Source organism: Pelodiscus sinensis, chromosome 17 (genome assembly GCF_049634645.1).
Source record: "Pelodiscus sinensis isolate JC-2024 chromosome 17, ASM4963464v1, whole genome shotgun sequence".
NCBI lineage: Eukaryota > Metazoa > Chordata > Testudines > Trionychidae > Pelodiscus > Pelodiscus sinensis.
In genome coordinates, this window is record NC_134727.1 from 3,600,200 (window position 1) to 3,888,557 (window position 288,358).

General features: G+C 47.3%; 2 protein-coding genes and 1 long non-coding RNA gene across 7 annotated transcripts; 2 read left to right on the forward strand and 1 right to left on the reverse strand.

Moving 5' to 3' along the window:
• Positions 1-1,173: 1,173 nt before the first annotated feature.
• Positions 1,174-154,071, reverse strand: CTNNA1 (catenin alpha 1). Of its 4 annotated transcripts, XM_075900137.1 has the most exons (19): positions 153,913-154,042; positions 133,088-133,153; positions 131,451-131,557; positions 128,764-128,959; positions 118,698-118,864; positions 117,669-117,788; positions 108,846-109,112; positions 105,236-105,439; positions 58,208-58,288; positions 56,397-56,549; positions 40,881-40,973; positions 29,719-29,875; positions 25,345-25,545; positions 23,653-23,804; positions 16,943-17,053; positions 13,169-13,350; positions 12,076-12,181; positions 5,042-5,176; positions 1,174-2,391 (listed from the first exon to the last, which is right to left on the reverse strand). In XM_075900137.1, exons 3-19 carry the CDS (start codon positions 131,553-131,555, stop codon positions 2,104-2,106), a joined length of 2,718 nt encoding a protein of 905 aa, XP_075756252.1. In that variant the 5' UTR covers positions 131,556-131,557; positions 133,088-133,153; positions 153,913-154,042; the 3' UTR covers positions 1,174-2,103. The 4 variants fall into 4 exon arrangements, with proteins under 4 accessions (XP_075756252.1, XP_075756250.1, XP_075756251.1 ...); XM_075900135.1 differs by lacking the exon at positions 133,088-133,153 and having other exon boundaries at positions 153,913-154,071; XM_075900136.1 differs by lacking the exons at positions 133,088-133,153; positions 153,913-154,042 and adding an exon at positions 153,670-153,691.
• Positions 64,891-67,163, forward strand: LRRTM2 (leucine rich repeat transmembrane neuronal 2). 2 transcript variants are annotated; one of them, XR_012896295.1, is made up of 2 exons: positions 64,891-65,109; positions 66,757-66,889. XR_012896295.1 is itself a non-coding variant. In XM_006115778.4 (2 exons), the coding sequence occupies exons 1-2, from the start codon at positions 65,106-65,108 to the stop codon at positions 66,984-66,986; spliced, it is 1,551 nt and encodes a 516-aa protein (XP_006115840.1). In that variant the 5' UTR covers positions 64,891-65,105; the 3' UTR covers positions 66,987-67,163. The 2 variants fall into 2 exon arrangements, 1 of the variants encoding a protein (XP_006115840.1); XM_006115778.4 differs by having other exon boundaries at positions 65,440-67,163.
• A 19,615-nt stretch (positions 154,072-173,686) lies between the features above and the next one.
• On the forward strand, positions 173,687-175,832 carry LOC112544596 (uncharacterized). Its single transcript, XR_003087939.2, has 3 exons — positions 173,687-173,859; positions 174,129-174,170; positions 174,960-175,832. It is a non-coding gene; the product is annotated as an uncharacterized LOC112544596 (long non-coding RNA).
• Positions 175,833-288,358: the final 112,526 nt, after the last annotated feature.

Consider the following 288,358-nt stretch of genomic DNA (forward strand, 5'->3'; position numbering starts at 1 on the left):
GCATTCACAGATCCTTATCCCATTCTGAATGCCCCTCCAGTTTTCATAGCCCTGGCTTCCACTCTCAAGTCACCTCCAAGCTAACTCCAGTAACTTGAGTTCTCTCCTCCATCCTTTGCGCGAGAAATCCCTGCCTCCTTGCAAGGTGTAACCCCGAAACCACTCTAGCTTGCTTTGATTCTCCATACAAAGGACTAGTTCGCAATCTCTTGCCAAATTTGGCTTTGAGGCATTTGAGCTGGATTTTAAAATTACATTTAAATCAATTGTGACTATATTTTAATTTGTTGCTAGCTTTAATGACAGAAGTTTTGCACACAAAATGCAATAGATAGCCAACTTTTAAATAAAAATAAAGATTAATTTTGCTACACATCTAAAATAGTAAAGTGGGGGGGGGGGTTAAATGGGATTTTTAAAAACTAAGCTAATATGCCTATTTTGGTGAATTAGTGAAGCCATGGGCAGGTTACTTAAAATAATATTACGTTAACCCTAGGGGGGGAAAAAGTGACTTTTCCAACACTGTGGGCAAGAAACTAGCTCTTTAACCTTTCAATGTCAGCACCTTTGACACACGACCATCTTTTAAAAACAGATCCATTTTATCTACAGTATGTATAAATGCAGCACAACTGTAGGGTAGAATGAAAATGATTATGTTATACATACAGTACATCACTTATACTGAACAGGACATGCGTGATGTAAATGTTTATTCCTGGTCAGCATTTATTTACTGTTGGAGCAATACCTTGAATATGTTAAGTCTGATTTATTTTTTAAAAGTTTAGTAAATTGTTAAGCTGACCAAGGGAAAAAGCAAGCCATACCTTCCTACACAGCTGTGACTGGCTCTGCAAAATTTAATGATCAAAATGCTTAAAACTAGAACAGGTCATTTTCCTTTTTTAAAGGTATGTGTTAAAGATTCACTAACTTTTTCAAAAAACAAATTCATAAAATTTAAATAAGACAGCAAAATTATACCTTGTAGCTAAAGTTATCACAAATAACGTAAAGTCTAAATTGCAGCTTGAACAAATACTATTTGCCGGATTTCTTTGCAAGCCCAAGGCAGGATGCATAGCAATTATCAAAAATGAGTACAATGATGAATTTGCATTTGAATGCTGGGGGAGAAAATGCTAAATTTATAACACGACAACGCACCAGCTGATAAAGCAACTTTATTAGTGTCCTGCGGCAAAATACATTAGTAATTTGTAACCAAGCATTAAAATTCTCATTTTGTGTCATAAAAAAAAAGTAATCAGTTTCTTCCATGATGCATTCTGTGTTTTAGTAAATTTCTTATGGGTTCTCCTCCTGGAGAGATGTACATGAAAACCCCTCAACAAAAGGCCTATTGCAAAGTAACCAGAAAAAACGTTACCCTCAAGATGCTCTAATGGACATGACTCACCAATTTCTGTCAAATAGCTGTAATACCCACAGCTCAAGTCGTGTCTTAGAAAACAGCAAATTTAAAACAAATGCAATAAAAAGCTCTACTCCAAATTAAAAAAGAAAAATCAAACCCACTCAGGTTAGAAAAGTGTGCTACAGTGTATTATTTTCCTAGATGTTTTACCACTGCTGCCTTTTCAGATAACAAGCATAGATAGCACCTGCCATTCTCAGTTTAACACACAAAGCTTCGCCCCACACACACCACATGTGAATATACTAATGCATCCATCAGTAAGAACTCCTTTTGAGTGATGTTTCCCTCTTGATCAAAATGTAAAACTGCAGTTATTGAAAGGCTTAACATGATCCAACTACTAAGGTTAATGATTAGTGTTACTGTCAGATTCTTTGGTTATAGGATATATTTTAGTTTAGCAGGGTTATATAAAATAACTGTCACCTAGAAATATGCCCCAAAGTCTAAAAGCAACCTAACATTAAAACATTTGCAGACTGAGGTTGTATTGGTAGGATTTATAAATCTGAGTATTTCCCCATGTAATCTAAACAAAGTTATCAAAATTATATTAAGTCAATACATTTTAATGAATAGTAAACTTCTGAAATACTTAGAATATTAAAAGCAAAGTTCTGGAAGTAGCAGTAGTGGACTGAAGGAAAAACTTCTCTTCAAATACTCTCCATCGCCTTGAACTCGCTGAGAGCCTGCACAGGATTAACATGTTTCTTCTGGGATGCTCTTTTGATCTTGGTTTGTGTTTCATCCTGTTTCTCCCTCTTCACCAGAGGTTTCTTCTCTGGAGCCTTCATTTTCCAAGACACAGCGGGAAGGTTCAAGGAAGCCATTCCTTGGGACTTCTGGTATTTAGTAGATGCCACGTAGGAAGCCTTCACAGTTTGCACAACTGCATTCATCAGGTTCTTTGCAGCCTGGATCAGAGACATCGCACTGTCCACCTACAACAGACATCACAATCATCATCATCTGCAACTGGCAATGCCCATGACCTGCTATGCACCGCAGGAAGCAAGCAAATGGAAGGGCTTTCCGAAGCTTTGTGGCTCCAGACATTTTAGAATATTTAAGGTAATTCATCTGCTTGTCAAAGAAACCCCCAGCGGGATTTGCAAAACTGAAGCTATGTTTCCTAACTCTCGGTGATGAGAAACTGCCTCATGCTGCTGAGCAATGTTTCTGTGCACTTGGGTGCTTTTTTCATATTTATGACAATTTATGTATTTGTCTGTTGGCTGTCAGTCCTGTGGCTGCTCTACAACAGCAGCTTCCACTTCAGTGAAGTATATTGTAGATACGATAATAGCTCAATCGCCGACTGAAATATTTAAGTCCCATTGGCCTCTTACATCAGATTAAGAGAAAGGTGCTATAGTCCATGCAAGCAAGATTAAAGTGAGGAAAGCTGCATTACAGAAAACAAAGTTCTTTAGAGTAAAGAAAAGCTGAAAGCTAAAAATATACTCTGGGAGACTGAATTTTAGTTCCTGCCAAGTTGCCAGTGTAGAGGTGAGCCAGGGTCAGACTCAATTTGCACAAAAAACTGAGCAGACGTCAGCTGTCCTCTTTCATATGGGGTACGGTTCACAGAGATTTCCAATACCCGCAAGCAATGCTGTAGCTCAGATGGGTATGGCACGAAGGGTTACGTGCTAGGAGCTCAAGTTTTGGCTGGATGTATCCTCATGTTAGTGGTAACAGAGGCTGCCCTTGGACTCCTAGATGTAGTTTATTTATCCAGCATTTTTTATTATGGGGGAGGGAGAAGGTGGTGAACTTAAGGAGATGAAAGGAGCTCAGCTTCCCTGTTGCTCATCCGAAGGCCCTTTTTAAAACGAAGTCGAAAGGAAGGGGCAGTCAGAAGGAACTGCATTTATGGCAAGCAGGGCAGAAGGAAGAGCATGCAAACATGCAACGAGAAAACAGACAGCGAGTTGACGAGAGCTGAGCCATCAAAGAAGCTAGGCAAATGTCTGAGCACGATCAAGGGCCTGAAGGCTGTGTGCATCAAGGAAAAATAATTCTTCACCTGCCAGTCAATTTGAAAAAAAAAATTTTTTATCTTCACCGCTCTTTACAGAATTTCTCTCACCTGTGAAGAAAGCAGTATATGCAAAAAAAGTGGGAGGGGAAAAGCTAAAAACCTAAATGCGCCTGCCTGGTTCTCTTTGCCAAAGTCCAGCAATGCTTTGCCAAATGAGTATTATGGAATGTTTTGTGCACATGTGTGAGTGAGAGAGAGAGAGAGCATGAGTGTGTGTTTGTGTTTTTAGGTCACAGTCCAAATTGTTAATATTTACTTCTAAAGACAGAGTGCATAATATCTTGGACATCACAAATTTTCATCCAATAATCTGCTAGAGGCCCCCCCTCCAAAAAAGGGAACTTTTATTCATGTTCTTATTCAATGAAGACAATAAAAATAAGGAGACTGTAGTGAAGATGCTAGCCTCCTGATATAAACTAATTTATGGCTGAAAGATATGTAAATTAAAAAGGCATTTTATAATCACAGTAAAACCCTCAAGCACATTTCCGTATAATGACATACCACAATGCCTTCAGCCTCACAGATTCCAGGCACACACTGCAAATACACAGCAACACATGTTCTCCTGCATCTCATCTTTCAGTTTCTGACTTCTGGCAGTTTGAGCATGTCCTGCTGCCAGTAGCAGGAGGGTGGCAGAGAAGTCTCTCTGGCATAAAGGTGCTAACATTACATAAAGGTATGTCACATTGCCAGAACAGTTTCCCATTTTGCTCAGCTATTATGCAGCACTCATTTTTCTAGATTCCTCGAGCAGTCACTTGTCAGTGCAAAAAGCAGTAAAGTGAGAAATTGTACAAGAGACTTGCACCACTGAGAAACTCTACAAGGATGTGTTCATATACTAGAAACCTAAGAAACATGAGATTTTAAATTTATTTCTAATGGTTCAACTGCTAGTACTGATTTATTAATTCCTTCCGTCGCTCCTTAGAGACTAAATCCTGAATTATTTTCTCAGCATCATTACTGCTTTCACCCAATTAGAATATAAGTTACAATGGTAAACAGGTTAGAGTAGACCAAAGAATTCATAAGTTTAGCTGTTTCTTGCCCATGTAATCCACAGAATGCAGACTCGTCTCAGAAAAAATCTGAAGTAGAACGAAGACAAGAATGCATTTGCTAAACTGATGGCCAAGGTAAAGAATGAGGTTGGCCCTGCAGAAGCTTTCAGCTGTCACCAAACAGTAAAGCAACTAAAACAAGTTTAACTTAGAGGCATCACTATTTTGAAATAAATACCCCTAGATAATTACAAGACCCCACTGTAGTCCATGGTAGATCATTACAAAATTACAGTGAAACTTCTTGCTGAGGGTTATTTTCTAGTAATGAAAGCTGAACAACAGTTTGAAGATTAAGATACTGATTCTGCCTCAAAGTAGAATCAGTTATAAACTTTACAAGAGTTTAAAGTCTGGACATCAACCCATGAGTCTTTCATTCTGTCTATAAGCCTTAACACAAAACCTTAAACTGGGAAAACTGTTCAACCTAAAAAGAAAAAACAAGGAATGGAAAGATCAGATCTTACATACCCCAGAGACTACCAATTCTCCTCCAAGGTTTTGAACTTCTGCCTTTACTTTGCTACAGATGTTCAGTTGATGGCAGTATAAAGCAATACGCTGTAGGTAGGCTAGAAGGTCTTGTTTGCAGGCAGAATCTGGGCACTAAAAATAGAAAATTGTTGCTTCAGAATTTTAGAAAGCAGAAATACTGTTGTTTTGTAAGCTAACTTACCCTGACACCAGTAAATACAAAAGAAACTTTAACTTGGTCAGTTAGGTATCTAGCATGAAGAATACACTCAATTTATCCATTTATAGACATCCAGCCATGTATTTTCATGGACAAAGCAGTATGAAAAAGGTGAACAAACAGTGCAGTAACAAGTGAGCATATTAAAAATGGAATACACATTTGTAATCTGTACAACATTTCTGACATATCACTAACTCCACAGAATACTTCTAGCACTGTAAGGCAAATGATAATTCTGAAGAATTTCTTGCATTTGAGTTCAAAACCCTTATATAAGCATAGATTAACAAGCAACAAAATTTGCATTTAGAAGTCATTAAACATAAGAATCTGCTAAATATTAAGAGTCTAGGATGAGCAGACTCATTGATGTGCAAGGGTTAGGGTAATTGTGCAATCAAAATCTGGTCTCAAAAGGCAGCAATGGGAAATAGGACTTTCAGAGTCTCATCTGCTCTGCCAATGGCTTTGCAGAGCGATCTTGGGCAAATTCCCTGGTCTTTCTACACCTGTTGGGGTTACACATAGTATTTGTGCACTATATGGAGACTGAAGCTATATATGGGCAGACGGAGAGCTCGGTGGTTTGAGCATTGGCCTGCTAAACACCCAGGGTTGTGAGTTCAATCCCTGAGGGGACCGTTTAGGGATCTGGGGCAAATCTGACAGGGATGGAACTTGGTCCTGCTGTGAGGGCAGGAGACTGGACTTGACCTCTCAAGGTCCCTTCTAGCTCTATGAGTTGATTATAATATATATTTATATTTATATAAAATCATATATTTGTGAAGCACCGATTCAGCACTTTTGCATCCCAGGATCTCACAATAGGACTTATTCGCAACTCTTAATCAAGGATGTTAAGTATCAGTTATTTCACTAAGCAAACAGTCGATGCATTTTTGCATCGACTACTCAATTAGTCAATAGGGCAGCACTGCCCCTTTGAAACATTGCCACAGCATTTCAAAGGGGCAGCACTGCATGGAGCCTGGGATCAGCTGGGGACGCCAGCTGACCCTGGGCTCCCTGTGGCACTGCCACTTTGAAGTACCTGCCACTCCATCTATCAGATGGAAGCAGCAAGGTGGGGTGGGGAAAAAGAGTGACCAGTTGACTATCGGATAAGCATTTGCTTATCGGATAGTCGACTAGTCCTTAACATCCCTGCTCTTAATCAAGAATAGTGTCTTTGTGCCTCCTCCATTTTAAAATAAATTGTGTTGCTCCTCTTACGCAATATCTTCAACTGAAGAGATGTGGTCTTGACCACCTCAAGCCTCCTATCAGCCTGGCAACTCGATGCCACCTTTTTTAGCTGGGTGACAGACAGAGGCCTGGGCACAGTGCTGCATGGAGAAGCCCATTTGTTCAGCCCTTGTGGTGCACGGTGGAGACAGAGCGGATGGAGAGCACACTCCAGAGACAGCTAGGTGGGAACAAGCCGACGGCCTTAAAGCAGAGGTGGACAATAAGCAGCCTGGATGCGGTTTGCCAGGATAGCCCTGACAGGCCGCCATGCATTTTATTTACAGCTGCTCACAGCTCTTTTAGGTTGCCATGCCCGGCCAATGGGAGCTGTGGGAAGCACCATGGGCTGGGCCAGGCCACTGCTTCCTGCAGCCCTCATTGGCCAGCAATGGTTGTGCAGGTAAATCAACCGTCTCGGGGCCTGCCAGGAACTAACTCTGGAGAACTGCAGCTGGCCTTCGGGCCACTTATTGCCCATCCCTACCTTAAAGAGTCAAGTGCCGCCGAGTTTCTCCGCCTCACTCTCGTAACAAAAATGGCGTCCATTCGAGTAGCAGCCACGGATCACAGTATGCTCTGCACAGTGAAGATCAAGAGCATGTGTGCACAAGCCCACTAAAATCACCTATTGCATAGGAAGACGAATCCAGCATCTTCTAGAGCTAGCTTTAAAAGGGACAGTTGATTGTGAAAGCCACGCCAGTTGGCCAAAGGGTCTCTCATCTATTAGAGTTCTCTGGATAGGTCAAGAAATTGTGGCCAAAGGAGAACTGGTTGACTACCTGGAATTTCAAAAAGCCTCTCAAAAGAGGTTGATAAGAGAACCATGGCCCAGGGTGAGAAATCAACATTACAACTGCACAAAGGGACACAAAAGAAAGAGTAAACAGTCCCCTTTCAACATGGCAAAAGGTTAAGAGGAAAGATTACAGATTTCAGCACTATTGCCGGAGTTCAGCATATTTATCAGTATACTCTGAAGGGATGCTAACGTTGCTGGATAAGAGCACTCGTTATGAAATACCAACATTAAAATGAGCCATGCAATACTGAAGCCAAGAGTGATTAAGCCCAACATCAACAGGCGTCTCCAGAGCAGTCCCATCTACGGACGGTTCAGGGCAGCCACCCCAGGCCCTGTACCTTTGGGAGCCCCACGACGGTTGGTCCAACCATCCTCTGGATGGGATCCATGGGATTACCTGGGGCCAGAGGCCTGGCGCAGCAGCAGCAGGAGTTGCCCCTTCACACTGGAGTGACCTGGCAGTCCAGTCTGCTCCACCCTGCTACCCCCTCCCATCCCGCATTATTCCGCTTCTGCTGCCCACCACCATGGAGAAGTGAGATGAATGGGCTGGTAGGATGGGGTGGATCAGGCTGCTCCAGCTCCCACTGCTGTGGTGACTGAGAAAGGGCCAACCCCTGCTGCTGCTGCCAGGCGAGGGCCCCCCCCCCCCCAATCCCTCATGCTGCGCTACGGGACCCCGTGTCTGCACTACTCTTCCGTGCTAAGTGATTCAAGTTGGGATGCAGTCACCTAAGGACCTATCAAGAGCTGGGTAGGTGCTCAGAGGTGTGGCAGGAGAGGTGCCTCTGTTGGCCACACGCCAAGACTGCTATGGGGGTGGGGGTGGAGTCCTCTTTGCTTGCCCCAGCCCTAGGGGAGACCACACCTCAAAGACCCCAGTCCTGAACACATCATCCAGAGCACACAGCTCTCCAGCCAGAGCCCTCATCCCTCTGCACCCCAACCTCTGCCCCAGCACTGAGCCCCTTCCCACACGCTACACCTCTCTGCCCCACACCTCACCTTCACATTGGCGCATGTAACAAAATTCATTCTGCACAGGCATGGGAAAGATTAGAGGGAACACTGCTAAAGAGCTGCATCTTCCAGAACTTTTAGCACTTTTATAGCACTCAACACAAAGCCCTGGAAGGCAGATAGCTACGCACTTGTAATAGAGCCAGAAACATGGGGCTTCGTCCAAGGCCTAAGGCCTGAACTACAATGATCAAAAGGCAGGCCCTGCCGATATAAAGCAAAGTTAGCGAAAGTCAGACTATGAGCAAGTCCAGCCCTTGTACAAGGCAGATGTCTGCTTGCAGGTTCACTGTCTGATAAGTGAACTTAGTAGGGACAGTGCTGGCACTGCAAAAACACAAACGTTCCTAGGCACGATGCATTCACATACACATACACACCGCAGCAGGATCGTCCCATAACATCCCAATACAAGCTATGGTGTAAACTCACTCCCCGAACACAATACGGGACAAACTGACCCTCCTACGTGTAAGGTCAGGAAAGTCACAATGCTGTGTGGCCATGCAGCTGCCTTATAAGCCCCACGCAGGTGCTTGGGGCTGCCACACATAGGGAAAGACCCCCCCCTCCAGGAAAGATGCACTTGTCCAGCCCTCGCAGGGGGGTCAGATTAACACACGAGTTTTAGGGGCTGCAGCCCTCAAGTCACCATGTTCTGAGCCAGCCCTTCCTGACACCGGGGAGGGGTGGGGGGAGCGCGACACCTCCATGCACTGCCATTCCTTCCCCAGTGGGTGGAGCCACATCACTGCATGCCCTGGGAAGCTCTGTCCTGGCAGCTACCTTTTGCTGGGAATTGCAGCCCCAATCCCGTCCCACCTCCAAACCCCACACCCCAACTCTGAGGCCCCTCCTGCACTAACTTCTGCCCAGATCTCACACACACCCCCAATGTCCCAAGCCAGCTCTGGCACTCCAAACCCCTTGGCCTCAGCCTGGACTCTCCTCCTGTACCCCAGGCACCCCCTCCTCAGCCATAGCCCTGAACCTCCTCCCATACTTTGAACCCTTCAGCCTCATCCCCGCCATTGAGCATCCATGTGCAGAATGAATTTTGTTATGTGCACCAATATGAAGATGTGTGTCACGATCAAATGAGAAAGCACTAAACCTGCATCAGAACACAGCTTCCAAAAAGCAGCCTTACATTGAGAGACACTGGGCATAGTCAAAATCCTACCTAGAGTCCGGGTGCTAGGAGAGGCTGCCAATACTTACTTTATTGGAAGCTGAGGAAACGCATAAGCTTTCTCTGCTGGTTCACTGGGATTTCACAAATTGGCAAATGATGCATCTCTTACAACTATCCAAGATTGAAGCAACAGAAATATTGTCTGAGCGCTTTGTAAGTGTTCTCATGCACACAGGAGAACGAATTTTATGAGAACCTCCACAGTGCCACAATCATTTCCATTTCTTGAGGTATTTGCAACTTATTAATATTTTCCGCCATTCAAAAAAAAAATCCTGATATTTTGAGTGAAAGATGAAACACCTTTGGGAAAAATCTGAAGGTTGACAGCTAGACACGTTAGCTGACTTGAAATACCTCAGATAATAGCACATGTCCTCTGAGGCCATGCAAGCTATCAAACTATCTGACAGCAAGAGTTAGGATTTCCTGATGCACTAACACGAGGGGCACAAGTCAACCAGAGCCATGTGGCTAACATCACGGTGACAGTGCACCCCTTCGTTGGGTTCCTGCTCTGGGCATACCAAGGCATTGCACTCCACGGAAATGACTGAACTGCAAGACTTCTGGAACTGTCAAATGGTTTTACGTTCACAGATTGCTGCGCCTGTTTGTGCAGGTACATTTACAGTTCTGGTGGCTTGCAGAGCACAGCCACTGCACACCAGGCACCTCTGGGATAAACAGCAGCATTGACTGAGGCGTGGCTTAGGCAACTAGAGCAGAGTGCCCTGCTCCGGAAGACCCTCCCTGCTATGCGTAGCTACACGTACCCCACTGGCTGCCCTAAGTAGCAAAGGCCTCAGATATTGGTGGGGAACCTCAGGCCCAGGGGCTGCATGCAGCCCCCAGCTGGCTTGGATCTGGCCCCCGAGGCCCATGCCTGCCCGCAGCATTGGGAAGCCAGCGTTGGTGCTCCAGCCTCCCCCCCGACCACAGGGCTGAAGCACACAGAATCTACTAGCCTGGGCCCCCCTAGGCTCTGGTGTGCAAGGGGAATGTGGGCAGTGTCTCTCCTCAGTCGGGGGCCACATCAGGGAGGGTTTGGCTTTTGTTTTTGCCTCTCACTTGTGTGTGGTCCCCAACTGATTCTTCTATGAGTCAGCAGCCCCCGACCCAAAACAGGCTCCCTGCCCCTGGCCTAAGAGCATGTAAACAGACCCAATGAGTACATACAAGCTGAAAGCTTTAGAAGAATTGGGTTTGAAATTGTCACTATGCCACTGCCTTCTGCTGGTCTCCCCATACTACCTGTAAATTCGAAAAATAACTTTTCCAATAAAAGTAAACCAAAATACACCCATTGACCAAGTTTTGTTGTCTACTGTGAGAACACGAAGGCTTCCCATCTGCAGAATGTCTGGGGAACACTTAATTTGTAGCAATAGAAGAGTTCTGCTAACAGAGTTCACTGTAGACTTCAGAAAGCAAGCTAATTATGAAATCTTACCACTTTCTCAGACAAGCAGAGCATCTCCTTGCATCTTAAAACCTGACTTCACTCCCTAGCAAGCTGGGGGGAAAATAATTTCAACCAGCCTTTCCACCCTATCCCAGGGAGCTAATGTCAGCTTACTAACATGAAACATTCAGTAAAACTAATAAATTCATATCACAGCAACTGTCTCTAGAAACTGGATGAAACAATTAGAACATCTGCACTAGTTTTAAGAGTCAATTCCTGTTTTAAGTTAAAGCATCTGTCTCAGTTTTTAATCACATTCTGTGAAACTGCATTCAGAAAGGTAGACCAAAAACCCTACCTATAGCTGTGCAAAAAAGTAAAGCTTTGTTACTCTCATACCTCAAACCTCAGCTACTTGTATATTTCAGGACCTCTCAGGAGATCTGACTCATGAAAACCACATGATTTCTTTAAATCACAAATTTGGGTATGGATTAAGACTCAAGCCACTTTTTGCTTGACACAAACCAGTTTTAAAACTAAAGGGGAATAGGGAATCACAGATGCTCTAGTGTATTAACAGCTCTCATTTGCATGTCAATGAGTACACATATCATCTGTATTTATTTGATCATGTTTTTCACCAAGTTAAATTTCTTGCATAAGATAGATTTTTGTCCTATTGTGATTGTTACTGTAGTATCAATACCTTTTGTGATAACATAAGCACTTGGTTCATTATGTCACTGATCAAGCTACACCTAATTAACCGTTTGCAGTGATCGTCCTCTTGCCAATGGGAAAGGCATAATGATTACCCTGGTGCCTACAGAGTCACATTGCTGCTTTGCAAAACACTTGGGATAGCTAAAGTTCTATTCTTTTGCAAAAATGTAAGAAACAACAGGTGCTTGATTTAAAACACCGAGCTGCTAAAGTATTTTTGCTGTGTGTGTTCAAGGGTTTATGTTGATGGGACACCAAAGAAGCTGGGAGGAACAAGGTCACAAAAGCTGTATTTAGAAAGTGATTGTGGAAAACTACGTAAGCGGCCAAAAACATTCTTGTGTTTGTGGATCCACACAGAACTCTTACTCAATTGTGTTTGTGAAAATGAATGACAACTTACATGGTCAGCAATCGCTCGGCCCAGCTTGTCCATCCTTGACCCAGCTTCTGCAATTTTCTTGGCTGCACTAATGACATCTGATGTGTTCTTTAGTGGGCCTTTGCCTCTGCAAAACAAAGCAGGTTTTTTTTTTGGAAGGGAGGCTCCAAAACAAAAAAAATGTAGCTTCTCATTTCATTTTCCAGACTACCTAAAAGTACTGTATTCACTCAGGTAAGGTAGACTCTCAAATAAAAATAAGCTGCTTACAGGAAACTTATCACAGATGCTCTAGTGTATTAACAGCTCTCATTTGCATGTCAATGAGTACACATATTGTCATTGTCAAGTCTATAAAAGGCACATTTTTTTCACATAACATGGATCAGGCTATTTATACCTATTGTTTCAAGCAATGCTATGTACTATTATATCTACTAGATATTGTACAGAGTTTGTGCATCTGTCTGTCCGTGAGTCTGTCCGAGTGTCCATTTCTTCAAGAACTCTCTGAACAGTAAGAGCTAAGACCACCACATTTGGCATGCAACTTCCTCTTATCCTAACAAAGCAAGGTCGGTTTTCCATAACTTGGAAAGGGAGGGTGTTGCTAGAAGGAAGAGTTATACTGCAAAGTGACCACAGGGGGGCAGCCATGCCAGTAAGACAGAGGCCACCTTCGGGAGGGGCAGGGCTCTGAGAATGTTGCCCGACACCATCTAACTCTCACAACAGAGTTAAGGACCTGCGCAACACAGGGCATATCTGCTAGTATGGTTCTATTTCAGATGTTAAATATGTGCTTTGACTATCTTGTTTTCATGGAATGTTGAGTCAATGCCTGAGAAAAATCTTAGTTTAAATAAACCCTTTACTGATAAATTTCAAATCACAAGACAAGTTAAAACAAAATGACATTCAGTAAGTTCACTGATGTGTAGTTTTTAAATTATAATAATGACAATACTATTCCATTCAAAACCGAAATTCTAAAAATACAGGAATGTCAAATATTTCCACTGAAGTGAGGGTTATATTTGCCAGGATATTTCACTGGGAGGAAAAAAGCATCTAAGTTAGCACCTGTATAAGTAAGCGCATGAAAGAAGCTCACCTGGTGAAGTCTGTCATTTCCATCATAATCATACACATTTGTTTTGCCAGTACAATAATATCGTTACCACTGTCATCCCATTTTGATACTTCAGCATCCAATTTACTCTTCTCTTCCTGGAAGCTTGCTACTTGCTCAGCAATTTTCGCTTTTTGTTCTTGAGGGAGTTGAGCCATGATAGCCTGAAATAAAGCAATTTTCCATATTTTCTTACTCTGTTTATTCTAAAAAGCCTTCTTACAAAGTGTCACTCATAACCAATCTAAGTTACTTATCTAAATATCTTGAGAGATAGTACACTTCTATTAAAATCCAAGTTAAAGGCATCTCTTCTGCATAAAGAAAGAATGGGGGAAAACATCTAACTTTGGTGACCAACCTTCCTACATAAGTACAGTAGGAGATCATGAGGAGCTACCAAGGGGCTGGACTACTGGCAGCAACAGACCAGCAAAGTTATCACAGGTGTTGAGATCCAGCTTCGAGTCCAGGAGGCACCATCTATCTCACCAGAATCATCCACTGAGCCTACCTGGGTGGTCTCAGACTCCCATTTTATAGCTTTTCCCACTAAGCTCAGAGTGGCTCTGTTCTCGAGTTATGAATATTTATATATTTACTGTCACACACATGGAAAAAAAACACTGATTTGCCCTGTGACTACTAGCCTTTGCTTCTGGATAGTTCTGGGCACTTCAAGTAAATGGCCTTGGTCTGTCTTCTTCTGTATACATATACAGAAAACCAGAAATCCATTAACTTCTCAAATGCCTCCCTTGCTTTCTATACTGCAATGCAAAAGGCATGTGGATTAAATGAGCAAAAGTCTAGGGTTGGTTTGTTTGTTTTTCTGGGGACAAGGGTGCTGGAAGACTTAGGGAAGACAGGAGAAGGAGCAGTGTGTAACCAGAAAGGAGAAACACAGCTGTCAAACCAGGACACTGCAAGGAGGAGGGAAAATCATCTTCAGAGCAGCAGTTTTCAATCAGGAGTCCAAGACTCCTTGGGGACCTTTGACCAGATTTCAGGGGGTCCAACAAGTAGACTCAGCATTAGACTAAGGCCCAGGGCAGAAAGCCAAAGTCCTACCATCCCAGGCTAAAGCCTGAGCAGCTTAGCTTCATGGAGCCCCAGACAAATGCCCTGTTTGCTACCCCTCAATGCCAGCCCTGGCTTTTTAGATGCAGAAAAACAATTGTGGCACAGCCAGGCTCTGGTGTCTTTATAGCAAGTTGTGGGAGGCCTCCAAGAAAAAGGAGGAGGACCTCTGCTTCAGTGCAGAGACTCTAACGTTGATTTCAACACCAGAGAACTGGGGGGAAAGTGCCATGCCTGCACGTCATGAGACGGACCTTATTTGAAAATATTTTCAAGAAATTCCTCTACCTCAACACATACCCAAATGTAAAGAGTGCAAACTAAGATGCAAGGCCTGACTGTCAGAATGAAACAATGTTATGAAAAATGCTTCTCAGAAGGCGCCTTTTTCATGATGACAGGAGACTTGTCTGAATAATCTGGATGAACTGGCTAATAAACTTGTTGCACTACTGTTATGGACTACCTATGCCGTACTCTGCTAGTAAGTGACAAAATACAAATGGTCAGTCAAAAGAGAAATGTAGAAGACATGCTCAACATACTGCTTCCATAGCCTAGGACATACTGCAGAGAAATTGCTACTGTATTGCTGATGCTGTTGAAATTTGGAGAATTTCAAGATGACGCTAGAAATACTCCAACCAAGGTAAATTGCTGGCAGTGAAGGTGATGAATCAGTCACCTTACTCTACCTCATCATCTTGCAAATATTCCCAACCCAGAATACCAGGGCAGATGCCCAGTTGCTGAATAAGGTGCTGCTGCTGCTATGACATGCATATAATGATCACCCATCAATCATGTCAACTAAAATTTCTGGGCTGGAGGTGAAGCATTCAAATAGTACATGTTTGCTGCTGTTTGAGAAAAAAAATAACGTCACTGAACTGCATAAACAACGAGAAGTCCTGAGGCACCTTATAGACTAACAGATTTATGACCTCATCTGATGATGTGGGTCTTTGCCCACAAAAGCTCATGCTCCAATAAATCTGTTAGTCTATAAGGTGCCACAGGACTTCTCGTTGTTTATGCAGATTCAGACTAACTCAACTACCCCTCTGATACTTGTCACTGAACTGGTGGAACTCACTAGCAGGAAGTTATGCTCAAGTCACTTGCACTTAGGTGTATTTGAAAATTCTCAGGCTGATCTGAAATAATCAGTTTAATTCACTGACTACAATTAACATTCTTCTCCTTTAATAAATCATTCAGTTGTAAACATGAAACAATCATGAGAAAATAATTATCTAGTAAATAAGTAATATATCCATCATTTTGTAATACTAAAAATATGCAATTAATAAGAACCTTAAAATTAAGCTACAAATCCACTTCATATAAGTGGATATCATATCAGTATATCATTATAGCATTTCCCCCAAACAGCAAAAAGATGCATGAGGTCTACCATAACAGCTGTATTTAGTTGTAAATGAACATGTTTTCATGGTTATACCAACCAAGGAGAGATTTTTTAGAAAATAACTAAAAATGGAAAAAAAAATCTAGAATTTCCATTTGGTGATTTAAATCAATCCACTCTGCTACACCTGGGTATTTTCAACTACTCCAGAGTTCAGAACAAACATTATAAATGTGAATCTTTCAACAGACAGCTGAAGTGGCTTATTAGGTTGTGTAGACCCCATCAACACCTAAGACAACAACTCAAATCTACCTTTCTTATAAGAAAAGTAGGAAACCTATAGAGCTGGGTAGTAGGGCTTCCATTCCAATAGCAACAGAAAGAGTTCAAACAATGACGGTCACCTGATACCAGATTGGGCCCAAAACACGATAGACATACCTGACCATTTTTATTTCAGTTTGGGGTCAGTGGGAGAGAAGGGGAGACCTTTTTTTTTTTTTTTTTTTTTTTTTTTTTTTACACACACACAGGGAAATAATCCTAAACCCAAGTAGAGTGAAATTTTGATAAACAAAGATCAACTGCTATCAAAGTTTTAGGAAACTTAAAAAAAAAAAAAAAAAACACTTTTGTGGCATCATCCCAAGAGCATAAATCACTGGTGATCTAAGTTGCAACTCTGGAAAGAAATGCAATGGAAAAGGCTGTTTTACTCTAATATACCCTTTCTATAGTTTCAGACATTAATTATTCAATATTGTTCATCCGTGGTTTCATTTTTAACAGTCATAAGAAATGAAGTTGGCTTGAACATTTTTTGAGGCGGCTGTCTTTTAGCAGACTCTTTGTTAAAAGTCCAATGGAGTTCCTGAAAAGCTTTTTGAAGAAAATGGTTAAAAGCATGTGGCAGTATTGCAGTTCCAACTGCCGGGGGGCAGAGAGAAGAAACATCAATTTGCAACAGATGGACTTGTTTACTGGCCAAAAATTCACATACCTAAAATAATGGGAACAAATCTCAGATTGTGATGTGAAAGCCGACAGTACTTTATCAGTATCAAGAGGATGCTGCTCTTTCAGAATGCCCAAAAGAAAGCAGACACTAATGCTTTTAAAATGCAATGTTTCACTTAACTGCCTTTTGAGGCAGTGAAAATGGAGATTGTCAGTTTTCTGGCCTAGGATTTTCAAAAAAGAAATAGAACTAAACCAAACTCAAGTGACAGATTTAAACTGGATTTTCAGAGCAAGTTAAACTGTTTCTTAGAGGAGATGTAATGCTTAAATGTTTTCCTTACTCTTGCACTTTGCCCGGCAATAAGCTGATCATCTTCAGTCTGAACACTTGTTCTGCTTCTGACATCAAAGTCTTCAGTCTCAAAATCAGAGTCATCCAACTCTTCAGGAGTCTGGGGGGAGGGGGGGGGGGGAGAAAAAAGTACAATTCAGCACAAGTCAGAGCCAAGATCAACAGCAGTAAATCCATCTCTCCACAACCAATAAAAATGCCTCCTGGTCAGCTGTTTAACATCAGAGTAGAAAGAGGAGAGAAAATAATTGGCTTGTAACTGAGGGTAAGTCAGAATTCCCTCCAGTTTATGCTATTTGTATGATTATATATGTCTGACTGCTCAAATCCTCTAGTTTACTTAACTGTAACCAAATGTGCGTCCTAAATAGGTTCTGAAATGTGTGCTCAACATGGAATCAAGTTAAATGAGTATTCTCAAGATATGGACTATATGAAAAAGACAATTACACTGAATCCAAATAACATGTTAAGTATCAGAGGCGTAGTGTAGCCATACAGGAACCCCCCGTAACATCCATCTTTGCTTGCCTGGATATGCAGGCTTCTGCTGTGACCGTGAATGGCTGTAAACAGAGATACGCCAATTGCTGACCAAGAAGCTGCAGAGGAGTGCCCTTGACTAAAACCCATACGGATACGAACACACAGCCGTCCGCGGGGGGAGGAATCTCTCGCCCAGTAAAAAAATGTCTAGTACTCACAATTTAGTTCTCTCTCTCTTGCAAGTGTAAATTAAGTTGAAACTTGCTTGTAAGAACTGGTGCCACAAAACAGACCAGTACAATTTGGCATCTTAGATAAGAAAGAGGATACAGGCCCCTATGGGTATAAAGATGGGTCCAGCAGCACATTTACTCTGAGTGTCAATCTACCATCTATCTGCTGGTCGGGTTAGGTGTTTGATCTCCCGAGGTTCCACAGGGACGCCCATCTCGTATTCGTCTTTCCTAGGAATTGAGGGACGGCCCTGGCTTGACCCGCTGGAGTCGAGAGGCACAGAAAGGGGTAAAAATTGTACCTGGATGTGGTCCTTTGTCTTAAGTGTACACAGACTTAGAGCTCTTTAAAGATTAAGCTGTCACTTGGTACCATTATTTCTATTTTCTATCTTTATTTTCTTTGTAACCATTTTAAGATCTATATTTGCTAGCAGTTAAGAAATAGAGCAATAGTCATTGTAACCATATGATTTATAAGCTTCTTTAATAACCTGTAACTGTTTAAGCTTTAACCTGACTCCTTCAGTTGCTGTAACAGAACCAAGCACAATTTAAAAGAACTTCAGCTGGTCATAAGGGACAGGTATAGGAAGAGCTTGGGCGTTTGGATCGTGTCACTCCCAGGTGACAGATCCGTTGGGGCATCTCTCAGTCTTCCCTAGACTGCCCACTGTGAAGGGATCCTGTATCCTAGCAGCTGAAATCTGAGATGTAATAAGCTCTTCCTATAAATTCGGGGTGTTTGTCAGCCTGTTGGCTGCCCTCTGCGATGAGACCCCGGTCCTAGCGGTAAAGGCACGGACGTTAAACCTTTTCTCGGTAACACACACACACTGCCCTACCGTCGGCTGACAGGTAGCTGTGTTAGTCTGGATCTGCAAAAGCGACAAGGAGTCCTGTGGCATCTTACAGACTAACAGACGTATTGGAGCATAAGCTTTCGCGGGCAAAGACCTACTTTGTTAGATGCATGCATCTGACAAAATAGGTCTTTGCCCACGAAAGCTTACGCTCCAATATGTCTGTTAGTCTATAAGGTGCCACAGGACTCCTTGTCGCTTTTGCAAATTACATAAGGTAATTATGTACCTTGTACACGACTGCTTTACTGAGAGACCACATCAAACTCAAGCCTCATCAATCTCTTCTAAAGCCTATTTCAGAATAGCTATAGTAGTACTTAGGCTAATTTTTTTTTTTTTAGTTAAAGCTTCCACAGAATTAACCATAGCTGCAGTAAACCAAAATTTATTCTTACCATTCTCCAGGCAAAGTTTAAAATTTGTTGTTAGTAAGGTCAATTTTTATGCTTTAGGCTAAATTCAGCAGACCTAATTCCTGCTTGCTTAGATTTTATTTTTGCTGCTGCCAGTATACAGTTGAAACTGCAGCAAAATTTTTTTTTAAAGCTTAAGTTTAAACATTTGCTTACATGAAAATACTACATTTTACCTAGGCTACCATATTTCTGAGACAATTTTGCAGGACTGTAGCAATAAAGAACTTATTAATACCATAAGGAACTTATTAATACCAAATACAGCAATATTTAATATTAATATGTTTCAGGGTTTAAGTAGCTTCCACTCTTACCAGCTCCTTTCCTACAGCTTATTTTTTACAATGTGTTTTCCAATACAGGAATCTTGCAATATAAAGGAAGATTATGAATGGTTGCTGTGATGTTATCCAATTAGGTCAGAAAAGGGTTAAGCAGATCCCAGGCCAAGTGACCCAGAGAAAACTTTTTAGATACATGTTAGAACCCTTTCTAAATGGTAATTAGCACCATTCAATTAGACAAATGAGAACTTTGAAATATAAACCTGCATTGTTAGGGAACAGAGCAATACTAAGTGGCTGTGTCTAGACTGGCCAGTTTTTCTGGAAAATCAGCCGCTTTTCCAGAAAAACTTGCCAGCTGTCTACACTGGCTGCTTGAATTTCCGCAAAAGCACTGACTTCCTACTGTAAGAAATCAGTGCTTTTTGTGGAAATATTATGCTGCTCCTGTTCGGGCAAAAGTCCCTTTTGCGCAAAAGGGCCAGTGTAGACAGCTGAGATTTGTTTTGCGCAAAAAAGCCCCGATTGCGAAAATGGCGATCGAGGTTTTTTTGCGCAAAAGCGCGTCTAGATTGGCCACGGGCGCTTTTCCGCAAAAAGTGCTTTTGCGGAAAAGCGTCCATGCCAATCTAGACACTCTTTTCCGTTAAAAGCATTTCTGGAAAATCATGCCAGTCTAGACGTAGCCAGTGTGTGTGTTTACCTACTGCTTGTTAGAGATTAAACAGTTCGACTAAACAAGGCTGGTCTATTCCCCTAGCTATTGATGCTGAGATCAAAAGACAGTGTTTATAGGTTTCTAAAATTCATGGTAAACTGTACATAACTGTTTGATAGACAAATGACCTTATGATAAATTACCCCACCACAGTCTGGAGACAAAATTGCAGCAAAAGCCTGTTCACTCAGAATGGATTTATAACTGCTATGACACAGTTTAATCAATGATTGCTCGCCTTTCTTTTTTAATAGCATTTAGGTTTAGTTATTAAGAACTGACTATAAGAATGTATTGGGTACAAGATCTGAAATATTCATTAACCTGGGGGGTAATGTGTCTGATCTTTTGGGATTGGTAGAACTTTCCTATGTGATAAATAAGATTTTCAGAGGTTCTCATTACATTTGACTTGGGTATCTGGGTGGAGACCACAGGCTGGGTTGTTTAAAAAGAATTATGTGGTTGGCTTCTGAGTAACCAGTAATGTATCTAAGAGGCTGTTTTGTACTAGCTTTGTAAATATCTTTAATAATGGATCACAGCTACATGCTTTGGCTCCTCTATTCTTCGCAGCTTGACCTTAATTTAGTAACCTCAGCTGGCTCCCCTGGGACCCCAGGCACAGTTGTGTTAGCCATTTAGCCATAAATGCAGGCTGATCAAATTAGCTTGTACTGAACCTGGTGCCCTTCTCTGCCCCCACCTGATACAAGAGATTTCTTCATTTCCATACATGAATGCAAGAACACTTGTGAATAACTACCTTGGTGTGCCAATGTAAAGGCATAAAATTTACTATTCTCTAAGCAACTGGTGAAGTGTGCGTGTTGTGCTGTTTTTGGTAACAACTGAATACTGATGCAATATAAAATGCATTTTATTGTCTGGAGCAGTGGTGTGCAACCTTTTTTGATCTGTGACCTCCACGTCACAGGGGCCGCCAACTGCTGGTCCCAGCCCCCGGCCAGATCTAAGGGCCACACGGCTGCCAACGTCCGGGCCCAGTCCCCCATCTGGCTGGATATAAGCTCCGTGACTCCCCGGGAAGACATCTGCGATCCCCCCTTGGGGGTTGTGACCCATGGGTTGCGCATCACTGGTCTGGAGGACTGTATCCCCCCCAAAAAAAGACTTCTCACTTAGATGGACTGTTCTGAGTATGTTAATTAAATGTAAATTATAAATTAATGGAGACTGCCTATCTCCTAGAACTGGAAGGACCTTGAAGGTCATCGAGTCCAGTCCCCTGCCTTCACAGCAGGACCAAGTACCATCCCTGACAATTGTTGCCCCAAATCCCTAAATGGCCTCTGCAAGGATTGAACTCACAACCCTGGATTTAGCAGGCCAATGCTCAAACCACTGAGTTATCCCCCCCCCCCCAATCTCTGAATATCCTACATTTTTATTATTTAGTTTCTCCTGTTCGAGCCCCAGATCTAACCCAGCTAACTGGATCCTGTTCTAATTTTGGTATCAATAACAACATTAACTATGTGTTAATAGAACCTGCTATTATCAAAACGCATGCCAGAAAGAATGAAAGCTGACAGTTGGGACCCAGGTTGAGCACCCCTGGTTATCTTTCTACCCCAAAATGAAGCAAATCCGATATGAAGACAGAACATTAAAACAGCAGCACTAACAGGCTTGCATCAGCTGTCCCAAGTTAAGTTTTCCAGAGATACTGGGGAAGTGGGCAAAGGAAGGGATTTTAGTCTTGGAATCATCTGAAAATGTGAGGTACAAGGCAACTACAGCACTTACCATTTGACATGTCATTCTGTTATCACTGAATAATACTGGCAGTCAAAACTAATGAACTTCTCCCATTGTAACAGTGAAGGTTACACACTAACACTACAAATGACAGCTGTGCAGCTTTATTGTTTCAGATCATAACCTTTTCTCTCTGTTCCAACTCGCCACCAATCTCTCAGAGGTTTCCTGTACTCCCAATTAAATAAAACTGATCCAAGTGAATACATAAGAGGTTTTGGATGTGTAGTTTCACCTTGCAGCATGGATCAAAAAGGGAAGTATTTTTTCTTCCATAAAAATAAATTCTGCTTATGCATGAAGATTTTAGTTTTGGAAAAAAATCATCATTTAAAACAAAGAATCCTATTAGGCTTTTCAGTGAAGTTTCCTCAAGGATGTGTGAAGCATCAAGTCAATGGTTTTCCCCATTTAGACCATAGTTTTAATTTGAAATGGCTTGTTTGCACTGACTTTGCTTAGCAGCATTCCCTTTCAGGGCAGGGTTGCTTCTGACTGGCAATTTGAAATGGAAAACCCTGCTCCTGTTACCTCAGTTTTGTCAGCCCTAGTTTATTCTTACTAAGTTCTGCAACTCAAGCCCTTCAGCAGACAGACTCAAGTGTTTTAACGTTTTTGACTTTTTTTAGGTCACTGATGTGTCACCACTGAACTGCCTTCAGCGACTGGCAGTTGCAATAAAGCCCTGGAGTCCTGACATCATAAACGTGGCTTCTCCCCAGCACAGATGAGCAACATGAGGGAAATGTCAGGATTCCTGGCACTGCCAGCTCTGCTGATTGCTGCAGGCACAGAATTAGCAGCTGTAACCTCCATGTCTTGAGCAACAAGACTCATAGAAGAGGGGAGAACAAAAGTCGTGTGCACCATATCAGGGAAACAGTACCCCAGCTAATAATGGTGCTTCACGGAAAAGGGATATATATCAAGTTCCTCAAACTGCTGCCTGAAATCATTTCTCATTTTTTCCTCTGCCCTCCCTTAAATTAAAACCTAAGTGAGCACCATGATGGTTGTTATGCAATGAATGATGGTGATTTACTCACCATCAAAACATTTGGAACTAGTGGACAACGTGAAACCACTACAGGAAAGAATAATTTCCAACTTTGCAACTTGTCTTGGGTACAAAGACATTCGCTGTTGAGGCATTGGGAGGACAGCAAGATAGAAAACGCTATATCCATTTTATCACCACTAAACCCCGGCTCACATTAAGGTCTGAAGAGTGAGCCTACATGTAAGCCTGATGCTCCCTTTTTGTACCTGCAAATTACTGCAGGTACCCTTTTGCACCTTCAAGTAATATCACTTAGATGACTCTGCCTCCTTATCAGGTAGGAAGATGGCCATGTTCAACTGCATTTTCCAATTGCAGACACAGAAAAAGAAACAAAATTCTTCAAAGTTAGCCCCCATTTATCTCTGCTGCCTACTCTCTCAGGTAAGCGAAGAACGAGAGAAGTTACAATATGCAGATCATTTAACTTCATCTTCAAGTAACTGCTATGATTTTTTTTGTAAAAAGTTGACTTAAGATTGGAAAAGTGGAATTGGAGGACACTGCCTTAAATAAATAAAGAAGTCGAACATAGCAAAAGTTATTCTATTGTCTAAATCAAGGATCACCATTTTTAGCATGTGTATAGATGCATTATTAAGGATGTTTAGCACTCCAGCTTTAATAACTCAGGAAGGTTCAGATCTATTTGGTGAGGATAAAACATACAGTTGACATTTTAAAGTCCTCTATAAAGCGATTAAGAGCCTTTAGAGTCACAATTTGAATAAGTTCCCAGTAAAACACTATACTGACCATGCTGTGTAGGAAGGATATATTTTTTAGGTCAATAAATGCTGTATAAAGTAAATGAGAGAATGCTGTTCAAATAAGTGAAATACAAAGTCACTCACCCTGATCATTAATACAGCTTTTCTGATATCCCGAATTCCATCATACACCAATCGTGAAGCATCAATAAACTCGTTTTCATCCATTGGCTGGGCAGGATCGGAACTAAGGGCTTCCACGGCAGCTTCCACTTGCTCAGTAAAACGGGGCATAACTGAATTGACAAAACAAGCATGTCAAGCACATTTGGCAGTGGTGCCCCCATTCCTCCACACCACCCCATCCTCTATCGGAAGGAGAGAAGTTCTGTGTTCAGGTGGACAGACTAGAAATTATGCAGCAGCTTCAATTAATTTTAAAACCGATGGTTACTGCAGTGAGGAAAACAAACATTAGAACAATAGCTAAGGTTTTATTGTAATATTAATTACAGTTTGGTTGTCGTCACCACATTTTTTGTTTCAAATATGCGGCACATCTGTATGGCAGAGGCCGATGGGAGAGAGCCAAGAGATTTACAGTACTATAACTGGGTAGGGGATGATAAGTAACAGTTAATTAATCGAGACGTTAATGGAATTTCCATTGACTACCTGAATAGTCGGGGAGGGAGGAGAGGAGGTGCTCTGCACCACTGCTGCAGCTCTGCATTTTAAATGTAGCAAGCACTGCCAGACTCTTACTATGTTTGAAGTGGAGAGCCACAGCAAGGTTAGCTCCTGGGTTGGGGCAAGCTGGGACTGAGCAGTTCCAGCTTGTGCCAGCTCCAGGACTGCTGCGGCTTTGCCTGCCTTGCCCCGCCCCCTCCCTTCCACACAACATAGATTGTGCTGGCAGAACTGGCTTTTAAGCTGGCTCCCCCCAGCACTGGAAGCAAGTTCTCAACTTTAAGACAAGACTGAACAGGCAGAATTCAACACTGACCAGGATTTTCTGTATTGAGTTACAAAAATTCTTCGATGATTGCTTTCCAGAGCCAAACCCCTCTAATCTATCTTTAGACCAAATTGGTAAGCAAGTGCTAGCAACTGGCCAAAGTGGTACAAATAGTCTTGGGGTAGCAATAAAAGTAAGGCGCTTTTTAAAATCTTTGCTTATTGGTTGGACTTGATCCCCAGACCTCTTAAGAAATATGAATTATTTTCAGCCAAGGGGTAGAGGTGAGTGATCTGTAAAACACGTGTTCATCATGAAGTACAGGTTAAACCTCTCTGGTCAGGACTCACTGGTGTGGCAACATCCGTGGTCCAAAGTTGCTGGACCAGTGAGCCCCTGGACCAGGAAGTGCAGGAGCCACAGGGTCCAACCTGGTCCCAGGGCCTCTAAAGAGCTAGATTAGCCAGCAGTGGAGTCAGGTGGGGACCCCACAGTGGGGACTGCTGATGGACCCCAGGAGAGCCCCGAGTTCAACAGCATAGGGGCTGGAGCTGACCTTCCCTTGTCTGGCCAAATCCCTCGTTCAGGACTAGTCAGTCGTAAGAGTGCCGGACAAGAGAAATCCAACTTCTAACTTTTGACTGGGTTAAGCCATAACATTCAACCAAAATCAAATCCTGATTCTGCAGCCTCTTTGCAGAGCTCCCATTGACTTTCAAAAGAAATTCTGAACAGATTTTTTTAAAAACTGAATAATTGTTCTAATAAGTTGCACTACATTTGCATAAATTGCACTAATATGCTTGCATCCATTTGCCATTGTGTTTACATGCCGTTTGAAGCCATACACCAGTACTGAGCACTGTGTTTATTCCTACCTGTATTGGACAACAACTTTGTTGCTTCCAGCACCTTTTCGGTGTAGACTCCAGGTTCATAGTTATCCATTTCAGAAGTGACAACATGAATGACTCTAGCTGCCCGACCACGGATTGCACCAGCTGTTCGGTCTAAACCATCAACATCTTTTTCTTGGAGAGCAATTACACATTTGTTTACGTCTTCTAAAATATGATTCTCTGGTGGCAAAAGAAGAAGTATTTAGACACTAACATTTTCCTTTCTTTACTGTATGTATGTATGTATGTATTTCTTCCCATCCCAAAACTGCAGGTTTTTAGCACATGAAGCTTCAATACCTTTTCTTTATAAGCAGCTCCAATCACATTTTGATTCTTTAATATTTGAATTATGTTTGTTGCAATCAGTGGCTAGATGGGTCTCTAAACTGGCTGTCAAAATCCCAATCCATTTTACTATGCGGAGTCCAAGTTTATCCCCATCCTATCGCTTGTGTCTAGAGCTCAGCTATTCTCTACCCAGCCTTGTCTACCTTGGGATTCCTTCCTCTGGACTGCACACTAATTTACACCTTTTCTACTTCTCTTGAGGTGGAGGGGATAATGAGCCACCTGGCCGCCAACTCATCCAACCCTTATAATATATTGAAATGTATCAACATTTCTGAACAGGAGGAGGTGTTTCTAGAAGCTTTAGACAATCCTGCTACACAAGTCTACAAAAAACACATGACCATTTTACTATGCAAGAACATAAAATGGTAAATCCTCACTGTATTTTGACATCATACATTAAAATGAAACACTATCTGGAAGATCTCTTTTAGGTTCCTTTATTCTTTAAACTAAAACCTCAGAATTATGAACACCAGCGTTACAACTGACTAGCTAACCACAAGCCTGATTTGGAACCAGAAATAAACAATCAGGCAGCAACAGTGACAAAAAAGAGCAAAGACAGTAGTGTGTTAAACGTAAACTAAAAGGAACATTTCGAGATAGATTTGATAAGGTAAGGACATAGGCTCTCTGTGGGCTTCATTTAAATTAAAATGGTTAAAAGTTGTTTTTTTTGGCACAGTAAAAGTTTCAAAGTTATAATTAAGCTAATGTTCAGGTTTACAAACAGCCTCCATTCCTGAGGCATTTGAAACCATGGTTCTACGTAGATATTCTCGTACAAGTGTGAGAATAAGTATTCCTGTTCTGTGATTTTTATAATTACTTTAGCAATGAGAGACAGCTTTTGCAAATAAGTTACAAAATGCTCAAAGAAAAAACTATAGTGGAACATACAGTTATTACTCCTGAGGGAATTCTGTGCCCAAAAAATACAAATTCCGCATGCAATATTAAAAATTTTGCAAAATGCTAAAAAAATTGTCAATAAATGGGGAGGCTCCAATATGGCAGTGGGACACACAAACCACTGGCAAAATGGAGGTGGGTGATAACCCAATAGCCTCCTCCTTCGCCTGTTAGGAACTCAGCAATGCGGCTGCACCTGACCCTAACCCAGCACAAGCACTGCTGCTCTGCCCCTTTACGTGAGATGTGGGCAGGCAGGCAGGCAGTGGTACCCAAGCCTGGGGCAATCTGGGTGTGTCCCCCTCAGCAAGGGATCTGGATGCAGCAGTTCATTTGGGAGATCCAGGTGCTGGGGCAATGGGGCTCAGCAGGGGATCTGGGTGAGGAGGAAATGGGAGGGAGGCCAGATGTGGCTGGTTGGGGCTTGGTGATTTCATTCTTGTGTGACCATTTTTACAAGAGTTCCCGAAATGCAAGGTCCAGTGGAACCCTGTGCAGAGAATGTTCCCAGACAACAGCCAGTGTGTGATCGCCAGGATAATCTTAGCTGTCACTTATTCGTCAGCTGGATAAGCACAGAGCACAGTTGTAACAAAATTAGTTGTCTGCAAATAAAAGTACTTGGGATTATTTGTGAGTTAAATATCCACTTGTTTCTGTTCTCCAGACTTTTGATACCTGAAATTAACACTTGTCAGACTCCTATTTAGTATGCCAGCTGCACAGGGAGCAGAACAATTAACAACCCTGCTAAATACATTGTATAGAAGTCCTTTTACATTCATTCATGTCTGCTACCCAAATACTTCTTGTAATGATTTAATGACCTATACCCATCACAGATTTAACCAAATAGGCTTAAAATACTAGCTAGTATGTAAACTACAAAGTGTAAATAGATAAAGTAAGGTGCTTTTATATGGAAAGTTTGTCAAAATAAAAATCAAATTTAAAGTTATCACTTTGTGCCAATTCATACCTATCTCCTTAAAACAAATACAAAGTCCTAGTTGCGGAACACTCTCAACCATCTCAAATACCCTCGAGTTCCAGTGTTTCAAAGACATTCTATGCCAAGTGCTTATCTGAGAATCTTTTCACGTTGCTCAGTCACTGCTCCTGAGGAAGATTCTTTTCATTCTTAGGCCCTGTCTACACCAGCATTTGCAGCGCTGCCCATGGAGCGCAGCAGTGAAAACCCTATTGGGTCTCTGCACCATCAGCTGCAAGAGCATTAGCATGGCCACCTTCGCATTACTTGCAGTGCCTTTCAGTCTGGTGCTACCCAGAAAGCATCTCTTTCGTCATAGAGGTTAATGAGGAAGCACAGGGCATCCTGAGTCCTGTCTCAACACCCTGTGGTGTAACACTTCACAACCCAGCAACTCCTTGCGCTTCCGTCCACTTTTGGAGCTGCATGCTCCATCTCCTCAGTCTGTGGGAACAGATTCATAGCTGTTCACGAAAATGCTGATGGATCTCATTGATGCATCACAAACAGCGGTCGAGCTATTCCTGAAGCTGCAAAGCAATGAGCAGGAGTCTCTGCAGTATTCATACGACACAAGATTTCTTATGGCATTCAGTGGAATGCTGCTTTGGGCTCAGGAAATAAACACCGAATGGTGGGATCACATCATCATACAATCCTGGGACGATGAGCCGTGTCTGCAGAACTTTAGGATGAGGAAATCCACCTTCATGGGACTGTGTGCTGAGCTCAGTTCCACCCTGCCATGCAGACACACAACAGAGCTGCCCTGTCCGTGGAGAAGCGTGTGGTGATCACACTGTGGAAGCTGGCTACTCCAGACAGCTGTCGCTCAGTCGCCAGTCAGTTTGGAGCGGGAAAGCTGACCGCTGGACTCGTGCTGATGGAAGCCTGCAAGGCCATCAAAAGCATTCTGCTCCAAAAGACCTTGACTCAGGGTTACGAGCATGAAATTGTGGATGGCTTTGCACTATGGTGGGCAAGAGATGGCTCACATTCCAATTCTGGCTCCAGACCATCTAGCCTTTGAGTACATTACCCACAAGGGGTATTTCTCCATAGTCGTGCAAGCGCTTGTGGATCACCATGGGTGTTCCACAGACATTAAAGGAGGTTGGTCCAGAAAGGAGCAGGACGCACACGTCTTTTGCAACACTGGCCTGTTCATGAAGCTACAAGTGGAGACTTTTTCCCCCAAACCAGAATACAACTTGGTGGTGAGAGAATGGGATGCCCATTGTGATCCTGAAGACGCCTCCTATCCCTTAACGTGGTGGCTCATGAAACTATACCCAGGAAGCCTTGATAGCACCAAGGAGGAGGTCAAGAACAGGCTGAACAGATGCAGAATGACTGCAGAGGGTGCTGTCAGCCGTTTGATAGCCTGCTGGTGATGTCTGTATGGGAAGCTGGACCTGGCCAATAACATCCATATGATTATCGAAGCGTGCAGTGCTGCCCATATCTGTGAAGGGAACTTCGCTCTGGGCTGGATTGCTGAGCCGTAGCGCTTGGAGGCCTGAGACCAGGGCTACTAGAGCAGCACAGCATGGGGCTGCAAGAATCAGGGAGGTCTTGAGGGAGCAATTTGATGCTGAAAGTTAGTGAAACTCGTTGCCATGCATGCGAGTGAAGTGGCTGTATTGCTAGGGGGTTACTGATTGGTTCATGTGCTGCACTTAGCAGCATCACAGTGACCGTAGCTTTTATCATCTGATAGAATAAAGATTTCTTTGAAACAAATGCATTTCATTTATCAAACACCGTAAACATAGGACACACATGAATCATGAAACAACATTGCTATGTCTGCCAAATGATATACAGGACAAGATACATTTACATATGATACGGGATCCAGTGAAATCAAACAACCATGCCCTGTTCTAGTTGCATCAATAGCTCACACTTCACATTTTCACACCATACATCACTCAACTTTCATGCTTAGTTGCTTAGGCATTTCACAGCTGCTCTGTGACTACTGTTTTCCAAAAAGGTGGCTAAAATAATCTCTGGAAAATAGGAACAATTGATTTCCTTGGACAACCCCTGGTGCGGATTGCATCTTTGCACGTAGGACACTGTGTTACCTGAAACAGCCAGGAAGTCATCAATGGAAGTGATGTCATCTACAGCATCCGTCAGTACACGCACTTGCTTTTCCCATTGTTCTTTGAAGAGATCCATGTTTTCTTGCGCTAGTTTACTTTGTGGTTTGGCAGCCAGAGCCAATGCAGCATTGATAACCTGCAAAATGTGTTACGTTCCTTCAGTCAATCCGATAGTCAGAGAGGGCTAATAAAATAGCACTTAACTATCTGTTCAAATTTAAAATCCAACCATTTCCATCTATATCATACAGGACTATGTAGCACTTTAAAGACTAACAAGATGGTTTATTAGATGATGAGCTTTCGTGGGCCAGACCCGCTTCCTCAGATCAAGTAGTGGAAGAAAATTGTCACAACCATATATACCAAAGGATACAATTTAAAAAATGAACACATATGAAAAGGACAAATCAAATTTTAGAACAGAAGGCGGATGGGGGCGAAGGTAAATGTCTGAGCTAATGATATTAGAGGTGATAACTGGGGAAGCTATCTTTGTAATGGGTAAGATAACTAGATCCTTTGTTCAGACTTAGGTGTAAAGTGTCGAATTTTAGCATGAACAACACCTATATCATGAGCTATAATTGTACAGGTGTACACACTCACTGAAAGCTGACGCTAGATGGTTTATTCACACCATACTCCTGCAGGAATTCCATACCAAAAATAATTCTGAGCACAGTATTTAAAATACTGCAACATTTTCCAATAAATACAATGTGGAGGATCCACCACAGCAGTGGGGAGCACAGGACAATAGCTGCAGAGGGAGAAGGTCATCCTGCTGCCCCCTACTCCCCAGGACAGTGACTCAGTGGAGAAGCTGCACCTGACCTGACAATGGCCAGGCCTGCCCCAGAAAGTCTCCGGAGCCCTGCCCCTCTGTGCCAGGAGCACCAGGTGTGGGCAGGTAGGCTCAGCCCAGCAGGATCCAAGCATGGGGTGGCTTAGTGGGGAAGGAGAGTTCTGGGGGAGGAGGGGCAATCCGGGTGCAGGCAGCTCAGACAGATCTGGATGGAAAGGGGCTCACTGGAGTTTCCTGGTGCAGGGGCAATAGGACTCTGCAAAGGGGTCCAGGTGAAGGCAGCTGGAGCTCAGCAGTAGGTCATGTGGGGCTTTAAGCAGAGGTGGGTCTGGGTGCTGGCAGAACAAGGGTTAGGTTGGGGGGTATCCAGGTGCTGTTAGTTGGGACTCAGTGATTTGAGGGGGTCCAACGGGCCTGCTTAACAGGAGAGTCCCCCAGATGCTGCTGATGGGATACCACACTCCAGCTTGCCACCCCACACACTCTTATCCCCTTTCCTTCCCTACGCCCACCTCCATCGCCCCTGCTCCATCCCTTTCTCCATCATTCCCCCACTATCTCCATCACCAGCCTACAGAAAACAGGGCACCCCACACAACAGGGACGTTAACCCGCACTAGGATCCAGGCAGGATGCTAGGATGTATTAGCGACCCATTTCCAATACAGCTGAAGAAGCATTAATGCCACTGGACAATGCAGTCCTAAGACCTTATGTGGAATACTGTGCACAACTCTGGTCACCCATGTTCAAGAAAAACAAATTTAAACTGATTAGGTGCAAACAAAAGCTACTGAGATGATCAGAGGAATTGAGGCTCTGTCTTGAGAGGAAGCTGAAAGATCTTGGCTTATTTAGTCTGGCAAAAAGAGGCTGAGGGGATACGCTTGCTCTCCAGGGGCAAGTCCAGGGATGGTGAAAGAGCTATTTAAGCTACGTGGCAAAGGTGGCATAAAAACAAATGGATACAAAATGCCCATGAACATGTTCAGGTTGGAAATAGGAGCAGCCTTCTAACATGAGTTGTGGGGCCAAACTGGCTTTGAGAACAGGCGCTTGGCTAGCTGGTTCTTGCTCACGTACCTCTGGGTCCAACTGATCACTGTTTGTGAGGTCAGGAAGGATACCCCCAAGTCTTATTGGCAGTGAATTTGGGGGGGGGGGGGGGGGGCAGAGGGAGCCTTCCTCTAGTCTACAGCAGGTGTGTGTGTGTGTCACTTGCCAGGATTAGCTGAGTGTCTCTAACCGTTTTCCTGCCACTGCTGGAGCCAGGCGCAGTGACACAACTTGGCCCACCCCTGGCCCCTTTCTCTACCTAAAACACAGAAGAGTCTAGTGTCCTGAGAGCTTTGGTGTTTTGGTTTCACATCAGTTGCTTGCTTTCGTGTGTGTGACTACTGGGTGGTGGTGTCTTGTGATCCCAGAGGCCCGACTAGACCTACTGGTCCCTTATGGCATAAACACCCACCGCCACGAGCAAACACAATACTGAGTTTTGTTTCAAACACAAGATGTGGAGTGAACGAATGTAAAGTTTAAAAGCTGCATATCATTCCCCAAAGCTGTGAGCAAAACAGAGTAAGCAACAGATGTGCTGGCTTTTCGAAAATCCATTTTTTCTACCTGATTCATTCAGAAGTGTCACAACCCATTCTTTCAGTATAGCTCACTAAATGTAGAGTGATGGCAATGTTAAACATGCCATAATGGCACAGAATGAATCAGACAGGAGAAGCAATGTGATTTACTCAAGGGATCCTAGAAATTAGCAATGACTGGGGGAAAATGCAGAGAAGTTATACTGGGCGGGGGACACCAGTATGTTATGTTACATTTTCACCTCTGGGGATTTGGGCTGAAATCCTGATTTAAGTCAAGTGAAAATGAGCTTGATAGGTTCTGTAATGTAGACAAATAATGACAATTTAGCCGGAGAACCAAGCCGCCCAGCACAGATGAAGGGCTGAAAAGAGCACCGAAGGGACTGCACCCTGCTGTGTGCTCAGTCTCGTGCCTTCACAAGCACAAATTTCACCTCCTCCTCCCCCCCCCCCACCAGGAAAAACAACAAAGGCTAATTTATAATGTTGAGAGTGCTGAATATGCTCATTTACTAACCTGTTCTGAGCACGCATTTCTAGCACCTTCAACGTTTTTTAAGGAAGCTTCCCACTGCCCAAGAAAACAATTTCAAAGATACTGGGGTTCCTACATTCATTTTCTAACCTTCAAACATTCAGCAATTGTCTGTCAAAGGAACAGTTATAATTCACCTTACGCGTGTCACTGTATGGACCACATTACAGATCGCAGCCAGCGTTGCACTGACCGTGCAAGAGAAAGATGCCAGGGTAGTATGTCCTATGCTTAGTTTACCTGTGCTCAGTCAAGGTTAAGCGTCAGTTGTGTGTCATCCTAGCGGAGAGGATGGAAGCAGACCCTCTCTCTCCAAGCTGATACTCACGGTGTATACAGGAACTACTGGACCTGTTTTCTCCCCCTTCCCTTCCTGCCCCTGTTTATTTAATGCATTTTGAGCCTGTCAGTCAAGAGAGCAGGGTCTAGACACCCACAACTCTCCAGACATGAATCTCAATAATGAGAGCCCTAGAAGGGAAGGATAAAAGGGACAAGCCTTCAGAAGGGTGTTCTCAGCCTGTATTTTTCTGGTAACCATGACTACCAAAACAGAGGCTAGTAGTGAAGAGGCATGGAATCTCGAATCTCTCTCCTACCTTCCTTTGCAATTGCTAACATGAAAACATACTTCAGGGAGTATCCAAGCCTGGCAACATGAATGCCAGGGACATACATGCTGCTTGTAGCTGTACAATGTAGGCTCTGAAAAAGGAAACGATCTTGGCATTTTTTTCTTGGAAAAAAGGATCACCACCAAACCTTGCAGCCTGATCAATTACCTTTCCCTGCAACGACTGAAGTGATTATAGTCAGAGCAGACTCTATGGCCCCCTCGATAAAGCATTTGCTCAAAAGCTACAATTCCTAACATATTAGCACTGACAGAATTGAACACTAAGAATGAACTCTACCAATACCCTTCAGAAGGGGCAGCGAGTCCTACTGGAAGCATAATGAATTTTGGTTTTCCACCTACGCCCCACAAAAAAAGAAGGGCGGAGTCAGTGAAGGGGCCTCAAAAGTTGATGAGTAAGATTCTCTTTCCTACAAGCAGGTACGGCTATGAAGCCTTGTCCTTGGAAAGTAGCCAGCAGCGTCTGAGATTAAAGGGAAAACACCCAAAGAAAACTGAAAGGCTGACTCCAGGACTAATGTGAGCTTCAGGGGAAGCCTTGCCAGGAAAAAGCTCTGTGCCAATGACTCTCTCAGCTGGAATGCAGCTTGTAAGGTTTGGCAAACATTAATGCAGGACCCAACAATTGTCTTTTACCGAAGCACATTCCATCTCCACCCACGACGTGGCTGCCAACCTGTGGGCACAAATTCCACCTGGGCTATCAGGTCTTTAGGTCTCTAGATATGCAACAATTTCCTTTAACAAATTTCAAGGAGATTCTGAGTCAAAGAACCTGATAGTAGAAACAAGGAGTCCTGTGGCACCTTAAAGGCTAACACATTTATTTGGGCATAAACTTTTGTGGGCTGGAGAACCTTTTGTCAAGCACCAGAGGACTCCTTGTTGTTTTCACTGAAACATACTAATACAGCTACCCCGCTGAAATCGGTCCTCAGCGACTTGTGCATTTTGCACCCAAATTAATCAAATGCTATGTTATCAGTTTAGTTAGCATCATGGTAGACTTATTTTTATATTGAGCTTTTACTTTACCATCTCTATTTCTACAGAAGTATCAATAAAATACTCCAAGACTCCTGAATTAGGCATTTGAATGGGTAGGTGAGGCATCTGGCTGCTGCCTTTTGAGGAGATGAAATAGTCTTGCAAAGGGAAGGAGAAAAGAGCAGGTGTCGCTTGGGTACAACGTCTGACAGTGTAGTGGAAGCCTCCTTCCCCAGAAGGGGCCATCAATGGACTGGAGATACCACCATGGGCAGAGGGACAGCTGAAAAACCTGCAGCAGGGTGCATGTGATTTTGAAAACCATTGCAGTTTTAAAGCTGTTTAGGGTTTGCCAGCTTCTGCATGGGATTTTTCACACCAATATTCTTTATATGCTGTGTCAGTGGGTGCGATCAGCATATGTTACCATCTGTTCCATCAGAGATCTATAAGCAATTAGTTGCTTTTCAAGTATTTCAGAAATATGAATGTAAGGATGTGGAACAGTTATTAAAAACAAGATGTTTTTAACATGATAAAAGGGCCAATTTACTTTAAAGCATCACTTTACTCAGGAATTAGTTCTCGGCCGGATTCGTTCAACTCTGTACAAGGAGGTGCAAATTAGGCCAGGCAGGCCCCTTTGCACTAATGCAGGACTGACACTGCCCCCACAGAGGGACAGATGATGTCGTTTCCTGTCCTCGCAGGGTTTCCCCAGAACTAGGGAAGTTTTAATGCCACCAGGGCTCCTTGAGATCCCTGCCTACAGAGGCTGTAAGGAAATTTGCAGAATGAGCTCCTGACACCTCTCTACCCAGTGTCAAATAACTCAGCAGGGGTGATCACAAGTGTTTTCCATTCCTAGTGAATTTTCTGGCCACGGGCTTCCTCCAGCAGGCTTTCTGCTGGCAAAAACTGACAACCTGGGGAAAATATAGCCAGACACTTGTTTTATAAAATTTCAATTCACATGATTAACATTCAGCTAACAAGTTTCAGAGGGGTAGCCAAGTTAGTATCTAAGGTGCTCAAGACTGTTCATTGTTTAAGTTTTTCTAGTTACAGACTAACAAAACAAGTAGATGGTATCATGAGCTTTCATGGGCACAACCTACTTCTTCAGACAAATGTAGCTATTAAAGATCCAGTTTCTAAATCTATACGTGATGAGAGGGAGGGAAAAGAGAAGAGAAGAAAGGGGAGGGGGAAGAAATAGTAAATCAGAGTGTCTGTGTTACATGAAGTTGATAGAGAAGGTATTGATTGTTCTTAAGTACAGATTGTTTGGTTTTTTCCTGTGAAATGTAGTGGGTCATCCAGCCAATGTCTTTATTCAGACTCCTGATACAGGAATCAAACTTGTAAATGAAGTTAAGTTCTAAGGCAGTGGTTCCCAAACTTTTCAGCATCATGCCCCTTTTTTGATTGAGAAATCCTTGTCGTCCCCCCCAAAATAGCAGCAAAACTTAAGCAAAAAAAAGGGGGGGGGGGAAAGATGGACAAAAATAGCAGCAAAACTTGGGGAGAGGGAATTGACCAGGGGGAGGAGGGGTGGAGGCTAAGTCACCACATACCCCTGGAATTTCTTCATACCCCCCAGGGGGGCAACCCCCCCAGTTTGGGAACCCATGTTCTAAGACTTCCCTGTGGAGTTGGCTTGTGAAAAGCCAACACAACAGTTTGCAGCTGAGCTTTACTTGGGTCTATTCAAGTCTTTTTCCAAACATAAGTGAAGCAATAGCAGTCAATGTTCAGCTGCTAAGTGAAAGCATCCCATCAGAATACTGCCAAGTAGCACTAAAATTCTTTGTTTCAAGAGCCATGCAAGGTAAAGTTCCCCTATTAGCTTCCTCTACAAAGGATGTTAAACATCTGACTAATTGACTCCCTCACTGACTCCAGGTCAGCTTATCTTTCCCCCCCTTGCTGCCTCTGATAGCAAGGGGGGGCGGGAGGAGAACTGGTCGACTACCCTGTTGATTAGTCCTTCACATCCCTATTCTGGACACTTATTAGGTCACAGGAAAGCTAGCAATATCAATATCAATAGAGAGGGGGTGGAAGAACTTGCAAAGATATGGGGGAGTGAAAGAATTAGGAGGTTTATCAACCCAAGGATTAGTACAACTGTTTAAGAGTAAAGTCACTAAAATCAACAAGCTAAAATGACTTTTGAACTTCAAATCAGCAAGGCAACGGTTGTGTGAGGATGTGCTTGCCATTCTGTTTAATAGTAAGCTTGAAACCATTTCAATGCTCGGAGAAAGCACAGGACATTAATCCCAGAATATGTGGGGTTAGTTATTGACACTACAAAATACATTCTCTGTACCTCAAATTCTAAGTTTTTAAAAGTTTACGTACTGGAGTTCTGCTGATTCAGCCCTTATCCAGGAACCCTCCTATCATTTCTCGCCTGGAGATTAGTTCTACAGGAAGTGTAAATGTTTTGCTTGTTGCTGCAAAGTCTTAACTCACTGAAATTTTATAACCTTTAAACAAGAAGTATCTTTAGAATACACAGCAGTTCTGTGGTCTGAAGTTTAACATGTACACAATGAAAATTAAGAAAAGCTTTCCATTCATTTACCCCAGATCAACTACATTTAAAATATACCCATTTTTACAGCAAGTTGTCATTTCTTATACTTCATTTTGGTCTCATTCATTTCAAATAGAAACACAACTTTCTAACTGGGACTGATTATTCACAGGAATATTTATAATATTCTGCAGATAATATATATTGCGTCTAAAACCAAATGTAATTTCTGTGACTAAGGCTTCAGTTCCTCCCCCAACTATACACTTATCACGAATGTGTCTATTTCCACTATCTAGATATAGATATCACACACACACACACACACACACACACACACACACACTTGTTTGAATGTGGCAAAGTATATGAAAGTTTTGTGATGGTCATCTTGAGAAGTCAGAATCACGCTCATACTAACAAGGCTTTCAGCAACAAATATCCTCAAAATGGGATATTCAATAGAGTTCAAAAGGTAATTTTCCAAAAAAAAGGTAACACTGTTCACCAGGCCTTCCACCCTCTTGTGCTAAGGAGTGCTCCGTTCTTTGTATATAAATTAGCTCTCTCAGCTAAGTTTTAATGCAGAGTAAAAGATGAAAGATTTATATTACATTTTTGGCAAACTTGAGTATAGAGCAGGGGACTTCAGCTGACCCAATGTATGATTTTCCTAATATTTTTCCCTGAACCAGTAAAGAGTTCTCAATATTGCAACTACTTTCAACTGGCTTTCAATTAGGCATTAACTAACTGGAGACTCATGCATTGGAAAAGAACATGTTAATCTACAGCTATGACTAAAAAGTCATTAAGACAATTTTTGCCAATCTGCCTAAAAAGCTTCCTGCAAAGAAGCTTCCAGGTGAATTATCTTCTTGCTTTCAATGCAGCCAAACTGCAGGCTTGAAAGCCTCTGTCCCCATACATTACGCCAGCAGTCCCCATACATTCCCTTCACTCCCCTTTATCCATAACAGAACCAGTCCATGCCAACGGACCAGAGGCAGGGATGCAGCCAGGGCTGAGAGCCAGAGCTGGGGGCAGAGTGGGGTTGGGTGGTGCTCCCTTCCTGTCTTCTGTGGAATCTGGCCTGAGCCCCATCTGACATTCCTGCATGCCCTGTAAGTGAGTGCACAATTTTGCCATGTTTGTCAATCAAATACTACAGGGTGGGCGTGCCCTTTGCACTCTGTGGCTTTTGTTTCATCATATCTATTGAATTTATTTAGAAAGGCAAGTCTGTAGCAGGAGACTGACACATTTCAACTAATCAATACACAGCTACTATGATTAAACAATTGTTCGTATGAATCTGACTGCATCCGTCTGGAATTCTACAAGAAGCAACTTTTTAAACAGCAACTCCAGATGCTCAAAATGGTCATTACATTGCCAAACTACTGTTGCCAGGAAATACCTTAAGCTTACTATATACTCAGATTTCAGCCTTCCAGTCATAGCTCTGCCTTTAAAAATTCACTCTTCCTAAACTATCAAAGTATTGAATTTGCTCCATCCTTTATGGAGCATGACATTTTATAAACTGTTCTGCAAACTGATCTGATTATTCTGAATCCAGAAGCATAACTTTTCCTAAAGAAACTAGATTTTTAGTTACACCCTTTACATAATGTTGTAAAGTGATATTTGGAGGGCTAGTTGGACGTTCTGAGCGTAAGAAGCTATCTGGCCAAGAATAAGTCTTATCATTGTCTGAGGATGCTATTAAAATAGAAGATCTGTAATCCAAAGAGACATTTTGCTGCTCTTGTTTTAGGACCATTATAGCACCTACTGTTAAGAGCATCACCATGCAACAGTTCAGAACAACCTTCCTCAATTACTCTAAAGGTATCCTCAAGTTGGGTCATCCTTACATGCAGCATAGCAGTGTGCTCTCTCTCGAGGCTGCTATTAATTTCCTGACAACTGCTTTGTAATTGGGAGGGAGGAGAGAGAAACAGGACTGCGTGCTGAAAGATTGTTTGTGGCTTCCACAAAAGCTACTTCAAGGCCAAAAAATGTGCATTTGTGGTTTGTCATCAACTCTGTTTCTAATACACGTGAGATATCGAATACATTTAATCTAGTTTTCCCAAGCAAGATTATAATGGTCTTGTTTAAGCTGTCTTCAATATGAATATATCAGTGTAACAGGGGCTAACAAGGAAAGAATGGCTCAAGATAAGCCACTTTTTTGCAAACGTTTGAGGGTTAAGAGACAGCACTAGAACAGACCAAGGCCCCAGAATGCAGAGGAAAAAAAAACAACCAACCAAAACACACCCCCACAAATGCCACAGGTTTTAAAAAGAAACTAAAGCAAGGGGGGTAGCTGTTCTGGAGAACCAGGTTTATATGCAGGCACCTGTGCGGGTGTACAAAGTAGCTAGGCTTGCTTAGGTTACCAGCATGGGAAGGCAAGCCATTGGATAACACAGATATATATGCACACAAGAGTATTGTAAAGAGTTGGAAGAAAGCATTTAGAGAAAAAGGATTTTAAAATGGACAATAACTTTGGTTTTCAGAAGCCTGTCTGATCATGGCACTCCACTGGTCAGACCTGCAAAGGTAACAGTCCTGAATTCAGCCAAACCCACTAGGGAAAAGCAATAGATATGCAGGGTCTATTGCCGCCCAGCGTCTAGTCTATGAGTAGGAGAACTGGAGAATTCCACTGCACCACATGTGAAAGGCAGGAGGTCTACCATCTGAACCCAGTCTCAGAACTGTAAGGGGACAGAAGTGCAGCTAGCACTGTAACAGTGACATTATCTGTTTGCTACAACAGGCTCAAAAAATTACATGCAGAGCTCTTTGGCTCAGTACATTTTACAATATGTAGACAGAGGAATTTTTACCTAGTCTAGTTGCATCTATTATCAACTAGAGATACAAAGTTAGAAGCTGTTCTAGAACTCTGACCTAGTCTGCCCATTTTAACAAATAACTAATTACGAAACAAAACTGATGATTCTCCATTAGGGAAATGTGTGAGAATGGTCAAAGTAAATTTTAGTGTTGGATGAAATCTGTTTTTCTTCTCTTCTTCCGTTCTTAAATAACAGTCTCACAAGGGACAACATAACCCTGTTATATTCTCCCACCAGAAGGTATCTGTTTCTAAGACATAACTGTCTGTACACTGATCAGGACCCATGTATTTGCTTATTTTACTAAACTTCGCTAGTTTTCCAAGAATGATAAAAGTAAGTACTACCATTCATATCCCATTCACTCTCACTCATTTCACACAAACTAAAGAAACCCAGAGCAGCAGCGGCCTGAATTCCTATGGGGAGGACAGTAGAGAGGAAACCTATGTAAAAAACACAAAAAACATCTGAAGTAGACAGACACCTTGTCACAGAAGGTGAAGTCTGAACAGGATAATTTTAAAATATTTATTTCCTATTCTCTTGCAAAGGCTTACTGTTTACTTCAGATCTCTGAATGTGTCACCGGCCTTCCTTTAAGCCATCGTGATTGTGGGCAAGGAATGTCTTTAGCTCATGCATACTACCTAGTCATAGGTATTCATGATAGACAGGTGATAAAAGACAGCCTAGAGCTTCATTGCTTTCTTGGTTGCAGTAAAAAAAGTGAAACAAACTTGTGGTTAAAATCACCTTATTTGAAAGGTTTTAAGCTAGTATTTTTTCCCTTCCCTAAGTTGCTTTAAAATGATCTTGCCCAAGCAGTAAAGCATTTAGCATTATGGACCATCTTAAACCTCCTCGTTTCCAATAGATGCAATTGTACTTTCTTCATACCACATCCTTTTGCAACATGAACATGCACAGATGCTGTGTATCCTCACTATTTACTGTCTTGCAGTTTGTCTGGACATAATACGTGACCCACGAGACATATGTACTTGTAGATGTTGTAGAAGGCAGATCAGCTCGTCTAAATGGCATGTTTTTAGTGAAGTTCCTATCCCAAATGTTCTATTTCAAATACCCAGTCCACTTCCACTTCTTCCCATGTACAACCTTGAAGGACTTGAGCTTGCAACTTACCTGAGGACAGAGAGCTTCAAGCTGGCTTGCTGACATGCGAACTAGCTTCACACCTTCTTCATTGTTTGAGATGGAACAGGCCAAGTTGGCAACCTATATTGGAGAGGAAAACCTTTTTAGAAAAACAGTTTTTGTATGTTATAACATGCAAAAAGTTGCAACCTCTCTTTGTTCTGTGATTAGGAAGCCTTCAAGAAATGCTCTTCATTCTTACAACACAATCTAATACAAACTTGCAATCACCAGCGACTTTTTTTTCCGTCACAAGCCAGCAGATCATAAAATAGTCATTCAAATAAAAAAAAGGGCTGTTATTACCATTTACTCAATTGAGAGATTGCCACAAGGGCACCATTAGTGACACTTGAAGTCACAGTTAAATGCCCATTCCTACTTATAAACTATGATAATGAAAAAGCTGTAAGCCAACTCTTTTGTTTTAAAAATGTAGGGATGGACAAATCACTGACCATTTGAGGGGGAAGCCTTGTAGGGCTTTTTACTGTACCCTAAGCCCTCTTCCTCAACAATCACTACATGATCTCCACATAAAGATCCTAGAGTATACAAAGCTAAAATATTTGCTGATCTAACATACATATTTAGTACATAACTGCAGAAGTCCAATGAAGTTTCATCTACTTTTTAAAAAGAGTACTCTTGCATGGAAAATACCTTAACTACTTAGGCAAAAATAGCTAAGTTTTCACATAAGAAGCATCTCAGGTCTTTAGACTAACAATTTGACTGCTCTTAAAACTGCATTATGTGGAGAAAGTCCTCCACCACCATGGTGCAGAGAAAACACTGATGGGAGTTACAGGATCCATGCAAGACAGTATTTATGGTGCAGATAGAGTTCAAGAGCACCCCTACTATTCCAATATTTGCATGGAATCTTGCAATGCTAAAACAGTAGATCACATTTTTAGCCTAAACCCTGACAGTTTCTCTAACTGGGCCATCTTGAAACCAAACCTTTGGGTAGGAGCAGAGGAGCACAGAATTGATTTTAAAGCAACTGAAGATATTCTGCATATTGGAGCTGCAACCAAGGGGGGAAACCTGAAATTGAGTAATGTTTCTTATTTGATGGGTAAATGACAAGTTTGTTATTTTGAGATCCAATACAGTTACACTTGAACACAGAAAGACGTAAACCTAGCACGAAGGCAATGAAGCTAAGATAACACTATGTACCATCCTACCAGAAATGGCAAAAGGCATCTGCCCAAAGTAATGACGGAATCTCAAAGGAGATACTTTGTTATGCTCAGTAGAGCCAGCAGATGTAGCAAATATCTAACCAAACACAATTTTAGAGAAAATGTGGGGTAGTTATAAACACCTATTTAATTGAAATACACTACTTATACATACATAATATAACAAAGATAACATAAAACTATATGCGGATATTCCCCTCTTTTCAATGCCTCTCTTTCACTTCTTTTATCACAGTCTTTACTGTATATGGAAAAAACATTCCTGGGGCAGGGACAACAGATACTTACCTGAAGAATGTGACCGGTTGGAACACAGACGTTCCCCTTGAGACTGTCACCAGGTGTGCTGATCCTACCATTAAGCCTGCCCACCTATTTTCTATCAGCTTTTAGAAATATCACTGGTATGTTCACGTAGCCTTTATTTAGGTCACTTATTTTTCATAGAAAACAAATACAAGTTGGACCTCACTGGCCCAGCACACTTGGGACGAGTGGTCCCTGTTCAGGGAATTTGCTGGACCAGGGAAGGTCCTCTGTCATTGCCCCCCTCAGCCTGCTGTGCCTCCCTGCCTCCGGTTCCTTCGGCCCTTCTGCAGGCTGGGCGACACGGCTGCTCTGGTCCCACTGTCTTAACTGATACGGCACCAGTCAGACTGCCACGGCTCTGTCCCAATTGCCAGGCCAGCACACACGGGCTGCTCCTGCCCCGCCATCACAGCCCATTTGCTGAGGCTTTGGCCCTGCTACCATCAGCCTTGCCTTTCACAGGTCTTTCAGCTGCTGGCCCCATGGCCTGGGGCTCTCATTCAGCAACATCCATGGTCCTGCCAGACCACAGATGTTGCCAGATGAGAGTCCTGGGTTAGGGAGGTGCAACCTGTATTTTAAAACTGAGCCTAAGTGACAGGGTAAATCGTCAGTGGACTGTCATGTGGGAGCCCAGAATCATCTGGGGAGTCCAAAGTTTCAAAGGGGCAGCCACCACACAGCTGATCTCAGCTGCGCTGTGGCTTCCCCTTTGAAACAGCTGCCTCTGCGCCTTTCAAAGGGGCTCCCCGCAGCATTTGCCCAGAACCTGGGATCAGCTGGGGACTGAACCTGGGGTTCTGGGGAAATGCTGTGGAGAGCCTGGGATCAGCTGGGAGTCCCCAGCTGACCCCAGGCTCCACATCTGCCCCTTTGAAAAGCACAGAGGTAGCATTTTAAAGGGGCAGCCCGCCGCAGAGTTGATCCACTGATCAGCTGTACAGCAGCTGCCCCTCTGAAATGCTGCCTTGGGGTTTCAAAGTGGCAGTGCCACTGTGCAGCGCTGCCACTTTGAAGTACCTCTGCTCCCCCCTTTGCTGCCTCTCTGAGACAGCCGGGGGAGAGGGGAGAGAAGAGGAGGGCAGATATCGACTAGTCAATATACTATCCGATAAGCAAATGCTTATCGGATAGTCGACTAGTCTTTTACATCCTTAGTACAGACAGATCAAATTAAAAAATCTTTTGATGCAATGTGAAAGCACTAATGTTTTTAGAGTATGTAACCATTTCCAAGAGACTTTATACCCTAAAAGCAGGACTGACTTGAGGCTGACAACTGTTGCTGCCAATGTTTGGATGAATAAGCTTTAGTTTACCCCTAGTGACAAGTCCACCGGATGTGCAAGTGACAAAAATGGAGAAATAGAGCCACTTCAACGTACCTCTGCTACTCACTGAATTAACGCACTGATGGTAAAGTAAAACTAGAGGCTTGCTGGAATTTTCTAGAAAGCTGACTACTCTAAATGTGCTTCAGATCTTTAACTTTGAAATTCATTAACAATGGCATTGGAGTATGCAAAGTTAAGATGGTGCCTTAAATGAGGCATCCCCTACTTTACAAGAGGGCCAATTAAATAAGGATCACCACTCTGCAGAAAGTCAATACAGGAGTAAGTTGCTGCAGAATAAGCTACAATTCTAAGATTTACATCAACCAAAAAGTTTTTAAATTAAAACCTATTCATTTTTAGGGAAACACTGATATTCCAGGACTACCTGTGTAATCAGTAGATGTGTATAAGGAACAATGAGTTTAGTTTGCCACCTTCTCCACTTCTTTCCAATGCATGTCGTCAAAGTACATTGAGTGGAACTCTGGTCTAAAGCTAAAGTAAGTACTATTCTTAAGGCTGTTCTCACTTCATTACGCTAGTGCAAAAACAAGAGCAATTTTAAGTTTAATTATAAGGGAAAAAATTGGTAGGCAAAATGTTTTCAGATTTCAAAAGGTTGGAGACAATGAGAGAGTTTTAAAAGGTACTTGATTGCCTTAAAGAGAAATGTAATTGGGCAGGTGACAAAAATGCAAAAAACAGGAAAACAATGAAATTAGAGACCTGAGCACTCACATGTCCCCTATCATTGTAATACTCAATCACCTCCTTATATTTAAAATTAAAACTCCATGTATTGTTCTATGCCTGTAGGAGATAATTTTCCTCATTTATAAGTCAGTCTCTGTGTGTGGGAATTTATCAAGGGAAAGAAAAGTTGAAGAGTTTTTCATTTAGCGCTGAACACAGCCAGGCTTGTGCCAATTATTTCTTCGGGTAATGAGTTTCATAGTGTAGGTCCAGTTCCTGTGGAAGCTCAGTGTCTCACATTGATAAGCTTCCCCCATACTGGAGGACAATTTCTTTCTTCAGTGGAGTGTAACTATCATGTAAACGCAGCCATGGAGTGAGGAAATTTCCTTAAAAAGTTAGGGCTGGAAACCTTTCAGCTCCTGAGCTAGGATCAATGGATCCAAGGGAAGAGCAGTGATCCTAATTCAACCATATAAGATTCATTGATTTCAACAAATTCACCCTACTAAAATAATAGCACTATAACCACAGGACAAGGAACTGAGAACATGGACAATCATCATTATTGCATGGCCAAAATTGGCCATCAGCATGCCGAACCCCAACGGTCTACTGTTCCTCCCCATTACCCTCATAAATCTTGGCTTTCTGACACCCTGCATCAATTAAAGAGGGACAAAAGCTAGTACACTTTCAGCAAAACAGACGCTAATACAGAGAGGAGTGCTCTATTTCATCCTCAAATCTTACGCAGACTACAGGGCAAGAGAACCTTCCTATCAGCTTCCACTTAAACCACCAAAATCTGTCCCAAGTAGCTACTTTTGGGGATAAACTGCTGCAGTCTTGAATGTCCAAAACCTGCATCCAAACAGTGCACCACATGAAAGAACAAAATCCTAACTTTGCTGAGATCATGTGCATTTGGGAAGCCTTCTCAGATACCATGGATATGCAATACCCATCAACCAATAGCCCATCGGCATCCCCAGCTTTCAGTACATTCACAAGTCTAAGGCTGAAATTCCTTAGAGTGTCTAGAACTCCTGGGTGAGTGAATGTGACCCTGATCTTCCTGGTTTGAGAAAGTCATGGAGTGGGGATGCTCCTGAGCGACAAACTCAGCACAGCATTCAGAAAATGAATCTTCCCTTTCCCTATTTTCGGCATGCAAGAGCCCAATCAACTAGAAAAGACCACATATCTATTCTAGCCAACCACCATGCCTCATCAAGTCTCCCCATTCCTCAGCACACTCAGAGAAGCTGGACACAGGCCAACTATAAACATACCTATTAAAACTAACATTCTAGACCTAGCACAATCCTGATTCAAGCCAGGACTTGGAGATGAAACATCTGTGAGCACCACTAAAACGATCAACTGACAGAGGGGCAGATATTCATTCTCATCCTCTCGGACCTCTCCGTGGCATTTAACACCATTGATCAGGAGATACTGTGTCTGAGGAATCCAGATAATGCTCCAAATCAGCTTCTGTACCCAATGACTGGAAGATAGCTAATGTAACGCCAAAATTTTAAAAAGGGCTCTAGAGGCGATCCCGGCAATTGCAAACCAGTAAGTCTAACATCAGTACCAGGCAAATTAGTTGAAACTATAGTAAAGAATAAAATTGTCAGACACGTGGAAGAACATAATTTATTGGGCAAAAGTCAACATGGTTTCTGTAAAGGGAAATCATGTCTTACTAATCTATTAGAGTTCTTTGAAGGGGTCAAGGGGAATCCAGAAGATAGAGTATACTTAGATTTCCAGAAAGCCTTTGACAAGGTCCCTCACCAAAGGCTCTTACGTAAATTAAGTTGTCATGGGATAAGAGTGAAGATCCTTTCATGGACTGAGAACTGGTTAAAAGACAGGAAACAAAGGGTAGGAATGAATGGTAAATTTTCAGAATGGAGAAGGGCAACTAGTGGTGTTCCCCAAGGGTCACTCCTAGGACCGGTCCCATTTAACTTATTAATAAATGATCTGGAGAAAGGGGTAAACGGTGAGGTGGCAAAGTTTGCAGATGACACTAAACTGCTCAAGGTAGTTAAGACCAATGCAAGACTGTGAAGAACTTTTGTTCCCATAATACAAGAACTAGGGGCCACAAATGAAACTAGTGGGCAGCAGGTTTAAAACAAATAAAAGGTAATTCTTCTTCACACAGCGCATAGTCAATCTGTGGAACTCCTTGCCTGAGGAGGCTGTGAAGGCTAGGACTATAACAGGGTTTAACAGAACTAGATAAATTCATGAGGGTTAAGTCCATAAATGGCTTTAAACCCATGGACTGGGTCCAGGACACGTTAACTGCTGCCTAAACTCCAGTACGAAAACTGCCCACCCACCACCGCTCTCTGGCACAACGGAACTCTCTACAACACCGCTCATCTGTGTAGGACATGTGATTCTCTTGGGGGCCAGTCCCATATTATGGAATCAACACCCACAGAAACTAAGCACCATCACAAGCCAGTTCCTTCCACTTGAAGTGCAAGCTGCATTTCTTTGACCTTACTTTCTCTAATAAATAGTGATATCTACTTAAACCCAAAATCCAACACAAAGGAGACATTGCAATTCTTCTCCCGAGGAGCGGATGATAGAAGACGTGAGATGTTCAGTCATCCTGCCTTAATGCACTACTGAAAAACAATCAGTACAGTCATTAGCATTGTATGAACCTTCATAGAGTAATAGGTCAATACACAAACATTTTGGCTATAAGAAAATGAACTGGACTTGGGAGCCAGTACAGAAAGCAGTATTTCATTTCAGATCACAACTGTGCTCTACAAATTTTCTGTCAAAAGAAAATTACTTCTACTTTCACTTGTTTTGAGTGGTCAAAGTGCGTCAGTACACACACACTTCTGTTTGTGTGTTTACAGTGGTCTTTCTGGCCCTCTAACACTTGAGTCTACTTCAGCTATGCCAGGAACTCTATATACCATACATTTCAAAAGAGTGGGCCAAAGTGCAAGTCAGTCACGAAGATTAAAAATGCTGCCATCTTTTCTGTCTACAGACAGGTGAGAGAGCCATCATTTACCTACCTGACCTAGCCTTAGGGTTTGTCTACACTGGCAAGTTACTGCACTATGGAAAAATACACACACCAAGTGCAGCAAGTAACAGCGCCACGAAATGCCAGTGTAAACAGGCTCCCAAAGCAGTTCACTATTCCCCTCGTGGTGGTGTTTTACCAAGAGCAGAACTCTCTCCCAGCTCTCTTACTGCGAGCACACTGCTGCTGTTGCAGCAGCGCTTAACACACTTTAAACTTAAATGTGTAGACAAAGCCTTGGCTACAAGCTCACCTGGTTGTCCTAAATTAACATTTGAGTCATTCCTTGCATTGGAACCTCAGGCCTGCTACTTGTGCTTGGCAGGTCTGTATCATCTCTCCCACTGCCATTACTGCCCACTCCACAGCTTAACATTTCTATGGCATATGGGCCTGGTTATTGAAATTTAGGACACTTCATACTCTATGGAGAATAACATACAATAATTTAAAAAGCCCTATGTATTTTACTAGAGGCAGTCTTTCATACATCACTTTCACCAACAAAATCCATGTCTACATGTTGTGACTACTAGAGCAGGTGAACTGGATACCAGAATTCTCTTCCCAACTATAAGCAATGCGCAAAGATTTTGTGGACTTTAGCCAAAAATTTCAAATACAGTGCCTATAGTTACCTACCTAATCGGCCCAATTTTCAGTGATGCAGAACACACCTGCCTCACATTACATTTGGTAGGCATTGTAAGTAAACTGCATTTACTTAGAGAAAGAAATTCCTTCTACAAACATCTCAAAATGAATCAGTTGACATTACTTGTCTCAATTCCAATGCTGTAAGTGATTAATAAGATTAAAATTCAGGAACTCGCCAACTGCATTAAGTTATTGTTTGTAACTTACACATTAAGAATTAAAATGCTAGAACAGAGGTATCCATACATGAACTACACAAAAAAGCTATTCAAATTAAATGCTGTTGGGATGAAAAAAACTGATACACCTACAGTAGAAAGTAATTTAGATTTACCTGCTTTCCACCTCTCTACTTATTACAGCTCCTCTAATTCCCATTTGCCTCCACTATCCATAATCGTGGCACCCTCCTTTGGCCTGAAACCTTGCATTTTGTAAATCTACTAGTTGCCACCTCAAAACAATCCTCATACACAACAATACTGTGATTCTGCTCTGCTGACATATTAATTGAGGTTTATCGCTATTTATCTTTACTACTGCCCTTTCCTTATGGAGCTTCTAAGACCAGTGACTCAACAGAATATTCAACACATAACCAACTGCCCATTCATCTCAAAAACAGTTCAAAAATGTATCATCAATTTGACTTAAACTCTCCATTAGCTTGATCCAGCTCAGACTGCTTCTCTTCCTCCACTGTAGTCTCCATTTCTTTTCAGACTTCAGCTTAATATGTATATTCTTTGCCTGTGCCCAGTTTTTCCTTTTCCCTCTGCCACCTTAAAAGCATGAATTAGGTACTGAAAGTGTTCACTATCCTTCATACACCAGGATTTTTTGGAATTTTACTATCATAGATGATTGTGTGGTGTTCAAATGCAATGGAAAAGATGCTACACAGTCTGTACTATAAAAAGGATTGGTTTTGTTTGTGTACACAGTACTGAGTTTTTAGATCTCGTTTTGCTGAGAAATACCAGAACATAGAGCTTTGGTGATTCTATTTTACTTGCAATTATAAAGTTGTTCAAAGAGAGCTTTCTAGAGATATTAGATGCATTTAATATGTAAAGATTAGCTGATTATAATTAGCTGGCTGAGGGAGGTTAGCTAGGTCTGGAAGACGCATCAGATTTTTGAAGTAATATTGATCATTTACTGTACATGTTTAATTGCTATTTGGACTATTCACACTTAAATTAGTTTAAGGAAAATGTACTTTGCCTTCTATATGGTTGAATACAGACTTTATATTTTGCTCTCTAACCTGGGAAATACAAATAAAGATTCTTGAGTTGTAGATCTCGCCCTTTTCTTCATCCTCAATCATTTTTTCCTCTAACAAACTTATCTTTGAACTCAGATAAGGATTTTGTGTTTCAAAGATTTTTTGATAACACAGCTCATTGACCATTGTTTCTCCCTCTTCATTGAGGGATGGACCCAGTCCCTGGTCTTTCCTCTTGCTTCCAATATATTTGTAGAATTTTCCCTTGTTATCCTTTATGTCTCTAGCTAGACTGAGCTCATTTTGTGCCAACAAAGTTGAAAAAGCAAAGTTTGTTTTTTTCTTGTAATCTATGAATACAACTTGTGTGGATGTGATTTACTAGTTTCAAAATCCTGAAGGACATGCTGACCCAGAAACAATCAGTTCGATTCACTACTACACTTCATTTAATAAATCAGTTTTAAATGTGGTTTTAATTAACAGAAAAATAAAAGTACTATTTTTGTGCATTCTGAACTTAAACTTCATTCAAATGGAAATTAAACAAAAAGTAAAAAAGAAAAGCTAATCTGAATATATATAAGCTAAGCTATACAACTGTTTAAATATGAATAGCATTTCCTCATTAGAAATGAATCAAATTTAATGTAAAGGATATATTTAGCTGCAAATCAACATGTTTTATTGGTTACCAAGGAAAAAACAACTTTTCTTTAGGAAAATAACTAAAAAGTACAAATGCAAAACATGATTAAAATGATTGCTTAAATTAGGGTTTCTTGCTTGCTGATTTAAATCATGATTAAAATTGATGTTTTAAATCAATCCACCCTTACTGTAAGTTTGACTGTCAAAACCATTCTTGAAGACAAGGAGCAAAGATTTAACCTCTTACAATTTTAGTTAGGGATGTTAGAATTTATAATTCAACTTAATTGCTGACCGACTTTTAAATCACCTTAATATACCTGTTCTCAACCTAACATTTTGATAATACAAAAAAGAAAAATTAATTAATTCCATTATACTGCAGAATAAAAGACAGCTAATTTTATGAGCTAACAGTAATTTTGGAAGTCATCTGAGGAATGCTATTCAGAATTATAGGACTAAGTGAGGCAATCCACAAACAGCCCTCAAATTACAGTAATAACAGTTTATCCTCTGTTGAAATTGAGTCACCCAACTGACTCAGACATCTAACTGAAACTCTTTGGGACATGGAAACTTGTTTATCGATGGTGCACAAACCTCCAGTATGCCAGATTTTTTGTGGGATGTTCCACATTTCAGTTGAATGGACAGCTGCACTCTGTTGCGCCACAAGGCAGGTTACATTTACTGGAAGGACAGAAGCGCGTACAAACTAATAGGCTAGCCTAGGGAGCCAGAAATCCTAGACTTGAAAGCTAACTTGTGCTGGTGTGTATTTTGTTGCTATGCACTTTAAAAACCCCATTAAGCAAGGATTTGTACTCCCTGCCATAGAAGGCAGTCAAATATCTCCTCCCGCCGCCCCCCATTATAAAAAGTTCAGAGAAAAGCTGCAGTGTCACTTCAGGAAGAGCTGAGATTAGAACCAGGCCTGTAAGAGGAGACCCACATTTGATCTATACTGCTTTTCAAAATGAACTTCCAAACTAGTGTGCTTAGCTACATGAAACTACTGATTTAACTCTTAGACAATACTTCCATCCAAATAAAGCCAAGAACTTGACTCAGAATTCCTGATCCCCAGTGTTCTGTCAAGAAATTAGCTGTATAAGTCACTGGCCGAATATGTGCTGCATTCCCTTCTCGTGACTGGTAAACTAGATGGCTGTTATTCCTGTAGGTCAAATGGAGGTTGTAACAGTGTTCTGAAAAGCCAGGTGTAAAGCCCACTGCTGATCCATGTGTAGATTTCTTAGGGTGTCATATAGGGACGTTATTTTCCAGTTTTTGAAATTAGTGCTCCATTTAATTCACATTAAGAAACGCCATCCTTAATGAGCTTTACATTTAAACCATTATAATCTGTCAATTGTAGCATGAAGCCAACACAAGGGCCAATGTCTGCTGGAGCATCTCATGCACAGCCTGGACACCTCAGTTCCTTCTCTACATCAGAGCCTGGTTTAATTCCAAAGCAGAGTGGAGAAGGGCGGGTAGGGGAGGACCCACAGGGACACTCAAAGAACTTCAGCTGCTGCACAAGGCAAGTAAATTTCTCTTCAAGAGATGTCCCTGTGGGTGCTCCCCTTCAGGGGACTATACAGTCATGTCCTCTAGGATGGTAAGGGCTTCAGAAAATGTTAAAAGGCATGGGCTAGTACTGCTCTGCTGAGCACCAGTTTTAGGGCCTTGCCTGAGAGCATAATGCTTAGCAAAGGTGTGCAATGCCCAGGTGGGAGCCTTACAGCTCTGACAGGGGAGCAAAGGCTGCAGAGGCTGAGATCGATCTGGTGGAATGTGCTCCTGCTGGGGGTGGAGGTTGGGAGACGTTTCAGTTGACAGTATAGTCTAATGCAGTGGTCACCAACCAGTATATTGGGACCCACTAGTAGATCTGGAGCCTCTGACGGGGGATCCTAACTAGTTTGGCCAAGTGCCAGCACTTCAGCTGCCCCTCCTCCCACTGCTGCGCATCTCCTGCCCTTTGCTGCGGAGCTGCCCCTCCCCCAGGAGGCTCCTGCTTTCTGTGCAGGGCAGGGGAGAGATGGGGTGCGGATGTCAAGGTGCCCCCTCCCAATCTGTATCCTGTCTCCACAGAGCAGAGAGCAGGGCACAACAGGACTCTGGAGGGAGTTTGCTGGCTGCTTTAGGGAGTGGGCCAGGGCAGGGGGGAGCCTGCCTTAGCCCCACTGCACCACCAATAAGGAGCCACCAGCAGTGGCCAGCTGGAACCCACATCCCGAATTCTTACCCCAGTCATGATCCCCCCGCCCCCGGCACCCAAGCCCTTGTCCTAGCCCCGAGCATCCCTGCATCTAAACGCTGTCCCAGAGCCTACACCTAGAACCCCTCCTACATCCCAACGGCCTGCCCCAAGAGCAGCTCAGAGCCCCTCTGTCCAGATCCCTCAATCCTCGACCAGAGCCTGCCCCCAACCTTCTGCCCCAGCCTGATAAAAGTGAGTGAGGATGGGCAAGAGAGGGAGAATGGAGTGAGAAGGGGCAGGGCCTTGGAGAATAGGTGGGAAGGAGGTGGGGCAAAGGTATTTATATTTGAGGTAGATCCTGGATTGCACTTAAATTCAAAAAGTGATCTCATGCTTAAAAAAGGTTGCATTAGACCAGTGGTCTCCAATCTGCAATCCATTTAGAGAGACTGGTAGATATAGGCACGCACATGGACCAGCCTCTATGGATAAAAAGAGCCTCGGGGTCCTTCCTGAAGGTTTTGTTCCTCACCTGTATGAAACTACTGATTTAGCTGTTAGACAATACTTCCACCCAGACAGAACCCAGAATTCCCCATAGCCTCTTGACAGAAAAGCCTAGCAACTTTCTAACATCCAGCATGTGCATCAAGGTCTTGAAGCTTTGTGGTGAGGTAGGGAAAGAGAGGCATTATCCACCTTGCGGTGGAAAGCAGTGATTGCCACTAAATGTATCCTCAGGTAACAAAAGGAAATGGCGAAGTACCATCAGGTAACCTAGTGTGGGGGAGGGGGGGGTGCTGCGTCCATTTGTTTTACCAATAATTGCCATGACAGTAGATCTAGTTGTGGTGTCGACAGAGTCCAGCAAGGCCTGCAGAGCTGTGTGGTGATTGTTTGGCTTTCAGAGACTAGCGCTCTAAACTGATGTCTCCTCACCTCCAGATCCTGTGGTCACACTAGGGATGTAAAAGAGCAGTCGAATAGTCGACTCCCAATACGCCTACACTTACTGGGCAGTTGAGTCAACTGCTTGCATTTCCCGCCACCCTCCCCCCCCCCCCACACACACTCCTGCAGCCTTTGTATCAGAGGTGGTGGCAGCGATGATGGGGGAGGGAGAGCAAGGAGGAGCCAGTGCTGGGGGGAGCAGGCTTAAAAGCTGGCTTCCCCCTGCACCATCTCTGCAGAGCAGGGGAGGGGACGGGGAGGCAGAGGCACAGCAGGGACCCCATCACAAGTAGGGACTGAAGCAGCTCATGCCAGGTCTGGACCTCTGGACCTCTTACCTCTAAAATGTAGTAAGAGCCTCCCAGCAAAGAGGAACGGGGGGGAGGGGGGGGAGCGTGTCTGGGAGCACCCTATATAGTGCGGCATGTGCATGGCACTCCAGGGGGCGCTGAGACCCAGGCCCCTATGGGTACAGCTGAGGGAAAAACTTCCGGTTCCAGTGCATATGGTGAGCACACACCCCTAGGTTGAATGGACCTGAGCAAGCACTTGAAGAATAGCTGCTTTTAGCTTCTCAGAGTTTCAGCCACAACACAGTCTTATTCAACTTGTTTGTTGATGCTCAACACCTTAGATCAGTGGTCTCCAACCTTTACACACCCAAGAACGCTTTTTAAAATGACAGAACAAGCCAAGATCTACCACCCTGCCCCTTCCCTCTCTATTCTCCTACTCGCCATCACTTGCTATCCCCAACCCTTATACTGCTGCTTTTTTCCCCAATTATTCTGTAGGAAGAGGTTTTTCCAACATTCGTCCTGTCTAGACTGGACCAAATGTCAGAAAAACCCCTTTGAAAGCCCCCTTATTCCTCATGGAAAGAGGAATACAGGGGTGACCGAAAGAGCACGTTTGCTCTTCCACTAAAAAAAAGCAGAAGAACAAACGCATCCCTAGATGTGGAAGAGTTTTTCTGGGATATCTCCGGAATCCTGAAAAACATCTGCAGTCTCGCCTTATCCTGCCCTGGTTGAGGCAGGATGTGTAGGCTCTGGGGTGAGATTTGGGTGTGGGAAGGGGTGAGAGGGTACAAGCTCTGGGAGGAAGTCTGGATGCAGGAGGAGGTGGTGAAGGGGACGCTGGGTCGGGGAGGGGGCTTCAGGCCGGGCAATGTTGGAGTCAGATGTAGGGTTGGGGTACTAATCAAGCTACAGGCTTGTGGATATGAGGGTGCAAAAGGGCAAGGGGAGGGGACAAGGACCAGTACCTGGGGATCCTGCAGCAGCTGCAGGCCAAGGACCAGAAAGTGAATGGGCTGCTCCCCCGAGCCATGTACCTGAAACACTGGTTCGTTGTGTAGCCTGATGCCTTCCTGTGCGGGCTGGGAACGGGGGGATGGGGAGCCCCGGACCGTGCTGGCTCCAGCTAACACACTGGAGACTTTATTCCCCTCTGCATCAGGGGGTGGGGGAGAGGAGGAGAGTTCCACACCACGCCAGCCCCAACCTAAAATGCTGGTCCGCTGCACGCTGGGGACTTTGTTCCCCTGCTGCCTTTCTGCACGCGGGGAAGGGATTGGGTGTCCGGGACTGCGCCGGCTCTGACTGCGTGCTGCCGCGGGGAGGGGAGGAGTAAGGTGCAAGCTTCCAGAGTGGTTGCGGTTGGCATGAGCTGGGACTCCCTCCTCCCCCGCCGGAAGGCAGTGGGGGAATAAAGTCCCCAGTGCGCCGGCTTCAGCTGCTCGGACAGTGGGAACAGGGAGTCCCAGGCCACGCCAGCCCCAACCACTTTTAACCAGTTCTCGGTCCATGAAAGGATCTTCCCTCTTATCCCATGACAACTATACATAAGCAGTAAGCAATTTCAACTGTGGATTTATGTTCCTTTCCAATTTTGTTTGCAATGCTGCCCAAAACTAAGCATAAACAATAAAGCAGCAGGTCAGTATTACTCAGACACATGCAATAAGACTTGCAATTAACTTGAATTTTTCTCTCAACTGCAATACCTGTTTCCTAATATCTTAACTTTTATGGCAGATTGACTTGTCTTTATATATTTTAAAGCTGGTAAGTCTCCTATTTACATTAGTGTTATTCAAAAAAGTTGTCTTGCAGACAGGAAAAGTTTCAGATGACTTATATTTTCAACTAATATTCTTATGTTGGCCTTCTCAGGTTTGTGTGTCCAAATTCTTACTTTTATATAGTTTACTGTATTCATTCCACAAGCCTTTCCATAAAGATGAATTTCTCCTAGCAAGAAATGTTTCAATGACATTTACATTAAACATATATTTTGGCTCAGTACATCAGAACGAAGGAGACCGGGATTACTTATGGCTCTGCATAGAACAATCTCAGTGTAGTACACCCAGGAAAATGACACATCCGCATGCTGAAACTACAGCTTTAGAAAACATTCCTGGTATGGTTTAAAAATACCATACACTTACCCAAGTGAGAGTCTGTAGACAGCTATCAGCATGCAGGTTTATACCTAAATTCAATCTAAAAATTGATAGATGCCAGTAAACTTCAATTTCTAGTGACAAGCAGAAATTGATCAAAATACAGATTGGTAACAGCGGGTAGGAATAGAGCCATTTGTGCCTGCAGGGACTGGGTGTCACTGGCCCTGTGACAGAAGAGCACACACTGCAGCAATGCTGTCATGGGAGCTGAGTGACTGGGGTCATGACATACCTTCAGCAACTCTGCTGTCATGGCCCCGCTCCCTCACTCACCAGCCACTGAGCGCAGGAGCCATCCCCAGATGGGCACTGTTCAGCAATAGCACCCCGTGCCCAGAGCTCATTGTCCTCCTTGCAGTACTGGCTGGGAGGTGTATGCTCTTCTAGGCCAAGACTAAACCTCACCTGCACCTTGAGCCCAAGTGTCTTGGGCCTCCGGGCCATGGAGAGCACCCCGGTAACTCTACTGTCCACGCTGCCCTAACCTCTTCCCCCAGATTTTTAACAATTGTAAAAAAAGTACAAGTAGGATTAAAAATATAAATTGTGGATGTTAGAAAAAATTAAATTGAATTATGCCAAAACTATTTATACAGTAAAGTGTGGTAACTGCTAGGATATAGTTTGAAAACAAATTAAAAATTAAGCCAAAATTAGTATAACTACTAACTTCAGTTGGTTTGTATAACCTTACCTCAATCAACTTATTGGCATGTTCACGGAAAACCTGTGCATATTCCTTTACTTCTTTTTCATTCCCATTCTTGGCAGCTTCAATCAATACTAAAAGTGGAACGTTGGTTTCCAGAAAAGAATCCGACACATGATCCATAACAGCTTTGCGGAGCTAAGAATTAAAATGAAAATTAGTTGGGGTTTTTTGGCACTGAGTTTAACTGCTATTTTCTTTCATCTTGTTAAGATATTTGCCACAATAAAGATCTTTAATGTATTTGTTTAGCAATGGCTCCCTCTGTTGCTCTGTGAGACCAGGGCTTTCCCTATCGGGATTCGCTGTGCGGTTTTTGCGCCAATTTAACCAAATCAATATGCGCAACCCCTCATTTGGGCACATTAATATTAATTTAAAATGTGTAGATATTGGTTTAGCTTCAGTGACTAAATCTGTGCTTTTTCATTAAATATTAAAATCAAGCCACCATTATTTTTGTATTTAATTCAATTTACGGATTTTGAGAAGTTAAAATAAACTGCACTCTCCTATATATTTGCTACATCCATATTTGAGTTTCAAGTAAATTGTTTTCTTTTAACAGCCATCTGTCATTACGTGTTACCATTATGCACTCTTGCTACTGGTGTACTTGTCTGTAGCTTTAATCTAAAAAGTTATTTTAATTCAACATCTAAAAGGTTTTCTTTGTATGAATTACAGTCCCCTATAGATAACCAAACTAAGGATGTTAAAGACTAGTCGACTATCTGATAAGCGTTTGTTTATCGGATAGTTTGACTAGTCAACAGGCACATCCACATTCCTCCTTTGAAATGTACAAGAGCCCCTGCTAGGGCTCTTGTACATTTTAAATGAGGAATGAGGAACTCCTCATACAGCCCAGGGCCAGCGGGAAGTCCTGCTGACTCCAGGCTGCATGCGGGTGCCTTCTTTGAAATGCACAAGAGTCCGCAGCGGAGGCTCTTGTGAATTTCAAAGCCATGGAGCCCGGGATCAGCGGGGGACTCCCCAGTTGATCCCAGGCTCCCCGCAGCATTTCCCAGGGAGCCCAGGGTCAGCTGCCCCTTTGAATCTCCCCTGCAGATCAGCTATTCAGTGGCTGTTCCTTTAAACCATACATGCACTCAATTCAGGAGCAACTGCGGGGAGCCTGGGGTCAGCTGGGGACTCCCCAGCTGATCCCGGGCTCCAGGCAGCTGCCCCTTTGAATCACGTGGATGCATGGTTTGAAGCGACAGTCACTGAATAGCTGATCCACAGATCAACTGTGCGGTGGCTGTCCCTTTGAACCACACATCTGCACGATTCAAAGGGCCACCTGCCTGGAGCCCGGGGTCAGCTGGGGACTCCCCCGCTGACCCCAGGCTCCATGGCTTTGAAATGCCCATTGGGGACTCTTGTGTATTTCAAAGGCAGAACTCACATGCAGCCCGGAATCAGCGAGACTTTACGCTGGTCCCAGGCTGTACAGAGAGTTCCACATTCCTCCTTTGAAATGTACAAGAGCCCCAGTGGGGACTCGTGTACATTTCAAAAGAGGAATGCGCAGGTGCCTACCGACTAGTCTACTAGGCAATGGAAATTCCACTGACTAGTCAATTAATCGCATTTTAACATCCTTAATTCAAACCCAAGTATTATGAGCCAAACTGAGCACTTCATGCTTCTAGCTCTCAGCAAACTGGGGGAAAAAATTAGCAAAACTACTGCCATTACAGAACATAAAGTAGTCAGAAACAAAATTATGTCCAATGGAGAACATTCAGAATTGCATTGCTACTACATGAATATTTTAGCTCATTTTGTACCTGTCTACGCAGGTCCCTGGTCTTTTTAGTCATTTTGTCTATTGCAGAATTCAGTGCATCACTTCTTTCTTTGCGTCCAGCCTGGAAAACAAGAGAGATACTAAGGTAAATGCAAGAATGGGTGTTGGCCAAAAGACAAAAATATACTTTATTTATTCCTCCAGTATTCACTTCTTTAAATAGTAAGGAAAGCAGAAGGTTGTACCAATGCAAAGTTATCCATGACCATGACATCCCTACTCAGGCAAGCCTATTAGTGTTGCTTGGTGGTCCCATCCCATGCTTTTCCTCCTCTACATTTTCTTCTTAGAGAAACCATGGAGGAAGGCAGAGGGGATCTCAATAGGGTTGTAAAGGAGCAGTCGACTATACTATTTTAAACTTAAGATACTTGGGTATTCAAGAATTTAACTTCAAGTTTCTCCAAATTAAAGTGAGAAGCTGTAATTTATTTGCAGGTTGTTAGATTTACAAAGTACTCAAATCACGGTACAAATGCTCTAGATAATGCCGAATCAGATAGCTTTCCATAGGATTTGTCTCCACCACAAAAACAAAAACAACAACAAAAAAACCCAACAAAAAAGACCCGCAGAAACAAAAACCACAAACACCCCTCACCACCCCCACAAAAACCAAACCACCACCAGATTTTGCCCTTCCAAGGGTTGCATTGGCAATTTTCCAGCAGCTGAAGGGATTTATCTACTTGGCATAAAGTGAAGCATATTTTGGCTAAGTAAGTAAAAGTAGTCAAACAATCGACTACTCACATTTCTCTCCCCCCACCCACTGCCTCTATATCAGAGGCAGCATTGGGGGGGGGGGGGGGGGGAGGGAGAGAGAGAGAGAGAGAGAAAGAGGAGAGCAGAAGCTACTGTTCTCCACGGCTGCCTATATCTTTAAGTGGTGTGGCTTACAAGCTACAAGTCCCATCATCCAACTCCTCATTTTACGGCAACCAGTGGAAAATGGACCATGACAAGTTGGAAGAGTTGTCAAAACTGCTTAAAACTGCAGAAACCTGGATTGTTTCACGCTTAATTGGCTTGTGAGTTGTAAGCCAGATAGTTATTTTGTCTTTCAGGTTGTTGCTTGTAACTTTTTTCCATTGGCTCCTGGCAACTGGAAGTGGGGGACATTTAAAAGGGCCCGGGTTCCTGGCCACCCTTGCAGCAGGAGTGGCAGTGACGAGAGCCCCCAACCCTTTAAATTGCTACTGAAGCCCTGGGCAGCGTGGGCTGGGCAGTGCAAAAAGCCCAGCTGGAGGGCAGGGGGATGCTAACCTCCAGCCCTGCCTTTTCTTCTTGAGGCTCCACCCTGTTGAGGCCCAGAGCCAGCCCTCCCCCAAACATGCACCTACCCAGGGCCCAGCAAGCTGACAGAGAATCAGAAACGGCATATAAAAGCTTCTCTTCCGCAGCTTCTCACTCTCAGCCTCCTCATCTGAACAGCCCTTTTATGTCATGGGAGTACGTCTAGAACCACATGCGCTTGCAGGAATATGATGCATCAGCCTAGGTTTTTGTTTCTGCTTTTTGCACATGCTCATTCTCCCTTCCTTTTTAAGGAGCTCCTCTTTAACCCAGTTTCACTGCAGGACATTCAAGTGACCACATGTGCACAGCAATACCACCATCACCACCTCATTGTTCTAAACATTTGTGCTAATTTTCTTCGCCTCACAGCTGCAGCAACAAAGTCAGGAGATTCTTGCTGTCATTTTTTGACAAAGCAGTGGCAAATATTCTTTATGTAAAACTGAAGTAGCAACATCCTGCAAAAGTTGGAAATCATTCAGAATGCCAGTGTTCTCCGCACTCACATGCCCTGCACTGGAATGCATCACATGGCTTCACATAGGCAAGTAACAGTTAGCTTCCTCAAACCTAAATGCATGAGAAAAGTCATCCGGCTCAGACACCATCTATATCTTGTGAAATTAGCAAATTTATTATTAATACAGAAGGAATTAAGAATAGATGGCAATGTCAGCTTCAGGGTTCAACTGTGCACCAGGACAAAGATATAAACTAGCCATCAACAAGTTTAGGCATGAAATTAGATAAAGTTTTCTAACCAGAGGACTGAAGTTGTGGAATGGCCTTGCAAGGGAAGCACTGTTGGCAAAAAATAAATAAATAACTGGCTTCAATACAGAGCTTGATACATTTATGGAGGGGATGGTATGTGGCTACATGGCATTGGAGCCCATCTCAAATCTCACTGCTAGTAGCAAATATCTTCAATGGCCAGTGACTGGACTCTAGATGGGGAAGGCTGAGTTACTACAGAGCTGTGGTGCCCAACTAGTTCTGAACCAGTATCCACTAAAGTGAACTAGCCGCACAACTGGCCAAACAGCCACATGTGGCTAGCATGTTGAACACCATGGCTATAGATCATTCTTTCCCAGGTGCCTGGGTGGTGGCTCTCACCTATAACGTGCTCAGAGTCTGACTGCCACATTTGGAGTTGAGAAGGAATTTTCTCCTGGGTCAAATTGAGAACCTGGGTTTTCTCACCTTCCTCTGCAACATGGGCATGGATCACGTGTGGGTTTAAACTGGAATAAATGGTGAAGTCTCTAACTTAAAGACTTTAAATTTAGGTTTTTTTTTTTAGTGTTCATATATATACCAGTTTGTTAGCATGGTGCAGAATTTTGGGGTTGACTTTGGGATACTCTTACACCCTTTCCTAATATGTGCGAACAAAGAATCAAGACGCTGTGTTTTTTCTGCATAGCCAGATGGGCTTGCTGGTATATTAGGAACAGATAAGAATGATCAGAGCATTACTGGGCATGCTGGAGATATAATAGGAGTGCACACTGGAAGCCTCTTCAACTGCTGTCTCAAGGCAAAGTCAAGCAACCAGTTGGGAAGGGGAAGTACAAGAAACACTAAGGCCAAAGAAATGCCTGTCCCGGACCATAGCGTAATCCAATTCGTCACCACTCCCATGGGATACAAAAAAAGAGGCGAGACAAAGACCCCAGACTCATAACCCTCCCTCCCCAAAAACACAACCATGACCATCAACCGTAAGGGTGGGGGAGCAAGGGTGTGCATTTCAGGTATCATTAGGCCTGTAAAGGAAGGGGATGGATGGGACACTGGGAAGCAAGGTTCTGTGCCATCAGTTATGATGTACATGCTTGCCCAGTAAACATCACATCATCTGCACTTCAGACTTCTGCTTTCTGTCAGACACAAGAACCAAGGGAAAGAGTACAGGGAAAACCTCTAACAAGGACTTCAGTAATTCAGCCGGAAGCTAAGGATCTATTACAGAAGGTAGATGAAGTCCTGACATCCTATACAATGAAGCAACAGACTAGAAGATCCTGATGGTCCCTTCTGACCTTAAAGTCTATGAGCTTTTCTGGTGGCTTTCTTTATCAAGCATTCAGTTCTTCAGGAGTGAGGGGGACAAGGTGTAGGGCAGTGTTCCCTGTAAGCACCTGTGCCACTCAAGAGATTCAAATGTTGCCCAGCTGATTACCAAAGTGCTCACAGCTACTGATACTTCTGCATAGTCGCACATGCCTTGGTGCACAAAGTTTATTCCGCAAACAGAAGGAAAAGATTAGAGGGAGCATTGATAGAGCGCAAAGTAAAGACTGTTATTAATAGTGTTAATAGGACAGAAATGCTGTTTTTCCCCTTTCCAGATACAAACCCTTTCAGTCTTTGCCGCAAAAGATTTGTTTCTAAACATACATGCAAGTTTTCATACTCAGAAGTGCTGCTGTATTGTTGGCTTTGCAAGCAACAGGAGCTTCTACTGGAATCAATTATGTAGGCACAGTGCTGCCTCCCCCCACCCCCAGATGTGGACTATGATGCCTGAAAAAGGGGACTTTCTGCATGTTGTTTGTAACCACGTCTGTTCCATGACTGGTGTATGTGAAAATAAACTAGTTCTGCTAAGAATATACCTAAGACTCCAAGGATTTCTGAAAACAGAAAGCAAACCCGCAATGTGCCAAATATAAACCACTACAAGCAGGAGGGCAACATGCTCCACAAGGAGAAAGAAAACAGCTTTATTGCGCTTAAATAGTAACCCCCTCAGGCATTAATTTACCTCCTCACTAGGATTGAGAGATTCACATCTGTGTTATTTGGTGTCAGCAGCAACAAGATACTTGTGGCAGAAGCAATACAACTGACCTGAAAAAAATCTGCATTTTGAATAGGTGGTAACTTATTTGAGAGACCAAAAGGAAAAATTATGTAGCACTTTAAAGACTAACCATCTTGTTAGTCTTTAAAGCGCTAGGTAGTTTTTTCTTTTGTTTTAGCAAGATCAGACTAACATGGCTACCTCTGTATTCTTTGAAAGAGTTATTCAGAGTAGAAAATCTGTGTATGGAGCTACATACTCTTGCAAATTGAGTTATAGTAAGGTCAGCATGAATTATGAAGATTAGAAGTAAAAATCTTTCAAAAAAAAGAACTTTAACTAATTGCTATGTCAATGTATAACTTCAGGAGTACTTCCATAGTGGTTCCTTAAAGGAAGAGGCAATTCAGTGCTTATGCTGGGTATTGTTCAGTATATTTGTTAATCAAGATACTAAAAAAAAAAGTTAATTCCATTTGTAATAAGCTTGTATGATTTGTTTGCAAGTAATGCCTTCAGAATAGAGCAAACACGGAAATATTTAGACAGTGTAATTTAACACACTTAACCAGCACACTTTAATTTTCTTAATTATCGTCAATTACAGTGTTCATATGGCTCTCTCTCACAGCCAAACTTCTACTTGATGCCTCAGTGAAGTTGTTACTCTGTTTAGGGCAGAACAGTCAGTCACCATTATCAAGTTATAAAATTATTCTCTTTGATCCTGCGGGGAAGTTATAAGAGTTAGGAAAAGAATATACAAAGCTTTGTTTAAATACAAACACTTTGGAAAACAGTTAACGCCAACTGTAAAATGTGGAAGGACATTTTTGTTTTCAAATCTTGTATTTTAATTTCATACTGATATGGAAGATGCAAAAATTCCCTTTAATCCATCTTCCATCATCATTACAGGGGCCCCTTTTCTGTAGTCCATGCATTAAGATATTTCCATGTCATTATGCAGGGCTCAAAATGAATATACTATTGTAACAGTTTGAAAAGCACCTCATCGCATTATAGCTCCAAGTCACAGCATAAAGGAATTGAAGGGAGACAGCATTCTCAAGAAAACACAAGTTAGATAAACAAGATTATCTGGGTTTATTAAAGATGAAGACTAAAGCGGACGTACAAAAATAACCATGAAAATTCATCAGCCCATTTATCTTGCAGTATTGGTAGGGATGTAAAATCCAGTGTAAAAAGTTAACAGGTTAACAAGTGCGGGGGGGGTTGGGGGCGGGAGAGAGAAGGGTGGCTGCTCCAACTAGGCTGGGCCAGCAGTAAGCAGTTAACCTTTTACATCCCTAACACTTATTTTCCATAAGTGGCATTTTTGTTTGCCTTATGTCAAGAGTACCTTTCCTCTAAATCTGGTTGAATGTGTGTTCCTGAGACACAGTGACCGGGCATCAACAGTGTAGATGAACAGCTTTACAAGCTTTCCCAAGGACAGTTGTATCAATTAATTTTAATTCTAAACATGCAACATCACTGTTCTTGCCTGGATGTTCTGTGGCATGGATTCTCAGCAGAACTAATGTGAGATTTTTTTCCTGTGAACAGAAGTTAACTGGTGACTGAAGTGAACCATCAAACTCCTCATTAGACATCAAACCTGATTTGAGCCCCAGGCTGAAGTACAGTGCATATAGTATTATCGCCACAATCTCCAGGAACAATAATCTGCAGTTCTGCTTAAATTGCGAAAACGTGATCTGAAAGTGGGGGAAATAATTTGATTCTAAGAGAAAACAGCTTTCACTTTTTCTTCACTTGCAAACAAAGTTTTATTTTTTCAGAAATTTCTTGTCATTAAGTAATTCACCTCTCCGAAGAAAATTCTTATGATTTATCTTCGCTTCTCCATATTCCAGCAGCGTCCTCCTTTTCCTTCTTTACTCTAAAGACAAAGAAGGAATGTAGCTCTAAAATGCCACATTTCACCTAGCTGTATCAGTTGCTAATCAACATTCTTCTACAACTACTCAAACAGAATGTGCTCATTCCCTATTAAAGTTCTTTTATGTGCAGGAAAATACAAAATGAGCAAGAGCTAGCCTTAAAAGACACTTTACAATTCTAGCTGTACACTGCTTGAGGCTGTCTGAATATAGCAAGCAGAACGTACTATAGAAAAAACTGATTATAACTCATTCTTACTCCATGAATTGTAGAGATGAAGTGTTCTTACTGTTGATTTTTCCTCTAGCAAAAGTTTAACAGGTTCACAGTATGTGCCATAATGCTTTAAAACAGAAAAGCTTCTGGAAAACCCAAACAAAAGGAACGTCACCAGGTGACGTCAGCCTATATACAGTTCTGTGTGGTCGCAGTGCATAAGCAAATCCATTCTTGTATCGTTTCACTGAAAAGCTTTTCAGTAAATGCACTCATGCTACTACAGGAGCTTCTCTCAGCAATAAGCCACCCATCTGCCATCAACAAGTTAAGACTAAAAGAACCCACAGCTGCGGAAAAAGAACGTGAGCTTCGATTAAGCCACTGAGCAGTCACGGGCGAAGGAAAAAAAACCAACAACTTATATTCAGCATTGATTCCACAATTACTGACCTGTCACATGAAATCAAGCCACTGAATTTAAAAGGAGTATTTTGAGAGCATGGTGGATTCAGTCTTATCGAAGGACACTAGAAAACAGTAAATTATTCAAAGGCTGTCTTACATTAGAGCCTTTTACAGACTCACTGTGTTGAGTCTGAAACTACGACTGAATGCAACCTCCAATGTACTCAAAAGAATGGGTAAGTTTACACATTTTTATATACCTTTTATGATGAAAACAGCTATGCTTTAGAAAGACAGAGGTACAGAAATAGATTTTCTGAAGTGAAGCCTTTTAAAGGCATGCTCACATTATCACTTGTAATTTTCATAATGTAGACAAAGCTTTGTATCAAGGACAGTATCTAAGGAGTCTGTATTTACTAAGTTTGTTAGTTCTTACACTGAGAATTAGCTTTTTAGAGATGCATGAAAGTGTAATCTGCAGTGAAATCTTTCACCATAATGTTCGTGCACATGATCTGATAAGAATATCCTATCTTGTTGTTTCCCTAAATTATATTCTGCAGGCTTACATTTCAAGTGGCCATTAGGGGCTCGTATGCTGGCAGCACTATATGCAATGAGTATGGTTTTAAAAATGCTGCCTGCCTTGGGCATGGCTTGTCCACCAAAATGTCGCTGTGAGAACCTGCTCTTTTACTGTGACTCTCAGGGGTTTCACTCAGTGCCAAACACCACTGACAAGGGCTCTCTAGGTTTGTCACTGAGGCACAATTATATTTCTGAACTTGAAAGGGATCAATTTGCAAGCTTCAGTCAACTTACTTGGCTTCACTTAGACCATAATCAAATTGCAACAGTAAGAGAAGATTCTTTTCAAGGACTGTATAAACTTAAGGAATTAGTCCTAAGTTCAAACAAAATATTTTATTTGCCAAACACAACTTTTAGCCAACTACTGAACCTGCAAAATTTGGACCTCTCTTTTAATCAATTATCCTCTCTGCATCCTGAGTTGTTTTATGGACTTCGCAAATTACAAACCCTGCATTTACGTTCCAACTCCCTGCGGACTATCCCAGTCCGCCTTTTCTGGGACTGTCGTAGTTTGGAGTTTCTGGATTTGAGCACAAATCGCTTGCGAAGTTTGGCTCGCAATGGATTTGCGGGATTAATCAAATTGAGGGAGCTTCACCTAGAGCACAACCAGCTGACAAAGATTAATTTTGCTCATTTCCTACGGCTAAGCAATCTGCACACGCTCTTCTTGCAGTGGAACAAAATTAGCAACTTGACGTGTGGGATGGAGTGGACCTGGGGCACCTTAGAAAAGCTGGATTTGACTGGAAATGAAATCAAAGCCATTGATTTGACTGTTTTTGAAACTATGCCTAACCTTAAAATACTCCTAATGGATAACAACAAACTAACTACCCTGGATTCCAAGACCTTAAATTCACTTACATCCATAACTACAGTGGGCCTCTCAGGCAATCTGTGGGAATGCAGTCCAAAGATATGTGATTTAGCCACATGGCTGAGTGGTTTTCAAGGTCGGTGGGAGCACTCCATCCTGTGCCACAGCCCCGACCACACCCAAGGAGAGGATATTCTAGATGCAGTTTATGGTTTTCAGCTTTGCTGGAATTTATCAACTATTGTTACATCCATGCCTACAAGTTACAGCTCTCCAACTACTGAGTATACAAAAAGAATAAGCTCATCACATTTCCACATGGGAGACAAAGAAATTCCAACTACTGCAGGCATAGTCGTTACTACTGAAGAACATTTCACTGAACCAAACAATACCATCTTCACTCAAAGGGTAATTACAGGAACAATGGCATTATTGTTTTCTTTCTTTTTTATCATTTTTATAGTGTTCATCTCCAGAAAATGCTGCCCTCCCACATTAAGAAGAATTAGGCAGTGTTCAATGATTCAAAACCACAGGCAACTCCGATCCCAAACACGGCTACATATGTCTAACATGACAGACCAAGGACCATATAATGAATACGAACCCACCCATGAAGGACCTTTCATCATCATTAATGGCTATGGACAGTGCAAGTGTCAGCAGCTGCCATATAAAGAATGTGAAGTATAATATCTACAATTCATCAAAAATAAACCAGATAAGTAACCTATTTTAAAACTGTAGGGGACCTACATATAATTCTAATTTTTACAAATGTTGACAAAGCCTAATTTTCCAAACTACTTATGGAAGAGTTGTTTTTGGAGTCGTGCAGTATTTAAAGTTTTTTTTTAATAAAACCATATTTCCAGTGTTAAAGCAATGATTACATTAAATTTGCACCCCCTAATGTTTGACAGTCTAAGATGACATTCACCTCAAAAATACGTATAATGTTTCCTGTTATGTAATTATATAACTATGTGTAAACATTTATACTTAAGTCTCCATAGTCTACTTTTTCTAATGAAAATAGTCTGGATGCAAAGTTAGATCTATGTATAGAGATCTCAGAGGGAACAGGCATTACATTTGTTCCATTGTAGTTATAGGATCACAAACATTTCAGTTGGCTCAGTTCACTTTTCGAGGTAGACTTGCAGGAGGATTTTCCTTCTGTGATTGTACATTTCAGAGTCAGACTATCAGTCAATACCTGAGAAGAATGGACAGGGGATTTTTCAAGTGTATTGGAGAGTGGTGATTTGAAATACTGTTTTCCTACCTCCATACTGACAGACTGACTTGCCTAAATGTATCTTTGCTAAAGCTCACAGCAAATTTACAACACAGCAGTTTTATACAAAGTGACTCTCCAAATGCTTACAAAGTACTCAACTGCTTGTGGAGGAAGGCTCAATACAATGCAATCAATTCAAGTATTACATGTGTTTAACTCTTATTAGATCTCTGGTTTGACTTGATAATTGGCATAGCTTTTCGAATAATTGAGACAAATTACTTGGGACTATGAATAAAGGGTATTTCAGCAGCTTCACCTTATGTGTCAATACCCTGGAAAGCAAATTTTTGGGTAAAAAAAGGGGAGTAGGGAGGGAAGAAGCCTCTCCTCCTCCCCACAGCAGTTCTCATCTTGCCTAGAAGCTATTTTCATGCACTAACAAGACTGGTTTCTCTGGAGACAGAATGAGCCCCTGCAATGAGCTTTCACATACCCTTTTCTTTTGAAACCCCCATTCGTCTTAAAGTCAAAGTAGTTAAACATTTTTAATTGTTCATTTGGTAAATCGTAATTATCTGAAAAAAACCAGTTTATTGAAAAATGTTTCATTTTATACTTTAAGTGATAATGGAATGGTATTTAAGGTCATATGCTATTTTCATTGTTTTTTAAATAAAAAAAGTTACCTTGGAAATTCATTTTCTTTTATGCAGAAGTAGCATGTGCTATAACACTATTATGAAATTAAATGTAAATACCTGGAGATCTATGCAGCCACAGTGGTATCAGATACCACAAATAAAAACAGAATTAATATTTTGAAGAATATTGCTCAAATAGTATAAACTTCAACCAAAGGGGCATTTCGATATACACATTTAAAAAGGTATTCTGTGTCAAATGCTGCAGTGTTAGAAAATTAGCAGCACATGCAGCTGAAGAAAAAATTTCTCAGTGTGGACATACCTTGAATAAATCAGTAATTAAATTCTGTGTTGTACCAAACTGCTAAAAACTTTTACAACAGTCACTGCATAAGTCTGTTAGCTTCTTATTCAACATTGCACCCCAAATAGTTGGTAAATATAATTATACAAGATTGTGTTTTATGATAAAAGGAATAGGTCTTGGATAAGTAGGGGGCTTCAAATAATATTTTTCATAAATATTTTAAATTGCTTTTCATATTTCCACATGCTTTCCATTACCTTTAAATTATGTGAAACTGCAGTGTCCCAAATTAGCAAAAAAAACAAATATACATTTTCTTATTCTCTGGGATTATGTATTCGGTTAAGCAAAGAACATTCAATAAAGACTAGTTTCCCATATTTTTAATCAACCAATATTCTGTTAGAACCAGAATACAGACTGATTATCTTGCATTACATCATCCTAACTATTACTTTGAGGCACATATATAATACCATGTATGCATAGAGAGGAAGTGGGTAGTAGGAGGAGGAGATACTGCATGCGGGATTTAATCCAAGAAAGAAGCTCATCTCAGTTGGAAAAAAACCGTAGATTTACTGGCACCAGGTATATTCAAATACTTATGATTAAGGATTTATTTCACCTTACACAAATATATTAAGTGTTTATGGCTCACTCTACGTCTAAGCTTCAGTCTTGCCCTCCAGTATGTTGGCAGGCATCACTTTTATCTGGTTAAAAATCTGTGCTATCTGTGCAAGCACAATGTATCAGCTATAGTGGTGTAAATTTTGGGATATTAAAGGGCAGGATCAAGCCCCTTGAACCTGTGATGTGCAGCCTTAGGTGCAAACAAATGTGTTTAGGAATTAAAATTGCTGATCTAATGACTGGAAGATAGCTAGTCTGACCCCGATATTTAAAAAGGGCTCTAGAGGTGATCCTGGCAATTACAGACCAGTAAGTCTAACGTCAGTACCAGGCAAATTAGTTGAAACTATAGTAAAGAATAAAATGGTCAGACACGTGGATGAATATAATTTGTTGGGGGAAGTCAACATGGTTTCTGTAAGGGGAAATCAGACCTTACAAATCTGCTAGAATTCTTTGAGAGGATCAAATACATATGTGGACAAGGGGGATACAGTGGATGCAGTATACTGAGATTTCCAAAAAGCCTTAGACATGGTCCCTCACCAAAGGCTCTTAAGTAAAGTAAGTGGTCTTGGGATAAGAGGAAAGGTCTTTTCATGGACTGAGAAGGAGTTAAGACAGGAAACAAAGCGTAGGAATAAATGGGAAGTTTTCCGAGTGGAGAGAGATAACTAGTGGGGTCCCCCAAGTGTCTGTCCTGGGACCCATCCTATTCAACTTATTTATAAATGATCTAGAGAAAGGGGTAAACAGGGAAGTGGCAAAATTTGCAGATTATACCAAACTGTGCAAGATAGTTAAGACCAAAGCAGACTGTGAAGAGCTTCAAAAAAATCTCAGCAAACTAAGTGATTGGGCAACAAAATGGCAGATGAATTTTAATGTTGATAAATGCAAAATAATGCACATTGGAAAACATAATCCCAACTATACATACATAACTTAGCTGTTACTGCTCTCAAGAAGGAGATCTTGGAGTCACTGTGGCTAGTTATCTGAAAACATCCACCCAGTGTGCAGCGGCAGTCAGAAAAGCAAATAGAATGTTAGGAATCATTTAAAAAGGGACAGAGAATAAGACAGAAAATATCTTATTGCCTTTATATAAAACCATGGTATGCCCACATCTTGAATACTGCCTACAGATGTGGTCGCCTCATCTCAAAAAAAGATATATTGGCATTGGAAAAGGTTCAGAAAAAGGCAACAAAAATTAGGGGTTTGGAACGGGTCCCATATGAGGAGAGATTAAAGAGACTGGGACTTTTCAGCTTGGAAAAGAGGAGACTAAGGGGGTGGGAGGGAGACAGAGATGATAGAGGTCTAGAAAATCATGACTAGCATGGAAAAAGTGACTAAGGAAAAGTTATTTACTTGTTCCCACAATAGGGGTCACCAAATGAAATTAATAGGCAGATTTAAAATAAAAGGAAGTTTTTCTTCACTCAGCGCACACTCAACCGGTGGAACTCCTTGCCAGAGGATGCAGTGAAGGCTAGAACTTCAACAGAGTTAAAAAAAGAGCTAGATAGATTCATGGAGGTTAGGTCCATCAATGGCTATTAGTTAGGATGGGTAGGAATGGTGTCCCTCGCCTCTGTTTCTCTGAGGTGGGAGACAGAGGAGGGATCACATGATGATTACCTGTTGTGATCCCTCCCTCTGGGGCATCTGGTATTGGCCACTGTCGGCAGACAGGATACTGGGCTAGATGGACCTTTGTTCTGACCCAGTCTGGCCGTTCTTATGAACATTCCAGCAATGATGGGTAATCAAAGTTGTGCGCGATACCCTCACCCAGGAAGTCCAGGATTTTTTTCTGCTATACCCAGCTCCTAACATACCTTCTCTTTATCCAGTGTGTGCCTCCTGTGGGAATGTGTTCCAAAAGTGACTGAAATACTTCACTCCAGCATGAAAAGGGAAACAGTGGAGTGGCACGATGTCAGTCATGCTGATGTGGCTATGCTGCTTTTGCTATTCCACACAAGAGCCCTTATTAGCAGCCATTTTTAACAGTTTACCATCAGGATTATGGAAGGTTAGCAGGCTTCCAGCCTACCTGACAAGCAGGGCTATGTCTAAACCCATTTCCCTTGATTGCTCTCCAACAATATCCAACAGAACAAATGTTTGCCCCCAGCCATTAGTAACCACCCAGGTCCTTTGCCTTTAGGATTTCAGCACTCTGCCAGACCATTAGAAACCAGCTTTCAGACAAAACATGCTTTTTTAAACCAGTACTCTAGGCTCAGCTTTGCCCAGAGATGATAAAGCAGTAAAGCACCACACACGATCAATCTAATGCAATGTAAACTGTGAAAGTACAAGGTTGATCTCCCAACTGTCTCAGAACATAACTGCCACCCCCAAGCACTATTTAACCCTTGAAATTGAGACTCAACACCCAATATATAGCGACTGACCATTGGACCCCAGGAGCAAATATTCCACCCAATGTAACGTGTGTCACAATCTAGATTAATGTCAAATGCTGGCAATGAAGATTTAATCTTATTCCCCTAATGAGCAGTAAGTAGTCCTATGCAAGAACTCAACAGGAGAAATTCCAAGCAATTTGTTAAAATTGTTTTCCATTCTTAACTCTGTGGCTCCAGCATCATAATCATTTTCTTTCATTGGCAAAACACTTGATTGGAGTTTCTTCCTGAGCACAAGCCAAAACAGCTTGGTTTAATTTGTGTTCCAGTAGCAAGACAATCTATGCTCCATCTTTTGGTTGTTTGGTCTACATACTAATGTACTGCATGCAATCATAGCACCTATCAAGTTTAGTCAGAATTCTAGGCACTGTGCACTTTTACACTCAATTACCATTTGTGTAGATAGTTTAAGAATGTCTTGCCTTCTTCCAGAGCATTCTCCCAAGCCTACTCAGCCTCTGCTCCATTCTCAACCCCAATTTTCTCATTGCTCCTCTCCCTTACACCTCAGTCTGTGATATTTGAACCCAACAACTATATCCATTTTAAGTCATAGTACTTGAGTGGATCAGAAATAAGAAAAGAACAAGCTCTCCCTTCTCCAGTACTTCCACTGCAACAATGGATTCCTCCCTGTCCCACCCCCATTTATTTTTAACTTTGAATAACTGCCTGATAAGGTGTGGAGTGAGTCAAGTGTTTCTGTACTACTTGATAGTGCTCAAGCAACAGGAGGTTAATATTGTTATCAGATTCCAGGCTACTGGATCCACAAGCATTGGGGGACTTAACTAATTTTCATCTACTGAAACTTGTTTATGTGCAAATCCAAATGCGTGTGTCCACATTGAGAGCAAAATATCAGCTTGCTTTTTAAGACAAAAATCTGCACTAACAACTGTTTCCTAGTGTGCCTAAGTTATTTTTTGTACTACTTCAATTAAATGAAAGTTGAATATTGTAGTTTGAGTAGTTACACACTCATCTGTTTATTAAATGTAATATATTCAGAAAACTAGATTTCATCTACAGAAGTGATTTCCACACAATAGTGAAAGTCCAGAGAGGGGAGGAGTCGTCTCTCCTTCAGAAAATAAAATCCAGTGAGATTTATTAGTACCACCAACTATATCTATAGTCCACAAAGTTCACAAACAACAAGCTTTCAAACCTGTTATGTAAGTATATAAAAGGCACCATCTGCTACATTTTCAACTAAGCTTTTATGATGGTAAAAAAACGGTTTTTAAACGTTAGTGAACTTTTTCAAGTAACAGACCAGAGATTAAAAAGTAAAATCCTAAATGCATTGTATTCAAGTCATGATTAAGAGCCATTTTCTGGTGGAGGTAAAAATACATAATGGAATAAAATGAAGTGCAGTGTATAGAAAGATTGTTATTAAAAAAATGTGTATACTGTAAAACTGAATTTGCCTCTTTTTTCCTGCCTTTTCAAAAAATATCAAGGGGTGTCCATATTTATGGGAATATAAAATTAGTTGTCATACGAACTGTGCTCTTAAGAGTCACACCACTTCACCTTTGAGGTTTCTAGTCAGTGTTCTTTGAAGGTTTGGTCAGTCTGTTTACTGTACACAAATTATGGGGCTTTCAATTACACTTTATGGACTGAACAAGTCTGAGTTTCCATCTGCACGAAGAGTTCAATGTTTCTTTATTGAGTCTAGAAAGTTTCTTGCAGAGGGAATATGAGTTACTGCTCATGCAAGATGACAGATTAATGGCTCTGGAGACTCAACCCTTTGTACTCATCTATTTAATATACAACAATACCTCCCACGCATCAGAGTATTCCTCGATCATGACCTTGGAATAGTGATCTACAAAGTTGTGAGACTAGTTCCCTCCCTATTCTTGTTCAGTCCTTAGAATCTCTACTGCCACAACCAATAAGCAATGGTGCCAACTGAAGTGGTGGTTAATGCAGACAGGACTTCCTGTGAACTAAATAAGGACAAACACCACAAATCATTTAAAGATAGTATGTGTTCATGGTTTGGTCTAAATTGTGAATTGCCACCAAGCAGAACTAGGCATGAACTGCTGACCTCAAAAAAAGTTCCACGCTCCATTATCATTCTCATAAGTTATCCAGTTCTGTTTTGTATAGCTTACTTGTAGTGGTTCCCTCAAACAGTAATTATGAAATCGACAAAGATGCTCTTCTTCCATCATTTAAAGAGATTCAGAGTTAGAGGGTATTAAGTACTTGAAGAAATGTTAATAACTAAAAATCAAGTGAACTTAAAAGTTTACTTTACCTTGCAAACAATGATCTACATAGTTTAACTATAGCTACACTTACTTCAGTAGAACATTCCCTTAAGGAAAAATTTGTATGTGCAAAATAATGAATAAATTTACTTTAAAAAAAATGCAGAATATCAAGATGTTTACTAAAACTGGTTCTAACAAGCCCCTAAATTCCTTTCATCCTTCAAAAAACTGCATGACATTTAATCTAAATCAGTACAGAAACATAAATGGAATATTCAGAATTTTTTCATTTAAATCCTCTAGCATGTGATAACACAAATATGGAACTTTATGCACAATATTATTAATGCTATTTAAGAGATTTACAAGAATACTGCAGAACACCAAACCTCTGGCCAGAAATTCTTCACTAACTCCTAAAAAGGGAACTGCAATTTGAAAATTGCAGCAAGTCTGATAACATGTTGAAATACCCCTGTAATCAGGATGTAGGTACATTCAACACAAATCTTTATCATTAAAGTTTCCTACCCCAAGCTTTTACATCAATTAAAATATGCACAGACAGAATGCACTGTGTCACTGATGCTAAGAGTCATGTTTTGCTACGTGGAAAAAGGGCCAAATGATGACCACACAAATTTTGGATTAATTCAGCATAAAAATAACTCAACAGTCTGGCTACTTGAGGCATTCAGCACATACTTCTACAATTAAAAGGAACCCTCAATATTGTGTGTAAGGAAGAGGAGGTTACAAATAACTACTACTGGCATCTTCTATATTCTCATGTATAAAAGCCAAAAACTGAAACTTTCTCCTGCCTTATTGTACCAGACAGGGCTAGAGCTTTCCATGTGAACAGAAATGAGATGAGAACTTCTGAAGTGATATTACAGGGGGAGGAGGGAGAAGGAAGGGAGTTGAACAATTAATACCAGAGAGTTTTGCAGAGAAGAGTCAGATGAAGTAATATCTTTTACTGAACCAACTTCTGTTGATGAAAGAAGCTTTCAGGCTCCACAGAGCTGCTCTTTTTCTGAACAAAGAGACCAAGCTATGACCTCAACTACCTTGTGCATCTCATGTTCTGGCACAAACATAGCTACAACACTGCAAACAAAGTGTTTTACTCAGTTCACTCTGTAACATCATTCATTAACTAACATTTTGGAAAAAACTGACCCTTCATGCAAGATGTTTGAGACCTAACAATTCACATATTAAGAGCCAGTCAGCCAAACAAGCGGACATTCCTAATTAATAATAATAAAAAAAGTAAACTTTCAGGCCCTCTTTATGCAGCATACAGAAACGCACATGTACAATTTCCCTGAAAAACTTCTTTGTAAGTCACTTTTTAAATCAGTGCTTTGATAATTTTTCAGGCATTTTTCTTCACATGTATTTTACTAATTAGGTATTTAGAATTCTTTTTCAAACCAACAGCTAAAGAAAACCTATTCCCTCTCCCCTTTTCCATCCTGTAAACTAGGATAAGCATACTCACTAGTTCATAAAGGACATGTGCTATTGCTTTATTCTAATTTTACACAGCTTAGTTTTCTAAAAAAGCCAGCTAGTAAGAGTCCATTCATCGAGAACCATAAACACTGTTAAGGTCCTAATTCCTGTTGGGCAAGAACAATTAATTCTGTATTCTAAATCAAGAATAAAAAACTGAGAAGTCCAACCTAATTGCTCAGAGTTAGAACTTCAAGTATTACAACTGCAACATTACTTTAAAACAAAGTGTATGGAGGATTCTTCTTCAACTTGAGCACACAACCTTCTAATAAAAAGCACAGGCATCTTACATTTGGTAAGTAGAAAAGGTGGGTCAATAATTCTGAGACAAAATTTAAGAGCCTGCAGGTTTCCTCCATAACTGAAGTTCTACTTGGACAATTTTAAGACTACCAGGCAGATAAGAAACTGGTATATTTTTGCCAACAGTTTGAAGAAAAGAAACAATGCAATAGATAAGATGAAGGGATGTGTTACCTTGGGAAGAAAGTGGGTATAATTGTAAATCTTACAATGGTTAAAAAAAGAGCCACGTGTGTACAGAAAAAGTTGCTAATTTACTCACCATGTGAATAGTCTTTAGATAGGAATAAGAACACGATCTTTAGATTTCAGAACTCTACAGAGATTTATTTCCTCTGTTTCATGACAACCCAACAGATTGAATAAGTAAGGTGATCAAAAAGTTGTTGACCTGAAGATAAAGATGGTGGAAGTCAACAGATGTCCATGAAAGACGTCATCTGTTAGAACGGAAATTGCTTAAATGCTTCTAAGCACAACACTTAGTACTGGTACTAAGTTTCTCTGTACTTCTATGCAACAGCTGAAGAGAACACATTCACGTTTCCTTGTTCATTTGGATGCTTCCTTTCATGATATCTAGGTAACACCCAACAGATTCTCAAAACAAATCAGGCAGTTGTGAGTAAACAGCTGACTGGAATTGTGTCAGCCTTTAGTTATGTCCCTTGCAACAAGGTGCAAAATCTCAAAGGATACTTTCTACAGCTGAGCTGTTCTGCTTAAAAGCAGCCTAGAAGTCCATACTCAAACCAAATAAAAAAATATTCCATGGTCCTCATGATACAGGTATCTTTTCTTCAGCTAAAATGGAGGTGCAATCTGTATACTACAAGTATCACAGAACAAAGATCTGCCGATCAACGATCAAGATGTCTCCAAGACATCCATTAGCAAGATACTGACACCAACATTTCGGGAAGCACTTGGCTTCTGAAGATGTGAGGTCTCCTCTACACCTCCTCCCAAAAAACCCCACTGTATTGCAATAGATTTAAATCCAATAGACAATTTGAAAGCCAATTGGAAGTGGTATAAAGCTGTCATTTCCTCCAAAACCTTCTCCTCTCAAGAAGATGGAATCTGTAGCGTCTACATCCTATTCCTACATGCTTCTCAAGAGAACTCTTCTGGGCATGTAGCCACCACAAGCAAGCAGCGACATCATCGGCATCCCACTCAGCCAATGTGCTTCAGGCACAGCTGCAGGAAGAGCCAAAGGGCTATCTATGGCACATGTCCAGTAGTTTGGCTTTGTAAAGATTTAGAAATACCATTCCAGAATTTACATATCATTGCAACTTAAATCACTAAAAAAGATGCTGTCAAAATTTTTCTATTAATTCTATCATTTCTGAAGTGTCAAAAACTACATGCCAAATCAGTATAAAGCTACTATAAGGGCTGAGCTTTATATTTATTACAACATACTGGTTACTATACTATAATCAAGTTGTAAAGATGAACTTTACTGGTACTCTGCTCTTAGTAAGCACATGTCCAGATTAATCAGAAACATACTACAAGCTGGGAACCAATGCTAGCAGATTAGATCTTGCATGTAAAATGGAAATCTATATCAAAGTAAAAATACATTGCACCTGGCTATTGGTCCAAAAATGGGAATGCTGGCCAACTATTGCTCAGAGTACTACTGCATAGCTCAAATGTTTATTAGTTTGCTTGGTGCAGTGAACAAATGCTTACTGATCAGTCACAAGAAAAATATGATTACAGAAATACTGCTTCACACACTACAAAAGAACCTTATTAAAAGGCTTTATTTGCAGCTCTTTTATTGTATGGGTGTATGTTCATTAACAGCATCACTGTTTGAGATCTAGAGCAGAGCTGCAGTGCACGTAGGGTTGCCAGGTACGGTCACAAAAAATACCGAGCATGGCAGGAAAAAAAAACTGATGGGGGTAAGGGGGGAGAACATGGGGGACCAAACTTGTTGAGGGTGGGGGAAAAAACCCCACATCAAAAAAAAGGGTTGCTGCGCCTTTAAATCCCCATGCTCCCCGCCAGACACAGCAGGGGAAGAATGTCCCAAGCGGCCCACCATCGGAGAAAAACATTTTATATGTCCGGTATTTTCTGGGTTTCTTTGTAAACCAGACAGAGACCGCAAATACTGGACACCTGGCAACCCTAAGTGCAACTGTCATGGTTGTAGATTATGCATGACAGTTTTATTTATTCAACTTCTACTTCTCATTAGAAATGGGTGGGAACAAAACAGTTTAAAATTCCCTAACTGCTAAAAAGATGTCCAGTTTAATATCTGGTGCATTTATCAGTCTACTCTACAAGCTAATAGTTTTCTTTGCAAAATCTGTTCTAGAGCTTTAAGTCATTTGTTCATATTTCTGCTACTTACCTGTATCAGATTTTAGTGCAAACTACACCACTTGGCACAAATTTTCACAATTAACAGAAATTCTCCATCTCTACCAAACCCACTATTCAGTAACACCTTTCACCCTGTACTTTTCCTTCCTCTTCTCCTCAAGCATATTTTTATGGGGCAACCCATTTTATCCTATCCCTTCCAGTCTTTCAGAGTCCCTAAACATCGAGGACTTTAGATAAGGCTGGTAATTTCTTTAATGCTTGTTGGAAACTTACTTTAAACTGGAGTGCCATCTTTTTATAATTACACTGCAACTAAAAAAAACCCCTAGTGTCTGATCTTAATGACCAATTTTCTATTCTACTATAGTAGGGTGAGAAGATTGTATAATGCAGCCAAAATTCCTGGGAAATACATCAGAAACAGATTTTAACACAGTCACTTGATACTAACAGTGAACAAAACAGTGAAAGCTGAGGAAAAAAAGACTTCGTAATTCAAGGAAGGAATTTTCGAAAGACTTCTTACTCTGAAATGGTTGCCAGGCTCCACTATTCCATACTTATGCTTAGCTATAAACATCGGCTAAGATGAGGACAAAATTATGTTGACAGCAACAAGACTTAAGTATAGCATTTTTCCATATCTTTGTTATACTATAATTATCCACTATGGATCTGGAAACTGCATCTTCCATCCAACAACAAAACAGTTTAGGCTCCCAGCATTAGTGTATAGTTACGTGTGTCAATAGTTTTAGCCTCTACACCATAATGTTAACATGGAATATAATCAGTGATTCTCTTATCCTTCAATAACACTGCTTCAACATGCATCTCCTTCAGAACAAAAATATACTAAGATTAATATGAAACTAGATCCAGGCCAATTTCCCCATTAGAATTCAGTAACCACAGAAGCAATGTATTGTCACTGACAGGGTGTGCTTCACGCAGCTCAGAGTCACTCCAAGTCTAACTAAGGAATTCATATTCCTTACTCTCCAAATGGGTAACCCACAGAAGACGTGACTAGAAGGATTAAGACAGAGTCACTGCAGACAAATAAATCAACTCAAGTTCAAAAATCGAGGGGTTTTATTCATATGTGCTATTTAAAATAAGTTGTTCAAATGAACCCATTTAAAATTAACTCAAATTATGAGCGCTAAGGCTCATAAATTTACTATGATATATTAAAGTTAATGAAAATCAAATTGTGCACATTCACTGCTGCCATTTTAAATCAAGGCAAACACCTTAATTGATGAAAATTATTGGCTAAGCATGTGAAACCAGAATTTAACAGCAACCTCTTCTGCAGGTAACTGCTAATATTCTGTTCATTTCAGTTTATTCAACTAGTTCAGTTCATTCAAAATTAAGAAATGGAATGGGAGCCAAAAAGGCAGAAAAGCTTGGCTTTTTTCTTTTAAGCTAGGACTACAAACGAGGGAGGAGGGGATGAGACATACTGGTTCTAAAATCTTGAAGGATGCCTTGGCCAGATATAATCAGTTCAAGTTAGAGATGTAAGCGACTACTTGACTTGTTGACTATTCAATAAGCAAAAGCTTAATCGGATAGTCGATACTAATCAACTAGCTGTTCCCCCTCCCTTGCTGCCTCTATCAGAAAGTGGCAGCAAGGGGCGGGGGAGATAGAAGAGTTCTGGGGGAAGCCACTTTAAAAGCTGATTTCCTGACCACCTCCTCCCTGGTCCAGCTCCATGTGAGGGGGCAGGAGCGCAGCACCACCATTATACCTTTGAAACGTACAAGAGTCCCCACTAGGGCTCTGACACATTTCAAAGCAGAAGCGCAGCATGGAGCCAGCAGAGTCCCCCGTTGGCCCCAGAAGCGCCCCTATAGACTAATCGAATTCCATCAACTATTCAATTAGTTGATTAATCTAATTATAACGTCCCTAGTTCAGCCACCAACTGTAGATAATACTTCCTTCATTTAACAAAGATTCAAATACTAAATATATGATCAACTTGCTAGATAAAAAAAGTTATCACACTGAAAATGCTGGGTTTGTACATTTAATTAAATTTCAATTTCCATCTAAAAATGCAGCTCCATACAAATCGAGTAAAAAAAATTTAATAGGAAATGCAGCATCCACTATTTTGTTACAATGTAAAAATTAACATTCTACATAAATGTATATTAAGCTATATAAATTGCTTACATAAATGTGTATTGATTAGTGTATGTTCCTGATTAGCAAAAAGTAGTACCATATTTGATATAAAAGCTAATTTAGTTTCAAAACGTTTTAAGAGTTACCAACTAGGAAAAAATTAGATTGTCATTAAAGAGGAATAAAGTAAAAATGCAAAATAAAATTAAGTTTTATTTTAGTCAAGGTTTCCTGCTCGTTAATTTTTATCCAAGTGATTTAAATCACCAAATTTTCATCAGGATTTAAATCAATCCATTCTGCAGTTGAAGTTGATGTGGAAAACATCACCTAATTTCTCAGGTAATACCAGGCAGGGGGCAGGGTCTGGGAGGAGGCAGTTTCTGGTGGCTAGGAAACCATGAAGGGGTTGTGCTGTGAGTTGAGGGGCCTAGGCACCCCACCCCAAGGGGCCTACAGCCGCCTGGCCCTGACACCTTATACCCACATCGCGCCTACGCGGTGCTGTATCCTGGAGAAGCAATAAACCCTCTCTATTCTATTGGCTGGCAGAGTCTATTCTGGCTGCTACGGGGGTGCAGGATCGGGGGAACCCTGACACGCCATCACAGACATCCCAAAAGAACCCCTGCTCTCTGACCCTCCCTCCAGCCTCTCTCTCTCTCTGCCTCCTTTGCATTTCCTCTGCCCAGACATCCCCCTTTTCTGTTTCACAGCACCCCAGCAATGCCACCTTTGCTGCCCCTTCTCTCCAGGCTGCTGCTCAGATCCAGCTGTGTCTGCACCCAGAGCAGCCCCCATCCCCACCCGAAATTCTTGCATACAGATTAGGTTGCCTGTTCGTGGAAGGGGGCAGGGTGTGTGTAGGGAAGGAGGAAAGGGGATAAGGGCGTACAAGGGAATGGGTTGTGCGGTAAGGGGAGGATGGTGAGGGTGAGTGGGATATAGGAATGGAGGCGGGGGGGGGATGGGCAGTGGGGAGGTAGGGAGGGGAAGAGTTTAGGGAAGGATGGGGGTGTAAAAATGGAGGCTGGAGAATGGGGGTGTAAGAATAGAGGCCAGAGGTAGGGATGGAAGTGGGGGGTGGGCTGCGGGCCATGGACTATTTTATTGGCAGGCAGGGCAAGAGCGGAAAGGGTACAGGCAGGGAAGACTAGCTGGGGATTGAAGGGCACGGGCGGGAGGAATGGACTGAGAGCATTCTCCTAGAGGGGCCTGTCCAGGGGTGTGGTGGGCAGGAGTAGAGAAGGGTGCAAGTAACTTGGGGCCCATGGAGAGCACAGCTGGGCTCAACGCAAGATTAACAGGCTCTCTGGCTGCGAAAGTGGTCAGCAAGAGGGGGGCTGGTGAGCACAGTGAGCAAGGAACACAGCCCCCTAGTTTGCTACAAACAAAAAATAACCAAGGTTTTAAACCTCGCTGAGTAACTACTGTAATATCTTCCTTACCCTTCTGAAAAAAGAAGCCAAGTGAATTAGTGACAGTCCGTTCTTCCCACACTGTGGGTAAACTAGGGATTTGATCTCATCTTCACAGGCAACTGCAAAGAGAATTATACTTCGCTTCACCAAGGTGAACTAGACTACCAAGATCTGAGAGTATATTGCTACTACTTTGGAGGAAATTTACTTTAAAAGAAGTTAACGTTGGATCTAATCAACTGGATGGCACAGGGTGGAACAGAGCTGGGGAAGAGTTTAATGATAAATTGGAGAGACTAGTAGGCACTCCAGAAATAAACTGGTAACCAGGGTTCAAATTATAGGCCTGACTTAACATCTAACACAGGAAGAGGAAGATCACTAAACATATGTGGGAATACTTGAGATATAGTGGAGGGAGGGGAATCACTAGTATTCCACCCTAAAAGGGTAGTTTTGTAAAGTGATTTTTATAGCTGGTTTAAAAATTAGTTCCTAACTTTGGCTCTCTTATTTCAAGAGACAGAAAAAAAGCGTACAAATATGGATCTTTAGAGAAACTCAAGCAGGCAATCATATTCAAATTTGTCAGAGTTTATAGGTATAATATATCAAAGTATTTAAATACACATTTAAAAAAATCTGAAATCAACTTGAACAGATTCTGTTCCTGCCATCATAGAATTCGGCTGAATATTGTATTTTAATAATTTCTCAACATAAGTTTGACACACCTTGATGAAGTCCTCAATGTTTAAAAATGAGAGAAGTAGCAAAGCAGCTAGCCAGTTTAGGAATTAAGTTTCCTTAGGATGCAATAGCAGCATAGTAACAAGTGTAGTATCAATATCCATAAATGGGAAACGAGGGAAGACTTACTATTTCTAGTGAAGGCTGAATTAATTTTTTCTTGTCAAAGAAAGCATTCAATGAGAAAAATAAGCTTTGTGGAAGAGGCAAAGAAAAGATGGGAGATTACATTTACCTAAGCCTGTATGTAACCTGACGATTTAATCTGCTGTAGACCACAGAACAAAATAATCGTAATTGACCATGAATTTCACTTCAGTCTAGGGAAGGATGCTAAAGGAACTGCACACGAGCACTACGGCTTCACAATGCAAATAGTAGCAAAGTGTCTTGGCTGGAAAAAAATGCAGGGGAACTTCTAATGCGCAAATACTTTTGCCTTTCACAGAATTTCTTGGAAGTCATATGGCAGAGCCCATATTTTTTTTAAAAAGACATTATTTTACAATCAGCAACAGCAGATATTTTTACCATTGTGCGAAAGCTGATCAGAAATGGAACTTCAGTTGAGTTTGGCCAGTTCAAGCCTCGTAGCTAGAAATGCCATTTTAGATTGCATTCTGAATGCTTCTTCAGGATCTAGCATGAGAGTGTCAAGACCTAGTGCATAATTGCTGCCAACTCTGTGTAGGATTACTTTTACCATGTTCTTGATTTCCCCAATTATTTTTACAGTCCTCTCTAGGAATTTCACTCTTTGGGAACTCTATATTGATGAACATGCTTTTCCTTTCATGAAACTTACTCTAACCTTGTATGCAAGACGTGTCCCAGGCTGTTAGGGTGCCACAGAAGAACTGAAAGAAGGGAGAATTAATTCATCTCCCAATTCAATGAAGGAACTCTGTCCTTAAATCCCTTTTTCTCCTCAAGGAATTTATATCTATTGAACAAAGTTTGGTAAAATTTGACTGTCACAGCACATAAGCTTTATTTTTTTTAAATGCTGTTGTAGCCCCTTTCCCCAGCTTAGCCTTTTAGTCTCATTAGGTTAAGAGGTCTATCAAGAAGCAGAATGGTTTCATTTTGAAGTAAGGGACATGACAGTCATGAACTTTGAGCTCTGCTCTCTTGCCTAATTTCAATGATTTCTGCACCAACTTTTTGTTTAACTGTTTATGGTCAGGGATCCTTTGACTTCTGGGGAGATGTCAAAGACCAATCCTGCCTCTAGAAAAACTTTGTGTTGGCATGACAGACAACTTGATTAAATAACACCGATCTATCTATAACAGCTAACTGCAGCCTCGTTTTTGAATTTCCAGTAATTATTTAATCTCTCCTGGTGGGCTTGACTGAGTCGCAGAGTTGGGCCATATGATGCTGAGAACAAAGTCTCCTACTCATGGTCACATTAACACCATCTTGGGAGCGGTTCACCTCCTTACAACATATTTCATAACTTCACACACACTAGTGATCTACATGTTTGGACAAAACAATGGGTTTCAGAAGACCATGACTTGTCGCATGACCTCATACATGGCACACACAAAAAACAATTATATGACTGAAGATGGGGATTCCAGAGTGCTGCACTAAGATACAGAGTGCCACAGGACATAAAACTTGTAGGACAGGGGTGGGCAAACCATAATCCGTGGTCTACAGGTGGCCCTTCGGACCTTTTAATCCAGCTGTCAAGCTCCTGCTGGGGAGCAGCATTGGGGGCTTGCTTTGCTCTGCTTCATGCCTGAAGCAGGGAAGGGACAGTGTGCAGGGCCCCCAAACACCAGCTCTGCAGTTCCTAGGCTGTGTGGCTCATGTGTGGGAGAGCTAGAGGGAGAATGGGATTCTGCTTCCAAGAGCCACATCAGGTAAACACCACCTGGATCTTGCATTCCTCTGCCCTCCTCCAGTCTCCTGCCCCAGCACTGATGCCCGTCTTGCCCCTCAAACCTTTCAATCCCAATCTCACACACCCTTCTGCATGCCAAAGCCCTCATTCCCAGCCCCATCCCAGAGTCTGCACCTCTAGCCAGAGCTTCACTGCTTCCTCAGTGCCTCAATCCTTTGCCCCAGTTGAGAGCCCATTCCTGGTCTCCAAACCGTTCATCCCCAGCCCAGAGTACCCGCCTGCACCCCAATTCCTGCTTCCCAGCCTGCACTCCCCCCAACCCAGAACCCTCATCCCCTGGACATGCCAGCCCCCCAGTTTGAACATTCATGGTCCTTCATGCCATTTCCATTCTGAGATGTGGCCCTCGGGCCAAAAAGTTTGTTCATTCCATTCCTAAAAAGTACATACAAATCCAGATCCGCTAAGCAAATAGCAACCACCTGGCCTTGAAGACCTGCTAAACGAAGCACCAAAATCCAATGAAAGAATTGCTCAGATACCGAAAATGCACAGACAGGAACGAGGGAAATAAAACCCAGATTAATCAGTTAACCGAGTAAAAGGGACCCTGGGCTGCAGGCAGGAATCTGCTCCTGGGGAATCGGTTAACGGTTACCTGTTCACATCCCTAACTGGAACATTTATTCTAGTTACCGCACTGTTATTCAGGGACCCGCAAAGCCTACTTCAGGTATGACGGTCACTATTAGCTGGCCCTTCCTAATAACTGAGATTCTCTCCAGAGGTGGTAAATCACCAGCGAGAAAAGGATGCCATGACATCATCTAGAACTGGGGTGGCCAATAATTTTTTTGCTGGGGGGCGATTTCAGAAGGAGCCTCAAGCAGAAGGGGCGGGGCCAGGATACTTCCCTGCTTCCCAACCCACAGACCATGATTGGTCTGGGGATGGGAGAGTGCATGAAATCTCTGCCCCTCCCACTCAGATTCCCCCTAGTCACCCATGCCCCTGGTGGTGGGAGAAGACTTCATGCCAATCAGGGCTCGGGGGCAAGGAAGCACGCGACGTCCCCTCCCGCCCTGTCAGGAGCGCATGGCGGGGGCAGGGTGGAGAAACCACCCATACATCTCACTTCGCTCCTGTAGTTCAGCTACTGTAGCTTCAAGAGCCCACACAGAGAGCCAGGAACTGCTTGCATCATATACACACATACATGACCTGCCCGCTAGGCAGTGTACTCAACTGGATACTGCTGCTGGACTTTTTTTTTTTTAAAACCTAGCAGTTTATTTGCAGTACTGGGGAGGATACTGGCTCAAGTTTATAGTCTGTTTATTAGGCATATTTCCCTCAAAACTCCTGTTTGATTGTGTCTTTTTAAAACCAACCCCAGACTAACAAGTAACTAGTCTGATCTTGTCTCCTTTAATGGAATCCAAGAGCCCAACCCTACCAAGTGCAAGCACACTCTATGGAGGGGTACTCAGTACCATCAACTTCCTAACTTCCATCAAAACTAAAAGGAGTTGAGGGCACTCCACACTTCATAGTCAGGCTCTAAATCACCACATTTACTACTGGACAAGAAAGAATCTATTATAACCAGAAGTGATTCTAGTGGCAGAAGTACATTTAAAAAGTCATTTGACAATGAGGCTGAACAATGCTGTGAATAGGATGAGATGGATAATTTACTCTGAAAAAAAGATGTTCACAGGCTCTATTCAAAGCAGTCCCATTCACTGAATACTGTGATTAACTTCATACAACCACATATTGAGCATGACTACAGAGGCAGGCCCACATCACCTAAAGTTTCAGATTAACTTCATGAACTAGCTAACCACAACCTTTAAAGGCCACTCACCAGTCTGTTTCAACTGCCTTTTAGCTGAAAACTCATTTGGCAAATTCTTCACTGGTATGTTTTATAGCTTCATATAATAAAATGGGTTAGACACATATAATGTAATCTATGAAAGGTTCTGGTATTTTGAAACAGTTTGAATATGCAATCATATTACAGTAACAGGGTGTGTGTGTGTGTGTGTGTACACACACACACAAAAAACGGGTCAGGTGTGAAAATAAGTTCATGGTCTTGTCACAAAAACAGACTTAGCACAGTATAAATCAGAGCTACTCAACTTTTAGAAGTCCTGGGGGCCACAGTGATACTCACAGCACATGCAGAGGGCTGCAATTTAAGTGTGGTTGCATATACATGCAAATATATGCAAATAGCTTCTTTCACACTGACGGGCAAACATATGCAAATAGTGTCTTTCACACTGACGGGCATGAAAAGAAAGATTAAGGTAAAACTATACAATACACAGGCCCCATTTAAGTTAGTTCTGCTGATATCAAATGCAGATTTCTACCCATATGACTGCACTTTTAATGAGCAATGACAGTCTGGGGATTTAACTACTAAAACGCATATCAACAGAACACCATTGTATTGACTACTTTTTTGTTTTGGCTCCCACCTGTAGGCCACATGTTGAACCCCGCAAAAACCCAACCCGTACTGCCCTGTGTTAAATAGTTCTGTGCCCCCCAGCTAACCAGCAGCCCAGTGTCTTACAGAATGTTCCACCTAAGAAACTGATTTCAGGGGCTAACCCTCCCCCCACCACTGCACACACACTTGAGATTACAATTCCTCACTGCAGTTTGACATTTCAAATTTCAGCCACCAAGTTATCCATATGCAAAATCCTTTTGAGGTGGACTACTAGGAGTATTTTTAATTCAGCAACAACAGGTGGCTATATGGAACTTCATCAAAAGCTTTTACAAAAATATTCCAACATTAGAGCTGAAGCAAGTCACGTTAGTGGAAGTAAGAGATGGTGATTATTATAAGGAAATAACAGGGAATTTAAAAGTTAAATTGTGAGTTTGATCTATCATGCTAGCCAGACAGTGGGGTTCCATTAAAAACATTCAAGTTCCACACAATACAATTACTTATAGCACTGCCAGTTTCCTTTTACATTTCTCCATATTAACTACAGAAAATACTAACACAATCATCAAGGTTACGTTACTACAAGTTGGGAAGTTGGCTGTCCCCTTTTAAAAACTTAGTTTAGGGCTACAAAGCCTGAAAGCTGTCCAGAAGTAACATCACAATAAGCCACAGTAAAAATTAACACATTAAATACTGATTTATAATTTTTCTGCATTTCCCATTTGAGAAAATTTACAGTTCTCCACAAATAGCCACCTGCAATGCACTCAGACTGTAAGGCTCTGAAGCTATTAAAGAAATGACCGTATGTGCCTCTAACAGTTGAGTTTGCGACCAAAAATCACACAACTGAGCACTATTAAGGGAACCAAGCAATTACCTTTGCTAAAACCTGGTCTATACTATGAGTTTAGGCAAACAGCCTCATTAGGTAGATTTTTTTTTTTAAATAAGCCCACACCACCAAGCCCTTTCCTCTGACCTCTAGGGCTGTTAATCATGATAGAGTCAACCCTGTATGATTGACTTGAGTGCAAGTCAGTGTTCTTGGACTCCGGGAGGTGCCCCAATGTGACCGCTCTGGCCAGCATTTTTAACTATTGGTCTCCCAGGTGTACAGGAAAACATGTGAAAAGTTTGAATTTCATTTCCTGTTTGGCAGGGTGGCAAGCAGAGCAGGCAACACACTTCAGCAGCACACCTGACCATGAATGCCCAGGGTTGCAGTTGAGCTCCAGCATGGAACATGCAGGGGGATCCTGGACCTGATTGCTGTGGGGCAAAGGGGGAGGGAAGAAGAATCTGTTCAGACAGAACAGCAAAGCAGCAAAAGAAACGCTGATATCTATGCCAAGATTGCAAAGGGCCTGCTGGAAAAAGGATATGCCAGGGACACCCAGCAGTGCTACGTGAGAATAAAGGAGCTCAGGCAGTTTTACCAGAAGACAAAGGCAGCAAACCGACATCTGGGTCAGCACCATAAACATGTCACTTCTATGAGCACCTGCATGGGATTCTAAAGGGGGGCCTGAACAGTGTCCCACAGAAGTCTGTGGACACCTCTGAAGAGGCTCTTTAGGCAGCCTTGAGCAATAGGGGGAGGACAAATTGATGAGGAAAAGGGAGTATGATCAGCACTGACAGCCAAGACCTTTTATTAAGCTGAGCGTTCCCTCCTCCCAGGATGCAATGCTGCCAGGACCTGATGGCAGGAAGGGCACATTTTTAATCAGGCTTCAAGTGGGTTAAGGAAATTTGGTGTGATCTGTGGCAGTCACTCTGCTCACACAGAGGGGGCTCCCTTGAACAGTCTGTTAATGTGTCTGAAGATGGAGTAGGAAGCCTCCCTGCACATCTCCATAAAGCTCTCAGAAGTTTTCATACTTCTCAGGGTATGTCTACACTACCACCCTCTAGGGTGGTTAATGTAGGCAACCGAAGTTGCAAATGAAGCCCAGGATTTAAATATCCCGGGCTTCATTTGCATCTTGCCAGGCGCCGCCATTTTTAAAGCTCCGGTAGTTCGGACTCCATGCCCGCGGCTACACACAGCACAAAGTAGGTAGTTCGAATTAGGCTTTCTAATGACACTTTTCCACACCAAGCCAGCAGCAAGGCACAAGGTCCAGTTTCTGGCCACATTCAGTCAGCATGCACTCAATCTGAGATTCAGAAGAGACATCCTGCGCATGGCAACCTGGATGAAGCAAGGGAAGCTATGTTACTGATAGCACGGAGGCAGTACACCTCCATTTGCTCATTCCAAACAAAGCATGGGCTCACGCAGTCAGCAATCCCTGCCCTGCTGCCACACCCAGGCCTCCTCCCCCCTCCGCAGGCACCTGAGTAAAGGAAACATTGTACTCAGATGGCAAACTGGGGGTGCCAAATGCACCATGGCTGCATGAACCGCTGCCCTGCTGCCACACCCCACCACTCTGCCCCGGCACAGCCCCTTGTGACTGTGGCCCCCCCCTTTGCAAATGCAGGTGCGTGGCTGCAGACAGCAGCTCCCACGGCTAGGCTAGGCAATGTATCACACATGCTTTCAAAGAGGAAGCAAAAAAGAAAGCCCCAACCTGTTCCTTACCATGCTTGCCATCAAACCGAGTCCAGCTGCTCCCTTAAGATTTGTAGTGCACTTGCTGCCCAGGGGCCATTTAAAAATACAACTTTGGCCTTGTACATAACACCACATGGCCATTGTGCTGGGTAGACATTCTCTCATGCTAAGAGTTACATTGTAGACTGTAGAAGCTATCTTCTCTAAGGTCTGCCCTTCACTTTATTCCCTTACAGCTGGTGCAACAGTGAGCCTGTTGCCCATTCCCCTGGCTCCTGCAGCTGTTCAGCTAGTAAAGATCTGAAGGCAAAAACGTAATGGGGCTGACCAATTCAATGAGTGAAAAGGTGCAATTAAAAGCATGGAAGGGAACAATGCTGCAGGAGATTCTAACAGAGCATGAGGAAAGGAAAGCATGCAGGGAATGCAAAAATCAAGACCCAGGAGTCTATCTTGAGGTTTGTGGGACAGCAAACAGAGCTGCTGACACCTGGGAAAGACACAGGAGAAGCAGATGAAGCATAGAGCCTAGGGATGTAAGTGACTAGTTGACTAGTCAACTATCCGATAAGCAAATGCTTACTGGACAGTCAGCTAGTGACTTGACTGGTCACTTCCTCCCCTCACCCTTGCTGCCTCCATCAGAGCTCTTGCTACATTTCAAAGGCAGGAAAGCTGTATGGAGCCTGGGGCAAACTGGAACTCAAACCGCCCCCACTGGCCCCATAGTCCCTGATTTTGAAATGCACAAGAGGCCCAGGAGGGCTCTTGTACATTTCAAAAGCAAAGCACCACCAGGCAGAGGCACCCTTGTCAACTAATCAAAGTCAATGCAATTACATTGACTACTCAATCAACTCATCTAAATTTAGCATCCTTAACAGAGCCCGCCTCCCCACCCCTCCAATTCACGCTGAACCTCCCACGCTCCTCACCAAGTTCCATAGTCTCCCCTCCCAGGCACCCAAAATGCAGGACAGGGAGGGAGAAGAAAGGAGGGAAAAGTGGAGTCAAGGGAAGCCTTCCACTCAACTCCCAGCCCAGGGATGTCCCCCAGAACAGGAGCTGTCATTCACCCACCTGAGATGGTAGTATACCACTTCCCTTGTCTCTCCCCGACCCCACCCCGAACTCCCACTCTGAATTTCTCTCCAGTCTCTGCTTCTTCAACAACAGCGCCTTTATTGCATGTGTTACCTGAGGGGATGGGGAGGCAATTTTACAGGGTTAATGAAGGGGGCACCATGTTAAGAGCAATATACATGACTGTCATATTGCTGTCCGATCATTCACAAAGCTGTTTTTCCAGGTGTCTCGTTTGCAATGCTCCTCAGTGTGCTCTCTTTATTGGCCTGGTGTCTGGCTGCTCGTAATTACTAGCTAGACGATCTGTCTCAGTCCCCAACCCTGACATAAAACTTTCCCCCCTTACTTCACAGATATTATGGAACACACAGCCAGCTGCCACAACAATGAGAATGCTGCTTTCCGTTTGGTCTAACTTAGTCAATCGACTGCAAAAAACCTTCCCTCTTAAATACCCAAAAGCATATTTTACCACCATTTTGGCTCTTGCTCAGGCTATAGTTGAATTGCTCCTTACTGCTGTCCAGGCTGCTTGTGTACAGCTTCATGAGTCACAGGAGCAAAGAGTAGGCTGGGTCTCCAAAGATCACAATTGACATTTCAATGCCTCCAACAGTAATTTTCTGGTCTGTGAAGAAAGTTTCACCTTGCAGCTTTCTGAAAAGACCCGAGTTCCTAAAAACGTGTGCACGTTGTGTACTTTTTCCCAACCATTCAACGGTCAGTAAAATGACCCTTGTGATCCACCAGCACCTGCAACTCCATAGAATTACCTCTTGTGACTTACATACTCCTTGGCAAGGTCATCAGGTGTCAGGACAGCAGTGTGTGTTCCATCTATTGCCCCACCACAGTTAGTAGAGGGGTGTGCCGCGAAGGGGTACCCTATGTCTTGCATGTTTCCCAGAGTTGCTAGCCTTCCTATCAGAAGAGCATTGATTGCCTTGGCTACTCAGCTCACAGCAGCCTCCTCTATAGATTTATCCATTCTGCACTGATTCTTAATTGACCGGCAGCAGTCTGGCATGGCAAACTTCCATGGGACTATTGCCACTCTCTTCTCAACTGTCAGAGTGGGTCTAATTCTGGTATTACTGTGCTTCAGAGTCGGGGAAAGCAATTCAGAAGTTCCATGTAAGTGGCCCTACACATGCAAAAGTTTTGCAGCCACGGCTCACTGTCCCATAGCTGCATTCCTATGCATTCCGAGCCTGTACTTAGCTCACAGGACCAGAATCAGCATTCCCCTGTGCCAACAGGATCCACTGCTGCCAGCATCTGCCATTTGCTCCACTCGTGTGTTTCATGCAGATCTGTGTTTGGGGCCTCCTTGCATTCTCTCACTCCAGCAGCTCCTGGCTAAGCTCTAGAGCAGTGGTCCCCAACCTTTTTGTGGCCAATAGCACATTCATGTTTTCAGAAGAGTGTGGTGGGCGCGAACAATTTTTCAAGGCTTATTTTGTATTTGCACATTAAATAATACAAAAACATCATATTAAATATTACATAATATAAGAATCCATACGATAAAAAAGGTAATTTTACATGTAAAAGGGATTAATTAAATTATTCGGCAATTATTCGGCCCCCCCTTTGGAGAAAAAAATGACATCAAATGCGCAAATTGAAGGCTATTTTCATATTAATTGTGAATTGGGTAAATTTGATAGAAGCTTAATTTAGTTGGATAATTTATTTTAATTATATTGTAATTCATTTTTAAACAAAACTCTGCATTAATAAAAAGGGGGGAGGATGTCCAAATATTGAGCAAAAAAGCAACCCCTCCCCCCAATCATGGCACCTTTAAATCTCACACTCCCCATCTCCACCATCCGCTGCCATGTCTCCCTCCCCTTGCTCCATCAGCTCCCCGGTGCCTGCTGCCGCCCAACCTCTCACCCTCCTCTGCTGTCCTGACTCCTGCCCTTCTCACTGCCCCCAGCCCTCCTGAGACCTGCCCCCCTCGTGCCCACTCCATCAGTAGTCCCACTCTGATCATGTGAGCTACCCCCTCTTAACACCTCCCTCTACACACCTGCCCTGCCTCTCCCCTCTGGTACTGGTCCTTCCCCTGCAGTTGTCTGCCCTTCTGCTTCACCCCCAGTATCCCCTGGCACCTGCACCTTCCCTTACCCCTGCACCGTCCTGGTGCCTCCCCCTTCCCTCACTGACCCAGTCCCCTTTGCCCTCTTTTTCCCTGATGCCCACCCTTCTCCCTCCCCCACCCCCGTTCCCCTCATACCCGTATGCCTCCACACATGATTTGCTCCATCCCCGCCTTCGCCATGCCCACCCCTTCTTTCAAGCCTTCTCCCAGCACTTCCCTCTCCAGCCCCAAATGCCCTTAACTCTCTCCTCTCCCAGCATCATCCTGTCCCCCCCTCCCACTGACCTCCCCTCCTGCCCTTTTCCTCATTGTATCCACTTGGCCTCCTGGCATTTGTCTCTCCTCCACCCTGTCCCTTGGTGCCTTCCCCTTTGTTCTCCTGACCTGCCCCCTCCCCACAGTACAAGCCCCTTCCTCTCCCAACCCTTCCCCTATTTTTCACCCCCACCTTCTACCTTCCAGTTTCAGTCAGATCAGGCCCAGCCCCAGCTGCTTCTGTGACCCCAGACCACATGCCGGGCCTGGAGCTGGGCCATGCAGTTTTAAAATGTAAAGTCCCAGGCCGTGACATCACAGCATGCTGGGCATCTCCCCTCAGCTGCTGCACGGGCATTTGAACATGCCAGGCATGAGCTCCCTCGGATGTCTTGCAAACCTGGCTTCTCCCCTCTCAGCTTTTACGCCGAGGGGGTGTGAGACGATTAGAGGGAGCGCATGCCTCCGCGCAACAGCTGAGGGGAGACACTGGCTGGCAAGACATCCAAGGGAGCGCGGCAAACACACCACGCAACAGCTGAGAGGGGAGACGTGGGCACCGCACTGGGGACCCCTGCTCTAGAGACACACCGATGTGTAATGATTGCCATAGCACTCTGCAGCTGAATGGGGGTCCATTCTTACTCTGCTATGGCGTCTGCACAGATAATATGGGGGGGGAGGTGTGAAAAGACTGCCATTCCTTTCAAGCAGGGGGGAGAGGAAGATGAGTGCACAATGGAAGACTGACAAAATGTTCTACACGTATCTATAACCACTTGCTGCACTGCTCTTGTCCCATAAGACACTGAGAGACTAACTCAGAATGCAAAGGGGTAGCAGGAATTGTGGGACAGTGCACCACTGTCCAAGTCGATGGTAGCCACCTTCTAGAAATGCACAACATCAAACTCTTGCACACAGTGGGGACATGCACCTTCAACTTTACTTTTTTTTTTTTTTTTAAAGCACCAAAGACTAATAGATTTGACCTAATCTTGCAGTGTAGACATAGCCTGTGGAATGCATTCTTTTCTCATTTAACATAGGTACCATGTCAGTGAAGTTAAGCATGCTCACTATAGGCTAAAACAGCAGGAAGACAGAATATTGTTGTTTATTCTCTTTTGGGAGAAAGATTGAGGCAATTACAATTTGTCACTAGATTCATCAGATGGGTTCTTAAATCATTTTAAACACTCACTCATTCTCTAAACTGCTTCAACAGCAAAGCTTAATTGCTAGCCTAGAGAGACACTGTGCATCATGATGAGAGATACTTAGTTAACTTCAACACTTTTTGGTCTGAATAAGAGCTAGAACATGGTGTTTTAGAATTCTCTGTTTCCTGCAGATTTTAAGTATAATCTTCTCATTTTATAGTGTAACTTGGTACTTCAGGAGTATGTGCACACTGCATCAAGATTTTCATGCTGCTTTTCACAATCAAAGGGCACAGAACACTAATATTCACTTTAATGAAGTGGAAAAAACAAGTGCCTTCTAGAGACTCCGACTGGACTCTGCAGTTTGAGAACTGGCTTACCACAGTGAATCAAAATGAACTCTAGCTCATGACAGCCCAATGCTACAGCCTTCAGAAGAGTGTGCATTAAACCAACCTGAAATCAGCTCAGTTAATCATCCAAGGAACACAGACATCCAGTAATTCACTTCTACGCCACACAGTAAGTCAGATGTCCTGCCTTAAGCCAGTTGAAAATAGAAGGGCACAGAAATGCAAGCAGACAGCAGAACATTTCCATACCTTAAATCCTTGCTAACACACTACACCCCATATTCTTCATATTGATGATACAGTTATGATGTTATGATGTATTTTATGCAAGATAGGTCTTATGAGAGATCATTAAAAAGTAAGGTTGCCAGGTGTCTGGTTTTTGCCCGGACAGTCCATTTTTTCTGGCCCCTGTCCAGTTAAAAAAAAAAAAAAAAAAAGAGAGAGAGAAAATACCGGACATGTAGTATGTCTAGAATTTTCTGTTTCTCTCGGATGGAAGGCCAGCAGGGACAATCTTCTCCGCCATGTCTGGTGTGGGAAAGCGAGGAGCGCAGGGATTCTTAAAGGCGCAGCATTTTTTGTCCTTCGCTCGACAACATGTGTTTTTTTATCCCCCGCACTCAACAAGTCTGGGCTCCTGGTTTGTTTGGTTTTTTTTGCCATGTTCATGATTTTTGGTGAAAGCATCTGGAAAGCCTATTAAAAAGGTTATGGTTTGCTGGATATGATTATCCTATTTGTATGCATTTATCTTTTTTTAAATCTGAAATTAGGAATATTGACTATGTAGCTGTATTTCAAATGTGCTTTATGCTTAGGAAAGCCTACCAGACAAGATGCTTTCATTCTAAATAGCTGGGTGAGGAAGGGCCATTAGAGGGAACAAACAGGCCTCATATGAAGCTTATGTCACACACTGCAGACAGCCTCTAATGGCTGCTGTGACATGTGACTAGATCACCTGGCACTGGACTCTTGGGAGGTCAGTATTTTCCTGCTGGTCTTGGCCTGAACAAAGACTTGAATGGTTAACAAATTATAAAAACTGTATTCCTTACATTCAACACCCTATCGACAACAAAAGGTAAGTATGGGACACTTCCAGCCCACACTAATCACCTTATTAACATCCCAACTACAATGGATAGAAACTTTTCCTCTCCCCCTTATTCTGAGGGTCCCCTTTTATTTCCTCCACTCTAGATCATCTCATGTGAAGAAGGTTTTGCCTGTGAAAGCTCAACTCTCTATATAAAAAAGTGTTCCTGCTGTATGACAGAATGACATTATCATGCTCTCACTCTCTGGCCGTAGCAAGCACGGGGTGCAGCCTACTAATAATTATACACATATAGAGATAAATATTTGTTAGTCTAAGGTGCCACAGGGCTACTTGTTTTCCCCCTTCCTCCCCCCAAAGTTCAGACTAATACTGATACCCCTCAGACTTCTGCAGTAAGGAGCAGTTTGAAGGGTTGGGGATTAAAATGTATTCTACCATGAGCATCAATTCAGTGCGAGTATTCTCGATCTTTTAGCAATGCATGTTTTTTAAAGTCAGGAGATAGTGTTTTCAAATTACCTTGAATTAGACAGAGTTCTGACAAACCCTAGCAAAATGTTTTCCATTTAACTTAATCCTACATCACCACAAAAGCATTTCAGAAACATGCTTGGATAAACTCTAAAACGCCCCTTCCCTCCCCGCCCATGAACCTAGACCCTATGGCAATTTGGCACATTAGAAATTCAAAGCATGGAGGGACAATGAGCTAAGCTATTACTCGTTTAACAAGGTTGAAGCACAAAACACCACAATTCAACTATTTGCTGGAGTAACAAAACTGTCTGTGGTTATAGGAGGCGCTATTTTCTCTGCTCTTCCTCTCCTACCCCTGTTGTCTGCTTCCCTTTGCCAGATTGCTTTAATTCCTTCCTCCTTTTCTCCCTTCCATACTCCTTCCAGTCACTATTTGTTTAAATCACACAACTCAGGTTTTTCATATTCATAAAACAGGTGCAACACTACATAAAAACTGAAGAGGCCACTCCAGAATGGACTACACTGCCAAGTGTGCAAGGAAACACGCACACGCAAACACACTGCATCCCTTCACTGCCAAAAGGCAGGGAACTCTGACCTGATCCAAACCCTCTTGGAGATGGCTACTGATGGATTATTATTTCCCTCCCCACAAAGAACAGAGTTGGACCAAGAGTCCGTGTTCCCTTTGGCTCCTCCCCCAAACATGCTCCATCCTTCATCCCAACCTCAGACCATGACAGGATTCCCATCTCTACTCCCCCTTAAACAGCCCCTTTCTTTATTCATCCAGTCGCTACTGGAAGTAGCCAAAAAAAAGCTTATTCCGAGCTGGCACTGTGCAAGCTAAGAGAGGAGATGGGTCAGAGTGGGTTTTTGCAGGCCTAGGACACAATATCATGCTTACAAGTAAATCTAGAATATTCATGGCATATCAACATAATGGAAACAAGCTATGAGAATTCAGTTTACAAACATGTCTAATGTAAGGATGTTAATATTGGTTAATTGACTAGTCGGGCAGTCTATGGAATTTCCATTGATTACTTAGTCCACAGGCACGTCCGCATTCCTCCTTTGAAATGTGGGGCTCTTCTACATTTCAAAGGAGGAATGCAGAACTCCAACTGCAGCCTGGGGCCAGCGGGAAGTCCCACTGACTCTGGGCTGCATGTGGTGTGCCAGCTTTGAAACATACAAGAGTCCCCAGCAGGGGCTCTTGTGCATTTCAAAGCTGCAGCACAGCATGGAGCCCGGGGTCAGTGGTCTCCCACTGAACAGGGTCTCCATGCTGTGCTGCAGATTTGAAATGCTGCAAAGAGCCAGGGTCAGCTGGGGACTCCCCAGCTGATCCCAGGTTCCAAAGCAATGCCACAGAGCCCAGGATCAGCTGGGGAAACCCCAGCTGACCCTGGGCTCTACAGTGCCACTTTGAAATGCGGGCAGTGCCACACAGCTGACCCCAGAGCAGGGCTGCCTCTTTGAAATGCCGAGGCAGAGTTGAAAGGGCAGTGCCACAGCGCTGAGCTACTGGGGATCAGCCGTGCGCCGCTGCCCTTTGAGCACTGCCTCTGTTTCAAAGGGGCAGCCCCATACAGCTGAGCCCCAGCAGTACAAGGTTGCTTCTTTTAAGTACTGCCTCCCGCCCCCTTTGCTGCCTACAGAAGCAGCAAGGGCTGGGGGGGGGGTGGGGGGGGGGGAAGAAGGGAATCAATTAGTCCTTAACATCCTTAGTCTAATGGTCAAAGCATACACTTTTCAGGGTTCTACACCTGACTGATTTTCCCAGTTACAACTTTATGCCCAGCTGCAACAGGAATGCATCACTTGCCTACTACAACTAAGCCTCCTCACAACTACAAAGAAAAGCAATAGAATACCTCGACTGTTCTCTTCTCCTCACCACACCCCCACCTAAAGAATGACCAAATCTCCACGCCCGCGGTTTTCAGGAAGACAGATTAAACTCAAGCTATATTTGTGGGGGTAGAAGGGGAGTCAAGGCTTAGGTTTAATGTATGTGTCAGATTCCCATTTTTCCATCCAAGAGAGAAATTAAAAAGGCAAGTTGTGTAATACTTTTGCAGGATGAGAGCATAATCATGCTGGAGGCTAAAGTCCTATTTATCTTCAGATCGGTAGTCAATGAAAATTTCTACGCTCTGTTCCATCCATGCACCATCATTTTGCCTTTGAAAGACCATTCAAACAGCAGAGTTTAGGGATTTGTTAATAAATGCAATTCTATTTGACAGGTACATTTAAGATGACTGAGTATTCTGCATGAATTTAAGAATTTTTCTGAAAGATTAATTCACAGAACAGAGAATTTTGAGGAAGGATCCAAATTTAACATCGATTTAGTAAAAACAATTTATAGCTGTGACTAAGGCTCTCTCTACACTACAAAGTTTTGTCATAAAAATCTGTTGTTTGGTGACAAACACATTGGGCACTACTATATTGAGTGTCTAGCTGTAGTATATTAAACTGATTTTCCTCAACAAACAGGAACGCATGTTAATGCTTAGTAAGTGCCCAGAGTGGGGAGGATTTGGGTCTTGTCTTTCCAGGGTGCTGCTGGAAGGAGGACTTTGTAAGAGTTATCAGTTCGCGAATAGGCAAAGCATATGTCCCATAGAACATTTTTTTACACTGGTGCACACCACCAATTTAATCTTCAATGCAAAAATTTACTCCTTCAAGTTAGCGATTGCTTACTTTGCTTTCACTCTACTTACCATAGTCACTGATAAGTCCTTGTTTTCAAAGCCTCAGCATATGCTTTATTGCTGTGGTGTCCAACGTGCTAGCCATTAGCAACGTGTGACTATCGGGCTGGTTGAGCATGGCTAGTTGGCTCACAAAATTATTTATATTATTCTGAAAATGTAGCTAGTTCACTATGGCTACGTCTAAACCACACCCGTCGGCAGAGGGATGTAAATTAGACATATCGAAAGTGCAAATGAAGCGGGGATTTAAATATCCTGTGCTTCATTTGCATAATGGTGGCCACTGCTTTTTTTCCAAAAACAAATGGCAGTTTAGATGGGGCATTTTTGACACGGGGCATTTCTGAAATGCCCTGTGTCAAAAATGCCCCATTTAATCTGCCTCTCTCCCCCCCCCCCAAAGCTCCATTTCGAAAAAAGCAGCAGCCACCCTTATGCAAAGGAAGCACGGGATATTTAAATCCCCGCTTCATTTGCGCTTCTGATACATCTAATTTACATCCTTCTGCTGACAAGGGGGCGGAGGGGGAGGGGGGCGTAGTTTAGACACGGCCTGTAGCAGTAGCCACTGGTTTGACACCAGGGCTTTATAGCTTTATTCCCACCATAGTTACAAAGTAATTGTTACCACAGTAACAAAGTAATTAACTAAGTAAAGCAAAAATCAGTGCAGCATTCTTTATTAGAAGCTTAGTATACAGTAATTCCTCATTTAACATTATAGATATGTTTCAGAAAACGTGTTATGCAGGGTCAATTTTCCCATTGAAAATAATGGAAAAGGTGGGGGTTGCGTTTCAAGCAGTGGTGTCTGTTGGGACCAGGACATAAGGTTGGGGGAAAAGGGGACTGGCTGGATGCCTCGCTCCCTCTCCTCTGCCCCCCACTTGCAGCCTGCGGCTGGGTTTCCCCAGCTGGCTGGTCGCCAGAAGCTGTGTGGGGCTTCCCCTGCCTCCTTGCAAAGCGGCAGAGGTTTGCAGCTGTCCGTGCTGTTCCCCGGCGACCCCTCCTCGCCAGACGCAAGGAGGCAGAGGAAGCCCTGTGCAGCTGCCAGCTACCAGCCAGCTGGGGAAACCCAGCCACGGGCTGCAAGCGGGGGGCAGAGAAGGAGCAAGGCATCCGGCCAGAGGGGATTGCCGGGGAACAGCACGGCCAGCTGCGAACCTCCGCCGCTTTGGAAGAAGGCAGGGGAAGCCCCGCGCAGCTGCTGGCGACTGGCCGGCCGGTCTGGGAAACCATGTTATTGCGGGGATGGTCATGTTTGAAAAATGTTCCCCCCCAAAAAATCATGCTCTCTCGAAAACATGTTAAGCAGGCACATGTTAAGCGAGGAATTACTGCAGCCAGAAGACAGGGAGAAGACCCAACAAACATACTGAGTCCAAACTTCTGTGTTCAACATGAGGTTTCCATCGAATGCCCTGAGGCCTATTTTCCAACATTAAGAACTGTCCTACTGAAAAAAGAAGAATGATCCAACTAGCTCAGGATCCTGTCTGACAGAAGCCAGTGCCAGAATTTTGGGAGAAGTGTACAGCACAAGGTAGTGGGAACAATCCACCCATCTTCCCCTCAACTTCATGCAAAGATTCAGGATAGCCCCAAGCGTGGGATCATATCCCTGACCATTGGCTAATAGCCAATGATGCACCTGTCCTATATAGACATGTCTCATGCATTTTTTGAACTCAGTTATACCTTTAGTAGCTTACAATAATCCCCAACATTTATCCTGAGTAGCAGAGCAAACTAGATGGATATCAGCCAGGATTAAGTCTACAGAAAGAATGTCTACACACAAAGCAGAACTTAAACTGTTGCAGCAACACCCCTTTAAATTGGATGAAATTTCTGCATTCAGACAATGCATTCAGAAATGGTGGTGTATGAAGTGGCAGCACAAAATTCCACGCTGCCCTTTCTGATCCATTAGATTGGGGGGGGGGGGGGGGGGGTCAGTAAAGAGGCAAGAGCTAGGGTACTTTTGATATAACAATATTCACTTTCATAAGTCACGCAATGCCTGACCAAAGACAGGAGACACAGATATGGATGACAGCTACCTCACCCAAGACTAATCTTGATAAAACTCAGGTAATATTGATGTATTAAGTAAGAGACTGAGAAGGATTATATCTGTCTCTGGTATTGGGGCTGTTAGAGGTTATAGATGTAGTTGAGGTTGGATGCTTGTGAAACCAAACTTCAGTTTCTCGCATTGAAGAACAACCTGGACTGGTTTTATCCTCCATTGTCAGGTTGGATCAAGGCTTTTTCCTCCTCCTGCAATAGCAGGGGTTTTTAGCCCTCTAGTCTTGCTCTTCCACTCAGTGTTATCACTAAAAACTTTTAGGACAGATCTACACTAGACCTGGAATGTAGGTAAGCAACGCCAGCTATGTAAAGTTTGAAGCTGGAGTCGGCTTACCTTAACTCAAGCTTGGCACAGCCTTCACAGACGAAGACCAACAGGAGCAAATGCTCCCGTCAGCTTCCCTTACTCCTCAACTGAAAGGAGTACAGGTGCCGGCCAGAGCTGCCCCAGTGGTCCGATATATGGGTCTTAACTGGACCCACTAAAATCAAATGACAGAACAGCAATCTCCGGCATGGCTATGCGTGTACTCAAGACTTCAGTATTAAATCCCAGCCTTCAAGTTTAAAAAGGAGAATTATTTGTATTCTCCAGTAGAGCCCTGAATGGATATAAAATCTGTACCCTCATCTGATTAGCCATTTGCAAACATGCTCTGCGATGCAAAATGGATATCCACAGACTTGCAGGACTCTAGTTATTTTCTGACTCCTGCAAAGTGGAAAGATGGCAGCTTTTATTACAATCCCTCCCCCTTTAGGAATAACAAAGGCTAAGACTTAGAAGAAAATGTCTCAAAACCAAGAGGCCTTCGCCTCCAAGAACTTATGGGCAAACAGCCTGTATGTAAAAGAAAAACAACAACCCTTTATGTCTCTAAGGAAGTACACAAAAGTCCACATTATCACTGGATAGTCTCCATAGACTTCACACCTGGCTCCTAATACATTTAAACTGCAGAGCCACAGTGGGGCCCCTTATCGGCTACACAATTAGTCAATTACCCACTTCTTAACATTCTTAATGCAGCCTGATGAATTATGCATGTAAAATACACACCCTCATGAAATTATAAAGCAGTGGCTACTGGACTGCAGTGGAGAAACCAAGATTATGGAAGATGATATTGATTGCTTAGAAAACATGTCAGTCACTGAGGAATGACAGATGATATCAGGGTTAAAGAGGGAGAGAAAAATATGTAAGGAACTAAATGAAGAGGTCACAGTTCTGAAACCAGAGAGGGGGCAAAATTCCCTTCTCAGTTTAGTGCGACCGTCACATTTAACGCCAGCAGGTGCTAAAGGCACTGGAGAAGCCTCTGACAAGTCTGGCGACCACACCTCTTGCTTCTTAAACTCTGTATTTCTAACACATGGAATCAAATGGAAAATGCCATGCCACATCACAATAAGATCTTGATACTCATAACCTTTCACAGAGCACTTAGGGATGGACCTCAAGGGATCGGAGAATTAGACGGCTTATCCGTTGTCATCAAAACGCCAGATTTGAAGTCAAGAGTACACACTACCTAGGAACAGCTTTTGTATGCCTACAGCATCTAAAAGGCATCCCAAAAAAAAGTCTAAGTCTGGAAGCTAGTCCGCCTAAGGACACTTCTATTCCTATCTACGCATTTTCAGTATTACCCTGCCTCAACCTTCCATTTTGAAACTTCATACTGTTCAAAACCTCTACCATCACTCAAATCAGATTTATGATGCACAATTAGTTTTGTGCAATTCAAGGAAGGACTTACTACCCAATCATGGTCTCATGCCAACTAGCTTTTCTGCAATCTCCCATAAAAGAGGAAAGTCTGTCAACATCAACTGGATATATCTGGATTTTATAGCAGTCCTTTGTTCCTATTTCACCATTTTAAATTGTCTGACATTCTTTGACAAAGATTTGAGATTTTTCTACCTTTGATATGTATTTTTAACAGTGTCCCACTTTTCACGATGACTTAGTTGCTTTTTCCACTTGATTTCACTGAGCTTCTAATCTCATTTTTTCTAATGTAGGCTATGACTATAAGATGGCAGGGATTTGTTTTAAAATATACGTATCACTTATTTTATACTTTTCTTATTATTTTTATTTTTAACATACATCCCTCTGAGTTCAGAGGAAACATCTTTAATTATCATACCATTCAGGCTAACAGGACACTGCTAAACAGGATGCACATTTTGGAAGAAAGAAATCCACAGCCTTAAAGTCTTATGCTGGCACTTGACTGAGTATCAATATCCTCATCCTTCCCCCAACAATCAGGGCAACATTTATCTCCGGCTACAGTTTTAGGGGTCAACTACTGATAGGCACATATTCGCAAACAACTGTGGTACTAGCTGTTTACGCCTTGTCCACTGTGGGCAACATATATTATATTACAGATGGCACTAAAGAAGAAAACGTAAGTGGTTTGTTTCTAACCTGCCGTACATATAGTTACTGTAACTGGGGCTGTTCTCAGTAAGGATGTTAATTTGATTAATCTAATTGAACAGTTGATGCAATTTGCAGTAACTATTCAATTAGTCAATAAGGGCACCTCCATCTTTGAAGTGTAGCAAAAGCTGGCACTCATTTCAAAGGCGAAAGTTCCACAGGGAGCAGGGGACCAGCAGGGGACTGCTTGAGTCCCTTGCTGTCTCCGTGCTCACCACACGCGCTTTGCTTTTGAAATGTAGCAAGAGCCCTGCTGTACCCCTGCCTCTCCTACAAAGACAGTGCTGGGGGAAACCAGCTTTTAATCCCTCCCCCCCCCCCGCAACACTGGCTCCTGCTCCCTCCCTTGCTGCCTCTCTGATATCGACTAGTCACTTACATCCCTAGTTCTCATTTTCCCTATAAATACTTAATTGAATACTGCCAAGCATTTAATGTCTGGTGGCAATAAGTTTGTTTAAATGTAGGTTGTAAAATGTATTTCCTCTTAGTGATTATAAATTTGCCTTGCAGTTTTGTTTGACTGTCCTCTCTCTGTATTGTAAGATGAGTGTTGCTAGTTACACTGATTTTACTTTCTCCATACCATTGCTTATTCTCTAAGCCAGACAGTCCCAATCCTCCTTCGTTTTTTCACAAATGGAGGTGTTCCCTTACCACTAATCCCTTTTGTCATCTATGGACCAACCTCTCCTATTGCAGCCTCTAGCTGAGTTGGCCAGAAATGACCCCCCCCCCCCTCCACACACACACACACACACACACACACACACACACACACACACACACACACACTTCAGTGGTTCTTACTTAACATTCATTCAAATACACATTTACACATCTTTGTCCATAATTAATTTCAACTTCCACTCATTTATCTAGTTTTGTAGAGTACTTAACAGTCCCTCAAGAAGTTCACTGGCTTTCATTTCTTTAAATAAAACTGACACCTTGAAGTTGCTCTCTCAAGTCCAGTACCTTCTTGAGAAGATTATTAGTAGGTCCAACAGTTAATACAGGCAGTCCCCGGGTTACGTACAAGATAGGGACTGTAGGTTTGTTCTTAAGTTGAATTTGTATGTAAGTCGGAACTGGCGTCCAGGTTCAGCCGCTGTTGAAACTGACCAGCAGAGGCTGAATTGGACACGCCTGGGGCAGAGCAGCTGGGGTGCTGCCGCCGGGTTGGTCCAGTAATGCCGAGAAGCGGCGCTGTGGGACCAACCCGGCAGCCCCCCAGCTGCTCTACCCCAGGTGTCGGCAAGAAAAGCCTGGTCTGCTGGGGGGGGGGGAGGAGGGGGGAGGAGGCACACTAGCTGTGCCCCCCCCCGCCCCGCAGACCAGGAAGACGCGGAGCAGCTTTTCCTGCCACGGAGGACGCGGGTGGCGGGACCGCGGCGCGTCTGGGCGGTCCCGCCCGCGTCCTCCACGGCGAGAAAAATCCCCATTCGTATGTAGGAATCAGACATAAGTTGGATCCACGTAACCCGGGGACTGCCTGTATTGCGGATCACGGGGATATGCCATTATTCAACTTTCAACACAGCAAAAGACTCACCTCTATTTCCACCTAGCTTGTATTAAGCAGAGTGAAGTTAGACAAAACAAAATTAGTAAGAGCCACAGGCCCAAAAAAATACATTGGCTGACAAATGAAATAACTGTATCCACGTTCTTTAGAAAGAAAAAGTAGATACTTTAACCATTTTAGACAGCGTCAACTTCAGCTCCTTGAGGTCAAACTGCTCAGAATTCAGTGCTAGCAACAGCTTTTTTGTGCACCAGAAAAATACTGCAATTCTCACTGTGTGAAGTTAAAATTAAAGTACCACCTTTGACCAAGTTGAGTGAAAGTAACTGAATCCTGTAATGCAGATATTGATGTGTACACCATTCATTGAAAGACACCTTTCTGCCATCATCTCCAAACTGTTAAATAGCATTTATTTACATGAAGAAAATTGTAATATTGAAAATGGAAACAGCTTGGTCTCTTTACTTTTCCCTTTCAACAAACTGCATATAAACATAATATCCTAATTCTAGAAATTGTCTTTACATTTAAAATGTTAAATTTGTGCCAGAAAGAATTAGAATGTGATAGGAGAGCAGAACTTTTAAGATCAAAAGCTACAGTTTCATTGCTAGTTCTGAAGTCCTCACGTAGAAGTTACAACAACCGCCTTAAAATTAGGATGTCTAAAATACTCACATTCCCCATGTACTCTGAAAGTAGATCCTGCAAGGCTTGTCGCACTGCATTACACTCTGCAACTATGCGTTCCCGTCGGTCATCACGTGTGCAGGATGAATCAGCCATTAGGGCTGCTCCACTAATGATGCTCTCCAGGCGCTCTTCCAGGGAAGGCCTAAAACGTTCTTCACTGAAGCTCAAAGGATCCACAATAATTTGTTTCTAGAAAAGGAAAGTTTGCAGTCATCAGTAACTGACATCACTTGTTACCTTTTTTCCAATCAAAACAAGAAAGTCTTGGAATAGTTGCAACAAATCCATTTTCCGTCCGCCCCAAAAGACTACACACATGGTAGAGGAGACTAGTGTTCCTAGGTAGTCTAGTACACTTTTAGAAGCTTCCCCAACGGATTAAGTTACTGTAAGAAGTGACTGCTAAACAAAATGTATCCACAAGTTAGCACATTGCAGGAATTACAGATTCAAAGATGCCAGGATAAATCAGACTCATGCTTCTGAACACTAGGTAACTACATTTCAGTCTGTATAAAACTTAATTATTTCAGCTGTCAAACGCAATTACCCGCATCATGAACAAGATGATTTTGGAAGTCTCCCTAATGTAGATTAACTATAGCGATCTTCTGCATTGGGGGGGGGGGGGGGGGGGGGGCGCGCAGAGAAATGGACTGCATAAATGGGGGAGCACACTACAGCAAACTCAAAACTTTGTGAATTATTCACAGTAAGATTTAAACATCACAGAAGTCATCTTCAGGCAAATCCCTGGCATATGTTAGTCTTACTGCAGCACATACCGCGAGAGTTAAAGCTGCATGAGCTGATTTACTTTTTAAACTTTGAGGGGGGATGTTACTCACTTCAGGCTGAAACTGGGCGTTTCATTCATCACCCTGGGAGCATTTTAATATGACTTATTCAAACAAAATTCAGAACCTTTTATGGAAAAAAATGATTTTGCCATTTTAAGTATTCTGGCGTTTTAGAAAGAACACTGAAGCTTCTGAATGAACATTGACAATCAGTTCATAACATGGACTACGCTCTACAAACACTCACTTCACGTAGCAGCCACTTTTTCATGATACCATAGCTACTTTTAGGAATTCTGGTATATGTAGGGTCTTTTTAGAGCAACACACACACAGTTCCAATCTGAACTATTACCACAAGCTGTTGATGTGGCACCGGAGGCTTTTCTAGTGCAGAAGTGAGCCTTTTGATCCAGCCCATCCCGCCGAGACACCAAGGCAGGCAGGGCAGAAAAGCCTCCTCCCTGGAGCCTGACGGGCAAAGGCTGCCGGCTCTGCTCCCAGGGAGGAGGCTTTATACTGCGGAGCCTGCAGGGAGTGTAACCACCAAGACTGTAGCAGTTACAAGGTTACCATATTAAACAATTTTTAACATCCCTAATATTTACATAGGCATTTGTTAGATTATTTTGTTTTACTTTTTTTGTGGGGGGGAAGGGGGCAAGAGAACAAGTCTCCTGAAAGGAAAGTAGATAAATGAGGTAGGGACAAAAAGGGAAGCCAAAGTGAGGCAGACTACCTGAACATTGGGCAGCATGAGCTGCATCAAAAACAGCTGTAACTAAATGTTTTCCAAAGCACATTACTAACAGCTTCTTTATTATTCCGAGGTCATAGTCCCTACAGAAAGCTAGCTCCAAGACTAAGGCTGCATCAGTTATAGTTTTAAAGCTAATAATCCCTGTAATAAGCATGCAATGAAGTATGTGATTGTTCAGTACGAAGTTTGTTCTGGCACTTATTTGTGGTAACTTCCATCGAGTAATAGAGACCTTCTGAATGAGTTACCATAACTTTACACATGGATATGAATACGAAATAGAAGTAGGGTTGCCAGATGGTTTCACAAAAAATACCGAACACCCCGTCACCACATTAAAAAAACCCAACCAACCACCCACAACAAAAAAACAAACCACATAACACAACACAAACCACACACACAAGCACCGGGGAAAAATTCTGTCGAGGAAAAAAAAGAAGGGGGGGGTGGAGGAGAAGAGAAGAGACCAAAGCTGTGAAGCAAAAGTTGCACCACTCACTCCAGTTGGGACCACATACTCACTCCTTCCCCGAGCCAGGCCCCAAAGTCTCCCCATCCCAATGCACTCACCCCTGCCTCAGACCCAGGCCCCCCCGCAGTGTCCCCCATCCCAATGCACTACTCTCCCCCCTGAGGTAAGCATCCCCAGCGTCGGGAGCCCCCACTCCAATCAAATCTTCCCCCACCCCACCCCCCACCGCAGAGCCAGGCAGGAGGAACAATCTGATTTTTAAAGTGGCTGTTCTTGTCGCCCGGCCCGGCCGCCTCAGCTCACATTGTAGAGAGGGGGAGGCATCATATGGCCAGCTCCTGGTCTCTGCTAGTCGCGTAGGCCAGAGCAGTGTACGCTCCGCTCCCACCCCAGCCCAACACCCCTCCAGAGTGGCGCCCAACAACTGCCCCTTCCTGTCCCCCCCTTCCCGACTCTGCCGTGCTCCTCACTCCCCCACCAGACACAGCAGGGGAAAAATTGCTGCCACCAGGCTTCTGTCCCAGGGAAACAGGAAATACCGGACATTGCACATATCCGGTATTTCCTTTTTTTTTTTTAAACTGGACAGAGCCTGCAAATACCAGACCGTCTGGGTGAAAACCGGACACCTGGCAACCGTAAATGGAAGGTGTAACCTCCAGTTCCTAAATACAACTGGTTGAGACAATTTCAGAACCTAAAGCTTCGCCCTCTGATCTAGGGGTTTTCAAACTTGTTTTCTAGCACCTGGGGAGTGGGTCACGTAATCTTGTGTAGCAAAGCAAAGCTTAAACACTTTAATACTGTAGAGCATATGGAATAAAGCAAGATATTTTATAGACAAGTTTATGGGACCATAATCTTCACTAGATTTCTTTAGGTTGAGAACAAGAGTTGTCCAGTAAAGTTTCATCCCAGTGCACCAAGATATCACATTGTAGGATATAGTACCTAGGCACTTTGATTTTTGGAAAAGTAGTTTTCTATTTATCTCCAATATCATTAGAGCTATACTAAATTTCAAAATGACGACAAAAATATATTGCAGTTAACTCGTTGTTTGAACAAATCTAGTTTAGTCTGGCAACTCACATGTCTTCAGTTAGAATCAGTGTGGCTTGTGTATATTTCCAAACAAATTGTCTTTTAATATCAAACCTTTGATATTAAATCACAAAATTAGGCCAAAAGTTTCAGAATTTAATACTAATCTGAAAGATCACTTTATACTGAATTACAGTAGTCCCCATGTTTCCTTTAGTCTTCTCCATTTGAGTGCAGAATACATTTTATGTGCACCAAAGCACGTGTGAGTGTGCACCACCAGTTTAAAAAAAAACCTAGTTGTGAGCAGCTAAGCAACATCTGAATCTCTCTTGAGTGGCCACACAAGCATACCACTTAAGAGAACACCAGTTTCAATATACTGTTATAATAGATTATCCTCCCTCAAAATACAATTTCATGCTTGTCAAAGTTATTCCCATGAGCTTCTCTCGCCTTTAACTGATTTACAAGCAGATTTAAGGCACGCTATTTTCAGCGAGGTTCAATACTTACATCGAAGTTGTTAAGTGCATAAGCCAACTCTCCTCCTCCACCCTGCTGTTGGGCAGCATCATCAGATGCTGTGGCTTGGGCTGCATTTGAGATGCCTGTGACCGCCTGCTGCAGCTGTTTGTAAATCAAGTCTCTGTTGGCTTTGTAAGCTGCTACATCTGGGTGCTGCAGACAGGCCTGAGAAGCAGTGTAAAGTATAGGAATGTTCTTCTGCAGAATTCCTCTAGCTGCAGCCATCTGATCACGATGTCCCACATCTTTCAGTTCCTGTAAGGAAAAGAACCAATATTGAAAGACTCAACTGTCCACATATTTTCCCCTGAGGAGACATAGGAGTATGATCCTTGCTTAACATCAGGCTACACCTCAGCTAGTCAATATTACTTCTTGCTCATACAATTAATAAAAATGTGGCTACCTTTTGAATAGCAGCAGCATAAAGACTGATGTTATGCAACCACTCAGAATTCTGCTTTCTAAAATTACAAGCTAATTACAAGATACTTGTTACTGACCTAAGAATTATTTTCAATGCTTCCTGATAGATATGACAGTTTCCTGCAACATTCCTTATTGACCATATTTCTCTATGCTGAATACAGGGCACCTGGTACAATTACTTCTATTCAAGCAAGTTCAACAGCAATCCATCAGAACTATGCAGTACAAACGTTCAAATTATCAAGTTGACGGTGCCCCTGTTACAAAGAAATGCTGCATAGCTGGATTCTTTGTATTGATCTTACTTTTAAGGTTTTAGGGTTCACAGAGAAGTGACACTAGGGATGTTAAATATCGGTTCATTGAATAGTCGATTAACCTCATGAATTCCTACCGGTTACTTGACTATTCTATAGTCCCCAGGGTCAGGGCCAGCAGCCAAAGTGTTCCAGCCTCACTCTCAAGAAGCTCCTACCACTCCCCGCTGCTGCCTTTGCATCAGAGGCAGCAGCGCAGGGCCAGGCGGGAGCTGGTCCGTGAGGGGAGCCAGTTTAAAAACCAGCTCCCCTCACAGACTGGCTGCCTGTCGCTTTGTGCTGCTGCCTCTGATAAAGAAGCAAAGGCTGCTGCCACCCAGCACTGCTGTCTAGGCTAGTCTGAGCTCCCAGACCTGATATGAGCCAGAACTAAACCTGGCTGCTGGCTAGCCTGCTACAAAATTTACTGGCTGAGGAGGAGGCGGGGAGAATGCATGTACAGCCGCTTTCCAAGTTACGGACCAAACACTTGGCCGTAGCTCAATGTGTTCATAACTCGGACTCCACTGAGTTACATGTGACCTCGCTGTTCGTAAGCACGGGTTGCGTTCATAACTCAGGGACCACCTTTACGACCAAAGCTCCCATGGAGTGGTCGTAAGTGCGAATGGTCGTAACTTAACCGTTCGCAACTCAGGGAGCGGCTGTAGTCTATATAGCATTAGTCAATTAAGCAAAAGCTGATCGGTTACACTATTACATCCCTACTGTACACCTCTCCTGGGAAGGTGACCCTTCCTTATTAAACTGACTCCTCCATGCTGCTGCTAGCCACCGAGACACCACATCTGCCGCCTGTCCCCCCAACTACAGTGTGGAAAGGAAGGGGTTAAAGCCCTAGAGTTGCATTGTGCACTAGGGCCCAGGGGACCTGACTATATGGGCTTCAGTGAACAGAACCGAGAGGTGGCTCAGCAGGGGCAGGTGCCATAGGGATAGATCAGCCCTGTGTTTTCTGGGGAGAGGACACAGAGTGGGTGAAGAGGGCACTAAGCCCCTGACCAGGGGGCTGCTGTGGATCCTGCAGGTTCAGGGTGCAAACAGGTTGGAAATCAACTCTCCATCCACCCCATAGCTAAGCTTCCCAATGCCAGCTCTGCGCAGGGCTTTGGCACATGCAGGGCTCGCATCCTTCTGGCCAGCACCTTGGGCTTGCCCAGCACACTAGCTGCGTCAGACAGTGGGGAGAAGGAAGGAGCCTACTGGTCAGTCTGTCTGGTGAGTTAAGTGCTCCAACCAGGGGGTAGTTCTCTGTTTAGCAGCAGAAGCAGGATGCACCCAGCAGGAGAGGCTACGGGAGGAGTGAAGGGGCAAAGCAGGGAGAGGACAGCGGGGGGGGGGGGGGGGAGGACCACATTAAAGGCTGATGGACATCCAACATAACCAACTGCTGAATGGCACCTGCCCTTGCTCACCAGCTACCCGAGGGGAGGCGCGCGCACCTCCTGGTCATGAGCTGGCACAAAGGCAGCTGGGGACTAGCCAGCCTTGCACACTGCACCTTTGTCCCACCACTAGCTTTGCACACCTCCTCCCCATTGTATAGCTCCATCTCCCCGTGACAGGTAAGGCAAGGCCCCGAGTCCAGAGAAAGCCATAGGTAAGTCCTTCAAGAGGCTAGAGAGGCTCTGGAGAAACCAGCTAATCAGGGGCCAGTGAGGCCTACAACAGGAGCTGTGAAGCTTAGCAGCAGTCAGTACAGGGCAGAGCTCAAAAAAGAGTTGGCTCGGGAAGTTGCCTTCAGGAGGGGAAGCCCTGGAGGTGCCATTCTCTGTAAGTGGGGAAAAGAGACTTAGGGGAAATCAACTGAGACAAATGTAAAGATGACAGCACAGGGTACCAGGATGGGCCCCTATTAGGAGTGTGCCCTGGAAGGGGTTTCTGAGCACACAGTATAACTTGGCAGGCGGGCTGAGTAGCCAAAAAGGCTTTTAGAGAGACAGTGTAGGCGAGCGCTCAATTAAACTGGGGCACTGACACAAGTTGATTGCCACCTTGTTACACTCCCTCACTCACCACTGGTGGGTGGGCAGGTGGCTAGCAGAACCTGCCAGCATTAATGAAGGGAAGGGGACAGAAAATATGGGACATTGTCCATTTTTAAGGGAATCAGAACACCTGAACAAGGGCTTAAATAGGGTGACCAGTTGTCCTGTAAGTTTAAGTATCTTAGAAGTTCTTTGTATTAAAAAAGGCAGGTAAGTATGCAATATTGTTAACACTGGGAAGCATTATGAGTGTCAAAAGACTTCAAACAATGGGTTGGGCAGAACTAAGTTTTCAAATCGAATGATCTTATGGAGAACATAAATTAATTTCCTGGAAACTACCCACCTCCAAACCAGCCTTTATCTAGCTGACCATGTATTTACAGTCCCTGAAGATCAAAAGATGCAAAATGGTTTGGAATAACTCCTGGATTCAGGCATATGCCTGTTCTGAACCAAGGCAGTCATGGACATGTATCCACAGAAAACTGATTTGTGATTTGAATGGCTGTTCATTCACCTACTTAAGCCCTTGCTGGAGTGGAGGTAATGTCTAGTAAACACGTTAACAAATATGTAACAAAAACTGCTGTATTTTCCTCTGTAATGTTATTATAAGAGTAAATGTGCTTTCGTAGAACTGTGAGATAACTGAAGCAGTTACATTGTTTGTGTTCTGAGGGAAGGAAGCAAAGCAGGCCTGCTTCAGAACTCCAATTTTGCTACGAAATTCACAGTGGAGAGAGGGCACTGTGCAGCCTCAAAGAATTCTGGTCAAGAGGGGAGAGAGTCATCTCTCCCCATAGTTGACAGGTGACAGCTGGACAGCCAGATGCCTAAGAGTTGGTGCCCCTGCAGGGGTATGAGGAAGAAATACAGGTGCAGTTGCCCTGACCTGGGATACTGACAATATACCTAGACATCATCTGTTGTATTAACCCCTAATGGTTAGGAAAGCAGATAACAGCAGGATGCAATGGTTACAGGCATTGGTTTTGGATTATTAAAGGATAACGGCTGAAGTGACACATTTTATGAACTTCACTCGGTTCAAATAAGTATTTCTTCAAAGAGAAGTAACATTTATTATTTTAGATTAGTGGTAAGAACCAAGTGTGAGATCAGACTACATTTCAATACTTTCCTTTGTCAAGATGTAGACACATTTATCTAGCATTTTTCACACCACAGCAGTGTATAAGTTCACATTTATAATTTGACTTCTGTACTTTCAGTGTCTCGGTTATTTATTCAAAGCCAGTAAGTCTCACACTAAAAATCTTGAAATTACGAAGAAAGAAAAAAAAATCTGAAGAACTCACACTTGGTTCCAGAAACATTTTTGCACTACATAAGCTTAAATATCTTTCGGAGCAGTGGTACCAAGTCTTCATAATAGTAGCTTACAGAACAAAGGCTTCCACTTTGAGCCAAACACCATAGCACTGTAGCTAACTATTTCCCTTCTCCAACCTTTCCCCAGTGCTGAATTTCACTACGGCTCAAAAGTGGGGAGGGGAGGGAGGGAGGGAGGATGTCAGTGAAAAGATGCTTTACTTGAAACAATCTATATTTATGGCTAACTACATTCCAAGAAAATGAGGCTGTACACTAGAGATGAGTGTGCATTTTGCATTACATGTAATTGAGGTAAAAGGTCACTGAAACTAGTAATTGAAACATTCTTTACTAAAGGAAAGTAAGAGTAGTCAACGAAAAAACCTAATGGAACAAGAAAAAAGGCGCATTTCCCTTCCAGTAAAGGACAGGGAAATCAGACAGTAATGCCCCACTCTTTCCTCTTGGGCACAGACTATGAAAGTCCCATTGCTATTGCATACCACATCCAGGATAGGGTCACAGTGTTGATTAAACAAAAAGCCACTACAAACAGAAGTGACATATAAATATGGGTCAAGAATCTAAAAAGATTCCATACACATGTGTCAGGGACAGTAGATTAGGATCAGATTCTATTTCTAAATTCTCTGGCTATACCAAACTACTAGATCATCCTTTGGTGCTCTCCTTTTATGCATGAAAGGATAAAGGAAGGAAGAATGGGAAGAAAACTGCATAAAGGAGGAATGTATTTGACTGCATAAGAACCCACACACCCCTCAGCATATGGCAAACGGGATTTTGCTCATGATTTATTAGTTTAAGTGCCACTCTGCGTTTCCAGTCCTGTTTAGGAAGCCATTCTGAACATTTAAAATCTTCCTTAGGTATTGTAATATTGAGTCTTCCCTCCCACATTCGGTCAAGAGTAAATCTTGTTTCCCTCTCTAATCTTCAGATATTTAGGCCCTGCCTACATTTCAAAGGGGTTGCTGGTATCACTATACTTCCTTAATGGAGACACAGCTTCTTTGGCTTGTAGAGCTTACGCTAGTTTCCTGAATGAATAAGCTACAGGACTTTGTTGGTTGGTATAACTGCACCTACACTAGGGCTTTTGTTGGATGGTTATGGTGGTTAGACGGTTATTTTTTCTACTCTTCACTGATACCACAATGCCAGTAAAGCTGTTAAGGTTTTAGTAGTTATGTTATGCGTGAAAGGGTCTCATAATAGGAACTGCTGTCGTCCTTCCTATGTGCACAACTGATCTCTAAATCTTCTGTATTTGTAGCACAGTAGAGCCCAGAAGTTCCAATCATGATGAGAAACCATAGTGCCAAAACCTGTACAAAAAACAGATAAAGCCTTCTCCCTACTTCACACTACTAAGGAAAAAGTTCTTCTCTACTCCCATTGAGTTCTACAATATCCATCTGTCATCTGATTTACTAAGAAACATGGCAGCAACATTCCTATCCCTCCTCCCCTTTTCTTAAAGCTATCAAAAGATGAATGATTCCTTAGACAAGAACCTTCCCCATCTAAGAGAAGTGCTGTACAAACAGACTACCACACCCCTGGAAAGAAAGGCGTATCAGGGAAACTAGAAAAAGATTACAGGAAACTAAGATAAAGGTCTGCAGAATAAGAATGAAAATTACTATTAGAAAGTATTAGCCGTGGACAGAGCGACAGCAAGTAAGATCACATGCTACTGCTCTTCCCTGAAAAGAAAAGAAGCAGTGAAATAACTCACTGCACTCAGCAGTAAACAAGACAAACTAGTAGATTTTAGGGATGCAAAAGTGCAACAATTTAAAAAGTTAACTGAAAATCCCTGGGCTTATCAGTTACCATTAACGGTTACACACCAGTGCCCAGTCCCACTCCCCAGAGCAGGCTGCCGCCCCATGCTGCTGTGGGGTGGCAGCCAGCTCCCTGGAAGCAGAGCCGCAGGCAGGAGCCTGCTGCTGCCCCACACTGCAGGCTCTGTGGTATAAACCTTATACCACAGATCCTGTAATGCAGCTGACTCCCTGGGCTCTGCAGTAGAAGCTTTATACTGAAGACGCTGCTACATGTAAACTGCTGAGTTTTCCAGTGGTTACACAGTTACCTAATTAACTGCTTTTCAACAGCTCTAGTGGATTTTAGTAATGAAGTGGGTTGCTGCCATCAGCAGTCCAATAAACAGTTTCTGTAGAACTGTTTTCCAGGCATTGCAGCTGGCATCCACATAAGGAGGGTGGGAAGTTCTCTTCTCTGAACATTCAGGGAGGCAGCTGCATTATTTTTTATTTGTCCCCATATATGGCAAAGGCACTCAGAGCATTGGAGAGATGCTTTTTAATGTCTACATAAATTTAAATGAAACAGTGAGAGGCAGGAAGCTTTTCAATTTGCTGGAAAAATAAGCAGTTATATCCAATGTACTTTGTTAGCCTCATACAGAATGCACTCATTATTAGTCTATTTCCCCCCTCCCCCCGCCCCCCAGTCCTCCTTCTTTCCTTCCCGCTGCAGCTCTTCCTTTTAAATGTAGTAAGAGCCTGGCAGCAATTATTACATTTAAAAGACAGAGCCACAGTGGGGTTACCTCCTGGGGCCGGGAGCTAACTCTGCTGTGGCTCTGCAGTTTCCCCCCTTAGCGACTAAATTGAGCAGTCGAGGAAATTCCATCAACTACTCGATTAGCTGATTACACATAATTTAACATCCCTAGACACTACTCACACACTGAAATAAATTACAAACAGGGATTGGCCTAGTATCACAGTTTCTATTCCCAGCTCTGCCACTTATCTTGTTTAAACCCTGAGTCCCAAAGCTCTAGACATCATGCTCGGAAGGACAGTAAGCACTTGACAGAAAAAGCTTAATAGTCTTATCTTACAGCAATAGCAAGGTGAAGACAACACGCCAAGCAAAAATGGAATACTGAAGCCAGGTAAGACCAGGTGGGAGAGGCATGAGAAATATTTCTCAGGTGGCTGAAGATAAGCCTTTCCACAGATTGTGTAGCAATACGAGCTCCCACCTCTATTGCAGATTTATAAAGCCTGAAAACTGTGTATGTGTCTTGCATTTCAGTAACTACATTTTTAAAATACACATTATCCAATTGTCTATTTGTATAAGGAATCTAGAATGAAAGCCAGTTATACGCTAGAAATTACTTCATATGACCAGAATGAGCACTAAATGCAACACAGGCAGTCCCCGGGTTACGTTGATCTGACTTATGTCAGATCCCTATGTACGAACGGGGCTTTTCTCGCCGTGGAGGACACGGGCAGCGGGACCGCCCAGACGCGCCGCGGTCCCGCCGCCCGCGTCCTCCGCGGCGAGAAAATCTGCTCCGCGTCTCCCTGGTCTGCTGGGGGGAGGGGGGGAGGCACAGCTAGTGCGCCCCCCCAGCAGACCAGGCTTTTCTCGCCGACGCCTGGGACAGAGCAGCTGGGGCGCTGCGGGGTAGGTCCCCTCAGCGCAGCACCTCGGCGCTGCGGGGACCAACCCGGCAGCACTCCAGCTGCTCTGCCCCAGGCGTCCTGGTTCAGCCGCTGCTGGTCAGTTTCAGCAGCGGCTGAATCAGGACGCCTGGGGCAGAGCAACTGGGTGCTGCCGGGTTGGTCCCCGCAGCGCCGAGGTGCTGCGCTGCAGGGACCTACCCGGCAGCGCCCCAGCTGCTCTGTCCCAGGCGTCCAGATTCAGCCGCTGTTGAAACTGATCAGCGACTGATTCCAGGAAGCCCGGGGCAGAGCAGTTCTGCCTTGGGCTTCCTGTAGTCAGCCGCTGGTCAGTTTCAACAGCAGGTGGAACTGGACGCCAGTTCCGACTTACATACAAATTCAACTTAAGAAGAAACCTACAGTCGCTATCTTGTACGTAACCTGGGGACTGCCTGTAGTTAACTTACAAAGACCACACCATTTCCAACTAAAAACTGTTCACTCATCTTAACTTTTCAACATAACTGACACATTTACCTATAGGAATGAGTCACGACAGTACAGGCATTAAGCAAAACAAATGTACACATTTAAAATTAAGTCAGAGTTCACCAGATCAGTCAGATGTACAGGTACTAACTACAAAACAAAAAAGGGGGGAGGGGAAGGAAGCGAGTCCTTTTTCAGTGCAGCCTCCTATAATAGTGGAGAGATTGCTGGAGTGTTTATATGCTTAATGTAATAAGACAATCCAAAACAATAACACCCTAATTAAATGCAAATACTTATATTAACGCCATTTTATAGTGTAGAACTATATGCTCTCCGAAATTTCAGGAACCATATCGCCACCCCTTACTTATATGTATTTTGTTCAGAAGTACAAAAAAGTTGAGGAATTAAGATTGCACAAATACGATGCCAAACTACAGGTGCTGTAGGAACCATATTTGTACCTCCCAACTTCATATTTACAATCAAGCTTCCTAATATGTATGTACGTTTGTATATATGTAGGGGAAGGGTGTTATGTTTATTTTTAATGAACAGACCCTTCCGCATTTGTCTATTATAAAGTCATTATAAAAACACTACACCACATTTGAACAGTTTATTACTAGAATGCAGATTCAATTTTTGAACATGTTTTGCTGTGCACTGAACCAACAAGAGAACATAAAATACTTAACATCTGGGCCTCAGGAGCCATGCAGAGGGGCCCCTTATGTTTTTGAAAGGTTTTGTTTGTGAGGGTGAGGTAACCAAACAAAACAGTTACTATACCTGCTGTCTCTTGGCAGCCATTATATTAAGCTTATCCACTTCTGGTTTGAGTGCTTTGTACTGTATTCCTAAATCTTGTTCAGTACCTGCATTTTTTAATTTCAGGATACCTTCTTCCACCTACAAGAGAGTATAGATATTTTAGCCATACAGTGTACAAATTACATAAGGATCCACAAGACATTGACATTTTTAAATTTATAGATATACTTGAAAGGCGATCAGGCGAGGTTTACACTGCACTTCCGTTGGCAAAACTTTTGTTGGTCAGAGGTGGGGGGAGGGACAAGTTTTAAAGACAAGTAGCACAGGTGTGAACAGCACTTTGTTGGCAGAGGAAATTCTCCTGCTGACAAAGCTAATGCCCCTCAATGGGGTTGTTTTATTTTGTCAACCAGAGAGCACTCCGTTCCCAGAAAGCAGCTACCCTGCGTACCTTACAGTGACACTGCAGTAAGCAGTAGTTTTAAGGCGCACAACAGCCTAAGTTTGGGATGCTTTTTCCTTACGGGTTTTTTCCTCTAAGAAACAAGCTTCCAGAGAGCACTGTATGATAAAGAAACACTAACATTAGCAAGTCATAAGATATTATGGGTGAGGACACCTATTAAAACAAACGTGGTTCAAACCTCAACATTTGAGTGAGACCTATGATTTACTTTTCTTGGGACTAGTTTCTGGTTATTCCCTTCCTCAAGAGGTTGGTGCAATTCTCCCCCAAACAATTCTCAGAAGACTAATTTTGTTTTGCTAATTAAGAGATTGTAGTTACTAATCAGAATATTCCAAAAATAAGCGTGGGAGGTGGGGAATCATAATACACTTCATCGTGTCCCCAATTTGAGTTCAGTTTCTTCACCACAGTGTTAAGAACAATTGAAATATCAGTCAAATACAGAATAGCAACACAGACCCCGTTTGTACATTTGTATTGGGATCAACAGATCAAGGAGCAGACAAACTGAGGACAGCTTGTCGGAAAAAGCCTAACAATGGCAAATGAAATACTCAGACAGATGAAACACTTACAACTTTAAGCTGAACAAGTAGCTTGTAGACATCTGCCATGTCAGCCAAGATAAGCAGTCGGGTGACAGCAGACAGGAGAGCACGGGCTGCTCGCACCATGTTCCCTCGTTTCACAGAAGAGCAGGGGTCATCTGCAAACTCTCCTGATGCACTCTTCATTGAGTCACCTGTACAGACATTATCAAGAGAGAGTCTTTTCTCAGTCTTGAATTTCAGAATTACATTTTGAAAGAGGAGAGATTTGTTTGCATGGGTTCAATCTTACGAAGCATCAGGAAGTGTTCACTAATGGATTACTTATACAGTAAAACTCTGATAGTCCGGCATCCAATTGTTCGGCACTCCCGTTACTCCGGCATCAAAATTTCAAGCGCTCCTGTTCAGCTGATTAAAAAGCCTGCCACTCAGCACACGTGCTAGCCCTACCGGGACAGCACATAAGGTGGGGGGGGTGGGGGGGAGAAGAGAAGAGTGGGATCATGTTACAGTATGGAGAAGAGCATTTTGCTTCAGGGAAGGGGAAAGGAGAGGGGAGGAGATCGGGTTACAGCACTGAGAAGGAGAAGCGAAGGGGGGGAAGGGAGGAGGAGAATCAGGTTACAGCAGGGAGGAGAAGCGAAGAGGAAAGGGGAGGGGAGAGGGAGGGAGATTGTGTCCAGGCCAGCTGTTAAGCCTTGCAGCTGTACCAGGAACTCCGGATACACCGGCATATCTGATAATACGGCACCAGCTAGGTCCCAAAGGTGCCGAATTATCAGAAGTCTACTGTACTCAGTGATTACTATAAAACTGCAGTACTCACACTTCCCAGTGTGAATAGGAAGCATTTTTAACAAAATATCACTAAAGATAAGGTTCACATATTTTTGAACACAAGATCAGTTTTAGCCTCTGTTTCAAACTAGAACCTTGAAAACCCTATCAAAGTTTCAGCAAGCAGGCTAAAAGCATCAGGTAAGACAGTATTGTATAGGCTCAACCTACAAATTTGTTTTCACAAACTAGAAGTAGTAAGTGTTTATTTTGAAAGCTGGGTATCTCACCCTATTTCTACCTATTAAAGGGCTTGTACTAATGTAAAATGCTTATAGATTATCTCTGCAGGCCAGTTAAAATCCCAAAATGTTCCACTATCTAGAACAGCGACTCTCAATCTTTTCCAGGTGGGGACCCATTTTGACAATTCAGGAAGACTTGGCGACCCAAGGCAATTAAGGAACTGGGGGGGGGGGGGGGGGGGTGAAGAGGGCAGAGCCACCTGAGGAGACACTTGGCGACTCTTTTGAAATGTAATAATGACCCATATTTGGGTCCTGACCCATAGGTTGGGAAACCATGATCTAGACCAAGTCTGCTACAAAGCAGTTTACAGTATTAAGTTGAAAAAACCCAAGGGCTGTGTCTACATTGGCCCCTATTCCGTAATAGGGATGCTAATGTAGCACTTGGGAATAGGCAAATCCGCGGGGGATTTAAATATCCCCCGCGGGATTTGCATTTTCATGGCTGCCGCTTTTTTCCGGCTTGTAGATATCTTTGTACGGTGCTATTCCTACTGTACTTTTTAAATGTTAAGCTACCAGTAAGATCTGTAGACTATTACAATGCAGAGGCAAGAGTCACTTGGGCGATTAGACACCCACATCCAGTTTCATTCTATGGCCATTCAGAAGTGTGGAAAAGTCTAGCCAGTCTATATTGAGGAGCAAAGTAGCATCATTTAGATTTCTCCCTCCATGCTGCACATTACTACAAAAATAATTTTGAAATCATGAAGGATAAAAGTGGTTCATGGATTGTTTAGTATTTCAAGATCTCAGCTGCCCTACATTCCTCAAGCCCCTACAATTGCGTCAGAGTAGGCCAGAGATTCTCAACCAGTGGACCACTGGAGACCACCAGAAAATGTGCTAGCCCATTTCCAGGACAATCACTTTAAGGTGTTATAAATTTTCCTAATATAAATCACTCTACATATTCATTGTTGCAACTGCCACAGAAAGAACATACCATTGTGCATGTTCAGGAAGGTGTTTCTACAACAACTTCTACTTTCATTAGATTTGAATTAGGAGAACAGCTACTAGGGAATCAAAGATGTTGCTTCATTAAACACAAGTCATTTATGGAAAGGTATTTGGTACACATGAATGCTTAGTTTTGTCTTCTATACAAAACTTCACTTAATAGCTACATACAGTTAACTTTAATAAAGTAGTCAGAATTCTCTAGCTGATGTTTAGTTAAGACAGAAAAATAAAAATCCTCCATAGCCCCCATACAGAGTTCATGCAGGCTTTTCTGAGGTTGAGCAAGTGTGCCTTCTCTAATGGAGTAGCATTTTATTGTGATGTGCTCAGCTCTGGATGCTATCTGGAATGGGACTACTGATCCCCTACCAATTTGCCTAGGTTCCCTCGCACACTGTACTGTTGTGACAAACTACAAAGCCCTCTAGCCTGCACTTTCACCAACTTTCCAGAAGGTCAGGACACACTCAGCTGCAGTTACATGCAGGCTTGCTAACCTGCCCCAGCATATGAAGGCTACAGCTAAAGCTACTTCCAGCTCCTCAAGCACATGCCATCTCTAGAGTATAATTTTGGGTTTGCACCATCTTGTGCTGCATAGGGAACTACACAGTGTAAACTCAAAATTTGTCCCCTCCCTCAATGTGGAAAGGAACATGCAACAGCCTTTGCTCTTTGAGCTACAATTCTCATATGCTTCATTCCAACTCACTAGTTCAGACAAAGCAAAAACAAGTTAAACTATAAGATTCTCTGAAGTAGGAGTAGTGTGGTGAGCCAGTTCATTTCAGAAGCTAGTTAATACAGGGTTGCTTACATGGGCTCTTGTTTTTCCAGCTACATTATCCTCACAGAAGTGTTCATATCCCTTGAGCCCAGGATTCTAACAGAAAAGTTACCCCATGACCCTTTCAGCTCCTTCATATCCAACAGCCAGAACTGTCAAAGAACCTACCTTCTTTTTAGAAGTGGTGTAGCTCAGATCTTTATTTCAAAATCATTTTTAAAGTTTTTGGAATTAAATTAGCTAGATCTAAAGTTTTAGATCAGAGGATTTCGTTTTATTTTTTTTCTAAATGATTCATATGCACTATTGAAGGCAGGTTTATCTATTAAGCAGATTACATACTACACAAGGTTATAGAAACAAGATGACTGATCATTTTACCTAGCAGAAAGTGTGTACATCTGTATATTTAAGGGCTCTGGACCAGACTGAACCCACTCACTAATGCTGCACCACTTTAAAGGCAGTAGCTGGGAACAGAGATACAAAGTAACTGACAAATAGCTATCTGTCATTGTTTCTGCTGAACAACAAGGATAATTTACACAGGTAGCTCAGAAACAACGTTTTAGAATTGCAGTGATAGTTGTAGGAAGAGGGACCAAGATGGCAATTTAGAGGACGCATGTTTACTCTTATCATTCTTCTGGTCACAGGGTGCTAGGTTTCTCTACCAAGAACTTATACACAGATATTCATTGGCATGCAGGTACTTTCAGAATTGTGTACAAATATAATCAAGCTGACAAGGAGTGGAGGGGAACAGCATGGATTTGACATAAAAACCAAAATGCAGTTCATCCAGGATTCATTTTACTCCTATGATGCTTCAGAAAGATACTAAAGTTTTAACATAAGCTGGATCAAAGACCTAGGCCCCTGCAACACTGAGCAGGAAGGACACTGGCAGATAGGATGAATAAAAACATTAGTGATTTTTTTAAATGAGATTTTTTTAATTCATCTATAAAATACTAAATTTTTCATTTAAAAATAACTTACAATTAAATCTTATTACACATACTACACCTACACTTACAACCATATAAAAGTGAATTAATGGTTCTAGTCTATCCAGCCTAACAACCAGCTCTTCTTTCTTGAAAGTTCTGGGCTTTTATTTTCTGTTTGTCAGCTGACTAATGTGTCCAGACAGACAAGCTGGATAGAATAGTTTTTGTCATGTGCTTCTGTGGTGGTGGACCTAGGTCAAACAGCAGAGGAGTTAGTTAAGACACTGTCTAATGACAGAGAGAATATATAGAAAAGGACAGGGGCAGTGTAGAAAGGAATAGAGAACTGGAAAGCAACAGGGAAGACATTCAGCACACACAGAGCTTCTTATGTTCCCCTACGTTTGCCACACCAAAACTGTTTTATACCCAGAAGCCATGGCAGACCCTATCTGGGAATGTTTTGAAGAAATTTGTTCCTTAAGTAAAATGTGTCAAGTGTAAGCAGTGCAAGAAGATGCACAGCTTAGCTACAAGAATAAAACCTCATAAGGAAAACTGCATATTAGCAGAAAATGATGTGGATGAAGATGTAGATGTCTGAAGAACAGCGTGGGTCAACTTTGCAAAGCATCATTCTTCAAGACTCTCTATGCCTTTCAGTACAAGAGTGATTTAACAAGTCAAATCCCAAGCTGTTTGCTATGCTAATTAGTTAACCAGATAGACACTATATCACCCAGGTATACTCTTAGTTTCTAGTTGCCCCCGAGTATCATTTTCTTATATTACATAATACATGCCTTTTATTTTGAAAGACCATGACCACAGACCAGAATGGTGACGCCATGAGTCTATTCCCTATTTTACTTCCGCAAAAAACTCAGCTTTCCCAAATGATTCCCATCTTATACTTGCTTTCAATGGGGCTTACTACAAAATGAAGTGCACTCTAAGTACAGTCTGGCTTAGCTTTTTTTCATGACTTGGAATCAGATCTGCATCAAAATGACAACGGGGGAGGGAGGAAGATGGGGGTTAGTTGTTGAATTTTTAAGGACCGTGTACATTTAGTGTGCAGAGGACTTGTTTTTATTTTCAAATTTTATTAACTCTTAGACAAGTTTAAGGACAGCAGTCAGCCTGGAACTTCAGGAGATGCCTACAACTGCAAATGTGAAACATTATGTAACATTTAAGATTTAGTTTAATAAAATATAAGTTCTATGGTGTTTGTATACACAAATTAATTCTATCATTCCTAATGTACTGCTGCATTGGCAACTGGATGCAAGTACCTAATACTTGTTACTATCTAAAAAAAGTTACAAAGTAGACCTGCCTAGCTGTTCTAAAATGCTGTACTGAGCTGTAAATTAACCTTTTAGTGATCAGATTTGCACCCTTGTTTGAAGAAATGTGATGCATCTGTGAGAGATGAGATGAAAAAAACAACCACAATGATTTCTGTGGTGATTGAAATCACAATTTAAATCCACCCTGTTGGAAAGATCATGTAGCTCTGCCAAGTGGAATTGTGGCTGATTCAAAGAAGAGTGGAAGCTGTTGAGGTACCATCACTGCAGTAAGCAGGAGCATCCCAGTGTGGCTTTTAGGTTGAGCCAACTGGAAGAAAATCAGTGGCTGGTATTCCTTTACCCCTTTCATTCTTTTGTACAGGACAGCGGGCAACCGTCTTCCAGACCTGCACGAAGAGGTCCGAACCATGGTCTTGCACTGCTGGGCAAACAGATGCTCTGGATGAGGTGGCAAATCTGTGTGGTCTTCTCAGCAATATGGCATTATGAGGCCAATTGACAGGCCACTGGTCCCTGTGGCTTCCCCACTCTAGGGGCTAAGCTCATCAGCTCTTGCAGGCTCACTGAGTCTCTGGGCACAAATGAGATGTGCCCCACTAAGCCCACAGCCACTGACCCCCTGCACCTCCGGCCATAGCTCCACAAACAAAAACCCAGCTCCTTACAAGTATGTAGCATGAACACAGTTTGACATGCCTGAGATAGGGTCAGGTCCAGGTCAGGCTTTAAAATTAGGCCTAAGCCAAAGTGTACAAGCAGCATATTAGCCTTGACAATTCAGGATGCTGACAGCACAACCTGTCTTATTTTATAGTTCAATATCACCATGCAAGGGCTAGTCTACAATACAGCATCTTAACAACATCACTCAGAAGTGTGAAAAACCTTGTGCCGTGCAATTAAACTGACCTAAGATGCAAAGTACACACCGCTAAGTTGATAGGAGACCTAACTACTGGCTCAGAGAGGCATTTTTACTAATACAAATGAAAAACTTCCACTGCTGCTCAGTGTCTACACCATAGTGCTACAGTAGCGTTTCTGAAGTAGAAGAAAGATCCATCCACTGTATTAATGAAGCACACTCAGGACTAGTGAACATAGGTTCTCTATTACAACTATTTAACCTATTCATAAATTATTTGGAGAAAGGGGTAAACAGTGAGGTGGCAAAATTTGCTGATGATACTAAACTGATCAAAATAGTTAAGAACAAAGCAGACAGTGAAGAGCTTCAAAAGAATCTCTCAAAACTAGGTAGGTGATTGGGTAACAAAATGGCAGATAAATTCTAATGTTGATAAATGCAAAATAATGCACATTGGAAAAAAATCATCACAACTATACATATAAAATGAAGGGGACCAATTTAGCTATAACTACTCAAAAGAGATCTTGAAGACATTGTGGATAGTTCTCTGAAAACATCCATCCAGTGTGCAGAGGCAGTCAAAAAAGGAAACAATGATAGTAATCCTTAAAAAAAGGCATAGAGAATAAGACAGAATATCTTATTGCCTCTATAAAAATCCATGGTACACCCACATCTTGAATACTGTGTACAGATGTGGTCACCTCATTTCAAAAGAGATATATTGGCATTGAAAAAGGTTCAAAAAGGGGGCAACAAAAATTATTAGGGGTTTGGAACAGGTGCCTTATGAAGAGAAATTAAAAAGACTGGGAGTTTTCCCTCTTAAGAAAAGAAGAGACTAAGGGGAATATGATAGAGGTCTATAAGATCATGACAGGTATGGAGAAAGTGAATAAGGAAAAGTGATTTACTTGTTCCCATAACATAAGAACTAGGTGTCCCCAAATGAAATAGGTAGCAGATTTAAAACAAAAAAAGAAATCTTTCACCATGTAGCACATGTGGAACTCCCTGCCAGAAGATACTGAAGACCAAAACTTTAACAGCATTCAAAAAAAGAATGAGAAATTCATGGAGGTTAGGGCCATCAATACTTATTAGTCAGGATAGGTAAGAATGGTGTCCCTAGCCTGTTTGTCAGGGACTGGAAATGGATGACAGGAGAGGTATCACTTGATTACCTGTTCTTGTTCACTCCCTCTGGAGCATCTGGCATTGGCCTCTGTTGGAAAACAGGATATTGGGCTAGATGGATCTTTGGTCTCATCAAGTATGTCCGTTCTTATATTCTTAACTATGGGTGTGTCTAGAATAGTGTTTTCAAAAAAACGGCTTTCAAAAAAAAAAAAAAAGCCTTCACCTGCATCTAGACTGCCGTCACATTCTTTTGAAATTAAATTGAAAGAACCTGGCGATTTTTTCGAAATCAATAAACCTACTTATTCAAAAAAAGACGTTCTTTCTGGTAAAAGCTCTTTCGAAGAAAGACATTCTTGAACACAAACAGGACTTTTTCGAAAGAGAGCATCCAGATTAGCTAGGTGCTCTCTTTCAAAAAAGCAAAATTGCTTTTTTGAAACTCGTGGCTGTCTAGATGATCTCTTTCGAAAGAGGCTTGTAGTCTAGACAGACAACTATTTTATGTCAATATTCACCTACCCATTTTAAGTCAGTCTTGCCCATGACTGGCAGGTGATATATCATTTTGTCACGAAAAATCAAAGCAATCATTTAGCAGTGATGTAAGCAAAACGCTAGTCATGTTAGTTTTGAAATTAAGGTTCATAAGTATCACTTCAGGAACATTACTTTCATGCTGTATATTAGCCAGATTCTCAAGAGATAGCTAGCTGTTCATAAATATGAACATTATAGGGCGCTCTAAGTCAGATGGTACTTTAGAGAGAACATTTCAAACTAATAGCACAGACTTTTGGGCAGACTTTTGCGTATCATACCTCTGTAGAGAACTCAGCTATTTATGCTTAGAAATACAAATGCAAGCTAAGAAATCAAACACTAGAATGGGAAGAGACTCGAGAGGTCATCGAGTCCAGTCCCCTGCCTTCACAGCAGGACCCAGTACCATCTAGACCATCTGTGATAGATGTCTGTCTAACCTGCTCTTAAATTTCTCCAGTGATGGAGATTGAACAACCCCCCCTAGGCAATTTATTCCCGTGTTTAACCACCTTGACAGGAAGGAATTTTTTCCTAATGTCCAACCTAAACCTTCCTTGCTGCAGGTTAAGCCCACTGCTTTTTGTCCTATCCTCAAAGGCCAAGGAGAATAATTTTTCTCTTCCCTCCTTGTGACACCCTTTTAGATACTTAGAAAAATCAGCATCTGTTCAGAGATCAAGAATGTCCCAATGTGAAGCAAAAAAATGCAAGATTAACACTGGACCAACCCAAGTGTTAGGGCACTACCATATGTAACTCAGATCACATTTTGAGGGGCAGGGGTGCAAAGTTACTCACACCCTATTACAGAAAGGATGCCATGTTAAACTTTCAACTGGTGCATTATTTACACTCACTTCAAGTCATTCAATCGCTCCACAAGCCTACGGCTACACAATTTGGATTTTTTGGGGGAAAAGCGTGTGATTTACTGTTATTTGCCTGAAAAAGATTTCTGAAGGGCTGTTGCTCCGTTAATCCAGTCTATGCATATTGTGTGATAAATATGGAATCTCCTTCATCCAAACAGTCCCAATCACCCAGACCTGTGGTCATGCCATACAATGCAACATCACAAGGAATAAAGGAGCACAAAACTTCATTAGGCTGGGCCAAGAGAATTAGATGCCTAATAAGCACTCAGAAGCAAATTAGGAAAGATTTGTTGGATAACCTTTTAAAGTATTTTTTTAATCTGAGGATGACCATAATACAATTAAAGATATTTATCAATCAGGTTTAATTTAAGATGTTGATGGTGCTGGAGGAAATGACAAGTGGACAAACTTGTAGTTTTCACTCTTATAGAACTCACAGCTGAAGGAATTTTGTTCCCAAAGAGCCACCACCAGACTCCAGTGCATAAAATTTCAGCTATAAGAGTTGAATGTTTTGGGAAGTTAACTCAAGGAAGTTGTATTAAAGTAGTGTGACAGCCTTTATTACCACTGCCCACTAGAATACATGGTGGAAAGATCAGCTATCAGAGAGGGCTGTAAAATGTTAACCTGTTAACTGATTAAAAGGGCTCAGAAGCAGCACTAAGAACCACCCAATTTTGGGGGTGAGGGGAGTCACAGTTGCAATTCAAGTCTTCCTCTCTAGCAAAGGAAAAGCAAGTAGGGAAAGACTGAAAACTATCTTAAGACGAAGATTTCTGCACATGAGCATCTTATGCAGATTGTGGCAAGTGACTGTCCCACTGTTTGATCCAAAACTTCAAGCCATTTTCAATGTATACTTCCGTTATTAGTCAACTTCAGCCACAAACAAATGATAAAAAAATTGTAACAGCAGCCATTAGTATCAGTTGACTGGACACTGTTGAACTGTGAAATGAAGACTCATGAGCAAGAAGCGTAAATTGTAAGTAGCCAATTTATTAACACAAGTTCCGTAGTTTCTTGTTTCAGAAGCTATTAACACTTTCTTGGAGAAGACAAGACAACTAAGAGGGACGTTTTAAGTCTCACATGGTGAACCAAGATGTATTCACTAAGAATTTTCAAAATGCAGCTAGTCGCTACTGATGCACTGTTTACTTGAGTCTTTCAGCTTGGACACTGTTTCACTTTCATATTTTTAGCATGGCAATGTTTGATTTTAAGTCTTCTTCATGTTTAAATAATTCTAGTTTTTATAAAACTAAGCTTTTATAGAAACAGCTTTTAAAGAGTTTATTTTGGGGTCAAAATTAAATTGAAAATGCCATTAAAAATGTAATGCATTTCACTGCTCTGTAAAGTAAAATATTTACTTGTGATATCTGTGCTATATAAACTACTACAAGCTGTATTTCAGAAATATAAGCACAATTTGGCAGTTAAATGCACACAGGTAAAAATATAGGCATTAGAAATAATAGCTAAGAGACTTGAGAGAAACTCAAATTTCAGTTATCACAAAAATACACCACCCACCTTGCTTGCGAACATCTTCCACAGCTGCCACCAGTTCCTCTTTAAGAAACTGACTCTCTTTTGCAATTCTGTCCCCCTTCTCCAAGAAATTCTCCGTTGCTTGTTCAACTGATGCAGCTAGAACATGCGCCTTCTTAGAACGTCCTCTTTTTTTGTTGGAAGGACCCTTGTTACTAGTATTAACCAGGGTTGTAACCTAGAAAACCAAACAAACCACAAATGAATTTATAGAGATCTATAACATTATATGAAACAGATACATGTTTAGCATCAACTAAATACCTTGAATTTCTGAATCAACAGCATATTTGGCATACCTATGCCGACTTCAAATAGACTGTACTTAGTTGCCAGCAAATTCATTTTTAGCAGTTTTCAAGGTTCTTTCATCAAGAAGCAGAGCGATATTCTAATTAGACAAGTATGATAAACTTCAGCTAAAATGCTTAGTGAGGTATATGTGTGTGGGGGATAAGCTAGGGATGTGAACAGGTAATGAGTTACCCTCGATCCAGCCCCACGTACATGAGGGATTTGGGGGAGGCGGGGGAAGAAGTCAGTAGCGGCAGCCCCGCACACGTGTGGGGGCAGGACGCGCACGGGAAGAGGATCCCATTTAATTGGTTAAATCTAAGATTTAACTGATTAACCAGGGTTTTACATCTTTAGTTTAAGCAGTGTACAAAAAAAGTTGATTAGACGTTATATGCATCTGTTTCTGTACGTAATTAAGCAGTAGTTTCAGCAAGAGGCCAGGGATGTTTTGGATATGGTTTCACATACGAATCCAAGTTTGAAACAATTAGCTCAGGACAGTTTTTTAAAAAGACTTTAAAACATTTTAAAAGATTAACAGGATTGAAGTGGCACATCCACAGAAAACTGGCAGCACAGCCTTCCTTCAGTCCAAGCCAGGGATGAGGACTTTACAAGCAATGTAATTTTGCAGCCAAATTAGATGGCTGCAACCTGCCAGTAAATTCTAATTTAAAATCACGGTTCTAGGTGCAGCTGGTAATTCTACCTTTAAGTTTAAGATTGACTGACATCCCAAGTTAATAATTTGGGATAAATTTTTCTATGAGAGTATCTGCCTCAGGGTGAAATTCTTTGGAAAGCTCTAGCAAAAAAAATTCTCAGAGAATACAATTAGGGGGAAAGGTTACTTCTCCCACTTTTTTTTTTTTTTTTTTTTTTTTTTAAGGCAGCTTTTTCACATAGAAATTCTAGTGCCCACGTTGTGAAGTGGAAATCTCAAGTTCAGCAGGAGTTGAATGTGTGCCAGGTACATGCCTTTTGCCATACTCTATAGGAAAACATTAACCAAATCTGGCCAATTTATAAACCTTCAGGCAGGCCTCTACCAAGCATGAAAAGCAGGCAGATTTGGCAGCTAAATTCTCAAGAGTCTGCTGCCACTAAGCATATTCTAGCCCAGGGCAGCAGAGGAGGACTTTCTGCATCATAAAATGTGTGCAATTAGATCATGTGTGCTGCAGATACCAGAAAAGGAAGCTGCCTCTCTTATGATTTCCAAGTCTCCATTGCTGACACCCACTGAGTACGGAGGAAGAGAATGCACAACAGCAAGACTGGGGATGCAAGACCCAAAATGAACAAGTGTGTTCTGGGAGGAAGATTACTAGGACAGGCTAGACAAGGAGACCAGAAGGAGCAATCAGGGGAGATAAGGAATAGCTGCAGCAGGTGGACAATAGGAATGTCAACATGTAGTTGAGTACACAATTAACCAATAAGCCTTGGCATTTACATTTGACAAACAAGCATGCAATTGTCAGAGTTTTGTGTCCAATGAGAACTAAGATCAATCAAGATATTTTCCTAAATGAGAGTTTCTTCCATTGTTTATTACCGCTTTTTTACTCCTCCCAAGAAATTTTGGCTATAGGATGTATAATAAAAAAAAAAAAAAAAGACTACTAGTATTTTCAAAGAAATTAATTTGTTTGCCTTGTGGTCCAGTCAACAACCTTTATGCTCAAACTTTCATTGTTTGGCTACTCTTCCCAAAATGGGTTTTCTGCTTATAAATTTTCTATCCAAGAGTGAATTCATATGAAAGCTGTTATATCAGCGGTGCCCACCACGGCGCCCACCGGGACATTTATGTGCGCCCACCAAATCATCTGGGTCCGGCAGCCCCCAAAGGTTGGGGACCACTGTGTTATATAATCTTAACAATTGCTGCTGTTCCCACAATAAATGAGAGGTTTTAGTCCAAAATTGTAATGCAAGACAGAACCTTCTACACCATCTCAGTTTCTACTGACAATAGTAAAGGACCTTATGAAACTGTCGTCTAAGTCTCACCTGATTCTTGTTGAAAAAAATTCTCCTATAGAGAATAAACTGACAGCAAGTACAATAAAACTTCAGCAAAAATGTGATATATGCTTGTTGCACTTCTAATTAAATGAAATAGTGTTATATTTAAGTGTGACAAAAGCAAAAAAGTCTAAGATTAAGATTAGAAGCATACTTAACACCAGGACAGACTGAGCAAAAATCTTTTATTCTTCATTTCTTTCTTCCATCTATTCAGACTAGGTTTTCACTGCCAAGGCTCAAGATCAAATTGAAAAATTTACCAAAATTTGATAACTTTATACACACACACACACACACACACACACACACACACACACACACACACACACACTTCTTACCTGTGTTACCAGGGGCTCCAATAATCTTTCAACTGCCAGTGTTCTTATCTCTAAACTTTTTGGGTCCCATTTGAAGTTAACGCTGCCTGCATTAACAGTAGTCATTTCTGGAGGGAAAAAAAAGAAAAAAGTTTAGTCTTGCTAGGACTTATTCGCCATGATGGATCCATTTTTAAATCAAGAGAAGGATGAATTGAAGTGCTTTGCTCTGTGCCTCCTGCCACTCCCAGGCACTACCTTTCACTGCTCCCACTGGCTGTGATTCTGGGCAATGGGAGCAGCAGGGAAAGCCTCTAGTGGTTTCCTGCACTGCTGTTCGTCCAACGGGGGGTTGGAGCACCAGCACGTGGAGCCTCTTTCTTCCCTTGCAAGCTGGATGCAGCCCACCAGGCTCGCCCTCTTCCTTCCCCCTCCCTTCCACAGTGGAAAGTGGATACTAATGCACCAACTTCCCGGGGGAGGGGGCGGTCTGGAGCTCCAAGACTATTACAGATCCACACTGAGAACCACTGTTCTACTGTACATGCCTGAAGTCACAGCAAAGCCCTCTCTTCCACATAAAGAGGTTTCAGGTTTACATCCCCACTGAACTGCCAAGTAGCATTTCACAATTCTCTTAGGAAAAATACCCAAGGCACTGAAGAGACCTGCTACGTCGCTCCAAGAGCGCCATGGGTTTCAACAGAACTAACATGAAGACACAAATTAAAGACATACCTCATTTTAGTTTTACTTCCAGATAGCACTGAGATTGCTAAAACCATCTCACAACCAGATAAGCAAGCAATAAGCAATAACCAGAATCTAGGGAGCCAAGTATTAAAATATTTGTGTGTTTAAAACCAGTTCCAGGTTATTTTACACCATAGCTCACAATTTTTGGCTTTCCATGCTTTAAACATTATCTGCTGTTTGAAGCTACATCCCGCCATCTCCTATATAGGATAGTTAATTATTCTTAAAAGATGACCTCAAACAAACAAAACCCCTTTTTTTATTATCTGTGATTCTTTATACTAAAGAGACAGCATGAAAACATTTTTCAAGAGGAGCAATTTGTTCCTGCATTATCTTGGAAGCAGGCTGATGGAGGATAAGCCCATCTGAGTAGCTATTAGCCAATGTGGTAAAGGATGCAACCCCATGCCCTGGGTGTGTCTAGGCATCTTACAGCCAGATTCTTTGACTGGATGACAGAATAGATCGCTTGAGAATTTTGCTTTGTTCTATTCTCTCTGAAGCATCTGGCATTGGCCACTGCGTGAAGACCGGACACTAGACCATTGGTCTGACCCAATACTGCTTTTTTTGAGTTCTTACAAAGTTACTTTGCCTCTCCCTATTTGTATGTGTGTCTACACTCAAGTCGGTCTGACCCACATAAAGCAGCCAGTTACAGCAATGCAGCCGCAGTTGACCTGCTGAGGTTGACACAATGCAAATATATGTACATTGCATGACCTGTGTTGACCCTAAGAGTTCTCAAGAAGCTGTCCCATAATGTGACAGTGACAACTGTAAGCTCCATTGCCTATGGGTCCCACAAACTGGAAGCCACTCCACCCTCTTTATAATTCCTATTTTTTTAAATGCCTTTTTCTGATTGCCCACCTTGACAAGCACACTTAGCAACTCACCCTTGTGCCACTTCCAAAAAAAGCAGACAGCAGATACTGGTCTCCGAGGCTTGTGGAGAGAAAAGGCTGCGCAAACACACATATGGATATTATGAATAGATGTTACTGGGCACGGATGTTAATCACATAAACAAGTACATGCCAACAGAGGAAGGAGCCGGCGCCAGCGGGGAGCTGCCTCCATCAGAGGCAGCAGAGCGGAGGGCAGGCTAGAGTAGTGCTTGGGAGGAGTCAGCTTAAAAGCCAGCTCCGCACTAACATCAGCTCCCATGGAGCCACCTGCCCCTTGTGCTGCTGCCTCTATACTAAAGACAGCAGCAGGAGTGGGGGAGGCAAGAGCCAGTGCTCGCAGGGAGCCAGTTTAAAAGCCCGCTCCCCACAAGCGCCGTCTTCTGCCCGCCTGCATGTAAATGTGTAAGAGCTAAAAATGTCAGCAGTAACATGTTTATACAAACATTTAAAGTTCCTAGTACCAGAGATGCAGGGAAAGGGGTTCAACAGGCATATCACATAAAAAAAAAGAAAAAGCAACCATACTACACTGCCAGGAAAGCCAACAATAGATCTGGTACTAAGCCAAAGACCTGCTGCTTTTACAATGAGCTGCATGCTATACTTGGCAGACACCCCCCCGTCTCCCAACACCCTACAGACCACTATGCATACCTCTGAAAAGGTGGAGATTGCTGCTCATAGCAGAGGGCTCTAAGAGGAGGAACAGCATGAGTTTCTAGCCATGCTGCAAGTCAGGACTCGTTTAAGACCGTCAGAGTCTAACCTAGTGGTCTCCCACCTTTTTGGGCAGGAGATCACTTTTGAATTTAAGTGCAATTCAAGATCTACCTCAAATATAAATACCCTTGCCCTGCCTCCTTCCCACCCCTTCAAGGCCCCACCCCTGCTCACTCCATCCTCCCTCTCTTCCCCATCCTCACTCACTTTCATCAGCCTGGGGCACAGGGTTAGGGTGCAGGCTCTGGTCTTGGATTAAGGGTTCTGGACTGAGAGCACAGCTCTGAGCTGAGCTTGGGGCAGGCAGTCGGGATGAGTTAGGAGAGGGTTCTAGGTGCAGGCTCTGGGATGGCATTTGGATGCAGGGGTGCTCAGGGCTAAGGCAGGGATTTGCGGTGAAGGAGGGGGTTCATGACTGGGGTCAGAGTTTGGGATGTGGACTCCAGCTGGGCACTGCTGGTGGCACAGTGGGACTAAGGCAGGCTCACTCCTGCCCTGTCCCACTCCCTAAAGCTGCCAGCGAACTCCTTCCCAAGTCCTGTGGTGCCCCCCTCCCAGTTCTGTGGAGATAGGATTCAGAGTAGGAGGGGTTCAGAGTAGGAGGGGGCACCTTGACATTAGCACCCTCCTCTTCCTCCCCCATCCTGCCCAGGAAGCAGGAGGCTCCCCAGGGGGAGGGGCATCTCCAAGGCAAAGAGCAGGAGATGAGCAACAGTGGCAAGAGGAGGCAGCTGAAGTGCCGGCACTTGATAGCCCTCTTGGCCAAACCTGTCAGGATCATCTGTCAGAGGCTCCAAGATCTACCAGTAGATTCTGATCTACTGATTGGTGACCACTGGTCTAACCAGTCCCACCAGGGAAGCATGGATGTGTATTATGAAGGGGAAGGAATCAGGTGTATGCTTGCATTCTTCCATACAATTTAGAAGTGATGCCATATCCAATCCCCAAATGGAGATAAAGGTATTAAATTGTAATTGTTTTACTTGCATGAGAAGACACACACAAACTTTGTCTTTGTTTGCACTCCTGCTTTTATATGCTGACCATACATCAGAAACTCAAGGATTCAAAAAGGTAAACGCTTTACAGTGATAAGTGATATTGGTAATGTGTGTTGTCAACTTTTTGCAAGAGTTAGGCATATTTCAGTTAAAACACCCACAAAGCATACACCATAATTGTTTTCTCATTGCATTGTGTAAGTTAATACCAGATATGATGATCCTTGTGATAGTCTACTCGGACCTCATGTATAAACAGACATTCCTCAACTCCTAGAGTGAAATTCTTTTAGGAAGACATCCAAAACCACAATCCTTGGTAATTTTCCCCCATGGTTAATTATCTTCACTATTAAAAATTTATCTAATTCCCAGTCTGAATGTGTCTAGCTTCAACTTCCAGTATTTTAAACCAAAATGCAAGCAAGCAGTACCTCAAGTGCAATAAAATAGTGAATTCATCCCTGACAGAGGGCTACAGCCAGCATATCTTCGTACAAATCTTTGGTGGGGAGTTCAAAGCTCAGGGCTGGGGCAGTCTTGGACAGTATGGGGAGGCACCTCCAGCCAGCCGCTTTCACCTCCCTAGTTATTTTCTATACAGCTTTAGGAGAAGCAATCCCATCCCAAGCACATGCCATTTTCCTGGCACAACCAAACTCTACTGTACTTTAAGTTAAGACAAAAGGAAGCCGTGTACTGAATGTGGTAGTCCTAGCTCTTGAACAGGAAGACAAACGCTCTCAAATACGTAACAAAGTTAGGAGGGCAGAAGGTGTCACTGGATAATCCTTTACTCACTTACCTTGCTACACTTATAGCCACCAGAAAGAGTCCCCCTGGACAGCGTGACTACCTGTTGGGTAGCCCTGCCCTAGCCTAACATGTGGCCTGTGGGCCGCATGCAACCCTCAGCCTGTTTGTTTACAGCCCACGGTGCAGTTTGGGTTTGTGTGGGGCTCAACATGCGGCCCGTTGGTGGGAGCCAAAACAGAAAAGCAGCCAATATAATGGACTTCTGTTGATATGCATTTTAGTAGTTAAATTCCTGGACTGTCATTATTCATTAAAAGTGCTGTCATTTGGGTGGAAGTTGGGTAAATATTGTTTTATTAATATCAGCAGAAATGACTTAAATGGGGCCTGCATGTTGCGCAGTCTTGCCTTAATCTTTGTATTCATGCCCATCAGTGTGAAAAACTATTTGCATATATTTGCATGTACATGCAGCCACACTTATGTTGCAACCCTCGGCATGTGTTGTATCACTGTGGCCCCCAGGGGCCCTGACCTAAGATACGGGAGCCCTGACCTAAGGTATGGGAGAGGAAGAGAGGCGTTGTCACCTCTCCATTTCCAAGGAAATCCACTTCACGTCTTGTCCCAAGTGTTCATTCCTGTCTTCCCCCTCTCTTCAGAATGATTCTTCATGTATTGTGAGCATGGATGATCAATCTTTTCAGTTAAGGCAAATGGACTCCAAAAATGTACCTAATATAACCAACCTCCCAAAGAGATTGTAGGGAACTCCCAAATGTGTCAACAACTTTTTACATTTAAAACACTTTTAAAAAAAAAGTTAGGTCTTCCACCTGAACCTACTTCTGGCAGCCTTATTGCCTTCTCACCACCATTCAAGAGCAAGGTCATTAAGGTCTCCCAGCTACCAAATGCTCCAGTAATACCTAAAAAGCCTGTCACATTCTTATTCTCAGAATCAGGTGCCTTCACACAAAGGCATATTTTTCAACATGTGATCCTGTGTGTCACACCCCATGAACATTTTAATCCACTACCCCTCCACATCAGGACATGAATAAGGCCCAATGGATCTTGGCAGCTTCTCTACTATTCAGGCACATGCCTAATTATTTCATTGGGGAGGTGGAAGGCATGCTCTCCTTGAATATCTAAACAAATGCTCTCAAGACCATATCAATGATTTTCCCAAAAGCAAGCATTTTTCAAGCCAAAATGCTCACATGGTAGCCTTCTGCCTTTACTTACATGAACAAAGCTTTTTTCATTCTTGTTTGCCATAAACATGTTGCCTCAAGTTAACTGCATGAAAGTCAACTGCAGCAAATACATGAAAGTCAACTGCAGCAAATACAGGAGATTCTGTATTAGTTTATCATGTTACAATAAGACTTAAACTAATGGATGACATGCTCAATTTGAGTACAAGAACCATGCTCATATCCTTTTAATTAGTCAAAATCATGTTGGTCCTTCAGACTAGCTGTCTGATTTAATCTGAGCAAACTACTAGTTGCCAAAAATTGAACTACTCAGGCAAGATTGCAATCACATGCAGGGAAGCCTGACTTGGTGTGAAGTCATTACTTGTGGTAAAATACATGCAACAAGAGAAACCCTAAAAAGTTAAGTAGATATTTAGAAGCTTGAGACGTTTAAGAGCCAAATTCATCATATAAGTTTTGGAGAAGGAAAGAGGGGCATTTCAATCCAGTATTCAAAGTGAAGAGTTAAAAATAAACTAAGCTAAACTAAGAAAGCAGCATGCTATTTTTACCCTCCCAGTACTACCCTTGCATTTTGACCCAACACTGCAATGCCAGAACCATGTACAAACCTTAGTGCCACAAATCTGCTAACACTGGAGACAAATCTGCATACTGCTGATAACTGAAGTAGTTTGTCTGGCATGGCCATTTACTTTTTGGATCAAAATTGACCGTCTTCCAAACTCACACCTGCAGTCTCAAAAAACAGAGGACAAACAGACCTATCTTCCAACACATACATTTTAACTAGGAATGTAAAATCCTGTTTAATCGGTGAACTGATTAAACAGGGCTGAGAGTTCCCCCTGTCAGGAGACAGGATACTGAGCTAGATGGACCTTTGATCTGACCCAGTAGTATGGCTGTTATGTTCTCAATAAAAGCATCTACTGAAGCAAAAAGTGAGATCTGTGATGGTCCTGCAAGCAATTTTCTATATAGTCATCATCAAAACAATCACAATGATGAATTAAGGCTCCGTTCCAGGGCTTCAGCAGGTCTTTATTGTCAGCTTCATTCAGGAACAGCCAGCTATGTCTTATCCAAAAAGTGACAATTTAGTGACCAAGCCATAAAAGTGAAAAGGCAAAAACTTGCTAAGAATATCAACAATGAAAGAAAATTAGTTATTAATTCAACTGCTTCACCGTGCCTATTCTCTTCCCAGCAGCTTTCAACTCACAAGAATCCTACCAGTTCTTCGCTTGTGACATCTAGAAATACTTATACTAAAATAATGTAAGCTGATAGGTCAAATCTTATGCTCGGCCAGTTACAAATAGAATTCCTACCCCTGTGTATGTTTGAAGAGAAAGCCACAAATATATTGAAAAACAATATACTCAAAGATAGTGGGGGAGGGGGGGAGAAAGAGTATGAAAGTTCTTCGCAATTTGCTTATGCAATGATAAATGGAAGCTGAAAAGTTATCTTGCTACTATTGCCTTAACCATCTGATATGAAGCAAAATGCAGGACAATGTAGCACTTTAAAGACTAACAAGATGGTTTATTAGATGAGCTGTCATGGGCCAGACCCACTTCCTCAGATCAAATAGTGGAAGAAAATAGTCACAACCATATATACCAAAGGATACAATTTAAAAACGTGAACACATATGAAAAGGACAAATCACATTTCAGAACAGGAGGGGGATGCAGGGGTGGGGGGAGGAGAAGGAAGGTAAGTGTCTGTGAATTGATGATATTAGAGGTGGGGAGAGTGGGATGTCTGTGAGTTAATGGTATTAGAGGTGATAATTGGGGAAGCTATCTTGGTAATGGGTAAGATAGTTTGAGTATTTGTTCATTCCTTCCTGGAGAGTGTCGAATTTTAACATGAATGACAGTTCAGAGGATTCCCTTTCAAGTGCAGATGTAAAAGGTCTTTGTAGCAGAATGCAGGTGGTTAAGTCATTGAGAGAGTGTCCTTTCTGGTTAAAATGGCAAGAAACTGTTTTTTCTTTGTGATCTTGTCTGATATCTGTTCTGTGGGCATTAATCCTTTGGCGAAGTGTCTGAGATGTTTGTCCAATGTACATAGCAGACGGACACTTTCGGCACATGATAGCTTAAATTATATTTCTGGATGCGCAGGAATATGATATATTTTATGCTATTTCTGGATGCGCAGGAAAGTGCTACGTTGTCCTGCATTTTGCTTCAGCTACCCCAGTCTAACACGGCTACATCTGATATGGATATTCACAATATTAAAACACTGTGGGAAGAGATGTCACCAATACCCAACAATCCCACAGAAGTATTAAGTTTCACAATATGCTCTCCGCTTCCCAATGATATGAAGAGGAATTTTTAGACTATATCTGAATCCAACTGCCATTTAAATAAGTTGACATTGGCTATATATGAAGAGGAATGAGCAAAACAGCACTCATTTTACAAGACGACTACACAGACGCTGAATTTGTAAGGAAACTGAAGGCGGTTTTGGAGCAATTTGATTAGAAGGCCAATTACACAGCTACAGATGTAGTGGAAGTCTAGCTGATGCAATTACTTCCATTTTGATATATTCTATTTTGTCTTAGTGTAGTTTGAGTTTTGTAGAGTTTGACAGAAGAGACAGTTCATTCAGAAGAAATGAAATCCTGTTCAGCAGGATCAGCTCGCACAGGTATGTCACTCAAGATTTTGGTCAGGCCCCCCTTCAACATTAAGCAACTAGTCTTTACAAAGAAAATCTATCTTCTCACAGTAGGTATGCAAAGGAACAGGTACAGGACAAGCAGCTCTTAAATCCATGTTAGCAGACTTTGTAAGGGAACTAAGACATGTATAATTGTGCTTGTATTCTCAGGAAGGCGTGTGATTTGGAAAGCACATCAATTTCCACCTTACGTGGCCATAGGGGTTTCTAATGCACCTATCAAAACAGTGTCTAAGCTCTTCCAAGAACAGATATAGCCCAAACCATCTTCCATTTGTCTGCTCCACACCACCACCACATTAAGAGACAGCCTTTGAAACACTTAACTCTTTTTAAAGCAGCTTCTGAAGTCCTCAATGGTATTTTACAAAGAAACACTGAGGAATTGCCTAACCCTAAGACAAAACTAAGCCAACCTACCTGGCATGACTCAGGGCTGTGAAAAATTTAACACCCTGTGTAACACACTGCTAGGCTGATGTGACCCCCACTGTAGACAAAGCTAGATCAAAGACAAAATTCTTCCATTAACATAGGTATTGCCTTGAGGCAGTGGATTTATTACAGCAATGGAAAAAACCCTTCCATTGCTGTAGAATCAACAAGAGAGTCAGCAGTACAGCTGAAGCGGTACTAGTGCAAACTTTGGGCTTGTCTACGCTGGCAGATTACAGCGCAGTAAATCTGTTCACAGCACTAACTCCGGAGGTATCCACATTGACAAGGCAGTTAGTGAGCACAAAACTCCACAGTTGCTGCACTCTAGGTAAGCTATCTCAATGAGAGACTTACAGCTTGCTGTGCGGTGGCTACAGCACTGGGATGCCAGCATGAACACTGATGTACTATTGTGCTGTGACAGGCCTCTGGTACCCATCCCACAATACCTGTTCTCACCTCTTTGGAGATTGGTTTGACCTCTACAGTCCTGTCCTTTCTTTAGGAGGCCAGTCCTCAGACTCACCCTTTCAAAATTCCAAAGGAATTTTGCTCGGCAACACATGGAGTGCTCTCGGTGCATCTTTCCAGGTGACCATGCCTGCTCCACACACCAAATAATCCCCTACTTGAAGCCATGCCAAGATGTTGGACCTCATCAACATTTGGGGAAGAGAAAGCTGTGCAGTCCCAGCTGCGAGCCAACCACAGGAATTATGGTGGCAATGGCCATATGTATGACCAGATGTATGACCAAAAAGGGCCATGACTTGGATGCAGAGCACCGTCAAAGTGAAGGAACTGCAAAATATTACCACAAAGTACAGAGGCAAACCATCACTCCAGTGCTGTGCCCATGACCTGCCAGTCCTACAAACAGCTGAATGATGTACCTTGGGGTTACTCCAGCTCTGAAGACCCCTGTGGATACTTCAGGGCCTCAGAAACCACTCCAGAGTAGACTGGGCCAGGAAGAGGAAATAGTGGATGAACGAGAGAGGGCCCATAGCCAAAAGACAACACAGCATCCACAGATTCATGCAGTCAGGGGCCCTTTTCTATGCCAGAGGAGGCTAGCCAGTCACAGCAGTCAGAGGTTGGGGAAACAAATGGCAGAGGATGCATACCTAGTGTGGTTCACTGTCCCATGCAGTGGCACTTAGACCACTTATAGCAAGAAATAAGAACAAAGGAACTTTACAGCCTGAGCTAAGAGCCAGGTAGCTTTACAGCTCAAACTGTCAATGCTCCTACACTAAGCTCCAGAGGTCCCAGGTTCAAATCTTCCCAGTGGCAGTTACACTAGTACCAACCAAGGCTAGTCAGATTGGTACTGAGTATGTACTCTCACGTCATGACTTAAAAAAAAAAAAAAAAAAAAAAACCAGGCTTCTCAGATGTCATCAAAAGTATCAGGCAGATGCCGGTCAATCCACTTCTGCAGGTTCCTTGGCAGAGCTGCTTATTCATTGCTGTACACAGGCAAGCCGCAGAAGGGAAGCTACAGTCTTATCCAAGACCCTCCCATGCTTCCCTCAGCAGCAAAGTATTTTCCAGGATGAACCAGCCTGTGGAAAAAGTGGGCATTACTGATTATAGGGGCCTCTGCAGTGTGGGCTCTCCCCAAGACGCATAAACCCAGATTACAGTAAGACCCTGGCCCAATGGTTAACTCACCCTTCTGTCTTGTGTGTGCTCACCCTGGGACAGCCAATCAGTGCTTGCTTAAACTGGGTCACATCAGCGCTTTGTGTAGTGTTTAACAATGGTCCTTCCGTAAAACGTTGCATTTTGGCTTCACGGATTTGAACCTGGAGATTCCAGACTTCCTTGTTATCACCAGCTGAATGGCTGTGCCAGGCAAGGAAGTGCCTCAGAAGAGTAAAGATGACAATGAATGAGGTTATGCTTCAGGCAGCTACTGAAAAGAACTGAAGACGTGGCTGCAGCCCGTGTCCCAAAACTGTTTTCCATGAATCTTCACCATATTTTGGCCACTATCCTGTCCGCAGTTGGCACCTGCTCCTTCCCAGTCCAGCAGACTCCCACAGGCACTCGACCCACATCCCCAGGCAGTTTAGCCCTGCTGAACTGCAGCACCCATTGCACAGCACAGACAGTAACGCTGCATAAAATACCCAGACATACACAAGTCCATAAACATGCCAGGGCCTCACCTCCTCCCTCCTGCAACAAAGTGCAGATGTGCCACACTGCATGTGTGTTGTAATATTTGGTGTTTCTAATAAAGGAAATTCTTGGCTTTGAAAGCAATCTTTATTCGATTCTACGGCAGCACGCACACACCAGCAAAGCACCAGGCCCTTCTCTTTCAGAGCATCACACAGACTAATCACAGTCATGCACTAGCATTGCAATTACTGCACTCCCATGCATAGCAACAATTACTACGTTTTTTCAGAATTTCCCAGATACTTATGGGCCACACTAACAGCCCTGGTCTCAGGCTGTTCCAACAGCCTCCAGGCACGGAGCCTCAGCAGGCCAGCCCTGACTGAAGCTTTTGCTCTTCCATTCACAAGTATTATGGAGGGTACAGCACATGGCTATAAACACAGGGATGTGGTCATCAGCCAAGTCCAGCTTCCCATCACCGATGGGCTTTTAAACAACCCAAAAAAACACTCCAGAGTCATTTTACACCTGCTCATCCTGTTGAACTGCTCCTTGCTGCTGTCAAGGCTCCCAGTCCATAGCTTCATGAGCACTTTTCTGGACCAGCCTGCATTAGTCTCATGAAACACCCACCATGATCCACAAGCACCTGGAGATCCGTGGAAAAACATCCCTTCTGATTAACAAACTCCATCTAGGTGGTATTGTGCCAGAATTGGAATGTGTGCCATCTATATTGCCCCTATGCCCATCTGCGCAAAGCCATCCAAAATGCCAAGTGTGTTGTCCAGAGTCAGTCTTTCAGAAAAGGATGCAACTAAAGGCCCTGCAACCTTCCATCAACCAGAGTCTAACAGTTGATTTCACCATTCCAAATTGATAGGCAGCCAATCAGTAGCTGCTTGGAGTAGCCAGATTCCACAATGCAATCTCCAAATGCTTCACCAGCACAGAAGTGTAGCTCTTATTCACATGTCCATGCAACACCAGGGTGGGGAACGAGCTCACCACACTGTCCAATGACCGTGGCTTTCCTCATCCTGCAGCCACTGCTTGTCATTCCCGACTTTCAAGACTATGTGATCCCACCACTCAGGGCTTGTTTCCCAAATCAGTATTCCACGGCGATCAGCACCACCATGAATGCCACAAGCCATTCATACCATAGTTACTGTGCATGGCAAGATCAATGTGACTCTTCATTGTCACTTTGCTGCTTAAGGAATAACTTGACTGCCACATGATGTGTTAGTCATACCGATCAGCATTTTTTTCCCCAATAGTCTGGGATCCAGTCCTGCAGACTGAAGAGGCAGAGTGTGCAGCACAAAAGCCATTAAAAGACTGAACCAAATGCAGACAGCCACAGGAGCTACTGAGATGCAAAGCCAGGCACTATAGGGCATTGGACCCAAGTGACAGCAGCCTCTGTCCAAAAGGGTCTGAGCTCCCTACAGAAAGAGATTGCTGCCAGCGAGGGGGAAGGGAGGGAAGAGTAGAGGAAAAGGATGGGGGAAGCTGCTGCAAAGCCCAGGCTCACTGTGGACAGAGGCTGGTCTATGGCCACAGCCCATCTACAGGGGATCCCGCAGACAGAGGCTGCTTTGCAGTGGACAGGGGCTTCTTTGCAGTGGCTCCTCATGGGCTCCCACTCCCCTCCCACCCCCCATCCTCCACTGTCTCTGGAGCCTCTGATACAGAGGCAGCAAGGCGGGGGGGGGGGGGGGGGGTGAATGTGTGTAGTCGATAAGATTAACTGATAAGCCCAGGCTTATTGGTTAATTGTGTAGTGGACTACACATTGACATCCCTAGACTGTACCTCTCCGGATTCAGCTGCAAGTGCCAGAAGCATGCTCACACTACTGCACTGGCAGGTGACAGTTTCACTGCTGTGCTCTGTGAGCAGCGTTGTAACTGACAGCGCTTTACATTTGCCAGTGTAGACAAAGCAATGGTTCTATACCTCAAGTCACTGTTATTTCATAGGTACATAGTAAGGATCTTCTCTATACTGGACAGACAGGTTTTCCTCTATCCACTTCTTTTATCAGAATTCTTTGTACACATCAGTAGACTAGCAAGATGCAATTCCCTTTGCACAAACCATGTTTGTTAAACACCTGGAAGGTATGACAGGGTCTAATTCTAGTATTAATTATTTCAACCAGATTACCAGGAATGGGTGTAAAGATTACTGGGTTGGTAACCTCTGGATTACAAGCAGGGCCTTTTTAAAAATTGAGGTACGTATGCTATCCCCTAGTCTTCAGATATGAAGTTATATTTAATGTGACTACATGTTTTACTGAAGTTAACCATTCTTTAAAGTTGTAGTTGTCATTTTATGCATTTGTCCTCATCTCTGTTAAGTTATATTAAAATGTGTGTAAGGCATTTAATAGGGTGTTTTCCCAGTGTAGACAATGGAAAACTGCTATCTGTTATGAAGCACCCCTTTACTGAAAGCATAAGGTCTCACCAAAGGGTGAGAGCATTTTGTAAGCCACATTATCAGTAGCAACAGTGCTTAAGACAACCTACCTAGCAGAAGTGGAAACAGTTCCCACACTGGCCCCTACAAACCTTGCCTTCCTTCTGAAACAACCCTGCTCTATTTCAGCTGTGCATCAGGAGAGTGACCTCATGTGTCACCAATACAAGTGGGTGAGAACCTAACCCCACAGCAGGACCTACTGAGCAGCTTGTTCTGCTCTCACCTAATATTTTGAAGTCACTGCTAAGGAGGGGAACAACTCGTACTCACGATGGAATTCTGCAACATGGACAAGATGCAGATTTCATACCTTCAGACGTCTTGACTCCCACACAGAAAAGTGGCGGGGGGAGAGGGAGAGGGAAGAGAAGGGAGAAACCTGTCGACAACATACCCCTTCCTGCCTGAGGGCATATCACCATGGCAGGAAAGGGGAGACTGGTATCCCAGAAAAACTCCGTGTCCAAGGAATGTATTTGCTCTTCTGCTTTTTTTTGTGGAACAGCAAATGCGCTCTTTCGGGGAGCATTCTATAGCTCGTTCTATGAGGAATAAGGGCTCCGCCGAAAGAGGAGGCTTTTCTACCATTTGGCCCCGTCTAGACTGGGTCAAATGGCGGAAGCACCTCTTCCCGGAAAAGTGATCAGAAAAAGCTATAGCACATACCTAGCCTGTTGCTGAATCCTGGCCTTGGAGGGATAGGGCTGTGAGAAGCAGGCTAGGTCCCTGAGGCAGACCAGAAATGTAACAACTAAAAAGACAGGTGGCTAATGTTTGTTAATTGTTCCCATTCTTAGTCAATTAATGCTCCTTTACCTTGCCAGAGTGGTGTAAAGAAGCCTTATTGTAAAGGATAGTAAAGTAACCCTCAGCTAGTAAGGTCTATGTGCATTGATTTTTTTTCCCTTTGCCAGGAAGGCACAATGGGTTAGATTACAGCTCAGTCTAATTTAAAAAAAAATGCAGGATGATTAGCAAAACTATACTACTTTCTTGTGCAGAAGTCTGAGCAATTTGAAGTGACAGTCTACTTTATTTTATGTTGGTGTTCTGTAATGTAATTGAAATGAAAATCCAGGATTATAACTATAAGGCAGGTCTTGGTTACAATAATAATGTTGTAGTTTAAATTAGGGAAGTTAGAGAACATGTATTTTAGTAATCATGCAGGCACAAAAGTTTTTATTGCTTACACAATGACTAAAATGCTCCTGGGGCCAGCAGCCAGTACACTCAAAGCCCCACTCCGAGGGAGTCCCCTGTCATCCTATGCTGCTGCCTCTATCAGGTGACAGGTGGAACTAGTCTGAGAAGGGAGCCTGTTTAAAAATCGGCTCCCCACAGACCAGCTCCTGCCGGCTGCACAGCACTTTAACCTCTAATACAGAGAGCAGTAGCATAGGGTGGCAGCAGCCCCTGTCCATGGGGGGGTCTTAGCTCCCGGCTGACAGCACCACCCTCCCACCTCTGATACAGAGGTAGCAGCATGAGTGGAGTTGTAATAAAAGCCAGCTCCCTGTGGGTACTGGTTCCTATCTCCCTCCCCCACACCTTACTGCCTCTGATACATATTGGGGGGGGGGGGGAGAATGCTTGTAGTTTGGATTAACTGATAAGCCCTAGGCTAATCAGTTAAACCAGTGGGACAAGTACCCTTAGGGATACTTGAGAGGTCTGGGGGGTACATCAACACAACTGAAAATTTGGAGAAAGCTGAACTTTTGTTTTAAGTTTTACAGCATTTTATTTTTCTACTTTTTACACCCCCAAATTTCATCACCCACCCAGCTACGATTAAGTTGTTTAAATAAATGTGTTGCAATAGTAGAGGGGGGGGGGAAGCATGTGAAAGAAAACTAAGTATTGGGGGTACTTGTTTTTAAAAAAAGGAGTACTTCAAAAAAAAGTTGAGAAACACTGGTTTAAACCACTATATGCTAGCATTTCTAATTTTTAAAAAAGCTATCAAGTTAAAAAACCACCAACTACATGTTTTGTTAGCCTTTAAAGCACTACCAGACTATTTGTTGTTTAAGTTTATTCTGTACAGACTAACTCGGCTACCCCTCTGAAGCTATCAAGTAAGTGTAACTGCTGGAATTATGTTGCGTTATTGTGATAGGTAAACTATACAGAGTTTTGGAATTTTATGGACAGAATTCCCCCAAGAGTAAACTCAAGCTGCTCCTTATTTCTTGACTACCAGCTACTAAGCTTGTTGATTGGACAACTGAGGGATTCACTCTGCAGGATTCACCCCACCCACCCACCCCTCGACTAAGTCTAGGCTACCAAGTTTTGTTGCCAAGAACTGCCTTTTGTAGCCAAAACAATGAGAACATATACACTGCAATGCAGCTTACATCAGGAGAAAAATGCCCAGTTTTGGGGGCAAAAAGTTTCTACCCCCTATGAAAAAGACCCTCCCCCCTTTATTGTCAAGAACCAATACAGACACAACTGTTTGTCTGTCAACAGAACTGGCTTCTGCCAGTACCTGTCAATGCCTGCCTGCCCTGAAGGGCTCCGCTCAGTGTTCTATTCTGTCCTGCTCTGCAGGCATGCACCCCTGCCCTTTCAAAGCTCTGTGAAGTGTCTGACAGTTGAGTGTGTTGCTCCATTTGGGGAACAAACAAAGAGCAAATCATTGGAGTGCTCCTGCTCTTCTGCCCTGCACTAAGAGCACAGTAGCAGGCAGACTGCTGCTGCGGGGGAGCGGGGGGGGGAGGGGAAGGAGGACAGGCTGCTGTACTGCTTTGACATGCCTCAGCACAGAGCTACTCATGATGCTCTTTGCAGCAACTGAGGAGGCTGGTGGAGAATTCAGAGGGAATCCCAAGATGCAAATCAGCTCTGCTTTCCCACAACACCGCACTATTAGGGTGTGTCTAAACTACATGGCTCCGTCGACGGAGCCATGTAGATTAGGCTGATCGGCAGAGAGAAATGAAGCCGCGATTTAAATAATCGCAGCTTCATTTAAATTTAAATGGCTGCCGCGCTCTGCCGACCAGCTGACGATCAGCTGTTTGTCGGCAGATCGGGACAATCTGGACGTGCCGCGGTCGACAAGGAAGCCTTTGTCAACTGGCGCAGGTAAACCTGGTTTCACGAGGCATACCTGCGCTGGTCGACAAAGGCTTCCTAGACCGCCCTGATCTGCCGACAAACAGCTGATCATCAGCTGGTCGGCAGAGCGCAGCAGCCATTTAAATTTAAATGAAGCTGCGATTATTTAAATCGCGGCTTTATTTCCCTCTGCCCATCAGCCTAATCTACATGGCTCCGTCAACAGAGCCATGTAGCTTAGACACACCCTCAGATACATACCTACAATGCATTGCTTACACTGTCAAAGATGGTTACTTGCCATCTGACAATCTGTCAGAGGGAACAAGCATGAACACCCACTGGTGATTGTGGTGTCAACTTCTGGGTGTCAACATAAGTTGTGTCGACAACACTTGGTAGCGTAGATAAAACCCTTGAGTAAGCACAGCTAAGTCCCCCACCAAACCCATCCACGTGGACAGCCTTACAGTCTCTAAGTATTGTAAAAAGCACAGGAGAGGCCAGCTCTGGAGCCCATCTTCTCTGAGTCTTAACATAGAATGGCTCTGAATCCGGCTAAGAGTGGAGAATTCAATTAGGATAGATGAATTAAAGCAGAATCCTCTTATGTTTCTACAATGGGTCTGAAACGTCCAGCAGTTCCCAACCTTTTCCAGATGGAGACCCATTTGACAATTCAGGAAGACTTGGTGACACAAGGCAATTCAAAAACAGGGGGAGGAGGGGGCAGAGCCACCCAGGGAGACACTTGGCCACCCTTTTGAAATGTAATAGCGACCTGGGTCCCGACCCACAGGTTGAAAAACCCTGGTTCTACCCCATAATGCAATACAAGTGGCATAGCAGAAAATAGTATCAAGGGGACAATAAGTCCAAGGAATGATGAGACTGTTTCCCCTATGTCTTTAGAATGTTTTAGAGGCCCACGGATGCTACATATTTCTGTAGTACAGTGCTATACAAAGACCAAAAATAAGAGATCGTCTAAAGTTTTCCCCATCTACACCCTCTTAAGGTGAGCTTGGAGAAAAAAAACCCAAACAAAAACACAAAACAAAACAAAACCACACTCTAGACTGTTACTTTGAAAGCAATATAAGTCAACCCAGAAAGAAGTAATCATTCCAGAATAAGAGCATCCATACAGCGGCAATTGTCAGTAAATTTATACTCAAGTTCTCCCATGTAAACAAGGCCTTAAAAAGCTCACACAATCCAGCTGCAGAAAGCAACTGGTCTTCTATATCCTACAATCCCATTTCTCACCAAGATGAAGTTTAATAAATAGGGCTAGTTCACTGTGGTTCACAATGGTCTTGCAGGTGGACAACGGGCTCAGGGATCAATCTCCACCACTACAGTGGGAAGCCTGCACAGGCACTCCAGCCCCATACAGCCACTGCCTTGTGGGGTTGGCTTCTTGCTGCAGGAAGGAGCCCCAAGCCTTGCAGGCCAGATTCAACTCATGGGAGGAGGAAGCAGCTCTGAGCATTGCTACTCCATTCCCTTTCAGCTGAGGAAATGGTAACACAGGAAACTGCTCACCGGGAGGCTTTCGCTGCTGCTCCTATTGTGAAACCCCAGCCAGACCCCTGTCTCTATCCTCAGCCTGCTCCTGCACCCTACCTGGACCCCACCCCATCATGCACCCATTGTGTCATCGGTGGCTAGTTGGTCGTCTGCAGAAAGGTTTGCATTGAACAGGGTGGGCCATTGGCCAAGAAGTTTGAGAATCACTGGTCTAGATCTACAAATGTTCACTTCATTTTTCTCATCTGTCTGCTATCCTATACACTCCAAATTCACGTGGTTCACAGCCACACTTTACCTTGCTTTGGCAAATTTAGGGAGTCAAGATACCCACTTGCTTCTGCTGGAGAATGCCACAGTCACATGCAAACATAAGTAGGAAAGCTAATCTTATTACTGTATGCAATACAGAACGTCAGTTTATTGCTGACCTCTTCTTGCAGGGTAGTCAGGGCAGAAAGAATGTCAGTCTTTTCTGGTCAATGTCACCTCATTTTCCAACCAGAATGACTCCATCTGCAGCTGGATCTGAAATTTTGGTTTTTATTTTTCATGTATTTAACTCTGTGCTCTACTTTTACCATTGTTTTAGGACACAAATGATTCTCAAATGTGTTCCTCTCATTAGCATGATTCCTTCAATAATAGAGATTGGAACGACACACCCACACAATTGTAATCTTGTACATTTGGTGAAATAACTACTACTCTCAAAGGTTGTACTATCAACATCTGCAACTTTTCTCCAAAACTGCAAACAAATTCTTGAGCAACCATACCTGGAATAGCAGATCCATTTAATGGAACTACTCCAAACTCACCATAATACTGGATTAGGGCACTCTCCCAATATAGTGAATGACTTAAGGTAAACACACAACTTATTCTTTTAAGTCTTCTTGGCTATCATATAAATTACACTCTTAGTATAAGGCTATTATAAAGAAAATGCTAGTCAACTACCACACTCGCACGAAGCAGAAATGTGTCTTGGAATCAATAGTCTAGGCATTTAAAAAAGAATATTCAGAACACCAGCTTTTTAACACGACTGCAGAAGATAATTAATGTTTTAGAACTAATCTTTCCATCACTCCTGAACCACTCAAAAAGCATTGTAGAGTAACATGGGGATTATCTACACAAGAAAGTTTTATCATATAAGACAGGTTATAGGGGTATAATCTTTGTTAGCCGATCTTATTTCAGAATCAATGTTATTTTGATTTAGCTTAAACTCCCTACACAGCAACCAAAGCTAGACTGCACCTGTATGTATGTCCACATGAAAAGTTTCCACCAGTATCAACTCATTCCTTAGCATGGAAAGTTTTTATACCATATATGCTATCAAGCCCTTAAGCCAGGCATGTCCAAAGTCCGGCCCGCGGGCCAATTGCGGCCCGTGATCCGGTTTAATACGGCCCCACAGGTAATTTGGCAATATCTATCTTTTATGGCCCCCAACGAATCCATATGTATTGAGATGAATACATTGTAAAATCTCAGTTAATGTCAGTTGGTCTAAATCAGTTATAAATAAATTTGGACATAACATGTATACTTGGTGTTATGTTCCTGTTCATATTTTTTGAACTTAAAAGTTGACAGACAACCTTTATTACCAATAATAGGTAATGTACTTTACAATGTTCCTGACATATATTTCAGCTTCCTGGATTTTTTTTTCCATCTGGCCTTCAGATATGAAAGGCAGAGTGATTTAACACCTGTTTAGATTTGTCATCCATGTGACGAAATGAAAAGTATGCCATTTGCAATAAACTTTGCATAAAATAGTTAATTTGCATTTAATTTTAATGGTTCAAAGAATGTCAGGCAAAATGGTCGGCCCTCACGCTTGTTCACTTCATCAAATCTGGCCCTCTTTGAAAAAAAGTTTGGGCACCCCTGCCTTAAGCAAATAACTTTTCAAGTTCAGTGGAATAAGCATTTGGGGATTTCCAAGAAAGGCATTGTATTACAAGAGAAAAGGACACAAACATTCCAGTTTCACGTTAGCAACACAGTAAAAGTCAGCCTGCCATATTCTATTTGATGTCTAGTTAATTCAGAAGATGTAGGAATCTCAATTGAGTATCCAACACTACTCTATTGATGATTTAACAAGCATTTGCACAGGGGACCATAAAATGCTCTGTCCTCACCCGAGGCTTATCTTAATATCTATGGATTGCTCAGTTTCATTACAGATGACAAGTAACATTTCCAATTAATTCTTTGCAGGAGAAAGGAATTTATGAAGCCACCCACCTCCACTGTCTGACAACAGGATCTAATTTCAATTCATGTTAAAATTCCACTTAAATATATTTCCAGTTTAAATACTGCCATTGTTGATTCTCTTGTAAAAGCTATTTCTCAATTAGTTGCAAGGAGGCACTCAAGTAGTTGATCTATGCAGAAGATTTGTTTAAATCTCTTATCCTCCAATTACTTGTTATTACTTCATTCAGAGCAATTACCATGGAACTCCTCTGCATGAAGAAACTGCATGGCAAACAACATCTCAAACTTCACAGGAAGAAACCAAATGTGAAGCTACTAATTAATTGGTTTACTTTTTAAGACCTCAAGAAGCTTAAAAGTTTTATATTAAACATAAAAATATTTTGTTGACTATTTTAGTTAGTGTGAAGATAAGAGTTCTAATTCTAACTCTGTCCACCTTAGATAAACATTTACTCTGCTTCAGATTCCTATTAGAATTGGTAGAAAAATAAAGCCATTTTCATGGAAAAGCTGAGATGTTCAAAACTGACCTTTTTAACTACAAACTTTTGGGGGGGGTGCAGAAAAACTCTGTTTTGGAAACTTGGGGGGTTTGTTTATATTTTAAAGCAAAATGGGCACAGTCATTCTTAAGCCACATATATAAAGCATTTTCAAAATAGGCTTTTTTTTAAACATCAGGCTTTGTTCAAAGAGGTAGCTAGCTCATTATGTATTTACAATATACTAATACTTAGAGATCAATCAAATTGCAGGCCTATTGTACTAGTCATTGTACAGACAGAGGAAACAGTCTCTGACCCCAAAAGCTTACAATCCAAGAGGCAAAATAAAACAGGTAAGAGAAATGTTCAAGCACAGTGGTAGAGGACAGGCGGAGAGGAAGAGTCTTGGGAAATAGACAATAAATGCACAGTTCTTAGGCAAGGCAAGGTTTGTAATTACATATCACTGCCCACCTAGAAATTTTCAGGCTGTGGTTTTCAGTATCTGCACAGGTATGTTTTGAGGAATGACAGAGGAAAATATAGTGACTTTACAAGTTTGGACAGGAAGGTTTGCTACTCCTCATGCACAAGGAGGAGATAGTACCACAAGAATTCAATTAAGCCTAGCATTAGTTAAGTAAAGATAGGGAACAAATTAGAAGGATTGTCAATGTACGTTTGTCTATGATGAGTTTGGAGAAGGAGAAGCCAATGAAGGGACTTAAGAATGGAATGGGGTGGGGAAGAAATGACAATCAAGCCTAGCTCCTTATCTTTGCTCCTGCATTAAATGCAGACAGTTTGCAAGCATCAAGGCCAGACAAGATTAGTGCAGTAGTCAAGTGATATAGGAGGATCCTGACAGCATGTGACCAGTAGTTCATAGAAGTAAATGACCAGCACTACTGACCTGAAACAGAAGTGTCCAGAGGGAATCACCAAGCAACTGTACAGATATTGCATAAGTCACTTAGGAAGAGAAATACATTTTGTTGTAGGTTCCTTACACTCTACCTCCACCCAGAACTGGTTCTGAAACTTTACTATAGTATGTATATTACTGGGGTTCTCGTGTAACACTCTACCTCCACCCAGAACTGGTTCTGAAACTCTACTATAATATGTATATTACTGGGGTTCTCGTGTAACACTCTACCTCCACCCAGAACTGGTTCTGAAACTTTACTATAATATGTATATTACTGGGGTTCTCGTGTATTTTTCTGCTTTTGCAAGGCAAAGGTAGACTACACAAGCTAGACATACTTAAAGTGAAAACCCATCCAGCGACACAGCAACACTCCTTTGCAAAGCAGAGTGAGTTTTCAGGCCCTGGGTACGTACCACTTGCTCTCGTTCTTCACTGCAGAGTCCAGAAAAGCCACTTCAGTGTCACAAGACAAGAGCAATGTGTCGGTTTTGGCATGAGGCCTACGTGACAATTAAGCGACTGCGCTAAGGGAAGCGCTGTGCTGGTCTGGCCGGCTACAGGCCTCCCGTTGCCCAGTCCAGCCACGCACCTTCCGCGCCCCACCGACGCCGCTGGGCAGAGCCCCCCCGCAGACGGCGGGGAGGACGCCACCGCGTGCCCCTCGGAGCGGGGGGCTACGGGCGGGCCGCAGGTCCCACATTCAGCCGCGCTGTGCACGGATGCGGAGCCCCCCCCATGAGGCGGGGCCCGCGAGGGGGACACGGCGCCCGCCCGCGTCTGGAAACTTTTCCGCGGCTCCTGTTACCTGCAGCGGCTCGAGCAACAATCGCTGAGGGGCCGGGCGGGAAACGCCCTTGGGGCCCTCCCGCGGGGGGGGGCTCACTGCGGGGCCCCTCCCCCCAGGCCGAACAAAGCCGGGGCGGGGGCTGAGGCGGCGGCTCCCCCCCCCGCTGTGAGGAGCGGGCCGCTTCGCGCCAGACCCGGGCGGCTCCAGGGGCCCCGCTGGCGGGGGGCGGGGGGGGAGTTCCCCACTCGGCCGGGAAGTTACCTGCGGGTCCCGGAGGCGCCGCTGGAGCCGGGGTCGGAGCCGCCTCAGCCGCTTTGTCTCTGCGCCGCGCCCGTCCCGGCCGGAGAGGAGGAAATGGGCCCTTCCGGGCACCTCCCCTTACGGCCCGGCCGGCTCTTCCGGGCACCTCCCCCGGCAGCTCGCCCGGCTCTTCCCGGGACCGCCCGCCCCGCGCAGGTGAGAGGCTGGGAGCTCGTCCCACGCGCGGCGGGCGGAGCGGCCGGGGTGGGAACAGCGCGCAGGGGGTGAGTCAGAGTTTCAGGTGAGAGGAAGGTGCCTGCGCGGCTGGCGCTGGGGCGGCCTGGGGGGCAGGGGCGTGGAGTGGTAGGGATGGAAATAAGGGGGCAGAGGGCGAGGGGGCAGGGAGTGGGGTGAGATGGGGGCAGAGAGGGATGATGGGGCAGAGGGCTGGGGGGCAGGGAGTGGAGTGAGATGGGGCAGATGGCTGGGGGGCAGGGAGTGGAGTGAGATGGGGCAGAGGGCTGGGGGGCAGAGAGGGATGATGGGGGCAGATGGCTGGGGGGCAGTGAGTGGGGTGAGATGGGGGGGCAGATGGCTGGGGGCAGACAGGGATGATGGGGCAGAGAACTGGGGGGGCAGGGAGTGGGGTGAGATGGGGGCAGATGGCTGGGGGGGCAGTGAGTGGGGTGAGATGGGGGGCAGTGGACCTGGCTCCATGGCACAGGAAGTTCAAGCTATTAATAGGGTCTTCCCTATGGGAATAAGGTGCATCCTGGTGGCTGCAGAGGGTGTGGCTAGAGGAGGCAGAATGAGACAGGACAGCTCCAAGAGTCAATGTTCAGGTCTAGATTTCAAGTCCCAAGGCAGTGAGGTTAGGCCAGGGGCTCTCATTGTGCATTACACAGTAAACTCTTTCTGACAACAAAAATGATGACATGTTCCCACGATGGTGAACCAAAGCCTGAGCTTTCCTGAACGGGGCGGGGAAAGGAGAAACCAAAGCCAAAGTCCTGCTGCTCCAGTGCGGGGTGGGGAGAGGTGAAGCCCAAGAGCTTCAGCCGCTCGCAGGGGGGCTGTAACCTGAGCCTTGCCATCCAGGGCTAAAGCCTTCAGTCTTCTCCTTTATCCCTGGGCCACAGCAAATCTAACATCAATCTTGGTGACCCCATTAAAATGGAGTTGCAGCCCATTTTGGGGTCCCAACCCACAGTCTGAGAACCACTGGGCTAGGCATTGGCTCTGGGATTTGGGTCAGCATTTCACAGACTGATGCCCAGTTATGAAGTTTGGATCAAATCTGGGTTCAGATTTCAGCCTCTCGTCTGGTGAAGGGGTTTAGATCTGGCATTTGACCTAGTCCAATGTCAGGCACCAGAGGAGAAATTCAAATCTGGACCTAATTCCGTAAGGGGGGGGTCCAAAATCTACCACCCCACTACTATAATGATGAGCAGTGCTTAGATAGATAAACCTATCCATAACACTTGCACTCCATATCTCCTCTGAACCAGAATCACTGGAGATTACTCAAACCTAACTACATTGGACTATTGAACAAACAGGTCATACTCTCTTTCACTCTTTAACTTCAGTGGGTGAAGAAAACTTAGGGCTCCATTTCACTTTCCTATCAAAGGCGTGTGTGATAGTATCATCTGTTTCACCTAAACCGCTGTTCCTGTTTTGGGTGCTGTGGTTTCACACCACACTTCCTAGAGTTTCACATATAAATAAAGCTAGCCTCAGTCAAAATCTGTCTTACTGTACTTGCTTTCATAAGAGCATTAGGCAAAAGGGTGCAACACTCACCTGTGATCTCAGTTCATGCGGTTTTGGGTTCAGGCCCAACGCTACTTCTGAGTGAAGTTTCCAGAAAACTTGGGTTGCTTTAAGATTTCACAGGGGCAAAGAGGGAAATGCCCTGGGCAGGACCTAGTGATGCAAAAAGGCCCAAAGATCTTGCTGCGGGTACTGCAGCAGCGGAGGCAGTGAGAGCCCCAAGTCCTTTAAATCGCTGCCAGAATGAGACGCAGTGCGCTCTGTCCGGCACTATGGCTGGGAGGGAGGCACAGTGCTTTCTGGGCAGTACTGAGGGCTCCCTTCTACTTGAGGCTCCACACCTGCCTTGCCCAGGTCCTGGCGAGGCTGTTGACCCTGCCAATTTCACATCTAATGCTTGGAAAATGTACCCTTTTGCTCAGTGCTGAGACCAAAGCAGGTGCAGTAAGGCTAGTTCTTTTAAAACCCAAGGGGGAGAGAATGTAAAACCACAGGAACCAAAACCAGGAGAGGTTTAGGTGAACTTTACATACATATAATGGCTTTAGAATGGTTCAGACCAACCTGGGGTCACATTGATGTTCTAAGATCACATTGGTATTCAAAATCCACATTGGAACTTTTGGATCTGGGCAATTCTCCAGTTCCATGTTTTTTGAACCTTAACATTGTTTGATAAACATGGGCAGAGTTCTGAAGTTGTCAAAGCTTGACAGCAGACATGATTTGTGTGTTTCAAGTTTCATAATAAAAGTTTGATGTGTCTTTACTTTTTATAGTCTCTAGAACAAAAGTGGAGGGTAGCAGGTGGTGGGTGTATGTACACACACACACTCACTCTCTAAAATTAAAAAACAAATGTTGCAAACTCTTCTATTCCACACAGGTTTCATTTTTTTTCCTTTATAAAATCTAAATGTTATATATTAATATTTTAGATGGTGTTGCTTTTTTTTAAAGTTGCTGTTTTCATGCAAATATCTTAAATAAGGCAAATACTTTAAAGCTGTGTCATAAAAGGGCTGTCAAAGCTGTGATAAAGCAAACAAGGAAGATTTGAGGAAATGATGCATATTATTTTAAATGTTTCGTTGAATCAGAGCAAGAACCTTCATCAGAAGAGAACAGACTTTTAAGAACTGACAAAGTTTAAACTAACTGAGGTAGGGTTGGCAAGTTTGTGTATGAGGAGGTTTTTTTCAAAGTCTCTCACAAAGCAGCAGTGTGAGAAATTGACCCTTTCTGTGTCATATTCAGTTGGGTTTTTATTGCTTTTCATAACACATTTTGAGATGGCTTTTTATATGAATGTTTCTATAGAAAATGATTGCATTGCAATAGTGACTGAATTAAAGTAATGTTTCATATCTCAAACATGTCAGTTACTGAGTCATCTGAATCCACGCGCTATTTCTGTTTTCTGGCCGATGTCAATCAAAAACCACAGCGAGTCTTGTCAAGGAGAATATAGCTGTGCCCTGTGTGATTTTTGCAGGGGGACACACAGCATTTCTCATCCTGATGTCCGCAGGAGCCATGCTGTGGGAACAGGAAGGATTTCAGAGCAGGCACCTATCCATGCTTTGCAAGGATGAAGGTTGAAATCCCCTTAGATCATGGCCCCCCTGATATTAACAAGTCCGTGGAAGAGATAATGCACCAGGCAGAGATTTCATATTTAATCCCTTCCCATAGGTTTAACCAAGAGCAGGGAGCAGTTAGCCCCAGGACAGAGAAAGGAGAATCGTACCCATCATCCCAAAGTCCTTAATGAAAATAGACTGCATGCAGCAAGGAAACCATCCTGTCAATTTGAGTTTTTCCACTGCAGGTCCTGAGTTCAGGACTGTAACCTTGGCTGAGAGACGATTTATTAAGATAGCACGAACTGTTCATTGACAGTCCTTTAAATAAATAGGCTCTTTAACAACAGATTTTTAAGGGCTTGGGGTATTCAGCTTGCACTAAACCATTAATATTTTCAGTGTCATTGGCAGCAGGGAATCCAATCAATTATTTTTGATCTGTAGCATATTCTCAATAAAATTCAGTCTATACTTCAATGGCTTGCTCTCTTTCATTAATTCTTTTAATATTATGTCTTGGCTTCCTGCGGTGGCTTCTGCATTCAGCACTTCCCACATGCTTTGGGGACAAAATGGTGGCTAGAAATCAGCACAACATTGCAGGCAATAATCCCTTTTAGACAACTAAGGATAGAAGATTAAGTGGCAATTCTGTTGGTTCGTGTACGTATCACAAGTTTAAATATACAGCTGTCAAAGCTAAAGATATAAAAATGAAGTCACCTCGGGGAGGAGACTGGAGTTTCTGTCCTGATTAACAGTTCTCCCTAGATTATAACAACAGGGATCTCTATCACTCTGAATAAAACAGAAGGTGTTGATCAAACAAAATGCCCATATCAACAGCAAGAACTCCTAAAAGAGAAGTCATCATTAAGAGTGAAGCAATGCTTGAAACTAGTCAAGTTAAAAAAAAAAAAAACTAGCTAAAAGTTGTCTTAAATGGTACATTTGCTGCAGAGTTCTCAATGCTAAGACTTGTGGTTTTGTAATCACATTTTTTTTTCTTTTCTCTTCTCTTTGCTATATGAAAGACACTATTACATAATAGAAGTAAAATGGGCAATACAAAATGAAGTCAAAAACAAAAAAAGCCTTTCATTCTCCAGCCTCTTTCAGGTGCAGACATTGTAGGTGCGATAGCAATAAGTAAAACTTTTCTAGACCAAAATGGATTTTTAACTTACATTATAGTAGATGTGCTGGGCATCCGACTGACATTTTTACCCTAAAGAATTTACAATGGAAAAAAAGAGACCATGTAGGAGGAAACAGGTACAGCATATGGTTAAAGTGGTCAGGGGAGCATGGTAAGAACCCATTATTGAACATACATTTGATCTTTTATTTATAGTATAAATGTTTTCATTTTGTTGTTCGGTGAAGGAGCTCAGGGTTGAAGTACAGGAGAGGAAAGAAAGGTTGTGATGAAAGAGATGGGTGGGAAAAGGAGGGAGGGAGGCAAAAAGGAGACGGGAGGAAAGCGAGGGAGAGAAGTGGAGTGGACAAAAGGAGAGTGGAGTTAGGCATTGCTGAGTTGCAGCAGCAGGGGAACAGTGGGATGAAACTCAGCTAATGGCAAGACAACAAATTAGGAGGAAACAATCCAGAGTCCAAGTTTCAGAGGTGAATAAGTGATGATGGCAAGATGCGTTCCCCTGACCATGCAGCTGCTGTGCACTCTTAGAGCACTCTCAGGGTTTCTCTAATGTACCTTGGGTTGCCACGGCTGCAGGGGACAATAAATTCAGCCAAGGAGTTGCATCATCCTTGCCACCTTCTCCTTTCTCTGCCCAAGTTCCCTTTTCCTTGCTATAACAGCAGCAGGGGAGGTGAATCGGGTAAGAACCTCTGGGTTGGCTGCGTTGTGCTTGGAGTGGGATTACGCTAGAAGAGACTAATCCAAAGGCATCACACGTGGCTTCAGGGTGCGATGATTCCAGCACTGTACAGGGTGGCCATGCCTGAGATCCTGCTCCATGCGGTGTGAGCTCCTAGTATATAGGTGCATGTCTACACTGGGGAGTTATTTCAAAACAACAGGGTGAGCATCCACACTAGCAAATGCGTTATTACAAAATAATAGACTTATTATTTCAAAATAATAACGCCTGCTTGTGAAGAGGAACATGCTTATTTCGAAATAGTTATTTCTGGAGTTATTTCAAAATAACCTGGTAGTGTAGACATAGCATATGGAACCAGTGTCTGAGCACCTCCCAAGCATCAATGAATGTACCTTCACCACAACCCTCTGCAGTAGGGAAGAATGAACATTCCCATTCTGCAGAGAGGGAATGGTCATACGTACAGATATAAGTAAGTTTTCCCACGATCACGAAGGGAGTGTGTCTGTGACAGAGCCAGGAAGAGAATGCAGAGCCCCTGAATTTTAGTCCAGTGCCTCAGTCACACAATAACTTTCTTCCTCTTGATGATACTTGAAGATCCCATACCACCTGGCTAGCCACCACCACCCCATCTCTCTCCCTCCTTGTCCTCCCGCACAAGAAAGGTAGACTATTAGAACTAAGCCATCGGGCAAATTCCAGGAAACAGGCAGATACTGCCCCAAACAAACTGCACTCCCCTCAGCTGCTGAACTTTCACAGGAGAAAAAAAAATTACACGAATGCCCAGACATGGTCTCTAATGCCAATTCAACAACAAGCACAGGAGCTAATAACATCCACCCCAGCTTTCTACTGCAGATTCAGCCCCTAAGGAAACAGGTGAAAACCAACCAAGGACAAATTATCGTGTCATCCCAGAGGGCACAGAGGTGAGCCTTAGCACGGCTTTACCAGCTACTGAAGAGCGTAGCTGGAGCAGTTAGCATTCGCCTCAGGTTCACACAGCTTTAGTATAATGAATGGTCACAGCCACAGAGAACGGAACATTTTTTTAAAAGTCCTGAGGCAATGCATAGCAATAGCCTAAGAATACTACTGTCTGAGTGGCTGGCCTCCACACGGTGAATCTACTTGACTTTTTAATTAATTTGGGGGTCGCCATTTCTATGGCACCTGTCTGGAAAGGTAATGCATACACATAGCTGCCTCCTGTTCACTGCGTGGCAGCTCTTTAGTTTAGTCTCCAGGCTAAGCAGCTCAGTTGGGTGCCAGGGAAACGCTCTGAGGGAAAGTCCTCCCAGACATCAGAACAGCTATAAAACCCTGAAGGATTCCCTCTGCGGGGGAAGTCAAGTGGATATGTAACCCAGACTCCTTCTGGGTGTGGGCCGCTGTCCTGTGTAGTGGCACTTAGCTGAAAGCCAGCTGGCTTTTAGCTCAAGGTGTAGAGGCTTGTGCGCAAAGCTCCAGAGGTCTCAGGTTCGGTTCTGCCTGTCGGTGTCACAGAGACACGTATCACCAGATTCTCTAGTCCTACTACATACTCAGCTGCTCCACAAACTCAGACTCAAAGAGGAGCCTCTAAAGAGCTGGGTTAATGCAGTACACCCTCCTCCCCCAATCTCCCCATTCTTTGCACTTCTTCAGGAACTCATGTGTATCTTGAAAGCTTGTCTCTCTCACTCACAGAAGTTGGTCGAACAAAAGATACTACCTCTCCCACCTTGTCTCTACAATTATTCTTATTTAACCAGGAGAGAAACCAAGGCAGAAAGGTTTGATGACACACCCCGCACCATGCAGCAAATCACTTGGAGCCAGGGCTAGAATTCAGGTATTCTTGAGTCCCCGTCCTGAACTCTTTCCACTAGACCACAATGTCTCACTGGAAGGGCACCTGATACTATGGACAAAAACAATCCACCTCCCTCTTCATCAAAGCTAGAAACCAGTGCAGTTTAAGAATCAAAACTTCATCTAAAGGGAGGAACAACCTTGTTGCCACGGTGAAAAGAATTGCTACCAAAATGTAATCAGAGAGAGAATTATCAACATAAGTACACTTTGGAGCTCTTGCTCTCAGACAAGAGAATTATCAACAAGAAATCTATCCTAGAAGGTAGCTGCTATTGATGGGGAAATAAAAGGAATACGGTTGTTCTTATCAGAGAGGCCTAGGTTGCTCCCAATAGCTGTCAGGTTCAAATATCTTGCTGATAATTTGTCTTAAAACTCTCTCGTTTAATTTGCTTCGTCGTAGAGTGGAAGAGCTATTCAACACAGAATCTAAAGAAAATTCCTGTTGGCCTCCTGCTGTATTGTTTGTGATCTCTCATTTCCTGAGTTGGAAACTATATTAAAAGGACAACATCAACTTGATAAAAGTAGAAATTAAACCAAAAATATCACACTGTCTGGAAACGTTGTCCTGGCTATTGTTCCATGTAATACCATCCAATCACTAAGAGGAAAAGCAATTAAATAAAAAAAAAACTCACAGGGGGAAATGTTAAGTTACATAACATACATAAGAACGGCCGTACTGGGTCAGACCAAAGGTCCATCTAGCCCAGTAGCCTGTCTGCCGACAGTGGCCAGCACCAGGTGCCCCAGAGAGGGTGGACCTAAGACAATGATCAAGCGATTTGTCTCCTGCCATCCCTCTCCAGCCTCTGATGAACAGAGGCCATTTCTATCCCCTGGCTAATAGCCTTTTATGGATCTAACCTCCATGAAATTATCTAGCTTCTCTTTAAACTCTGTTATAGTCCTAGCCTTCACAGCCTCCTCTGGCAAGGAGTTCCACAGGTTGACTACACGCTGTGTGAAGAAGAACTTTCTTTTATTAGTTTTAAACCTGCTACCCATTAATTTCATTTGGTGTTCTCTAGTTCTTCTATTATGAGAACTAATAAATAACTTTATCCGCCCACTCCACACCACTCATGATTTTATAGACCTCTATCATATCCCCCCACAGTCTCCTCTTTGAATTTGAATTTCCCGGGCTTCATTTGCATAAGCCGGGCGCCACCATTTTTAAATCCCGGCTAGTTCGAACCCCGTGCCGCGCGGCTACACGCGGCACGGAGTAGCTAGTTCGGATTAGGCTTCTAATCCGAACTAGCTGTACTCCTCGTGGAATGAGACTGGTATCATAGCCTCACATGACAGCTGGCTTCTGAAAACCCCAAGGACTGAGCATGCAGCTTGATCCAGAGCACCCACACAATTCCCATGTCTAGAGCAGGAAACAGATTTTCACATCTCCAGCACTGTCCATCCCCAACTTTGAAGCTTCCCCCATTCCAAAGTGCCCCATGCAAGGTTCCCCTGCCCACGCGTCTTCCAAGTTCAGAACATGATGAACCTGCATATTTGGGGTGTTCCCTGGATGTGGGTGTTTTTCATACAGAAATGTAAACATTGGCCTTTTTCTGGTGGCTGCCTGTTTTAGACGAGACAGGAGCAGTTTGCCGAACAAGGCAAAGATAGGTGCGTGTGATCTAAATGCTACCTTAGTCCATGTCTAGATTTGGGAAGATCCACGTGGGAAGATCGTCATTAAAGACCTGCTAAATCAAATGATAAGGTCACCCATGGGCTCCGGTACTTCTCGCTATTGCGAAGAGTAAGGGAGGTCAACAGGAGCGCGTCTCCGTCGATCCCTGCTGTGGGAATGACACCGAAGTTCGGCTTAAGGTACGTCCAACATTATTTACGTAGCAGAAACTGCATCCCTTAATCTGACCTTCCCCATAGTATAGATCTGGCCTTAATACACAATCTCCATATCGGGGTTCTTTTTTAAGCTCGTTAAGATTTCAGTTATTGATGCCATGCAAATACATCTCTTAGAGGAGGAAACTTACAATGTGTGCTTGGGTTCCCGACCACCCTCCTCCCATGGGGTAAAACCGGGTTCTCCCTTTACCCTGGGATTGCAACCCTCCTCCTGGGCTTTGCACTCCCTAGACATTCAGGCTTGCACAAAAGAATCAGCTGGGATGACAACTTCCTGCACAGATTTTAAAGGTTTGTCCCACACGGCGTCTCTTATTATGACTAGGAAATGTTCTTGAGCACAGAGATCAAATTAGTCCTAGTTCACAGCATCCTTTCCTGTGGCCCATTTTCTCACTGGGTCACGCGTTGTATAAGCATCCTCACTATGGCTCATGCCAATGCTTTTCTGGAGATTTCTAAATTTGTACTGTACATTTCAGGGGTAACATGAAAACTGGCCAAGGCAGTTTCTTTAAACTCAGCATATATCAAAGCTTCTTCCATCAGCATTTCACTAAATACATTTTAAGCTTTACCAGAGAATTTCAGTCAGCGTGTGGCCTTTGTTATGCTCTGGAACTTCATCTAGTCTTCCAAAAGTGGTGACATATTCTTTAATTAAGTCTATGGCATTGTATGCAGGGTACAACTTGACCCAGTTGGGTGATCCTTGAACGGAGGGAATGTCGGGGGATGGTGGAATCTGCCCGGGCCTGTTCATCGTGCTCTGGGCATGCAGCCTTTCCTTCTCTTTTACTTAGGATGTATTTTGATTTGGCATCATGGCCTACACTGCTTCTTGCTGCTGCCTTTCTGCCTTAAAACGTCAAGCTTTGTATGAGCCCTGCTTTGACTCATGACTGTCACATTCGAGACCAGAGGGAAGTTGTGTCAACACCTGCCCAGCAACCCTGGGTGCCTCCCAATGCTCTCCACTGTAGTTCCCAACCTGAGTTGCTCACAGAGAGCCTACCAGCCTACAGATTATACCCTGATAAGCTGTGTACAAAAGCCTGGTCCAGTGGCGCCGACACCAGCTACCTGTCAGCAACACACTGGTCATACTCTGACTTCCCCCAGCCTTGGTTACTACCTGCAGGGTGATCCCTACACACTCCCAGTCCTAAATTTTCCCCAAAATATGTTTTCTGCAGAGTCCATCCCTCTCCTGGACAGTCCAGATATTAAGATCCGTTGAGCCCATAAAATGTTCAATAGTTCAGTGTTCAATAGTTTACTACTTTAAATGGAATTACTGAACAGTTGCGTTTAAGCACAGCTCTGGGTTGTTGTGTATTAAAAAATAAAACAGAAAAAAAAGATAGGCTATTAAGTGGATTCAGGTAGACGAGAAATGCTAGAAATGGTTACAAGCAACTCAAAGTGAAAACACATCTAAAATTTAACACACCTTGAATATTTTGTGCAGTTCTAGTCATCCCATCTCAAAAAACAAATATTAAATTTTTTTTAAAAAGCACAGAGAAGGGCAACAAAAATGATGAGGTGTATGGAATAGTATACACCAGATGAAAGCAATTAACCAGAGTGGGACTGTTCACCTTGGAAAAGAGATGAGAAGCGGGGAGATGATAGTGGTCTATAAAATCATGACTGGTGGGGAGGCAGTGTTATTTACCCCTTCACACAACACAAGAACTAGGGGTCACCCAAGGAAATTAATAGGCAGCAGGTTTAAAAGGCAGCAGCACGTCTCCACACAACACACTGTCAACCTGTGGAACTCAATTCTGTGGGATGTTGTGTAGTCCAAAAGTACACCTGGGTTTAGAAAAATTAGACATGTTCATGGAGGGTAGGTCCATTGATGGCTATTAGCCAAGATGATTAGAGATGCAACCCCATGCTCTGGGTATCCCTACGTCTGACTGCCAGAAGTTGGGAATGAATGATAGGGACTCTTTGTTCTATTCACACCCTCTCGAGCATTTGGCACTGGCAATTGTCTGGTCGCACTACTTCTGACATTTGGAGCATTGCCAGCAGATCCAGAGATGTCATTATTCCCCTTTATTTGGCTCTGGTGAGGCCACATCTGGAGTATTGTGTCCAGTTCTGGGCCCCCCACTACAAAAAGGATGTGGATGCATTGGAGAGGGTCCAGCAGAAGGCAACCAAAATGATAAGGGGGCTGGAGCATATGACCTATGAGGAGAGGCTGAGGGAGTTGGGTTTGTTTACTCTGCAGAAGCGAAGAGTGAGGGGGGAGTTGATAGCAGCCTTCAACTTCCTGAAGGGAGGTTCCAAAGAGGATGGAGAGAGGCTGTTCTCAGTAGTGACAGATGGCAGAACAAGGAGCAATGGTCTTAAGTTGTGGTGGGAGATATGCAGGTTGGATATTAGGAAAAACTATTTCACTAGGAGGGTAGTGAAGCACTGGGATTGGTTCCCTAGGGAAGTAGTGGAGTCTCCATCCCTAGAGGGGTTTAAGTCTTGGCTTGACAAAGCCCTGGCCGGGTTGATTTAGTTGGGATTGGTCCGGCCTAGGGCAGGGGGCTGGACTTGATGACCTTCTGAGGTCTCTTCCAGCTCTCTGGTTCTATGATTCTATGGCATCCCATATTTAAATCCTCCTGCAGGTGTCCCAACTTTTTCTTTAAAATGAGTGAATTGTCCTGTATTTTCTGCCTCCCTCCTCCATCAGTACTGGCAGGTCCTGCTACTGACTGGATCCCTGCTTGCCAGTCACCCACCCACCAGCGACACCTGGGGAAGGTTCCATGGCCAACAAGGGAGTGAAAATGCAAAAGGTTAATTGCTACCCCTACTGGTCTGTCAGTGCAGACATCACTGCCTGCTGGCTCCTGGACAGCAGCCACCCCCATCCTGTTTCTAGCTGCAATGGTTGGTGAGTGTGGGCAGGCACCAGTCAGATTTTGCCTCTGCTACTTCAGGAGTGTCAAGTGGGGAGAGGGGATCAGAAGCCTGGGTGGCAGGGCAAGATGGAGCCTTGTTCAAGTCACACACATTTATCTGTAACCGTGAATTCCCAGATTTCCTAACAAATGTCTTTTTTGAAAAAAGCTGCAGTGTTCCCTTAGGGGGAAAAGTCTTTCCAATACAAATGTTTGTAGCCTGTTCAATGTACTGATGTGTGTGCCTGGGAAATTAGGATTTTAAAAATAGTTACAAAATCTTCAAGGGAACAGCTCGGAAGCAGGGTTAATAACCAGACCTCTTCCATTTTCTGAGCCTCACCAATGATCCCTTCAGTTCCAGGCAAGAGTCAGAAGAGGAGGGGGGAAAAAAAGTGGCAGTAACTATTAAGACTCCACACACAAATTAAGCTCCCCCCCCCCCCCCCCCAGTCACCACAACAAAACACAATTTACCCTACATTTTGCAGTGTAAAGGACACACCTGCTTTGTTGCACCTCCTGCTGGCCAGCTGTGCCTCTCAGGAGGCCTGCTTAGATTGCTTCTTTGCTGGGGCAGCAAAAGGGCCCCTTTCACAATGCAGGCAAGGAGAAACCAAACACTTGAATTAACATAAGTGTGGCTCTATTTAAGGAAGCCTCCTGACAGAGGGCTTTGGATCACCAGTTAAAGCTCAAACCTGGGCTTGGCTGCAGGGACTCTTGAAGACTTCAAAGTTCCAAAACAAAAAGTCAGAACAATCCACAGGAAACACACCTGCCTGCCTCACCATTTCTAGCCTCCCCACCTGCCTTGGTTCCCCTTCCTGTTTTAAAGAGGGCAGGCCCCAGGTGAAACAGGGCACCTCCTTGATACACCAATCATTCTGACTGCAGCTTCTGAGCAGCTCTTAGAAAGTTGTTCCCCCCCACCCGTCGGCGTCATACACAGGTATTCAGAGCACGCCTGTGCAGTTCTCTGCCCTCCAGTGGGTCTCCCATCAATGGGACTTGAAGACATCCAGGGCACATGAATACATTAAGGTGTTGGCTCCACTTTGACAGGGGGAAAATAACTAAGAGGTAATATCTCCCACATGCCGCCCGCTTGTCACAGACTGAGCATCACTCTCAGGAAATTGTGCAGATCTGCGACCCTCCCTCTCCACACCGGTGGCTCAGGCTGAAAAGGTACCAAACCTCCATGAGGCTCTTACCTGCTCCACAGGGACGTCTGCCATCTAGCTCAATTAGCCATAGGAAAGGAGAAAACTCCAAAGAGGCTCCTTGTGATGCTCATGTACATGACCCAGAATTCTCTCAGGCCTCCAGGGCAGCCCTCAAGAAGGGGACTCCCTGTGGCAAAGTCCTGGGGGGTCTCTGAGATCGCCCCTGCCCTGCAGCCTGTCCCACCTGCCCGTTGTCATGGACTCTCTGTGAGGTCACCGCCTCCTAACGCCCTTTAACCAATAAGCTGGGGTGCTGCACAAGGCCCTTGTGATGTCACTGCTGCATCCACTCCCACCCTGCAGGGCTAATGTCTTGCCCCTTCCCGGCCCCTTTGCATATTTGAGCTGCTCCTCTGGGTCCCCCCCACTCACTCAGGGTTAGTTCTGGGATCAAGCAGGCTACACATGGGAACATCAGAGGCTGCTCCGTGCCACACTCAGTTTTGCGCAGCTTTGTAGACTTGAAGGCCACAGGAGATGGTTAAATCATTTAATATGGCCCCCCACCCCCTCCACATATCACAGGCCTGCTGTCTGGGGCAGCAGTGAGTTGTGAACCAAAGCACACTCCAGCCAGGCTTCTGGTCTTCACTGACATCAAGAGATGGAGAAACCACCGCTTCCCTTGGCAATTTGGAGAGAAGGGAAAGGGCCCCAAGGCCACACGCATGAGGCTCTGTCGTAGGGGGGGTTCAGGGTGGATCAAGGGTGCAGGAGTGAATTCTAGATCTGGGTGGTCGGGTGCAGGAGGGGATGCTGGCTCTGGGAAGGGGGTTAGGGCTGGGTCCGGGGGGTGAGGTGCAGGATGGGGTTCAGGTTGCAGCAGGGGGTATGGAGTCTGGCTCTGGGAGGTGGCTAGGGGTACAGGAGGGGGTGCATTTCAGCCCTGAATTTTGTGGATTGCATCAACAGAGGTGTCCAAGGCTGTCTTCTTGCCATAGGGATTGCCAGCCGTCTGGTGGCAGGAGTGACAATTGTCTTCAGGTCTCATGGAGGGGAAATGAAGATAACAGCTCAGAAGAAAACATCAGGGCCCAGGGGAGGAGCGGTAACATTGTGCCAGTTCGCGATGGTTTGTGTTTGGCAGGCTCAGTGGCTGAGCGGTGGCCATTACTTTTTTGTAATCAGATCTAAAGCCTTCTCCCGTGTCTGGTGGCCTAAGAGCAGCGAGCCTGGCAAATGGCAAATTATTTATAACTGACCTGCTGAATTCAGAAACAAGCATATTCCTAGGAAAGCACTAGGGCTTCCTCGTGCGAAGGCGGGCGTGCTGCTGTTTGTCTTAGCGCTTCACTCTGGCTCTCCACCCCCCACGCTGGGCTCCTGGGGACCGAGAGGTTTGCCTAAGTGCTAGATCAAAATGAGAGCCCGAGGGAAAAGGAGCGAGGCCCGGGAACACTCTGGAGGAGCAGGGAGGATAACAGGGTCAGACCATCAGCAGCCTCCCCGCTCTGGTCCCCAGAGGCAGGAGTGGTGTAACACTCAACCACCGGTCGTGAGCTAGCAAGCACTGACAGGCCGCGCTGCCCAGGGAAAATAACACACGAGTCCACATAATAGAGGCTTGAAGCAACTCCCTGCAGCCAGCCAGCACAGCAAAGCCTCAGGTGGGTTTCCTAAGCCTCCAGTCTGGGCACCCAGCTGATCACGGGACCTTTCTTTTGCTAAACTCCCACCAGGAGGAGGAGGAGAAAGAACGTGCTGAAGGCCTGGACTAGGAAAAGATGGGGCCCAGGGTCCGTGAGCTAAACAGAAGCAGAGGCAGCACCCTAGAGCAGGGCTGAGGAACCTTGTCTGGGTCGGGGGCCGCGGACCCATGGGAAAATCAGCTGGGGGCTGCACATGAGTGAGTGGCAGGGAAAAAAACCCCAAAGCCTCCCTGACATGGCCCCCGACTGAGGAGAGAGACTCTCCTCACATTCCCCTCATGCCACAGAGCCTGGGGGGCCCAGGCTAGTAGAGATTGGGGGCTCCAGCCCCACAGGGAGATAGTAGGGGGGCTGGTGCGCCAGCACGGGCTCCCCAAAGCTGGGGTGGGGGGAAAGCCCTGAGCCTCCAGGGCCGGATCCAGGCAAGCCGGGTATTCTCACCAGTGCAGCCAGGCAGCTGCCTTGGCCTCAGCCCAGGGAACCCCCCCACCAAACTTGGTCAGGCAGAAGGGGCGGGGCCAAGGTGGCAGACTGAGGGCCCCGCCCCCCCCCCCGCCTTTGGAGCAGCATGGAACAGCGCTCTGGGGGTGATGTCAAGGGCCCAGTCTCTGCCCACTGTCACAGGCTACTGCTACTGCTCCCTTTCCACCCTCCCGTCCGTGGGCCCCCGCTAGTCGCCCTGGGGGGCCTCAGGGACTTTGGGTGCTGGTGACAGGGCGGGGCTCACTGTTAAATAACTGGGTTGGGTCCTGTTTGCATCCCTGGCCGTTCTCCCCGCCCCTCAATACCCAGAGTCCCTAGTGCGCACCTGTGTCCTCTCTCATGGACATGCCCGGCTGGCGCAACGACTCCCTGCAACATTACGTCCCCGGGGCAGGGCCCCCACGCCCCCGGGAGGAATCAGGCAGAAAAGAGACACACGCCGTGGCCGCCTGTGGTCAGTAAACCGAGACCCCCATGACCTTGGCCGAGGCCACGCCAGCGGAAGGCGCTCGGCTGCTCAGCTACAAAGCAAGCCCCCCTTCAGGAGAGGGGCTGCCTGCAGGCCCATCTCTGGCAAGGCAAGACTGAGCAGTGGCCACTGTTGTTACTGCCACTATGAGCCGCGCAGACGAGTGCTTCGTTGCAGGTGTATTTCTCCAGGTAAGCCCCACAGCCCGGTGGGTTTATTTTGTCACCCAGCGGCCACGAGGAAAGGCGCTGCGTTCGGAGATTTACCCAATCGCACGGGTGACTCGGTGGGAGCGTCTCCCGAGAAGGCGTGGGAGGCTAAACTTGCCTTTTTTAGGTGTTAAATGTTTTGGAACAGATGGAATTTACCAGGGACCCAGGGCTTACTAATTAGACGACCGTACGGGAAGCAGGGCATTATGGGACCTCTCCCTGGCCGAGGATCAGGAAGAACTCCAAGGTCGAATCGCTCGCCGTCAGCAAAGGCAAGCGTGTGTTATTACGGATGCAGCGCCATGGCTGTGCACAGCCCTTTCAAGAACAAATAAAAGACACGGCCCCTGTCCTGAAAAGCCGACAGTCTAAGGTTAAGTGGCATAATGAGAGCAAAGAGGCGATGAAAGGGAGCGAGCTCAGAGAGGGGAGAACCGGCTAATGTAAATATCATTATGTGGCTGCTGGCTTTGGAGGGCTCGAGGTTGGGGATTCTTTAATTTTGGTTTCCAATTGAAAAGCTGACGTCATTAATTATGGCTGTGGAGTCTCTCTCTCTCTCTCCCGCTCTGTTCCCTTCACTCACCGGGAGCACAGAGCAAGGAGACAAGGCCCAGTGCAGAGTTAGAATAACTTGGGGACCTAAGAGCAGTGCGGCGGAGGGAGTTAACGGCCACAGCATAAAGCATCGAGAGGGGTTGTCTGGCGTCCCGGCAGCCACATCGGCAGGGCGGCGAGCTCAGAAGTTGTCACAGGGCTGGAGACTGCGATGAGGAGGTGCCAGACCCTGCTCTGATCTCTGCTGCCAGCTCGGGTCCTCTTCCCCTGGTCCCGATCCGCCCCACATGGTGTCCCAGCTCACCAGCCCGGTTAACTCTGGCCAGCAGCTGGCATGGCCCTGATCGTAAGGGCCATACAACGCACTCTGACCACTAGGTTGCACTGCCCTAGTTGTAGCGGCTATATGATTAGGAAGAGGTCTGACTGTGACCCGTGTGGGAGGAGAGGGAACCACTGTTGGGTACCATCGTCCTTAGGTAGCCAAGGGCTACCCCCCTGCTACTGTTATGGCCTTCATGTTGGGTGGCTGCTCGGATGGCGTTGCCGACTCTAACCCAGAGGTTCCCAGACTGTAGAGTGCACACCCCTGGGGGGTACGGAGAAATGTTGGGGGGGGTTGGCAGGGTCTTGGCCAGCAGCACCAGCCCCACTCTGTCTGCACCTCTGCTCCTGCCCTGGCCTCAGCTGCAGCCCTGGCACCAGCTGCTGGCCCCAACCGCATCCTGGTCATGGCTCCTCTCCCAGCGGGGGCCCCCTGACCAGGCTCTGCTGTGATTGTGGTTCCAGCTCAGCCCTGCCCCCAGCCTGGGCACCTGACAGGGCCCCAGAGCCAGCCTCAGCCACCAAGGGCGGTAAGGGGGCGCGAAGTAAAACACCTGGGGACCCCTGCTCTAACCCCTCGCCCCCTGACTCAAGTCCTGGTTCCCAAAAGCCGGCCCAGAGCCGTTCCCTCGGCCCTGTGCTCTCTGGCCTGTGTCTCTGGCCAGCCGGCATCTGGCAAGCTGTGGGACCAGGAGCGCCACTCCCTCAGCGAGGAAAAGCTCCTCTCACGCCCGGGACACGACAGTCGGGAGCAGAAGCACCGGGAGGGGTTTATATTCCAGTCCCACGCCCTGTCCCGTGCAAGGGTCTCACACGCGGTCGGGCTTGCAGCCTGGCCTGTAATCATGGGGGGTGGGGAAAGGGCTGTCCGGCCCCGTGGGGGATCCCACAGGTCTCCCTCTGGCCTTAGCTCACAATTCCACCCTTCTGGTGGGGGTCTTGCGGCCTAACGGTCAGAGTCAGTCGTACGGCCATTACCACCAGGGCAGTGCAGCCTAGTGGTCAGAGTCACTTGTGTGGACCTTACGCTCAGGGCTGAGCTGAGGGCTGGCCAGAGTTCATTGGGCTGGTGAGCTGGGAGACCACCTGGGTGGATGGTGACCAGGATAGGGGGGCCCGAGCCCTCCCTCTGCAGCAGTTCCAAACCCGGGGCCCTTTTAGTGGCGGCTTTGCCCGGCCCCGGCTGGGCGGGGATTCTGTGCAACACTCTGAGGGTATGTCTACACTACCCCCCTAGTTCGAACTAGCGGGGGTAATGTAGTCATCCGCAGTTGCAAATGAAGCCCGGGATTTGAATTTCCCGGGCTTCATTTGCATGAAGCCGGCCGGCGCCATTTTTAAATGCCGGCTAGTTCGAACCCCGCGCGGCTACACGCGGCACGGAGTAGCTAGTTTGGATTAGGCTTCTAATCCGAACTAGCTCTACACCTCGTTCCACGTTCCGCGTGGGGTTCGAACTAGCCAGCATTTAAAAATGGCGCCGGCCGGCTTCATGCAAATGAAGCCCGGGAAATTCAAATCCCAGGCTTCATTTGCAACTGCGGATGACTACATTACCCCCGCTAGTTCGAACTAGGGGGGTAGTGTAGACATACCCTGAGCTAGTCTCTGGTTCGACAAACATCTCCCCGTAGTTTCCTACCCAATTCTCTGTAATTAGCCGGCTCAGGGTCCCCACGATCTGCCTTCCCTCTGCTGCCTGGGAGTCCGGATTTGTCTCAGGCTGCCTTTCATGGCCAGAAGTGCAGGTGGTCCTCCAAGGCACCTCCTTCCTCTCCATCAATCAGACCTAGATTCCTTTTACCAGGGGTGGAGAAACCTATGGCCAGTAGGACGGATCTTGCCCCTGAGACTTGGGGCTCCCCCACATCCGCAGTGGAGTGAGCTGGGGCTGGCATTCCAGCCACATGAGGGTGGGGGGGAGAGAGGGGGCCAGACCGAGGCAAGTCACAGGTCAGGTCTGCCTGGCAGGGGGAAGAAGGGATCCGTGTGCTGCCATTCCCCCTCCCCCAGCTGGGAAAACAGCAGTGCAGGGAGGCAAACACAGGAAACCAGAATAAACGATTCAGCCCAAAACAAGAGCGTCTACACGGGTGTCTGCATGAGTCAGTCAGACCATGCATTAAACCAGAGCCCTGTGCCCTCTGTCAGGGAATCACAGCCCCCACCACTGAAATGCAGCCACCTCTGGGGCCAGACCTGCAGGTGTTATAAATCAGTGTAGCTCTCTTAACTTGGCCAGTTCATGCCAGCCAAGAGTCTGCTCTGGAGGGGACAATGGAGCAGCTGCTTAATGGTGCTCAGTGACACTGCACAATTGTGTAGGGAAGGGAGTGAAGAACAGCACAATGCCCCATTACGTCTGAAGGGGAAATGTGAGTCTGCCCAGGAATGCTTGCCTCATGGAAAGGATGGGGAGATCATTGCACTGCACTCAGATACGGCCCTTTTCGGCTGACAATCTCAGCGTGCTTTGAAAAGGAGGATCATTAACCCCATTTTACAGATGGGAAAACTGAGGCACAGAGCGGGACCTGTTATTCACCAGGCCGATGGCAGAGCTGTGAGGAGCGACACTTCCTAAGTCCCAGTCCAGAGCCTTATTTACTGGACCACAAGTGCATCTTCAAGAGTTCAGATGAACGTTAGTGACAAGGTCTGACTTGTTGCCTTGCTTGCCAGCTGCAGATGTTCTCTCTGCCCAGGCAGATCTGAGTGGCACTTTCACAGCTGGATGGCCCTCCAGGACCTTCTTTGGTGCCTCTGATTTCTTTCCAAGTCCCTGGGACAATATTTTCTAGGGCTCTCTGAACATGAACTAGGTACTATTTAGAGCAGGCAACTAACAATAATCCATCTCCTTGCAAATCTATATCCTCTAATAGCCGAGAGAGCTTAGCAAATATCAGCTCTCAGCCCTGCAGTGCCTGATGCATTGTGCAATTCCTACAGTAACTGCTTCTGGCTTTGTCTCCTCCTAGATCTTTTGACCATGTCTCCATGAAGTAGCCCCTTGTGCTGTACACAAAGCGCTGATTCTCGGTGACACATTCCAAGGCACGAATGAACACAAAATAATGGAGTCATTCCTGGTGTCACTCTGTATAACATCCCCCTCCAGGAGCCGTAAGAAGGCTGGTGAGCCACTGAACTAGAGAGACGCGGTAAGCCGGGAAAAATACTTGAAGGATGTTAGAAATCTATTCTAAGGTGGGTTCTTGAGTGGCTCTGGGGATTGGGCATTTGCCTAGGGAACTGAGGGTGGTGGGTTCTAGCCCTACCCTGGGAGCCACCAATACAGCAGAAATGGAACATCCTGAAGAGGGCGTGGGTTCCTGCGTGGCTTAGGGCATTAGCCTGTGGAGACAAATTGCTGCAAAAAATAGCCACAGGCATCCCCTAAAGAAGGTACTAATTATTTGTATTATCATAGTGCCTGGATATCAGGAGCAAGGAACCACTGTGGAGAACCCAGGTAAGAGACAGTCCCTGCCCCAAAGAGCTTACAAGTTAAGTTGAGAGTGGGCCCACCAAGTGTCACTGTCAATAAGGTCACTCAATAAGGTCACCTGGTGCCATTGGGAACAGCTTGGGGGTGTGGGATGGTTCCCAAAGCATCAATTCCAACTGAAGCAGAACCCACCGGCTGTTATTGTATTACACCCGTCTGAGATCAAGGACCCCTGGTGCTAGGAGCTGAACGGACCCACAGTAGGAGACAGTACCTGTGCCAAAACACACCCAGCCTACCTAAGCAAGAGAGAAAGGGAAACTGAGCCCCACAGGTAGCAAGGCTGATTACCAGATGTGCTGAGCGCTGAAGTCCAAGGGACATGGAGGTGCTCAATATCTCTGAAAATCCAGCCCCAACTAACTTCCCCAAGGTGACAGAGAAAGCTTGTGACAGATCCTGGGAATTAAACCCAGGTTGCTTGAATCTGAGTCCAATGCCTTAATCCCTTCCTGTCAGCTGTAGAGTTAAGATAATGCTACATCCCCGCCACACGGCGGGATCCCAGGCTGATCCAGCAACACAGAGCAGAGCGCAGAGAGCGAGCTGCATGAGGCAACACAGAGCAGAGCACAGAGAGCGAGCTGCATGAGGTTCAGAATAGAAAAAAAGAAGAGAAACAGAAAATCAGGATCAGAAAATAAATTCTTCCTCAAGTTGTCACAATGTCCCTTAGGGGCAGTTATAACTCAGCTCTCGGTGACAAACCCGAGGCCATGTGTTGTTCTTGCTGACCCTCACATTCTTCTACAGAAATAGTAACCAGACCAGCTGATAGCCGAGACAGCCACACCATATGCGACCCCTCACCCTACCGCAGCTCCAGTCAGTACAGGGAATAACCCACTGCCCACACCCAAGAGACTGGCCTGCCTGCAGGAGGAGGAGATGTTGTGATCTGCAGATAAGAACATAAGAACAGCCAGATGGGTCAGACCAAAGGTCCTTCCAGCCCAAGATCCTGTCTGCCAACAGTGGCCAATGCCAGATGCCCCAGAGGGAGTGAACTGAACAAGTAATGTGCCATCCATCTCCACCCTCTGACAAACAGAAGCTAGGGACACCATTCCTTACCCACACTGGCTAATAGCCATTAATGGACTTAACTTCCATGAATTTATCTAGTTCTCTTTTAAACCCTGTTATAGTCCTAGCCCTCACAACCTCCTCTGGCAAGGAGTTCCACAGGTTGACTATGTGCTGTGTGAAGAAGAACTTCCTTTTATTTGTTTTAAACCTGCTGCCCATTAATTTCACTTGGTGGCCCCTAGTTCTTAGATTATGGAAGCAAATAAATAACTTTTCCTTATTCACTTTCTCCGCACCACTCATGATTTTATAGGACTCTATCATATCCCCCCTAAGTCTCCTCTTTTCCAAGATGAAAAGTCCTAATCTCTTTATTCTTTCCTCATATGGGACCTGTTCCAAACCCCTAATCATTTTAGTTGCTCTTTTCTGAACCTTTTCTAATGCCAGTATATCTTTTTTGAGATGAGAACACATCTGTACGTAGTATTGAAGATGCGGGCGTACCATGGATTTATATAAGGGCAATAAGATAGTCTCTGTCTTATTCTCTATCCCTTTTTTAATGATCCCTAACATCCTGTTTGCTTTTTTGACTGCCGCTGCACACTGCGTGGACGCCTTCAGAGAACTATCCACGATGACTCCAAGATCTTTCCTGACTAGTTGTAGCTAAATTAGCCCCCCATTATATTGTATGTATAGTTGGGCTATTTTTCCCAGTGTGCATTACTTTACATTTATCCTCATTAAATTTCTTTTGCCATTTTGTTGCCCAGTCACTTTGTTTGGTGAGGTCTTTTGGGGAACTCCACAGCACAAACCAGGTGCTCTGAAATGAAGGAGCCTTCCGCTCGAGCCAGAGCTGGATCTCTGGGAACAGGCCTGGTTTGCCCAGTGTCATGCTCCGGCCGATCTCCCTGGGGCCACGGGTGGGACCTGCCCTCCGTGGCCTGCCGCAGGAGCAGGTTAAGATGTACTCGCAGCAGTCTGGGGAGGAGTTGTCCTTCCTCCTGAGCCAGCAGATAGTGGAGCCTGGATGTGCTGAACACTGGGGTGTGGAGGTTTCTGATAAGCGTAACTGACAGGAAGCAAATCCACCTGGAATCAATTGTGTCAGAGCAGAATGTTAATTGTCACAGCACTAATCACCCGCCTGTATGCACCCACACAAACACGACCGAATTGACTGGCAGGGCAGAGAGGGCAGAGTGGGGGGGATGCTGGGATTCACTAGCTGCTTGTCCTCCGCAGAGAGCGTGTAGAGGAGAAGAAATTCCAAGGACTGCTGCTAACACTGAGTCCTCCTGCAACATGGCTTAAATGCTACGGCCAACCTCTTCTTGTGCTGTACAATGCCACCGGGTGAGGCTACCGTGCGGCTGGGTGCAGCCTTTCAGATAGCAATGGGAGGCTGTGGAGCCATTGGTGCAAAGACTGGGTTAGCAATGGGTCTGATCCCAGGACTGCTGCTGATTCACTGTGTACTAGTGGGCCGGTCACGTAGTTGCTCTGTGCCTCAGTTTCCCCCTTGGTAAAAAGAGGCTAATTCTTTGCTGACAATGGATGAATTACCCCATCCCTAAGTGCTCGTCAGCCGGAGTGCGAGGGACAGCGGAACATGTGCCTGTACTTAGAAAGACAGACAAGCCACTTCAGAAGATTTAAGTAAAACACGCTGATTAAATCCGAACCTGCCAAAGAAACCAGGCCGGTTGGGCTGCAGTGGCTCAGGCTGACACTGCTGCAGAACCGTGGCCCGACTCACAACCCGGCGCTATTCCAGACGGGTCACCCGCGTAACTCTGGCACGAAGGAGAGAAGCATCAAACCCACTGGGCTCCCAAGGAGCCTCTCACCACCAAGGTGCTGCCATCAGAGGGGTCAGGCGATGGACGCTGTAGACAGTGAAATGCAGGATTCCCAGAATTCAACAGCTACAGCTCGACGTGGATCTCTCTAGGCAATTGCACACCCCACCAGGCCATCCCGGAGGGTGCCGAGCGGTATCAAGTCAACACTTCACAGCACATGTGTCCAAGGGAGGCATGTTTAAATCCCCATTTCGTCTCCCTTCCTCTTTGCCTCCCGCATCCTGCCCCTTTGCTTCCCCCTCTTTTATCCTCCCCACCCGGCTCCGCACCGCACAGCCAGGCCGAGCAGGGCGGTGCGATTGGTTTCTCTGAAGTCCTGTTGGAGCCCACTGAGAAAAGAGGGAAGGAGTCAGGGATGAGGGAGGGCAAAAGGGGCAGGCAGCTCCCAATGCATTTCAGCTCCTCCATGCCCAGGGCTGGATTAAGGGGTGGGCTAGCCGGGCAGCTGCCCGGGGCACCAACCTATGGGAGACACCTGATGGCAGCTGTAAGGGGTGCCCAGTGCCCCTTATGGCTGCCATCAGGCGCCACACACCCGGCTCCTGGATCGAGGGCTGGAGCAGCTTCCAGTGGCCACCCTGCAGCAGCCGCCCAGGGCGGGGGCTGCATTAGCCCCCACAGCACCAGCCAGCAGCGCCCTTCCCCCCGCAGCCGCGGGGCCCTGCATGACCAGGCTCGGCCCGTCCCAGGCGGCCCCGGGCTGCGCACCAGCGGCAGTAGAAGGGCTGGGCCGGGCACTTGCGTCCTGCCGCCACCAGCTCCGCATACCCTCCCCCACGCGCCGGACGGGGATGGGGCCTGCATGCACCCTCTCCCATGCACCAGCATGGGGGTGGGGCTGCGCATGTGCTCTCCTCCAACCCAGGGCGCAATTAAACTGTCTGCCCGGGGCTCCGGAATGGCTTGGTCTGGCCCTGCCCATGCCGTAAGCTCAGGGACTGCTTGAAGAGTGCTCCGGGAGCGCGAAGTGAGAGGTTTTAGGGAGGCGAGTCTCGTTCAGGCTTGACTCTGGCTGAGGGGCACCTGAGGGCAGGTGAAAGTTCAGCAGGCAGTGAACCAAAGGGCTGGCCTGGTGTGGGAACCCTCGCAGGGCACTAAGGGATCTGTACTTTGTCCACACTGGCCCGTTCACCTTTTCTCGCTAGCCCGGGGACACGTGAGCCCTGCTCAAAAGGAGTCTCCTGATCAAGCACTGTGAAGAAAAAGCTTCAGGAAGCAAAACCTCCCCCCCAGAGCCTGCTCCTGCTCCGTGCGGAGCGCCCTGAGCTCCCTGCAGCACCGGCAGGAGCCGAGGGTGCTCAGTCTCTCAGCATCCGGTCCATCATTGTCACAGTCCTTAGAAAGCCTCTCGGGCAGAACCGCAGGCTTGGGCTCCCAGGCACCAGACGTACTTGCGTTGTGTGTGTCAGCAAGTAACACTCTTGGATGGAGCGGCGATAGCGCTGGAGAGGGGAAGTGGAGAAGGAGGGATGTAGGGTGGCACGGGAACTCTGAGCAAGATGGTGGAACCTCAAAGAGGCACAAATCTTCAGGAAGGTTCTTGTTTGTCTGTGTGGACGTACTCTGCCAAGTTTTCCAGGAGCAGGAGGGTACATTGTTTGACCTCCAGAGACTGTCCCTAGGGTGCCAGGTGTCTGGTTTGTACCCAGACAGTCCGGTAATTGCATCTTCTGTCCAGTAAAAAAAACCCCAAAAAACAGAAAATACAGGACATGTAAAATGTTCTGTATTTTCTGTTTTTTCTTGGATGGAAGGCCAGTGGGGTCGTTTTCCCCCCTGCTGCGTCTGGCAGGGGGAGAGGGGAGCACGGGAATTTAAAGGCACAATGTCCTTTTTTTTTTTGCTCAACCAATTTTTTTCCCTGCCATGTTCTGGATTTTTTCTGAAGGTATTTGGCAACCCTACCCCTTCCATCCCAGCTCCTTATAAAGTTCTTTCTTTCCGTGCTGCTAGAGAAGCTGGATTTATTCTGACGGTTCAACACAGCGTCAGCTGGGCAAAGTAATATGCAAAACCGGCGTCCCCTGAAGTGTTTGCTGCATGCCTCTGAAGGCTGGGGGGTTAGCACAGGCCTTGTGAAGGAGAGGAATCATTCATGTGGAGAGCCTTGGGTTTCGTTCCTGGGAAGCGCGCCTTGTTTTGTGTCAGACTGAAACCAGCCAGGCATAGCCCAAAGGGTCGCAGGTATCAATCAAAGATCTGCAGCATGCCTGGAAAAGCTGTCTGACCAGGCATTTCAGAGAGTTAAACAGCAGCATGGATTTGAATGTTTTGTGATATGCACACGCTATGAACAAAACATGAGCCTTGTCAAGTGGCCTGTTTGGAAGCACAGCATGCCTGGTTTCAGCTCTGTGCTTTATCTCCGGGAGTACAATGGTAGGTTCATCTATTTGAACTACTATGAGCATCTTCTCCAACCGCCTGCATAATGCATGCTAGAGAACCTTGATGATAGACACAATAGATCACAGAATCATTTGTTATGCATTGGATAGAAAACGCCTTGGGGTTATATGCTTAATTCAAAAGGTAACAGTCAAAGAGTATATTAACTGCTTGCTGAGCTGTGGGGATTAGGAGCTGCTAACACTCTGTCAGCTTCCCCTAGTCTGGCGCTGACTGGGCAGGGCACCCTCTGAGTTTGATTTAGCGGGTCTTTACTAGACCCACTAAATTGAACTCTGGAAGATCAACTGCAGCAGCGGTGATCTTTCTCATAGTGAAAATACGGCCTTAGAGCATGTCTACGTGTCAAGATGGGGATGTAATTCCCAGCTCAAGGAGACATACCTGTGCTAGTTCTGATTGAGCTAGTGCACTGAACATAGTGTAGCCAGGGTGGCACGAGAAGCAATATGGGCTAGTGGTCCTGATATGGGCTCCATGCCTAGCGCATTGGAGGGGGCCAACAACAGCCACCTTTCTTTGGTTGCATCGCAAGACATTAGGGGTGCTTTCATTTACCTGACACAAGTCAGCATTGGGGAAAACCCAGGACCAGAAGCTAAGATAGGGAAGAAGCTGCATGTGGCTAGGGTCTGGTAGGTCCAGAGATGACCATAGGGCTTGTGAGGAAGGACAAAGGAATTGGCAACCCACATGACTGAGCATCTGTTTGGATGAATCCTGGATCTCTTGCCCATGTCTGTCTCCTTTCTCGCTCTTTTATACACAAACAGTCCTCAGTCCTCAGTGGCTGCCAGGTAATGTAACATGATCTCACAGGAGGCTGGATTGCACTTGAATGGCCAAAGGATACAAAGGTAAAGCGGATGAGGCGATGTCTTTTAGTGGACCAACTTCACGTGGTGACAAGCTTTTGAGCTCCATGGAACTCTCCTCTAGGTCCACACAGACATTTGTTACTTGCTTTACTTCGTCGTCAGTGCTGCTGACCCTCGAATGGACCAGCCTCATTGGCTGTTTGCTGCTCCGCTTTCAGAGAAAGGACCAGGAGATGCTTTGTTTGCTCTCGCAGCTGGGAATCTTCTAGGACAGGGCTTCTTAAACTCAGAGCCGGCCCAAGCTATGGGCCGACCAGGCTACTGCCTGAAGCACCCTACCGTAGAGGGCGTCGCACGGGGCTGCTGGACTGGGAGAGGGCAGGGCTGCGCATGCACCGGGCACTCAGGGGGCCACGTTTCCAGGGCCCGGAGTGTATGAATGGCTTGGGCCGGCCGTGCTTAAACCGTGTGGTGTGCCGCGAGGCAGCTGGAGGTGTGCCGCAGAGAACAACTGAGTTCACAATGGCCGCCCTTTCCCCCAAACCTTTTTTTTGTTTTGACTCAATAACTTTTTTTTTTGGCTCAACAGCTTTCCCCCCAACCCGATCTTTTTTTATTTTCCCTCAACAAAAATCCTTGGTGTTTCTCATGAAAAAAAATACTGTTTGGTGTTCCTTGGTCTTAAAAAGTTTAAGAAACACTGGTCTAGGAGGGTTCTTCTAGCTCAAGAACCCATAAAGTGGATATTGAAATGGATCTTTGATGGCCCACGACTGGGCAGATTGGTATTGATACCACTGATAACGTGGACTCAACTTGTTCAGTGCACAACAATTTCCTTCAGAGCAAATCCAGGAACAGGAAAAGGTTATACAATGCATCTTCTTCATAAGCCGTCATTTTCCAAACACAAATCCTCCGTAGCTACACTGGCTCCACACAGTATCCTGATTGGCAATCAAAGCAGGTACAGCTACTAGTCGTGAATGGAGACTTCTCTTGTCTGCTCAAGCCATTGATCTGTCTGATTTCCCCTGAAGCAGGGTCTTGCTTTCCCCGAGGCCTTCTAGTCCTAGTTCTAGAATCCCACACAAGTCCCTTGTAGCAAGGCGCTGCCCAGCTTGGGTCCTTTGCCTCTCTTCACAAGTGAATTGGAGTAGGAACAGCCTCTGACACCCCCCGGTACTCATGCCCCTTTTGGGAAAGAGTCACATGTCCCCAAAATGCTTCAGAAGTGGCTGAAGAGGCCCCCACAAATGATCAAACCGGGCACTGATTCAGTCTATAGTTTGCAGTTGGTATCCATAGCCGCACTGGGTGTTTTCTCATCTTCTGGAAAGACGGATGCCAGGATCTGAGATGCCATGTTCCAAAATGGTTCATCGCAGATCACTGTGTGTTTGGAACATTTGCCTTATCCGTGAATTCTTTCCATTGGGCCCCAGGATTGAAGGAGGACGCTTGAAGAACTTTGGTGAGGCTCTTGGAAGTGATGTGGTTTGATCCAGTGCCTGGCTACGTCTAGACTCGCATGATTTTCTGCAAATGCTTTTAACGGAAAAGTTTTTCCATTAAAAGCATTTGCAGAAAAGAGCGTCTAGATTGGCACGGATGCTTTTCCGCAAAAGCACTTTTTGCGGAAAAGCGTCCGTGCCAATCTAGATGCGCTTTTGCGCAAAAAAGCCCCGATCACCGTTTTTGCGTTCGGGGCTTTTTTGCGCAAAACAAATCTGAGCTGTCTACACTGGCCCTTTTGCACAAAAGGACTTTTGCCTGAACGGGAGCAGCATGGTATTTCCGCGAGAAGCACTGATTTCTTACATGAGATCGTCAGTGTTCCTGCAGAAATTCAAGTGGCCAGTGTAGACAGCTGGCAAGTTTTTCCGCAAAAGCAGCTGCTTTTGCGGAAAAACTTGCCCGTCTAGACGCAGCCCCCTATGTCTCTCATAGAATCGACCCACCGATGCAGGTCCATAGTCCCGTTGGCTGCAATGGGTCTGGCTCCAGGCCAAACCAGTGACTTGAGCTATTTGTGATGTCTAGGTTGGCAAGAGAGTCCAGCTTCCACTGGACTAGCAAAAAGACTCCCGATGGAAGCTGCTTTAGGTCTATCCTTAGACCAAGGGGGAAAGAGGCAGGTTGAACCAGGCTTACAGCTCACACCTGGCAGGCATGAAGCCAGCTGGCTTGAAGCCTTCCCCCCCTCCCCTCCATTCACTCAACTCTGGAATGGGGAGGCTTGTTCCTCTGAGACCTCTTCCAATGATGGTGTCTCTCTGCAAGGACTGGTGTCATATTTTACAGTTCCCACATTTAGGGGTAGCATGATTTGTGACCCCCACAACAGCCCAAATTAGTTACAATACATCACATTCCATTCCAGCACTGATCCTCCATCAGCCCTGGCTGAACTGGATTTACATAACCACACCTTGGATTCCTTCCCCATCCCAGCATGAGCTGTATTTACATATCAACAGTTAACAGTTAATTATCTTGCAGAGCTAAACAATTTGAGTGAGCACCCCCACCCACAGGGCAGCTCTCTCCTTTTAGCTGGCTGATAGCAAGCAGTAGTGCAGCCCCTGCTTACAAAGTATATCTGCATTGAAGGGACACCGGCGAGATACATGGGGCATTACATACGTTTGGATTGGGTGGATAAGCAGTAATAGCGGCAAATGGTTTTGTGGCTTTCCAAGCTCATTGAATTCATGCAATTTTGTGGTTGGGTTTCGCTGTTCTGTTAGGGTGGACCTCAGAACTCAACCATGGCCCTGTGGTGCTAGTATAAGAGAGCTAGAAAGCGAAGTGGATTAGACTCACACATGACAATTACAGGGCTGCTTCTATTGGCCAGGGCGTGGGAAGTGCAGAGAGCAAAGGAGGAGATTCATCTTGGTGCAGAGCGGCAGCACTGAAGCCAGCCTCAAGGGTACTGTGTTGTATTATGCAGGATATTCTTCATGTGCTAAATCAATCGCTTTGTTCTGCTGCACTAGCAAGCCAGTCCGTGTTCCACCCTCAAGAGAGAACCGCCCACCACTGAACCCTGATACCATAAGCTTAGATCTCACCTTTTCCACTCACTGCTACTTATATTCATAGCCCCAATCAAGCACCCCATTCTACGAAGAAGCTCCCCTCGAGATTGCAGGTGGGTACTTCCGGCAGAGGAAGGAATAGAAAACTCAGCTCTTAGCCCTAATCCTAAATCAGCCTTTCATAATGACTAGGTGAAATCTGTGTGCATGGCTATGCGGTCTCTAGCCCCCACTGCCCTCCCAGAGCCAGGGACAAAATGCAGGATTCCTGTCCCCCCAACTTTCTGCCGCTGTCTGGAAAAAAGTTGTGTGACTCACCGGCTAAGTAGGTGTTGGGTCCCTGCTAATAACTTGCCTGCCAAGGGTGCGTCTATACTGCATCCAGAGCTTGAAATAAGTGACGTCATTTGAGCTGCGCAAATTACGTCGCTTATTTCGAGTGCATTTCAAAATAGGTTATTTCAAAATGTGGCGCTGACCACACAGCGCTTATTTCAAATGAAAGCGCTGTTCCAAAATGTCTTTTCCTCATCGTGGAACAAGGTTTACAGGGACGTCGGAATAGCGAGCCCGTTATATTTCAAAATAACGGACGCACTCAAAAGACGCAGAATAGCTATTTTGGGATAATAGCCTTGCAGGGAATGTAGCCCAAAAGAGCAGCATTTACAGCTGTAGCTCTGTGCTTGGGTGCTGAAGGCTCAACAATCAAGACCTGCCAAAGGAAGAACGTCCTTACAGTGGTACAGATGGGGATGTCTGCTTCTCCAGTTATCTTTTTTAATAGATGCTTCATTTAACTGACACAGCTAGGAAACATCCTTTAAACTAGTTTTATAGATAAAAATCCTTCTGATCGCTCAAGGTGCCCAAACATGGTGTTCTCCAGTTCAGTTATTTGTCAGATTGGCGGGTTTGAAGGCTGAAAGGTACAAGTTAAACTCTAGCTCAGTGGAAGGGTGAATTTCACGTTGAATTTCAGTTATGCAAGGTCAATTACATTTTAGCAATGAACTCACTGTTAACAACTGGAGGCACCTGGAGGAGTTTTCACCTCCATGGTGTCTCTTTCACACCGGGCCCAACCAGCCTCCAGCCTGTGACAATGCTGCTAAAAGCAAATGTGCACACCAGATGTCAGCCACTCACGAATCAGCCTCGGTAAGAAAGGATCTTTTCTTCACCCGCCTGCAAAATGGGAGTCCTGAGCGCCCCTCCCCTCACATGCCATGGAAGGCTGCGACTCGGAGTCCCCCACCCTCGTGGCGCATGCTTGCCTAGCAGAGAACAGTTCCTGTGCTTGCTGTTAACGTACAATACACCAAGCCTACCCACTGCACGCGTGCATCTTAGGGTATGTCTACACTAGCTCGTTAATTCAAGCGAGGTAGGCAAATCAGACAACCGGAGTTGTAAATGAAGCCTGAGAGTTAAATATCCCAGGCTTTATTTGCATGTTCCCGTCCGGACGCCATTTTTAAATAGTTCGAACGAACTGCCCGCGGCTACACGCGGCAGTTTAAAGTTAATCTGAACTAAGTCCTTAGTTTGGATTAACTGTTACACTTCGTGGAATAAAGGTGTAACAGTTAATCCGAACTAAGGATTTAGTTCGGATTAACTTCTGACTGCTGCGTGTAGCCATGGGCAGTCAGTTCGAACTAAGGGGATTTAAAAATGGCGGCCGCCCAGGAACATGCAAATGAAGCCCGGGATATTTAAATCCCGGGCTTCATTTGCAACTTCGAATGCCTACATTAGTCACCCTAGTTCGAACTAGTGGGCTAGTGTAGACATACCCTTAAAGAATGGAACAGCTGCCGGGGTCCTGGTGCTCCCGTTTGTCCAGTCTATGTGTTTATTTCTGCGCAGAGCTCATCTCCAGGCATTTCCATTACTGGCTTTGAACAGGCGCTCAAGCGCAGAGGAATCCCCACCTCCCAGCACCCTCTCTGCAGCCTTCCTTTCCGCCCTAAAAGACACTGAGAAATTGCTCGATGAGCAGCTAAAATCCGTCAGCCCCTCGAGGGACAGAACGGCCTGGTGACCCAGCTCTTTTAATTTTCTGCAGCCTTGCCACCCTGGGCTGTGATCTTGTCAGATATCTCCACTGAACAACGGGCTGCACTTGTCAGAGACGCTTCGAAATAGACTCCTTGGCCCCGCGCTTGCCGGGAGATCCGGGTGGGTGGATTCCTGCGACGGCACAGCACTCACTACCCGACACAGGTGCTGCAAGAACTGGGGGGAAGGGGCGCACACTCAAGGGGAAGCAGCCCACCTTCCTAGGCTGGACTGAAGCAAGGCCCCAGCACCGTGTTGGGGGTCCTGTGAGCACAGCTGCCAGAACCTGAGGTGCGGGGGTGCTGCAGCCTTCAAGGGCTTCCCATTACACACAGGGTTTCCAGTTGGGTTCAATAGTTCTCTGCACCCCCACTATAAAAAATTGTTCTAGTGCCCCGGCCGGTGAGCAATTTCCAAAAGGAGACTGGCCTCCTTTCTCCCTCCATAGGCCGCTCTTCTTCCCCTCCTGCCCCAGGATGCTATGCAGCGCTCCGGTGCCAGGTTAAAGATCTGGCGTGTGTCACAACCCAGGAGAGGCTGGGTTATGCCAGGGGGTGCAATGATCTGGCTTTTTGGGATCCCCGAGGCTGAGCAGGATTATATAAATTGTTAGGCCTTATTCTAACTAGAGAGTGGATAGTCCACGTTAGCCAGGAATTACTTGGGTAAGGCTAGGTCTACGCTTAGGGAGAGAGTCAATTAAGATATGCAACTCCAGCTAGGAGAATAGAGTAGCTGGTGTCAACGTAGCTTAAGTCGAATTTCTGCCGCATCCCCATTGCCGGAGGAAGACAGGAGAAACTCTCCCGTCGACTTCCCTTACTCTTCACAACCCTGTGAAGTACTAGAGTCGACAGGGGTGCCATGAGGGCTCGATTGAGCGGGTCTTTACTAGACCTGCTAAATCGAATCCCAGAAGATCCATCTCCAGAGCGTGGCACCTCTCCACGGCTGCAGCAGCTCTGGCGGGGCTGGGCTAGAGGAGGGGCATATTTCTGTGGCAGCAGCAGGGCCATAGCGGTGCCCAAACCATGCCCCTTCCCCCCCAGCACTGCCTGGAGCATGTGATGCACAGCTCCCACCTACCTAGGTAGCCCTAAGAGCCATCTGGAGCTTGCTGCACGGCGATATCAAGGGCTCGGGGTGCCAATGCTGCCAGAGCCCTGGATCCCTTTGAATCACCAGACCCAGGGACCATTGCTCCCTTTGCCTCCCCTGTGGCGGCATGAAGACAGGGATGGAAGGAAGGTGCATATGCCCCTTTGACACAGCCCCTTTCTGCCTTGGCCTCTGCCCCAGAGTTCCTGTAGGAGGCTGGGCAAATCACTTCAACCAGCTTCACAGGGCTCGCTCCTAGGTGGGCCTGCTTGGCTGGGTGCCCGGCGAGAGTCCCTGCGCTCTGGCCTGAAGAAGTGCGGGGCGCTCCCACAGCAGCAGAAGTCAAGGGGCTTTGAGCATAAAGTCATAGAACCCTGGAACTGGAAGGGACCTCGAGAGGAGGCAAGTCCTCATGGCAGGACCCAGCACCATCTAGACCATCCCTGCCAGGTGTCTGTCCAACCTGCTCTCACAGATCTCCAGGGATGGAGATTCCACCACCTCCCCAGGCAACTTATCCCAGTGGTTCACCACCCTGACAGGCAGGAAGTTTTTCCTAATGTCCAACCTAAACCTCCCTTGCTGCAATTTGAGTCATTGCTTCTTGTCCTGTCCTCAGAGGCCAAGGAGAACAATTCTCCCTCCTCCTTGTAACACCCTTTTAGGTCAGACAATGCCAGGCACTCTGGAAAATCCATTACTCAGCTGCAAAAGGAGATAACACCACCAAACTCCTAACCTCCCGGGAGTGTTTGGAAGAGAAAGTCATGAATGACCGTGAAGCACGCAGATGCCATAGAGATAAGCACCATAGAAAGCAGGTGAGGAACTTAAGTAATGCATATGCAGAAGGGGGCTGAATTAAGGTTGTACAGGCAACCTTATTTCTGGCACTTCTTAGCACTCAGTGCTTGACTTTGCAACCTTAGTAACATTATTTCAGCATCGTTTTTCTGTGCATTATTATTAAGAGCCAAGCAAGCATGCAGCTCCTGAGTATAACCTGTGTCTGTGTCCAGGATCCCTTTTCCCCCCCATGCCCTTTGATACACCTCAAGTTAACTGCATAGGTTATTTTTGCGATGGATCAAACACATCCACTTGTGAGGTACCTGGACTTTACTCAGTGCATCACTGGTTACGTATAACTGGTGGGGCTGAGGGAGAGGAAAGAAGATTGTTTAAATTTTAATTCACTTAATCCAATTTTATTAGTGTATTAGCTCTTTGCAGTGCTAGCAGCACTCTCTGTTGACACTGGGATTTTAGCTATTTGCATGCTAACGCTGCTATATTTTGCAATCAATGTTTTAAGAGGGTTTTTAAAATGGGCGTGTGTGTGTGTGTGTGTGTGTGTGTGTGTAGTGTTTTGTTGTGTTACAAGACTGAGCAGCAGTCCAGTGAGGGCACTTTTAGCGTGACATTATTCTCATGGGTCTATTCATCATCACCAATGAACGGCTAGGTGACCTTCAAACACTGGGCCTGACCTGCAAAGTTTGCCTCTGGCTCCAGATCCAGACCACCCCACCCTCCCACGGGACGCAGAACTAGGGGTAGTTTAAGTTACTATCTAAATTTATGGGAAATAGGCCCCTTAAAATTCAGACCCCCAAGGGCAGAGAGGGGGAGAAACAGCTGCCCAGCTATCCAGCGAAGAGATCTGTCCCACAAGCTGCCCCCCCCCCGCACTCCCCCAGAGGAGATCTCCAGCTGTCTGACCCCCAAACGACCTGCTGGGGAATGCTGCTGGTGGGAACCGTCTGCTATGAGGGTTCCGCTTCCTTCTGGCTCTGGGGAAAAATCTCCGAGGCAGCAGATTCTCCTTTCATCCAAGCTGGTTACACGCGCTGCATTAGCTACTTGAAATGTCTGTCATCATTGGTGGTATCAATAGATCTCTGTGGTGTCTCAGTGTCACATACCCAAGTGATGGGTCACACTGCAATTGTTCTTGTCACACTGTCCCTCTGGGTATGTCTACACTACCCCGCTAGTTCGAACTAGCGGGGTAATGTATGCATACCGCACTTGCTAATGAAGCCCGGGATTTGAATTTCCCGGGCTTCATTAGCATAAGCGGGGAGCCGCCATTTTTAAATCCCCGCTGCTTCGAACCCCGTGTAGCGCGGCTACACGGGGCTCGAACTAGGTAGTTCGGACTAGGGTCCTATTCCGAACTACCGTTACTCCTCGTGAAACGAGGTGTACCGGTAGTTCGGAATAGGCACCCTAGTCCGAACTACCTAGTTCGAGCCCCGTGTAGCCGCGCTACACGGGGTTCGAAGCAGCGGGGATTTAAAAATGGCGGCTCCCCGCTTATGCTAATGAAGCCCGGGAAATTCAAATCCCGGGCTTCATTAGCAAGTGCGGTATGCATACATTACCCCGCTAGTTCGAACTAGCGGGGTAGTGTAGACATACCCTCTGCTCTTTGTTCCTTCTGCTCCCTTCCTGCTAGCCAGCTGGCTCGTCGCTGGCAAAGAGGCTTTGTGCTTTGAAAGTTGTCAGGCTTGGGCCTTATCCTGATCTGCTGTGCCCAGGGAGAGCAGAGAACACACTGCACTCATCCCCCAGGCGCTGCCAGCCACAGTGCACCAGTGGAGTGCCTGTCCCGGTGGGGCACAAAATGGGAGGAGAGTCTCCTCAGGGCCCAGGCCCTAAACCCGGGAGAGTGTCTTTGGCAGAGGCTCATGCTAGAAGTGAGAAGGGACCCGGGGAGCCTGGCAGAGCATCAGTGATTAGAGTTTGTTCCAGCCCTTCCTGCTTAATAGACTGGCTACCATATGGTGGCATGAGTTGGAGTTTCCCCATCTGGCCTCCTGCTTCCTCCCCAGACTGAATTTGCAGAAAACTAACCCTTAGAGAGGATGCAGCCTCCTCCTCTACCAATGTTTCCTCTAATATTTTTCCAATCACGTGTGGAATAAATTTTTTGTGTGCACCCAGGCGTGTGTGGATGTGCACCACGAGTAGAAATACATGCTGCTAATCAGCTGGGCAGCATTTGAATCTCTCTATGGCAGTTGCCCACGTGCTCAGTTTAGAGGAAACACTGCCCCCTACTGGAGGTGGAAGGCATAGCTCAGCACTGTTGGCTCAGTCCAATGAGGAGAGATAATAAAGGAGGCCTAGAGGTAACTGTAATTCAGCCACATGGGCTATTGTCCTATAACTTCAACTGAGAAACTGAAGCACTAGTCCCGGTGATTCCTAACCAAGGGAACGTTAGGCTGGTACATGGATACACACCGCTCACCCAGGGCTCCCCAGGTGCGAGTGAAGGGGGAAGAGCTACCGAGGCACCACTGAGAGCTCGCGTATTAGGAGTGGCGCTGAAAGAGGACCCCTTGGAGGGAGCCAAGAGGTTGTACTGCCAGCGTATTCCGGGGCACGGCGAGCGATCTGTCTAATCCGATCTGTCAGTGCATGGCTGACACATGCTCAGAAGTGATCCCAGGGAAGAGAGCTACATGTCCGGCTATTTTAAATCACAGGCAAGAGAACCAGAATAGGTTTAACAAATTGCAAAACTCCCCAATGTCACTTCCATGCAGCATCTCAAAGCAGAGTCGAAGGGCAGAGCTGAACGGCAGGATGTGGAAATTGTTAAGAATCTCTCTGCTCCACGACCACTGTCTTAACTATCCCCTGATATAAATGGAGCTGAACTTCCACTCAGAAGCACCGCACTTCGGAGACAGCGTGAGCAAAGGCCTAGCCCTGACTAACAAGGCTTCTTTGCTTTTCTTACGGTCCCTTGCACTGGACTGTTTCAAAGTACTTTGTAAATATTAATCAGTTTACCCTCCTCCCACCCCCTTATGAAGTGGATAGTTTCCATTCATCCATTTACAGTTTGGGAAACTGAGGCACGGGGTAGCCACACTCCTGCTTTAGCTGCAAGACCATCTGTAACAGAGGTCACACAGCACGCGGGTGCCTCCTGCTGGCTGTCCTGGGGATTGGTGCTCCATGGTCATGCACCTTCTTTGGGTGGTGCCTCGCCACCATCACTCCTGCTCTAGGACCCGAGTCTCTCCAAGGCCCGCCTCAGAAACACAACCCTCCGGCCACGCCGCACACTGTGCTCCCCGCGTCCAGGGCCCCTGCACTCCACTGTCCGGCCTCTTCCTTCCCTGGTCAACCACAGCCTCATACACTGCTCAGTTGAGAGGGCTGGCAGTTCCCACAGCCCTCCAGAACCACAGTCCTTCCTGCCTGGGCTCCCAGCAGAGAGCTAGTCTCCTCTGCCCTGCAGCTCCCTTTTTCTATGGGCCTGCTTGGCCCTGATTGGCTGCTCCCTTCAGCCCTTTTCTGATTGGCTGCCTCCCCCAGGTCTGCTTTTAACCCCATTTTTGGCCGTGAGGAGCAGCCACCCATCACGCCATCCTCCCCTTAGGTATCTGTGAAGTATCCTCATTCACAGTCAGCGTTGCGACTGAAGTGAAAGCAAACATGGCCCACGCGGTTCCCATGCGGCGTGTGGAGCTGCAGGCCGGACGGGTCCGTCAGGCATGCCTCTCAGATCAGAATGGTGCATTGCACGAGGTTTGATCGATGGGTGGTAGGATCGCAGATATGGGGGAGGGGGCATAAGCTACTGCAGCGTTGCCAATAGAGGTCTCAGCCTTGTGCAGGCTGAAGTGTGTCACCATCACGGGGCACCACTCACCGCCACGGCGCCTACTGGGAACTAGCTCGGCAGCAGGACGTCTCCCTCTGGCTGGAATCTCCCCATGTCCTCCAGTTCCAGATCCGCGTTGCTCCTGGACCGTGGGGTCCTCCTCAGACACCGCCCTCCGGCAGCACCCGCTGCGGGTGTCTCATCCCCTTCGGAGAGGAGGGGGGGCGCGTTATCAGCAGCCCAGTGTCTCTGCACTCGGGGGTCCTCCCCTCCCAGGGTACCCCCAATTCCCCTACACCCCCCTTGCCTCAGTGACCCACTGCCAGTCCCCATCTAGCCCCTGCCTCAGGGCAAACTGCAGCCTGAAGCGGCCACTCATCTTCGGCCAGAGGGTGTGCACCTGCTACCCCTTTCTAGCCCGGCTGTCCCCCTGAATCCCTGCTACCCTCAGGCCTTGCCTTGGCCCCTGCAGCCCGGGAACGAGGCCTGGCCAGAGCTTCCCAGCCTTGCCCTTGCCCTGCAAAGTCTCCAGCTTCCCTAGTAGCCAGGCCCCTCCTACTCCCCAGCTAATGCAAATGTCTCTCCCCTTGGCCTCCATTATTTATGCAGCCCCCAGCTGGGCCCTAATGGGCAGCATCTGCCCCAGCTGTGGGCTTTGCACTCAGCCCCCTCCCGGGCTGGGTTTTAGCCTTAAAGGGCCAGTGCGGGGCAGATGCCTCCTCCCCATCACTTTATGCAGAGGAGACATCCCAGAGGTGGTCAGTCAAACACATGCATGTTTCCAGGCTGGGGGGCTCCGTGTGACCCTGGTGTTTCATTGAGCTCTCCTGGATGGGCTCGGCTGCTCTGGCATTTGTTTTGGGGGCCTCTGATGATGCTCGGCGGAAAGGCAAAGGGCTCGCTCTCTTTTCCGAGGCACCTGAAGTTGTTGTTTACTAAAAGCAAACGTTTGGCTGTTAGCTAATCCAGCTTGTTGGCAAAAGCCCTTGCAGCTTATTTTAATTGCAAGCAAATGATGCGGAATGATCTCAATCAGACTCAGAAGAGGCTCCCGATGTTTTGCCTTGTAACCAGGAGTTAAGAAATGAAGTCATCTTGGAGCGAAAGGGGGCAGTTTCCATTTGGAATTGGGCAAATAGGAGACGCCATCAAGGAAAGATAATCACACTGCAGGATAATAACGAGGCACCAGCTTATCGGTTTTGCATAGTGAATCCTTAATATGCCTTTAACAGATTGCGCTGGTTTGAATTTTTGAAGAGAAACTCAGTAAGAAAGTTAATGAAAAGAGATGGGCCCCACCAAAAGACCTCTCCAGTATTGCTGCAGGGACACACAAGCTGTTGTTAAGGGAGATGTCTGTTACTGGCTTCGGGATTAATCAGACATCCCGCATTCCTGAGTCAGAACAGCTGTACAGGGCAGGTTGCACCCGTGGGCATAGGACCAGCCCAAAGCTTGTAAACCGTTTCAGACCTCAAAATAGGGCATATGTGGTATATAGCTCTTGTGCTGGCCTCCTACCCCGGGACGCATTTCATGCCCAGGCTACATCCAGACTGCTTTTCCGGAAATGCTTTTAACGGAAAAGTTTTCTGTTAAAAGCATTTTCGGAAAAGCGCGTCTAGAGTGGCAGGACGCTTTTCCGCCAAAGTTCTTTTTGCGGAAAAGCGTCTTGGGCCAAGCTAGACGTGCTTTTCCACAAAAAAGCCCTGATGGCCATTTTCACGGTCTGGGCTTTTTTGCGGAAAACAAATCTCTGCTCTCTACACTGGCCCTTCTGCACAAAAGTTTTTTGGAAAAAGCCTTTTGCCCAAATGGGAGCAGCATAGTATTTCCGCAAAAACACTGACAATCTTACATGAGATCGTCAGTGCTTTTGTGGAAATACAAGCGGCCAGTGTAGACAGCTGGCAAGTTTTTCCGGAAAAGCGGCTGCTTTTCCAGAAAAAGTGGCCAGTCTAGACATAGCCCCAGTGTGTAACAATGTCATGCTGTTTCCTCCTTGTGCCATCCTGGGCTCTGTGATGTGTCAGGCTTTCATCTTGTTCCCCTACTAGGCTAAATGCAGCTAATCCTGAGTGTAAATTCTGCTCTTGCACCCTGGGACAGCAAGAAACCTTCCAGGACACTGTGAGCACTCATAGGGTATGTTTACACTAGCCCCCTAGTTCAAACTAGGGAGGCTAATGTAGGCATTCGAAGTTGCAAATGAAGCCCGGGATTTAAATATCCCGGGCTTTATTTGCATCTTCCCGTCCGGGCGTCATTTTTAAATCTCCCTAGTCCGAACTAACTACCCACGGCTACACGCAGCAGTCAAACGTTAACTCGAACTAAGTCCTTAGTTCTAGTTAACTGTTACACCTCGTAACAGTTGAGGTATAACAGCGGTGTAATGAGGTGTAACAGTTAACTCGAACTAAGGACTTAGTTTGAGTTAATGTTTGACTGCCGCGTGTAGCCGTGGACAGTTAGTTCGAACTAGGGGGATTTAAAAATGGCGCCCGGCCGGGAAGATGCAAATAAAGGCCGGGATATTTAAATCCCGGGCTTCATCTACAACTTTGAATGCCTACATTAGCCTCCCTAGTTCGAACTAGGGGGCTAGTGTAGACATACCCATAGGCTGTGAGCCTGCCGGGGCAGAGACTGCATCTTGCTGTGTGCACAGAGCACCTAGCACACCAGGGCTGCTATCAGGACACAAATCTGAACTCCCAATGGAAGAATTGACCAGTGGTGGGGAAAAATTCGTCTAGTTTAGTTGAAACCGAGCCCCCTGAAGTCTGGGTGTTTATTCAGAATAGCTGGGCCCCTTTCGTGGGCAACACTGAGCTTGGCTTGTAGAGAAAAGGCTTTCTCAGGAGATTTCTGGGAAATTCCTATGGGAATTCCTACTGGGAAAATAAAAAGGATTTTTTAAGTCGTAAGCACCCGGGACCGGGACTGAGTCTGACCCAGCACAGTCAGGTGCTGATTTTGAGTGGGACCTTGGGGTAGCTCTGAACTCTAAGTAGTAATTAATACACACAGAAGAGACTTTTACTCCATGCTATTTGATTTTTGAGTACCTGCCAGAAGATCCTGCATAAGAAATAGCTCTTCAAAGTATAATAATGATCACAGTCATAATGATTTATGGTTACCGTGTCTTTCACACAAGGATCCAAAAGACACTTTACAAAGATGGGCAAGTAATATTGTCCCCATTTTACAGATGGGTAAATAGAGGCACAAAGGGCTTTAAATGACATGTTCAAAGTAATCCAGCCGAGTGAGTCACAGCTAAGAATAGAACCCAGCCATTCTGGCTTTCCTTTCCCTGCTCGCTAATCATGACACAGACTCATCAGCCCCCACCAACACCGTCCTCACCTACAGATTCCAAGTTAGCACTCTTTTCAATAACTACTGTGAGCTGTCAAGTCCCTGCCGTGGTGTTCTGGGCTGCCTCCAGGTAGATAAATGATGAAAGTGTATTTTTGGAAATGCTTCTCATTGAGATTTGACAATGACTTCTATGCACACAGTTTTCAGAGTGCCCTGTCACTAAGAAATCTGAAGTCACAAGTGAAAATGTGTCATTAAAATATTTTCTAATCAAGGGTAACTCCTGCCCCAGGTCCCATCCTGCTCCTACAGAGATCAGCGTGACTTTTGCATCAGTGGGAGCTGGATTTGGTTCATGTTTTTAATCCTCTCCAGGGGCCCAATTCCCAGCCAGGGCTGGCATGTGAATGAGAAAGAAAGGAAAGGTGAAACTGTTCAGGTGAGACCGTGTGTGATAGGGCCAGACTCAGCACCACGGCGCCTCCTGCTGGTCACTTTGGGAATTCGCTCTTCAGCCCTGGAGCGCCCCCTTCTGGCCAGCGTCTCACCCACTGTTGCCATTTCTCCTCCAGCACTTTGTGATAGGACCCATGTCCTTCCCAGACTGCAGCGCCCTCCCCTGTGGGTACTGCCCTGCCGCAGTGCCCCACACGCTGGGGTGCTCCCCTCTAGGGAACTCCTAACCCCCTTGGGCCATCTTGCCTCAGTGACCCACTGCCAGGCATCATCTAGCCCCTTACCTCAGGGGCAAACTGCCGCCTGACATGGCCACTCACCATTGGCAGGGGGTGTGGAGCGGCTGCCTCCCTGCAGCTGTAGTAGCCTCAGGCCGGGAGAGCAAGGCCTCGGCCTAGGACCTGGGTTGGGCCAGAGCTCCCCAGCCCTGCCTGCCTTTCCCCAGCCCTGCTCTGCTCTGCTCTGCTCTCTCTCAGGAAGCCTCCAGCTTCCCTGGCAACCAGGCCCCTCACAGTGAGTGAGTCTCCTCTCAGGAGCCTTTATTTATACAGCCTCAGCCGGGCGCTACTTGGCTGCTGTCTCCCTCAGCTGCCTGCTCCACAGCCCCAGCCCTCTGCCAGGCCAGGATTTAACCCTTCTCAGGCCGGTGCCGGGCAGGTGCCCAGTCACACCAAGCTTTGAGGTATCCAGTGCCAGAGCCTGCTCATTTTATTCGTGCAGTTCGCCCCACTGAAGTCAGGGGGAGTCTCCGTAAGAGAAAGGGGATATCCGCCTCCAGGGGTGCAGACAGGTCCCTCCGCTTGGCGCTCCCCGCCCTCCCTAACAGAAGAAAGTAGCAGTTGGGCCCAGTCCTGCCCACCCATCTCCCCTGGTTAGCGCCTGTCCCAGCCAATGCTTCCATTGACTTGGAAGCACCATGCCGGGTGAGGCTGCAGGCCCTGGGCGCTGGATGCAATTTGTAGCCAGTACTCTTGGAATCAATGGGAAATGCTCCTTCACCAGCAGGTCGTTAACTCACTGCCGCAGCGGCTCATGGGAACAACCGCTGAGGGCTCATTATTAAGAAGGGCTGAATAACCGTACGGTGACGAATGTCCGGAGCTTGGAAAGCCAAGATGGGACTCTCCTGCGCCAGACAGCAAGCCAGTCCCTGCAGAGGTCAGGCAGAATGCCCCCGCCCCACAAGGCACAGGTGTCTCATTAATTCTATTTTCGATTCAGAAGCATCAGGCTCTGACCTCTGCTGGAGGCAGGATGCGGAGCTTGATGAACCAACGATCGGCTCACATGTGGCCAGGCCTATTGTTGCCGCTTTCCTTGCACATGGCACAGTGCACACAAGGCTATAATCACGAGGGCCGTTCTGGGCATCCGACGCGGTGTCAGCCGCGACGGTAGCAAAGTCCCATCGCTCAGCCTGCTGTTTCAAGTGAGCTCACATCGCCGAGATCTGGCACGCTAGCCTCCAAGAAAAACGTCTCCATGTCTTTTGACTAAGTGGGCTGATTTCATAGGGAAGTAGGCAAGAGATTAATCCTGCACCACCACGAAAATAAGCCCCAAGTAAATATCACGTTCTGCTCCGAGGAGCTCACTAATGAGAGGAATAAGCCTTCTGTTCCTTCAGAAGAGCTGCTAATCCTGAAATATGGGGAATCTGGAAGCAAACTGTCAGCAATAACATTTGTTAGAACTCACGCCCAAAAGGGTCACGGTAAAATATCCTGGCCTGGCTCCAGCTGATTTCATCGCTAATTTAAGTGCAGCCTTTCGTTAGCACGTGTCACGGCAAACAAGAAGGCGAAATATCAGATGCTGAATATAGAACTGCTCCCACATAGAGGCCACCAAATGAACGAGAGAGATGTTTGTGGGTGATCGTTTGGGATCTGGTCCAACACAGCCTGGGTTGAGGCACGGGGCTGGGGTGTGGGAGAGGGTATGGGCTCTGGGCTGAGGGTGCAGGCTCTGGGTGTGGCTAGAGATGAGGGATTGAAGGTGTGGAAGAGGGCTGGGGAAGGGGAGCTGAGGTATGGGGGGTGAGAGCTCTGGCTGGGGACAAGGGCTCTGGGGTGGGGCTGGGGATGAGAGGTTTGGGGTGCAAGGAGATGAGGGCTCAGTCTGGGTGTCTGGCCACGGATGAAGGGTTTGGGGTACAGGAGGGGGCTGTGGGCTGGGGCAGGGGGTTGAGGTGCAGGGAGATGAGGGCTCAGTCTGGGGGTGTGACCAGGGATGAGGGGTTTGGAGTGCAGGAGGGGGCTGTGGGCTGCGGCAGGGGGTTGAGGTGCAGGGAGATGAGGGCTCAGTCTGGGTGTCTGGCCAGGGATGATGGGTTTGGGGTGCAGGAGGGGGCTGTGGGCTGAGGCAGGGGGTTGAGGTGCAGGGAGATGAGGGCTCAGTCTGGGTGTCTGGCCAGGGATGAAGGGTTTGGGGTACAGGAGGGGGCTGTGGGCTGCGGCAGGGGGTTGAGGTGCAGGGAGATGAGGGCTCAGTCTGGGTGTCTGGCCAGGGATGAAGGGTTTGGGGTACAGGAGGGGGCTGTGGGCTGCGGCAGGGGGTTGAGGTGCAGGGAGATGAGGGCTCAGTCTGGGGGCGTGGCCAGGGATGAGGGGTTCGGGGTACAGGAGGGGGCTGTGGGCTGGGGCAGGGGGTTGAGGTGCAGGGAGATGAGGGCTCAGTCTGGGGGTGTGGCCAGGGATGAGGGGTTTGGGGTACAGGAGGGGGCTGTGGGCTGCGGCAGGGGGTTGAGGTGCAGGGAGATGAGGGCTCAGTCTGGGGGTGTGGCCAGGGATGAGGGGTTTGGGGTACAGGAGGGGGCTGTGGGCTGGGGCAGGGGGTTGAGGTGCAGGGAGATGAGGGCTCAGTCTGGGTGTCTGGCCAGGGATGAAGGGTTTGGGGTACAGGAGGGGGCTGTGGGCTGCGGCAGGGGGTTGAGGTGCAGGGAGATGAGGGCTCAGTCTGGGGGTGTGGCCAGGGATGAGGGGTTTGGGGTACAGGAGGGGGCTGTGGGCTGCGGCAGGGGGTTGAGGTGCAGGGAGATGAGGGCTCAGTCTGGGTGTCTGGCCAGGGATGAAGGGTTTGGGGTACAGGAGGGGGCTGTGGGCTGCGGCAGGGGGTTGAGGTGCAGGGAGATGAGGGCTCAGTCTGGGGGCGTGGCCAGGGATGAGGGGTTCGGGGTACAGGAGGGGGCTGTGGGCTGGGGCAGGGGGTTGAGGTGCAGGGAGATGAGGGCTCAGTCTGGGGGTGTGGCCAGGGATGAGGGGTTTGGGGTACAGGAGGGGGCTGTGGGCTGCGGCAGGGGGTTGAGGTGCAGGGAGATGAGGGCTCAGTCTGGGTGTCTGGCCAGGGATGAGGGGTTTGGGGTGCAGGAGGGGGCTGTGGGCTGAGGCAGGGGGTTGAGGTGCAGGGAGATGAGGGCTCAGTCTGGGTGTCTGGCCAGGGATGAAGGGTTTGGAGTGCAGGAGGGGGCTGTGGGTTGCAGCAGGGGGTTGAGGTGCAGGGAGATGAGGGCTCAGTCTGGGGGTGTGGCCAGGGATGAGGGGTTTGGGGTACAGGAGGGGGCTGTGGGCTGGGGCAGGGGGTTGAGGTGCAGGGAGATGAGGGCTCAGTCTGGGGGTGTGGCCAGGGATGAGGGGTTTGGGGTACAGGAGGGGGCTGTGGGCTGCGGCAGGGGGTTGAGGTGCAGGGAGATGAGGGCTCAGTCTGGGTGTCTGGCCAGGGATGATGGGTTTGGGGTGCAGGAGGGGGCTGTGGGCTGAGGCAGGGGGTTGAGGTGCAGGGAGATGAGGGCTCAGTCTGGGTGTCTGGCCAGGGATGAAGGGTTTGGGGTACAGGAGGGGGCTGTGGGCTGCGGCAGGGGGTTGAGGTGCAGGGAGATGAGGGCTCAGTCTGGGGGTGTGGCCAGGGATGAGGGGTTTGGGGTACAGGAGGGGGCTGTGGGTTGCGGCAGGGGACAGGACGGGGGCAGTGCAGGGGCCTGGAGGTGCTTACCGCCTGGAGGAAGTGGCTGCCAGGTCCCTATGGCTTCTAGGTGCATGGTCAGTGCCAGGGAAGTCCTTCATGCCTGCAGCTGCTGCTCTCCGCTGCTCCCATTGGTCATGGTTCCTGGCCAATGGGAGCTGTGGAGCTGGCACTCAGGGCGGGGACATCACGTGAAGCTTCCCTGGCCACCCCAGTGCCAAGGGGCCGCAAAGACCCGCCTTAGCCCTGGCCCCTGTTGTGCTGCCCTTTCGACCGGGTGTTCCAATCAGGAACCGGACATTTGGCAGCCCTCGTCTCTGTGGGTGCTGACAGGGTCCCTCATTTGTGCGCCTCGAAGCCAGTCCGGTGACAAGGAGCAGCTGGCAGGGGTATGCCAGGAGCAAATCACGTCAAACCAACCCAACACGTGTCTTGGAGAGAGGAACCAGACCCGCGGCAGGGGGAGGCAGCAGTGCACCCTTCCAGGGCTAGCAAAGGGCCAAAAGGAAAGCGACACGGCAGCAGCCGGCCTCCCTCCGTGTAGCCCAGCTCAGCTCCCTCAGGCATGTCCTGGGGATCGGGCCCACCTTCCCTTAGGCGGCAGCAGTGAGGTGAGCTGGTCCCATTGCCACTTCCCAGCCCCCCCCCCCTCCAGGAGCGAGGGTCTGACAGTCTCTTCCCTTGCCAGGCGGCTGTTGCCGAGTGAGCCGGGGTTCCCCTTCGGGGGCGCTGGGCGCAGGCCTGCTATGCCTTGCCGGCGTGGTGGAGTCAGGCTCCTGGAACCCACAGCAGCTCTGAACCCTCACCTGGCCGGCGTGGAGCGAGGCCCCCCCTGCATAAATAAGCCAAAAGGGCGTGAGGCTGTTTGGTGGGGGCTCCCTTGCAGCTCCCCTCGGGCCCTGCCGCTCTCCCTCCTGCCCGGTTTGGAAATACTTTGCCCTGCCCTGCTCACCCTCTGCTGCAGCCGGGTTCCCAAGGAGCAGGGCTAGCTAATCTGACAGGCGGCTTCAGCACAGAAGCCAGGGGCAGGTGGACGGCAAGGCGTTCTGGAAGGGCATGGGAGGGCTGGCCGCCCTTGGCTGGCTTAGGCTTGTGTCCACACTGCAGAGTGGTTGTGTTAGCAGCACTCGGGATGTAGCCCGTTCCCCTGTTGGGCCAGCTAGCTCAGGGTAAAGCCCCCCCACTCTCTGGAGAGAATTGGCGGGGGGGGGGGGGGGGATGGGACTCTGGAAAGGGGCAGTAGTTCTTCCCCCGATGCAGACACTGTGCTTAGATCTGGTGCCCATCGCGGCCCACCCCTGGGTGTCCACGTTCCCCGGTTGGGCTGGCTTTCCTCCCGTCCATTCCTGGGTGGGGGGACCCAGGCAGCGAGGTCATGGCAGCATGAGGGAGAAGCTCAGAAACGGGTCTTGCTTGCGGAGCACCAGCTAGGAGACTTCTGCTGGGGCGCAGAAGAGGCTGGTTTGTGAGGAGGGAGCAGGGAGGGAAGGGGGGGGAGCTGTCTTAGCAGAGCTGCATCTCCAACTGCAAACCCGCAGCAAGGCCCTGGGCCCCACCAGGGGAAGAGGCTGGTGCCTGCTTGGATTACTGGAAGAGGGGCTGGCAGCTGCAGGCTGGGAGCAGTTGTCACGAGTAGCAGGAGGCTGGGATGATAAGGCAGGCGATGCCTCAGCCCCAGGATTGAAGGCAGCGGCGCACGTCCGCGGCAGGGCTTGGCGACTTGCCAGGAGCCCCCGGGACGCCCCCGACTTGCATACAAACGAGAGGAGTGGAGCCGCACAGAGGAAGTTAAAAGGACGCGACTTCGCTCCCCAGCCGCGTGGGCAGGCAGACAGGTACGGCGATGGCCACGAGGCGTTCGCAGGGCGGAAGGGAGGTGAGCACGCCCAGCCCGCAGGATCGGCCCTGACAAGGCCCTCCGAGCAGACCCCGCTCCAGAGGGAGCCTTTCCAACGGGGCCGGCGTCATTCCCGGGGTACAGACCCAGGAAGACGGGGAAATTCTGTCGGGGGGTTTCTGCGGCTTGCGGTCTGCTCTAACAGTTGCACCGCGCCACGCAGACTCGCAGGGCCACAGCCGGCGCACTAACCCCGCTGTTCCGGGATGGGCGTTCCCAAAGCCCCGGGAAAGCCATCGAGGCTCAGCTGTTGTTCCCCCTGCTCTGCCACGGACCTCCAGGAACCCACAGACCGGTAAGAGCAGAGCCTGCCGCCACGAGAGGGTCACTCCTCCTGGCCACGCGGGGGTGGCAGCTCTCTTCCCACATGGCACCCCCTGCCGATGTCGCTGGGTCCCTGCAAGGATTTCCTCATCATTCACGGCCCTCTCTCTCCAGGACGTCCCAGGCCCAGCCCCACGTTAGGAAAGGGGACTCGTGCAAAGACTGAAGGAGGAGACCTGGGCACTTGGGTCGCACTTGTCAAATTATGCTGCTCCCCCCCGCTGGGAGAGAAGAGGCAGCCGGGAGAAACCCGCAGAGCGTTTGCTAACCGGGCAGCCTGGCAGAGCACGTCCGTTAGTGGCTTCGGGGCAGCGGAGCAGAGCGTCTACCGAGTCTGGGTTTTGCCCTCTTGCTCTTTGCTGCGGCTGATCCCGACGTGCAGCCTTTCCCCCCTCTCCCTCCAGCGCTTTCCCGGCTGCCACTTTCAACATGTTTCACCAACAGCTGAGCCGGCTGGAACTTTCATTTCCCACTAAGGACAGAGCAGCGTGTGGGGAGGAATGGGCCTGCTAATTATCACGAACCCCTCCCCCCCATACTTCAAACCGCTGGGGATTAAAGGGACGTCAAAGGGGGGCCTGGTTTCCATGGCGTGCGGGCAGGCTTGGGCGAGAGTGAGTGTGCACTGGCGTGTGTGCCCGTGGGCGGGTATGGGGGTGTCTGTGTACACATGTAGGCAGGGACTCGATAAATCGCGCCCCTCTCTAAACTCACTGGTCTCCAGCTCCAACCATCAAATCATTTCACAGCCAGTGAATGTGATTCCCCAGGCCTCTCCGTATGTTCTTCTGTGACCCTCCCGTCGCTGCATTATGACAGTGCACCTTGGCTAAGGGCTCCCTCCCCCGGGTGCCACCCCACGGCAAGCCCTATTGCAAAACAAACCGGTTCCCATCTCCATGGCGAGACACAACGCCGGAGGGGCTCCTGTCTCCCAGCTCCCACCAGACACCACGGCGGCAAAGCAAAAGAGAAAACAATGTAAACGAACACCCTCTCGGGGGCCACAGGTAGATATTGTTCTAGCTGGGTGACACTGTTGTGGGGGGAGTGAAAACCTCATCCAGCTGACAGCTGAGCACCCTTAAAATAGCTGTAAGGAACACGAAGGGCCTACACCGCAAAGAAGGCCTAATGGAGTCTGCCCGGTAACGATGGGTGGTATATTACTTGCTGTGCGTGAGAAAGAGAGAGCAAGTGCAGAACACGGACACTGAGGGTACGTCCCATGGGCGGAGGGTGAAAGCTGGGCTGGGAAAGGCAAGCACCCCACTCCGCCCCCACTCCCACCCCGCCCCCTGGCATCACAGGCACATGGGAGGGTGACCCCAAAATCTGCAGCCCTGGGAGGGCAAAGGTTGTGCAGCCCCAGTCTCTCTGCCCCTAGCAAGCGTTCTGGGTGCAGGGTATGGGTGGGGCCATGCTGGTGGTTTGGGAAGGTAGTGCCTTCCCCCACCTAGCATACCCGCCGCCCATGGCATGCCTACCATTTCTATAGTACTGTTGTTAGACACTTCCTGCCATGATGGAGGCTGTAGTAAACCCACCTGTCCAAGAGCTGGCGTAATGCCGACAGGCAGAACTGAACCTGGTACCGCTGGATCTTAGTGCAGCAGCCTCTACCTCATGAGTCACAAGCCAGCTGGCCCTCCGCTCAGGCCGTAGAGGAAATCCTTTCTCTCGCTCTGTACGTGGTCTAAATGCCACCACACACGACAGTGACCCCACACCCAGCAGGTTACCCGGGCAACGAGAACGGCGGAAGGATTCTTCCATTGACCTGGCGAGATCTACACCGGGGCTTACGTTGGCTTAATGACATTTCACAGGCCATGACACTGGTGGCAGCCCTGAGACGCAGCCAGCCCCACCTAAGTGTGCGGTGTAGACCAGCCCTGAGACCAAGACCAGAGAAGCAGAGGCAAGAAGAAGGCCGCCCAGCGGCCTGTGAGGACAATATGAGCCTGGAAAAAGCGAGAGCGGGGGCTCATAGGTGAAGGTCTGCTGGCTAAAGAGGCCTTAGTAAGCTAAGAAACTGCTGCTTTTTTTCTTCGTTCTTCCTGGCTTCAGAGGACGACTTTGTACCTTCTTGTAAATAATAAATAATAAAGAAGCCTGCATCAAAAAGATGCCAGACTCCATCAATTGCTGCTCCTAACTGAACTTTGACTTGCCATTTGGGTCAAAACAGGGCAATCATATTCCTGCACTGGGATTCTGTAGCTCAGGGATACCAAAGCCATGCGTATGCAGGAGGAATTCAAGACAGTTAGACCAGGGAAAGCGAGATCTCTATGGGCCCGTCTACACTGCTGGGCAAAAGCTGAATTAAGAATCATAGAATCATAGAATCATAGGACTGGAAGGGACCTCGAGAGGTCATCGAGTCCAGCCCCCCACCCTCAAGGCAGGACCAAGCTCCACCTACACCATCCCTGACAGATGTCTATCTAACCTGTTCTTAAATATCTCCAGAGAGGGAGATTCCACCACCTCCCTTGGCAATTTATTCCAATATTTGACCACCCTGACAGTTAGGAATTTTTTCCTAATGTCCAATCTAAACCTCCCCTGCTGCACTTTAAGCCCATTACTCCTTGTCCTGTCCTCAGAAACCAAGAGGAACAAATTTTCTCCTTCCTCCTTGTGACACCCTTTTAGATATTTGAAAACCGCTATCATGTCCCCCCTTAATCTTCTTTTTTCCAAACTAAACAAGCCCAGTTCATGAAGCCTGGCTTCATAGGTCATGTTCTCTAGATCTTTAATCATTCTTGTCGCTCTTCTCTGTACCCTTTCTACTGAAGTCGAAGTAGCTTAATTCGGCGGTTGGCGCTGTCGGCACGGCTGGAGGTCGAAGGGAGAACACGCTTCCTTCGACTTCCCCTTCTCCTCGTGAGTAAGAAGTCCTCCAGCTCGCCATTATTTCGAAATAACGCGGCTGCGTAGGTGCGCTCTGTGTTTCAAAATAACGTCAGTTATTCCGATAAAACGGCTTGCAGAGTAGACGCACCCTAAGGGAGTAGTGCTGTCCAGTGCTCAGCACCTCCCGAGCACTGCTGCAGTGCCTCAACTACGGCAGGAGTCACTAGGGTACCTGGCATCTCTCTGCCGGGCCCAGTGTCTGGTCCTGACGGCTGCTACAGGCAGTGGATGGGAGAACACACTCGGGGTACAGAATAAACTTTTATGGGATAAGGTGAAAAGAAATATGTGCTGGGAAATTGCAGCTAAAGAGATAGCATTTTGATGTGGAAAAGATATATTGCCAATAACTTTTCCATACGTGGAGAGGAAGGATCTTGCTTAACAGCGTTCATTGATCACTTAAATAGAACTTCCGACTCCGTGCAGGTGGCAGCGAATGTCAGAACACCGCAATAAAGAGTGCAGTTATTGGAAATGTGGCTGCCGGAGCCGCTCCGGGGATGAGACACATGGAGACTGCGGGAGGGGTGAGGCTACTCAGCCCTCACCATCCAATTGGAGCGTCCCTCGGATACACTGTCACCCAGGGCACGTACGGCACATCCCAAGCCGGTGTAAATGACCTCAGTGAGACTATCGCAGTTTACACCACCTGAGGATCTGGCCCGCAGTCTGAACTACGGAAGCCAGCAGCCGCCCGGCTGCCAGCATTGCTGTCCATTGCACACGGGTGAGACTCAGGGGTCAGCTGTGCGTTGCCCACGGGTGGAAACCCATGAAGACGAGGGAGGGAGGGACAGGAGAGCAGTGAAAGGAGACCCCGGCCCAGTGCAGTAGGCGTGCGCTGCAAGTAGCTGGGTTGCAGACCAATGCCAGGCAGCCACAGGCGGAACCCTTGGAACTCAGGGCCGAGGTCTGAGCCAAGGGCGCGTTTGTGGGCTGCACTGCACGGGAGTGCGCAGCGCTGGGCGTGGGCTGAGCTAGAGACAGGGCGACGCCGAAGCCCAGCTACCCACCCCAGCTTCCCCCCCGTGAATCCATCCCAGAGCGAAGGCTGGTCCCGTATTCCCTCCCCGACCAGCTCAGGCGGATTCAAATGCACAGCTGCCGAAAGGGAGGGAGGGAGCTCATGGCGGGCCGGTCCATCAATGGCTTGGAGCAACCCCCAGCGCTGGGTCTCCCTAGCCTCTGACTGCTGGGAACTGGGAGGGGATGGATCATGTGCTCAGGGCCATCCCTTGAGGATGAGGGGCCTGGGAAAGCCCCCTCTACCTCAGGCCCTGCCCCCACCCCGCCTCTTCCTGCCCTTGTCTGCCCCCATTCCACTCCCTCCCGTAAGCCCTAACCCCTCCTCTCCCGAGCAACGTGTGAGCTGGTGAGGTGGTGCAGAGCGGGGCCGGTGGTGCTGCTGCTGGCCCCTGCTGTCCAGGCCCCATGTCCCCGGGAGCATGGGGATCCCCAAAGGTGGGGCCTGGGTGACCGCCCTGAGCCGTCAGATGGACGGGACAGCTCCGCACACGCGGATTGCCTGTTGCTTCTGAGGCACCTGGCCTCGCCTGCTGCTGGGAGGCAGCTCCTGGGCCGGGTGGACCATTGTTCTGAGCCAGTCCGGCCGTTCTGCTGCTCTTAGAGCTCTAAAGAGGGCCCCGGATACCGACAATCACCCGCAGCCTTCCAGCAATGTTGCCCCCTCTCCCCAGGAGGGGCTGGCGGCCAGGGAAACCAGCTGCGGGAGGAGGAATGGAGGCCGTGCCGGTGGCCCTGCAGAGCCAGCTGGAATCTCTTCCTGCCTGTGCATCCTGATCCGAATTGTTTACTCATTTCCGAATCAACCTGCTCTCACATATCCCCCCGCAAACCTGCAGGCCTGGATGTCCACTTCCTGCCCCTGTTCTATGTTGGGGAACTATGGGCCTGGTGGGTCCTGTCCTAGGGGACTGCAGCAGGGTGAGGACAGCACTTAGCCTGCAGGGTCTCCAGCACTGGCCATTACGCAGGAGCCACAAGAAGGCCACCTTGACTTTCAGCATCCAGCATGAGGCCTGCAGGGCTGGCGCCCTGAACCAGCATCCTTTCCCCTGCAAATAGCCCCACCTTAACCGAGTAGATGAGGATGCATCTGAATGATTCAGTCTTCAGCCATTTCACAGAGACGGTGGAAACGGATCCATCTGTCCGGGCACGGGACCGTGACGCTGGAGATGGGACGCATTGTGCAGCGAACTCGGAGGCAGGTGAACAGCTCTGGTCTGTTCGCTGGCGTGCGGGGATTGGGAGAGCACCATTCCAGAGGCAGATTTTTTTGGCAGCGACGCTTGCAATGGAGATTGGCCGTGCGCCGTCTGCATCTAGGGAACAGGAACAGGTCTTTGATTAAACTTTCAGGAGCACCGAGCATTTTGATGTATAATGGAGTGGATGTTACTGAAGGAATCGTGGGGGCACTGTGTGTTTTCCTCTCCACTTTTCTCTTACAAATGAGGCGCTCCAGACTGCGGTTAGCTCTCGCTGCTTTATTAGAATGCTGCTCTAGCGAAATAACCAGGAGACACAGACGGGACAGCAGGAAGAGACCGAGTCTGCTCGATCAAAAGGACATGGGGGTGATGCAGCTAAAGATGAATAATAAAGGCACTAACGTGCTACCCTTCGGAGGTGCTTCCCCTTGGAGCTTCTCCACGCACTTTATAAATGTCACCGTAGGCCCCATTATACGGGGAGAAATCGGGACTCCTCCCCGAGGCCCATCAGCAGCCCATTGCAGGTCGGAATCTCCGAATACCTTGCCCAGGGCTCCATCCGCTAGGGCACGCTGTCTCCACAGGCGGGAGCTTGAAGATATGGCAGTGATGCTCCCTTCCTCTCTCTTCTCCGTCTCCTCCTCCACGTCCTCGCCTCCTTCCATGCTCTCCTCCCCTCAGCCCCTTTCTTTTCAGCCCTTCCCTCCTCCATTGCTCTGTGCCACCATCCTGTCCTCGGGGTTCCAGCCCATCGGGTAGCGGTGGCCTTATCAGAGGTTTGGGCTTTGCTGGGGGGAGGGATAGCTTGGTGGCTTGAGCATTGGCCTGCTAAGTCCAGGGTTGCGAGCTCATTCCTTGAGGGGGGGCCATTTAGGGATCTGGGGCAAATCTGTCAAGGATGGTACTTGGTCCTGCCATGAGGGCAGCGGACTGGACTCAATAACCTCTCGAGGTCCCTTCCAGCTCTAGGAGATGGTGTATCTCCATATTACTATAGACTGACGATACACGAGGTGGAAGCACAGATGACCAATGTGTGGTTTGATGCCAAAGGGACCAGACCAAGCAACAAGTGAGCTCTTAAGTCCCAACCCAGGATCAGGACCCCCACAGGCCACGTGGATGGGCTGCGCTTACGGTTACGTTGACTTTGGCCTCTCTGTCTACTTCACAGAGCTGGCAGGGAAGGGGAAGAGACGTGATGCATGTGCCACAGGCACTAGAAGAAATACAGGAAGAGGAACAGTCAAGGTTGTCAAACAGCCCACGTGTCCCAGCCCACACTTGCGGGGAAGGGAATTAATAATACTGGAGGGGAAATTTGCAGTTTGCACGGCCAGAAGGTCTGGGATCTGAGCACCACCCGAAACGAATCATTCAGCAGTGCCCATGATGATCGCTGTTCTGAGATGGACAGGGAACGCTAACGAAGCGGCGCATGTTAACGACACGGGGGCAGCAGAGACTGCCCACAGCTTGCTGCCAGTGGGACGATGGCGAGGCAAGGAGGAGAGGAAGTAAACACAGCCGGCGGCAGAGGAACCAAGCACAGACAGTCCTGCGAGCACTTGGCAGGAAGGAGCTTGACCACAAGGGAGGGAGGCTGGGCCTGACTAACCATTAAAGAGAGAGCAGAGGAGGTGGAACGACTTGGGTGTACAGTCCGTGCTCTGGGACTGCACAGCACTGTGCTGGGAGAGGCTGGGCTGGGCGGGCTTTGTCTGATCCTCCTCCCCGCCCGGCTCGGCTTGGGATCCAGGCTCTCTGGCCAAGTGGGATCCAGGCCCTCTGATCCAAGCCTGTCTGGAACCCAGCATCTCTCTCAATCGCCAGGGGCGGGACTCTGCTCTCGCAATGGCTGGCAGGGACGCACATTGGGAATGAGCGTCCGTTAATACCCGTCTATCTGGTATGTCAAACTCGGGGGGAGATCTGGGACCATGCACCAGCTCAGACTGAGCTCTGGGAGAAGGATCCTTGGTCAGTTCTAACTGAGGCTGATGCCCACGTGTTAGCACTAATGCAATAAACTCCCTAAATCGGAAAGGCAGGTGAAAGCCAAGGACTCTCCCCACCCCTTTACTCAGCCCCCCATTTCTCCAGTCCCCAAGTCCATGTCAGGGGGCGAATTCCACAGACAACGCCCTGCCGGCAGCATCCCTTCTGCTCGACTCTGGGCTTGCTAGTTGTAATGCTTCAGCAGGCCTGCTGGTAGCTTCAGGTGCAGCGATCAGTGTCTGGGTTAATGGGGTGTCAATCAGGGAGTGGGCAGGGAGCCCAGTGCTGGGTGGATGCAGCGTGCACAGGAGGCACGGCACAAGGGCGGGTTAGTTTGCTGTAACGCCAATGGCATGAATTTGTCACCTCCCGTCTGATCAGATGGGACAGCCACGGGGCCCAGAGAACGACAGCTCCCTGCAATTCCTGTTTGTTCTAAGGTGCTGGCGTTTCCACGATCACCTCTGTGATAGCGTGAGCCCCTGGCACGCCGTGTTCCCTTAATCCGCTCCCCAATTAGTTTATCTCTAGTGCTGCCATCTGACTTGTGCCTTGATTAAATTGCCTGGCTTCTTTGCCGCTCGCAGTCAGAATTCATCTTTGTTGGATCATCCCTGGGTTTGAGCCAGCCCCAGACGTCATCAGCACAACAGACCCTCGTCCTGCTAACGTTCTGCTTCCATCTTGAGACGGCGGGGAGCCAAACTATTCGCAGGAAGTATTCCTGGCCAAACGACGTGTCCGTTGTGGTGTTCCCGGAACCATCACTGTTTGGGATTCGGCAGCTGGAAGGACAGTCTGTTTCCAACACGGAGACACATTTCACTCCAGCCTGTCGGCTCCTCACGTCTTCCAAGGCCAGGAGCGCATATATGACTTGATGAAGCGGTTTTGGATTTAGGGATGGTCTCCATGGCTGTTTGGGGCTTTCTGCTTCCATTTGCCTCCATTTGGCTCCCTGATTTCCAGAGTTGTTGACCTGAGTCCCGCGACTTGAACTCAAGTCCAACTTGGTTTCTAAGGACAGGACAAGGAGTAATGGGCTTAAAGTGCAGCAAGGGAGGTTTAGATTGGACATTAGGAAAAAATTCCTAATTGTCAGGGTGGTCAAATATTGGAATAAATTGCCAAGGGAGGTTGTGGAATCTCCCTCTCTGGAGATATTTAAGAACAGGTTAGATAGACATCTGTCAGGGATGGTGTAGGTGGAGCTTGGTCCTGCCTTGAGGGCGGGGGGCTGGACTCGATGACCTCTTGAGGTCCCTCCCAGTCCTATAATTCTATGATTTTAAGTCACCTAGGTGACTCGACTTGAGACTCGACTCGGGTTCATTGTTTGTGACTTGAGACTCGACTTGAGACTTGCTAATTTTGTTAAATCGACTTGGTGAAAAACTTGTCAAAAATGCCAATATTGATGGCTTGTACAAAAGTGACTTGACATTTTTAAAATTAAGACTTGAGACTCGGCTTGGGACTTGACTCGAAAGTGACTTTAGGAACTTGAGACTCGACTTGAGACTTGAACTGTAGTGACTTGAGACTTGACTTGGACTTCACAATGACGACTTGTAGACAATACTGCTGATTTCCTTCCTCCCCTTTGAATTTGCTTTGTGTGGAAACTCCTGAAGGACCCCATCTCTCAGTGTAAATGGATGGCACCCAGGAGAAGTAAGAACGGCTTCCCTCCGGGATTTGCAATTGAGATGTGTGTCCTTAATGCAACTCATTTTATCCGGCGCGTCACTGAGGGCTCCTGCGGTATTATTTGCATCAGTCAGTCAAGGCCTTGATTATGTGTTTGCCAAGTGTTTATTCTTCACAATAATGTGATCTGTGCTGCCACCCGACAGTCCCGACCCCAGGTGTCTCAGTGGTGCCCCTGCGCCACCCCGATCCTGGGAGTCGGTCATTTATTTCAGCTGCCTGAAACCGATTTCACTCATTTTTTATCGGCCTGTGACTCACTCCTGACTCTTGCTGTGCCGGCTCTTCTGGCAGCGCTTTGTCCTCAGTCCCTCGCCAAGGTCACGAGCCTGCGGCAGCAGATTCACTCCATTCTCTGCTTTCCTCTCTGCTGAGACGGTGCCTGGAGACAGGGCTGTCCAGCCCCGAAGCAGCAGTCTGCCCCCAGTCAGCCAAGTGCATCAGCACGGGCTTACATGCAGGCTCAGGCTGGCGTCCCGGTTAATTTCAATGGGGAGTAGGGCCAGCCTGAGACATTTTGGCGCCCCAGGCCCCAGGCGTGCGGCGCCGCCTTCAGGGTGCAAGGCCCTGCCTCCGGGCGCACAGCGTATGCACGGGCCCGCCCCCGGGGCACATGGGCGGACGCACGGTGTATGCGCTGCCCAGACACTGCCGATGGCGCGCAGCCCGGGACCGCCCGGGGCGGGCTGCGCCTGGCCGTGCAGGGCTCTGCGGCAGCAGGGGGAAGGGTCTTTCTGGCCGGTGCTGCAGGGGTTAACATGGCCCCCACCCCAGATGGCTGCTGCAGCCCGCCGGGAGCCAGGAACCCCCCATTGGTTGGCGCCCTGGGCAGCTGCCCGGCTAGCCAACCCCTTAGTCCGGCCCTGATGGGGAGCATGTGCTTACGGGCTTTGCTGAACGATGTAGTCATGCATCTAAATTCTTCACTGAATCAGGGCCCTAGGGACACTCCCACAGTAGCCACTATGCAGACTCCACCCACATTCACGCTGGTGCTTATTTTTGCTTCACCATTTCCAGAGAGGAGTTATCAATGGTTCACACTCAAGCTGGAAAGGCATCGCAAGTGGGGTCCTTCAGGGCTCAGTTGTGGGACCGGCTCTGTTCTGTAACTTCATCAATAATTTACGGTGTGTCTAGACTACATGCCTCTGTCGACGGAGGCATGTAGATTAGCCAGATCGGCAGAGGGAAATGAAGCCGCGATTAAAATAATCGCGGCTTCATTTAAATTTAAATGGCTGCCCCGCTCTGCCGATCAGCTGTTTGTCGGCAGATCGGGGCAGTCTGGACGCGCCGCGTCGACAAAGAAGCCTTTCTTGATCAGCACAGGTAAACACTGGTTTCACGAGGCATACCTGTGCCGATCAAGAAAGGCTTCTTTGTCAACGCGGCGCGTCCAGACTGCCCCGATCTGCCAACAAACAGCTGATCGGCAGAGCGGGGCAGCCATTTAAATTTAAATGAAGCCGCGATTATTTTAATTGCGGCTTCATTTCCCTCTGCCGATCTGTCTAATCTACATGCCTCCGTCGACAGAGGCATGTAGTTTAGATGTACCCTTAGATAATGGTACCAAGCTGGGAGGGGTGGGGGGAAGCGCTTTGGAGGATAGGATCCTAATTCAAACTGATCTGGACACACTGGAGAAATGGTCTGAGGCAAACAGGATGAAATTCGATAAGGACAAATGCAAAGTGCTCCCTTTGGGAAGGAATAACCAGTTGCACACATACTGCATGGGAAATGTCTAGGAAGGAGCCCTGCAGAAAGGAATTTAGGGGGGGTCAGAGTGAACCACAAGCTAAATATGAGTCAACGCTATTGACTCATCATTCTGGGAGGCATTCACAGGAGTGCTGTGAGCAAGACACGAGGAGTCATTCTTCTGCTCTGCTCTGCGCCGATTAGGCCTCGACTGGAGTATTGTGTCCACTTCAGGGCACCACATTGCAAGAAAGATGTGGAGAAATTGGAGACAGTTCAAAGAAGAGCAACAAGAATGATGAAAGGCCTATAGAACATGAGCTATGAGGGAAGACTGAAGGAATTGGGCTTGTTTAGTTTGGAAAAGAGAAGACTGAGAGACGACATGACAGCAGTTTTCAAGTTGTTAAAAGGAGGCAGGAGAAGAATTATTCTCCTTAACCTCTGATGACAGGACAAGAAGCAATGGGGCTTAAATTGCAGCAAGGGAGGTTTAGGTTGGACGTTAGGAAAAACTTCCTACCTGTCAGGGTGGTGACACACTGGAATAAATTGCCCAGGGAGGTCGTGGAATCTCCATCTCTGGAGATATTGAAGAGCAGGATGGACAGACACCTGTCAGGGATGGTCCAGGCGGTGCTTGGCCCTGCCATGAGGATAGGAGACTGGACTCAATGGCCTCTCGAGGTCCCTTCCAGCCCTAGGAGTCTCTGATGATCTGCACTGCAGTAATGCGCTTGGAGCCCCAGTCACAGACAGGCGCCCACTGTGCTCCCGACTGTACAAAGAGCATACGCTCTAGGTAACCATCTCTCACTAACCTGGCTTTGCCTTAGGCCTTGTCTGTACTGGGCATTTGCCTCAATTCCAGCAGTCACTGGCCAGCCACTGACATAGCGCACCTGCAGCCAGTGGGAAACTATGGGGGCAGTGCCTACAGGCAGCAGCTTGTGGAGTGCTCCCCCTCCCCCCGATCCCTTCTGCCTGGGTGCCCCAGGTAAGTACCATATCCCCCACCTTCTCCACTGCACCCTCTCCATCTGAGAGTCTGCACCCCAGACCCCTTCCTGCATCCAAACTCCATCCCAGCACCCAACCCCTCATCCCCTTGCACCCAAGCTTCCTCCCAGAGCCTGCACCCCCATCTGCACCCCAATCTCCTGTCTCAGCCTAGACCCAGCACCCAAATTCGCTCCCAGAACCCACATCCCTTCCCCATCCAAACTCCCTCCTAGTGTAGACTGCAGAATTGTATAATATTTTGTGATATGCTTAATGGGTAGTGGAAGAATAAATGTCAAACTATAACTCTACCAGCTGCCTTTTTTGGTGAGCAGGAAGGAACGGTTTTTCAGGCCGCTGGTAGAGAGGCACCAAGCAGACTGTGTCTGTGTCTAATGTCAAGGCAGAAAGATATCAGAAGGATCCCTGCGATGTTCACACTGTAACTCCTAGGGCTAACTAGAATACAGGCTGTGGTGTAAAAGAGCTAGAATAAATCACTAAAGTTTTGTACTAACAAGAGTTGATATTAGAATTGGAACTGTACAAAGGCAATTCTATCCCTCTGCCTGTGTGAAGTGATCATGGAGTCCTGGGGAAGGGGGGAGAGTGGAAGAGTGAATGGGCAAGAAATGTGAGTGTTTGGAGAGAGATAAAACTTGAAGGTTACCTCTGTGTCCAGATGGCCAAAGGGGGAGTTAAGACTCGGAGCATCAAGACACTATCCAATGGGCCCTGGGTAGAAGAGACTTTGTCGGACAGATAGACAGCCTTGGAGTTAAAGACAAGTGCCCCCAACTAAAACAGATACCATGACATGCTGACAATGAAAACCAACTTCCAGATACACAGATGTTACACGCACTGACGACGACGGATTAGAAGCTGACCGTGCACAGCGCATAGGACTGAATGGAAGAAAAGTCCTATAAAAAGGGGGTGTCTCCCATGGGTCTTTGGGTCTCGTCTTGTTAAGTTTGGAGCACCAGGCCGGACTGGCAGAAGCCCTGCTCCCCATTTCCTCACGTCAAATCACCCAGATGTGAGCACCAGACTGGTAAGTGTAACAACGATGAGGCAGTTTGTGTGTGTGTGTGTGTGTGTAATTGCACTATATGCATATGCTGGAATGTTACATTATCAATACATTTGGCGTTTTGCCTTAGCCCCCTGAAAAAGATCCTGTGTGATTATTTAAAGTATAACACCAGAGCCCACATCCTTCCACCCCCGCACACTCCCTCCCTGAGCCCACATCCCTCCGTCACCCAAATATCCTACCTGAGCCGAGGGTAGGTCCGGGGTGAGGGAGTCTGGATGGGGGAAGCGGAGCAGGCTCTGGGCCTTCTGGGCAGCACCAACATTTCTGCAAATCTGCTGCCCCGATGCAGATTTTTTTAGAAAAATATCCCTTCTTGATCAGAGCCATCCCTGGGGCTAATCATATGTATGGGGCCTCTCCTTAATCTTGTATACAGGCAAGATAGATCCACCTCCAGCTACCTGCAGAGTTCTCCATCCCCCGTAATTGGGACACAGCAGTGCTCCTCTTTGCCAGTGCAATTCATTCCTGCCCCCGACATTCCCAATTTCAGCCCCCACATTTCTAGAGCAGGGAGCAGCAGACTCAGTATACCATGCACACGCACAATTTTGCCACTAAAAGACATTTTTTTGTGACAAAACTTGCTGGTGCAGACAAATCCTTAGAGACGACCAGGAAAGGAAATAATAATGGTACTTATTATGCCTCTTTTTCCTTCTTTACAGCGCAAGAAGGCCTGCATGGGCTTTTAAAAACATTTTCGGCTTTTCTGGTGTTTCTCGTTGGCATTCAGGTCTTGCCTATCCTGGAGGATGCTACGTCAAGTGTAGAAATTGTGAAATTGAGACCTCACAAGCCTCAGCGTTGAACAGTTGAGGGGAGAAGGGATTTTGAGTCAAACTGTCTAAAATTCTGGGTCTGTTTGTTTTTGTGAACCGCTATGTGACTCCTGAGCTTAGAAGACACGTGGGTGACCGGACATCTCTGCTAACGTGGCAATGCCTTTGCTCTTTCATATAAGGCAGGAGAGCCAACAATCAACGTGCTGGAGAGGGCCCCACCGCATCCAGGGGAGACCAGAGGTGACATTCCTCCTGATAGCTCAAGGAACGAACTCAGAAGAGGGGCACACACTCAGCTTTTCAACATCCCTTGCAAGCACCCTTTAAAACTGGACAGGCACCTCCTTATCTACTGAACCCTCCTGCCCCCACTTTGTGTTGAGTGTGGAAGGAGCCCTGGTGTTGGAGCACTGTATCAAAGCAGCTGTCGGCCCATTCGGTGATATACACCATGTAGGCTCAGGGCCTCATTGTTTCCCACTGTATTGTAAAAATATCACTCTCTCCCCACTGGGGTTTATTTTTCTAAGGAACTATTTTCTCTTGCGCAGTGATACATCACAGAACAACCCTTGATTTTCTCCTCCCGCCACAGTGAATTGCTCTGAGTGCTCCGCCCAGGCAGCCGTTATGGTTGAACTAACACACCTTAGCCAAAGGTGAGGCATCGATCGCTCCTGTCACACAGTCCGGCTTGCTGAGGGCCCTGGGCCAAAAGTCTCAGAACGTATCTGAGGCGCGGGCCGATAGCTGAGCGGTGCCCATCCTGAGGTGGCGTATTGCTTCACGGTCCCTTTCACTATGGCAATTCCTGTCTTCTGAAGCCCTGATGAAGGGGCTGACTCCTCACAAGTCCCAGGCCGCAGCGTGATCAGAAAGGAAAGCAGCGGGTAGCAGGGTCGGGGGCCCCGACACGATGGTGTCACTGTGATGGGCAGAGCTATTAACTGAAAACTGAATCTCTACAGACATGTAGGCGTGCACGCAGCACATACACACGGGCTCACGTACACCACACCTGCTCCTCGCTGTCTGTCCTGAATGAACATACTGGGCCAAACTCGTCCTTATTGTTTATTCCATTACACCACGGTTCCAATGGAGCCGCCCCTGGGGTGAATTTAGCCCCGTGGCTGATCTCCCAGGGAAAAGGAACCCAGACTTTGTCCCAACGAGGGTGGTGTTGGCAGCTACCAGGTATCCAAAGGCCACAGCACTCTCGCCTGGGCATGCTCAAACATTTGAAAATGTAAGCACAGTTGCCCATAGCCACCGTGTTCGCTGTGCCTGGGAGAATAAAATACCGTGGTTGTTGGATGAGTTTGCCAGCGAAACCAGCCTGCTGTGAATTGGGTCTGAGTGGGAGGTGGGGAGGGGTGGGGACAGGGTATTTTTAGCACATCAGGACCCGTGCTTGGGTCAGTGCCCCAAGTGCACTTTAAACCTCGGCCTTCCTCCAAGACTGGCCGGGGGCAATATGGCCGCCCTGCCCACCTGGGAGGGAGCTTACGTCTTGTAACCCAGCCTGCCCAGACCACGTGCTGTGACTCAGCCAATCAATTTCAGTCTTTAAAGGAGCGCGTCTCAGACTCAGTGTTTCCACCTGATGTCAGGGGTGAAGTGGCCAGGGTGCCTCTCGGGAATATACCTGAGCAGAGGGCCCAGGGACCGATTTCAAGGTTTCTCATTCTTCCTAAATGCAAAAATCAAAGCCACGAAAGCATCTATGGAGCTGCACAGGGCAGACCTGGTCAAGGGCAGCCAAAGTTCTCAAGCTGGGTGGGATTTTTAAAAAAGCCCAGGCCTGATCACAGGAGTTTTGCCATTGGAAGCAGAGGCTAAATAGAGCCCTGCAAATCCGCTCTGTGTCCACGGGTATCTGCATCCGCGGAGGTGGGTGTGGATATCTGTGGCTCAATTTTGCCGATACAGATGCGGATACAAATGTTGTATCTGCACAGGGTTCTAAGGAGGTTCAATGGTTTTGCAAGTGAGCCCTGCATTTCTGCCCTAGTCTAACACAGGTATTACCCTGCGCTCAGTACTATGGGTATGTCTACACTACCACCCTAGTTCGAACTAGGGTGGTTAATGTAGGCAACCAGAGTTGCAAATGAAGCCCGGGATTTGAATTTCCCGGGCTTCATTTGCATGTTGCCTGGCGCCGCCATTTTTAAATGTCCGCTAGTTCGGACTCCGTGCCTGCGGCTATACGCGGCACGAACTAGGTAGTTCGGACTAGGCTTCCTATTCCGAACTACCGTTACTCCTCCTAGTTCGTGCACCGTGTAGCCGCGGGCACGGAGTCCGAACTAGCGGACATTTAAAAATGATGACACCCAGCAACATGCAAATGAAGCCCGGGAAATTGAAATCCTGGGCTTCATTTGCAACTCCGGTTGCCTACATTAACCACCCTAGTTCGAACTAGGGTGGTAGTGTAGACATACCCTATGATAGCAGACCTCCTTCTTTGTGGTATCACAGGAAGGTCAAAGGAGGCTCTAAGATCATTAATAGTGCCAGGGGGCTGACATGGGAGGGAAATACATTCAGCAAGCTATCACTGGCAAGGTCTGGAGCAGAAGAAACCAGACAAGATGAGACAACCAATCACTGTGCTTCCATGCTCTGTCCTGAAAGCAGGCCTATTATTAATTAACTAGCCAATTAGCCCGTCATAAGATGGGATTTTCAGGTCTCTTCTCCACATCGGTCTTCTCCCCTGAGCCTCCGGTCTCTCGCTCTGTGTGTGTGTCTCTCTCTCTCCTCCTCCTACTGCCTCCCCCCCCCTCTCAGTTCTCCTCCGCCTCCTGCCTCTCTCTCTGTCTCTCTCTTTATCTTCGTCTCACCCTCCTGCCTCTCACTTGGGGGACCACAGAGCCCAAACAGCTGTTTGGATTCTGCGCTCCCCAGTGCTGCATGGGGACTGCGGAGCCCAAACGTTCGCTTGCGCCACTTGCTCCCCTGCAGCGGCCTGGCTGTGCGGCGCAGAAGTAAGCTGAGCGCCATGGCAGGAGGTGAAGGACGTGACTCAGGCAACAGCGCCTCCCAGAGGGAACAGCCAGGGGGGCAACAGCGCCGCCCAGAGGGAACAGCCAGGGGGGCAACAGCGCCGCCCAGAGGGAACAGCCAGGGAGGCAACAGGGCCTCCCAGAGGGAACAGCCAGGGGGGCAACAGCGCCGCCCAGAGGGAACAGCCAGGGAGGCAACAGGGCCTCCCAGAGGGAACAGCCAGGGGGGCAACAGCGCCGCCCAGAGGGAACAGCCAGGGAGGCAACAGGGCCTCCCAGAGGGAACAGCCAGGGGGGCAACAGCGCCTCCCAGAGGGAACAGCCAGGGAGGCAACAGGGCCTCCCAGAGGGAACAGCCGGGGGGCAACAGCGCCTCCCAGAGGGAACAGCCAGGGGGGCAACAGCGCCGCCCAGAGGGAACAGCCAAGGGGGCAACAGCGCCGCCTAGAGGGAACAGCCAGGGAGGCAACAGCGCCGCCTAGAGGGAACAGCCAGGGAGGCAACAGCGCCGCCCAGAGGGAACAGCCAGGGAGGCAACAGCGCCTCCCAGAGGGAACAGCCAGGGAGGCAACAGCGCCTCCCAGAGGGAACAGCCAGGGAGGCAACAGCGCCGCCCAGAGGGAACAGCCAGCATTTCAGCGTTACAGAGTCACAGACATTGGGCTGCTATATATATGAGTGTCAATTTGTTATTTAACAGTGAGGGCCAAGCAAGATAGGCCAACAGAAGAATCTGCCTCTAAGAATCCAATTGTGTTGCTTGGCTATAGCTTCTTACCGTAAGATTCTGTACAAAGGAAGCTGTGTTGTGAGGCCTGACAAGCCGTGTATAATCCACAGGGCACTTCTGGGCATTGAGACACAGGCATTCGGAGCCAGGGACGTCCTGTTCTGGCCAGGCACGAAGGCTGCGATTACATTTTATCCAAGTGAGGAATGTGGAATGAACAAAAGAAGACCGAATACAAAAGAGCCATGTAAAGCTGAGAGCCCCTTAGCAATGCTGGTGAGATCTGTTCAAATCAAATGGGAACAATTAGCCCTTCCGAGGGACTGTTGGTTGGCTGATTCTGAAACTCCGAGGCTGCCCCTACCCATCCACGCGGGATGCATTGCAATTTGCCTGCTGCAGCACTCCAGAAGAGTTAATCACAGGCATTGAGTGATAAGTCACCACTGACGCCAATTTTCTTTGAAATACCGGCTCAAGCACAGCCTGTCAAGCGTCTGATTATGGCCAGTCACCTGGGTTTGCAGCACAGCCAGTCCAAGCAATAAAGGACTAAATAAACAAAGGCTCTGTCCAGATTTAGCATGAGAGCAAGAGTTCTGTGGCCGGCTGGATTCTCCTGTGGAGATAGCAAGGGCAACACCTCAAGAGCCCGCTTCTGATCAGCACCAATGAGAGCGAGTCCAGGAACAGTCACGACTCCAAAGCTGAGCTGATTGACACTTTCTGAATGAACATTTTTCTTGAAAAATTACTGAGACGTGGGAAACTTTTTCCCAAACGTCACAATCTTTTTGAAAATGTTCAGGTCTGCTGTGAAATTGGAAAACGAAAAAAGTGGCTTCCCTCTCCCCACTTTTTCTCTAACCACCTCCCACGTTTTTTTTGTGGTTTTTGGTGATTGATAAAAAACAACAACAACAAAAAAGGAAAACGGGAAATTGTTAAAAACCAAACAAAAGTTTGGAACAAGCAAAAAATAATTCACTGTCAAAACCTGCGACTTTGTCATTTTTGTGTGAATTTTTCTTGTTATTTTTCAACCAGTTCTAGACACAAGACAATTAACAACCACTCAGGGCAAACACACGTGTTGACAGAAATGCCACGGGGTTATCCCTTTGGAGAAGGAGGGGCAGCCCTCCAACAGCCAGGGCATGTCAAGCGTCAGACTGGACCTCAGAAGCCCAGGGATCTACTTCTGGCTCTGGCCTGTTGGGTGATACTAAAAGCACTTTGAGAGCTACTGAGGAAAAGCTAACGAGCATGAGATTAGCGGAGGATTTCCTATGGTTATGCTGTGCTGCAAGAGGTTTGCTGGGTGTGTGATGCTGGAGGGAACCCACAATAGCATTGACAAGACTGCCGTGTGATCCTAAGTACTGCTAGATCTCTCAACTGCCAGTTGGGCCAAGAACCCGAAGCCGCATACAAAGGCACCAAGCAACCAAGAAGTGGCTGAGAAATGAAAAGAAAAAAGACATTGAAGCTTGAGGTCAATGGCTTTTGACAGATGTCCCATAAGAGACAGGAGAGGTCTAATAATATAACACTTAGGCTGCATCTAGACTGGCAAGTTTTTCCGCAAAAGCAGGTGCTTTTGCGGAAAAACTTGCCAGCTGTCTACACTGGCTGCTTGAATTTCCGCAAGAACACTGATGATCTCATGTAAGATTGTCAGTGTTCTTGCGGAAATGCTATGCTGCTTCCGTTCAGGCAAAAGCCCTCTTGCGCAAATGCTTTTGCGCAAGAGGGCCAGTGTAGACAACGCGGTATTGTTTTGCGCAAAAAAGTCCCGATGGCGAAAATGGCGATCAGGGCTTTCTTGCGCAAAACTGCGTCTAGATTGGCACGGACACTTTTCCGCAAAAAGTGCTTTTGCAGAAAAGCGTCCGTGCCGATCTAGATGCTCTTTTCCGCAAATGCTTTTAATGGAAAAACTTTTCCATTAAAAGCATTTGCGGAAAATCATGCCAGCCTAGACGTAGCCTTAGTGATCACAAGACTATCCAAGGTCGCAGTAGTTACAGAGGATTAAGTGATCAAACAGTTAAAGGTTGGGAAGAAGAATAAACTAGGTCTTGCTTGAGGGCTTGGGCTGATTAGCTGCTGCAGATCTGGAAGCCAGACCCAGTGATCAAAGAAATGAAAGTTTCAATACAGATGTTCTGGTTACTAGTGACAGCAGGTGGCCAGGCACAGATCCATCACAATAGGAATCTACCACAAAACTATGATTTGCTCACAGACCCCAGGTGGAGGAAGAGCTGGCGTTACATGGATCTGGAAGCTACACAAAGACATTTGACCACAACATGTAGTGGCCAAATTCCAGACATGTTACTTAAAAATGACTCTCTTTCAGTGCTACTCCCCTGCAAGCAACTATGATAAGGAAGAGAAGGCTATTTCTTATAATGTTCTGCAGGACCTCATCAGCGATATGCCACAAGACAACGTTGTCATTGTTATGGGTAATCTGAATGCTATGGCGGGGCAGGCAATCATGGAAAAAAGGCCATAATGAGAAAGGCTCACTTAGCAGTGCTGATTGGATTCTTGAATTATGTCAGTTGAACCATCTTATTGTCAAAGGGACATTCTTGCTTCATAAACAGATCCATTAAACCACACAAATATCGCCTGGCAGCGTTACCAGAAATCAAAGGGATTATTTCTGCGTATGAAGAAAGTTCCGATCATCACTTCAAAACGTTTGACTGTGCAGAGGGGCAGATGTAGGCAGCAATCATCAATTATGCATCACAACTGTGAAAATGAAATTGAGGAAATTACCAGCAAGGAAGATTGCAGGAAAGATTAACATCTTTAAACTTGGCGATGAATAAATAAGGAATGATTCTGAATATCAGCTTTCAAGCAAGCTTTCAAATTAGCCAAAACAGCCTTTTATGATACAGAAAAGTTATGGGAAGCCATTAGCAAATCTTATATTAATACTGCAGAGACCATTCTTGGATTTAGCAAAGGTAGGATGGAAGAGTGGATTAGCAATCTCAGACTATTGCAAAAACAAAACAGGCGAAGTAAAAGCTACTCGGCAAGGGGAAAGGTAAGCAAGGAAAAGAGGAATACAGGGGTAAAGATAGAGCAGCAAAAAGATCATTGGGTCTATAACAATAGATAAGCAATGGAAGGGGCAACAATGAAAGCAGACATATGGACACTTTGTTAATCCACTAAATTACTTCTTGGAGTTTTTAGGGGCCAATAAAAGGCAAACAAGGGAAACACCTTACGACTTTAGAAAAACAAAAGAAAAGATGGGCAGAACTTTTCCATGACTTTCCCCACAGATCCCGACCAGAAATAATTCACTTTGATAGTGATGCAGAGATGGCAACAGCTTGATATTTGCTGGGAGGAAATTGCTCTGGGTCAAAGTAAAATAGCCCCTGAAAGATTAAGGGCAATAAATCATCAGGTGAAGATCAACTCGCAGCAGAAATGCCTAAGACAAGTGGGCAGAACAGCCTGAAAAGCCTGCTATGCCTCTACAGTTGGCATGGGTGTCAAGACATGGCAGAAGAATGGGAAAAAGGCATTATCAGCAATTTCCCCCCAAAAGGAGATGTGAGTGATTGTAACGGGTACAGGATTATGCTGCTTTCAGCCCCAGGCAAAATCTTCTATGCAGGCTCCTTCAACTACAGGTTTTGCCGGACGAGGCAATGCAAACGAAGCGCCAATTAGCATTTTGTTGCACTTCATTTGCATAATTTATTCCAATCCATTTTGGCGCAAGAGATTTTTGCGCAAAAACATGCAGTGTGGAAGTTTCCTTTTTGCGCAAAACCCCCTTTTTGCGCTAGATCCTTATGCCTATGTGTAGACGTAGCCTGAGAGTTGCCACACAAAGCAGATTTAGAGAACAACAAGCTGGGTTTTCAGCCAGATCAACCCTGTGTTGATCAGATCTTCATCCTGTGTAATACTGGAGCACAGGGCAATGAATGACAGCTGCCAGTTGTGAATTTTGTAAATTTCCAAAAAGAGATTTGATAGTGTAGCTAGAGAATGCTGCAGACAATACAAGTCTACGGTGTCCCCAGTAAAATCATTCCAATTATTAAATATTTGTATTAGAATGCTCAGTATGCAGATGAACCATGGAACTAATGCACTGGTTCAGTGCTAACACTGGCGTCACGCAAGGCTGTACCTTGTCCCCCATCTTGTTCAGAGCCACTATTCACTCTATTATAATGCGACAGACTGTCAGTATGGAAACGGGCCTTGCATGGATAAATGGCGAGCTTGGAGACTCCGATTTTGCAGATCACATCTGTCTTATAAATAAATCAATTGAAAATATGCAGGGGAAGACAGATGGTCTTGCAAATTCTGCCAAGCAAATAAGTCTTATTATTAATAAATCAGATGGAAGTTATGAAAATTAATTTACCTACTGACGATTTTATCGACTTGGAAGGTGAAGCTTTGAAAACGATTAATAAATGTACTTATCTGGGGAGCATCATTCATGAGACTGGTGGTTGCCTCTTTGGTGCACAGCTCAGAATAGGTAAAGCAAGAGCTGTATTTCAAAAACTCAACGAACTGTGTGGTCATCAAAACCACCAGACTTGAGATCTTTAGAAGCCACATCCTAAGAGTCCTCCTTCTGCAGCAGAGCCTAGGAAAAAGTACAAAATGGAGCCAACCCAACCCAAACAGCTTTCAATGTCGGCGTCTGCATAGCCTATTCCAAGTCAAATGGATGATAGAATCAGGAATGACCAGGTACTAGGATAGGTATAACTGCCTGCAACAGGGCCAGCCGTATGGAAGAAGAGACGGATGTATCTGGGATACCTCATAGGAATGCCTGATAATAGTCTGTCTAAACGAGCATTTCTTTGGTGACCCTCGGGCAAGAAATGGAGCCTAGAGCGGCTGATTTTGCTGCACAATAATGGCTGAAGTGGCGTTAAAATGGAACATAAAAGACTTGAAAACAGGAGCCTAGTACGGGGGTGTCTGGTGCCATTTGACTTTTGGTTAATGCACCTGAAAGTGTGAAAAGGATGACGACGATGATGATACAGGGCTTGAGCCAAACACTAGGGCTTGGGGCAGAGGAAGAGACTTTCCATGGAGGCTGGGATCCCAGAACTGCCCTCTTTAGGGTTAGTTACCTGCACCTTCCTCTGAGGTATCTGACCCACGAGCTGGGTGGAGCGCTGCCCTGCTCTGTGTTAGAAAAAAAACTGCTCCCCCAGTAAAAAAGTTTGGCCAGGCTGCTCTTGCTATAGTGGGCTGCAGTGCTCCTTGGGAGAAACCGGCCGCACCCTTCCTGCACACCATTGCCTTTAGAAAAAGGGAAGGTGTGAAAAGGGGAAAATAGCCTCAGACTCTCCCACCCGTCACCTTGGCGTGAGAACTGCAGGGTTTACCTGGTTGCATGAAACCTGCACAGTTTCGGCCCAACCCCTGGGACACAGACCCCCCCACTTGGTGACCATTGGGCCATATATGGTAATATGCAAGCGCAGGAAAGCGATGTGCAGATTTGGGGATAAATACCCACGGCACAATTCGCTCAAGGAGGTCTTCGCAACACACGTACCACCGTGCGTGTGCCTTCCTGTATACTTCAAAGTGCTGCCGGCCTGATCAACCGACCAGCCGCCTCCCCCAACTCTCGGGCGTAACCAAGGCCTTCGCAACTGAACCCATATCTGTGAAATGTTCCGTGTGCTGTGTAAGTTGGTATGTAGGATTTGATTTTCTTTGTTGTATAAGCTTAGTGTTGTAGTTGTTTTGGGTAGTACATAGATTTTGTAGTTATCGCTCTTATTTAATTAGTGTAGCTGGATATTGTTAGAATAGAGACTATTCCCCTTGCCATTCCCATCCTTACATCTCTGACACGTTTAACTAGAAATCGTAGAATAAATATAATAAATACTGTAAATTCATTATTAACACAGTCTATTAAAAATCTTAGAATAAATACTATAAATTCACCACTGTCATAAATAAATATCCTTTATTTGCTAAAACGGTCCACCTGGTTCTGTCCTTCCCCCCTTGGGTATGCATCATCGGACCTGTGATTCTCGCAACACTCTGGTGTAAGTTCCTATGTCCCTGTGTATGTGCACGTCCCTGCCCTGGCGAGCTTGCACTCAAGACAGGACATAACAAGGGACTGCAGTGAACAGGTGGGCTGCCCACAGGCCGTGAGGAGAGACGTCCGGACAGGATGGGGGTGGAAGCAGAGCTCCCAAAGGAGAGGTGCATGGTCTGCAGGAAGCAGCAGAAAGCGGGTAAGAAAAAAGGTGCCTGGGCAAAAATGAGGGAGAGGAGGGAGTTGGACCATGGCATGAGAGCCACTGCTTGGCCAAGGGCAGGGTTGCCATGGCAATGGATGGAGGAGTTGGACCCAAAGTGGACAAAGACAAGCAGGGTGCCCCAGGGATGCTGGGGGAGCAACACCCTGCACAAATGCCAGGCGACTGCGCACCCTCTGTCAGCTCAGACGCCGTTCTGAAGGCACAAATGATTGCACGAGCCTGCGAATGGCACTGATCGAGGAAACAGCTCACAATGACGGGGGATGCAAAACTGCGGCAAAATTAGACGCCAGTTGTAACCATCATGCACTTCGAGACGTGCAATACAGGCAACTGAGAGCCACCATCCCGCCTGCCCGTTACTGCTCCTCCACCTGGAGCAGGGACAGGGGTGGGAGGGAGGTGGGCTTTAAGGCACGTTGCGTTCCCTATATCCTGGGTATGTGCCCAGCTCCCAGTGTATGTTAGAGCTACCTCAGGGCTGCTCTAATTTCGCTGTTTCCTGCTAGTCCCTGTGGGCCCAGGGAAACAGAGATCAGAAGTAGCCCAGTGCCTGTCCCTGACATGCCCCAATCCTTCCAGATGCCAGCAGCTGGGAGCCAGGCTGCTGCCGAGCCCTTATACCAGCGCCACACTGGCTGAGGCAGCCTGGTGAAGATTCTCAGGTGGCTATTCACACCCACTTCAAGGCCCCCTGCACTGCCAGAGAGATGTCCAGGGGCGAGTGTGAGTGACACTCGGGGCTTGTCTGCCCCGCCGAGGTGAGCTAGAACTCAGGCGTGGCCCTGAAGGTGAGCCCAGTGCACACACAAAATCCTTACCCCCTGCTCGTGCCGGCGCTTTGAACTCCACCTGACCAGCCCCCGAGGTGCGGCACGATGCTGCAATGGTGCTGAATTATGACGAAGTCAGCTTGAGTGAGCACAACTCATCAGCTGCTAACAGGCAGGTTCCCGCCTTGCCGCCAGAATTTCTAATAGTGCGCGATATAAAAAAGTGGTTTTACTGTACAAGGGGAGGGGTTTGCTCATAGGTTTGCTGTGTGAAAGGGGTCACCAGTACACAAGTTTGAGAGCCACTTGCCTACACAACTACTCTGCTGCTAATCCGATCACTCGGTGCGGCGTGGCCCTTACTTTGCCATGTGGCTGCTCCCAACCCGAGAGGAGTCAGTCGATAACTCAAGTTAACTCTGCTGCAAAGACCACCCCATAAACTGTCCCTTTTCCCATTCCTGGCCAGTGTGTGATTTAGGCAGGTTTTGGCACATGACCGTAGCTTCATCCCTACCTGAGAAGTTTGGAAAACTGAAGCGGAGAGAAATTAGAAAGTCAAAGAAATGAAACCCTTCCCCCCCCCCTTAGTATTTTCCACTAAGGGACTGCTATTTGACAGTGAAAAATCAGATTTCTTCATAGATGCCCTTATTAAACTGAAGATGGCCCAGCTAACAAAATAATGCAGTACAAAAGATTATAATACCTTTCCTAAATAAATGGAAGACCTCATTACTCTCCAGCGTAGATTCAGTTTCCACTGCCAATAAGATGCAATCTTCTAACTCTTGAACTATATTATTAGGTTCCCCCCTGCAGAATACCTCTGAGAGAGAGTGAAGTGTCCTGCTAGGACTTAATAATTAGCCTCCAAATATCAAGGAGACAATCAATTCTAAGAATGGAAGAAGAGAAAGTTCATGAAAATTTTGCCCTCATTGCAATGCACTGGATTCTTGGAAGCAAATTAATTGCAGTGCCATGAAGTGGTGTCGGAAGGTGAGCAGTATGATCCCTGGACTAATTTAGGGAGAAGGAAAAATCATGGCCAGATGGGAAGGTAAAGAATTTGATTGATGTTAGTTGTATTTCTGAGCTATCAGCGGGGTCCCTCCTCAGTGCTGGGAAAACCAGACACAACCCGAAAGAACATCATTAACTAGGAGAGAACAGAAGAGTTTCCTGTCTGGGAAAGTTTTTTGGTCCATCAGGTCCCCAGTCTCAGCTGTGATGCTTCAGAGGAAAGGTGCATTCTGTGACTATTTCTGTCTGCCAGCTAGACCCAGAGGCAGCTACACATTTGCTTCTCTTATGTATCTGTGTCTGACATAGTAAGAAACGCTTTGGTCACAATCCCTGTTCTTCTGTGTAGTCAATAGGAACAGCTTGATTTTGGAGGTGTTCCCTTGTATCCCAAAGGGTCACGTGTCAAGGGCCACTCGCCTCTGGTGAGCGCCTCCTGCCAGCCAGATGCAAACCCGCACTCTCAGGCAGTCTTCAGTGGTCTTCACCCTCCACCCAAGACACACTCAGCCAATATAAGAACGAACAAGCCCCGTCTGGGGTAAAATGCCCTGCCGGGCCTGTCCCGATGCCCTGGTTGGTATCTACAGCCCTGTCTGCAGACTCACTTCTCAGCTCCTCCTGGGCTAGCTTTAGCCCGTGTTCTGCCTAGGATAGGGCAGTGCCCTCAGGGCTTTCTCCTTGGAGACCCCGTAAGTCCTGTGCCTCCCTTGGGCATCTGAACAAGCTCTCTCCCTTCCTTGGGGCTGGGGCCACCCTGCCAATGAAGGGTCTGCGCTCACTCGCCCATGGCATGCCCAGGGACCCTACAAAGAGCAGCCACATGAGGCTTCCTATACTGGCTGATCTTTCTGTCCCCTGGGACCCTGCCTCTTCCCACTGACTTCAAAGTTCTCTGCTCCCTGTGTGAGCAGGGCCTTGCCCAGGCCGTGGGACCCGGGGGGCTTGGGTCCCAGCAGACTGATCTGCTGCTCTGTTTCTGCTGCGCCCTGGTCCGCTGTTTCCCTGCAGCTTTTCTCGGCTCCACCTTCACTGCTCCTTTTTGGGGGGGAGTAGCACTGCGAGGCCTCCTACAGGGCCCCCAAAGGGCATGTACGCCTGCCACAGAGCATGTACTCAGGAGCCCCATGCACTGTGCTCAGGGGAGCCGGAACAGGGGGCGGAGGAGCCGGGGCCTTGTGGCCTGGCCCATCCATTTTTCACTCCGGGCCTTGCCTCCTGCCCTTTTTCTTGCCCCCAAGGTCCCACCCCCTGGGCTGGCTGGACGATGGAGCCCGGCCTGGGTAAGAGCTGAGCAGGCAGCTGTGGGGAGATGCGGACTCTCCTCCTGCCCTGGATGGGGGGGCTGAGGGTGGGGACGTGGCTCAGGGGCTGCTCCCCGCTCAGGCAAGTGGAGGGGCCTGGGAGGCCAGGGAGATGGCACTTCAGGGGGAAGAGGAGGAGCAGGGGCGGGGCCATGCAGGGGGGAGGAGGCTCCCAGTTCCCCTCCTCCCTGGTTTTAGGAAGAATCCATTTTCCCTGTCCGTTCTAAAACATGCAGCCCCCCGTTTCTACCACAGAGGTGGAAGCAGCAGCAGCTTGGCGGAGCCCAGCAGTGACACACAAGCTGAGCTGTGAGGAAAGGCACTGCGGTGCCGCGCGGACCCTGAAGGAGGAATTGAAGGAGGCAGAACTTAACGAACCCGCTTTGACCTTGAGGCCAAGGCTATCGCTCTGCAGCAGGTGACATGGGGTGTTTAATAACGACAGATGGTCAGCGGCTCCGTTTCACGTCTCGTTCGGAAATGAGCATCTACCGAGGCCCAGTGCTCCACAAGCCTTTGGCGTTCGTTCCAAAAGCCTGCCACCTAATGGTCTATTGGTGTCGTTTCCTGCCGCTTGCCTGTCCTTGCAAGGCAGCGCTTGCACAGACGCTGGGGCGTTGGCTGAATGTATCATCACTCATGCCACTTCCAGTCACTCAGGCCTGGTTACACTTACCGGCCCTGTCTGTCAGCATAGCTGACGTCGACATACTCACGGTGGTGTCCTGTGCATGGCAAGCTCGGCGGGGGCTGCTCTCCCATCGACGCCAACTACTCTTCTCGACTTGGTGGAGTACCGGCATTGACGGGAGTGCGCTCAGAGATTGATTTATCGTGTCTAAATAGACATGATAAATCGACGGCCAGTGGATTGATGGCTGCAGCATCGACCCACTGTGTAATGTAAACAAGGCCTCAAATCTCTCCTAACCCTTTGTAGACCTCTCTTTTGTCCTGTGTTGCTTTTACTGACCCAAGGCAAGCGTGGCGCCTACTGAAGCACAAATACCATGTCCCACTGCAGCACCTCACGATGCCTCCTGATTTTTAACTGCCCAGGCCTTGGCATTCATGCAACTGTGTTGTGGTCCCCATCACCTGAAGTCTTTAAATCAAGACTAGCTGTCTAGTCACTGGGCCTAGGGCAAGAAGCAGTGGGTGAAATTCCCCGCAGGAGGTTAGTCTAGAGTGGATTGTCATAATGGTCCCAATAATTTATCCTCCAGTGTTTGATGTTTGTATTAAAGTTGTCATTACATGAGATTTTCAATGTGCACTTTAAAAAAGCAAGTTCCTCATGGTTATGGAGACAAGCTTGAAAACTTGACCAGTGTGTATGTTAAAGGTACAGAACCAGCAAAAGAACCCAGCCTGTATTGGTACTTTTGGAATCTCATGACTCCTTAGCCTAATCTCGTGATTTTGGGGCTGAGGGCTGAGTGATAGTTGTTGAATTGGCAACACTACAGTCACTCCTGCCCAGCAGCTTTATAATTATGAAGTCTTCTCTGACTGTCCTCATGAGTCTCGCTGGCCTGTAAATTATGAAACCTAACTCGGAGAACAAGCGCTCTATATAAGCTCTCAGTTTGCTCTGTGTAATGTGGGAATCTCTTGACTGCAGCTAAACTGAGAAGCTCGCATGTTGTACCTTTCCAAGGAACGGAGACAAACCACCGGGAGCAGACAGTCAGAAATAAAAATACAATTTTGTGTTCAAATGTTAATCTTAATTATATTAATTTCCCTCAGTCACGACAATCTGCTCTGTCTCCTAAAAGTCTCTTTTCATTTCATCCAAGGGAGGATTTAAATTGAATGCATTTCCCATCATTTAAGTTCTCTTCACTTCCAGATGGCTAAAGTATTCATTGACTGAGTTAACACAAGTGGCTTTGGGTATTTCCTCTGATTGACAGCTATAAGAGAAAGCTGTTCACTTTTGTCTGTATTATTTTTGTACCATGATGAGCAACTAATTCTATCTATTCTAATTGGCCATATCCCGTTCTTGAACAATTTTTGTTCTGGCAAAATTCCTATTGAAGCTTCAACGGTGATTTTGCCTGAATAAGGGCTGCCCTGTTATATTATCACTGGATTCAAAGAAATTAGCTTCTGTCTGTAATAACGATAGCACCACAAAATGCAGTGTTAACAATGGACATTTATATAAATAGTAACAATAATAACAATTATACTTTGTCCTTGGATAGCTTCTTCACCCACAGATCTCAGAAAGTTAAGAATCAGACTAAAATGTAGGATGGGAAGGGAACTCGAGAAGTCGTCAAGTCCAGGCCTCTGTACTGAATCAGACCAAATAAAGCTAGACCATCCCTGGTGGGTATTTGTCCAACTTGTTCTTAAAAACCTCCAACAATGGGAACTCACGGCCACCACTGGAAACCTGCTCCAGAGATTAATCACTATCCTAGTGAGAAAGATTTTCTTCATATCTCTGTGTGCAGATGAAGCCACATTACTTCTTCTCCAACGTTCAGTGGACCCTAGAGAACACTTTATCGCACCCCTTTAGAACCAACCTTAATATCCCTGAAGGCTGTCAGGTCCACTCTTCGCCTTCTTTTCTCAAGACCAAACAGGGCTAGTTTTTTTAACCTTTCCTCACAGGTCAGGGTTTCTAAACCTCTGATTATTTTTGTTGTTGTCCTCAGGACTCTCTCCAATGTGTCCACCAACCAACAAAACGGGTGTGATTAACCGGTGGAGGAGCGAGGTCCGGGCAGAGTAACTGAGTTGCCCAAGGTCGCACAGGGCGTCAATGGAAGAACGAGAGACTGAACCCAGATCTGAGCACTCACTCCTAAGGCCAGCAGGGGCAGTGGAGCACAGGAAGGTCCACCAGAGGAAGTGTTAGGCAGGCCCGGCCTTTGGGCAAGGCGCGCGAGGCGGTCACCTTGGGCCCCGTGCATTCAGGGCCCCGCGCTGCCCAGCTCCTGGCCCCGCCCACCCATCTGGGAGCCACACGACTGTGCGGCTCAACGTGCTGCCTTGGGCCTCACACACTCTTTGGCTGGGCCTGGTGTTAGGCCCAGTGCACCTATGTCAGAGCAGGTGACCCCAATCCTGTCAATGGGGGCCAGGCTTACAAAAGAGAGGGTAGACGAGAGAGATGGGCGACAGCCTGTGCTGGGCAAGACAAGCTGAGCTGACAGCTGTGGAGGGGTCCTGAAGCTGCCGGGAGCAGGAGTTCCAGAGACGCCCTCCCCCAGGATGGCGGGGCCTGACGCCGGGGAGCCAAGGAGAACTCAGAGACCGTTTTCTGTCTCTATGAGGAGAAGAAGCTGTCAAGGAGAGTGGGGGTGGCAGGGAGTGTTTGGGAGCCCGGGAGAAGCACCACCCGCTGACACCGTCCTTCCCCTCGTCCCCGGGGGCAATGGTTATTTCCTGTCCCCAGCGCCTTCCCCAGGGTCACACCTTGAGACAGCAGTGGGAGCCAGAGCCAGAGTTCTGATCCCCCCCACCTTGTTCTAACCACTAGCTCCTCCTTCCCTCCTGCCTCCTTCTTTAAGGGCCACACCCTGCAGCTTGCTGGGTGCTCTGGCAGTCTTTTGAGGTCAGCGGGGCGGAGGATGCTCTGCTGCAGGCATGACCGCACCCTGGCAGAGCTGTTCTCCAGAAGCATCTCAGAACGCTTCCCAACCATCGCTTCTCCTTCTGCTCCCTGTGGTGGGGATCTACACCGCTGCTGGCCAGTACACAGCACCATCACCCAGCAGACCGGGACTGGAAATTAAGAACGTTGTAGCCCTGTGAAATGGCAGAATCTGCTGAGGACACAGGATTGAACCTTCATTGTCTGTAGTGGTCCTCAGTTTCCTTTAATTCAGACGAGAAACGGAATGATTAAATATCATTAGATGATTCACCAGCAGTGGCATGAGTCACCACTTCTCCTTGTTTTCAAACCTTCCCTCCAGGGATGGGCTCTTGTTACTCTAAAGAAGCGCTGAAGACGGAAAGTAATAAAGAAAGGAAGCTCTTAGCTTGTTTCTCTGTCAGGGAACTCATCTTTCCTTTGCAGATTCAGTGCTGCTACTTAGAAGATTTTCTAGCTGACATAAATGGAAATAAGCCCAATCAGAGTTAGGCTCCTTTGGCGCTTTCGCCGGTTTCACAAAACCTGAAATGGTGGCTAAATTAAAATCATAAGAAGATTATTTCTCTTCCACAATGCATGTATTGCTCGCATACAATCCGCTTGTAATGGAATCTCTTTAGCTCTTACAGACCTTGTGAAAGGCAGCGGTTTATCTGTCTGATCCCCAACCTTTATTAGCTCTCAGTCGCATCAAACCACGTGATAGCTCTTCTGTGCAATGGGACTTTCTGGAGAAGTCTTTGCGTGGGCCGAAGCGCTGGGCAGATCTCTGCTGTTTATTTGAAACTCATTGGTGTAGGGACATAGTGCTGCTAACAGGATCCAGACTGTCTGCTTTGCCAGCCACAGGGAGGGATGGTCACAAGTCTCCCATTCTGCTTCAACAAGCTGATTTGCTTCTCCCGTGAGGGGTCACTTAAAGGGTCCGTAGGGTCGGGCTCCATGACTCATTCAGTGTCTTCTCTGTCTGTATATTCCCCCATCATCTCTCTAGTATTAGCAGAACCGGGCAACACACTGTCAACAAATAGTAAATGCGTCTTTCAGGGCACTGAAGCTATTTGCGAGTTTGGGTCGAATTCAGGAAATAGGTCTGGCTTCCCGTCCACAAAGGGAAAAAAGTCAAAAGCATGGCAATGGATGGCAATGGTAGCTTTTGACATCTCCCGAGCAAACCAGTTTGGCGTTTCTTTTCCAACTGACATTTCAGATCAAGGTGTGAGATATGTTGTTTGACCCAAATGATTTTTTGGGGGGGTTGGTGAAAAAAACCAGTTTCCGTTCAAAATGAACCCCATTTTTGGGTGATTGTTTTTTCTGCTAGGCCAGCGAACTGAAAAAATGGCTCAGAGGGGTAGCTGTGTTAGTCTGTAGCTTTTTCCTCCACTGATCTGAAGAAGTGGAGTTTGCCCACGAAAGCTCGTGATACTATATATATAAATTTGTGTCTCTCTACAGTGCTACAGGACTACTCACTGTTTTTTTGAAAAATTCTTGGTATGCTCAATTCCAATGATTAATTATCATTTCAGCGCGATTATATGGGATAGCCCACAGGCACAGAACAGGATGGGTCCCATCAGGCAAGGCCATATCTATTCATAGAACACTAGAACTGAAAAGGATCATGAGAGGGCACCAAGTCCTGTCCCCTGCCCTGATGGCAGGACCATGCACCATCTAGACCAGTGTTTCTTAAACCGTATTCCGTGGCACACCGGTGTGCCATGAGGCAGTTGGAGGTGTGCCACGGAGAACAAGAGAATTCAAAATGGCTACCCTTAAAGGGGCAGGCAACCTTTTTTTTTCTCAATAACTTTCCCCCTGACCTTTTTTTTTTTCCTTAACAAAAAATCTTTGGTGTTCCTCATAAAAAAAATTATTGTTTGGTGTTCCTCGGTCTTAAAAAGTTTAAGAAACACTGGTCTAGACCAGTGGTGGGCAACCTGCAACATGCAGCCCATCGGGGTTCTGTGTGCGGCCCATGAGACATTGTGTTTACCATTGCTGGTGAGCAGGGCTGCCACATTCTGCTGGTTTCCTTCCGCATCGTTTTATTACTACAGTGACACACACCTAAAGCCAGGGAATATGAAGTGAGGTGCGAGCTGATTGCACACAACATTGACTGGGAGAGCCGTGCAGTCCCTCTGCATCCAATCACAGCCCTGCTACGGTTCAGTCGGCCGGCCCCCTGAATTCGAGCTACGCAAGTGCAGTTAGCAAAACGACCCTCGGAAAGGGGCTTGAGGGAATGTGGCCAGGGCAGACCCGCACCTGCTCATTCTGTGCCCTTGCACGGGCTTCTAGGGGCCGTGGAAGCTGAGGTACAGGCCCACGGGGCTGAGGGGCTCCTGCCCGGGTGCAGGGATGGAGCTGCCTCAGAGTGTTTGCATCTCCCTCCCGCACACTCTCCTCCCTGCTTGTTTTGCTGCTTCACTCGTCGAGCTATTCTGCCCCCTCCCCGTTATACCTCTGAAATTGAACTCCGAGAGCCTCCAGCAAGGCAGGCGGCACACAGAGCAGGAGCCCTGGGGCTACACTCCCGTCTTCTCCTCAAATCAGTGCCAGGCCCGGCCGTGTGAAATGTTCCCGCTTCACTGGTGGTGACCTGAGCATGAGTCACCAAGGGGCAGAGCGTGAGCAAGAGGCACCTCTGCCCCAGGGACCCTCCCGCCCCCATTCCAGGCCACAGAGACTCACGTGGCAGCAATCGGAAGGCGGCTCCACTGCGAAGGGGGACACGGAGGGCACCTCCCTACTAAAACCGGGCCTCCGGGGCCTTGAGCCGAAGATTCTGTCTGCTCGCTCGCCGTGATGGGCTCCGGTTTTCTGCTGCTGCTTCCTCCTGGGCCCGTCATTTCCTTTGCTGCACGGGAAAAAGCCACGGGGCTTAATGTGATGCGGAGAACCTGCCTTTCCACTCCTGCCCCGGCCCCGGGTCACTCCTTGTCCCTGGATCTTCTAAGCTTCTGGTCCCCCCCCCCTTCGACCCCTGGTTGCTTAATCCCCCCATCCCTGAGGTGCCCCCACCCTTCTGCCCACCTGAGTCCTTTCCCTGCCCTTGCCTCCAAGTCCCACTCCCTGCCTCAGCCCCCTCCTTCCTGCTGCAGCCCCATAGATCCTCTCTGTGCTGACCCCTGTTGGCAGCACTGTTGGGCTCCCATGGGACTGTTCCCTGCCCCCCCATTCTGATGTGTTCCTGGCCCTGGGGAGGGGAAGGAGAGGAGAGGAGGGATTCTCCCCAGCACGGTGACTATCATAGGCGGCCTACTGAGCACCGCCCCGCCCATGGGTTCTCCCCGCACACGGCATCCTCTGTCCAGCTGCAGAAGTGGAGTTCAGGGCAGGGCAGGCTGGGGGGTTGCTGGCTGCATGCTGACTCCAAAGGCCCCCCGTGTGTGTGAAATGACCGCGTGCATTTGACTGATGCCCCACATGTTCTGTTGTCCTTTTCAACCCCTTCTGCACTTGGAAGAACAGGACTTCAACGGTCCATTTGCGTCCAGGTGTGAAGTGTGTACTGGGCTTCGGGGACTCTGGACAGGAGGGCTATCATGAGTAAAGGGGGGGGGCGCGTTTCAAAGGAGCTCATGGGAGTTAGGCACTGAAATCCAATGGCAGTGGAGCACACAACTTGCTTAGACTCCTCTGGAAAATCCAGCATTCAGACACCGGCTGCACCCAAAAGTCGATAGTAAAAGAAAGTTAAAGTTGCAAAGTCGAAGACTGTAAAGTCAGGAAATGTCAGAATTAAGGTGGCGTGTACCACCTTAACTCAGCTCCCTTGTGCAGGTGCGTTCTGCTACAGACTTTAATGACAGGCTCCATCGCGCCACAGGACCCTCACTGCAGTCAGGGCACAGGACGGACGGGGCTCACGGTTCGTTGCTCCACAATGTAGGTGGGCGTCTGATTTTTCCCTGGAGGTTAGTGTGAAATGGCCCAGGCCACGCACCTTTCACAGCCAGGCAGGCAGGAGCGGGAAGAGAAGGCCCCTGCTGCTCCAGGCTGAGCGAGAACTGAGGGTGAGTGAGGAAGCGGAGCAAAGGGCAAGCCTGAGGGAGCCGCGCCTGCTGCGGAAAGCAGAAGAACCCGGCTCTGAGGAGGACATGCCACGCGCAGGAACGCAGCAGCCCCGCCCTGGCCTGTCGCTGCGTGGGCAATGCTCAGCACGGGCTGGCCGCGCGGGGGTGTTAGCACCGCCTGGGACGGGGGGGCATGTCCCATCGGACACGTGAAAACGGGTCTCCTCTATTGCCAGGCCGGGGGTGGGCCTACACGCCAGCCAAGGGCCACGTGAGGGAATGAACGTGCAGCCCCACATGCGGATCTGCGCTCGCTGGGCCGGCAGTGCCGCAGGAGTCCCCGTTCGGCCACTTCCCCGGCAGTCAGGCCCCAGTGCCACGGAGGGGACGTGGCAGCGAAGGGGGCACGCAGAGCCGAGCACCGGGGAGCAAACGGGTTAGTTCTCTCCCCACACGCCCCTTCCAAAGGACGCACTTCTCAGATTCCTGGCCTGAGATTCCACATAGGCCCTTCCTCGCCCCGGGGCACAGCCCAGCTAAGGTGCCCTGACAGCCCACTGGGGGCCGGCCCCACTCCAGAGCCTACACAGGAGCCACCACAGACGCAACTTGTTGGAGGCAAAGGAGGAGCAAGGAGAGAGTTAAAATGGTGGTGGTTCTTTCTCCCCTGTTCATGTTATTTGGTTCCCTAAACGGCTGGAGTGATGTCTGTTAACCCCCCATCCCTTCCCCCAGTGAGTGCAGAAGAATGTCTGAGGTAAACAGCAGGAGTAAACAACAATGCACACGGCCCCCAGAGGCCCAGACTGATCCTTAAAGGAGAGAGGGACAGAGACACAGTGGTGGTGGACCATCAAGTGGAGCCTCCCAGAACGCCCCCTGCTCGGATCGCCTGGCCAGCGGACCAGCTTAGGATCAACTTGGGAAGATCAAACAATAGGAACTGCCTTCTGCTCGCCTTATCATCCTGCCTGGCACTGTCAGTGTGATTGAGTGTGTGAGTGAGATTCCCCTCCCTTCCCAGCTTTAGTTGAATAAACAAACCCTTTGCACTCCCGTGTGGTGATCCCCTCTCCTTAGTGATTAAAGCAGTTGCAATACACATCCCCTTGCAACACAACTTATCTCCCTGCTGTGCAGGAAGGTGCAAGGGGTCTCGCCCCCCCCCCCCCCCCCCCCCACACACACACACTGGCCTGTGCCCAGAACCTGGCATGGCCTACTTCCCCCTGCAGCAACAGGCAGCAGCCAGACCCAGCGACACCCTGCTCCTTGCACTGGCTGCATTGCTAGAACCCAATGCACGTCAAAAATGAGCCAAAGAGGATGTGCAAAGTGACTGACAGTTACCCCCAGCGGTGGCTTGGGGGCTTCTGGGCATTGCGTTGGTGGGGCTCAGTCTCGCTCCCCATGGACAGGGTTCATGTCACAAAACCCACCCCTTGCTGGACCCGTTGCTGGCAAGCTTCACGGCGAGGAGTCGAACGGGCCATGAGGAGCGCAGGGCAGGGCCTAGCACACTGGCAAGGTTTCGACCGAACCTGTTTGTGGCTGTGTAAAGGACTTGAGACCCAGTAAGGCCCTTTTTTGGGTGCTATTCCTATAGACTCAGCCCGAAACAGTCACATCTCTTCAGGTTCTTACCAGGCGTTTGTACTGGACAATCCCCGAGCGAGTATCACAGATGTAGGGTTGCCAGATGATTGAAACAAAAATACCGAACCCCCCCCCCCCCCCCCCCAAAAAAAAAAACCACCGGGAAAAAATTCTGTTGAAGGGAAAAAAAGGGGGGGAGGGAGACCAAAGTTGTTGAGCCAAAAAAAAAAAAGGACTCCAAGGCAAGCATAGGGGTTGGGGTTGTTGGGTCCCTGGGAGGACTTGGGGGGGGGGGGGCAGGAAGGCTGGGTGCTGAGTGTTTGTAGGGTTGCCAGGTGCCTGGCATTTTCGCCTCCTGGCTGGGGAAAAATTCAGAAAATACCGGACATCTCTGGTGTCCGGTATTCTCTGAATTTTTTTAAACGACAGGCGCTGAAAATACTGGACTGTCTGGGTGAATATCTGACACCTGGCAACCCTACACGGGTGCAGTATCTGGTTTTATCAGTTTGGTCACATCCCACACTTCATTTCCACGAGCGAAACACTAATAAAACCCCTACACCTTTTTGTGGAGCACAGGAAAAGCCATGGTGCAGAGGGGCTGAATTCTAGAGCACTGATGCTCCGCTGGTGTAAAAGAGCCGAGTGCCGGGGCAGGGAGAGGAGCTGTGAAGACTGATACCAGCTGAGCGTGTGGCCCCAGCTCTATCAAAGCAACGTGGATGAAGGTCAATGATATAACTGAGCGCTCGCCTCTGTCTCGATGCCAGCTCCCCTCAGGTGCAGTTTCCGAACTTCTAAGAGAATATTAGCGATCTCTTTGGGGAGCCGGCTGTCTCTGTATTCAGGAGTGTCAGTCACACATCAGTCAGTATTATATTCAAACACCTTCTGTGTCAGTGCTGCCAACTTCACACCCACGCTAAACTCTGCGTTTGCCCTTTTAAAAACAAGACTGTGTTGGCCGGGAGTCACAGCCACTGTTATGCTGTTAGGGCCTGGGGGTTAGAGAAAACTTGGGGCCTAGTAGGTGGGTTGTTTCGGTTAAGATGACAAATCGATGCTGGGGCCAGGAATCTGTGGTGCAATTTTGCTCATTTACAAAGAAGGAGCCAAGCCCTCTTTCCTTGCACACAGGAGGAAGAAAACAGGGAGCTCTTTGTGAAATTCCGTGCCTCTTTCAGCTAGCGCTCAGCCCAAAAAGCCATCTCGCCACTGTTCTTCGGGCCATGCTCACAGTGCTTGTTCGGGCTGTGGAAGGACGGCTTTCTGTCCCTTCTCGGTCTCGGGGGTGTTTTCTCACTGTTTCTCTCTCTGTCACCACATCTCTATTGAAACAATACCAGCAAACCCCTTCCACCCACATGTGTCTTTGCTTCGGGGGGAGGTGGACGCTGTTTCAGCTACTTGGTTCCATGAAGGAACTTAATTGTTTCTTCTATTTCTCAGTAGTGAGGCGGGGCTGTTACATCCCCCGGTTTCAATAGGGTGTAACCCCAGTCCAAATCAACCTTTATAACTGCAGCAAGTGCCTCCTGGGATGTCACTGGAATTGTGGGGAAAGCCCCAAAGTAGTTTATAGCCCTGAGGTACCCTGGGATTGTATTGCACTAAAGCAGATTTTTGTAGACCCTCTGGTTGCTAACCAGAGATGGGCCCAAATAAAATAATAAAAATCACTGAACATTAGGAAATGTTTGAATCCACAGCCCTGGTTTCTGTCCGGGACCTGTGAAAAGGGGTAGGGCACTCTCAGGTACCCAGTAAAAAAGGGGTTAACTCTAACTCAGCCTCCCTTTCCTTTGCATAGGAATTCAGAGGAAGAGGTTGTGGCTCACTCATTGGTAGGTCAGATAGCCTAGTGTTCATGTCAGTAAACAAGGAGACTTTGGTGTAACCCTTGACTCTGCCTTGGGCAAATGGCTTGACTGCTCCGTGACTCAGTTTCCCCATCTGCAAGATGGGTGTAATGATCTTTCCTGACCTGAGCGGGGTGCTGTGAGGATAAAGTCAGCCATGTTTGGTGCTTGGCTACCGCAGCAATGGGTGAGGTACCAGAACTTATAAGTATGCCCGGGTGGCAGAAACAGGAAGATTGGGTGGGGCAGACTCCACGGCTAGTGGTTGGAAGCCTGGTTGTCCCTTGGCTTGAAAACCAAGGATGCGGTTTGAGAAAAGCGGGAGCCTTGCAGCTGGATGAAATGCCCCATTTAAACTGTACTCATCAAGGAGTATTGTTAGGGTTGATCTGTGCATGCTGTATTTATCACCTCTCCCCCCACCAATACAGGCGGACATGAATTACAGCCCCGGAACGAAAGACAAGCCTGGGAAGCTGAAAAAAAGGAAGCTCTGGCAAGTCGGCGAAGCTCTTCTAGAGAAAGGACAATAAACAGATAAATCACCCGAGTTATTCTGCTGCGCACAAAGGGTGATTAACCCGGGACCCAGAACGAAAGAGCATCAATCGGCTCATGAGAAAAACCCAGCAGCTTCTGGAAGGGCCCTGCCGTGCGGAACACAGTTGCTAGAAAGTAGTGACAAGCTCAGAAAGAACAGGCACCTGTGGCCCCAATGCTGCCCCCTGTTGTCAGTCAGGCGGGGACAGTTCCTGACCGGTCTCTGGCTCCGTCGACAATGAAAACCAGAAGGCCGTGTGCAGGTGTGCTCTGATGTGTGCCGTGCTGATTTGCGCCTTCGTTATCAGGGCAGACTTCAAGAGGGCCCAAAGACCACAAATCAGACAAGGATCGAAGGTGCCCGGGCAGGTTTATTGTCAAGCGAAGTACAGTCGTAGCTGTCGGTAGAACCACTACACACATGCTCCCCGTAACAATGGACTGACTCAATGAGAGGTAGGTCCAACTGCCCCCAAATCAGACAAAGACTGTCCCCCCAAGACACCACTTTATAGACAGGTACAAACAAGTTACATGTCACTCCTGACATGTCTGGTTGCCACCCTCTGAGGTCATCAGGGTACCACCCTCTGACTCTACTTAGATACCACCCTTCTCCCTGTACCTTGTGGTTTGATTAGATCGTCTCTACCCATCATGCTGTCTGGTTAGACCTTTTCCTGAACCTGAGTTGGTATCTGCGGGAAGTGGGTACCAAGGTCTTTTTTAATGAGCTGGTGTCGCCATGTGCTTTCAAGTTATGACCGGCATGGGCGGCAGGTTTGTATAATTTTCAGTGGTGCCCCATTAGCCACCCCCCCGACTGCTGTTAGCCACACACCCTGACCCCCATTAGCCAGGCCTCTGGAGGTAACACGCTTGGGGCAAGATGGACACATGACCAGATGTAAAAGGTGTCATGTCACCCCTCTCGAAGGACTTTTCCCACCATTTTCCTACCAACAGGGATTAGTTTGGCCCCCACCAAACCCCCCTCATGCAACTATCCTGCAATTGCATTAACTCAATGTGTGTGACATTAACTCAGGGGCAGAGAGGCTGGGGGCAGTGTTCCCTCTAAGGCTACATCTACACCCGTGGCTTCCTGCACAAGTACAGCCATTCTTGCACAAGAACCCGCAGAGCATCCACACTGCCCTTCCTTGCTCAAGGAAATTTACAGTCTGGCGTGGTAAGAGAGGGCGTCTTGCACAAGAGCTACGCTCTTTTCTAACAGGTGTAAGCTCTTGAGCAAGAGGGCAGTGTGGACGCTCGGCAGGGATTTCTTGCACAAGAAACCCCGAAGTCTAAAATGGCCATTGAAGCTTTCTTGTGCAAAAGCACAGCTCGCACATGGCAGTGTGGACGTGTTCTTGCGCAAGACTTCTTATCTTGCACAAGAAGCCGCCAGTGTAGACATAGCCTAAGAGTTTCCTCTCGTGACCAGAATGAATTTTGTGTTGTGCACCAGTACTGAGTTCACGTGGCTTGTTTGGATGTGCCACCATGGCACCCAAGTTATTAATAAATATCTTATAAACCTTTTCCCTCTGCTGCCATGTCTCCTCCCCTTGCTCCATCAGCTCCCCTGGTGCCTTCTGCCCCCCAACTCCTCACCCTCCCCTGCTGTCCTGACTCCTGCCCTTCTCACTGCCCTCAGCCCTCCTGCAACTTGCCCCTCTCCACCAGCCCTTCTCTCCCCCCTGTGCCCACTCCTCCAGTAGCCCTATTCTGATCATGTGAGCTACCCCTCCTCATCCCCTCTCCTAACACCTCCCTCTATGCCTTGCCTCTCTCCTCTGGTGCTGGTCCCTCCCCTGCATGTGTCTGCCCTTCTGCTTCACCCCCAAAATCCCCTGGCACCTGCACCTTCCCTTACCCCTGCACCATCCTGGTGCATCCCTCTTCCCTCACTACCCTGGCCCCTTTGCCCTCTTTTTCCCCAATGCCCATCCCCTCACCACCCTCTGCCCCCTATTCCCCTTATGCCCCTGTGCCCTCACACATGACTTGCTCCATCCCTGCCTTCCCCATGCCCACCCCTCCTTTCAAACCTTCTCCCAGCACCTACCCCTCCTCCCTCTGGCTCCCAATGGCCTTACCCTCTCCCCTCCCAGCATCACCCTGTCCCCTTCCCACTGACACCTCCCCTCCTGCCTTTTCCTCATTGTCTCCACTTTGGCCCTCATTGCACCCTGTCCCTTGGTGCCTTCCCCTTTCTTCTCCTCCCCTTAGCACAAGCCCCTTCCTCTACCACCCACCTTCTGCCCTCCAGTTTGCAGCGACCCCCGCCCAGGCTCCAGACCCCATCTTTCAGGGTGTGGAGCCCAGACCCAAGTTCTGGGCCTCTCCCTGTTTCCCCAGCCAGCTGGAAACTGACACTGTCTCCAGCCCCTCCTCTGGCCTTTGTCTCTTTTTTGGACAAGGAGGCCACCTGATCTCTTTGTGCTCCAACACCTTCAGTTAGCACCTTGCAGGAGAGGGGCCCAGGCCATCAGTTGCCAGGAGACAGAGTGTCAGCCATTCTCTGTGCAGAGGGCATCACACTGGCCCTCTAGGGCTCTACAACAAGCAGACACCCTCATCCCTGCACCTAGATACTTAAGAAATGCATAAGGGAAACTGAGGCACACACACAGTATTCATAAACCAGGTACCAAAAAATATCAAGTTCCTCTATGGCATTTCTAAACAGAGCTTGGTAACAGTGTTAAAAGCCGACCACTGCAGTGGAAATAAAAAGAAACATTATTACACTACTGACAACCAAGCAGTTTGACACTGTGGCTATGTCTAGACTGCAGGCTTCTTTCGAAAGAGCCTCTTTCGAAAGATCGCGTCTAGACTGCAGGCGGATCTTTCGAAAGAGAAATCCGCTTTTTTGAAAGAGAGCACCCAGCGAGTCTGGATGCTCTCTTTCGAAGACGGCCTCTTTACATTGAAGAACGCCTTCCTTCGAAAGAGGAACTTTCGAAGGAAGGCGTTCTTCCTCGTGAAACGAGGTTTACCGCCATCGAAAGAAAAGCCGCGTTCTTTCGAAATAATTTCGAAAGAACGCGGCTTGAGTCTGGACGCAGGGGAAGTCCTGAGTCTGGACACGGCCTGTGTGTTTATAACTAACACACCAAGATTTGGTCAAAGCCTTCAGCCCCTCTCCAATTCCATCCTCCTCCCCAGAGGAAAGTCAAGGGAAATTTAACAGATGTAATCCTGGACTCTAAACCGCACAACTGAGAGGCAAGTGGAATTCCCATCCAAAGCTCACTATGTGCAGCAGCAACTGGGCATAGAGATGTGAGCTCAGACTCAAGTGGAAGCCACACATAAGGGATTGCCCTTATTCCTACATTATTAAACAAACTTGTTTTAATTGTGTTACTGCAGCATCAGTCCATACACATACACTTTGGTCAGCACAAGAAGTTTAGCCTCTTCCCCAGCCACCAACTGCCTTAAACAAGTATCCTGTTCAGCTGTGACCCTGCACAAGCGCAATGTCATTGGTGATGTAGCTTCTTGTCCAGGTTACTGTCTGATGGGTATTTTTATGACCTGAAGACTAGGTGTTTTCTCTAGAGACACTAACCAAAAATAAAGGACGAAAAAGGAGACTCCCCAAAAAGGAAGTGTTTGTGTGCATATATGGAGACAGCTGGTTTCTCTCCCACCAGCAGCACCAAGGTTTTGGTGATGCTAGATAGTTCCTCCTGGCACACACACTGCAGCCCTACCTCTGCCATGTATCCTCCTACTTTCCCCCCATGCCCAGATTTCCCTCAGCCTGTAGTGAATACAAAACCTAGTGGGGTGACAGCCCTGTGGCTATTACAACCCACCCTCTTGCACCAACCCCCAACCCCCATCTCAATGCGGATGCAACAGGGAGGGGAGATAATTCCTCGGGGAAGGAAGAACGCTGAGCAGGAGCAGCAATGAGGGGGCGGGGGGACTAACCTCTCTGGGGAGACAGTTTTATCAGGAGATGAGAGGCGGCAGAGAACCTGGAGCGGCTGGGAAATCGCTGGGGTCATGGCAGCCAGCAGCCAGTGGTCAGTCTGCTCCACCACCACCACGTTCCCCGCTGCTATGCAGGTCTGTGGCTGAGCGGCTCACACACAGAGCCTCCCGGCAGCACGGAGGCCAGCTGGCCCCGCTCGTCACAGCCTCCTGAGCCGTGGGGCTGGGACACGCTCCAGGCAGAGCCGGGGGAGAGACCTCGCTCCATATTGGTGGAGCAGGGCCCCCGGCTCTGAGTATTGCTGGAGCACGGGCACCATGAGCCCATACAACTCGCCGCCTGTGATGACCGGTACCAATGACTGTTGTACAGTCGGCACCTAGCACCAATGACTGTTCTACCCCGGGCCTATTCCCAAGGCGAGCACTGGCCAGGGACCCACATGCCAGGGGTGTGAGGCTGAGAGCCTCCGATGAGCCCGGTTGCTACTGTAGCACATGGGGGAAGAGGCGTGTCCCAGAGACTACTCAAAATACTCTGTCGATTAGTCTGCGCCTGGAAACAAAGAGGGAGCCAGAGCCAATCAGGAAGCGGAGCTGTGGCGGGATCCCATCGGACTCGTCCATGCAAAGGGCCCTGCACAGTCCGTTCCCTGGGCGACAAGGGCCCGGACCAATTCGCTGAGGGCCTGGCCTAGTCAAGAAAAGAAAGCAGGTGCCCCAGACTGCTGCTGCTAATAGCTGGGCCCCAGCATCATCACCCCAGTGCGGCCTGGATGGAGTCACAGGGACCCTGCCCGCAGCCAAGCCCCCACCCCTGCGAGATGCTGAAACACGGTCATAGCGCTGAGCGTCGTCAGCCTCCGAGACACCCCGAGCCTCCGCCGCCCCGCAGCCCGAGTGATGGGACTGCCGCCCACGCCCCACGGGACCCCTCGCAGCAGGAGAGCCTGGACCTCCATCCAGCACCCCCCGTGGATCTTCTCGGCCTGAGAGGAACGAGGCGGTTCCAAAATGGCCCTTTCTGCCCGGCGACCCCAGGCATAGCCCCCTGGAGTCAGTGGGCTTGGACCTCTCTGTGCACGGTTGTGCTGGGAGGCAGCGGGCCTGTCAAAGCTTCTTAGCCGCTCCCCCTTAAACCGTCCCTGCCTGAGGCCGCTGCTGGTCCAGCTGGTCTGGCTGGGGGGACGTTTTGAAAATCCCCGTTTTGCTCCACTTCAGAAGGAAAAGAAATCTGGAAACGGGCCGATCTGCTCTCCCGGCAGCCTCCTGCTTATCCTGTGGATGGTTTCCCTGCGGATTTCTCTTGCACTTTGTAATTATTAGTTCAGTTTCCTGCCACCAGGCAGAGAGGCTGAATGAGCCTAATTAACAGCTCGTTAAGTCGTTAATATCCGTCACAGAGGCCAGCATGATAGGCAGTTGCTTTTCACAGTGATTGGCTGTTTCACGCTTGCTTTCATGCCTCTTTTCCTCACGGCTCACCGGACAGCGGTTGGGCCCATTCGAAGGAGGCATCTCTGTAACACACAGATCTTGTGGCCTCTCCCAGCCATGCTGTTTTATCTAGGAAGCAACCCGCTCCTCTCTGCGTGGACGACACCGGTGCCCTCCACGTGCCCCGTGGCCAGGGCTGCTCACCTGTTTCCACGGCCGCGATGTTAGCGTGGATTTGAAGCTCATCCTCTGTGCATTGCACTGATCCGGCAAGGTGCGGAATGCTTTCCCTTCTAACAGACTGGTGGGAGCTCAGCATGCCCAGCACGGCACGGGAGGAACCCCGCAGCTCCCGGGACTGGAGCCGTATGAAATTCACTAATGCGTATGAAATTCACTTCTAGCGTGTGATATCTCATCTTCCTCTATTGGCTGGCCCCAGCAGCCACACCCCTGGCCTGTCTCATTGCTAAGGGCGTTCTCGCACCACCAAAACCCCCAGCCCCAGCCCCGTGGGTCTGCAGTCACAGCGCTGGTGCCTACGTACAAGGCCGTGGCTCACGACTGTTTCCAGGCCGTGCAGCGTTTCCCCAGAAGGCCTTGGCATTTGCACCAGGTTGTGCACCGCAAAGTTCCTGTTTGCTGCAAAGCCGTTTGGGAGCCCGGGGGCATGGGAGGCAAGGGGTGAGAACATCCTCAGGCGACGTCACTTTTCTCAGCTGGCTAGACATGTCAGAGGTCTTTTCCTTGAAGAAAGGGAGCTGCCGCGTGGTGCACGTGCTCGCAAGGGACCTCCTGGCCCGGGAGGGGCCCAGCTGTTCTTGGGCCTGGTTATTCCAACTCAGAGCCACCAAACACCTACACGTGGACCAGGAAGCAAATGGAAGTTGCAGCCACGTTCCGGCTGTTGGCTTTGCCCGAATCATTGGCCCCGTGCCTGCCTGGAGGAAGCCGAATGGCTGAGGGCCCCCTGCCGTGACTTGGCGCTCGGCCCAATCCCAACGCTAGGCACGAAGGAAGCCAATGGCCTGGTGTTTGGATCCGCAGAGGGCAACAGGAGGCCGAGGGAAGGGAAGGGGCAGCAGAATCCTTCCCTCCGCGGGGCAGGGAGCCAGGGGAGTGCAGCGCTCTCAGGGCTAGTTGCAGAGGCTTGGTGCAAAAGGACTGGAAGGGGAAAGAACGCGCTGGAGTCATGCAGGCGCTTACCTTGGCATAGGAGGGCTTGGGTCGCCCACCACTGCCTGTCGGGCGAGAAGCCCCCCAGCCCTGTCACTCACGGTGTGCGGCAGGGTGCTAGGGTGAGCTTCTGTCTGCATGGAACGCGTGGCCCCGGATTTCCCAGCCTGGCTGGGCTGAGACGAGGCGTTGCATGTTCCCCTTCCCGGGCGGAAGGGACGGCCGTTTGTCACAGACCCCGGTGTCCTCCCATGCCGTGTGCTGCTTGTCCTAATGTGCATCCTGATAATTCACCAGGCCCAATGGGCTGCAGAGAGACCTGGAAATCCCTCCAGTCCTCACCGCCCCGCCTTTTCCCCCTCCTGCCTGCCAGCTCATACCCGCTATCCCTGCCGCTTACCCCCTTCATCCCAAGGGCCTACCGCTGCCTGCCTCCCTCTTTCACAGCCCCCCAGCTGCCTCCTGGCCTCGCTCCCCCGCTGTCTCTCCCAGCTCCACTGCAGCCTGAGCCATCCTGGCTTTGCCCCGCTGCCTTCTGGGCTGGGGGAGCAGTGAAGAGAAGCGGAGTGCGCTGGCCGTGCTGGCTGGACTGGAGAGGGCTGCTGGCGCAGGGAAGCAGGACCAGTCAGCGTCCCCCAGCATCCCTCGGCCTCGGATTCCTAAGGGGCTGAATGACTGACTTCAATTGGCCCCACGGCTCCCTGTCTATTGATCGGGAGTCAGTGAGATAAATGTGCTCCATTTACAAGTGACGCTGCGTTTCGAACTTTCAAATGCTATTGGCAAACCCCAGCTCGTCTGACTTAGAAAAATCCAGTACCAGTGTCATTAAATCCTGCTAGCGACGTGGTGCAAACCGCTAATAGAAACGTCTGGGAGCCGACAGGCCCAACTCTGCCCTCCCCGGCCTACAGACTATACCCCCAGCGAGGATCATGGAAGGTTAACGAGGTGCTGCAGGTGTTAACGAGGAGAGCGTTTGGCCTTGCCGCTGGAATGCAGCAATTCTCTGGGCGGTGCATGAAGCAGAGAACTAGCCAGCTCATTTTCCCACAGGGATGGCTCTTACAGCCACCGTCCCCTCCCTCCCAACTCTCCAGGGAGAGATCTAGTGTTCCAAGGCTAAGTATCTTCATTAAGACAGGAGAGGAAACCGAGGCACGGAGCCGGTAGAGCTGGGAGGTACTCCAACCTAGGATTTGCCCAAGATCACAGATCCAGGCAGGGATAGCCTGTAGGTCTCCTGCAGGGGGGTGGGGCAAAGGGCACAGTTGCCTGGGCTCTGCCATTTAAAAGGGCCCAGGGCTCTGGTCCATCTGCCTCTCCATGGCAGCAGCAGCAGCTGGAGCCTTGAAATTGCTGCCATAGCTCCACGTGGCATGGTCTGGGTGGCACTGAGAGCTGGCCGGGGGGATGTTAGCCTCTAGCCCCGCCCCTTCTGGGGGGGCCCCCGTTTCCCAGGGCCTGGGGAAGTCGGTCACCAGCCCCAGTCTCAGGTCTCCCAGGTCATGTGGCTCTTTCGAATGGCTCTTCAGTGCCACAGCGGCGAAAGCCCTTCAGGCCTTATGAATGTCACAAGCGCCACACCCCGAGGGAGCGGCTCTGCCAGCCGAGAAGGGGCTCTTGGCGCATTGTCACTATGTGGCATAGGTCCACCTCCTCTGGGTTTAAATCCCAGCCTGGAGCAAATGGGCAGGCCGGAGGCCTGATTCTCCAGTGCTTGCACGTCTGCACCAGTGCAACGTGGACCTGCACCTCCGCCATTGCAAGCTGGTGGGCGCCCATGCCCACGGGTGTGTTTACACGAGGGGCGGGGCAGCCGAGGAGCGGGCCTAGCATGACTCCCCTAAGGCAGGGTCAATCCAGCGTCGGGTAGGCTGTTACCTCGCTCTCTCCAACCCTTCAGTCCCCCCACAGAAGTCAGTGGCAGAATTGCCCTTGGCTCCAACGGGAGCAGGATCAACCCCCAAGGAAGGGGATTAGGCACCTGCCGCCAGACAGCGCCTTGCCTCGCTGATACACTCCTGCTGCTTAGAACCAACCCGCCCCCATGCTGCCTGCCCTGCTAATTCCAGATGGCTCCCGTTCACTCTCCTCCTCGCGCCGCACAGAGCGGCCCCCCGCCCAGGTATGGTGAGAGATGCCACCACCCCGAAAAGCAGGCCCCGAAAGTATAACCACCACCAGGCAGATTTGAACCTGGGCCCTCTGAAGCAGAATATAAGCGCCTCTACCCTCTGAGCTAAAAGCCAGCTGGCTCTCAGCTCATGCTGTAGAGGTCTCTTGATCTTAACTGTTGCTGTGGTCTAGGTACCACTTGCATTGCTCAGTAACCACACTAGGGCTAAGTCTACACTGGCGGGTTGTTGCACCAGAAGTATGCAAATGAGGCTAAGCGTGGAATATCGCCGAGCCTCATTTGCATACCTAATGAGCCGCCATTTTGCGGAAGAGGCTCTTGCGCTAGAAGGAGCTGTCTACACTGCCCCTTTTTGCGCAAGAAAACCCCTCTTGCGCAATGCCGTTATTCCTGAAAATAATCAGCGTAGCGGCATTGCACAAGAGAGTTTTCTTGCTCAAGAAGGGGCAGTGTAGACAGCTCCTTCTAGTGCAAGAGCTTCTTCCACAAAAATGGCAGCTCATTAGGTATGCAAATGAGGCTCGGCGATATTCCACGCTTAGCCTCATTTGCATACTTCTGGCGCAACAACCCGCCAGTGTAGACATAGCCTAGGTGTGTGGGTTACAAAAGCACCTTGTCTCCCACTCAGCGGTGGCTGAGCTTGCTCTGGAAACCAGGTCTCTCCATGCCCACTCTACCCACTCAGCCATATTGCCTCCCCTCTGAGTGCAGCATCCCACGCTCTTCTTGTTGCTGACGCACCAGACCAAAGCCCAGTGGGCTGTGGATCCGACCTACGCTCCCAGCTGTATGCAGGTGACTTTCTTCCCACAAAAGAGCAGAGGAAATTCTGTCCTAGCGCATCTGGGATGCGGCTCACCTCCCCAGACTGGCTCCTGTTTGCCTGCTTCCAGGACAGGAAAACAGTATCTTCTGAGATGAGGGCAGAAAGACCAATTTCCCTTTCTAAATGGTCAATAAATAAAAGTTCCACTCGCTCCCCAGCTGACCTGATAATTGTAATTCTAAATGAAATGTAAATGCGTTGGCTGCCGGTAAAGGTCATTTCACGGAAAATGGTTCTGTTTGCCTCTCGCGCCGGCGCGGGCACACTCGCCATGGATAAATCACAGGCTCCTTCGCTGAGGCAGCCGTTTCATCCCTCCCCTGCCGACTCTGCAGGCAAACCCATTTTGTCAGGCAGGGCTGAGCCTGACGGGGTTTCTGTGCAGTGTGTCAGTGCAAATCCCGTCGGACACCAAAACACAAGCGCTCAGCCCGCTGCGGGATTCAGCCTTCTGGGCGTGGCACATGAAGCTCTCATGGGAGCACGCCTGGCTGTGTGGGATGAGCCGGGGGCCTGCACAGAGGGAGTTCGGTGCCTCCAGGTTTCCAGGGCTTTATGTGGGACTCCAGTGGTGACATTCTCTGTCCCCCCCAGGGACCGGGCACGTAGACACGAAACCTGCCTGAAGTGACGTCTCAAGGGACTGCCCATAACCGGTTACTTAACGGATGCAGGCGCCTGGCAAAGATGCTTCTGAACCTGCCTTTGGGGATACCCCAGAGCGGCTCCGGGAGCCGGGGGCTGGCACGCGGGCCCAGGGTTCACTTTCGATGGGCTTCCACGTGCATTTCTTCGCGGACTCGTTTCCGGTTTGGCAGCAGGGGTGTTGGAACAATTTTTAGGCTGAGGGTGCTGAGCTGCTCCCCCCACTGACCCATGTCCATGCGCCTCCTTTGGGGCCACAGCTGGGGGTGGCTGAGGAGGCCCAGGCTGGGGACAGGAACGGAGCCTTAGGGCTGGCAGCTGGGGCCAACAGCAGAGCCCCCAAGCAAGGGGCTGGCAGCTGGGACTCCAGGCAGCAGCAGAGGGACCGGTGGCTGGGATCCTGCGTGACAGCAGATGGGCTGGTGGCCAGGACTTAGGGCCAACAGAGGAACCCTCAAGTGCAGGGCCAGCAGCCAGGACCCCTGGTGAAAGCAGAGATGGCTTGGACCCTGGGCGACAGGGGAGGGGCCAGGGGCTAGGACCCTGGGGCCAGCAGCCGTGACACCGTGTGGCAGTGGAGCCCCTGGGGACTGGAACCCCAGTGCCGGCGGCCTGGACCCTGGGTGAGGGGCTGGTGGCGGAGCTCCTGAGTGTGGGCGGGTGGTGGGACCCCGGCGTGGGGCCACATTGGGTGCAAAGCCTGGGGGTGTTGCAGAACCCCCTCCCCCCCCGCACCCATGTTCAGCAACTGGCGTTCACTTGGACAAAGCCCAAGGCCCCTGGGCCTTTTGCAGCGCGAGGGCAATGCCAGTGTTTGGCTGCATCCGGCACCCGAGTCACATCTCAGCCAAACCCGTGAGACTCCTTCCACCGAGCGCAGTGGGCAGCAGATCAGGCCCTCGCGAGGGAAAGGCAGGGAGTTGTCAGCAGTGACGTAATGGGACCAGGAGATGACCCGTGTGGGCCCCAGCGTAGACAGGAGGGAATAATTCACAGGGGGGCTCAAGGAATTTGCCCTCTCTTGGGGAGTCTCTGATTTCCTGTGTTTGAAAACACTCGGCATGTTGCTGCCCCCTCCGCCCTGACAGGTGAATCTGCCGCGTACTCACTACTCAGCAGCAGAGCTCCAGCTCCACCCAAGCCGCTGCAGGCGTCTTCGTACAGCGGGGACTTGCCCCAGCCAGCACTTCACTGATAAGGAAAGAGGCGATGGGGCTCAGGCAATGTTTTTAACACTCGGAACTGACGCAGCCAGCCCAGGAGTGCTGGGGCTATGAAACGCCACGCCCGGAAGTGTTGGGGCTCTGTCCTGGTACAAATTAAGCACTGGTTGCCCTGTCTGGCTCTAGGCCCTGCTGGCTTGTTTGCCACACATCTGCAAAATCCCAGCACCCCAGTTCTTGCACCGCTCCTCTTTGGAATGACTAGATGTGCCGATAAAAGACTGTCCCGCTCTTTGACCCTTTGCGCTGCGTCCCTACCGATGTAGGATGGGGCGACCTTTCGCCCTGATATTCAGATGAGGAGGTGAGCGGCAGGCAGGGCAGCGAGGAAGTGAGAGGTGACTCAGCCTCCCAGGCGGGTCCCTCACAGCCCTCCCCACTCTGGGGAACAGCACCCAGCCAGCAAAAGGCCAGTGGCCTCACACCGAGGCCAGATTGACCAGTCCTTCCACCCCTGGTCACTGCACGGACTTCCCCAGGGAGCCTGTAGGGAGCCTGTAGTCACACCCTCCCCTCTGGGCTCCACTTCAAGGACCCTGCAGTGAGCAGGTAAGGGCTGTCTGTGCACTTCCCTCCTGCTTCCTCCCCAGGCTAGTTCCCACCTCAGCCTGGCCTTTTCCAGAGCCTTTTCCCATGACTCAGTCCTCGCACACCCTTCTTTCAGGGCAGTGGCTGCCAGGCTTCCCCCTAGAGACCCCCAACAAATCCACAATGAGATCAGCATAAGCCCCTTCAGCTCTCCTCAGGCTCACGTCCGCTTCCTTCTGAAGCTTTCCCTCTGCGCCAGCCCTCGGCTGAACACCTGCTCCCCGGGCTGCCTCCCCGGGAGTCTTGCCCCTGTTTCGAGGCCCACCGCGAGAGCCAGCTCCTTCCCTGTGGCTTTCCCCGACTCTCCTTCCACCTGTCCCCGTCCGCCCTTCCCACCCTCCTACGTCTTCCCGCTCCCGCTTCTTCTTCTGGTGTTTTATGGCGAAGCAGGCTCACTAGCTGAGCCTTTGGGACACTGTAATAACCACGTACAGAATCATGGGGTGTGTTGCAGACACTGCAAGCAACAAGTCCAGCACACCGGCAGGATTTCTCGCCTCGATATCTCCCGTTCCCCCGTCCTCCCTCAGCTGGACCAGCTCTTACGAGGTCAACACAACAACGTACAGAAAGCAGTTCACCCCTACGATAAAGACACAGCCCCATCACTTGGGGGCACATGCTGTCTACATGGACCACTGCGATAGGTTTCCCTCATGATTTCAAGGCTCCTGCACAGCCCAAGAGACAGAAATGGATTTCTGTCAAAAAACCACAGGCTGGCTGTGGCTGGGTCCCTATTGTCTCGGTCACTGAGGAGAGGGGCAGAAGATGGGTGTATCTAAAAGGGTGTCATAAGGAGGAGGGAGAAAACTTGTTCATCTTGGCCTCTGAGGGTAGAACAAGAAGCAATGGGCTTAAACTGCAGCAGGGGAGGTTTAGGTTGGACATGAGGAAAAAGTTCCTGCCTCTCAGGGGGGTCAAACACTGGAATAAATTGCCCAGGGAGGTTGTGGAATCCCCATCTCTGGAGATATTTAAGAGCAGGTTAGATCAATGTCTATCAGGGATGGTCTAGATGGTATTTGGTCCTGCCATGAGGGTAGGGGACTGGACTCGATGACTCTCGAGGTCCCTTCCACTCCTAGTATTCTGTGATTCTAAAGGGGGGAGACTGGCCCCCCTTTCTCCCTGGGCTCCTGGCCTAGACACTTCGAGCCACTCCCTGTCCAAGTCTTTAAGTTTGGGGCATGGCCCCCAGAATCCACATTCCCCTGAGTTGGGGTTTCTCAGTAGGATCATCCCCCCATCTTTTTTGCCTAGAGCGGTGGGGCTGGGGGCTTAATTGCTCTCATGGCTGCAGGTTCAGGCCCTCAGACCCCCAAACCACACTTCTGTCTCCTCACTAGTCAGCCCCAAAGTGAGCCAGGCTCCTTTCTCCCCACTCCAGCCTGGCATTGGTTGCAGGTAAAGCGGGGCAGGGCTAGCTGGGCCTACCAGCTTCCTTTAACCCCTGGGATGCTGGGTGCTCCTTTCTGGTTTCCCTCACGCTGGGATTTGCAGCTATTCGCCTGCCTCCCAGAGCCAGGGCATTAACACTAAACCTAATGGGACTTGGTGATAGAACCGTCAGATCCAGTGCTGAACACAGCGTCTGGGCTCGGAGGAGGGCTCCTCCCCCCCGCAGACTTCACGTGCTCTTCTGGGCCCTGGCATTGGATGCTGATACGCCCACCACGGCGTTTTGACACCACAGTGCAGTCCGTTTCCACCGCGCCTAACTGTGAGTTCCATTAATGTGGCTTGTTCAGTCCCTTGCCCATCGGAGCTGTGCTCTCAGCTCTCACCCGCCTTCCCGAAAGCATGACACTGAGCAGCAGAGCGGGGACACAGTTTGCACAGGGCCAAATGCATCTCTGGCACTGCTCCATGGACGGCAGAAGAAGGACACCAGGCCTGAATTTGGCCCCTGTTTCCTTCTACAGGGCTTATTTACTTGGCACCTCATCTATTTATACAGAGGTGGTCGCTGCTTGTTTGGGTTTGTTTTGTGTTTGACTTATCGCAGGCTCAGAAACATGTACAATATTGAATTATAAATCTAGACACTGTCTCGGTGAAAGATCGCTCTTTGAGTATAGGCAGCACTCGCGACTCTGACAGACACAACAAATGCACACGGGAAAGCTGAACTAAATATGCTCTGCAAACCAAGATGTGCAAATCAAGCAAGGAGAAAACGAACCATAATTTTTCCCCTTTAATAAATGAATCAAGAAGCTGGGTGATGATTTTGTTTAGCTTTGTCTCTCGGCTCCTCGGCGAAATACTCATGCAGCAGATAATGAAATGACCTACTTTTCCCTTCACTGTTCATGACAACACATAAATTAAGAATGATGTCCTTTCAAATTAAACTTATCATTTTGTAAAATTAGAGAGAATCAACATGGGGCATGTGTTGGTGGGAGGGAGGAAGTGGAGGATGGGAGTTTTCCAAAGCAGGCTTTGGAATGCTTCTGACAAGCTTAGGTCTAATTCCTGTGCATATTCCCCATCAAGAGCAGGAGGCTAAAAGTCAAAGATTGTGCCAAGCCAGGGCATCCGCACGCTTGCAAAATGGCTTTATCCTGTAAGATTATCTGATTGGTGAGACTTCCCCTTCTGGTGAATTGACTGGAGGGCTTTGAGGCGACTGATGCTGCTTAGCTAATTATTTAAACAAGGCCTTGAGTTTAAACATTTGACTCAAAAGCTTTCCTTCTTTGTCAGGCTCCTATTATGCCATAAATAAATGCAATTTTGGAAATGAATGCCCCGGGAGACCCTCTCTCTGGATATAGAATTGCTATTCCTCCAAAATCCAACGCTTTGTAGATGTTTCATGTGTTGTGCTTTCGTTGGGTTTTTGAACGGAAAGGATAAAATATACCCCGCAATTTGGGGGTAAAGTCGAACTAAATATTCATTTTAAGGACTGGGTCGGACCCATTCCTGGGTCTTGCTAGCACACAGCAATGCTGGAGCCGATATGCAAGGAACGTGTAATTACTGATTAAAATGACTGTCACATGCTCAGCTGTGGTTTGTCTTGGAGGAGATCAATGGCTGGGCCACAGCAAGGTCATTTAATAACGTTCCATAACTTCCTGAGGATGCCAAGGGCATACAGAAAGGAAGAGCGTGGCTCAGGAAATGCGCACACGGCAGGATGGCGTCAGGTGTATCATGACCCGGGTGGTGGCATTCGCAGGGAGATGCGAGGTGGGCTGAGAGCTAAAGTTAGAAGCCATTGGAAGAACCTGAATAGTCCTTTTGAAGTGTACTACTAAAAAAGTGGAACGGTCTTTAACAAAAGATCTGTTCTGAAACCAAAAGAATATATGTCAGGAAGAAACGACTCCTCTAAAAGCTTCTACCCTCAGTGCTGCGGTAGTGCTTTCTGTCCCTAGACCCACAGAATACTTCGGGAAAGCACGGGATTCTCCCTATTTTACAGGTGGGACACTGTGGCACCATGTGATGAGGGGCTGCATTCTCCAAAGAACTCAGCAGTCACCTCGTATCACCTATTAAACCATCTTGTTAGTCTTTAAAGTGCTACACAGTTTTTCCTTTTGTTTTAGCAAGATCAGACTAACACTAACCTCTCTATTACTAGTCACAATGGGGAGAGATTTTCCCAACGAGCTCACTTGTTTGTGCTGAGCTTTGGAAGATCTGGCCTTGCTACACGTTCCCACGGTTCCAGAGTAAGTCAGTGTTTGCTGGGTCTCATCTTGCTCTCCAGTTCTATGTATTGCTAATCCACTGTGCATCTGTCCATTTCTGCCCCAGGGACTGCTCTAGTTAGATACACAGCCCAGAGTCTCAGTGAATAAAGACTGGCAGAGGTCCACTGAAGTCAATGAATCTATGCCCATATACACCTGCTAGGCATCCGGCCCATTGTCTGCACTGATACAGAGACTGATCACAGAGACTCAGCTGCTCTAGACCCGAGCCCTACAGTAAGACAAAAGGCCAAGAAGAACTTGGATTTCCTTCCGTATATCATAATGACCCTGCATTCGGATTTCTCAGCTAGCTGCTCCAGTTACTGCCTCCCACAAACCAGCGAAAAGATTTGAGGTTGTGAGGGAACATGGGCGTAGCCACAGAAAGCTTCGCAGAGCAATGAGAGATGGTGATGCCTTCCAAGAGAGATGCTCCATCATGAAACCTGCCATTGCATTATAATAAAATTGTCTATGTTGCAACCAGGAATATCGGCAAGCCCCAATCTACTCAAAACCCTAGAATACACTAGTGCGTCTCTACCTTTCCATGCCACCTGCCCATGCTACACCACAGAGCTTTAGGGTCCCTCTTTCCATTGTGACAAAGCCCGGGCCGTGCCCTGAGGGTCCTGTGCTTTCTGGCGGTTAGTGTTTGCCTCAGAGGCTCACTGTGACCCTGCACAGCTGCTGCCCTTTAACTAAAGGCAAAGATCACGGTCTACTGAGCCCTTCTCATCATAGGTTAGTCCATAGTTTGGGATGAAGCCCCTCCATAGTCCTAGTCCTAAACTCCATGGCTCCGTCGACAGAGCCATGTAGATTTGTTTGTTCGGCAAAGGGAAATAAAGCGGCGATTTAAATTTGGAAATTTAAATTTACATGGCTGCCACGCTGAGCCGCCAAACAGCTGATCAGCTGTTTGTCGGCTCAGCGCGCTAGTCTGGATGCTCCCCTGCCAACATGAAAGCCTTTTATCGACCTCTCCGGTAAACCTCATCCTACGAGGCATAGCGGGGAGGTCAATAAAGGGCTTTCGGGTCAGCACAGGAGCGTCCAGACTAGCGCGCTGAGCCGACAAACAGCTGATCAGCAGATTGTCGGCTCAGCATGGCAGCCATGTAAATTTAAATGAAGCCGCGATTATTTAAATTGCGGCTTCATTTCCCTTTGCCTATCAGCCTAATCTACATGGCATTTCCTCCTCTCCCAGCCTTGCAGCCTTCCCTGGGCCACTTTCCCAAACGATCCCTCCCAGTACCTTCTCCCTGGTACCTGAGCAATCCTTCCTGCTCCTCCACAGCCCTCTGCCAGGCTCCCAGGCCTTCGGTCTCTCAGTGCACCTCCTCCCTTTCAGTCCTTAGCCTTCTTCCTGCCCTTTCTGAGGGGAAGCCTTTTAAACTGGGGGGAAGTCCCCCTCAGGCCTTAATTGGCTGCAAGGTGCCCTGATAAGCCTGCTGCTTCAGGCAAGCTCTTAATTGGCTCAGGTGCCTGCCTGCCTTGATTACGTAGCAGCAGTGTCTGGCCAGTTCACTCAGGGAACAGAAAACTATTCACCCAGTTTCGTCTATATTTGCCCTCCACCAGGCTACTGTAGCCAGCTGCTCTGGGTCTGTCACACCATCTAGACATAAAGAGACTGGGAGTGGATAAATTCACCTTTAAAACTTGTTTGTGCCTCCCCCGCTCCCCCACACACACCTGTAATCCCAAATGGCTATGATTTGTTTAGGGTCTTCCCCATCAACAACTTGCTTGCACTGTCTGACCAACCCTTAAGCACCTGAATAAGTGTGTAAAGTTAACGAGTCTCAAGGTCTGTCTACACTGCAGGCAGAGGTGGGACTGACGCAGGTGTAGAGACACCTGAGATAACTTGGACCGAACTAGCTCCAAAAACAATTGCACTGGAGCTCTGGCAATCTGGTGGCCACTCAAGTACATGCTCAGCATCATAAGAACATAAGAACGGCCATACTGGGTCAGACCAACGGTCCAGCCAGCCCACTGCCCTGTCTGCCGACAGTGGCCAATGCCAAGTGTCCCAGAGGGAGGGACACAACAGGTAATCCTCACGTGATCCCTCCCGTCATCCACCTCCAGACAAACAGAGGCCAGGGACACCATTCCGACCCATCCTGGCTAATAGCCATTGATGGACCTAACCTCCATGAATCTATCTAGCTCTTTTTTCCTGGGGGGTTGTGCACAGCCTGAGCTGCTGCAGAGTCCCTGCTATCGTTATTGGAGCTAGCTAGATTGAAGCTAGCTTGGGTAGGGCCACAGGTGCTGCAGACTCAGGAAAGGGGTCCGTGATTGGCTTTCCTTAGCACCTCCCATATTGCCATGGTTTCGTCTTGCAAGTTGGACTCATGGACAGACTGTGATACCTTCACGTTATACATTTTCAGTCGGTCTCCCCACCCGCTCAGACTCTCCTCAGGTGTTCTCTTTCCCATTACGGAGCTGATAGGGATGGATGGCCAAGTACCTAAGTGCATGTCCTTCCCCGAGTGACCTCAAAGGGACTAGTTACCTGCTTAACATTAGTCGGGCAGCTTACTGACCCAAAGCTGAAAACTCCTTCCTGGGACCCATCTTGATGCCTGACGTCACAACAGACTGTTCATCATGCGCTCCATCACTGGTGTTTTTCTTGCATTGGATTTGTTCGCTTTTTCCACTGTGTGGGCTGGTCCCATTTCCTGCTGGCTTTGAGGAGTTATTGGCAAGGGGTTTTTGCGCCTCTTACTTTCTGTTGCTGTGCAAAGATTTTTTTCTAGGTTCAATGAGTAATTTCTAATGAGCTGTAATTTCTAAAATTAAACCCCGCGGATTTAAAAAAAGAGAGTCCTCAAATAATATCACCGTTTTCCTTCACCGAGACTCCCTTTGCAACGAGAAAGATACTCATTGTTCTTTAAATTATTTAGGCACTGAGGCCTATGGCTAAGCACTGTCCAACTGTAATTTAGGGTTAGTGAAATCAGAGGGACTTTGGTCCATTAACTTCAATGGAAAACTGGGTGATTGCAAAGACATTTGGACCAAATTAAACTAGTGAAATTCTCCTCACCATGCTCTTTCCTACCCTCCAGTGGGCTATTGTAGTGGTGCTGAGGTCCACTTCGTCAGGGAAAGGGTGAAAAGCAGGCCCAACGAAGCCTGTGCAAAACTGACTAATCAGGGTGAGGATCAGTCAGCCAATCAGGGCCAGGCTGGGTCCTATAAAAGGCTGCAGAGCTCAAGGGAGCTTACTCTCATCCTGACCAGCAAGGGAGAAGGAGCTGGTTCCCAGTAGGGGAGGGGACCAGAAGCACTTTGGAGAGAACAAGGCCGGTCCGGCTCGGGGGACCAGGAGGAAAGTTTCAGTCTGATACCTGCCAGGCTCTAGGGACCTTTATACTAGGGACAAGAAGGTCACAGGTAAATGGCCCAGGGAATGGGACCAGTCAAGGGGAGAGGAGGGCAGGATATGGCTGCTGACCGAGGGTCCCTGGGTTAGGATCCCAAATAGTGCTTGGGCCTGCCCCCCCCCCCACTTTGTACTGCATCTAGCTTCCATGAGGCATGGCCTTTACAAGGCTGTTGCTTGCCCCCCAGCACACCCCTTTGGGGCTGCCGTTGGCCACTCAGGCAGGTGTATAGACTGAGCACTGCTGACCCCTCCAGAAGAAGGGAGACCAGAGTGGTGGGTGCCGCCTGAAGCGGACGCCGCCGGCCAAAGGAACGATTCAGGCCCAAAGCCAGAGGGTGGAGACCAGGGGAGCGGAGCCATGATGGCAGAGACGCTGATCACATGGACTAATTCCCAGTTTGACCAGCAGGAGGCGCTGTGGCGGTGAGTCCGAGCCGCTGCAGCGATGGCTCAGCTTCTCCACTGCATCGGCCCTTCATGCCAATGTCACCTTGGGAAAACATTTTATTTAGGTCAGTCACTGAAGCCATTTCTTCTCCGTCTCTTTGCTTAATCCGAGCGGTCCTCTAATTGGGGACCCCTGTGGCTGCTGAATGCGCTTGTGCTGTTATTGAAACACCTGTAGATGCGTAAGGGTTTTTTCTCTCTCTCTTTCACAGTGAATTGCCTTTCCTGCCAACGTGATCTTTCCCCACAGAAGTCCCTGTCGTGGCTGAGTTCAATCTTCCCCTCGTGCTAATTATCTCAGTCTCTGCACTAGGAGGCGAAGGAAAATTCGCGGCTCTATTTTAAGATGTAACCGAGATGATAATGCTGAGCAGCTGGGAAATCGGCAGGCCGCCTGGGCTCACAAAGGATTGCTTTCCCTGGCGCAGTATAAAAGGAGCGCTCCTCTCTGCACGGAACGCCTAAGGCCAGCTTCGCCTTCTCCGGAGGGTCCACGTGCCTCCTGTGGCTGGCACAAAAACTCCTGCCAGGACTGGCACCGAGCCCCCTACTGACAGCAACGGGAGCGGAAGGTGACCATTTCCTGTGCAAAGCTGACGGCCTGCCTCCGCGCTCCACCACTGAGCGATCCTCTTGCCAGAATCCGCGCTGATGAGATACTTCTTCAGAGGCAGCCACAGTTGTTTCTGTGGGACCTGGGCACATGCTTCCGTGCTTTGCTGAATTGGGCCCTGATGGAGGAAGTCAGCGCCCTCCCCCGAGAGAAATACCCCCCCTCCCATTAGGCCGTGGCTCACAGGCCGTACATTCACCATTAGTGGTTTGTGATTCACCCTGTAGGAAATGGGGGGTGGGAGAGGCAAATTCTCACCTCCTGGACTGATAGTGAGGAGGGGAAAAGCAGGCAGGGAACCCCACCAGTAGATGCAGAGTCAGGGGGCAGGGGCTGGATTTCAGGCCCGTAAGCCTGGGATCTGGAGGCAGAAGCATACCCCGTGGCACGACTTCTGCTCAGGCTGCTCCTGTTAGGATCTCCCCAGCAGCGCTGGGTACCGGCAGCGCCTGTGTGCTCAGCTGCGGGTGGTGGATACTCCTCTTCGCCCAGGGGCAGGAGGGACAGGGATTGACCCAGCAGGGGGCGCTGTCACCCAGCAGCCGCAGAAGACGGGAAGCAGCTGGGGGGGGGGGGGGGGGGGAGGTGGGAAGCTCTCTGCTTTTAGCTGAGGAGAGAAGCTGCCCTCCTTTATACTAATGCCCATGGACCAAAGTGTGGTCCATGACTGTCTTGCATGTGGGCCACGAGCTTGGGGATCGCCCCCCCCCCCCGCAGCAGGGAGCCTGCACAGCCCCCCCACAAGGTTGGAGAGCCAGCACCGGCTTTCTGCTGCGGGGGTGGGGGCAGGGGAGAGGAGGGAAGCCTTGTGAGTCAGATCTGGCTTGTGGGGGAAGGAAATGGCTCCACATGCTGGTCCTTCCCTCTCCCCTCTGGCTAGGGCACAGGAAACGGCTCACCTGGAGCCTTTCCCTGCTGCTTCCATTGGCTGGAATCATGGCCAATGGGAGCAGTGAGGGGCGGTGCCTGGGAGTGGCTGGAGGCATGGGGCCAGGTAAGTGTCCCCCCATTTCCCTCATGCCCACACCCCCACCCTAGCCCCGCCTGCACTACCTCCCGGCCAGGCCCCATAACTTCACTCCCCTGTTATATTTATCTGAGTTTAATTTAGTGGACTCTGCCCTCCTTCACTCTCCCTTGACTGCCTCTAGCTCCCTGTGCCGCTTCCCCTGTGAGCCTTTGCACCCGCCTGGCAGGGATCAGGCAGGAGCCTCCTGCTCTTGCCCCCCTGAACCTGCCCAGCCCTGCTCTCCCAAAGGTGCATTGCTGGGAACCAGGTCCTGCACCTTCTCCGGTTAGGGCCTAACTGTCTCTCTCAGGGGACAACTCCTTTTATATAGGGCTGCCCAAGCAAGCCACCCTCTGGTTGGTTCTTTAAAAGCTCCTCTCCAATTGGCCAGGGTTCTGCATAGGCTCCCTCCAGCTTGCTTTAACCCCTTCTGGCCAGTGTGGGGCAGTCACCCCACCATACAAGCCCTCAAAGTCCCGTGATTTGCTGAGAATCTCAGCTTTCATTTTAATTTTCTTAAGGCGCACGTCTAATCCTCATGGGTGCAGAGAAGCTTGAAATGTGCCCCAAATTCCAATCAAGATCATGTGTCTTATTTTAAAAAAACCCTGATGGTTTTTATGCTAATGGTGTGATTCTTATGGGCCTGATTCCTGGTTTTTGAATTCTTGAGCGAGGTAGCAGTGCACTGGCAGGCACTTGTGAAACATTTGACCGTAAAGTCTCTGAGCTTCGCTTTCTCCCTGGGGATAATGCGAAAGATTAATCAGTTAATGCCCGCCAGTTCTTTGGAAATGTAAAGGACTACATACCAGTCAAAGGGTTTCTTTCTTTCTTTTTTAATTCTGACCTAGTAAAATAAAATCTGTCATTTTTTCCAGAGAAAAATGCTTTGAGATTACTTTATTCATTGACAACAATACCCATCTTGCTGGAAAAATCTGCTTAAAGTGGCTTGTAAGCTATTGTTTTCTAATCGGACTGCAATAAATCACATTGGAAAGACAGTAAAATATAACATTTTTTGTGTCCTTGTTCTGCATTGTGTGTGTCTCCATGAGGGCTCTGGGAAGGAAGGGTTCTGTCACACAGACCGATTGGTATAGTGTGTGTGTGTGTGTGTGTGTGTGTGTGTGGGGGGGGGGGGGGGGGGGGGGGAGGATGCTGAGCCATTGGACCAAACCGTAACCCTGGTTTATAACGAGAAAATAGTTTAAACCAGGGGGGTGCTGCAGTGCCCCTAGGTTCTGGCACCAACGGAGGCCACCTCCCCGCCCTGTGTCATTGCCCTGTTGTCCTTAGTGGGGTCTTCGGGGTTCTTGGGTACCTACTCCAAGAATGTTTGCCAGGTAAGAACTCGAAAGACATGCTGACTTTCGAAGGGCAGGTTTGCAGCACAAGAGATTGTCGAATGCAAAGGGTGCGGATTGGAACACGGAGCTATTCCCTTCTCCAGCAACGATGTGCAGGAATAAAACTGGAGAAGCTGGAATTTTCAGAGACGCCCGTTTGCATCTCTGCTCCACGTTATGGTGCCTCCTCGTGCGAATCACGGGCGAGGAACGTCCAAAGCACCGCGGTCAGTGGGACCGAAAGCCCCAGCTTAGCTGTGCACTTGTGAGACCAGAGTCTCTTGAACATCTGACCTGTGCTCGCTCATTCGCACCAGGCGAAGAGAAGCCCCATCACTGGACGCCCCATCCTCTGGGCCATGCCAATGGCTGTGAGAAGCACCACCACTGAGGAGCTTTGGCCCGCTTCAGAACAAGTTGTCGTAGTGACAAAATGGTGCCCTCTGTTCTCTCCAGGCAACTCAAATAAAATCGGGGAGGCGAGGGACGGGGAGGGGAGGGGTTGTGTGGGTGTCACTGAGGGCAGAGCTTGTGACCTCGTTCTTGATCTCCTCGACCTTTGCTCCTTTTGTCAATCCCGGAGTAAAGGATACGTGTGTGAAACTGAAGATTAATTAGAGACATCCCCAATGACATTCGCCTTCCTGGCTCAGTGATGCGGCGTAATCCAAACGCTTAGCCCGCTGAGTCCATGGCTGGGCAGGGCAGCGTGCTGGAATTCCAGCCATTTCACCCCCGTGTTAGCATGTTGGCGCAGACGCACAGAACAGCCGTGGAATAAGAATGTGCCTCTGTTTGATTCAGCTTCTTCTGTTTTCAAAGGCATTTACTCCTCAGCCATCCATTAGGAGCTTACAACAGCTCGTGGCTGGACCGAGCATGGGGATGAAACAGGAGGCAGATGAATGGCTGCTCCGTCTGATGTGTCCATTTAGCCTCCCTGGGGGACTCACTGCGCACAGGAGGCAAAACAAAAGGGAAATTGAATAAGCAAACTGCTTGTTTCATGTTTCCCAGCCTTCCAATCTGTACCTCCTAGGGACCCAGTGTCTGCGAAAGGACAGAATTACCCGTGACTCTCATTTTCCTGCTCTCTGCCTCCGTCAGGAGAAATCAGGCGATCTGGAAAGAGAATATGAACAATAAATAAGCCAGCTGGGGGATAAAGCCTGTTGGATCAAAGCAAGGATTCTGCTTAGGGAGCAGAGGCCTGGCTTTTCATGGTGCTGGTGTCCTGGATGGAGGGAATGATAGGTGTCCATGTAAAAACTCACCATTTGGCCCCTTGTCAACAAAGTACTTCCGCAAATATGGACGTGCTGTGTTAAATGGGGGCTTTAGCTCTGAGGGCGTCTCTGCCAACGGCGGTATCTGCTGTGCTTGGAAGAGGAGACATCCCTCGCTGCAATTTCTCCAGAGCAGTGAAGAGTGAGGCTATGTCTACACCACAGGGTTTTTCTGGAGGGATCCCGGAAAAACTCTGCTGTGTCCAGGGAGCGCGTCTGCTCTTCCGCTTTTTTTTGCGGAAGAGCAGACGCACTCTTTGGAAACCCTGTCTTCCATCTTCCACGAGGAAGAAGGGCTCTTCCAAAAGAGGAGGCTTTTCCGAAATTTGGCCCAGTGTAGACGGGCCCAATTTCGGAAAAGCCTCTTCCGAAAAAATGATCGGAAAAAGGTACACAAATTACGGAGCAGCATTTGCATACTGTTGTCCGATAGATCAGTGTAGTCTAGACATAGCCTGAGACATTCGTTGCAGCCACGCTGATTCTTTCTTTTTTACTTCCGTATCTTCAACCCTCCAAAGCCCAAAAGAGGGTGCAAACCACAGCGCACGGAATGGCAAACTGAGGTTCACGAGAATGAGTTTTGTATAGAGAGATGGGGGAGCTAGAGCTTGGATTCCTCTGCTACTAACCCACTGGGTGACCTTTGGCAAGTCACATACCCTTTCTGTACTCTTGGCTTAATTGTCAGTAAATGGGGTTACTCGTGCCCAGCCTCAGAGGGAGGCTGCAACGTGTCGCTAGTGGGCGTTTGGAAAGCACGTGGAGATCCTTAGCTGAATGGTGCGCTGGTGGTGGGAAGCATCGTGGTTTATTATTTAGTGTGCTACCAAGGCCAGATCTGAACCCATCGGATTACGCTGCAACTGCTTTCTGCGGGAACTGAACTGTACCCCAATATCTTGGCATTATGGGATTTTTTTCTTTGATCTCAGGGGACCACTTACTGGCCCCAGATAAAGCACGATCTGGTCTTCCATAATCCACAGGCAACATTTCATGAGAAGCTCAGCTCCGCATCTTTTTGCATCCCTGGGATATTAGACTGTGGGATGGGAAAACATCAGCAAAATTACCACCAAACATGAACATTTGTACCACTCATCCAAGAATGTGGCACGCAACCCGGGCCACGGTTAAACCTGGCACTGCCGCTCTGGAAAAAGGAGTGTCCTTCGCTGCCTGGGATGCTGTGAAAAGCACACAAAGGATACAGTCCACCGAGAAGAAAAGCTAAGCATCCTCTCTTAGGGCAGGTCGACACTGAAATAACTCCAAATAACTCCCCTTATTTCAAAATACCAAGCACAGTGTCCATGCTACCAAGCCTGTTATTTCGAAATATGGGGCTGGTTATGTTGAAATAATAACTCCTGCTTCCCATGCTTATTTTGAAATAGTTATTTCGGGAGTTATTATTTTGAAATAACTTATTTCAAAATAACCTGGTAGTGTGCACATAGCCAGAGTCACACTAGTACACACCATGACACTATGGTAAGTAAGGGAGGAGGTACAGTCAAACCCGAGATAATTTCATCTGCACTTTGTGGCTGTCACCCAGAGATTATTTAGTTTCTCTGAGTCCTCTTCTGATGTCGGTTCTGAGTCACCAGCGAGGCAGGCAGGCATGTATAAATGTTTTAGCGTCACCTTAATGGGAGTTGACACGCTACAGCTGTCCTCTTTAGAATGTAAGTCTTGTCTTCACGAAAAAGGTTTGCCAGTGTGGATACAGTTTATGTGGAAAGAGCTGATTGATATTGGTTCCTTAGTCCAAACAAAGTGTACCGAGAAAAGCATTTTTATGCCGGTCTAATTAAGTCTGCAATAGGGTATTTTTCAAGTATTAAAATGTCACCAAAATCACACTCCTAATAACACTTCTATACTGGCAAAACTTTCTAGGGCAGATCTGGCTGACTCTCTGTTGTGCGGGGAATCTTTGTGTCCAGTTCCTGGAAATGCTGGTTTCAAGGAAACCCACTGCCACTTGCCTGCTGGCCACGTCTGGGAAAACGACTCCCCTTGGGTTTCTGAAATGCCTTGTCCAATTTGTGTTTCCCAGCCTGCAAGGCCAGGGCTGTGTAAAATAAAATTGTGCCAATCATTCTTGTTAGCAAAGCATGCTTCCCACTTGCTGAAAGACTCTCTCAGCCTCCTCTGATCAAATGCCTGGGTTATTTTTTGCTATGGTTCTCTAGACTCCCAGCTACCGCCAGTTTTTAAATCCAGTGACAGCAAGCTAAGTAAGCTAGCTCAGAGATCTCAAGATCACATTCCCAGTGCCTAGGTACACAGAGGCGGCCCTAGACTAGCTGCCAGAAACTGGCGCCCTAGGCGAACCATGCAATCAGCGGCCCCACCCTAAAATCCCTCAATGATATTGCACCACCATTTGGCGCCCCATTTAACTTGGTGCCCTAGACAACCGCCTAGTTCGCCTCTATGGACGGGCCACCTCTGTAGGTACAAGTGAAACACAAGACCCAGCTCCAGGTCACCTCCTCTTTCCAGTCTTCCGGTGTAGATACACGGAGTTCTCTGCAGGGTCCTGGACATGCGTTGTTCTGGATGACACTTTAACAACCGGTGTTGTCTGCTTGTGGATATACAGGTGAACGCCGCACACTGTACTTGTGAAAATTCCACCCTGTCTGTGGGCCCATTGAAGTCCATAGGGGGCTTCAATGAGGACAGATTGAGGCCAATGGTGAAATCCCACACTCGGAATCACTTAGACAATGATGCTTCCTGTAACAGGAGATGCTGGCTCTGGAGGCCTTGGCCAACATTTCCCATCCGCTTGCTACAATGCTGGTTTCTGCCGTCCACCCCCGAGGTAGCTGCATTGTATGAGGAATAAGGGAAGTTGGAGGAAGAACGCTTCATTTCGAAATAAGTGCTGTAAAGGCGCTCCCTATTTCGAAATAAGCTATGCAACTGACATAACTCAATTTGCGTAGCTTATTTCGAGATAAGCCCTGCAGGGTAGACACACCCTAAGGTGTCACAGGACTGCTCATTGTTTTTACCCATGGCAGGCAACACCCTCACTGCGATGGACACAGTGGAGAGAGCCTCACTGATGCTGCCTTAAGCAACCACAAAAGCAACTGGCACTAGCCTTTGCAGTTTAACTCGCTGGATGTTTATCATAGTATTTTACATGTCTGCAGAGTCTTTCATTTCTCCCTCCTACATGGGGGCCACTTTATCTGCAGGTGAAATGCAGCCACCTCTAGGGTGGAATCCCGCACACTCAGCAGCACACAGCAACACTCCACCATAGCTTAGGACAGGAAGTGTTCAAGCGCTGACAATATTTAAGGATGGGTTATAACGACTCACGTTGAGAATTGGATCAACAATAGTGGGCGTTACACACCTGCCTTTGCAGAAAAGCACCAGAGGATAGTTAAAAGTGAGTGTTCAGAGCCTTGAATTTTATAGCTAATGCAAAAGAGAGCCCAAGGCAAACCCGAGCCCTTTTGGTGCCCCGGGCCCGGGCGCACGGTGCATGCGCGGGACCACCCCCTCAGGGTGTGCGGGACTGTCTCCGGGATGCACGGAACATGCGCTGCCCAGCCTGGCCACCGCTGCTGGCACACGCACCGGGCTGTCAGGGCCCCGCGGCTGTGGGGGGAAGGGCGCTGCTGGCCGGCGCCGTGGGAGCCTGGCGCGCGGCGCCTGATGGCAGCTGTAAGGGTCGCCGTGCGCTCCTTACAGCTGCCATCAGGCGCCCTCCATCGGTTGGTGCCTTGGGCAACTGCCTGGCTCGCCCATGCCTCCGTCCGGCCCTGAGAGAGCCCCCTTTGGCAGCACAACACTTTCCAGTGCAGTCAGCTCTGTACTGAGGCAAAGAGTTAGTCGCCGCTTTCCGAGGTTCATTCATGTGCAGCCAGCAGCCCGTGGCACTGAGAAGCCCTCATGCCATTTTTGCTGTGCTGCCCCTTTAAATGTAGAGGAGTCTTCTGGCCAGCGGGGAGGCAGCTGCCATTTTGTGTTTCAGATGAGATGCAGATTATTACAGAGCCAGTTGCCGAGGGAGGTTTTCAAAGGCACAAAAGGCAGTCAGGCACCTCATTTAGATTTGTGCCTTGGGAAATCTCTCCTGCTGATTTCTGTCTCTCTGATGCATTGGGCTTGTTCTTCCTCCTGACTCTAGAATAAAACCCAGCTTGGCTAAAACATACACCCTTTGTGCATGGGAGACCCTATCGATGATTTCCTTTTCTGGACCAGTCCTCGTCTCCCACGGCCGCGGCCCGAGAAAGAAAAGGCATATTCAAAGAGTCATGGGGTGCTGGAGTAGCAATGCAACATCGTGCAGCTACTCTGGGATTAACACTCTCCCCAGTAGACCCATTTTTAATCTGTATAACGATGAACCTCTGCCTTGCAGGATAGTGGCAGCTTATGTGCATTAGGGGTAAAAATGTGCCATCACAGTGGGGGGGTTTTCTATCTAGAACCCAGACAGATTTCTGTATTGCCAATGAAATGGTTTATTTTATTTGCATACAGCAATCTTATTGGGTTAAAAAAAAAACCCAAAGACGACTTAGCTGTCATAGGTCAGTTTGATTTGTAAAATGGCCTGGAGGGCTTCAGTCAGATGCAGAAGTTATAGCATATGGGCCCGATGTCCCGTCAGCGTGGGATAAGATATGGGTGATGTCAGAAAAACGTGATATAGCTTTTCATTTCCACTGCCCTTCAGTGTGTAGCAAGGGCAGTCGCTGTAATATATAATTAGAGCTGCACAACAAAGCAGGACTGGGGGTGTATATATCTAAAGAGTTTTCACTCCTGCATGGTGTCTATAAATCACTTTTCAATACCGAACGCTCCCTGTAAATGCTTCTGCTCTGTAGCGTCTCTCAATATCCAGGCCTCCCAGGTGGGTGATAAGGCAGCACAAGGCCTCCAGGATAGTCCGAGAAACTCGCCATCATTTTAAAAAGTCGCTTATTGACACTTTTATTTGAAGGGGCTCAATCAACTTGTTTAGGCCTGAAATTTGACCGAACGTAATGTTTTCAGCAATCCACAAGTCGTCCACCTGAGACTCTCTGGACGAAAAGAACCTCGACAATGGGAGTGGGAACAGAATTCAGCTATTTCCACTGGGACACATGGACGAGCAATTTTAATGTCATCATAAGCAGCTAATGGCCCCTCCTCACCACTGCGGGTGAGGGGGCCACGGCTCCTCATTGCATTGTTCCTGGACCTGTCTTCCAATTGGGGGATTAGTAGTCTCTTCAGGGGTTGGGGCTTGCCCCTCCCCTCTCCAGCAAGGCGGGGGAATCAGTCTTCGAATGGTCAGCCGTTTTGCCAGGTGGGGCCACCATAGTCAGTCTCCCGGGACTCCCACCAGGGCAGGGCAGGGCAGGGCAGGGCCATCAATAAACCATACCCTGGTCTCTCAGCCAGACAGGACTGGCTCTAGAACCAGGTAGGGTGAGGTGATCTGCACCCACGGCTCTGGTCTTTCAGCAGTTCCATTCATACTCAAGGTTCCTGGCTTTCAAGCTGGGCAGGGGGGTTAGCGATGAGGAATGAATACACCGCAGTTTATCAGCGACATAGCATAGGCCTCCTGGCCTATGAAATTCATTGGCATAATGTGCTATATAAGAGCTAAGTGTTATGATTATTTATCACTGAAATAGATTCCCGTGTTGCCTTCCAAACTTGGATCAGATAAATGATAGTTGTTCTAGTGATCTTCATTCAGTCATGTCTTTTCAGACCCAATACATTGTGATCTATCAAGCCCTGGAAATACCTTTTGCATCCAACCGCAATCTCCTGCGAAGGAGAGGATTGGGTTGTCATACTCCCCATGTTTTATGAAAATTGACTTATGGATATGAATGTGCATACGTTGAAGATGCTTTATGCAAAACAGGTCATGTAACATATCAGTTTTGCAGCTACAATCTGCTGAATCCGTATATTCTATTTTTTGTGCATGCGTCATTCTTGTATGTGAAGTGGGTAATAGGAAGTATGGATCTGTTTATCGTTCTAAATGTGCTAATAAGAGCCATTACTGATGTTCCAGTCCTTAATGACTCAATACTCTAACCAACAATTTGTGAATGAGTGTGTTTGTCCTATAAGCCCAAACTGTGGCTGGGCCTAGAAAGACATGTGACTATGCTACCTGATACTGGAATCTGTTATGAACCTGGTATTTTTCCATGGGGATGAGGATTGTGGAAAAAAGGGTTCCCACTCTGGGGGAAAGTCTATTTAAGCAGTGGGAAACCAACAGTCCTTTGCCTTCAGCAGACTTTTGAAACTTCCTGGCCCACACTAAGGGGATACAAAGAACTTCGACAAAGCTCTAGACCCGGGCAGAGTAAAGATCAACTCTTGATGCAAAGCTCTTTACTGAGATTATAACCGCTGTTTGGGGTAAGAATCTACATGAAACAAGCTTCTCAGTGAATTAGAACTAAGTGGGTTTTGTACATTTAAATTTAGTAACTTGCTTTGACTAGTTTCACTTGCAACCACTTAAAATCCTATTTTTGTTCTTTATAAAACGCTTTTATTATCAAGCCCAATGTAAATAATTGTTACCTGGGAGGGGAGCAACCACTGTGTATATCTCTCTTTCATTGATAAAGGGGGTGGACTTCTCATAAGCCTTCCCTAGAGAAGACTTTTCCACAGAGTGAGATGGGTTTATTTGGAGGTTTGGTCCTCTTGGGGGTTGGTCTCCTGGATGCTGAGTTCTTATAAATGAACCCTCCTGGAGCTGAACTGGTTCAGTGTCTGTATTGCTCTGCAAAGGGGCTGTTACCCCAATTCTGTGCCTTGGCTGGGGGATACTAGAGGATTTGGCCCAGCGGAACAGGGCGGTGGGGAGAGCAGGGTGTCAGTAGCATGAGCCACACACCAGGTGGACAACCTAAGGAGACTTCTGGGATTCAGCCCGTCACATTGGTCTCATGTCCTGTTTTATGATTTGCTAAGCACTGACTATGCACGGTACAAGGCACACGTTTCCAGCTCCTCAGGGGTGATTAGATACCTAACTCCAATAGGCATTGGGGCCTAAATAGCTTTAAGAATCTGGGTCAAAATGAAGAGAGCTGCTGCGCTCAGGATTGTACAGCCAAAAGCCCTGATCCTGCAAACGGTGTGGCCTGGGTAACTGTACACATGCGCGTCGTCCCAACACATTCCCCTCCATAGAGATACCCACAGGGTTAAGCAGGTTTAGTAACAGGGCTCCAGAAATCACTGGGGAAGGCAGGGTGCACGGGGAACCAGAGAGGCAGGGGTCACGGATCCAGGCGTTCCGCTGTTGCCAATCGGCAGTGGAACCAGTGGAGCTATTCTGTGCTCACCAGCTGCAGCCCACATTTACTTATTCATTCGTTTTCCCTTCTTGCTGGCACAGCAGAGGAAGGACTCAGAGGTGGCCTTGCATGCCCGTCTCCCGGGGGTGGCCCTGGGACCCCCATTGTTAGATAAGCTGATTGGCTGCTCTTTCTTCAAACGGAAACCCTCTTGACACTGAATCGGGGGCTTTTATTCTCCATCTGGGTAGAGATTTTGCTGCTTCAAACTGTTCTCCAGCGAGCATTGGTGGCATAACCCCTCACACCTGACCCTCCATTCCGACTACCCCGATATTAATAGCTACTGTTCCCTTTCATGTGTGGGGCCCAGGTGCGTCTCTTGCTGGTAGATAGCAGCTCCTTTTCAATTCTCCCAGCACCATCTCCTTTATTAGAAATTCGTACTATTTTCCTTTCTTTTTATCTCAAATCCTTTTCCCCCCGCCCAGACGGGATCCTGCCAGAGGGCGATTTCATTGGTAATATCGTTTTGCATTTCAGACTTTTCAAGGACTAATGAACTTTATTAGATGATAATGAACTTATTACTCAGTGCTGCTGGCCTGCTTTCTAAAGAACAGGAATTTGTATTGGGAACAGGTCTGCTAAGGGTGGGGGGGAGGGGGTTTTGCAGTGGAGGGTGGGTATATTAACTCTTTCTTTGTGCCTGACAGAGGCTGGAGAGCCACGGGAGAGAATACTGCTTTGCAGTTACACAGGGCTAGAAGGGCGATGTGCAGTGCACCCCCCTACAGAGCAGCAGTCAGTGATACTAGCCCATGAGCAACCAGCCGAGGGGTAGTTGTCTGGCACTGGTCCATGCCAGCAGCAAATTACCTGTCCTGAACAGGCTCCACTGCACTTCCAGCCCCATCAGAGTCAGGAAGAGGGGAGGAACAGGCATGTAACACACACTTACCCCAGGCACCCAGATCGCATTCCAGGGGAGTTGGCTCTGGGATGCAGGGGGGTGGGGGAGTGGGGTTTCTTACTACACTTTACACCCCCCCCAGATGTGGAAGTCCATAGTCTCTTCAATGTGCTCTGCCATCCCCCAGCTGGTCTCTCGGTCACATGGCCTGGTGGGAGCCCTGTGATGGAACATAAATTCAGGGTGGCTCCTGACTTGCACCTGGGGCAGGAGGACCCCAGGAGCAGGAACAGCGGAGATGCCAAGCTGAGAGCAGACTGGACCGACGTGTGTGAAACCCACTGCCTCGTGGTGTGCTCTGCAGGGCGGTTCCTCTGTACAAACAACGGGCCTGATTTATCGAGCTTCACTCACACCCCCTGCAAGTACCCTCCCCAGATCTTATGGGGAAACAGAGGCAGAGAGTGATGGGGGCGGGGCCCAGAGGCACACTGGACATGGCTAGGACTGACAGCCAGGCATTCTGTCTCCCAGGCCCCTGCACCATTCCCTAGGCAATACTGCCCTGTCCTCTCTCCCTCATGACAGCCCTGTTCCCCACTATGCCCCTGCAGAAGGGCTTTGTTATTGCTGCCAGGCTGAGTGGGAGACATGGGCAGTGGGTGACCCCATGGCATGGGCAGGCAAGACCCTGCAGCCCCTCTCCCCCAACCCAAATTTCTCCCCCACTTGGCCACAGCTGGCCCCTATCCAGCCTCCCACCACTGCAGTGTGATTGCTGTCCCTTGCCCCTTCCTTGCCCCAGAGCAGCAGTCCCAGCCCCGACCCCAGAGCTCCGGAGAGCCGGCAGGTGGCATTCAGCCATATGGTGCCTCTGTGTGTTGTGTAGTGCTCCAGAGAGGGTGTGCTGCCTAGTAAGCAAAGGGAACCCAGCTGGAATTCAAGCTGTGTGGAACATCAAACTCTCCGTAGTTTGCAGTTGTTTTGTTTTCTCCCTTGTTGTGATTCCATGTGTCATTGTGGTGGGGTGACTACCCCACACTGGCCAGAAGGGGTTAAACCAGGCTGCAGGCAGCCTGTACAGAGCCCTAACCAATTGGGAAAAGGCTTGGAAGGAGCCAATCAGAGGGCAGCTTTCTGAGGCAGCCCAGTATATAAGGTGAAGCGTGACCTCGGTGGGTGTAGGACTGGGTCCTAAGTGGAGGGTGCATGGCTGGACAGGCTCAGGGGAGCTAGCGAGAGGGAGACTCCAGGCTGACACTCTGCCAGTGTGCAGGCCTTGACACAAGAGCCGAAGGGGTGCGAGGGGCCCAGGGAAGTGGCCCAGGATAGTAGAGGGGAGTAGAAGAAGGCAGGACAAGGCTGCTGCCAGAGGGTGCCTGGGCTGGGACCCAGAGTAGTGGGCAGGCCTGGCCTCCCCCGGTCACCTCACCATGCCACCAGGAAGAGTGGCCCATAAGACTGCGGTGGGCCCGAGGCAAGGGGCTAGGTTTTGGGGCTGGAATTGGCCACCGTGGCAGGACTGCTGATCCCCGGAAGGGGGCGTGAGACTGCCGGGGGGCAGTGTCCTGAAGAGAACGCCGTGGTCTGGGAGCGATGTGGGTCCAGAGCGAGAGTGTGGGGCCAGCACAGAGGGATGGCGGGCGAGATGCCCACTGGCAGGAGGCGCCTTGCTGGGGACTGAGCTGATGCCTGGAGCAAGACGCCGGAGGTGCTGCAGTGGTGAGTCGCGACCCCAGGACCGTCACGATCTCTGCTTTGGATCCATTTATCGCTGCATTTGGCCCGATTGAGGATGGCATCCCATGGGGCCCCCGGCTTTCTCTTCCCTCGTGGGTTTTTGACTCATCTCTTTGCCTTTGCTTCCTGCTCGATAAATAGTCTTCTCCTCTCTGCGTTAGAGCTGCTTCTCATTCATCCAGCTGGGTGACTTGGTTTGGGCAGGTTCTTTTTGTCTTGTAAACCTTCTGAATTGTTCTGCTGTCTCGGTTATGCTCTCTCCATGCGAAATGAGGGATGTGAGCGGTGGGGGGACTGTACGCGGAGTGACTTGATGAATTGGGGCTTGGCAGGGCACCGGTGTGTGCCATCTCAATTTTCACCTGCCTGAAAGCTGGCCTACCAGTCGCGTTGGGGACGGGGATTTAAACAGAGAATAAAACAGGAGCCCTGTCACGAGAGGCAGGAGAGGAGGCGCTCAAGGAGTGAGGGAGAGGCTGGGCATGCCAGGGGGTTTAGTAGCACATGCTGCTTCTCCCTAGTATCTGCGTTGTAATCTAGCCGAGCCATAGCGTGGCCTCTCTAGGGCTGGACACTGTGGATTTCCCCTTCTGCTGCCTAGTCACCTTAAACTCCCATGCACAGTCTTGGCAAAGGGCTGCTCAGTTGGGTGGGAGAGACTGTCTCAAGCCAGCTTTGCCCTCAGCCTCCGATGGGCCTAGCGGTTGGCCGGGTGCGCGATGGCCGAGAGACACGTCTGAGGCGGCAGAGTCCCCGGGCGTACGTACTGTTCTACAGCAAACCGGTACTTTGGTGGGACCGGAATAAACGACACAGGCGCTCCCTGAGGTACAAACACCCGGTGTACGGCCATCCCCAGGTCCAAACGGGCAGTCGCACAGCCAGCGGCTGGAGAGAAGCGGTGCTTGGAAGGGGAAACCTGCTTTTCTCCAGTCAATGGCTGTTTGGCCACCCCTTGCTCCTCTGGCGTCCTCCACGCTTGCGGCCGCCTTCTGGTGAGTGGGAGCTGGGTGTAGCCCACAGAGGAGCAGCTGGGGGGCTGGGGCTGGCCACAGGAACCTGCACGGAGCCTGCAGGGGAAGGAGGAGAGCTGGGGAGATGCCCAGAAGCCCCCTTCAGGACCCTCACCTGTGTCCTCACCCGCCGCTTCTTAAACCTGCCTTTCCTCAGGCACCGCATTCAAGGTCAACTAAACCCCCCTGTCGAGGGATGCGCTCCCCTCTGGTGGCTTCCAAGTTGAAATCCCCCAGGGGTCCGCTTATCAGTGTCTGTATGGCCCAATAGCCGGAGTCCGAGTCCCAGATCCCCCTCATGGGGGTCAGTGCGGCTCAGCAGCCGAAGTCCCTATAGCGCCCTTACCCCCCCCCCATCAGGGTCACTGTGGTCTTTGAAGTACTCTCTCCATGGGGTCAATACGGCCCTGGGGCCTAGTCCCCAGACCTAAGGGCAACTACCTCTGCCCAGGAGCGCTGCAGTGGGGGTAGGGGAAACCGGGCCCTCCCACTCCACCGGGTCCCAGCCCAGGGCCCTGTCGCCAGAGGCTCGGTCCCCTGCTTGCTCAGCAGGGAATTTCACCACAACACGCTGAGCAGTTGAGGGGCAAACACCCTAACCACAGGACCACCCTTCCTATCTAGAAAACTGCATGGGCTCTTGAAGCTATAGTCATAAATCAGGCAGAAAGGAGTCTCTTGTTTCTGCAGTTATGAATAACAAGACACAAACCAACCTGATGAAAGCAATTTCAAACTTCCCGCATGCAAATCTTGCTAACCGTTAAGCAGCCTAAAGGCTGCAATGGGACTATCACTCTCTGTCATGTTTAGCGGCTCTTCCCCAAATGATATTGGCAAAGAGGGTGCTGCCTTGCAGCTCTTTTAAAATGAAATCAACTTAGGGCCGACATCATCTGTGACTTTCAAACTAAGTCACAGGCAGGTCCTGTCGAGGGCAGCCCGCAAGCTCATCTCGCTCTCAGATCATCAGCGAGTTTCTCTTCCCAGTGCGGTGTTTGATCAGCTAAGGCAGAATGCAATAAACAGCTCAGGAGACCCTAATATCTGAGCAAAGATAACAGTGACCTCTTCTGCTTGTAATTATCTTTTCTCATAAAAACCACATGCCAAAGTTAATATAACACATGAGAAGGAAGGCGATGGGTTCAGATAAACAGGCCTAGATCAAATCAGAACTGTCTCCAAAAACTCCAGCTGAACTTGGATGTCTTTTTTAATATCCAAAAAAGTTCGATTAAGCTGTTTGTGCTGTCTTTTCTGGAGTTTTTTTGTGGTTCATTTCCAAGACATGCTCGTAGCCATTTGGATGCTGGAGTTTCATTTGAACGTGAGACATATTATATTTTAGCCTGGAGGGGCATTTTGCCCCACTATCATATATCTGAGGGGGAATTTAAGAGATTGCACACCCTCCCCCCCATATGTTCATGTTTTCTAGTTCTGAATGGCCCTAAAGTGGAAATACCAATGTGGTATGGAGACAAGATCATCTCAAACTGTTGTAAACCAGGGCAGAATCAGCTTGTACCATGTTCATTTTATATTGTTCCAGTTTTCAATCCAAAGGATGTGTGGTACCGAGTCAAATGCCTTGCAGAAGTCTGTGTGTGTTATGTCAGCTCTATTACCTCTACCAACCAACTTGAAATCTTGTCAAAAAAGACATTGTTAGTTTGACAGGCTCTCTTTTCCATAAACCTATGCTGATTGGCATTAATTCCATTATCCTCCTTTAACTCTTTATTAATAAAGTCCCACTTTATTATTGAATTGATGTCAGGCTGATAGATCTATAATTATCCGGGTCATCTTGTTTACCTTTTTAGCAATTAGCTTTCTTCCAGTCTTTTGGAAATTCCCTAGAGCTTCAAGACTTATTGAAAATCAACAGTAATTGTCCAGAGAGTTCCCCAGACAGATCTTTTAACTTGCATCCCAGAGTTTTATCTGGACCTGCTGAATCCAAAGGTAGCTTCTGTATAACATCATCCAGAGATACTAGTGAAGTGGAAAGAATGTTATCACCGTATGACAAGATGCTATCACCTGTTTTTCCCCAAACGCAGAGCAGAAGCTTTTATTGAACAATTCTGTCTTTCACACATTATTATTGATAACTGCACCATTTTCATGTAATAATGGACTATCATCATCATGAGAATCCTTTTGGTTACTGTCCTTAACTCAGCTGGCCATAGACTTCTTCCTGTGTCTCTTTGTTTCTCTTATCAATTATCTACACTTCTTAACTTGTGATATGTAGTCAGTATTATCAACTTCCCCCTTCTGTACATTATTTTTTTATAGCCACCTTCTCTTCCCCTGTAAACCAGGTCAGTTTTTCTTCCTCAGTTGCTTTTTTCAGCTTTGTCCCAGATTTCACAAAGCTGTTGCCAGTTTTCAGCTTTGTGAAATGGGTACTAGTAAAGCAGAGTCTATGCATATTACTGTCAGGGACTGTATTCAGCTGGCATATGAAAAGTGTCCTCAAGTCATGAGCACTTGTATCTCCACTGCCATTAGTTTTTGGTTCTGTGATTAGTTCTTTATTTGATAAGAGAAAGTCTCATAAAAAAATCCCCCATGTTGGTTCCAGCATGTCCAGGCATTTATTGGGTGTTTGCATACATACCTGGCTACAAGCTTCTCTGTTTCAGCAGAGAGCTGAGCTCCCCCAGGGGACTGGCCAGTCCCGCCTGCCTTAGCGGACCAAGTTGATCAGTCTAACGATTTTCAATATTCCATTTTGGAGCTGGCAGGTGCAACAAGCTGTTTCAGCTCAGGTGCAGGCATTTCCTTGATGGGCTCCTTGGCTGCGCTGGTTTGCATTTAAACAGTAAAGCACAGAAAATAATAAATAATATCGTGGTGATTTACATGAGACTGGCTGTGAAATCAACAGGAAGGATTAGCATGGGAGAGGGTGTATGCTTTCAAACTGCTCGGCCTGTCCTCCACGCGCCCCCACACTCCCAGTCCATGGGACTCACAATTCGACCGCGTCTTTGCCAACACCCCTTGCTGCTGCTGTCCCAGAAAGCTTCATTGTGGCGCCAACATCCGCATGGAGCCGGCGGGTCTTGGCACAAGGACGGGGATGGTATCCCCACTCTGGCCTGGGTAAAAGGGAGAGGATTGTTTGGGAGGGGCAGGAGGAGGTGCGGAGGGCTGGTGCAGAGGAAAGGCTGAAGAGAAAGGCCAGGGAGTTGTAAGAGGAAGGATGGTTAGAGGAGCTGGAGGAAGGGTGGTTACAGCCTGGGGCGAGGGACGGGGAGAGAGAGCAAAGCATGTATCCATCAGACTTTTATTTCAGATGACGGCAAGGGCACGGGGGGGGGGGGGGGAGCCCAGGGCTGCCGTCAGTAACATGCGGCATCTGAAACCCAACATGGCAGCTGGCTTCTGCTGAAGGCCAAATTGTTTCAAACCCTCAGTTCAGCAAGGTCTGGGAATTAGTGGAGTGGGTTGGGCTGGACCCGGTGTCCGTGGGGGGGGATGTACAGTCTGTGGAAGAAGTGTGTGATAGGATGCCCGGGGTGCAGCCTGGGGCTGTGGATCCGCTCTGCCCCCTTGATTCTCTCCAGCCTGGGCTGTCTCTCTCCATGCCTTGCTAGTGACTAGCAGCAACCCCCTCCAGGCACTGCGGTCACTCAGCACAGCCACACTTGGAGACCTGCACCCAGCTGGATGGCAGGAATGCTCCCAGAGCCGCTCATGAATCACATCGAGAAAGGCACCGGCCAAACCCCCCCAGCTCCCAGCACCGTGCCTTAGGAACACACCATCTAATGTATAATTGGCTCACCATGTCATCAATGGAAAGTGGAAAAACACCAGCCTGGCAAAACCTCAGCAGGTTTGCCACACGCTCCAGGCAACCTCGCTGGTTAGGTCAAACGGTAAAACAAGTGCATTGACGACCGCGATTGACGTTAGGTGGCAATAAGTGTTAGGCACAAAGTCAGAGCAGTTACCCAAATAAAAGCAACTATCAACATGCCGTTGAAACTCTCCACCCTACTGCACGGGGCAACACCTCGCTCGAGCCGGTTTTCTCACCCCACAGGATCCTGCCGTCCGTAGTGCACAAATTGCAGCTGGCTTGGCTTTCAAAGCTGAAATCTTCAGTGTTCTCATCATCCTGGTTGTTTGCAGAGAGGCGAGCGAAGAAGAAAGGCCTCGCATGTGGCCACTGTGTGGTGGTGGGTTTTTTTTTTTAATACCCTCCGTCCCACAGGCTTGCGGAGCATAAGTAATGGTCCCTCTAGTCTTTTCCAGCCATGTGCAGAATACATTTTGTGATGTTCACTGAGGCTTGTGCAAATGTGTGCCGCCAAAGAAACAAACAGCTCCTTGATATAATAATTTTTTTAAAAGTTACTCTATGGATACTTACTCCAACCAGGACAGGTGAGGCATTTTAGATTCACAACTCAAAGACTTACATTTCAGTTTAAGAGAAATAAAAATGGAGGAAATGCATAGCCCAGTGCAAACACCGAAATAACCGATGTGAAAGAATAAAATCACAGGCTGTGTCTACATTGGTACCCTTTTCCGGAAAAGGGATGCTAAGGAGACACTTCGGAATTGCAAATGCCGCGGGGATTTAAATTTCCCCGTGGCATTTGCATGAACATGGCTGCTGCTTTTTTCCGGCTCGGGGCTTTGCTGGAAAAAAGCGCCAGTCTAGACAGGGCTCTTTCGGAAAATAAAGCCTTTTCCAGAAGATCCCTTATTCCTGATTTTAAGAGGAATAAGGGACCTTTCGGAAAAGGGATGCTAATGTAGACACAGCCACAGAGAATATATAGGCCGTGCGGGCAGTACTGAAGAGCAGCAACCCCACCGTTATGTCTCGGCGGGGGTGTGAGACCCAGAGGCACTGTGTGGGGGTGCTCAGACTGGGTAGGTTTCTGCGAGATGCCAAGCACTGTTTCTGTAAAACCCCCAAGCTGCCCTGCTCTAGGTCACTTGGGTTTTCTGAAACTGTGACCTTGCCTCACCAATCGGGCATTGGCCATTCGATCCAGGCTAGCTGCTGTGAGCAATAGCACACCCCTGTTCTTGTCCAGACTGTGTGGTGCTAACCCAGCAGTGCCCCGTTCAGCCAGGTAGTCCTGCCAGCGTGGGCTCGCCAGTGATACCTTCCCACCTTCGTGGCAAGGCAAACCCCGGCCCCACCCCTTCCACTCAAGTCCTCCCCCCTGGAGGCAAGTCCCGCCCACCCCCAGCCAGATCCTCCCTGGCCACCTGGAGGGCAGGGGGCTGCCGTGCTACAGCCTTCCTCAGTGGTCGGGGTGTGTAGGCAGTTTGGGGACCTACTCTACCATGGCCCAGGCCCCTGCCCCATTGGAGAAGCTACTGGCAGGGAGGTGACTACAGCCTTTTATCTGAGGGTCTTACAAGGGCCAAACCCCACGGCCCTTCCTTGGCCAGGCAAAACTCCTATTGACTTCAAGGAGCAGGAGAGGGTTTGGTCCAACGCTTCTTGGACATTAACCAACCAAGCTTACAGCCAAGAGTACAGCAGAGCTGTGAACAGCACCTCTGGCTCCCTGTCCAAGCTCTCGCTCGACATTCCTGCCTTCCATTACAGAACAAACCCTGCCTGAGTATCAATTCTTAATGTGTAGGCCCTATTCCCCCTGCAGTGTAAGTCAGCCCGAGCGCTCGCTCCCCACCGCTTTTCATGGTTTATTTAAGCCTTTCGTTTTTCCTTCGCTCTGTGAGGGAGAGAAAGCGTCTGCAAGTCTCCAAACGCTTTGTGCTCCGATCCTGGCTTTCAGAAGCCATTAAACCCCATGTAACATTTATTGGAGGGTAGTGGTGGCACTAGAAAATAGACCCAGCACAGAGCACCGAGATGGGAGAGGACACGTGAAGCAGCACAGCCCTGCCGGGCTGCAGAGCGAGCCGGACTCTTCAACCACAGCACTGCCTCTCACTACGCAGCTCGTCTTATCTGTCTCTCTCTGAAGCAAAGCTGCATGAATTTGCTAATAGTCCCTATGGATGATTGGACCTAGGAGTTCCTTTAACCCCTTAAACTCCTCCGAGGTCAAGGGTGGGAGGGGGCTGCCTCATTGGGGCTCTCCGATTGGTGGGGGTGGAGTGCATCCCTGGGGAATGAGAAGGGGTGGGCTGTCCCACACCATTCCTTCCCACCTCGGCTGCTTCTGGGGTGCAGCGCAGTCTGCGGTGCCAGGACAGGCCAGGAGCTGCCTTAGCCCCCCCACTGCTCTTCTGATCCCCCTGCAGCCACGAGCCCTAGCGCCCGACATTCCACCACCTAGTCCTGGTCGTGCCCCGTCATTAGAAACTCACCGCCGTAAAGTTGGCCAGGGGAGGGGTGCGCTGGGACTGGGAGGCTGGAGCTGGAAGTATGTTTCATGCATTTGACTCGGGGTTCTCTCTAGTCACTGGCTGCCTCAATGGTTGGGGCAGTAGAATTAGGCAACTGACAGCATGTGTTGCTACTGGTGGTGCACACCCAGTCATGCCTTGTTGCACATAACAAAATTTATTCTGCACGTGGATGGGAAAAACGTAGAGGTGGAGATCTCAAGAGACCAAGCTAGCACGTGTTCCTTGCCACTAGCGGTCAGGAATGCGGCTAGATTTACAGAGAGCCGTTGTGCTGGGAGCGAACTGCTGGTCCCCCGTGGAGACCGTCCAGCATTGGGATCAGAGGAGGCTGCTGTGATAGCGCGGGAGAACAGCTGCCCTTTGCTTCAAGGTCAAGACGGTTGGAAAAGCAATCTCGCCCCCCGTGCATCTCCCTTTGGCCGCACAATAAAAATGCTCTCTCCTCAGCCACGGCCATGTTTGCTCCGCTCCCCGCTCAAACGTGGCCAAGTCGGGGGCTAAGGGAACTCCTCTCCTAGGAGTTCAGTTAGGTTGGGATTTTCCAGTTTGCCTAGGGGAGCCAGGAACCCAAAACTGTGGCTTTTGGAAGCAATTTGGGCACCTCCCTGCTGCAGTCAGATTTGAACCCTCCAGCTTCCCTCCGGGCTAGGGCCTCCTGCTACTGGGGCTTTGAATTAGCCAGCAAGCACCCCTCCTGCAAAGGACAACAGAGGATGCAGCCTCCCACCGAACAAGTGAAATTACAGCAAAGGACTTGGCCCGGTGTCTTTAAATTGCACCAGTAAATGTGGCGGAGCACCGAGGCACACGGTTAGCGGTGCCGCATGCACTGCAGATCTCGGTGGTGGTGGAGGCCGTGCACTTTTCATTTGGCATGAAAAGAAAACTTCCAAAGCAGGAAGGACCTGCTTATTCGAGGCAGGGGCAAGCAGAGGTGCCTGCTGCCGGATGTGTGTGTGGGGCTGAGTATTGCTGGCAATTATGAGAATGGCTGAGATGCCCAAACCTGACATCTTGCTCCCGGATGGTGAATCAGCAGTCTGACGCCGGTTCGGTTTTTTTTAAACCTTCCGCGTGGGCTAATCCAGCGCTCCCTGTGCGGCACGCTAGTGCAGAGTGTGTTCCTCGACTCTGGTCCGGAGCACAGGCGCCGCACCCAGGATCAAGGGGGTTACGGAGTGAAATTGTCTCCTGGGTTAAATAATTAGGAGACAAACAGACTGACGGCTCCAGCCATCCCCACTCCCGGCTGTTGCCTTGCTCTCTTCCTTTGCATGATCAGATAATTGGGCAGCGTTTCCCAGAGCCTCGCGTCCCATCATTTGGAGGGCTGCAGCGTGGGCTCATGTGGGGAATATGGCAGAGAGGTGCCCAGCAAGGGCGGAGGATCGGGTGCTGAGAAGATCAGACCGTCTCTTGCTTTTCATTTGCGGCTCCCGCCAGAGTCCGGGGGACCTGTTCCTACAATGAGCAAATTCCATGCCCCTTGCCCCGCCAAGCTGGGCTGCAGTAGCACTGGGTCCTGCCACGTGATGTAGGGTCCAGCAGGGTCTGCGTTGCCCCAAAGGGAGGAGCCCTTCTGCCCCCAGATCCCTGGCACACCGGGCAAGCACACTTTGCTACCTGCTCCCTCTACTTTGGCCCAGCCATGGCCTTGCTCCCTCGGCCAACTCTTTTGAGGTGACTTGCCCCTGTGGGAACTGTTATTGTTTCTAGCACCTCATGGGAAGGGCATAACTGGGAGAAAAAGTTGTGCCCTCCTCTTTACACTGCCCTAAATCTCAAGTATATACCCAGGTTAGGGTGAGGCATTATCTGGCCTTAAACCACTTCCATGTTCCACCCCAGAAGTGGCTGCATCTAAGAGACGGATGAAGCAATTCTTCGGTTTCATGTATCAAGCGTGTGAGTCCTTCAGGATGGAAGCAGGGATTAGGGAGACCAGACAGCATGTGTGAAAAATCGGGAGGAGGCAATAATGTGAGACAAAGCCCCAAATATTGGGACTGTCCCTGTAAAATCGGGACATCTGGTCACCCTAGCAGGGTGGGGTGAAAGAGATCGCAGGTGCTGTGTGGACAGATCCCCCAGTGTGCTGGAGTTTCTCCAGGCCCTGGGAGTTTGGATTGGGCTTGTCAGAACTCCCTGCATCTGACAGCTCTTGGGACAAAGCGTGACCACATCGTCCATTTCCAAAGGCCACAGTCCTGCCCCAACTCAGCTCTTCCCACTCCTCTAGCAGGGGAACGGGTGCCTACTGCCCTGTTGTCTAGCTTGGTTTCCTCGTGCACCGGTATGGCCGTGGGGGAGAGGCAGAGGCAGGGGACACCTTGGTATATTTGGGTGCAAGGTAACTTCTGCAATTTGGCTACAGTAACCCTGAAAAACTGCTTAGCAGGCGCGTGCTCCTCTTCCTGCTTTCCCCAAGACACGTGCCCCATGCCCAGCTGGAGCATTTGGGCTGGGCACTGAGCCGATGATTGACTTGGCCCTGGGAGAACAGAGAGCAGGATTATGAGCAACTGTTCCTTTTGTGTGTGTACTCGCGTCCGGCACAGTTGGGCCTTCATCTCCTCTGGGAGCTCTTGATGCAAATAAATAACACTCGTCAAACTCTGGAGAGCAATGACAGGCGGGCCAGCCACTTGGCTCGCTCACCGATCTGGCCGGAGGAGGGGTGCAAGTCTTCTCGGAGCCATCTGGAGCTCCAAACCTTAGCCGGCTGGGGGCCGCTGGAGCACAGCCTTTGCAGGGATGGCTCGGGGGACGTGGTCCACACAGAACCCGAGGCGAGAGGGGAGAAGAGAAACCAGACTTGTTGGAAGGCTCAGCGATGGCTTAGTGCAGCGGGGAGAGGAGAACGCAGGCGAGCAGCGACAATGCTTATGTGACCTGATCCCGCTCGGTGGCCAGGAGAACACGGGGAAATACAAAGCCGGCGCAGCGAATCCAAAGGGGAGTCCTTCCCAAAGCCCATTGGCTGAATGTGTGTGTGCGTGTGTGTGTGCGTGTGTGTGTGTGTGTATGCTGCAGCGGCCGCTTGCCACGCTGTGCGCCTTGTATTCGCTTTCTGTGGCTAACGCGCCGCGGCCCCCTGTAATTGCTTCCCGGCTTTTACTGCTCTGAGGCTTTTCTGAAGTATTTTAGTTTTAATTACAGTATCGATTGGGTGCAGTGCTACGAAGACACTCCCCCCCCAAAGTTAATGAAAAGCAATCACTAAAGAGCGTGCTGATAGACGGGAGCCTCACACGGGGCTCAGCCCAGAGCACCACAATTATTATTATTTATAGAGGGCTGGAAACGAGCACTCAGAGATCCTGGCCTGGGGAGTTATGGGAGGACGAGCTGTTATGACCATAAACCTCAGCGCTGTTGGAGCCAGAGGTTGAGGGTTTGAGCCCTGCCCTGGCACCCTTTGAACATAGGACTGATAACAGGGGCTGTGAAAGTTGGGGGGCTCCTGTAGTGGATAAGGTACCTATCTTGGGAGCCAGCAGTCACAGGCAGAGAAAAGGGGACTTGTCCTTCCTCTCCCACAGTGGGTCTGACTCTGACCACAGCACTGGATGGCCCCCGTCCTGGGGAAAATCTGTTGGGGGACAAAAGTGCTCCCTCAGCTGCTCCATTAGCAGGCAGCATTTGCACCCCATGAAACAAGCCACTGATCAAACCCGAGGATTGGCAGCTGCCCAGAGACAGGGTGGCAGCCTGCAGCCCGCTGGGGTCCTGCGTGTAGCCCACGAGACATTTGGTTCACCGCTGCCCACGTGCAAGTTGCTGGATTCTGCTGGTTTTCCTCCCGGGGCATTTTCCCCACGGGAATGACAAAGTGACAGGATGTAAAGCCCTGAGTGCGCCCTGCATACCCGCTAGTGGAGAGATGGGTTTGGTAGCTGCGCACGGGCTGGCCGGGGCAAGCAAGGAAGGGCACAGCAAAGCTGCAGGAGAAGAATGCTGCCCGCTCCAGGTTCCCTGGATGGTCTGGGGGTGAAATCTCATCGAAATCCTGCCATGGACTTCAATGGGAATCCTGCCATGGACTTCAATGGAGCCAGAATTTTGTCCCGGGCATGCTGAGGCACCAATCTTGGATGTTCCCAATACATCCTGAGGGGTGGGAGGGATTCATGAACATCCCCTCCCTGCTAGGACCCACTACACGCTACCTTCCCCGCTCTCATGAGCAATCCTTTCCCAATCCCTCGGCTCCCCTATTTCTCACCACCGCCCGGAGCAGGGAAATGTTCGGACAAACTATGGGGGAAGGAATTGTGTGGCTACCTATCGGTCTGCTCCCTGCGACAGTCCCCAACTCCATACAAAAATTACCTGTCGCACCTAGAGCCCCAGCTGAAATCAGGCCTCCACGGTGCGGTCAGAGACAGCTTGTGCCCGCAGGAGCTTGCAGGTGAAATGTCCAAGGTGGGAAAACGCTTGGGGAGAGGCCATGTTATCATCCCCACGGCACACCGGGGGAGTGAGATCTAGAGAGCTCTTGAGACTTGCCCAAGGGCACAAGGAGAATCTTTGGCAGAGAGAGTCTGGGGCCTTAGCCACACAAGCAGCCCCCCTTGTTTTCTTCCAGAAACCCCGTTGCACGGTGAGAACGTGCCGTGTTATTTTTGTGCGGCTTCGTTTGCCGCTGCTGAGCAAACAGTAACCAGGAAGCACATTAATTCCCCAATTCCACCACAGCAGTCTATAGGCAGGAGACAAATCCGTCCCTGCCCGCTCGGTGGAGAGGATGGGCATGCATTCAGAAACGCCTCTTCTAGCCTAGCGAGAGAGATTCAGATACGCGAGGGGTCAGGAGTGCATCCACTAAGGCCAGCTGCATCGCGGTTAATTGCAACAAAGCAAATTTTAGCATGAAACCGTTCAGAAAGTACGAAAGAGAAAAACTCCACCAGCCTGGCTCTTTGAAAGACCCTCCCATAGGACTGTTTTCCTGACCGATCACTATGCAGCTAGAATATAGCACAAGGGCTCCATGGGCTGTGAGAAGAAAGGAGCATGCGGAAAGAGGAGTGCAAAGTTATCTTGTCAAGGCAATCAAAGGAAAGAACCTCCCGCATACACCATAAAGAGAAAGTTGGTTCTTTCTGAAATCTATAGGACGTAGGGCTGGGAAAGCTTGATTAAGACTTTTCAAAGGTGAAAACCTTTCGGCCATGTGACTCCCCAGCGAGATTCCTCGGTAAACAGTGGAGGAAGGCGTTTGCCCTTAGCTAGTCTAGCATGAAAGAGATGTCTTCTGAATCCTTACCAGATTAACGAGACAGTGGACTCATAAATATGTCAGGAAAACACGACAGTTTGGGAGGGGAGAGATGCCTCCTTGAGATGCAAATTGAAACGTGGCTCCGCATTTTGCGAGCAGCTACCCTGGCGGGCGAGTTCCTGGCTAACAGAGAATGGCGCGGAGCGCGTCCACTGCGACAGGGATGGGGGCGGGCTCGCCAGTGCGGTCTAGGCTGGGGGAGGCGATTCCTCACTGCTCTCGCAGCCCAGGGCGGCTCTGCAATCCCACCTCTGCGAGCGCTGCTGTTCCTGGTTTCCCTCTGGCTGTCTAAGCCGGGCCAAAGCCTTTAGTGGGGGAAGAGGCTAGCTGGGATTTGCACCTCCCCGAGAAGCTGAGCAGGATCTCAGTACCACTAAGCCTGTTCCAACCAGAGTCCTCAGTCAGCCCAGCCTGATGGATCCGCTGAGCGGGGGCCTGCAACACCCATCAGCCCGCTCCTCTGCTCTGCTCCCTTTGCTACCGGGCGGGTTGGGGGAAGCTGTTGCTGCACACCCTGCAGGCTCTTGGCTCCATGTGAGTCAGGCCCAAGGGGACATGAGTTGGGTGGCCCTACGTGGAGGCGGAGGACACGGCTGAGAATGGTGACCTTGGCTGCTTGCTTTTTGCTGGGGTTGCTTGGCACATTTGGCGCCTGACCCGTGCACCCGGCGTGACACATGACTCATGCTTCCGTGTGTGTGTGCAGAGGATATGTAGGATCGGGTCCTAGGCAGGGCAGAAGTCCATGGCCAACTGTGGCAGGGTGACACACCCCTCCCGCGAGCGCCTATGCCTGGTCAAGTGCGTGTGCCTGCTCTCGCTCTGTTCTTCAGCCTTTCTTGGCTACACAGCCCTCTGGCCGAGCCACGTTCTGCATGAATCACTCAAACACCTTCCAAAGTATATGATGCCCTCTGCTAGTGTTCCTCTATTTCCGTGTCTCAGGCAGTGTCTACACTGGCACGTTTTTCCGGAAAATCATTTGATTTTCCGGAAAAACTTGCCAGCTGTTTACACAGGCCGCTTGAATTTCTGGAAAAGTACTGATGATCTAATGTAAAATCATCAGTTCTTTTCCGGAAAAAATATGCTGCTCCCGTTCCGGCAAAAGTCTTTTTCCAAAAGACTTTTGCCCGAAAGGGCCAGTGTAGACAGCATAGTTCTGTTTTCCGCAAAAAAGCCCCGATTGCGAAAATGGCGATTGGGGCTTTTTTTGCGGAAAACCACGTCTAGATTGGTCACAGATGCTTTTCCGCAAAAAGTGTAGACGTAGCCTCAGTGTATTGGCTCACTCAGGAGCGAGTGGAGCCTCCAAGGCTTCTCCTGGAGACCGTTCCTTGTCCCTAGCCCAGGGCTTTTACCTCAGTTCATCACAGTCTCACAATAGCGCTCCCAATGCTACCAGTCCCTCAGCCAATCACCCCCTGGCCTTCTCTCCCTTAGATCTGGGCTGAAACTGAGTTCTACTGTGCTTTGCAGTTCCTTTTTATAGGCCTTGTTGGCTCCCAATTGGCTGGTTTCTCCACAGCCGCTCTAGCCTCCTTGGAGGACTTCTCTATGGTTCTTTTCTGCCTTCAGTGCTTGGCCTGCCCCATCACACCAAGCTTTTCCCTATGCCTTGCTTCTTGGGCGTTTCTGGCCCATGGGATTGTGGGATAGCATTGACAAACTCCCAGGGCCCAAGTTGGCTGCATCCATATGCCCCCCCCTCCAAAAAAAGTCCCAGCTGGACTCAAGGGTTCTGACTCTCCATCCCTGTGGGGTCCTAGGACCCTGGGTCCAAGCTCACATCCAAGAGATTTGTATTTAGTGGGGTAGGGGGTCAGGGCTTGCATCTGAGCCCAGCTTACGCTGCAGTATAAGCAGCCCCCCAGGATCAAGAGCGAGCTTTCCTGAGCCCCTGTCTTCCCGCAGGAAGGACAAAAGAAGTGCCAATGGAATATGCCAAAGGTATAATGGATGCCTCGAGGGAGGGAAGGGTGGCCTGTGTTGTGAGGCAGCTAATTACTCTGCTGACCTAGTTTGATTAGCTTCAGGGAAGATACATGAAGATGAGGCTTGTGTGAGAGCTGCACTGACAATAAAAATGATTCATGCCTGCTTCATTATGAACGCTGCCGTGGAGGCTTTGGGAGCCCGATCAGCGCCGAGGCTCATCTCATCCAGTATCCGCTTTCTGACCCCGGCCAGCGCCAGCTGCTGGAGGAGAAGGGGCAAGAAGCCCTGCAGCGAGCTGTGGACGGCGGTGTCTGCAACGAGGCGCGCCAGTGAGAATTTGAGCCTCGCCCCAGGCCACTCCCGTTCCTACGTTTGGCACTAGCGGACGTCTCTTCTAGGAGAGTGGCGTGAGCCGTTCCATCACGCTGTCATTCTAGTCCCCCGTAACGTGGCGGCCGTCACCGCTGCAGTGCCCCCTGCAGGTCACTCTGGGAATTAGCTCTTCAGGCAG

Excerpts from the sequence above, each read along its gene's own strand:
- CTNNA1 (XM_075900135.1), bottom strand. The coding sequence starts at position 131,555 with ATGACTACTGTTAATGCAGGCAGCGTTAACTTCAAATGGGACCCAAAA. Across the intron at positions 58,289-105,235 it reads TTTCAGAGTACATGGGGAAT|GCTGGACGCAAAGAAAGAAG; the intron begins GTGAGTATTTTA and ends CTTGTTTTCCAG. Across the intron at positions 2,392-5,041 it reads GAGAATTGGTAGTCTCTGGG|GTGGACAGTGCGATGTCTCT; the intron begins GTATGTAAGATC and ends TGTCTGTTGTAG.